Genomic DNA, 259,295 nt, shown 5'->3' with positions numbered 1-259,295 from the left:
GTATAAATATTTAGGTGTGCAGTAGCTAGATATTCCTATCTTGCGAAGTATGAGTATCATAGAAAGTAAGATGTGTCTTTGTTTAAAAGATACTACCTACAGCGGGATAAAAATTAATGACTTGCGAGAGACTCGACATCTTTATGTAGGTAGTGAGTGTACAAATTCGCCGCCGCGCTGATTATCGACTTGCTTGTATCCAATTTAAATAACTGTTCGGAGAGCGTTGGCGAAGAAAGTCCATACCATAGTCTTCACTATTTCCAGTCCTAAGGATACGACAAAGAATAAGAAGATTTGAAAAACAGACCTAAGGGTGGATTGTTGGAGGCCTTAGAGAGCCTCCTAGAGAGAAATACCGCGCAGAGCTTAAAGAGTGATGATGATGGCAACGCGCTGCTATTTAAGTCAAATTTGTAGAATTTTCGACGATGGTCGAGTCTGGCGCGACCCTAACGTCTTTGAATACGTCATTACGTGCAGGCAACAGGCAAAAAGTGCCCTTTTTTGGACACGCGCCTTCTTTGTCTGTGCCCGGATTGATTTGTCATTCAACAAAGGTCTGCCTATATCCTGGCGGCGCGTTGTGAAATATGGATTTTCTTTTGTTATACTTAATTATAATTATATTTAGTGAGTGTGTATAAGATGCTTGTGAGACATTTCAGTGTATGCTCATGTGAAGCCTATTTCTTCATACCCCGCCACAAAAAATTGGAACCACTGATTTTCAATAAAATAATAGAAATTCCTACCAGTCATAGGACATTTAAGAGGAAATTTGGAGTATTTATGATATTTCCCTTATACATGTAAATGGTCTACCGCTTAGCGTGTTAAAAGATAAAAGTCCTATCCGTCTTTCATGTTTTAGGCGTGTTGTATCAAAGATACTGCAATTAGTTTCCACGTAATTAACAAATTAAAACTATGCTTTTTTTCTCCAGTCATGGACACCAAAGCTCCAGTAATGGGCCCCCGGTAATGGACGTGGATCCAGTAATGGGCCCCCTATAATGGACATTGCTCTATCAGTATAAAATATTGAAATAGGGAATAAGTTATGCCAAAAAAATCAATTTTTGCTATAAGATTTTATCGCTGAATGTATTTTTCTTTCCACAGTCAATTATTATTGTATTAGATCCATCGAGACAATTCTAATATACCAAAACACAATTAGTTAGGGTTTATTGCGATAAAGTTCCCATGGCCACCTCCTGTCTCCATCATCAGATCAGGTCCCTGTTATCATAATATTGCATTATCATCCGATTTGCAGAGTTAATTACGTACTTACACAAAATTTCAACTGAATCGGAAATCGAAAAGTGGCTCAAATTCAGCTACCAAGATTTGACCCACACTAACTAACAGGGCAAGTTAAATAAAAGTTTGGAAAAACGATATTAATTTATCCGAAGGCCGAGAATACCTCCTGGTTGACATATTTCGTAACTACATTTTACTTATGTATTGTTTAAACATGAAATTATGGCATGGCAAGCATCATTCTGTCAATTGTCCCATCATAGGAGGTACGCAGTTTTACAGCTCCTATAATGGGATTGGGCCAAATACCACTATTTTTTTACATCTGTGGAGTCACAACATAGTGTGTTGTAATACCTTATCTCATGGTAAATGCAATTAACAAAACACATTCTAGTTTTCATCAAGTATTAATTAATAAAAGTTAATAAATTAACTCACCTCTCTTAGCGAAGTTGTTAAGAATTCGTAGTGGTATTTTTTTTCAGTGACACGGCAACTTTTGGGTTAGCGCCAATTTCTTAAAAAACAACCAAATTTAATAAAAATTCAAACTGAAACAGCTCTATGGCTCTTATTTATGATAATATACAGCCAGTACAGTTTATAAACAACTACTTTTAGATACTTATTTTAGAGGATTTGTGTTTTTTTGTCCCATTACTGGTTCCACGTCCATTATAGGGTATACTACTATACTTAAGTGCTGAATAACCAGGTGAACGAAAAATTCTATCAAATGGTTAGGTACTCAGATGATATTATGGCTATCATTGTGTTAGTCTATCGATAGGGAAGCGGATTTGGCAAACTTTTAAAGTCTAGTTACATACTAGGTCAAGTGCGGTATTATATTCTGAAAGAGCTTATTGTTTCTTTTTACATGTTTTTTTTTTAGTTTCACCTGACCGTTGTCTGTCTGTCTGTCTGTAATCAAATCTTGCAAGTTAAATTTGATCCACTTCCCGGTTTCCGATTGAGCTGAAATTTTGCATTACACATGTAAGTGGGTGACAATGCAATATTAGGCACTGGTCCCACCGCGAGCTAGTAAGCTATGAGCTATCGGCTATAAACACGAACAAAAGATAAGCACTCCCGTGTAAATAAAAGAGACACAGCGATATTTATAGCTCACCGCTGGCGGGCGAGTAACTGTAAATACCGCCGTGTCTCTTTTATTTACACGGGAGTGCTTATCTTTTGTTCGTGTTTATAGCCGATAGCTCATAGCTTTTACTAGCTCGCGGTGGGACCAGTGCCTTATGATATCATCGAGATGATCTGACGATGCAGACAGGAGGTGGCCATAGGAACTCTGTGATGAAACAACGCAACCTAATTGTGTTAGGGGTTTTTAGAATTGTGTCGATGAGTATTAGATGTCTGTAGTAAGAAAAAAAGTACAGTCAGCGATAAAAGCTTGTACCAAAAATGAAATTTTTGCCAAAAACTTTTTTCTGCTACTGGATTAGAATTCTTTAGTTTTATTTTGCTCTTATCTCGCTTTATTACAAGCTTTTATTTACTTTCACCTGTCCCGTTGTCTGTCTGTCGGTCTGTAATCAAATCTTGCAAGTTAAATTTGATAGAGCTGAAATTTTGCATAGGTACCCACATATGTAAGTCGGGTGACAATGCAATATTATGATATCATTGAGATGATCTGACGATGCAGACAGGAGGTGGCCATAGGAACTCTGTGATGAAACAACGCAACCTAATTGTGTTAGGGGTTTTTAGAATTGTGTCGATGAGTATTAGATGTCTGTAGTAAGAAAAAAAGTACAGTCAGCGATAAAAGCTTGTACCAAAAATGAAATTTTTGCCAAAAACTTTTTTCTGCTACTGGATTAGAATTCTTTAGTTTTATTTTGCTCTTATCTCGCTTTATTACAAGCTTTTATTTACTTTCACCTGTCCCGTTGTCTGTCTGTCGGTCTGTAATCAAATCTTGCAAGTTAAATTTGATAGAGCTGAAATTTTGCATAGGTACCCACATATGTAAGTCGGGTGACAATGCAATATTATGATATCATCGAGATGATCTGACGATGCAGACAGGAGGTGGCCATAGGAACTCTGTGATGAAACAACGCAACCTAATTGTGTTAGGGGTTTTTAGAATTGTGTCGATGAGTATTAGATGTCTGTAGTAAGAAAAAAAAAGTACAGTCAGCGATAAAAGCTTGTACCAAAAATGAAATTTTTGCCAAAAACTTTTTTCTGCTACTGGATTAGAATTCTTCAGTTTTATTTTGCTCTTATCTCGCTTTATTACAAGCTTTTATTTACTTTCACCTGTCCCGTTGTCTGTCTGTCGGTCTGTAATCAAATCTTGCAAGTTAAATTTGATAGAGCTGAAATTTTGCATAGGTACCCACATATGTAAGTCGGGTGACAATGCAATATTATGATATCATTGAGATGATGTGATGATGCAGACAGGAGGTGGCCATAGGAACTCTGTTATAAAACAACGCAACCGAATTGTGTTTGGGGTTTTAAGAATTGTCTCGATGAGTATTAGTTGCCTGGAAAGAAATGTACAGTCAGCTATAAAAGTTTGTACCAAAAATGTATTTTTTGCCAAAAACTTATTACTGGTTGGTTGCTAAATTGGTGACATTATTATTAAATCGACTATCAAATTATACTACAGATGATTATTAAACTAGTTCATATTTGACAAATGACAATCATGACATGGCGTGACAGTGTGCATTATGAACCGACGCGTGCGCAAAAGTATGGTCAACAAAATTAATCAATATCCAAACAAATGAAAACACGTGTCATAGCCAAGCAGAATGGCTGTTCAACCGTGAAAACTCGACCCCTATTTCCTAAGCCGTAGAGTACAAAATAAACTTAAAGTTAGGTGCTGCAAGGTTATTATGGTATAGAGGGTAAAACACGGGTAAAAGGTATCATTAGTGATGTATGTATTTTACTGGAGCAATAATGGTATTAAGGATAGACAGGATATTGACTGTAGGGCAACTGTAGGGTGCGTATGAGTTTTGCAGTAAACTTAGCCTATTTACTAGAGATGCCCCGAATAGTGAATTTGGCCGAATACCGAATATTCGGCCCCTCTCTCGGCCGAATACCGAATATTCGGCATGACATGCGAACATTATGAGTCACAACTATTATGAAAAGTGTTCGTCAACAAAGCACAACGTTTGCTAAGATTTATATTTTTATGTTGAACAGAATTAGTAAATGTGTAATAAATCAATCAAATCAGACCCATGATAAAAATAAATATTTAGTAATCAACAAATGCTCAAAAATATGCCTTCGTATTTAGCTACTTTCCAAGAATACATTTTAAATATTAAATATACCTAGTTTTTGGTAACTTTTTTGTGTAATTTTTCTTTTTAGGTAGGTGCCACAGATATTCGGTATTCGGCCGAATAGTAGGTAACATTCGGCCGAATACCGAATATTCGGCAAAGTGGCCGAATACCGAATAGTTGCCGAATATTCGTGGCATCTCTACTATTTACCCAATAACAGGAAAGTAATAATATGTCAGTATCATAGCCATAGAAGGTAGGATCCTATAGAATTGGTATACGCGTGCCTCCGTGAGGGTCAAAAACTAAGCAATTCGACACTATGATTGGTCGAATTTATTTGTTGCCCACCATAACCCGTACTAATTTATGGTGGGGAATTAAAAAAATGTGAGACTGTGACAAGGACGAATAATAATAGCGCTTTCGCTGCTACTCCTACTGAAAGATACATAAGACTATCCCGTTCGCTCATTTCCCGCACTCATCATGTCTTATCCAGTTAAAATACTAGATTCATGATCACAGCTCACAGTTGGTGGGATTAAGAGAGCCTACCGCGAACCACGTTCGACGTGTTGCCTCCCTGTCACACTTACGTATGAATTTACAAGTGCGACAGAGAGACAACACGTCGAACGTGGTTCGCGGTAAGCCCTAAGGTTTGTTGTCATAAGTATTAGCTACTTTTGCTTGGGCATTTAAGCAAATATGCGACATGAAAGAATTGAACGAAACAGACAAAACCTGCACATTTGAAACCCGAAAAGACCCAGAAATCGACATGTGTTTCCCTACTAACAGAAATAACTCTTTTATGCTGCTTTTGGCGAAAAGAAAGAGTTTTTTGTGCGTTTCTTTTATTGGGTTAAACATATTTGCAACGTCACGACATGTGCGCCGACAGATGCGCCCGGGAACGCGAATCGGCACAATTGGTGATTTGTGTTGTTGGCAAGTTGCGAGGACAAATGCTCAAAATTATCTCCACGATCCACGACAGCAGATATATAACCGTCAAATTTTGCCTCAACTGTATATTACGGACTTGTAAATAAAATGGTGGGTTTTAGAACATCATTCGGAATACACGAAGGTATTGGGCTGTAGGTGTAACAGGCGCCATCAGATATATCGGAACCGTCAAGGTGCTCACAAATATCTGAGCACGCCTCTATTGTCAAGGCGTTAGAGTGCGTGTTCAGATATTGTGAACACCTTGGCCGGTCGGATATATCTGATGGTGACTGTACCTGTTGCGGAAGAGTACTTCGGTGTTCCTGGGACCTCTGAGCAGCGAGGCGGCAACAGAGGGGTTTTAGTGGGTAAACCTGGGGTCTCATTAGCCCACAACAGGGAGTCCCACATAACATCCCGGCCCGTCCTCACGCCGGGTGGTATGCGTAAAGCATTGCCCCTCTTAAAAAATATGGGCTGTAGGTACCTATGTGGGTCAGTTGACGTCTTTAGCGGTCAAAGGGCGTATTGTATGATATATAAACTATTTGTGCAGTCACTTTATTTTAAAGCGTTATTTTATATCCATGTAATATATGTGAAGTAAATAATGTAATAGGTAAAAAAAGGTATAAAAAGGTAGAAGTTACAGGTAAGGTAGGTAGGTAGGTATGGGTATAAATTTATAATGAACTGAAACAACAGCATATTCATTTTATTTACCTTTTAATATTGTAAAAATTATAATACATTATTATTGTCCTATTTTACAATCACAATATTGTACAAAACATTTATAGTCACTTCTTTAACGGAGTTTCGTTGAAAAAAAAAAAAAACAGTTATGTGTGAATAACATAACACATAATATTTTGTGGCCTTCTCCTGTATAGTATTTGACCTTTGCCTTTGACCTATGGTCGAAACTCTGGTGTGCAAGCGGGACATCGCTATATATTTGCATAGAGCTGTCTCGCTCGTGTCGTGGTGTAGTATTGTACTTGTGTGTACACCTGTACGAGCGAGACAACGCTATGGAATGTGAAAGCCTCGTTAAGCAGCTCTGCTCTAAAACACATGTGATGTGACAGGTTATATTGAATTCCATACATTACAAGCATCGTGTGTGTAGGCAGTCCAAATGTCCAAAACGAGACAAGTTCGCAATATTTTGCCGATTATTATAAATATAAAAAAAAATAGGCCAACGACTAACCCCCTTATTCATAAAATTTTAGAGGCCTGATTTAGTTAAATTATGTTTTATCCCTTTCTTACAAACACATAAGTCAAAATGCCAGATAAGGACAAACGATTATTGACTAATTGTTTGTAGCGCGTTTATGAACAAGGTGGTAAGTTTTTAAAAGTATCTATCAAAAATTGAATATCAACAACTCGTTATTGAAATTTTGTTAAATTTAACAAACGTAGACTCAGCTACCCACATATTAATGAATTAAACAAAATCTAATACAGACTACAGTGATTAAGGTGGATGTCTAGGGATGGGATGCCGATTATCAGCCAAAAGATGGCGTCACTGTGCACGAATTGTGGATTTTTACTATTTCTCCCAAAATACAAAGTTTCATAAGATGTGTTGATATGTGCGAAAACTATAAAAAATACTACATCCAAATCGAGACATGTTCAACTCAACATTGTCTCATTTCGTTATTACCGGAATCCAACGGCAAAATATTGCAATTTCTTGCATTCACGCACACTTACGTACTTAAAGTCACCTTAAAGTCAGTGTCAAATGTCAGCAGATTCGTAATGTTACAGTAAAGTAACCTAGAGGGCGCAGCGGATGAAATGTTTATTGTTGAAAAAAGATTGGAAATTAAATAATAAATTCTAGTTTGAGCAACGATTAAGAATTACAAGGCATTCAGAAGCAACTAATGTTTTCGACTATCAACTGTCATGTGCTCGTGGCACCCGTATCCTCTATTTTGAAAAAAATCAGATTGTAGCTAAGATACATGGTTCAAACCCCGACAATGCCAATTTTTTTTTATTTTATAATTTTAGCATTCTCTTTTGAATTATTTTAAGCGTATGTTATTCTTCGAAACTAAACTTACGTGAGTAAAACATTTTCAGTATTTTAATTAATTTTAATAATATTATGGGAAGATTTATAATAAAAGTATTTTTATTTTCCGGTTTTCAAAGGATATAAATAATGATTAAAATAATTTAAAAAAAGTCATGCATGAGGCTAATTAGGATCGCAGAATAGGTACATAAGAAGTCAACTATCGACGAAGTATAGCTGGTCAAGCAGATCTTGTCAGTAGACAAAGGCGGCAAATTTGAAAAATGTGGGCGCGAAGGGATATCGTTCATAGAACATTTGGATTTCGCGCCTTTTTTTACTGACAAGATTTGCTTGACCAGGTATAAAATAAAAGATTCCAAAATTTTCTTGAAATGATATACCTACATGAAATAATCAAATACAACACATTTACTTAAAATAACTTTTAAAATAAGGCATATAAAATTACCAAAAAGATGAAATAAAATAAATAAATAAATACAAAAAGAAATCTTTGTTCGTGGTTTGAACCCTGTCATACTGTTCAACTTGTTAGACTTATACTCAATAGCTAAAAGCCACTAGACCATTTGACCATAGTAGACCCGGGCGAAAAATGCCTTCTTATTTAAGTAACCCATTACTGTCAAAAATATCAAGTTTGAATTGATTTGAAATATAATTTTTCATTGTCGACTTATTGAAATCCAAACGTTGCGAGCATGTTGTACTTTAAACCATTTGGCAACGTCGCACGTTTTATATTTTGATATTTATGGATATATGAGGATTCTTCTACTTATGTTGCAAATTGATTAAATTATCGAGAGAAAAATGCTAATGCAAAGAAAACAAGAAATATCCGTTTTGATTCGGTTAAATTGTGTTCTAATGTATGGGGAAGATAAACTAATTATAGCCAGCCTTTTATGAATGTAGTATGATACCTTAGGGTATGGTGCTTTACGCACACTAGCGTCCCTTCCCCTCCCCCTGACGCAACCCCCCCTTTTTGCATGAAATATGTCGCGGTTCACAGTTTTTTACATTTTTTGAGGAAAGTATATATTTTAGGAAAAAAGTGTCAATGAAAGAAATAATCCTTAATAAATTCTTAATAAAAATGGTCATATTCATTTTTTTACATGATGCACCATATTCATGTATTAGCTTGTTAAAATTCGAAATAACATAGTTATTACTTAGGATTCGAAACTCATTTATTATACACGGTGTAACACGAGGAAACCGAATAATTTTGACAGCGTATTCCTGATCATATTTAGACACAAAAATGTCCTATAAACTTTTTTGAAATGCGGCTAGCTTCAGAGTTAATACCAATTAAAAAAAAACAAGTTTCTATTGTTACATAGTTCGAAACGCCTTTTTGATGGCGATGTTGTTACTATGGGATTTAGTCTAAATATCCTTATTGATATGTCAAAAAGTGACAAGTAACACTTTGCAAAAACTAAGTTTTACGAAAAAAAAAAACATTTTAAGTGACAAGTTTACCAATAGCATTTAATTTTTATGTACAAATTCATTCATTCATTCATTCGAAAAAAAAGTAAAAATCCATGTTAACTGACAAGTTTACCAATAACATTTACTTTTTATGTACATACATATATATTCAAAAAATTTAAAAAAAAGCGGCCAAGTGCGAGTCGGACTCGCGTTCCAAGGGTTCCGTATATTACACAATTTTTAACAATGTATTTTTAATTTTATTTATTTACATATTTAATTCAGGGAACAAGGCCCATATTACAAATACCTTACAGACTAACATACATATGTATTTTATAAACTTAAAACTAAACATTATTTATGCGAAACGTGAGTGAAATCTTTAAAAAATCCGTAGGAGTCGGATCAAAAACTGTAATTAAGTCCGACTCACGCTTGACTGTAGATTTCTAATAGGTTTTCCTGTCATCTATAGGTATAGACCTATTTTATGTATTTTTTCAAAATTTTAAACCTAGTAGTTTCGGAGATAAAGGGGGGGGGGGGAATAGTAATTTTTTGCCTATTTTCTTGAATTACTTCTAAACTGTTTATTCGAAAATTATAAAAAATATATATTTGAGATCCTTACAATAAGCTCTTTCATTTGATATGTAACATGATATAGTTTGATTTTTTTTATTTTTGAATTTTTTCATTTACCCCCCAAAAGTGGCCCCATGTTTAAAATTCATTTGTTTACAAACTTACATATGTGTATCAGATTTCAACTTGATTGGTCCAGTAGTTCCGGAGAAAATCGGCTGTGACAGACGGACAGACAGACAGACGCACGAGTGATCCTATAAGGGTTCCGTTTTTTCCTTTTGAGGTACGGAACCCTAAAAACAATAAAAAAAATTGTTTTCGGCTAAATTGACCTAAACTCATACATACATTTTTTCCTTCTTTTGACCTCAGAAATAAAATCTTTCGCATTTCTTGAGGACACCTTGTATAATAAGTGTTATAAAATGAATATAACCTTTTTTACTAAGAATTTAATAAGGAACTATTTCTTTCATTGACACTTTTATCCTAAAATGTAATATGTAATATGTGTTTAGGTCAATATCGCCAAAAAAAAATATTGTTTGGTTTTTTTTAATTTTATGAATGAATTTGTACATAAAAATTAAATGCTATTGGTAAACTTGTCACTTAAAATGTTTTTTTTTTTTCGTAAAACTTAGTTTTTGCAAAGTGTTACTTGTCACTTTTTGACATATCAATAAGGATATTTAGACTTAAATCCCATAGTAGCAACATCGCCATCAAAAAGGCGTTTTGAACTATGTAACAATAGACTTGTTTTTTCTTAATTGGTATTGACTCTGAAACTAGGCGAATTTCAAAAAGTTTATAGGACATTTTTGTCTCTAAATGTGATCAGGAATACGCTGTTAAAATTATTCGGTTTCCTCATGTTACACCGTGTATAATAAATGAATTTCGAACCCTAAGTAAAAACTATGTTATTTCGAATTTTGACAAGCTAATACATGAATTAGGTGCATCATATAAAAAAAATGAATATGACCTTTTTTATTAAGAATTTATTAAGGATTATTTCTTTCATTGACACTTTTTACCTAAAATTTATACTTTCCTCAAAACATGTAAAAAACTGTGAACCGGGACATATTTCATGCAAAAAGGGGGGGTTGCGTCAGGGGGAGGGGAAGGGACGCTAGTGTACGTAAAGCACCATACCCTAAGGTATCATACTACATTCATAAAAGGCTGGCTATAATTAGTTTTTCAAAAAGCACAATTTGACCGAATATATGAAAGAGGGTCATTGTTGTTGTAAAAGGTGTGCAGGAAATGATACGTTTCTGCACTAGAGCAGTTTAGGTTCCAATTCCAAGTACGAATTTATTATTCTTTTTACAATAAGCAATTGAAATTTGGGTATAAATGGATTTTTTATACAATTTCCATTCTGATATTTGACTCCCCATTCCATAAATAACGATACTTTTGGCCAAATTGTTAATTGAAAATACCTACTCTCAAAAATACCTACTATAAAAATGTTTTAAAAAAAACACATGCATTTTACTTTCCTCGTATGCGAAAAGAAAAGTAGAGTGTTTTAACTCGGGTGAAAGGCAGCATTTTTGAAAAAAACCAGGCAAGTGCGAGTCGGACTCGCGCATGAAGGGTTCCGTACCATAATGCAAAAAAAACAAAAAAAAGCAAAAAAAAAAACGGTCACCCATCCAAGTACTGACCACTCCCGACGTTGCTTAATTTTGGTCAAAAATCACGTTTGTTGTATGGGAGCCCCATTTAAATCTTTATTTTATTCTGTTTTTAGTATTTGTTGTTGTAGCGGCAACAGAAATACAGCATCTGTGAAAATTTCAACTGTCTAGCTATCATGGTTCGTGAGATACAGCCTGGTGACAGACAGACGGACAGACGGACGGACAGCGAAGTCTTAGTAATAGGATCCCGTTTTACCCTTTGGGTACGGAACCCTAAAAATATCATCTACTAATGTTATTGTTATGCACAAGCAGAAGATATTATAGAATCTTGTTTATTTACAAGAAGATGACATTTTTCTCCACATACCTATATATTTTTGAGAAAAATATAGCTAGGTATTTTAGTTTAAAAATCATTGTTACAATAAATATAGGCTTTTCCAGAGAACATTTATATTTCTACCGAAACGAAAGCAGAATTCACAAGGGTTTTCGGTGGACGACCGTAACGCGAATTATTGTTTGGACTGACCTTTCTATAAATATATAAATGTATTTTATTGTGTAATAATCATAATAATTATTAAGTTATATTAAATCTGGGAATGAAATTATATCAGAAAGGAGATTCTTAAATGAGTAGGTATACTCGTAACATGCTTTGTGCATTAAATATACCTCCCTCTATTGAGTGAAAATAAAACAAAATACACAGGTAATCTGTGTTGCGGTTTTAAAGTGCCATCTGTTACACCTTTGACAAATTAAAAATGATTGCTTGTCAAATGAAGTCGCCATGTTAGAATTACACCGATGCTATAAGCATCACTCACACAAACAAGCAATGAGGCAAAATTTTACCAATATTCAAAGGCTTTTTTCTTAATAATTTTAATCAAAATCTAGTATTTTTTTACGTTAAGCGAAGACAGAAATATATATACTACCCAAACATTACATATACAAGTGAAGAAACCCTATATAATAAGAGCTAGGGTGCCAAGAAAGTTGTATGAAAATCGAGCAAGGAGAACCACCTTAAGCAATAAAATTTAAAAGAAATGCTATAACTTGTCGTAAATATCCAACAATATATTTATTACTTACAATTTCGAATGTACATATTTATAGTACCTATAAAGGCTAACCCCCTTATTCATAAACGTCTACTAAAGTCGACAAGTCGATAATAATCGTTTGTCCCTTTCCGACGTATTGGTATGATGGAAAGCGACAAACGATTATTATCGGCTTGTCAACTTTAGTAAACGTTTATGAATAAGGGGGATATTAGGCTAACGTTCATGCTACATGTTACATTCACAAACGCGTACCTAAAGCGGAGAGTACAGTCGCCACCAGATACATCGGAGCGGCCAAGGTGTTCACAATATCGGAACATGCACTCTAACGCCTTAACAAAAGAGGCGTGTTCAGATATTTGTGAGCGCCTTGACCGCTCTAATATATGTGATGGCGACTGTCCACTGCGGTAAAAGTGTGACTAAAAGTCACACTACGCAACAGGGGATCGGACTATCGGACTGGCTAGTTATGTGAATTACTTTTGAAGAAATGTGAAAATTAAAACTATTTTTCAGTATAAAGTTTGTATGAATTAGCGACGTATGACAACACATGATGGAGGAGTCAGACCTCCTACTCTTTTAATAGGTTCTTGTCAGATAAAAAATAGTTTATCTACACACATCTTAAACTCTCTATGATAGGTACCTTCAAAATCCGTAAATAATGACCCACATTACGATTAACTGTTTTGTTACAGCAAATTTCTTGTATGTGAAAATGTGGTAATAGCTTCATTACTATATCAAAATCGATTTGGTAATGCATTCAAATTTCGAACATCTCTGAAAAAAAAAAGCAATTTGATTTGACATTTAGCAATTATCAGTCGAGATGACGTTTTATTCGAAATGAAATGACAATTGCATACAATATTGACAAATCTCGCATGTAAGTTGGTATCGACGAACGATCTACGGATGCGTGACATGCGTGAAAAAAGTTTTCATTTGCCGCCATTTGACGTACAGTTTATCTTTTAATTAGTTGTAAGTAAAAAATAATTTGATCTGTTGTTTTTAAAGTAACTATAACAAAACTTTCGTGAAAAACGTGCGATAAAAATATTTCGGAGACGCCACCTCATATCCGCGGGTTCCGCCAGAGGAAAGTGCCCCAATGTCGGCTGTAATATGAAGTTAGTGAATATACTCGTATCATAGAAAGTTTATAATATGTGTGTAGATAAAGCAGTGTATGTAACTATACATAATTAGGCATTAAAACACTCGTGTGATTGATTCTATTATGAAACTCATTTCATTAGTTTCATAAACCCACACTCGTATTTTAATGCCTTTCATTATGTAGCAGTCACATAAACTACTATAAAAGTGCAGAAGTATGTAACTGACCTGTATGTTTTATTCTGAGTATTTAAATTAAAAACATTCAAAATATATTTAACTAATAACTTTTGTTCCATGTATTTATGTCAAATAATGTTTTTAAATTTTAGTTCGATTCCCTATCTATTATACTCACATTATACGTCAACGTGATAAGAACGTAACAAGTCAATATTGTCAGATTGTAACTTGGGTAAGTGAGACAAAGTTATTTGGTTTTATCCTCTCTTTCGGACCACTTTCTCTTGTCTACTATTTGGCTCAAATTTGATTGCCAAAAAAGGTAAACTTCTTTCCGCTTTAGGTGTACGTCCGTGGTTACATTATGATGGTGATGATGATGATGATGGCTACATTATACTATGCACATAGATCACACCTACCCCTACTACCTCTACGTAAATTTACGAAGATTCGTGGCAACATTAGCGCTCTCATACAAATTTATACTCGGTATCTTTAGGTATTTAAATAAAAGTTAACAAAATCTACCCTCAAATGGCTCCTTAAACCAGGTGAGGGTAGATGAAATTATTACACGATCAAATAATGTAGGTATTGTAGGTTAAAGTCAGGTGGTTCGGCGACAGATCCAGGCGGTTTCGTATTTGGTTGGTTAACAAATAAATGTTATAACTACCCGAAACTTTACAAATTATTTGTTTACTTTTATTTAACTACCGATACAGAGATAGAATTAGTCGGATCTACAGATGTGCTAATGGCGGAGTCTCCAAAAAGTTGAAAGTTTTCGGAAATTTTAGAAAAATATCACATTAAATAAAGGAAACCTTCATTTTGGAAATGGAAAATTTGGATTCCCACACAAAAATATGAGATTTCCGATATTTTGGAATCTTTACGACAACACATCAGTAGATCGTATTAACAAAAGGTGACATCATAGGTCATAGTAACCTGGGCTATAACCGCGAAAATCGAAGTTCGCAAATTGCAGGGATTTTTCTCTGTCACTCTAATTACGCCTTCATTGGAGTAAGAGAGAAAGATCCCCGCAATTTGCGAGTTTCGGTTTTCGCGGTAGCCGCTCAGAGTATTTGCATAATGGTTCATTTTTCTAGACGGCACCTATTTGCAGTATTGGCAGCGCTAACTGGAATGCATTTTGGATGTAGGTCGAACTGTTGCCAGCCTGAAACAATTTAAAACAAACAACTAGGTAACTAAATAAATAAATAAATAAAATAAAAACAAAAATGTTTATTTACTCTCACAAAAATCATCTTAAAGTTAGCGACTGGGACCGCTTTTTAAGCTTTAACTAAAATAATTTGAAAAAGAGGAATATTTTTAAAGTAAATTATGTAGTCAGTACATTTACTGCCTACACTTTTAGAACGCCATTTGACTTTATCCTTATTTTTTCACTGATGTGTTAAATTTTTGAAATGTCAAAAAGTATCGCTATCTACTCGAGAGTAGGCCAAAGGTATGGCGTTGATGACACCGTTTGAATTAATTTAACACATATCAGTGAAAAAACATAGGTGAAAATCATATAAAACCAAAAAATAATTTATCCATATAAAATAGTATAGTAGGCATTATACAATGCAATAAGTCCGCCATTTGTATATTTTTTATCGTGCAATAAAGTTTAAATAAATAAATAGTAACCCTTTATACTATCTATTCTCTTTGCTATAGTTTTTTTTAGCATTAGAAAGAACTTCGCAGAAGTAAGCTTGTGGTTCCTAATCCGACCCTTATAGCGGTAATAATTTGAAGTAAATTATATGTATTGACCATTCTACATTAGATAATTCAATAATTATTAACAATTAAAGAGCCTGATAAAAACTAAAAATGTTAAAAAAAACGAACTATAGTTATGTATTTAAGACGAAACGGGAGCTGAGCTAAAAGTCAATTTTGAGATTTCAAGCTGAATATACCCGTCGCTCTGACGGGGCGTAACCGCGGCGTGAGAGACTATTTGTATGTATAATGCATGCACACAGACGCGTGCGGTGCGCCCGTACTCGCGCTGGCGCGCACCTTGCTGATTGCAATTTGCATTGTCACTTTTTGTTACTGCTACTACTAAGTAGGGTAATTCGCCAGTAACTGGCCACTTTTAATAACTGGCCGCCCTAAACTAAAAATGAATCCTATTCACCTATAAACAGAATTCATTTTAGTATAAGGTTTCAATAACTTCAATAACTGGCCACCTTATACTAAAATGTTATAGGTATTTATAGGTGAATATAATTCATTTTTGGTTTGGGGTGGCCACTGACGAATTACCCTATTGCGATTGAACTTTTTTACTTACCCGGCTTACGTTTACGGAACTCGATATCGAATAGGGTAATTCGACAGTATCTAACTGGCCGCCCTAAACTAAAAATGAATTCTATTCACCTCTATACAGAATTCATTTTAGTAGGTATAAGGTTTGAATAACTGGCCACCTTATAATAAAATGAATTCTATTTATAGGTGAATAGAATTCATTTTTGGTTTGGCGTGTCCAGTTACTAATAGTGGCCTGTTACTGGCGAATTACCCTATTTATGTACTTAGTGGTTAATATTAGTATCAAGTAAGTATTTTTTTTTCAATAATGCTCAGAAACAAAGTATAGACAATTAGACAGGATTGGACATTCTATAGAGTAAGAGTAAGTGTATGAAACAACCAATTCAGCTAGGACTACGGAATGCAATCTAGATCTCGCTAGATCTCGCACGTATTTTCGAAATTTAACCTAGTTGACAGGAAATCTCGATATATGCAATCTCGGTCGAGATCTCGATTAATATTTTCGAGATCTCGAATAAGACTGAAAGTGAAAAACTTTGTTTTAAGTAATATATGACCTTAGATTCATGTTGTTCAGGCAGTGCTATTATGTGTCCGGCTTTAGCTCTATTATTGTTACGCAGTTTCTAAGTAAAGGATGACTCACGTTAGACCGGGCCGTGTCCGGGCCGAAGCTTCCGGCGCATCGGTTTCTATGGAAAGAATCACGTGATAGCCTGTCATGTCATAGAAAAGTAAGCCCCGGAAGCTCCGGCCCGGACACGGCCCGGTCTAACGTGAGTCATTCTTAAAGGTGAATAGTGGTTTAACATCGATAGCATTTCATAGAAGTAAAGTAAAAATTAAAATTGATTTTATGTTAAATGTCAATTTAATTTGTTGTTGTTATTTTCAAAATATAACATGAGGTACCTTAAATAAGTAGTATGTCGGCGGCATATCGTAAAATCGTAATCCTAGGCGTATCATGAAACGCCACCATTTCCTGATCTAATATTAACCCAGGCATATCACGATCTTCCTTATGAAAGAGACGGCAGATACATCAGAGCAATGCATTCTTTGATATTCCTAGCTTCATAGCGGGCGCATTGTAAAATAATTGATCGAGAAATCATATATTTTCAATGATTTTGTAAATGACTACAGTTATGACTACGGTTATTGGAAACCAATTATAGTATGTTTAATATTATTTCTAATGGTATGCATCACCAATTGATCAGTTAAATAGAACCCGAGAAATAATGATCAGTTGAGGTCGGTCGCCCGCCATTTACGTGGCGGAACAAAATTCATCATTACTTTGTTATATAATATCATACAGCAATAAAACTTCTGTTTTTGGAAAGGTAATGAAATTTTTCGTATATTTTATAATAACATTAATTGCGGTAAAGTTATAATTTATTGAGTTAGACGCATGTTTTGTCAGTACTTATGCCATTCATGCACGGTAAAAAATCATATATTTTAAATATTTTGTAAATGACTATGACTACGGTTATTATAAAACAATAATTGCACGTTTAATACTCTTTCAAACGACATCTCACACGAACCGTTCGGTCCCATAGGACTAAAGACGTGAACAAATATCAATGCTGGTCGGCCGCCCACTTTTTCCTATTTTTCGACACGTCCCCCCCCTCCATAAAATAAAAACCGGTCTATTCATATTCTGGAGACCACGAGGAACACGTCCATACCAGTTTTAGGTATTTAGAAGAGATGTCGACGAAAATCGTGAAGGAGACGACTTTTGTTTAATTTGCATATAGACTATAGGAATATCAGAATATCACACCTTGAGGTTTGCACAAAATGGCTGGTGTTCGCTAGGCAGATCATGAAATGTCGGCGTTTCATTATATTCCTAGGAATATCTCGATACGCCCGATTTTACGATGTCTATATGTATGGAATTCTTAGAGATTTTTGATTAAAGTAACACATCTTTAGTTACTTTGTCAAATTCGATCTCGTCGAGATATTAATCTCGATCCCGAAAATCTGACTGTCGAGATCTCGAAACACCCAATCTCGATTCGGATTTTTCGTGCGAGATCTCGAATCGCCAATCTTGGTGCGAGATTGCATTCCCTAGCTAGGACCTTAAATTGCTCGACAATTACGGAGCGTGACTGTACCTAAAAAATTTGTAAACCCATAACCATGCAATAAAATATTTTTGATTTTGATTTCTAATTTGAAATATTAGAATCAAAAAGTTCAAAATAGATTGTACCTATGTAACTACAAAAATGTGTTCCCTCTCAACGCAAAACCCCTTGTGTCTTAGGATGATATAGATATTTTCACACAAGACGGTTTATCGATAACTTCTTACATCACTAGATTATCGACATTAAATGTCGACTATTGCCCATCACTTTTCTGGCTGTGTACGTATTTAGAAACTTGACTCCGCCCCTAAAATTTGTGCGATAGGGACAACTGCAGCTGAGGCGAAAAATCCTGCGTAAAAATGACAAAAATCGAGGTTTCGTAGTCCTCTTTTTCCTCCTCCAAAACTTAACCAATCGTAACCAAATTAGGAAATCTAAATGATTATGAAATTATCTGTGTCGGACCGTTTTGCTTTTTTGGCTAATTGATATCAGTTTTGAATACCACGCCTCTCATTGCGGCATAGTCAATTAGGCCATTTTGGCCATTTTTGAAGGGCTCTAGCGCCTTAAAAAACAAAAATATCACAAAAAGCAAAACGGTCCGACACAGATACTGACAATATTAATCTGTGTTGAAAAAATCATTGCTCTAGCTTCAAAAACCACGGAGGAAAACGAGGAGTACGTTTGTATGGAAGAATGACCACTCCTGTTGGCTCTTAAGGCATAGGAAGGAAATTAAGTAAGGACTTACCTCTAAAAATATATTAGTGATATACGTATTGATTTGTTCTTTGTTTTCAGATTCCAAGGAATTCAGCTTCTCAGTGAAGAGCGTCGCCAGTTCACTTATATGCTTCGTTAGAACCACTGTCATTCTGAAAGTTAAAGATTTTGTTAAAAAAAGAAACAATTGCGAGTCGGACTCGCGCACGAAGGGTTCCATACCATTACGCAAAAAACGGCATAAAAAATCACGTTTGTTGTATGGCAGCGGTAGCCCCACTTAAATATTTATTTCATTTTGTTTTTAGTATTTGTTATAGCGGCAACAGAAATACATCATCTGTGAAAATTTCAACTATCACGGTTCGTGAGATACAGCCTGGTGACAGACGGACGGACGGACAGATGAGTATTAGTAAAGATAAAACTGTCATCATGTTGGATTGTGCTAGTCTGCTAGACAGCCGCGTTCGCCTGTTGGCTATAACGAAGTATGTTTTAGGGGAAATACAAGTTCATACTATTTACCAGCTGACACCTTAATAACAAGTTTTTGGCAAAAATTTCATTTTTGGTACAAGCTTTTATCGCTGACTGTACTTTTCTTACGACAGACAACTAATACTCATCGAGACAATTCTAAAAACCCCTAACACAATTTGGTTACGTTGTTTCATCACAGAGTTCCTATGACCACCTCCTGTTTCTATCATCAGATCAGCTCGATGGTACTTTAATATTGCATTGTCATTCGATTTATACATGCATGCAAAATTTCAGCTCAACCGGAAACCGGGAAGTGGATCAAATTTATCGTGCAAGATTTGATTACAGACAGACAGACAGACAACGGTCAGGTGAAAGTAAATAAAAGCTTGTAAAAAACGAAGTCCCCGCCGCGTATGTCTTACAATTAGCCAGATTTTGTTTACTCTTATTTAAATACCTGAAGATACAGAGTATAGATGTCACTACTGTATTGAAAGACGTCGTAGTGAAGTGAATAAAAGAAAATGTCACTTACTGCGTTAATGCATCCGCTTCGTCTGCGGTAGACCTCCTGGTCTTGACCAGCAACATCTCAGCCGCCTTATGATACACCTGTAATGAAATAGTTCATTGTTCAATAAGGGTCATATGAAAAAAGTGTTAAGAGCCAACAGGAGTGGTCATTTTTCCATACAAACGTACTCCTCGTTTTCCTCCGTGGTTTTTGAAGCTAGAGCAATGATTTTTTCAACACAGTTTAATATTGTCAATATCTGTGTCGGACCGTTTTGCTTTTTTTGATATTTTTGTTTATTAGGCGCTAGAGCCCTTCAAAAATGGCCAAAATAGCCTAATTGACTATGCCGCAATGAGAGGCGTGGCATTCAAAACTGATATCAATTAGCCAAAAAAGCAAAACGGTCAGACACAGATAATTTCATAATCATTTAGTTTTCCAAATTTGGTTACGATTGGTTAAGTTTCGGAGGAGGAAACAGAGGATTACGAAACCTCGATTTTGGAGATTTTTAAGCAGGATTTTTCGCCTTGTCCTTATCGCACTACTTTTAGGTGCCGCTTCCGTTAGCGCGACGGGTATATTTACCTAAAATATTTAAAACTCAGCTCCTGTTTCGTATTAAACCTTTGAACGTCACGCCTCGCATCGAGCGTGCGTTTTTGGGGTCTACCAAGGAAAGAAAATTCTGGTATCAGGAGTTCGTTTGTAGTTTTGAGATAATAAGGTCTATCTGTGGTCAGTTAACCCGAGGGCACAGACAAAACATCCTCCAGACTGAGCAATAGTCGCGCTACCCACTCTGCCACGCATACGGTAATTTTACTCCATGTTCGAGTCGAAAGTTTCTTTGCGTGACGTCCGTGTCTTTGAACGGACCAATCACGGCACGGGACTTCGCTCACCTCGTCCCGCGCACCCCCGCATTTTTGGCATCATCGGTTGCATGAAATAATTGCTCTAAACTCGGTCTAGAGGATTCCTAGTCTATGCCCGAGGGCCAAGGAACGCACGCTCGACGATGATGCCCACCGCCATACATTGGAGAAGGTTCGTGTTCTTCTCTCACTCTCACTCTCACTGAGCGTAAGCAAGATGGATGTGCGTGCTCGAGACTGCGGATATCATGTTTTTGAATTTTACTGTTTTGTGTGTTTTTAAAATATAAAAAAGTAATCGCCGAGTATCAAGCATCACATTGTAAATTTTTTGAAATAATTTTCATATTTTAGTTCTTGTGCAAAATTTATTATAGTTTTCTAAAGTGCATTAAACCTAAGTTCGTGATTTTTTTCTATCGAGCGAAAGCCATAAATTACTGAAGTCCCTAAAGAAAGGCCTTCAGATTGCTAATTAAATTTTTAGCAACCGTATTGCTAAAAAAAAACCGGGCAAGTGCGAGTCGGACTCGCGCACGAAGGGTTCCGTACCATAATGCAAAAAAAGGCAAAAATAAAACGGTCATCCATCCAAGTACTGACCCCGCCCGACGTTGCTTAACTTCGGTCAAAAATCACGTTTGTTATATGGGAGCCCCACTTAAATCTTTATTTTATTCTGTTTTTAGTATTTGTTGTTATAGCGGCAACAGAAATACATCATCTGTGAAAATTTCAACAGTCTAGCGGTTCGTGAGATACAGCCTGGTGACAGACGGACGGACGGACAGCAGGGTCTTAGTAATAGGGTCCCGTTTTACTCTTTGGGTACGGAACCCTAAAAAAGCACTACGACTTTTCAAAAACTCCGTTCTCTGAGCAACTGCATCTTAAAAGAAATCATCAATAAAACAGTCCTCGAAATTAATGATTAATTAATTATTATTAATAGTAATTATTACCTCGACGGCGGCGGCGGTGGCGGCAGCTAGCCCGCTCACGCAGCGCTTGTATACCGCCTTCTCCGTTGTAGCCTCCTCCGATGACAGCCACTCGAGCACTTCCGTGTATTGTCTGGAAGTAAAAGTATGCACATTAAGGCCGAGTTTCAGACTCTATGTTTAACTTTAACCTCCTGAGGCACACCCATACAAATGAAAAACCCAAAATTTGCCACTGAAGTTTGAACATACAGTGCAGGGAATAGAGTTGATTTTTGCTTGTTTGAAAATTAAGCATAACACAAGAAATGCAACTGTTCCAATTGAATTATAGTTCAGCCTATATACGTCCCACTGCACCTCTAGCACAACTGGCCGCGACAGGCGTGAGAAGTGACAGATCGGCGCGACTTGGCGGCTTGTCGCGTGTTGGCAGCACAACACACGCGCGAGAGCCGCGACAAACTCGCGATCAGGTGTCACTGTCAGAAAATGACAACGATCGCGACTTTGAACTAAAATCCGTAGCACAACTGCCTATTTTGAGACAAAATATTCTCTCGTCTTTATGTCAATCCGCGAGTCGAAGTCTACGCGACTTTATAACGCGACTCGCTCTCGCGGGTGGTTTGCTTGTACTTTTTTAACTAAACTCATGATAATTATAACTTAAAAACAAGTTTCATATATTATGTAATAATATAATTTGTATAATTACTTATTGCCCTAAGGAATAAGGAAGTATGGAACAATCACTAAATGCGCTTTACGCACTCTTATATCGATTATGCACGGTGATACCTATGTAGGATTTTAAAATTTCAATTCAGGTTCGTAAGTTTGTAAAAGTAATCCTAAGACTTCCTTACACAAAACTTTCATCAACCTAACAACGGAGCCCGCTTGCTTGTACATAAATGAAGCCGATGACGTGGGTAGGTACAAATGTTCAAAACAAACTATCCAACTTATTAAGTAAGCCATATTCTTAGTAGTAATATTTAGGATCACGGTTAGATGTCTAATTTCAACAATCTCTTACTATTTAGGTACCGTTTGGAACCTTCCTCGACTTCAACAAAACATACCTACATGTGGCCTGTGCCCGCTGCATCGTACTGTAACAGAATGATGTAATACGTGGCTATAACAGGATCATGTCCGCCTCAAAATAATGCTTTGTATGAAATATTATCAGTGAACACCCACTAAACCATTCCGTCCCCTGCCAACACCATACCGTGACGTGACTGGACCGAGCCGACCAACAATATTTTGAAGGAGTCGTTACGCTCATGTCATAGTCTGCGTAGGTAGCATAGGTACGGTTATCATATGGTCTATTATATTGAAACTCCTCTAGATCATACCCGTGTTCTAGATATTTCACTTCATGTTTGACAGGGCCTGATACGATCATGCTATGATAGGTTGCTGTCAACATTAGGTATGAAGTGGGCCTTGGGGAGCTAATTAATAATGGCTTCTAGGAGTTCTAGGTACTTACCTACCTACTTTATTTTTGTTTCTTTTCAGGTAAAAATACAGGAGAGAAAAAAAAACAATATTTCAATTAATAGTATATTGCTTTGCCTTATATATTCTTGCAATATTCGACTTCTTATTATTAAACCTAATATATATTAACATCTATAACCACTATAGAGAAATTGTAAGAATCTTCTTTATTACCCTTGAAAAGTATTTTCTCTCTTCCTTTTTCTTCGACATGCGGCGTAGGACAATTAAATATCACCCTGGAAAGAAAATTGGTTTATAGACAATAAAATATGGTCATGACTTCATCGAGGACTATTATGAAATAAGCTTTTCATATCAATTTGTCAAATCATAAACAGTACACACACACAGTTAGGTACACAGTACACACACATGCCATCCATTATTGGCACAAGAAAAACTATATGAAACTTATTTGAGAGTTACTGTGGCAGCTTAGATTACGCCATAACCATTAGGTTTATTATTAATAGTTCACTTCCTCGGTGGTGTTCTTAAAGCTAAAGCGCTTCTCACATCTTAGTTAATTTAGAAAAGGGGACAGCTCCGCGTTTGAAACCTACAAGCTTGCCTAGTGTGTTTCTTTTCCTGAATCTCCACTTCGGGTCCCGTTGGCAGGTTCCTGTTAATAATATTTTCCTTTGGGTGCTGGGATATCAATCGTGTCTAGGATAATGCTGAACTTATTCTGAAAAAAAAAACACTATTTACAACAAGAATATGAGAACAAAACCAATAATAGCAATTCCATTATTATATTTACTTACAAAAATATTTTATTAAAAAAGGTTTATTAAACAGAAATTTTTAAACAATATATATTTTAAGGAATATTATCAATATTAAGTATATAAGGCTCTATTACTTAAATTTTTTCATATTTTTTCCCGTAATTAAATGTTGACAAAATTTGAAAGTTCCTTGACTTTGACAGGAAAATCTTAACCATCGACAAAAAACTAGATTTTTTACCACCAAAGAACGAATGATTTAGCGCATCCCTGGTTTCCGATTCAGTGTTGCCACTTGCAAATATCGATTTGTTTAGACTTTGATTTCGCCGGGTAACACTGACGAGTCGCGCCGCGACTTTGAGTTCTCTACGCGGCTGTTGCAGTCGCGGGTACAAGTTATGCTACGGAAATCGACAGATTTGACAGCCGCGGGAATGGCGACTCGAGTCGCGGTCTAAGTCGCGGATGCAAGATGTGCTAGAGGTGCTGCTAGGCACAGGCCTCCTCTCATGCGCAAGAGGGCTTGGGCTATAGTCTCCACGCTAGCCCAATGCGGATTGGGGACTTCACATACACCTTTGAATTACTTCGCAGATGTATGCAGGTTTCCTCACGATGTTTTTCCTTCACCGAAAAGCGATTGGTAAATATTTCGTACATAAGTTGTGAAAAACTCATTGGTACGAGCCGGGGTTTGAACCCGCGACCTCCGAATTGCAAGTCGCACGCTCTTACCGCTAGGCCACTAGCGCTTCCAATTGAATATTGGAAGAATTTGAATACTATAGGTGGGACCTTGGGCCTTTAAAGTTGCCAACATGCGATTCGGTCAAGTTATGTTCTAATACAGGGTGTAATTTTTTACGTGATACAAAATATGTTTTTCTAACTCCATAAACAACTAGCAATTGAATGCTCCTACTCTCGTTGAAATCAGACAATTTTATTTTGAATTTTTTTTTTTTTTGTGATATTTTTTGTACTTTTAAAGGATATTATGATATTAAAACAGCTTTAAAATGTAAAGTGAACTAAATTTCTTTTCAAAGTAGCGTAAATCACAAGTCATTAAACATTTTTTGTGATTTATGCTACTTTGAAAAGTAATTTAGTTCACTTTACATTTTAAATATCTTATAAAGCTGTTTTAATATCATAATATCCTTTAAAAGTACAAAAAATATCACGAAAAAAAATAAAAAAAATAAAATTAAAATTGTCTGATTTCAACGACAGTAGGAGCATTCAATTACTAGTTGTTTATGGAGTTAGAAAAACATATTTTGTATCACGTAAAAAATTACACCCTGTATTCTAATGTATGGGGGAGACAAACAAATTATAGCTAGCATGACATGGATGTAGTATGATACCTTTGGGTATGGTGCTTTACGCACACTAGCATCCCTTCTCCTCCCCCTGACCGAAGCACCTTCGTCAGAATCTTCATCTTCTTCATATAAGAGGTCCGCAGTACTCCATACAACAGTACTTACTTCACCAAGGGCTGGAACTGCAGCTTCAAGCCTATGTCCCTCGTTGCCGTTTGGAGCCTCTCATGGAACGCGTCCGCCTTCGAAGCACCTTCGTCAGTATCTTCATCTTCTTCATATAAGAGGTTCGCAGTACTCCATACACCAGTACTTACTTCACCAAGGGCTGGAACTGCAGTTTCAAGCCTATGTCCCTCGTTGCCGTTTGGAGCCTCTCATGGAACGCGTCCGCCTTCGAAGCACCTTCGTCAGTATCTTCATCTTCTTCATATAAGAGGTTCGCAGTACTCCATACACCAGTAGGTACTTACTTCACCAAGGGCTGGAACTGTAGTTTCAAGCCTATGTCCCTCGTAGCCGTTTGGAGCCTCTCATGGAACGCGTCCGCCTTCGAAGCACCTTCGTCAGTATCTTCATCTTCTTCATATAAGAGGTCCGCAGTACTCCATACAACTGTACTTACTTCACCAAGGGCTGGAACTGCAGTTTCAAGCCTATGTCCCTCGTAGCCGTTTGGAGCCTCTCATGGAACGCGTCCGCCTTCGAAGCACCTTCGTCAGTATCTTCGTCTTCCTCTTCTTCTTCAGGCATTTCACAAAGTTCTGAAGAGACAAGGAGAATAGGTGAATGTAATAGGGTATTTTCCTACTAGTCAAATCAGTTACTTTTCTACAACTGTTAAAACGATTTACTAATATGGAATTTATATGAAACATTACACCGTGACGTCACGGTCAACTCACCCACTTTTTATATTTCTATCCGATTTATTAAATAGAACATGGGTTTTTAAAGATAACTCCGGTGTTTTTCTAATAATTAACTATCTGGTGCTTCATTTCATGCATGGTGTAAAATAATTTATTTTAAATACAGTATAATACCCTATTATGTAAAAAGAAAACATGAGTGAGGAAACCGGACTAATCCCAAAGGCCTAATTTCCCTCTGGGTTGAAAGGTCAGATGGCAGTCGCTTTAGTAAAAACTAGTGCCTACATCAATTCTAGGGATTAGTTGTCAAGCGAACCCCAGACTCTTGGGAGCCACTAAAATGCCGGGACAACGCGAGAAAGAAGGAAGGACATAGGATCTAGTCTAGATATAGACGCTACCGCGTGTCTAGATTCTAGACACGCGGTAGCGTGTCCAGCCAAGTTCAAAGAAAAAGGAACTGGCGACGCAGCAACCGTGTGTAATATTACACGAACCATTTCGTGTTGCTTTTGGCCCCTTAGTATTGACAGAAATCAACATTAAATGAGCAAGTAAAAATAGCCAAAAATGGGGGTATAGTCTTACCCCCTTATTATTCATAAACGTTTACTAAAGTTCATCATCATCATACCTCGCAATCGAGCTAGCAAAACCGTAGCAAATGAAATGACAGTTGAATGTAAAGGTTAGCGTTCATATGTCATGAATCATCATCATGACTCATGATAACATAGTCAATATTTTTTAAATTTTAAAGTTAAATTTGTGTTTCAGGAAAGTAAATTATTAAATTACTTCTTTAAATTTTTGTTTATTTGAACTTAATTTGTTTACTCTTAATATTTGAAATATGTACAAAATATATTCTACCTACTTATAACGTAATGACTAATGATGTGTGTATAGCACAAGGATGTAAATACCTTATTTAGCGTAATCACACGCAAACAGATCTTAAATAATTAATTTAAAACATAGTTTTTGTATTTGATTTAGTATATGCGTATATATGCGTCAACCTTAATGTGCAACTGCTACGGTTTTGCTAACTCGATTGCGAGGTATGATCATCATCATAATTTAAGAGCATGGCTCTTACCGGTGGAGTATGCGCCAGTTTTCGCGGTCCTTGGCCAGGTTCTTTAGGTCCCTGTAAGACACGGCATTTGCTTGTACTTTTAGTTGTTGTGTATAGCTTGCTCGTGGTTTTCCTCTTCCTCTTCTAGCTTCAATCTTACCTTCTAATATAGTTTTAACCTCTAGCCGCTCATATGGCAAACCTTGCCAAGCAAAATGAAATTTTATTTTGTCAACACAAAGTTCAAGTTAGAATGGAACAGGAGACCTTTTTATAAGTCTCTGGGCGGTTAGAGGTTAAAGAAAGTGTCGTGTCTTATCAAGTGACCTATCATTTTGCCTCGTCTATTCTCTATGGTCCTCAGTAGGTTTGTAGTTACTAAAGTTGACAAGCCGGTAATAATCGTTTGTCCCTTTCCATCATACTAATACGTCGGAAAGGGACAAACGATTATCGGCTTGTCAACTTTCATCATCATCATCATCTCAGCTATAAGACATCCACTGCTGAACATAGGCCTTCCCCTTGGACCTCCATACGTGCCGGTTGGAAGCTTGTGTCAACTTTAGTAAACGTTTATGAATAAGGGGGTTAATATCTTACCAGCGACCTGCTGTAGTGTCTCCTTAATATCTTGCCTCTTGCCGGGGTCCGCGCCGCGTATTCGCTCGTCTATCCTCATGCTGACTTGCCGGGACAGCATCTCCAGGGCTTCGAGGTGAACTAGACCTGGAAAAACAGAATGAACTCACATTTAACATTCATAAACATAAAATGCCTTTGTACAATTATAATCATTTATATCTCTCGCTAAGAAACATAAAGGTGTCACAATGGTGGCAAAGTACATAGGTAGTAGGCTGAGCAATATGACAGCTATCTCACTCTAGTAATATGCGCTAAGAGCGTGATGCACTGTTATATGTCTCAGTCTCACTCTAATATGTAGTAGGCTATAGGTAGGGTAGTAGGCAGCGATTTGCTTATAAGAAGTGGGCAACAACACACACGGGCAAGTGACACCACGATAGCGAATATCTATAGGCTATAGTCTCCGCTTTCAAGCATACAGGACTTGACACCATTTTAGCTTAAAAAACAAATCCATTTCTATTTTGTTGATCTCTATAGTTCATTTTTTAGCATTAGAAAAAAGGTAAACAATCTTGACGTGTCTTTTAATAGAAAAACACATTTTAAAAATAAGTTCCAGCAAATATGTAACAATTATGAATCTAATACGATCATTTATATGCTTCTGCTTTCATAAGTAATAGTTACTGATTTTTTAAAAGCATTTTTCAATTAAAAGACATGTCAAGATTGCTTATCTTCTTTCAAGTTCTTTCTAATGCTAAAAAAAAACGAACTATAAGCGCCACCAAGTGCACTATTCCACTAATTCGGGGTTAACCGGGTAAACCTGGAGATACCATGGTTACCACTACAATTTGACACTGGGTTAACAGTTTAACTGGGTCTCTGCGTCAGTGGGATGGTACAAGTGGGCCTTAGTCTATACTCTGTATCTTTCGGTATTTAAATAAAAGTAAACAAAATCTGCCCTCAAATGGCTCCTTAAGCCAGGTGAGGGTTGATGTAAACATTACATGATCAAATAATGTGGGTTAAAGTCAGGTTGTTCAATGACTGATCCAGGTGGTTTTGTATTTGGTTGCTTAGGCTTTCGGACTCAAAACTAACCTTCAAAATCATCGAACAGGTTCTCATAATGCACCTCCTTTGCCTCTCTCTTCTGCTCCCTCGCTCTGTCCTCCTCATCAGCCCTCGCTTTAGCCTCCCTCAGCACTTGGGACAGGACCGGCTTGTCACCAGGGTCCAGGCCAAGCATGGCCCGTTTCTTGGCTAGCCCGGGGTCACCGTCTTGGAGAACTTCCATCGTCTTTTTGCCTATGGTTTCTAGAGTGTCTAGGCCGCCGGATATTACTTTAGTTCCTGGAACGTGCAAGTTATCACACTTAGAATAGAATAGTCTTTATTCGTAACACACAGACAATTGACATACATAGAAAGAACATTTTTATCCCAGAAATCATCCCTTAAAGGGGTGGAATTTTGTATGGGGATTTCCCGCCCACGCAGTGTAGCACCAGCGCTGGTGCATGATTAAGTTGAAATTTGGTATAGGGAACCCCCCAAAAAAGGGGGAGGCCTATGTTCAGCAGTGGACGTCTTATGGCTGAGATGATGATGATGATGATGATGATGGTATAGAGATAGTTTGAGTCCCGGGGAAGGACAAAGGGTAGTTTTCATTCAAAAAATTACCCTTTAAGGGGGTGAAAAGAAGGGTTGAAGTTTGTATGAGGAATCAGCAAAACGCAGATTGAATAAAATAATAGCTACCCACCTAAATTAATAATGTCACGCTAACAAAGTCGCCGGCTAGTTTTAAAGATAGTATAACATTGTATAGTCACCAGTTAAGTTGCCAAGCAATTTCAGTTAAATCACTGAGGAAGTGATTCAAATCTTAAATAAAAGCTTATAAAAACATACCAGTTGTCTCCACAAACTTAGTAACCCCTGACAGCAGACTGCCCAGCTGGAAAGCATCGCCCGCATCCTCTGCCTTCTCCGGTCTTTCCTCGGGCCCGTCTTTCCTGGCTTCACTCTCTCTGGCCTTTCTGGCTAATTCTTCTGGATCCGGTGCGCCTATACCAGTTTCGAGGACTGTTGAGATGCCCTGAAATGTATGATGGTGTTTATACGCTAATAGGAAGATGATGATGATATTAATTTGTGTTATTTCAAGTAGAAACACTACTATGTATATTGAATGCTGAGAATGCTGTGACCTCGCAGGTTTGGGTTTATCTCTTATTCTCTCACTGAGTAAGAGTGAGCGAGAACAATGTGTATCTGCAGATATAGTTTGTCAAAACAGTCCTTTGACAAACTATATCTGCGGACTCATTTCAATCATAGAGAATCATACTATCTTTGTCTTACACTAGTACTAGCATCCAAAAGAAAAAGATGAGTATAGTTTTCCTGGTGCTTATTGACTGACTTGGTTTGACGAACTATGTTTTTGAAAAAAGAGGTGAAACCTACCTGAGAAACCTGGTTGGTGATGGTAGAGAAACCAGCAGTAGCTGTGCTCAGCAAAGAATCCACCCCCCACCCCCAACCCCAACTGCTCTTATTGGCAGATTCTGCCAGGCGATCTGTCACTGCCTTAATGTCCGCTTCGGGCTGTGTTTTTGGTGCTTGCTGAGGTTTTGGAGGCTGTGGTTGTGGTTGAGGTTCCTGAAAACAGTAATTTTGAGGACTTTACAATGGCAATTTAAATTGCATTCCCTCTTTTCTCTCTGTTGCCTTGTTTGGTTGCATAGGGGAAGACAGGGTCATGCATATACTTTCAGGCAGACACATCACAGGGAATCACAAATAATTAAAGAAGTTGATATGAATAATAATAGTAGTGGATGCTATATTGTCGGGTGACAAGCAAAAGTCACTAACACCATTGAAATTATTGGACAATAAACCGTGTTACAAGTAGGGTTGCCAGATGGTCGGGATTTGGCGGGATTCTCCCGATTTTTAGCATGTGTTCCCGATTCCCGACAAAGTGTAAACTGTCCCGAAAAACAGCTTCACGTTATAAAACAATAATTTCAAGTTCCGAACTGTCGTCGAGCGAGCGAGCTGACGTAGTGCCAATAATGTAAAATATCGTTGTTTTTAATACAATTACTTTAATTTGAATGTATTTTTTTTCCCGACTTAAGTCCCAAAATCCCGAAAAAATTATATTGTTTCCCGATAATAGCGCCTTTCGATCTGGCAACCCTAGTTACAAGTGTAAAAAGTGCATTGTTACTTTAATTTTTTGATAACTTAGTGACTTTTGCTTGTCACCTGACAATATGCATCTGATAACAATTTCAATGATTATCATACAATTACACCACAATTTCATCTTACCACAGAATACATAATAGTTCTACATACAAAATTCTCACTAGGTAATAGGTATCTAAACAAAACAGCCATTTGACAGAGGAAAGTCATAAATCATAAGCATCACAATACTTCATACTTACATTTTTAATAGTCTCATCATTCCCCCAGTCATCAAAATCGTCCCAGCCAGTATCCTGTGATTTGCCACTATCTGCCTTGGTATCCACTTTAGTTGAAGGTGCAGTGCTAGTTTTAGGATCATTTTTAGGTTCTGGCTCGGGATCTATGTCATCCCAGCCATCCCCCCATCCATCAGTTTCTTTTTCCTTAAAATCATATAAGATCTTATTTTAAATTAAATGAATAACAAACAACTAACCCTAATGTATACTGCTCTATTTAGGTATCTAGTCTATGCAAATAGATACGAGTATAAGAATACACGATGTAAAAGAAAATATCATGAGTCTTTGGTAGTATAAGTACATAGTAAGTACACACATACGTAGTACTGTATTGACATAATTATAAGTTACTTAGTCCTGTTTTGGCGAACTCTGGAAACAAGCTTACTCACTTCTTTAGTTTCTACATGCTTTTTCCCAAGCGTGGCAGCTGGTTTCTTCGGTTCCTGATCAGATTCTACAGTATTATCACTGTAGTTCGACGATGACAGTCGTTTCTTCCTCTCTTTCTTCTCCACGCTACCATGACCCTCGTCCGCACTCTCGAAATCATCACTATCACTCGACGGCATGATTAAATTTATGTTTTTTTAATGTAATTTTAACTTTACGCAGAGATTTTAGTGAAATCGGACTACGTGTTGACAAAAATTTGACAAATCAGCCAAGATTGACAAGAAAGAATGAGATATACGCAAAAGTTTTATATGATATTTAGCGCGTATTAAGTATTCAAAAACGAACCATAACATGTTGTAGTAAGATTGCATTTTTAAATTCGTCAAAGCAAAATGCCAAATGGCGTAACTTGCGTCAATGCGTTGTTGCTAACAAAACGCTCCGTTCTAAGCAAAATTGATTTAAAAACTAAGTTACGTTGTATCCAAGTTGTATCTCAGAATAAGTAAAAAAATAGGGATTTATTGCAAAAAATAAAATAATAATAGGTCGAAACCCAATTTATCAAAATAGTATCGTTATTTTATTTGTATATCAACTAAAAATTTTCAAAAAATATTACAAACTGGCATTCTAGGACATTTCCTAGTCGCAATAAAAAAAACGCTTTATTTTGAAATTTTGACGTGAGAGAGTATCCGTTTCAAGGTGTAGTGATTTTTAATAACATGGTCAATGAATAAATAAATAAATAAATAAAATGAAGACAACAAGGTCCAGTGTTTTTATTTACTTACACGTGATATAGTGTGGAAGTACTTGCCTACGTGTTTAGCAAAATTGGTAAGTGAATCGCATTTATTAGATTTTTAGTTAGGTATGTTATACAGGTAGGTATGTATATAATTAAAGAAATATTATAATTAATAACACTATATTGTAATGATCTGACTCAGGGTGATCAACTGATCAGGATTTTTTTACTTACTCCTTGTAGGTATCCTTTGGAAGTTGGAAGGGGCATCTGCGCCCATTTGGCCCCATAGTAGCCCCATCGGCCCATTCCTATGCTTTTTTGCCTGAAAATCTGAACCCAACGGTGAACTGAAATCTTGTCGCGTGATGGATGAGTTGGTATCGTAATATTCGTAATTATTATTAATGTTGGTTTATCTCATATCGTGGTTTTATGTCAAATAGATGGTGTATTTGTTCATTATGTTACAAGAATATGTAGGTATTGATATCATGAAAAATGGAAAAATTTACCGCTTTGAAATGATAGGTATATGCTATCATTCGACGTAGACGACGATACAATAAAAGCGAAGCGACAAGTGTTTTCGTCATGCGATCTTCGTCTTATTACTTTCAACTTACAACCATGTCATGTGATATTATGCAAAATCTCCGATTCGTCGATTAAATCTCATATTGCGTGCTGAAACGAGCCGAATTTAAAGACTCATTGTCCAGCCGCCAGCCGGGCTAGCACATGATTGGCGCGACAGTATCTCGCGGCGAGATAAGATAGATAGGATACATAGGTACTTGTTAGAAGGTGACAGGCATGGTGACAAATGTTAAAGAGCCGGCCACCTTAGCCCTTCTGGGTGCTAGAGTGCCTAGGTACCTCCTCTCCCTGGCCGTCGTTTGATTGCCACGGCCATGTCGCTCTAAACATCGCTTCTTATGGCTCCTCTACACGATAGGCCAACGCCGGCTACTCCAAGGGACGCAACCATGTAGTAGAATGAGACAGCAATATCACTTGCTCCCTCTAACGCATTGCGTCTCTTGGAGTGGCCGGCGTTGGCCCATTAGAGGAGCCATTAGAGAGCATCAAAATCGCTACCAAGTTAGTTTGGTCTAACTCTATCTAGACGGTTATTACACTGCTTTTTTCTGAGGCCGAGCCAGTGTGATAACAGCCTTATGGAAAGCTCATGGCAGTGTGGCGTTTGTATCATGCTAGAGGTAGGTACAATGCAATCAAACTGTCTACTTTAACATGAATAACATGATGTAAAAATTAGACAATCTATTTGTTGCTGGATAATAACAGATGTTGTCATCAAGAAATTAATTAGATTGATTTAGATCATTACAGTTGATGATTTTATTATGTCCCAGGCCGTTATGTCATCTCGTATCATCCTGCCGTCATCGGCAAGCATTGTCAGCGGGACAAGTAGCGCGTGACGCAGAATTGTTAAAGTTGTCTATTGACCCACTCTTTTCGCCATTATTTCCGTATTAAGGCCTCTGTGCATATAGAGCCAGCGTGGGCCAGTCTGGGGGACGCATTTATGCGTTAGAGGGAGCAAGTGATATTGCCATCTCATTCTACCGCATGGCTGCGTCTCTTGGACTGGTTTGCGTTTGCGTATTGTACAGGGGTCTTTAGGTGAGCCACGGCATTCGTAGAGCAGAGGGCATACCGCGAACGGCGCGAACCATGTTCGACGTGTTGTCTCTCTGTCGCACTGGTCGCACTTGCAAATTCGTACGTAAGTGTGACAGGGAGGCAACACGTAGGACGTGGTTCGCGCTAGGCCCTCAGTAGAGACGCGCTAACTGCAACGTCGGCGTGCAGTTCCCATACTAGTTGGAGTCTGGTTGAGTCCGTCTGTACCGGCCCTAAGTTTGGATGAACACATGCTCTCAGATTTTTTGCTGTTTCGGACTAGCGTGGTTTTCTTTATATTTTAGAAGGAAAACTTTACTATAGAAGGAAAACGAGCATGCGTATCGCCTGATAGTAAGCAATTACAGCCGCCCATGAACGACTGCAACACCAGAGGCGCAAGTGCGTTGCCGGCCTTTAAGATAGGAGAGTGCATTGTTTTCTGTTTGCGAGACAGCAAGTTTCTGGAAAAATGCATAGTTGCCGGTGAAGATGGAAATGTCAATCATTTCAGTGGTTTGTACATGAATCTATGGGTTCGTCAGAGCCGTTCTAAACTATGCTGAGGCCCTGGGGCACATACGAATTTGGGGCCCTTTTGGAAAGTAAAGAAATCGAATGAAGCTAACATTTTTCTACTATGATCATTTCAACATTTATGAAAATTTTTCTATGATGTATGATATTTATTATAGGGTAATCAAATATACTTACTGTTATTATCTGTCCTTCGGGGCCCCCTGAGGATGGGGCTCTGGGCACGGGCCCCGTGTGCCCTTATGGTAAAGACGGTACTGGGGTTCGTATTATTCGTATCTGCCGTAGTGATAATCACATGCGTCGTTTATTGTATCAATCGTAGGTAGGTATGCATTTGATCGAGTACAAACAGATCTAAATAAAATGTAATAAGCATATATAATATCTCTTTGAAGCTTTACCGCAATAAATATCGCAAGAAACATAAATTACTCTTGATTGCATAGAATGCTAAGAATATTGTCGTCAATCGGTAAATAAATAGGTATTTATCATGATTCATGAATAATTCACAAATACCTATGCATGTTACATAGAAGTAGCGTGGAAACACCGTATGCTTCTGTGGCTAGGCAGTATCGGTACCTACAATATACCTAGTGACTTTGCCTACGAAGCTGGAGGTGTCTTTTGGATCTAGGATCGAATCTTAGGGTGGTAAAGTGAGACAAAATACACATTGGACTAAGAAATTGGACATGTGGACTACCACCCGTAGTAAGGGCCTTCATTTATGTAACGGTCATGTATATGTACTTATTTGATCCATCAGGCGTGGCCCACTCCGCGATTTCGTCGCTTTGCTACAGGTAGCTAAAAGTACATCCGTTCGACCCCAATTTTGGGGTTTGCCATAAGCCGCGCGTGGCGCTGTCGCCACCTAGCGGCCATATCTGTGCTGATCGTGACAGACGCGTTTTGTTAGAGAGTGAGTCTTCTGTACCTAGTACTAGGTAAGTATTATTTATTCTGTGGTTCCATGTAGCATGCAGGTACCTAATGTACCTTTTGTAAGTACCTACGAATTTATCTATCATTCATTTCATATTACTATATTACCGTGCAGTACCCACAAAACAAATCTATTACTTTTTTTTTACAATTTTACACAGATCAACCTAGTCCCACAGTAAGCTCACTAACTCACCAGTAACTTACCTACTTACTAGGTCGATCTGTGTAAGATTGACCTGTATTGTTTATTGTATACTTACTATAGCTTCTGCCCGCGACTCCGTCTGCGTTGAATGACGATAACGATTGATAAAAACTATCCTATGTCCTTCCCCGGGTCTTAACTATCTCCATATAGCAAATTCATCTTAATCGATTCGGCGGTTTAAGCGTGAAGAAGTTACAGACAGAGTTACTATCACATTTATAATCATCATCATCATCATCATTTGAGCCTATATACGTCCCACTGCTGAGCACAGGCCTCCTCTCATGCGCGAGAGGGCTTGGGCTATAGTCCCCACGCTAGCCCAATGCGGATTGGGGACTTCACATACACCTTTGAATTTCTTCGCAGATGTATGCAGGTTTCCTCACGATGTTTTCCTTCACCGAAAAGCTAGTGGTAAATATCAAATGATATTTCGTACATAAGTTCCGAAAAACTCATTGGTACGAGCCAGGATTTGAACACGCGACCTCCGGATTGAAAGTCAGACGTCATATCTACTCGGCCACCACTGCTTGCGCATTTATAATATTAGTAGGGTTTTATATGCATCATCAGTCATCAGGCAGTGACCATCTAATGAACCTTGCAAAATTAAACAAACAATTTTATTTAAAGGTAGATGGAAACTGCATGATCTACCTAATATGATCCGGTGGGATCTGTGGGATAAACACAATCTGTGGGCAGTTCTGTTTGAGATCCCTACATAAGATATCATTTAAGTACAGAAAACTAATAGGTAATTTGCTTGGTAAAACCTAAAAAAAAAGATGACATTAAATTGAATGACCAAGACAACAAAAAATGTCAAGTAAATCAAGAATATTCCTACTATAAAAGGCACATTAAGCAGTTAATGTCTTGCAAACACAAATCTTAGCACTAAAGTTGCATTGCATTGCATACCTATAGCATATTACTCGTACAGCGCTATACTCGGCCGAGTATCAGTAATTTGTATAGGCATACATACATACTCTGTGGAATGCGCGGTATACACGCCTGTCTATACGTATTTATACAACGGAATCGTAAATAGATTGAATGGGTAGGTACGTTAATTTTTGCATACATAGCTCGTCTAGTGTCTGTGTCTGTGAGGGCTATATGTAGTGGTGTTAGGGCTGTGTGTAGCAATGTAAACATTAGAAGAGGAATGCATAAAGACAGTAGGTAGCTTGAATATTATCATGAGAGCTGATAACGTGGTGGGCCGCGGCGCCTCAGTCAGCGGAGCGGAGCCGCTCTGTACGGTCGTGTGTTTTAAAAACGTCGGTGCAGTGACGTGCCGCGCGCTGTTCACTTCTCGCGTACGCGCCGCATTCCATCGTGGGGGCCCTACGCCGCCATTGGTTGATCCTGCGTGACGTCACGCCTTATAATGAGGTATTCAACATGGCCGTGTAGCTAGTTCGCGAGTGTGCTTCGTTATTCGTTTGAATGGATTTAATCAGTGAAATATGCCAAGGAGACGAAACGGTGAGATACCCTTGCCCGACGGATGGGATTACGCGAGGGACTTTGACGGGAAATTGTATTTTATCGACCACAACAGCAGAAAAACGACGTGGATCGACCCGCGGGACAGGTAAGTTTTCCTAAGAGAAGTGGTAACCCGTGAGAGCCCCATGTCAAAACTTCACATTCCAATGCGATTTATATCGTTTCCCGATTGAATTTTCGCGCAGTGACCCCTGGGATAGAAGTGTTTATCGTGCTCTAGGCCCTAGTGAACTCTGAAGAAGTAAACACAGTTCCAAAATAGAATAAATCGTGAAAAACAAAGTGATCGTTCCGCGCGCGCGCGTCGCCCTCTGTCGGAAACTATGCGCGACCTCGTCGATTTCACACGACATTCCACAATTTAGTGACAACAAATGAGCTAAACACAAATTATGATTATCATTTGTTATCCGTATGTGCTTTGTGTGTTGTGTTGTGCCTTGTTTAGAGTTCAGTTTGTTGGTTTTCATTATTGAGGCCACGGAACTGGTTCGTAGCATTAGCCGTCGAACTAGCGTAGAAATAATTCGATGAAGCGTTTATGTGGTGCATGAATGTGGCATGTCTTGGTTTCGTAAGGTGCGCTGGTTCCGCGGCGCGGAGAGCGGTGGGAGATGGAATGTAATGCATAGTCAAGTTGTGCGGTGTGAATGACAGGCCGTAGAATGCGGCCCAGGCCCGCGGCGATGGTCGCGCCTTTCTAAAGTGGGCACCCCTCCCCCCAAAACCCCCGCGCCGCACTGCAGGTGCTCAACACAACCCTATAAAATACCGATCATGTCTCTAGCCGTATCTATTTACCATACTTTAAACGACAGCTGCCTCATTGTCTTAAAAAGTTGACCTTAAAATTTACGCACCTGCAATGTACAGTTATCGTGAGCATCTTATTGATCTCGAAGTGAAGATCATCCGGTTGCAATAGGTAATGTACATACATTTAAGAAGAGACTGCACGATAGGTGAATGTTTTTGAATGTCGGATCATTCCGCTCTGAGTTGCAGTAGCTCAACTGAGACGTTTCCCATCATACACCACTGGTAGATATTTGCATTCGTCACTGGCTTACAGTATAACAAAACTTCATAATAGGGCAACCTAAATTGAAGAAGTCACTACTGCTTCCGTAAAGGGTGCGGGTACATTGAAGGGGTGCCGAAATGAGTATAGTTTCTCAATTTATAAATGTTAAAACAGGCATGTGTATCATACAGTAGTAGGTATATAGAGTTTGTCCGAAAAGAGAAGAGTCATGTTTTGGTTCCCTTATATTCCACGATTTTCTCTTCCCACATAGACTCTACATGCATGATATACTTACCTATCGTTTCTCACAATTGGAACCACAAACATTTGTATGGTAGGTAGATTCTTCTTTGCCGGTATCGTTACTTATGTACTTTATGTAGAATATTCAACGTCAAACCTACCTAGTGAAGTCTTGTGTCAGCAGAATCTTAAATTGCTTTAGACTTCGTGCCTATACCTACCAGTCTAGGCACGTAAAGTTGCCTATTAACTATTAAGTACATAAATAGTTTTGTAGAAGTATCCAAACAATTTAACAATGTTCAAATAACTTTATATTTAAATATATTTCAAAAGTACGTTAAAAACTATTCACATTTGATATCATCACGAAAACTTAAACCAAAGTCTGCTCCTGAATTTATTACGTTAAGGAAACCTAAATTACGAGTAAAAAGATATATAAGATATAGTCTTATGATATACAATTTAAGTAGATACCTACATATTTGGAAACACTTGACTAGTAGACCTTCATATATTGCAAAAAATGTAATCGAATTAGCTATGCACTTTTGTTTTTACGTTGAGAGGTCCATACAATTTTCTTTCAAAAGTCAAGTGAATTGCTTATGGTTTTTGAAAACCAAAACAAAAAGTAAATCCCCTCCAAAATACCTCCCAGGCCCTGCGGTAAGAATAAAGTAAACAATATTCAAGACATCCTCCGACGACGAGCGCTTTCACAATTTTCCTTGAGTAGTATTGCTTAAATTAATCAACTGATAGTTGGAAAATAATCTGGAAGTGAACTTTTAAGCCCCAATAGCTCTTGAAGCCATATACCTGTCTAAATGATTATTATCATTATTTTATCTAAACAATTTCAATACCTACTAAACAAAGTCCCTAACCCTGTATCAGTAGAAGTTAAGTAAGTTCTCCGGTTTCTGATCTCGGTCCAATGACACCACTATAAAATTCGCCTCGATCGCAGGAAACATAAAGTGTTACTTTTTATTGAACCTTTTGGCAAACTGCATTCCGTGATTCCGAGACATCGGCACTAAGAGACTTGCTAAACAAGTAACGATATATAAAACTCTTATGTTGGTAATCAGATTTGCATGCAGAGTTCAAGATGCGGATTTTATATTTTTCTCTGTTAATTATTTTAACAGCCTGTTGAACGGCTGAAGTTGTTAATTTTTCCTCACTCGTAGATTTGAGGTTATATACATCGTACGGTATTAAATAAACAAAGCTTGTGAACATTTTACACGAATCTCAAATAACAGATCTAACAAAGAACAATACCGATAAATTTGTTTGTCTAAGAAAAGAGAAAATCAAATTGCATCGCTATTTTGACATGAATTTTAATTGGAGAGATGTTCATTCATGCCATGTTCAAAGCACAAATTGAGACCATGTCCAAATGGAGAATCAACAGTCCAGTTGACGCTAGAAATGAATAATAACTAGCTATTAAAAACGAGATAACAGCTCAAAATTGCCCAAGGAGTGTACATGTGTGGGGATCGTCGATGACACTCGACATCCACTTGTGCAAAACGCACACAATAAACCAACCCACTAAGCCAATTTACTATATCTAAAAATAACCCGGCCATGTCTCCGACGCATACGCTATTAATCTTGTACCTGGAACCTAAACGTTAACTATGAAAAATGTGTCCTCGAGTCAGTTATCTGTCAGAATATAATTATTTACCTCAGGAATGTTGACAACTTAAGAACTGGTTTTTATTTTACATGCAAATTTCATTCTTATATGATGATTCTCTCCAATGTCACAGTATTACCCCTGAACTTTAATGAACTAATCTTAACGAGCGCTTGAATGCTCAGAGTGTGCAATAAGCGGCTTTGCTTCTCATAGTATCTTAACTAGTTGCGTGCGAATAAGCATTTTGCGGTTTTCGCGGATCTCACAACACAAGTGTAATGGCACCTGAGTTACGAGAAGAGAGGCTTTTGCAAAAAGTTGAAGCAAAAAGTAACGATACAGGCGTTCGACAGCTACGCATTGTAAATTGAGGAAAAAATACTCATTGTCTCGTTAGTAGGGAAGACAATGTACCGTCGATTAAACAGCGAATGGGATCTTATACCTGTGTTTGTCGGCGTTTATTACTTTAATTGTATCGACTGAATGCAGTTTCACTGCGGCTGTACATAGTTGAGTCACATTCCAACGTTCTGATTGTAATAGTTCGTCCCCTGATAGTTATTATAGTGATCTGATAGTCCGGTAGCTTTGATTGTCTCAAGCAACGCGTTTCAAGCCTGTGAGATCAATGTCTCTAGTGGCATAGCGATGGTGGTTGAGTAGAAATATTTCTGCGTACTGAAGCCGGTCGTTAATGCATAATTCCATGTTGTCAGTGAAATCTCTGAGAGCCAACAATGCGTGCTCTGGGTATAGGCAAATCGGACGTGAGAAACCTAAGGATGCATGTAATGGTATTCGCAACGCGGAATTTGTATGTAACACCGGACAATGCATCCACTGATAGCTAATTATTTTGTCTTTAATGCCTTAATTATCTTATTAAGCGCGTCGATTGTTCTTTATTGTTGGCTATTTCATAATTATTACCACCATTTCCTAATAGAATGATGACTCTAAGGAATTCCGCATTCTCATCTTGCGCAACGATCTTTTTGAACATGAAAACGTTTTCTTGGAATATTATTTCTGGAGAATCAGCTACAATACTTTGCACTGTTTCAGTTTGATATCAAAACAAAATGAATTTGTAACGTGTGCATTGAGCTTGATTTTTTATTTACGCCTGTGTGTTTGATTTATCATAAATATGTTTACTTAGGTACCTATTGGTAACAACGGCGCTGTCTTCGGATTGTGTAATCCAAGTGTGTGTAAGGCATCTTGCCGATACTTCCCACGCACTACACGCGTTCCTTCGAGCGTGACGAGTAAGGGGCTGGGCATTTTACTGCGTTTCTTGACTCTAATCGTGTTGGCACTAAATAACTCAACAATTTATTTTTCTGGCTGCTCCGTTGCTTGTAATCACATGCTTAAGAGGAAGATTACTGTGTGTAGTCATTAAATTGTCTTATACGTTTATTGTTTGTTATCGTGACTTTGCCGAGTCTAATTCGATGTTATGATGAATTGGTTTGTTTGCCTCGTTATTACGTTTGTGTGGAATTTAGCGGTAATTTCGGAGTTTTGGAGGGCATGCAACAAAGGAATTTAATTCGCCTGACACTGATCGACTTTCAAATCCATTTGTAAACATAAAAGTGTAGGTACCTACAAAAGGTGACGACGTATTGAGAATCGAAAGTCGTCTTGGCCTGGTATAGTTGTCATAACAACACGATTCGACGTAATTTTTCGACCAAACAAACGAACGCACCGGAAAAGGTGTTTCCATAATGATGGCGTGATGTTCAAAACAAAAGATCCGTGTTTGTTCATCATATTATTAATACCGGGGAGTTTTTGCAATACGGTATAGTATCAGTAGCTAATGGTATATTTAGATGCATCTTTGTTTTAGGGGGGAACCAGTGATGGCATTGTTCTTTTAGGGCGTACTGGCGTAGTATTAAGTTATGATAAAATCTGTGCTGATGATACATCAGTTACACCCATTCCCAAGTCGGCCTTTGTTCGCATGAAGGATGTGACACGGAATTTGCATTTAGTTTTGTTCTGGACCCGTTAAGAAACGGAGTGTGTCAATGATTAATCCAAAATTATTACCCTTTGTTAAAAGATGAAGGAATGGCGTCTTTGTCTGTTCTTCAGAAAACAAATAGAAATGTCTACAAATTATATGACTCCTGGTTAAAGATCAAATTATTTCTAGTACAGTAATGCATTACAACAATTAATGGTATTAACAATTTTGCTTTCAATTTTATCGTGTTGTGTTGCAACACAACACGATAAAATTGAAAGCAAAATTGTTCAAACAGTTATTACTTTTGTTTACTTAAAACCGTACTAACCGTAGTTACCAGGCGATCAAATGCCTGAAGAACACCAGGTGCCACCGTTATTATACTTATTATATAGAAAGCTACATGTATACCTACATGATGAACAAAAATATTCTTTGCCTTAGAGAAGTGAAAGAGTGTCAGATGTTTTATCCTTAGCGATAAATATCAAACATGTCAAAACAGTCAGATTAAAATGATTCTACAAGAAATTAGTCAATATTAATTGGCAACCACTCCTTTGTTTAAAATTCCCTGTAAGGGATGGGATGGTCGATGTGTCCAAATGTGTTCTGGGCGCGTCGCGCGAGCGAAATAGCGTACAACATTGTTTACTTTGCGCATTCCTTTCAGATAAAGATGTCCTTGGTGGCTTATATGCGTAGACGCATGCCAGTGCGCCGATTTTACTGGCTTATTCACTGTTCCGTTGATTTCGAACAAATTGAACGTGGAGTTCACAGCCTAATGAAAGCTTATTCTTTCATGCGATGGTAAAGGGTTACCATAGCCTATGGTAGTTTATACACCATTAGGGTTTTATAAGAGATGCCAACTCTTTGTGTGTGTGTACAGTCACCTGCAATAATATGGTACACAACCAAGGCCGCAAAAATATCTGACGCGATCTTATTTGTAGAGCCATAAGAGCGTGTCACATATTTTTGCGGCCTTCCAAGAGTAACATATTATTGCAGGTGACTGTACAATCGTTTTTTGTAAAAGTAAACATATCAGATGCCATTACTACAAAATCCTTAGTGACAACAATATTTCTTATATAGTCGCAAGCTTCTGTTGTTTTACTTTTATTTTATGATCTAATCCATACTAAGTTGGTTTTTCATAAGAGAACTGTACATGATTCAGAGCACGTCGTACTGTCTGACCGTAATGCGTATTCATGTTCGAATTAGTATTAGTTATTGTGAATTACCAAGGACTTGAGTGTTTTATCAAAGTGTACAGACGGCGCAATGTTAATGTGACTAAAATCACGCGTGTTTAAAATTTATCTACATAAGTATGCGATAAAAGTGGTACTGCTCCCGTTCCTAATCGAATTGGCATTCCACTCTTATCTTTGTCGTCATAAAGTAGTTATTTGCTCGTAAAGTTTCATTGTAAAGAGTATTCTTAATAGTGAAGACATAATACATTTTAAAATATACCTATCTATGTATTTGTCACATCTCTGTGATCTGAAATAATTATCTGAATAGGTACAGTCAACTGTAAAAATATGGGTGTTGCCAACTTATTCAAAAATATGTCCCACAGTTCTTAATTCGCTGAAAGCTATGGGATGGGACATATTTTTGACATGATTTGCGCACCTATATTTTTACAGTTGACTGTATACGATATGATACGACCTTAGAAAATATTATCGAAATTCCTATGCGTGTACTTAAATTTAATATTTTCTACCATTAATTCCTAGAGGATTCTCATAAAATCTGGACTTAACCATTATCTAAGTATAAGTTTCTTCTTCTCTTCTCTATCTTCTTACACAAGACAATAAGTAGGTACAATATGGTACAGTAATGCCCATTCCATTAACCCGGGGTTAACCGGTTAAACCTGGAGTTTCCGTGGTTACCAGTACAAGTTGACACTGGGTTAAGCGCTTAACCCCGGGTTAGTGGGATGGTACAAGTGGCCCTAAGTGTACGAACTCAAGCAACCACGTCGCCATACTAGCTGTATAGAAAAGTGGATACTTATGTTAGAGCAACTGTAATACAGCCAGATCAAGAACCTCTTTGCTTTTAATATAATCGATTAAAACAGCCAAATAAAAACTTCCATGTCTGTCTTTAAACTCTAAATACCAGTAAAATGTAATCATCAAGAAGATCGGAGGTTCCTACTTCAAGTATAAATAAAATCTGAAAGTTGCAAAATATGGTATATGCTATGTCGACATAACTGGCTGCCATAGGTCGATGGAATTTCTGTTTGTCTCCATATAGGGGCTATTGATAAATTGTTGATAGTCGCCAGTCATAAAACTGATTAACTATTTGTGTGATTTGCATAAGATCGCTTGATTAAGCGACTCCACGGAGGACCAGACTGGCCAAAGAATGTTGCCCATTTAATGTTTCCTCTATAATGAGCGCTTAAGATTTAATGTCTACCGTAAAATGTGCGATGCTAATCTACCGGATGATAGAACGAAAGCGATTTTTTACCGCTATCCGACTTAAAAATGTCTAATAAAAATTAAATTTGTTATTTACTGTCGCATACGTTAATGGCGATGTAAATTCTTTTATTAGAAGGTTAAGATAATCATCTCAGATGCGACACCACGCCATGATATATGTGTCTGCCGCATACATTCTAATATCCGGCCAAGTATAATTTGCAAGCCTACTTTTTGCAACAACACATTTGTTATGAACTTCTCGCTTAATCTACGTATTGAAAGTGAGAGGTTTCGTTCCTTTTGCTTTAAACGCTCGCGGTGTTTCCAATGAGTTTTAAACAGTTGAAATTATACCAAGAATGGTTAAAATTCTTCTTGTACGAATACGGAGGCCGCCGGAGGCGAACGGGCACAAATCCTTGATTTTGAATAAATTGTTGGCGACTCGTGGTTTTAAGCGTGGGCGAAATAACAATTTGGACGATAACAGAATTCTTTACATTCTAATATACACCTTCAGCCGACGTAATAGAAGACTGTTTGAATCGATCGGGCAGTAAAGCTATGTTGGTAAGCAAAGTGATCGTAAGCGCTGTGGTATGCGAACCACCTGTATTAGTAGAAGAGCCGGCCGCAAATTTTCTAACCGACTTGATACCACGATGAAATACACAATGGGAAACCATAAAAGTGATGCTAAGTCCGAATTCGATAGTCTGCCACGGCGGAACTTGCCGAAAGTACGAAAAAGAAGGCCACTTCCGGTGCGAAAAAAGGGGGCTGATTTAACCCATCTGATACCGAAATAATAGTTATGGCAGCAGTTAGAAATTTACATGTAGACACATAAAAGCGAAGTCTGCCAGTATTTTTTTTGCCGGAAGTGCTTGGCAGACGCTCTCAAAGGTGGCCAGCGGGACCCCTAATTTAACCCATCTGATACCACCATGAAACCAATTCCAGTCGGTAGGTATGAACCCTCATGTCAGGAATATATAAGTCTGCCAAGGCTTTTCCTGCCGAAACACCTTGGCAGACGAGATTATGTAAGCAAGGTCGGCATCGGTTACCCTACACTAACCCATCTGATACCACCATGAAACCAATTCCAGTCGGTAGGTACGAACCCCCATTTTAGGAATATATAAGTCTGCCAAGGTTTTTCCTGCCGAAACACCTTGGCAGACGAGATTATAAACAAGATGACCATCGGTTACCGTACACTAACCCATCTGATACCGCCATGAAACCAATTCCAGTCGGTAGGTATGAACCCTCATTTCAGGAATATATAAGTCTGCCAAGGCTTTTCCTGCCGTAACACCATGGCAGACGAGATTATGTAAGCAAGGTCGGCATCGGTTACCCTACACTAACCCATCTGATACCACCATGAAACCAATTCCAGTTGGTAGATATGAACCCCCATTTTAGAAATATATAAGTCTGCCAAGGTTTTTCCTGCCGAAACACCTTGGCAGACGAGATTATAAGCAAGATGACCATCGGTTACCGTACAGTAACCCATCTGATACCACCATGAAACCAATTCTAGTCGGTAGGTATGAACCCTCATTTCAGGAATTTATAAGTCTGCCAAGGCCTTTCCTGCCGAAACACCTTGACAGACGAGATTATGTAAGCAGCATCCACATACGAGGGATCCGTATTTTGGGATTATACAGTTTACGGACATTATTAATAGCTGTAGGCTTATTTATTACTTTATGCTTATACATATTTGTATATTATTATGTTATTAATAAAATATATTTATAATTTATTAAACCTAAACTTAATACATTGGGAATTCATTACCTGCTTACGGCAGTAGTAGGGATAAGTGGGTCAGTTCTGGCTCACTGAGCCAGGCCAACAGTCCCTCCCCCTTTTTTCCCTTGTTGAGGCCCTGCAACCTTGCCTTGAACCCAAACTAATGTCATTGTAGCTCGAATCTAACCTAATCTATTTTTATTGCTTTTAGAATATTTCAATTATCTACTTTTGCAAAGTTAAAGGTTGAAATCTCTATTTCGCAAAATGGAATTTTAATGTGACTTTAATGTATGTGCAGTCTACTTAGTAATTGGGTTTAAAGATATAAAAACACACATTTATTTCCTATCCTAAGTATCCTATCCTATGTTTATTCAAATAATATTCTGAACATATATAGTAATTAGACTGGTCATATTTTTCATAAAATCTATTTCGACTGGCAAAGCATATAACTTTTTGGCAACCGGGTTTTTTAACCTAATTAGATCCCGCTGAATCCGAATTTGCCGGTTGCTCGATCGAAATCTTGACCGGAAGTGAGATATTTGACATTAAAGGTCCCTTTTTTTCGTTTTTCGTAAATAACTCTTAAACGGTGGCACATAGCAAAAAATGTTCTATAACATAAGTATTCTGCATAAAATTGCCTACAAGAAAGATTCAGTACAATTTTTCGCTAGGATCAATATTCAAAGAGATTTTAACGCGGGAAATTTAATTATAATCACTTCTAAGGTCCCGTTTTTTAGGTTTTCGTAAATAACTCATAAACGGTGGCCAATATCAAAAAATGTTGTTAGACGTTAATAATCTACACAAAATTTTGAACAAAAAAGATTCAGTATACTTTTCGCAGGGATCAATATTTAAAAAGATAATAAAGAGGGAAAGTTAATTATAATAAATTCTAAGGTTCCTTGTTTTTATTTTTTCGTTAATAATTTGAAAAGTATGACTCATAGCAAAATAAAAACTTATACATAAATAATAAACGTAAAATTTCCTACAAGAAACATGCAGAACACTTTTCGCTAGGATCAATATTTAAAAAGACAAAGCAGCGGGTAAGTTAATTATAATCAATTTTAAAGTCCCTTTTTAGTTTTTTGTAAATAACTCGTAAACGGTGTCCCATAGCGAAATAGGTTTTTAAGAATAAATTATCTACATAAAATTTCCTCCAAAAAACATCTAGAACACTTTTCTCTAGGATCAATATTTCAAGCGATATTAAAGGAAGAAAGTTAATTACAATCAGTTCACAGGTCACTTTTTTTAGTTTTTCGTAAATAACTCGTAAACGGTGGCCCGTTGCAAAACAATATTCTACATAAAATTGTCCACAAAAAAGGTTCTGTACACTTTTTCGCTACGATCAATATTTAAAGAGATATTAAAGGGGGTAAGTTAATTATAATCAATTTCCAGGTCCCTATTTTTAGGATTTCGCAAATGACTCGTAAAATAAGCCTCATAGCAAAATAAGTTCTTAATGTTCTTGTAAATAAATAATCGATATAAAAATTTCTACGAAAGACATATGGAACGCTTTTCTCTTTTTAGGGTTCCGTACCTCAAAATGAATAAAAACCGGCCAAGCGCGAGTCGGACTCGCCTTGCAAGGGTTCCGTACATTACCCAATTTTTAACAGTGTATTTTATATGTTAAACGCGAGTGAATTGCCTTTAAAAAACCTGTAGGGATCGGTTCAAAAACTAAGTAATGTCCGACTCGCGCTTGACTACATAATTCTAATAGGTTTTTCTGTCATCTATAGATTCTATTCTGTATATCTTTTCAAAATTTTAGACCCAGTAGTATCGGAGATAAAGCTCCCTTCCCCAAAATAAAACATTAAAATACAAAAAAATACCCCCCCCCCCCTTTATCTCCGAAACTACTGGGTCTAAATTTTGAAAATAAAATAAAATAAAATAGTTCTTTACCTATATAGACGTAAACCTAAAAATAGGGACCTGGAAATTGATTATAATTAACTTACCCCCTTTAATACCTCTTTAAATATTGATCGTAGCGAAAAAGTGTACAGAACCTTTTTTGTGGACAATTTTATGTTTAATATTTATGTAGAATATTGTTTTGCAACGGGCCACCGTTTACGAGTTATTTACGAAAAACTAAAAAAAAGTGACCTGTGAACTGATTGTAATTAACTTTCTTCCTTTAATATCGCTTGAAATATTGATCCTAGGGAAAAGTGTTCTAGATGTTTTTTGGAGGAAATTTTATGTAGATAATTTATTCTTAAAAACCTATTTCGCTATGGGACACCGTTTACGAGTTATTTACAAAAAACTAAAAAGGGACTTTAAAATTGATTATAATTAACTTACCCGCTGCTTTGTCTTTTTGAATATTGATCCTAGCGAAAAGTGTACTGCATGTTTCTTGTAGGAAATTTTACGTTTATTATTTATGTATAAGATTTTTTTTTCTATGAGTCATACTTTTTAAATTATTTACGAAAAAATAAAAACAAGGAACCTTAGAATTTAGTATAATTAACTTTCCCTCTTTATTATCTTTTTAAATATTGATCCCTGCAAAAAGTGTACTGAATCTTTTTTGTTCAAAATTTTGTGTAGATTATTATCGTCTAACAACATTTTTTGATATTGGCCACCGTTTATGAGTTATTTACGAAAACCTAAAAAACTGGACCTTAGAAGTGATTATAATTAAATTTCCCGCGTTAAAATCTCTTTTAATATTGATCCTAGCGAAAAATTGTACTGAATCTTTCTTGTAGGCAATTTTATGCATATTACTTATGTAATAGAACATTTTTTGCTATACACCACCGTTTAAGAGTTATTTACGAAAAACGAAAAAAACGGACCTTTAATGTCAAATATCTCACTTCCGGTCAAGATTTCGATCGAGCAACCGGATCGGATTCAGCGGGGTCTAATTAGGTTAAAAAACCCGGTTTCCAAAAAGTAATATGATTTGCCAGTCGCATCAAGAAGGAGAGCGATTTTGAATTTTTTTGTCTAGTCTAAATATCATTACTTATTCTGTGTACAGTGGAGAAAACGAATGAAATTATGCAATTTGATTTTGCTATTTTTAAATAAAGAGTAACTAAACAGTATTTTCCACAGTTGTTGGTAATGATACCATCTCTTACAATTTCTCTTCATGAACATTTTATGATACCTAACCTTCCAGTTTTCGCCCGAATTGATCAAAAAATTCACCAACTCCATTTACACCAACCAAATAGAAAACGGGTCCGTGTCCGAATTCGTGATCTCGAGTCCGGGTCCGCGTCCGGGTCCGCGTCCGGGTCCAGGTTCAGGTAGTAGTCGAATTCAAAATCTTGCTTGTTTTGCCAGTGGGGTAACTTGCTTAACAATCAATTAGAAAAAGACAAGTCGTCGAGGAGTTCCGTTCTGATCACCATCAGCAATACCACTTCATCAAATGCCACTGTTCTTAATGTAAATCCTTGTTTGCCTGATGAAAATACAAGAGTCACTATACAATGCCATTAAGATTTGTAGAGTTCCCTCGATTCCTTATGGATCCCATCATCAGAACTTGAGCTTCACGAAAATATGACTTAAAAATCTAACGTGCTTAACAAACATAACGAAGACACATCCCCAAACATGAGCTATGCGTCGTTGAAGAGTTCCATTCTGATCATCATCAGCAGTTTCACTTCATCAAATGTCACAATTCTGAATGTAAATGCTTGGTTTGTTTAAAATACACCAGTATCACTATATGTTAGGGTGGTTCAAAAAACATTTTTTTTTCCTAAGGGGCACCCCCTTATTTTGTTAGACTTATTATGTTGATAAATTGAGATTATAGTTGAGATAAATTAAGAAACTTGGTGTAAAAGTTTCTTAATTTGTCTCAACTTTACTTCGTTTTTTTTAGCATTAGAAATTAGGTAAACAATCTTGATGTGTCGTCTGCTTTCATAAGTAATAGTTTTTGAATTTTGAAAAGCGTTTTTCAATTAAAAGACATGCTAAGATCGCTTACCTTCTTGCAAGTTCTTTCTAATGCTAAAAAAACGGACTATACAATGGGAAGGAAACCGCATGAAAATCCGTCCAATCGTTTTTGAGTTTATCGCGAACATACAAACAAACACACATACAGACAGACGCGGCGGGGGACTTTGTTTCATAATATGTAGTGATATATTTCATAACCATAAAACTACCACATTTTTAACAAACTAAGGAGAACAAATTCAATATTTTCACAAGTCATTATTATATAGAAGTGACTAACTTACCACTTCAGATAATTTAACAGTAATATCATCAATATGATATTAAACAAAGCACCATTCGCTCCGGCCGCCGCCGGCTACATTTACATTTCATTTTTTCATGCAAAAGGCACCAAGGAAGATCCGCGGGTAAATTTAATGGCGAAAACGATGTCCATATTTTGTTATTTTGGTATAATTATAAGAATTATCACTAGGTATTAGGTATTAGAGAACTAAAATTAGCTACAGCGACGTACGAACGAACAAAATAAATAAAAATATGTCACAATCATAATTTGTCAGTCCGAAGTCGTTTACAAATAATGTTAATAAAAAGTATTGCAAATTCAAATCGTTATAATTTACATCTACATGTTTATTTTACCTATGCAAATTATACTTACTTTTTATTTAATAAACTTGAAACTTATTGAAATGATCATATATTGTGTACGCTACAGTATTATATTTCAATAATATTTTAGTCACTAAAGGATTACTGTTTATAAGCAAGCTTCGTAAATGCCTGTCTGGTATACAGAGTGCGTACCGCGATCCATGTTCGTCATGTTGCCTCCCTGTCACACTTACGTACAAATTTACAAGTGCAACAGAGAAGCAACACGACGAACTTCCTTTTGGTGACTGATTTCTCGCGCCATTTTGACAAGTAAGTTAGGATCAAAAAGGCTTAAGATGTATGAAAGCTTGCAGCGCTTACGCTTGTTGTCTTTCGTGTTTAATTTTTAACGTATTTTCGGTGGTGACGCGAGGCGATATTGAAGTACGGCGCGTGTCTGTCTTACTCCCTCTTTGGGTATTTCTAATTCATTGTTTCATTTTGAAAGGATTTTTGAGGTGTTGACGTCACAGCGAGGCAGTGAATGGTACAAACTCAACGCATTTCTCGGTGGACCTTTTGTCGTTGCAATAAGGTTTGTAGTTCGGCAGTTGACAGTGTGGGCCATTACTCGTTTCTTCATTTGAGACATTTTGAATTTTGTATGTCGGCGAGCAGGCGAGCACCTAGCGCCTCGTGCCATCCAGGGACTCTTTTGCAAGTTGTGAGGAGCGTTGAGTTTTTGAGGTTCGCGAGTGAATTTGAAAGGATAAGAGTTTTTTTGAAATTTGAAGTGTGTGAATGATTTGTGTGGCAAGAGGTGTTTGTGATGCGCGCGAGTAAATGAGTAAAATGAATAGAGGAGTGAAGTAAGACATTTTTGCGGTATGAAGTACTGCGACAAATTAACAAAATGAGTGGTACAAATGAGGTGCCTCGCGAGTGAGCGACTCAACACTAATTTCAACGTGGTTAAGCACCACCTTGTATAGTATACAAGGTGGTGCTTAACCACGTTGAAATTTTGTATGTTGTTTGAAACCCAACAAAAAGAGTAATTATGATTCAGAATTTTATTTAAAATATCTGGTTTCACACTATTTGCACATGTGATGTATAAGTTTTGAAGTAGAAAAACATTTTCTTTCAAAATAATATCTTTTAAATCACACTTTCAAATAATGTGAAAACTACTACTTACATAAAAATCAAAAAAATAGTAACTTATATATTTTTTTGATTTCATACAATTTGAAAAATTTCAATGTGTTTGAGCACCCCCTTGTAGTTAAGATTGCAAGATGCTTGGCGTATTTTGTCAACATAATAAGTGTAACAAAATGAGGGGGTGCCGCTTCTTCTAGCTAGAGTTTGAATTTTTCCCATACAAACGTGAACCACCCTTACAAGATTTGAAGAGTGCCCTCGATTCCTCATAAATCTCACCATCAGAACTGGGTTTTGACAAAGACGGAACCAATCTGTATGTATATACTTACAAGTTACAACTCAACTAAAAAAATATTTTTCAATATCGATCCCAAAATGACGGAGATATCAAACATTAAAAAACCGAATTAATATCTCCTTTTTAGGGTTCCGTAGCCAAATGGCAAAAAACGGAACCCTTATAGATTTGTCATGTCTGTCTGTCTGTCCGTCCGTATGTCACAGCCACTTTTTTCCGAAACTATAAGAACTGTTGAAACTTGGTAAGTAGATGTATTCTGTGAACCGCATTAAGATTTAAACACAAAATTTATGTATAAGATTTTTTTTTCTATGAGTCATACTTTTTAAATTATTTACGAAAAAATAAAAACAAGGAACCTTAGAATTTAGTATAATTAACGTTCCCTCTTTATTATCTTTTTAAATATTGATCCCTGCAAAAAGTGTACTGAATCTTTTTTGTTCAGAATTTTGTGTAGATTATTATCGTCTAACAACATTTTTTGATATTGGCCACCGTTTATGAGTTATTTACGAAAACCTAAAAAACTGGACCTTAGAAGTGATTATAATTAAATTTCCCGCGTTAAAATCTCTTTTAATATTGATCCTAGCGAAAAATTGTACTGAATCTTTCTTGTAGGCAATTTTATGCATATTACTTATGTAATAGAACATTTTTTGCTATGTGCCACCGTTTAAGAGTTATTTACGAAAAACGAAAAAAAGGGACCTTTAATGTCAAATATCTCACTTCCGGTCAAGATTTCGATCGAGCAACCGGCAAATTCGGATTCAGCGGGATCTAATTAGGTTAAAAAACCCGGTTGCCAAAAAGTTATATGCTTTGCCAGTCGAAATAGATTTTATGAAAAATATGACCAGTCTAATTACTATATATGTTCAGAATATTATTTGAATAAACTTTTTTTTTTTTTTATCTACGTATTTAGAAGGAGCCTTTATCTATGGGACATGTCGGCTCCGTTGGGCCTCTACATGTTATGCAATTTGCCACCACAAGCATTGTTATTTCTACTAAAGCTGTATAACTTGATTTTTGTGTCAGGCGAGGTGCCCAGGCAGTGGAGAGTTATCCAGGTCGTACCTATCCCTAAGTCAAGCCAAGATAACACTTCGAAGCTAAGGCCGATTTCTTTGATGTCCTGTGTATCTAAAATATTCCACACAATGCTTGCGAGACGCCTGGAATGGTTTATAGAACACAACCAGATTCTATCACGAAATACCGCGGGCTTTAGGAAAGGTCTATCATGTATGGACTGCCTAGCTCGCCTAATATCCCACATACAAGTGGGTTTTGCCAAAAACACTTGCACTCTAGCTTGTTTTTTAGACATTGAAGGTGCATATAACAATGTTTCGGTTTCTAAAGTCGTTGATATTCTAGACACCTTAGGAGTTGGGGGCAATTTTTGTAGATATTTATGGGCCTTCTTGAGCGAAAGGCATCTTCTGCTACGAGACCCTGATGTCGGTTTGTCTATGGTGCGGTGGACAGACAAGGGCCTAGCTCAAGGGGATCCACTCTCCCCTCTTCTATTTAACATTGCTACATACCAGATCTGTAACGACATAGTCAATGTCTCAATTTCCCAATATGCTGATGACTTCGTGCTGTATGTCAGGCAAAAGAATTTACATGACAGTGCCCGCTTAATGCAAGACAGTTTAAACTCAATGTTAAAAATTCTGGACAGTTTAGGACTTGAGGTCTCAGCCAGTAAGTCAAAGTTTTGTATTTTCAGCAAAGGTGGTAAAAAACATCAAGTAAACCTATTAATTCGAGGACAACCGCTTTGCTCTGATAAATATATTAAATACTTAGGTGTATTGCTAGACCAACATCTACGATGGGGAGAGCATGTTAACTATGTAGTCGAAAAAACCCAAAAATACCTTAGCATTTTGAAAACTTTAGCTGGCGCGTCTTGGGGAATACATCCTAAGCACCTGCGGAGGTTGTACATCTCCTTGATTAGAAGTAGGCTGGATTACGCGAGTGCACTTTTTCACAATGGCGCCAACAGACATATCTATAAGCTTGAAAAAATTCAAAACCAAGGTCTAAGGGTAATCGGAGGCTTTATCAGGTCTACACCGATTCATGTTATGCAAAGTGAACTATGTCTTGTGCCACTGCATCTCCGTAGATGGTTCCTGGCCACTAGGTTTTGCTTGAAATCACTGACCTGTTCAAATAGCGCCACGGTTGATGAGGTTCTGGAGTTGCGGGCCTCATGCCAAAGAGGGTACTGGACTAAGACAAGGAAAAAACCTTTGCTAGCTGTCGTAAATGAGGAAATCTCTGAAGAGCATATTCAGTCGTCATTCCCATTACCAATGTTTCAATTAGATGTTTGGGTGTCAAAAATTGAATTACATGACGTCTTGTACAGCGGTTTAGAATCTGTTGTTGGTGCAAAACACAAACACAACGCCGATGCTCTGCGTATCGATGTGGTTCAAGAACTGAATAGGAAATATATCAATTTCTATAGAATATTCACTGATGCGTCGAAGTGCGGTAAAAAAATAGGGGCTGCCTTTTTTGATCCTTTTAGTGCCACAAGAGCACAATATAAAATTTCACCTGGAGTTTCTATAATGGCCGCGGAACTCAGTGCGATCTATCAGGCTTTAATGTTTGTTGAAAATCAAAATTATCCCAATGTGGCAATTTTCACGGACAGTAAAAGCTCCATTCAGCATTTAAACCGGTGTGCCTCAGGCGAACGGTGCTTTTCGCTGGCGTACAAAATCTTGATGCAAATTTTTAAGCTCCGTGATTGCGGAAGGTGTTTGAAAATACAATGGGTTCCGTCACATATCGGCTTGGCGGGAAACGAGGAGGCTGACCGGTTGGCGGCAGCGGCTGCTTCTGAGGGAATTGAGTTTGATGTCGCTCCAGACTTCTCAGAAACAGTCGCAAAGTATAAAAGTAAAATGTATGGTCGCTGGAAGGAGTTTTTTGATGAAAGATCGCATGAGAAAGGAATCTGGTACAAGACCATTCAATGTGAGCCTCCTCGGATACCCTGGTGGGAAGTTGCTGAATTAAACCGGGCGAATATTGTACGTGCTCACAGGCTTCGGTCCGGACACATTCCATTAAATAAGTTTGCTCATCTGATGAGGAAAGCAGAGTCGCCCAACTGCGATATCTGCGACTCTGTGGAGGATGTACAGCACTTCTTAATGGAATGTGTTCGGACTCGGGACAAGAGGGCACAATTATTTGAAGCTGGGGGCTATACAGCAACAGATGTTGGGGTTTTCCAGTCGATATTGGCGGAACCCCTATCTAAACATGCGAAGTTCGTGTACCATTTCTTTGATATCTAGCAACACTAATGTAATGTAGAGTAATTTGAATAAACTTAGGATAGGATACTTAGGATAGGAAATAAATGTGTGTTTTTATATCTTTAAACCCAATTACTAAGTAGACTGCACATACATTAAAGTCACATTAAAATTCCATTTTGCGAAATAGAGATTTCAACCTTTAACTTTGCAAAAGTAGACAATTGAAATATTCTAAAAGCAATAAAAATAGATTAGGTTAGATTCGAGCTACAATGACATTAGTTTGGGTTCAAGGCAAGGTTGCAGGGCCTCAACAAGGGAAAAAAGGGGGAGGGACTGTTGGCCTGGCTCAGTGAGCCAGAACTGACCCACTTATCCCTACTACTGCCGTAAGCAGGTAATGAATTCCCAATGTATTAAGTTTAGGTTTAATAAATTATAAATATATTTTATTAATAACATAATAATATACAAATATGTATAAGCATAAAGTAATAAATAAGCCTACAGCTATTAATAATGTCCGTAAACTGTATAATCCCAAAATACGGATCCCTCGTATGTGGATGCTGCTTACATAATCTCGTCTGTCAAGGTGTTTCGGCAGGAAAGGCCTTGGCAGACTTATAAATTCCTGAAATGAGGGTTCATACCTACCGACTAGAATTGGTTTCATGGTGGTATCAGATGGGTTACTGTACGGTAACCGATGGTCATCTTGCTTATAATCTCGTCTGCCAAGGTGTTTCGGCAGGAAAAACCTTGGCAGACTTATATATTTCTAAAATGGGGGTTCATATCTACCAACTGGAATTGGTTTCATGGTGGTATCAGATGGGTTAGTGTAGGGTAACCGATGCCGACCTTGCTTACATAATCTCGTCTGCCATGGTGTTACGGCAGGAAAAGCCTTGGCAGACTTATATATTCCTGAAATGAGGGTTCATACCTACCGACTGGAATTGGTTTCATGGCGGTATCAGATGGGTTAGTGTACGGTAACCGATGGTCATCTTGTTTATAATCTCGTCTGCCAAGGTGTTTCGGCAGGAAAAACCTTGGCAGACTTATATATTCCTAAAATGGGGGTTCGTACCTACCGACTGGAATTGGTTTCATGGTGGTATCAGATGGGTTAGTGTAGGGTAACCGATGCCGACCTTGCTTACATAATCTCGTCTGCCAAGGTGTTTCGGCAGGAAAAGCCTTGGCAGACTTATATATTCCTGACATGAGGGTTCATACCTACCGACTGGAATTGGTTTCATGGTGGTATCAGATGGGTTAAATTAGGGGTCCCGCTGGCCACCTTTGAGAGCGTCTGCCAAGCACTTCCGGCAAAAAAAATACTGGCAGACTTCGCTTTTATGTGTCTACATGTAAATTTCTAACTGCTGCCATAACTATTATTTCGGTATCAGATGGGTTAAATCAGCCCCCTTTTTTCGCACCGGAAGTGGCCTTCTTTTTCGTACTTTCGGCAAGTTCCGCCGTGGCAGACTATCGAATTCGGACTTAGCATCACTTTTATGGTTTCCCATTGTGTATTTCATCGTGGTATCAAGTCGGTTAGAAAATTTGCGGCCGGCTCTTCTACTATATACTTAACGACGATAAGGAGTTGACAGAATATGGCCGTGTTTCTTGAGCTCCGTTTTACGTCAAAAGTGGACTTGGGCAATTTTACAAACACTTCGCTTGTAGTAAAATTGGTAAAACCTAATAATAATCGTTTACCTGAACTTCTTTTGTTTCTAAAGACATATAGAATCAACTCTGACGAAAGGGAGATCGATTACTAATGACAGAACAGAAGTTTGCTAGAGGTTTTGGGGTTTTCACGCCAGTTCATTAATATGTTGGTTTTTTACCATTGTTATTTGGACTTAATTGTGAGAAGCTTAAATTGTTATATCCCTGATACTTTCCCTACATGCATTAATAGAACAGTTTGGACAATTTGCATAAATATCAGCTAACATAAATGATAGTTAAGATTAGAGTGCTTATAAAATACATAGTTTGTCTCTAGCCATAAACAATGACGAAACAATCGCACTTAAGCGTAATCGCACAGAGCGTCTGGATTTGTAAATAACAACGGTGTAAAACAGATATTTCAAGGTATCAAGAAAACTATCTTGTATATAGAGCAATTTAATAAGTTCAACCAACCGGAACCGAAAGCTCTTTTCTCTACCAAAAAAAATGATATAGGTATACAAACGGACCCACAGCCACCTCTAACAAATAACTCTAATATAACAACGCACTCTCATTCCTTTCGTGCCTAAAACGAAACTAAAAAATACAATAACTCACCACGATTGTAATACAAGTTTCCAGTTATTGCACCAGAATATAGCTAGTGTCTTAAAAAAACAGGATGAGCTAGAAATTGTTTTGGAAGAATATTCCGCACAAAAACAGCCAATTCATATTCTATGCCTAACTGAAACTTTTCTTAAAAAAGGAATGGAACAAAACGTTTGCATTAACAAATACAAAATGGCAGCTTTTTTCTCGCGCCTCTGTGAAAGAAGAGGTGGTTCATGTATTTTGCTTAAAAATGAATTAGATTACAAAACATTAAATATATGCGATCAAATTTCAGAAAACTATATATTTGAATGTTGTGGAATACAGATAGAGCAAATGGGACTGATTGTGATCTGTATATACAGAACTCCCTCCTCGAATGTACTGGCATTCTTAGAAAAACTAAATTATCTGCTTTCTAAATTAAATAAAAAACAAAGCAAAATCATCTTGTGTGGAGACTGGAACATTAACATACTCAAAACTGATAAGATAAGTCAAGAATTAATTAGCATTTTGGAAGCAAATAATTTTAAAATTCATACCGCTACACCGACGCGACAATCGTCGTGTATAGACCTCGTTGCCAGCAACATGGCGCAGGTATTGAGCCGAAATGACCATTTAGGTTTGTCAGATCATAATACAGGACAATTTGCCTCATTTGATCTAGGGAGACTAAAATATCTTAGGAACTGGTACGAACATAGACGAGACTTTAGTGCCGAAAATACACAGAAATTTATCAATGCTATAGGTTCTCTATCTTTTCATAATTTATATACCAATAATGAGATAAATGCAGCGTTCAGTGAGTTCCATGATTTACTAATTCTCTTTTTTGAATTATGTTTTCCGAAAATTAAGGTGAGAATTACTCAAAAGACTAAAAACTCGCCTTGGATAACGAAAGGGATACGGAAATGTTGCAAACAAAAGCGCTATCTCTATCTCTCTTACAGAAAATCAACTGCAAGTGATAAGCCACTTTGTAAAAGTCTTTACATTAACTACACAAAAACACTACGACGTTGCATTAATAAAGCCCAACGTATGGTCAACAAAAATATAATTAAAACTGCTAGAAACAAATGTAGAGCAACTTGGTCAGTAATTCATCGGAATATTAACACCAAGGGATTAGTAAAACAGCTAGACCAAATATACAACAATGGAAAACTCATAGATGATCCCCTAGAACTAGCGGAAGCATTTAATAATTTCTTTATAGATCTTACTTCTACAATTAACACGACCGCGACACGAGCGCCTCTACACAGTTCTCATAAATACAACCAAATAAACTCTATGTTTTTAACCCCCGTATCCGAAAATGAGGTGTTAAATATTATATTTTCACTTAATAACACAAATTCGGTTGGATATGACTTTATAAGCACCAAATTATTAAAATTATGCGCCCAGAAGTTAGCTATTCCTATGACGTATCTAATTAATCTCTCTATCACCACAGGTATATTTCCGGATCGTCTTAAATACTCGATAGTTAAGCCAATATACAAAAAAGGTAACGCTCTAGACATGAATAACTATAGACCTATCACTCTTATTCCTATAATTTCAAAAGTGTTCGAAAAAGTGATTGCTAAGAGATTATATGATTTCCTACAAAAAAACAAACTACTAAGCACGGATCAATTCGGATTTCAGTCAGGTAAATCGACGTCTCTGGCTAGTTTTTCTTTAGTTAAATATGTTACCGAGTGCCTTGATCGTAAAGAACCTGTTATAGCATTATTTTTAGATATGTCTAAGGCATTAGATTTTGTAAATCATAAAACGCTTCTCAATAAAATTTACGATTATGGCATTAGAGGGAAAGCCCATGACTGGCTTACTAGCTACCTAAGTGATAGGAGACAGTGTACAGAAGTATCTAAAGTAATTAATGACGAAAAAGTATGTGTCATGTCAGAATATAAACTTAATCGACGAGGAGTTCCGCAAGGAAGCATTTTAGGACCATTATTGTTTCTTTTATATATTAATGACCTTCCCGATGTAACAACACACAAATGTATATTATTTGCTGACGACACGACTTTATTGTTTAAATGTACGAACGTTGATACCTTTGAAAATGAAATAAATGAAACTATTAGAGCCATAGTAAATTGGCTGAATATACATGATCTTAAAATTAATATTGGTAAAACCAAAGCTGTACAATTTAGAACAAATAAGAGCCATGTACTATCCTTAAATATAATGTATAATAATACTAAAGTAGAAATGGTTAACTCGACTGTCTTTTTAGGATTAACTCTTGACGAACACTGTAACTGGAAGAAACATATTGACCTTGTATGCACTAAAGTGAACCGTTTTGTGTACGCACTCAAACGGCTAAAACAAATCGCATCCCTAGACACAGCTTTAAACGCCTATCATAGCTACGTGTCATCTGTGTTACGATATGGCGTTATAATCTGGGGTAACTGTGTTGATATTGATAGAGCATTCAAAGCCCAAAAAAAGTGCATTAGAGCACTAGGCGGTATTGGTACAAGAGAATCGTGCAAGCCCATATTCAAAAAACTTAAAATTCTGCCATTGGCATGTATATACATAGCAGAAATATGCATTTTCGTAAAAAAAACATTACCAATACTTTACCTTTATAGCTCAAGTAAATCCAAATGCTAGAGCTAATCGGTTGAACAAACTTCTCGGTACAAAAAGCAATTTGGCTCTTTATCGAAATAATGTTGATGGGATGACATACATAATATATAATAAACTGCCACAATCCTTAAGAGACATGCCACTTATTAAATTTAGAAAAGAAATTATAATATTTTTAAGCGAGCACAATTTTTATAGCATTAAGGAATATTTAAACGTAGATTTTTATTAATATTGTGACATTTTATTTATTATTAATTGTTGTAATTTTTATTTAATGTTATTGTAATTGATTATGTAATTTATTGTAATATAATGTAAATAGGTTTTTTAAATATTTTGCATGCCTACTAGTATAAGGTATTGACATTATCTGGACATAATACAATTAACTCTACCAACTTATCTGTACATAATGTTAAGCAAAATAAACACATTTCATTTCATTAAACACATTTCATTTCATTTCATTTCATTAACTTTTTATAAGAAATTTTCCATTTATCTTCAACTTTCCCAGCTACATAACAAAAACAGTTATTTACGAAAAAATAAACAGAACGTAAAACCTCGCAAACAACGCTCAGCCGAGCTATTAAAGAAAATAAATCGCTGCAAAATGGTGAGCATTTTTCAAGTCTTCGCTGCCCATTCACAAAACAATGGGACGAAGAATTTTGCGAAGCCTTGTTCGGAGAAGGGCGTCCCCCATTCATCAGCATGCGCGAGCTGGTGGGCTGTTTAACCATACCATCCGGTCTGAATACTTCGTTGTAATAACTAACACCTTTGAATGGGACAGAATCAGTTTTGGTGAAGACCAAACCCGTTTAAAACTTGACTTAGAATGTGATATCTTGAAGTCTTTTGTATACATTTTAGTAATTTAGTGCTCCATGCAAAAAAGTTATACGAACAATGATAATTAAGAATATATAAGAAGATTTTCCAAAGCTCATAATTTCATAAATCATGTGTAACATAAATCTTCGGACAGGAATCACTTTAAGCAAATAGTCTTACACACTTTGAAAATAAAAGGCTTAGTAAATTGCTCAAGAATAAGAATATTTCTTTAAATTTTGATTCCTTAATTAGGCACAATTATTGAGTAAGTATGGCTTATGTTTAACTTTGTACCATTAAGTCTTACCTATCTTTTCTTTTAGACGGATACATTTAGCGGGATATCTTGGCATACTTGCTAGTATAACTTCTTCTACTTAGTAACAGCCAACCTAAAAGTGCTAACACATTCTAAAGTTTTCCAATTACCTATGTTTTGCACTGTTCTCTTAAGCCATTTGTTGTGTACTTAAGTTACACTGTAGTTAATTCTTTACATGGAATCTCTTCTCATAAAAATGCCTTTAGAGTATATGGTGGAGCAAGTTCCAGATGCTTTGCAGAATACACGGGCATCATTAAGGCAACATTATAAATACCACTAACTCTAATGATTCAACTACTTTTAAAGTCAACCTCTCTTAATGCAAGAGAATTAATAGTGCTGACAAACGAGTCTAATTTGTAACTTTATTATTGGTTTCGTAAAACTGGATTTGGAAACTGGATATTGAACTAAAGGGAGTGACTTCGTAATAACAATTATGAATTCCTAGATTGTTACGATACCGTAAAGCGAGAGCAATTCGTCATTGTATCGAGACATTATTTAGACGGGGTTTCGTGTAGTAGCTGAGCGGAACGCGGTCGTGATACCCTGATACCTCGATATTGTCGACGGGCGGCGTGACGAAGGCGACTGGCATGCGTCGTGAATCAGAGGGAAACCTTATATATTCACAGTTTATGCAATGCAATACGCTCCGTCCATCCGTCACATTTGCAGACCAACGTCTGAACAGGTCAAACCGCTTCCGAATGCCTAGATAAAGTTTTTATGGCTCGTTTCGATGACCCGTCGAGTTCTAGACTAGTTTGTTAGAAAGTCAAGGTTTATCTTAACATATCAAGTTGAAATCTTACGCAAAGATCATTTAAGGTATAAGGTAAATGGACGGTAGCAGCTCTAAATGGTACGAACGTAAAATAAACTCGCAACGACTGCGTAGTCATTTTATGTTCTAGTTCTTGAGTGCATTTTAAGGTTATTATAAGATGTTCGCACTTAAAGTCATCAATGCCTATAAGGCGTTTTGTGACGATAATATTTATGATATACGACTGCTTTCCACTTTGTAATACTAAAGACTAGTATAATTAATGGTGAGCTATAATCGTTTTAAATTCCTGAGCATTCGACGAATATGATATGAGGGACACATGAATACATGCGAGGCGAGGCGAGCCTGTGAGAATATGGGCGTAGTAAGTACATCTCGCGTTTGACACAACACAGTTCACTAAAGGCGTTGGAATGTCATTTGTCAATGATCGAATAACGCGTGACGTCAAGGCGGTACATTAGGTTCTCGCATACCATAACACTATTATCGTAATTTTAACCACTTTCAAGAGATTGCTCCGGCAATTCGGGGGGATAAACTGGGTGATAGGTCATGACGTAAGGCGTAAAAAATGTTTATGAATGCGGTTACCGCTTTAATGCATGGTTCGGTTCAGATACGAAATTTTATATTCACGGATTGGATCATCCGGTCGGCATGCTTCGTCGAGCTCAATGCAAGTTGTTTAATTTGATTATAACCGCGCTGTAGCAATGTGTCAGCGATTTGGTATGCGAGAGGAAATCGCGCTGACCCCTAACGTTTCCTTTTTTGGATATCGGAAAGTCTGCAATCATCCTGTCCATGAGTTTAAACGTCCGATACAAGACTTTAAATAAGCCTATGACATCACAGTCGAAATATGTCTATTCAAGAACAGGTTATTCACCTAAGCATTACCCTTAGCGTCTACTGACACAGTTTCAGATGATGGATTATCGTGCCGACTAAATACTAACTAGGGCAATGCCCTGGAGGTAAAGGAATAAAAAAGTCGAGATTGTTCGAAAGCCCAAGGGAATGTGCATTAAGCGGGCCATTCGGATTAAAATATTTCTCTGGTGATATATATAGAATGGTCTGTCGGGAGACTGCGTGGCACCGACTTCGAGGCGTCCCGGTCAATCCAGGGTTAAAAGTACTACAGTAGAACCCGCTTAAGACGATTCTGAGGGGACCTAGCAAAAAAAGCGTCTTAAACGGGAAATCGTCTTAAACGTGAAATAAAAACTAGTATTATTTCATGTAGGTACAAACACCACAGTGGTGATAATGAGCGAATGATATCTAAGTATAAGTAGGTATAAGTTACACGCGGTTAAATAATCTAGGAACACTAACGATAGGCTCAACTATAAAGTTGTGGAGTAACTAACTACAAATAAAAATCTGGGAGCGATAGCTTGCACTCCGTTGTCCATAACCGTCAAGCAGATGGCATAGCATTCTCACGCCAATAAGGACCCGACAAAAGATATTAAAGACAGAACAAAAAACCTAAGGTAGGTAATAAACACATTAAAAAATGTTGGCTAACGGCGTATTGCATAAAAATACGACCATACAATGGTTATGGCAATAACACAAGCGTGCAGATGGTGCGTAACGGGAATTTTGGATGGCGTATTAAGCGGGACGCGAGTCGTATTAACCGTGAAAAAATGTATGAAAACAGGCCTAAAGTTGCAGGGACTGGCGTAAAATTGCGTATTATGCGGGACATCGTATTAAACGTGATCGTATTAAGCGGGTTCTACTGTACTTGTACCTACCATAATACTTTTGGAATTCCAGTAACATTAGACAGCAGATCAGTCCTATATCGTAATCTTACATCTTAATTGAGTTGAACTTATTTCGTAGAAGCACTTAGGTGCTGATACGGGGAATATCATTATTTTCAAAAGTACCTCCCGTATCTTATTACATTGACAGTTTTACTACGGAATACTTCAGGAATGAGTATATTTTTAATAATAAGCCGTAAAACTATTTGACGATCATGCACTTTGCTACGTATAGTATTTTGCGATAGCTATCTTGGAAACTGCTCATTTTATTGCGTACTGGTCTATTTATTATATGTATGACTGTATGTAAGGCTCTGTATCTGAACATGTATGACACAATTACATCGTGTAATTATATATATACTATTGTGATTCATAAATGGAAAAACTACTCTAAATATATAGAGTTGACACAAATCTTTAAATCAACAATCTTTAAATTTTGGGATATGATTATCAATGTGTATGACTAATAAACGTACATATTGAATTGTAAATTAACAATATTTTTACAGTAATGTAATTATTAAAAAGAGTATAAAAGCTAAATCTTTCTGTCGACGTAATACTGACTAAAACTGAGTGAATATAAGAGTTCGAGATCGTACTGTCTTTTACTCTCGTGTTCCGGTATTATTCTGCTTCTATATTCTAGTTGTCCGTATTATGTGTTAGAGGTTAAATTTGGTTTGAGAAAAACACACTTCAAAACATGTGTTTAACAGTATCAATTCATGCATAAAACATAATGCCAGACGTTGGATTTTATAAAAGCATTTTTGAAAATGATCACAAAGTCTATTATCCATAATTGTATTTGGCGAGTAATTAAATTAGATAAAGCCTTAGAAATCAATAAACGGAGTACCCGTACGCGAACCTTCGCGTCTATTTGCGGGCGACCGACAGTCGGCAGTACGTTGGCCTTCTGTCGTCCTATTTTACAATGCGACGCGATGACATATCGAACACAAATGCTTGCGAATTTAATCGATCGCAGTTTATAGAACGGCTTAGATTAGTTTGCCGTTTTGGCACGTAATGTAGGTATCGGTTAGTAATGTCACTCTTATGAAAGATCCTGTAAAATTTCTGAAATTAGATACAGGTACCACTTTAATATATTTGGTTAAAAAGGGGTCTACAAGGCTAATCATACCTAATTTTACAGAAATTAATCATATCAGGAAATATTAAATAAATCCTTAAGCTGGAAAAGGTAGTTGAAGCTAATAATTATAATTAAAACATGTGTAGGAATTAAGTGGCTCCTGTGCTGTTGCTTATGTCCATGGGCGACGATGACCGCTTCCCATCAGGCGGCTTGTCTGCTCGTTTGCTGACTATCACATAAAAAAAAGGATTCCCTACACATTGGCCGTCAAAACAAAAATGGTCGTTGCATCTATGTTGCATCCTTTACTTTACGTCACTAGTCATTGCGTATACACTGTAAATATTTGGGAGACCGAGCTTTGCACGGAAAACATAAAAACGCATTTTAAGCGTTTTCTCAGAGATAAGGCCTAGGTAGATCGATTTTTCGCCCCGGAGAACCCCCATATAGCAAATTTCATCTAAATCGTTAGAGCAGCTGCCGAGATCCCCGAAATATATAGGTACACAATAATAATTCCTCGTTTAAAGGTACAAGATAAGTTCTCGTTCCGAGGTTCTGGTCCTTCGCACTCTGATGGACACTAGACACCTATAGATATAACTCTGTTGTTATTTTTATTGTATCTGGCGTAGTGTCCATCAGCAGCTTAATTCTTGAAAGTCACAAATTTTGACACCTATCCCATTTGACACCGCGTGGACTACACTATCTCTGTGTGCGTAATCTTCACAAGTGTGCGGCAGGGATTCCGTGACACGGGTCACCGTTTCCAAGAATTTTACTCGCCTTGACGTCCCGCTGACGAGACTGGTTTTGCTACGACGCAACGTTGTAACTATACCTGTCTTGGTCTTCCTTACGTGAAATCTCCTGCTTTCTTTCTCTAGATGCGCGCACGCACGCCCTCTATGCCTCGATAAGACTGATCGTGTTTTGAAATAGACGCTAGCGTTCGGTAGCCGAGAGGGAGTCAAAAACCCATTGGAGTAGTCAAGGGATTGTAATTTGCTAGAGTGAATTATGTTGCCGCGGCTGTGAAATTTATAACATACGCAACCAGTTAGCTGACTCCACTGATTTTGTATCTTTAGCAGATTATCGAATAACATAGAGATGGCGAATTTCTTCGGGGACGAAGTGAGATGAGAGTAATATAATTTCGCTCCGATGAGAATTCGTTGTCATAATGAAATGAGGAGGTATTCTTCTGAATCATATCTTTTGTGATAGACAACAAGTAGTGAGATTTAGGGCAAAATTATTCTGTCCTTGAAGGGCTAATATTTTTTTTTTAAATTTATGTGAAACCAAGATCAAGTTCTGATCTAAATGGCAATATTTTTAAATAGCTACGCAATCCTGGAAACCGTCAATTTACTGGATGCGAAGGTCAATTAGCCAGGGAATATTTAATAACCGACTACCGTTTAAGCGCCGTATTAAAGAGAACCGTTAACGCGTACGCGCAGGTTTTATGGATTTCGTCACAATCGGAAAAACGCATGGTTACGGACCGCTTTTTTGTGAAGTGGACTGTATGAATCATGTACAGTCGATGTCAAAGTGTCCACAATTTTGTATCTTATTCCGTCGTTATAAGGCTGAAAATGTATACAGATCTTTGACGGTGACCGTAGAAACTGGTAGCGAAGTGGAGCAGTGGTACCTAATTCCCCAATTTCGTCTTGACTCGTCCCTTGTATAACTTGATCTTAAGTATCATAGCAGTTATGCGTAAAGTTCGATTAGGCTATACTGGTTTTCTTAGGCAATGCTCTCTAAACGTTTTGAATGGGGTTGAGGCGGAAACCGCAACATTTTCGTCAGCTTTACTCAGGGCCGGATTAACCCTAAGTCAAAGTAGGCAACTGCCTAGGGGCCCCGCCTCGGCTTGGGGGCCCCGCCTCGGCTAGGGGGCCCCGGGGCTCAGCGCGCACCAAATAAAATTTTGTTCCATAGGCTCAAAATTCATGAGTAAATTTTTTATTCTTATAATAATGAATAGGTATGCTTTGTTATTGTTTTTTTTTCATCCATTCTTTAAATTAATGAAATACCTACTGTAATAAAATTGAAGCAATACGTAAAAGTTTACGAGGCGCATTCTGCGTAAGTACCTGTTGTAAAGTTGTAATAATAGAGGTTTTCAGGAAAAATGGTTCGAAAAAATTTCAAACAACCAACAACTTTTGGGTTATTTCGACTCAGAACCACGAAGACTAGATTGGTTGAACCAAAGAAAAAGAAAGATGACGAAAGTGTCCCCAGTTTTTCAAAGGAATGCTCGACCTTCAGCCTCAATTTACCATTGGTTTATTGTGTTCCACATCTCCTCTACTTCAGCTTAGCCTTTGGCGTCGCTGCGCCAAGCTCGGCCTGCGGTCTCACTTTTTAATATAAAGGACATTGGTTCGTGTCTGTGCTGAACTATTTCTCCTGAAGCCTGATGAAGCACGGCTTTGACTTCGCATGAAAGCTCGCCTCACTGGGGCATTTCGGACTTTTAGGCCCCGATGAAGATCGATACCCGGCTTTTTAACATGGTTTCACAATTTGCGATATTGTCAAAAAATTTCGCGCTCGCTGCGCTCGCGTTTATTTTTAGTTCTTTAATTTTGGCCCTGTATCTACATATTAGCTTGGCAAGTGAATTAATAGAGCTATGATAGCATACGCAGTGCAAGTGTTATTTACACGTCATAATTTCATAGAAGTTTCGACGTTTAAAATAACACTTGCACTACGAGTGCTATCAATATTGTTGCAGGCTTATCTTGGTCTAACTCTAGTAATTTAAGTAATTTTAATATATGGATTTTTTTTTATTATTAGGTTGATTCTAATCATGTGGCTCGGCGTTTGGTCTTATGGTCGGACAATGGCTGTTCAGCCTCTCAATATATGTATTAACTATTGAGAAAATCAACTGTGCGGCTCTAGTGAGCTTAGCTTTTAGCCTCGCTTAAAATTGGCCATTAGAGGTAGATAAGAAAGTGACGCTGAAGCTCTCATTTTTGGTATTCCACTGGGAATTGGCCCTAAGCCTAAAGGGCTCTCCCCACACTTGACGCGACGCGGAATCGGCAAAAACCGATAGCATAAAGCTTTATGTCCATGCAATAAGAGCGAAAAAGACATCGTTCGATTTGGATCGACACGGCCGACGCCGGAAGATTGAAATTAAAAACGCAAACTTTTATTTCCCTGTATTGAATGTGCTGTGTGCAGAACTGACTGTAGGGGGCCCCGAGCTTCGCACTGCCTAGGGGCCCCGACATGCTTAATCCGGCCCTGGCTTTACTTCACGATTGGAAATTATATAAATATACATATATCTACGAGAATTCGCTGTACTCCAAGGGTGAAGATATCAGTATGGCAGGAAATTACAGCCACTAAGAGTTACATCACCTCCTTACCCCAGGAGGCGTTTGAAAAATATTCAAGGGCGGATCAAGGTTTATAGTGACATGATCAAATTACAGTTATTTTTTTGTCCCATGGTGGGATCGCAGGGTCAAATTCTAGGCCCAACCCAGGGCCTGTCATGTCCCCCTCCCTGGATCCGCCCATGCTAGTATTTTCTTCGCTTGCTAAAAGCGGGAAAGTTTGATTACGTAGGTATAGTCTTGAGGTAATGTTGCTGTGATGCCCTGAACTTGGCGAACATCAAATCAATCTCCAATGCAATGAAAAATTCCTTTCAGTCATTGTAGAATAAAACAGCTTTATTGTTTGCCTCTAACCATGTGTACAACACATGTTAAATTCAAGTTAATATCTTAAATGCACCGCATAGGTGCTAAACAATCAGTTCTAAAAAGGGCTTAACTCCCATAAGAATTTCTATGTCATAAGTCGTTTCTGTAGAGGAGATATGCATAGCTTTTGACATTAAAACCGGCGCCAACGCACCACGCCTTAACTAGAGAGCTAGGGTTGCGTATTCTTGAGATTTGTAGCTTAACAACTTGTATAATATGCAATAGGGTTGGTAGCATTGTTAAAATCAACTCAAACATGAAAAATTTATCTCCTTTAATCGGAATAAATATGTACTTAAACGATTACTTTTATCACTTGCTTTTAGTTGAATACAGGTTAGATTCATCGCTATGAAACGGGGCGGATTAGTCGGACTATACTAACTCTACATGGCATTTGTATGAAAATATGACGTTTATAATGACTTTGGTCCGTTCAAGTCAGTGCGGAATTAGATTAGCCGGACTCCAAGCCATATTTGCTCATTCATCTACAAATTGTTCATAAAAATTATATTGCGCTCTTGGTATGTGACTATCACACTTTTTGCTCGATTTTATATGACTTCTCTATTTGACAAAGCTCTTCCATGATTATATATTTTATTATGTACTTAAAACGTATTGTAGCACCCTGTAGGCGCCGGCCATCATTAATTATCTGGCAACGGCGTGCATTTATCTGCATAGCTGCGGCGAAACCAGAAACTTGCACCTGTTGCGATCCGAATACCATTATAGTATCTACTATGTTGCATTGCGTTTTGGGTTTTGCATTTAGCTTTCTCGGAAAATTAGGCGTATTCTCTATGTGAGTGGATATCAGACTGTATTTATTGGCAATCAGATAATAAATTAATTAATATCATGGGAAAAACTTATACAGATCGACTTAGCCCACATTAAGCTCAATAAAAGGCTTATATTGTTGTCATAGATTTTCGGATTTTTTGATCCATCTAAGATTCAAGTTAATTTAATATTTAAAACTTCCGCGTTTTGAACACATATTAACTCACATTTATAGACGGGTCTATCGCAATCGGTCTATTATCGGGGGTAATGTTTTGACATTTTGCTGGGACATCAGTTAGCCGTGACCACGACCAGTGAAACCTGTGTCAAGACGCCGGGAAAGAAAGGTACCTAATAAAATAAATTCGCGATAGACCCGTCTATAAATGTCAAGTTAATTTGGTTGTCAAAAAGTAACGGTTTATACGGTGATTTTAAACTCTAGGTACACTCTAACTGAATTTAAAAATAAAATTAGAAGTAATCCCAACAACCAAACGCACGAAGCAAATTAGTAGAACAGGTTCAATCCAGAAGTAGTAAAATGAGCGGGTCCGAAATAAGTGGTAGATTATTATTTTGAGTTGATGATAGTACTACCTTGGTTTTAATAGTCTCAGTGTATCGTGGGAAGAAACCGTATGAACTTTCTTTCTTTTTAACTTGGAGATTAGATTTAATTTGGTCTAAATTGCATTGTTGGGGATTGGGGAACGCTTTTAACTATTCATTATTTTGTTTAAATTTAAAAGAGATAGTAATAGAATTGTAACTTTCTGTATGATTCTAAATTGTAGATTGTAGATCTCGATATATTACGACTTTATACGATAAAATATAGTCGTAATATATTTATAGAGGTCATCATTATGATACTTAAGTTATAACGATTTATTAAAAAAAACAGACTCGTATGGCGTCCAATCTGTAGATAGAGTCTGTTCGGAAAGAGAAGAGTCGTTGAATGTATTGGGCCCCATACATTCCACGATTCTTCTCTTTCCGCACTCAAACTCTCTAAACTCTTTTTTTTTTGCTTTTGACAATGTCAAATTAAGTTGGAAATATGTACATATACCTATGTATTTGGAATTAGAATTCCATTCACACTTAAATGGCCTGTGCACACCGTTGACGACGTTGTAGTATACAGATCCTTATGTGCGGCTCCAACATTTTAGTGCACGCACACGCGCACGTCACGCACACGCAAGCCGGAGTGTCTCGGCCTTAAGTCCGCCATTTGTACATTATACATTTTGTGCAATTAAAGTTTAAATATTTTGGGGCTCTCACGTCTTATCTAAATGTCTACAAAACCCGTGTTTATCTTCATAAACACTTGTTCATGTATTATTAACGTCATTACAGGTACACGAAGCCACAGACCTTCGCGGATTGCATCGGGAATGAACTGCCCCTTGGGTGGGAGGAGGCGTATGACCCTCAGATTGGGCCTTACTACATCAACCACGTCAGTCGTGAGTATTGTTTTTTTTTTAATAAATAGACCTAGGGGCTACCGCGAAAACCGAAATTCGCAAATCGCGGGGATCTTTCTCTTTTACTCTCATTAAAACGTAATTAGAGTGACGGAGAAAAATGTACGCAATTGACGAAATTCGATTTTCCCGGTTATAGCGCTGACCTTTAAACTCTTAAGTTTTGTACACACACATATTTAATTACACAAACGGGTCTACCGCGATATAATTTCACTGTTTTTACCTAGAGTCTTTCCGTGAGCTGGTGCAACACAGCTGAAACGTCGGAATTAAAGGTGAAAACAATGAATTTATATTATAATGAAATAATATAAATTCATTGTTTTCACCTTGTTTTGTAATTAAATAAATATAAAAGGTGAAAACAATGAAATTATATAATTTCAGTTTGTGTAATTAAATAAATATATCTGAGTACCTACTTGCCATGAATGACCCTTAAGCCATTTGACATTCCTTTCTAGTTATTCAATTTAGAACCGTAATTCTTATAGTAGAGATGTGTTTTTGTTTTAAGTATGATGGCAAGTATGTTGCCGCTACGGACTAAAGGGTTAACTGAAATAGATGTCATATACTGAAGAAAATGTGATCAAGGTGGCCGAGGTCGAAATTGAACCGGCGTCTTCAGTTTACGCGGCTAAAGTCCTGACCACTAGACCACTCGCCCACCCTAGTTGTAGGTACTGTCACGTGCAATAATATGTTAGACACCGAAATCCGCAAAAATATCTGACACGATCTTATTTGAAGAACCTTAAGAGCGTGTCACATATTTTTGCGGTCTTCGAAGAGTACTTGTTGCTGGTGACTGTACTTTCCATGATTTCAGATTTGTTCATTATAGATTAGATTAGATTAGATTTATTTATTTCACAACATATGATTACACCAACATATTTATTATGATTATTGGTTCGCGATTATATAACGTGTAATTGTAGTACAAAATTATATACATGTAAATTTATAAGAACTGGATTGGAGATGGGTTAGTTAAACAAAATATTACAAATAACGCGATTCAGCTGTTCGCTAGCCGGGTTAAGAGTCATCTATCGGACTTGACTGTGACTGTGTGATGTACGGAGATCGATAAGGCATAACAACTTAGGTTTAACTTTAGTTACTAACAAGCGCTTCATTCAGTACGCACTAATATCCTGATTTAAGTCCATATTAATAAAACATCTGAAAGTCCACATCGTCCGAAGTCAACACCCACACATCCATACTTATCGCGTTCATTGAGACAACGCTGCAAATTGCGTATTATCACAAACCAATATTTCATGGCTTCACAAAGAAATTGTTTATGTCGCCTAGACTTATTTATGATACGGATTATTTAGTATGGCAGGTGAAAAATCGACTTCGCGGGAGACTGGCGGAGGGTCGACGCTTTAGACTTTTTAAAGCCTGTTCACACTGTGAGTTTTCGCGCGTGGTTGATTTTGTATGGAACCTGTATTGTATTTTTCGAATTCGATGGGTTGAATTATTGAAGCATTGCAATCAAGAATAAGACTAGTTTTAACACATTCGTGCCGAAAACCCGACTATCGGGTATTTTATGATTTCGTTCTTCCGGACGACCCAATAGGTAGTTGGGATCGTGGTACTACTGCTTTATATGACGAAATTGTTGTGGCCTGGCGCGGACGTATGTTTGGCTGGGTGGCAATTAATGTGTTAAAGTAAAAGAAGACATCGCGAGATAACCTGCTTACTCCCATATGGTTCTTTTTAAATCTTGCACGTACACGTACAACATTCTCAAGAGATGATAGGTATTGATAACCAATTAATCTAATAAGGATCCTGACCGACCTGACTTTTTGCATATTTTTTCGAGCACTATTTTTTCAGCTCTGTAGGTACAGGAGGTTTATGGTACCCACGATTTTTGACCTCCACATATAAAAAGTTAAGAACGTTTTACACAATACATTGTCGCGTTTGAGAAGCGCTTTGTGTATACCACCTTAGTTACTCTTATGAATTATGGATTGCGTTGATTCACGTCTAGCCGGAGCAAGAAGCTAGCGGAATCCTTCTACGGAACGCTCGTAAACTGTGTGAAGAAAGGACACTTAAGGGAATATTTTCACGGTTCCGCAAAAAGACGCGTAAATTATAATAGCTACTTCACTGCCTACTTAATATCATCATGAGCAAATGAATCTTAATGGTCCATAAATCAAGATCTAATTAAAAACCTTAGATGATGCGCATGTGGTGGATGTGTCGGCGGCATATCGTAAAATCGGCATATCGAGATAATCCTAGGCGTATCATGAACGCGTTAAGGTTTGAACGATATTGCTGGTAGCCGCTAGTAAGATCATGAAATGGCGGCGTTTCATGTGGCTAACTGAATATTTGTATCCTCCATACACTTTATTGATATTGACGTATTCTCCATCTCGTTATCAATAATTTCAGTGATCGAGTTGTATAAATAAACAGATTCGGATTGATTTTCTTTAAATATACCGTTTAATCAAGATAACTTGTTGCTAAACAAATATGCTGAAGTCAGTCTCACACCTACGGCTTATTCGCGGGTATGTTTTCGCAGCGTACTCACTAATTATCTAAAACACTACATACAATGTGAACCAAACAGCTAACACAATCGCCCATATGTTCACGTAACAAATGATTATCCAGTATATATGGATCCTAAGATTCATTGTAAATGTTTGTAATCTAAGGTCTGACTTACTGGTTCTTTTGCTACGTATTCTCGATGCGACTTCGAAAAAAAAACAGTTGAACCGTGATCTTCTTTTACGCATACTTCCCACTGAAGTAAAGGTCAAGTTACACTAGTGATACCATACACTACTATGTATTTTGAATCAGGTAGCAACCTCTAACGGTTCGCGAATACACGCACCTTTTCGCACGGCGTGCATTCCTATGCATTATTTATAGGATCTTGGAGCTTTTCCGCCATTTTCTTGGGTTTTTCAATTGCTATCGGACCACCCGTGATAGGATCGGTGGATAACAGCTTGTTAGAGCATGGGAGCTAGTTTGTGATCTTTTAATATAGGTATACAATGGCCGATATTTATAGTGATATAGTTTATCACTATTTTGTCTGAGATATCACGAAAATCTACGAAGTAACATTTGTTCACCATTAGATCTTCTCGTTGGTCTTGGTGGTACATTAGAACCTCGATAGCACGAAACTCAAGGGAAACGCCAAAATTTCGTTTGAACGAGTTTTTGCCTTATAGAGGGTAATTATTAACTATTAAGAGAGGTTCTTATAGGTTTATGTTCGTCATAAAGAGGTTTCGAGTCAAAGAAGTAAATAAAATACCGTAAAATCCGTATTAGAGAGGTAGAGTTAGACCAAGATAAGTCTGCAGCAATTTTGAGAGCACACGCAGTGCAAATGTTATTTTAAACGTCTAACTTCCATGAATTACTAGAGCCCATCCCATTAATATATGCAAAACAGGTAAAATCCAACATTTATAGCCGTAATGAAATTAATAACTCTATTAATTTTGTAACACGTCAACTGTAGTTTAATATCGTATTTTACTGCACTTTATAGATTATATATTACGTTGAAGAGAACTAGTTTTGTTTAATTTAAAGTATTTAAACTATGTATATTTCTTGTCCGAACTATGTTTTTACTAAACTATTTTTAATGATATTGTTTTCGCATAGTGGAATTTAAACGGTACTAATTTAGAAACGAGTTATTATTTATTATAAGTAAGATATGTATGTTAAATTATGAGGTATGAGATTAAATTTTAATTTATTTATTAAATGTCATAATAATTTATGAATAAACTATAATATCATGCGTTTTACTATCTTATACGACGGTAAGGTCAAATTAATTTTGATTAAATGTGTGTGTTTATGTGTACGATTTAGTAAAATTAATAACGATATTATATCGTTTACGTTATAACGTTATATTAATATTCAAAAGTACTATTAACAACTACTATTACATCGCGAAGGAATAACGATATTATTAGGAAACCTGGCGGTAATTTCTACAAAATGTGTGCCTCTCTATCTTTCAAACATGACTGTTAAACTTGTCTGCTCTTTCTTCTCTGTAAGTATGTTTTTTATTACATTCAAGTGAAGCGCAGGCTGCTAAAATTGTTTAACTAAAACGACTTTTTAACATCAACATCATAATTTTTTATGTAGGTACATAAAAGGATAGGTATTCAATGTTCTCTTATACCGTTATAGTAAAATAGCAGTACCTATCTTACAAGCGTAGCGATAATTTAACCGAGAAAACCAGCACAATAATATACATAACTAAAACTCCACCGAACCTGATTATGCGAATATTTTATTACAAACCTTGCTTGTTGGGTAAATTGAGTGGTTATTTACGGCGTTGTCGCTGTGCGGTGTTGCCATAAGTTAGGTACATGCGTGTACGCAGCTTTTGCGTGCTCGGCGTCACAGACAACGAAATAATAAAGATTGTTAGTCGAACTATACTATTCTACTTTAGAGCCAACTCTAAACCCACAAAGGGTGCCAGAGATCTGCTCGAAATTCGGTATTTAAGGGGCCCACTGATTACCAGTTCGTCGGACGATATCAGCTTGTCAATTAAACACAAAATTTGACAGCTCCGAACAACTGACAGGCTGATATCGTCCGGCGAACTGGTAATCAGTGGGCCCCTTCATGTCTTTATAGCAAAATACTACAGTATATACTATTAAAACCGGCCATAACCTAGGATTCTAGCTAGGGACAGAAGCCCCTACAAACTTAATTGCCAGATTCAACATATGCAAATGCACCCGCTTATGGCCGTGGCATGTACGCCTCTAGATCTTCGATAACTTTCCATTCCACACAAAAAGGGTTCAAGTAGCATGATTATTCTATGAACATATGCCTTTTTCGAAGCAGGGCAAAGTTACCGTTACATTTCAAAAGGGCTTTAGTAGTATTATTGACCTATATCGATACGTCCATTTAAAAGCAGGGTACAGTGGCCATTACATTTAGTTATCGACTCTGCCTCGCTAATTATAGATTAAAATCGTAAATTGAGACGCAGGATACATTTATTTGAGGCTGCATACAAATTTCTTGTGGTAGGTCGCTGTTATCGCTTGTTAGTTGAGTTTAAGGGCGCATTACTTTGTTGTTTGTGGGCAAATGCTAAATGTATCAGGGATGTTGCGGATGCAGATTTTTTGACATCCGCGGGTGCCGATGGGGATGCGGATGTCAAGATTTGGTGCTTAAAAAACGTCAAATATTACATTTTTAAATTTTTTTATTAGAAAAAACCAGATGTTTAGTATTTGAGCTAGAATATAGGTGCGTTTTATTTAATAAACAGTAACTTGGGCGACTTTTCGGGATCTAGACGATTTCGTTATATATAATGACGAAATTAACTAGCACTTATTACGCCGCCGGCGCCGCCGCTAATACGTTCCTGTTACCGGCATCGGCATCATGCGGATGCTCCGCATCGATTTTATGCGGATGCGGATGCAGATGCGGATGTTGAAAATAATGCGGATGTTCCGCGGATGCGGATGCGGATGCGAATATTCGCAACATCCCTGAAATGTATGTATCTAGTGCTAACATTCTACGAGAGATGGCGTTGTGATGTTAAAGTAATCTTTTGATAGTATGCGCTGGGTTCTGTTCCATGCGTCCTATTGGATCTTTAGGATCTAGTCTCCTTAATTAGGTGTTTGAGCGGTCAAGTTACCGCTCACCGTCGTAATTTTGTAGTATTAGACTATCGCTTTTATCAGGTGTAATAATTCAAGAACAGGGTTTTCTATAATAAATAACTATCTACTAGAGACTCTAAAATCCTACAGTTTTTAAACCACATTTGAAATTGTATGATTTATCACGAAATACAATAAAATCCACGGGTTTTCTTTATAGGTGAAAATTTTAGACTTACCTTATAAGTTCAATAAAAAAAAATTGTTTCTGAAAGTTTTGGTCGTTGTAAATCACAACTAAAATCCACCCACAGTCCCGTTTCCATAACTTTCGGGAACAGACATCTTTTGTTTTTTTTCTGTGACTCTTAGTTTCACTAAAAGCTAGTAAATTAGGTATGTTGACCTTACGTGGTCGCTGCAAGTGTGTTGCCCCTAAGCCTATGCCTCGCAAGTTATTTAACGGCCTCATATCTCGGGATGCGATCTTCCACTATTTTCTGCATACGCCAAGCGATATTTATACTGTCTAGTGTAAAAAGTCTTAACTAACATGAAATTTCTGTGAATTCTAACCTTTTTAACTGAGTAAGGTAGACTCGTACCTACCCGGTTTCAAGAAGATTCTATAGAAAGTTGTGGTTTTTACATTAGGTTGCCTGTAAAATGAAAATTACAGGCTTTTCTCTTTTGACTAGTCAGTTACGGGATTTGTTAATCAATAAAAACAGGTAGGTCAGGTACCGGTAGATAAATTAGGTGCTACCTTAAACGTCCCATAAAGTTCTCATTTTAAGTGCATTTTCATCGCTTTACCTAATTAGTTTCTGAATTATCCTCTATATTGTCGGTGTGTAAAAACGATTGAAGGGCTATAATGCTTCTAGAATGTAATGGCTGTTCTACACGATGGGCCAGCGCCGGCCACTCCAAGGCACGCAGCCATGCGGTAGAATGAGATAGCAATATCACTTGCTCCCTCTAACGCATAAATGCGTCCCTTGGAGTGGCCGGCGCTGGCCCATCGTGTAGATGAGCCATAAAATATAGCTGTGCTCGGTAGTGCTCACGTGCTCAGTCTATACTCTGTATCTTTAGGTATTTAATTAAAAGTAAACAAAATCTACCCTCAAATGGGAACCAGTTGAGGGTAGAAGAAAACAAACGATCGATCAAATAATGTAGGTTAAAAACAAAATTAATCTACCCTCAAATGGCTCCTCAAGCCAGCTGAGGGTAGAAGAAAACATTACACGACCAAATAATGTAGGTTAAAGTCAGATAGTTCAGTGACTGATCCAGGCGGTTTCGTAATTGGTCGGTTAACCAATAAATGTTATAACTCCCCGAAAATGTACAAATTGTTTGTTTACTTTTATTTAAATACCTAAAGATACAGACTATAGATTGGTCTAGGTATCTCAATTCCGATAGTGAATGTTCAAAACATAACGTAACTTAGCGCTTAAGCTTTCTATATGCCAAATTTCATCACCATTGGACCTACACGTTTATTGATTTAGCCTTGTCAAGGCTGACAGAGATAAAAACTGTCTTTATTGGTTTTATATTTTTTGCTCTTTTTAGCGGTCAAAGTATAGGAAAATTCTCGAATTCATTCTATAAATAGCCTCTAAAGCCTCCTTGTCGCCTTTGAAATGACGTCGCTTTGTTTACAACGGAAACTTGATGACTTACTCTCCGAATATTTGTCGACAAACATTCCATCATATCAAAAGCAAGGTTAAATTTGCTGCAAGTAGTTTGACTTGAATAAAACGCTGAATGGTACTGGAGTGAGTTGAGGCGGGCAAAACGCCCATACGTACGGTGTAAACTTGGTACTAAGGTTATGTACTGACTGTACTATTAAATATATTAAAAACGGGTCACTCACGTATTTCAAGTCGAAAAATGCTCGACATGTTTCACTCCGTACCGAGGAGTGTCATCAGGAGCTTGCGTTTACGGTGACGGACCGGGGCAGACTAATGTAATATGTCTGTGTCTCAAGGAAGTTTTGTTATTAATACTGACTGTACTGTTAACATTATAATTATGTGAAATTTAATGACATTGAATAACTGAATAAAGGCTTTAAGGCTGATTTATAAATAAGGTTTCATGTAATATGCTTTCTAACAATTTATTTTTATAAACATGGACACATATACCTAATCTAAATATGGAAAGGCGTTTTAATAAAACTAAATTATTAGAAACGAGTAGATTTCATGATGTTTCATCCATTCGTTGTGAACCTACTTCGACATGTAATAAAAAGGACTGATTTGACGGACGTATTGTGACTGAATGTAATCTTGAACCGGGGGCTTCGCCAAAATGACAATCATACATCGACAAACGCCAAACGAAATGTATCGGGACAGATGCTACGAAAAGTCACATGACTATTTCCATACATTTTTGAAGTTTCGATTGGCGTTTTCTATCAACGATTGTCGTCTTGGCTAGGCCGGTCGTTTAGTATATTAGCGGTTGGCGTTTTGCGGCAGTCAAAATACTGGCAGGTTCTAATCTAACTATATTAGATCGGATGGCGTGAGGTTTTTACTGCGTGCGGCTGATCAGGCTTTGTTTCGAATGAGTCACGTGTTCTGCCGTATTTTTAATTTTATAGGTCTCTCATGCATTCCACGTTTCATTTAGTTTCCATTCATTTGTGACAAAGTGACCGACGACATCGTCGTGCTGTTCGGTTTCTTTTGAATTTTCTTTCTCGTGATTGTTACATGAATGTGGGTTGTCTGCGACTTTGGAGTCAATAAATTCAAATCTATATTAATTAAATAACTTTCAGTTTCCAACGGCTACTATCTATAAAACTTTAAATATAAGAAAAACACATGAAGAGGGTATGCAGTTTTGCAGCTCGGTGTACCTACATGTCTCTTCCTAAATACGGTTTTATAGATGATTGCCATTTTCAAAATTATCATGCTTTCGAAGTTATTCCAAAGCACCTGACGGTCTAGTATGAGTTGCGTTCTCGCGCCCGACTCCATATTTACATCTAGCGCGTCTATACATGTACGCGCGCGAGAACGCAACTTATGCTAGACCGCCACAATACATATATTACATATGTTATACAATTGATGAGTGCGTTCAAGGCCGCTATTTTCAACATAACCTGATGTTAGTCATGTCATGACGCTTTCCTGTGTTTATCGGACCGAGGTCATCAGAACACCAACAATTAACTATTTGTAGGCCATCAGACTTGGCTTATTTATATTATACGAGGCAAAGAACAGACAAATCGCATGATGGTACCTGCAACAGCACTTATTTAAACCACATCGGTGCCGAACAAGCATACGGCCCGCCTGATGGTAAGCAGACTTGTGTTGCCGCGTTGCCGGCCTTTAAACTGCGGTCTTTTCTTGAAGGTTTGAAGACTTCGAAGGTCTTCTCGGTCCGAAATTACCGCGGGCGACAGTTTATATAGTAGTATTAGTTTATTCCATAGCTGGCGTGGGCGGCAAATAGGTGAAACAACCATTTTCATGACACCTTGCGCAGAACCGCGGAATAGCATATCATAAGCACGATCGAAAACAACAGCTAATCTACAGCTGACCATTCAGAATCGGCCTTGCGTCCAGAATTCCCGCTCCCACGTCCAAAACGCCCTATCTCCCGTACTGTCACGGTCGCTTATGACGTTTCTGACATATGCGATTGAGAGTAATTGAAAGATCGACGCGCGTACTTAGACTGTCACGCGGCCCGCGAATGATGAGATGCAGCTGGTATGATTGTCGCTATGCCAGTGGTTAAAGGTTAGGTTGGACTAGGAATGTTAGAATCGTCATGTCATCAGCGACGAAAGAGGCAATTTATATTTTCTGTACACTACACTTTTCGTTTCAGGTTTGGGATTTTTTTTATCTAGGTACTCAGAATCACGAGAGAGAAAAAGTGTCCCAAAATTTCCATTTCTTTTTTCCATTCCGTTGCCGTCATATAGTCTACGAAAAATTTTACGGAATGTAAATACTTAGTAACAAATATTTAATTCACAGATATTTTCCTCAAATTACTTTTTTAATAACAATTTGGGCACGTATTTTCATTTGTGTAATAGATTACAATCTTTGTTTTGATTAACATTTTAATACTAATTCTTTTTTCCTGTTTTCGTAAGTCGCTTAAAAACAATATAGGTAACATCCATTAACTTTTTTTTTGTATGTTTTGTTTTTGACTATGATGGACTACATTTATGAAGCTATAATATAAGTTTAATAACTATAGGTATGTAAGTTATTCTTTTATAATGTAATACAGTGACAATGACATTTAAATTGTAACATATGCCATTACGATAAATCATTACACTATACAAAACAAATTCCCCCGCCGCGTCTGTCTGTTTGTGTGTATGTTAGCGATAAACTCAAAAACATACTGAACGGATTTTCATGCGGTTTTCACCTACCAATACAGTGATTTTTGAGGAAGGTTTAGTTCTATAATTTGTTAAGGTTTTGTGTATAAAAGTCCGACTGTAACATTTTAGTATTTTTTATCATAAATTTTAGTAAACATACAAAATAAAATACCTAATCACTATAAAATGCGGTAGGTATTAATTTTTAATGACTTTCAAAGCATCTAAATAAATGATGCAATAGGTGTTTTTTTTTTAAATTTGTCTAGCGAATAGCGATATTTATCGATATTGCTAATATCCCATTATCTAATACGTAGATCATTATTGCAAATCGTGGCATAACTAAGCTGTGACTCATTCGATATCTATATTAATATCGATTTTATCGATACTTATCTATTAGAATCGAACACACCTTTTTGACATTGGAGAGTGAATTATACCTAATTGAAAATACGGTATACATAATAAATATTTTGACGACCGGTCTGGGCTCCTGGGTTCGAATCCCAGTAAGGGCACTTATTTGTATGATGATACAGGTATTTGTTCCTGAGTCATGGGTGTGTTCTATGTATTTGTATATTGTATATATCGTTGTCTGAGTACCCACAACACAAGCCTTCTTGAGCTTACTGTGGGACTTAGTCAATCTGTGTAAGAAAGAATGTCCTATAATATTTATTTATATTTATATAAATAATAAATATTATTTTACTATCAGGTAAATATTTCAAAGAAAAAAATATTACAGGAAAAATTTACGCTTTCGGCAGGACTTGAACCCGCATCCTTTTGCTATCCGTGCTTTAACCAATATTAATTAAAAATTAAAGGAAATTTGTAAAATTCGCTTGAATTCGATCCGTCAACAATTTTGTAAATAACAGTAAAAAAAAAAAGCTTTGTAATAAAATATTGTATGGTGATGTAACCATTAGCGTAAAAAAGCTAAAGGGTTAATTGACCGAGCGTTAGCAAAGGTCTACGTTTCAGCGTGGGCAATAACGCCTTCGTATGTCTGAATGTTCTCCTCTACAGGTCGCAATTCTCAACCGATTCTCATGAAATTTTGCAAGTTTTTTGTCGATTCAGTTCTTGGAAAATGTTTAAAGTTTAAAGCTATCCTCGTGAGGTCTACAGCTCATAGAGCCACCGGTTAATAATGTTAATTATGAACGGACAACAGCCGTTACGTTCCACAGATGTTTGAACTTCGCATATTCGCCATTAGCGCAGGTGAACAAACTGGGTATGTGTGTCAAGTTCGCAATGGAAGGGTGCCAGCAAAGGGCAAAGTGCCCTTTCGGTTGCACTGAATACTCCACGTTGACGGGGGCCTTATCTGATTTGAAATGGAATGAAACTTGATCAAAAGGTGTTTTTTTAAGTTATGTAATTGGAAAGAGACCTAAGGTCTTTTAATTAAGGTCATTTTTGAACCCATAATCTTATATATTTAAGCGAGGAATTCTTGTATATACCTATTTATTTATATATGTATATTTTGGGGATCTCGGAAACGGCTCGAAAAAAGGACATTTCAAAAGTCACAAGTCTCCTCTGTCACAATCACAATTAACCCTCCTAGGTTTTCCCTACTTAATTTAAAACAATGATTTTTATTAGCAGACGGTTCTGCTAAGTACAAAACTAAATACCTAATCATAATCAACGTCATTATCAGTCATTAAGTTTTTCCGTACTGACATTTGACGTGTGCGTGTATGGTTTAACATGACTGCATTATGCAACGGTGCAGTCCGGTCAACTTTCGACCCAACTATTTGAGCCAAGGTTCAGATGTTTGTAACTAGTATGTATAATACTATGACGTTTCTGAGGCATGAGTATTTTAGAAGTCGGGAAATAAGCCTAACAATAATGTGGGCTATCGTTGTTAGAGCCAGACTTAGCTAACTCTGCATGATTTGTAATGACAAAGTGTGGCAATATGGTTATTAACGTTAAAATTCTATGAAATCATAACGTTTATAATGACACTTTTTTACTTTGTTTTGGGCAAGTCGGTGAAAACTTGGCTTAGACGGACCCTAGAAATAACAGGATATTTCAAGAAATTAATACCAACAATTTTATTACCCTACACCGATGGACGTTATGCCTTTTTTTGTCAAAATCGATAGACTGACTTATCTACTTATCCCATATATGCCCAGCAGAATTAGTTTTTAGTCTGAACTCTTTACGAGTAGGAGTGAGTTTTTGCCAGCGGATCGAAAACGACCCAATGGGCATAGGTATAATAGGTTATTGCAAGCTCATTACATCCCACTGCTGGACAAAAGCGTCCCCCCCCCCCCCTGTTTAAAAAAAAAATAAAAACCCGCCTGTTTATAGACTATTAAAAGTGGAAGTGGGAGTTGGAAGAGGTAGACCTCGGCGGACTTTCTCCGATCAGATCGGGGAAATCCTGAAGAAAGGCCAGAGAGCACCCTAAACCGGCGAGCGTGTATGAGGATTATGAATGTGAAGGAAGCGAAAGAGGTATGTCAGGATCGTAGCAAGTGGAAATCCGTGGTCTCTGCCTACCCCTCCGGGAAATAGGCGTGAGTATATGTATGTATGTAAAAACCGCCATTCTCTTTATTTTGCAGAGGTGACGCAGCTAGAAGACCCGCGTCTAGAATGGCTGAGCATCCAGGAGGCCATGCTGAGGGAGTACCTCAATACGGCGCAGGAGGCGTTGGAGGTGAGTCTTAATATTATATACGCAAGTGCTAAATTCCTTTGAATACGCGGACGTTCCGGACATCCGAAGTTCTTTTAGCGTTTTGGTTTAACCCTTTCGCGTCATCCTAAAACGTCGGCATGGTTGATATTGGCTGTAGCCGCGGCGTTACTTGACGTCTTTGGCGTCAAAGGATAAGAAATTCAGTCAGTTTATACGATTTTAACCAATTTCTCTTCCTGATGCTACTCAAACCCCTTTTTGCCAAAGTTTGCCTAAATAGGCTAAAATTTTAGTGCATATTGTTTCTGGGCTTTGTCGCGAGGAGAATGTGGAACAAAATTCCCAACGGTATGCCTGTAATGAAACGATTTTGCAAAAAAAGTAAACAAGCTTTTGGACGTACTTCTGGAGGATCCAACCTCAAAAATGATTTAATGACTTTAGTTTTTGAAAGAAAATAAATTTCTTTGTGCTAGCTATCTTTAAGTGGCATCCAATTTTTAATACGCGCCGCCACGCCAATACTTCACCTGTCGTAAAAAGAAGACGCTGTCAAAATGTTTAACCATAACTGCCTTATAATTACTTTTTCTCCAAGTTTAGGGTCAAGGTCACATTTACCCATTTACAGTTAACTTGAAAGAGGTCAGCGCGAGTAATTGATCAATCAGTATCATTTTGTTTATTTGCATACCCATGTTATCTATCATTTGACGTCAATCAGGGGTCGAGGTCGGGTTGGTGATCTAATGGCATTCCATATAGACTGGAACAAATATGATATGATATTGTATACGTTGGAACAACATATGACGTCTAAACTTATCTACACAGTCCTACTGTGATTTACTTGATCCTTTAGTTATTACTACAACAGCGAACAAGATTTATTACTATGGTATATTGGACAAGAGTTAAGGGGCCCCAGTGGGCCCCTTAACAGACCACCGGACGGTATCGGTCTGTCAGTTGTTTGGAACTGTCAAAATTTTGTTCTAACTGACAGGCCGATACCGTCCGGCGGACTTTTAATCAGTGGGTCCCTTAAGTCTTCTTTTCTACTGTGGCGGACACGAGTGGAGATAAGAGGATTTAATCAATATCATTGATTGTAAATTGTAATCCACATTTCTTCTCCGTTCCGCTGAATTACAACCAATGCTATTGGTTGAAATCTCTCATCTTTGCTCGTGTCCGCCTCAGTGGAAAGGCAGGTAAGGCCCGGCGCCGGCGCAAGGGATCAACCGGCATATTGCTAAGGCGTCCCCAGGCATGCTTGGGGATGCCTCGGCATCCCTCAGGCGTTCTCAGGCATATCAAGCCTTACATTCGAACATGCAAAAGCATTTCTTCAGCTTATAATTTTTTAACCCTTGGCTACTATTGTTCACCACCATCCACATTATATTAGCTCCTCATCACGTATTAAACGTTGATGTTTATACACGATAACGGGATTCTCACGGTCGTGCTATGTTCGACGTACGTGAGATGTTTAGGTAAATCATAACAAGGACGGAATTGACATTCATATTCCTGTGGAGACAAAAAAGCACATTTTACCATTTATACATTTTTAAGAATATTTCTTAACGCTTCTCCGATAGTAGTAGGTTGGATCTTGAAAAGCCCGCAATCTAATCTCAAGAATTTGCACAGGCCATTGCCAGCCAGACTGTATTCCCTGGCCATTACGATCAAGTTTAGACAGACAGACGGACAGCGGAGTCTTAGTAATAGGGTCCCGTTTTTACCCTTTGGGTACGGAACCCTAAAAAAAACCGGGCAAGTGCGAGTCGGACTCGCGCACGAAGGGTTCCGTACCATAATGCAAAAAAAAAAACAAAAAAAAAGCAAAAAAGAAACGGTCACCCATCCAAGTACTGACCCCTCCCGACGTTGCTTAACTTTGGTCAAAAATCACGTTTGTTGTATGGGAGCCCCATTTAAATCTTTATTTTATTCTGTTTTTAGTATTTGTTGTTATAGCGGCAACAGAAATACATCATCTGTGAAAATTTCAACTGTCTAGCTATCACGGTTCGTGAGATACAGCCTGGTGACAGACGGACGGACGGACAGCGAAGTCTTAGTAATAGGGTCCCGTTTTACCCTTTGGGTACGGAACCCTAAAAAGGGTAACATGCACATAAAAATCCCAAAGAATTAAGTACCTACCTCGCCCTTCGAAATATTGAAAACATCTCAAGTCATTAAAAAAATAGACGGGCAGGATAAATGACAAAGGCCACTTAAACTACAAAAGCCTCCCATCATACAGTATCTCAATTCAAGCAATTACGACAAAAGCCACTTCTGTTATCTCCTTATCGGTATCATCGCATTCCATCGTTATCAGGACCCACTTATACATATGAGCCTCATAGACAGACAGATGTTTAATTAAATTTCGTCATCTTCGCTACTACGTTTTGTGGGTTAGGATTTTAGAGCTATTCTAACCACAGATTAGCATATTTATTTCTGTTTGTAAGGTGCATTCTGTCTGTAAGCTAACTATGTATGGTATTGGCAATGGCAAAGTGTGGCACTGTCATAATTATTGTCAAATTTCTATAAAAAAAATACTTTTATAGAGTTAGACCAAGAAAAGCCTACAGCGATTTTGATAGCCCACGCAGTGCAATTGTTATTTATAAGTACGTCATCATTTCCAGACATCGGATTCCGTGGGGCGAAACTTCTTGACAGCTAGGGACTTCCTACGTCGATAAACTCATTTATCGATACTAGTTCTAAATACTAGTGATCACACAAAGGTTTGCTTATAAAATATTTTTTTATTAAAAGAGTATTATATAATAAAATAAGAACTAAATTTTCCTCTTCTTTTTTTAAAACGTTTTTAAAAGTTTACTCGTCACAATTTATTTCTTCATGACTGTCCCATCTATTGTTGTTAAAGTAAACTACCAGAATTTTTTCCATATTTTCGGGCGTTAAGCGTCTCCGTCTTGGCTGAAAAATCCATTTCAGGTGGCTAAAAGACTTTTCAATTTCTGTGGAGGTTATAGGAGCATAGCAAAATTTCATAAAGTGATCAATGGTATTTCGTTTATTTATCGGTTGTAATGTAACTTCTTCACCTTTTAATAACAAATAGATTTTTTCCATTGTGTTGTACCCGGAGTTTTTGTAAAAAACGTTTTTAAATTTATCGTATACGATTTTCCCCTTTTTGTCCAAAAATATTTTAGATAATGCAGACTGTACCTTCTTCACTATTCGCACACCAAAGTCTAGAGACAAATTTGTTGCTTGTAATTTCTTTATCGACTCTTGAATGATATTTAGATTGTCGGCAATAAATTTAAGTTCACCCTGAAGAGAAGATTTATTTAGTGCAGCCTTGGCCATTTTAACTGCTTTCCCATCTGATGCAGAAAATGTATGCAGAACTCGTCTTATATCTTCAAAATATTTAGCGTAATAGTTTGCTGCTTGCAACCATGTGCCCCATCTTATAATGGTTGGTTGCGGCGGTAGAGGTACATTTGGTAACATATTTTTAAATACATTGATTCTCTTGGGACACTTCAAAAATACTTTTTTGACGGATGATATCAAGTTATTAACATTTGGAAACAGATATCTAACTTTCTCAGCAACCCTATTTAATCCGTGAGCTGCACATGTTACGTGAGTCATATTTTGAAAAACTGAATCCAGTTTCTTACCCATTTTTATCATATAAGGTGCTGCGTCAGTCACCAACAATAGCACTTTTTTGAAATTATCGCTATTTGAATCACAGCACCAAAAATTTGATAGGGACGTTATAATCAAATTTGCAATAGTTTCATTATTTGTCTGCTGTAAACATTTACTTGCAATAACATACGGCCGACTTGGTGTGCTGTGAGAAAGTTTGCCAATGACAACATTTGCAATTTGGTCACCGTTAGAATTTGTAGTTTCATCTACCGACACGTAGATGTAATTGTTTCCAATTTCGTTCCTAATTTGTTGATACGTTTCATTATAAATTGGAGAAAAATAATTTTTTCTGATAGTAGATTCCGAAGGCACTGAAAACTTCCCATATCGTCCAGAAATGCAATTTTGAATAAAACCATAAAAATTTGGATTTTCTAATTGATACCACGATATATTGCAGGCCACCATGAACATAGTAAGCTCTTTGTAGAATTTATATTTTTCTTCTTGAATACTTGTATGTCTTCCGGTTTTCAAGTGCCTAGCAAGAGAATAATTTTTGCGATGAAAGGTCACTTGACATTGGCTACAGCGTAGCTTAGACCCGCGTTTAATTATTTCAGGATGCTTTTTAAGCAAGTGTTCTATTTTTTGAAGAGGCATTATTTATTTTCACTCATAAATATAAAATCTGTAATAAATAGCACGTCTTTACAAATGAGAATGACAGTGTCTGATGACATTGACAAGTATTGTTTCATAGTGAGTGTCTAAGTAGGTAAGGTACTTCTATTTAATTATCTGAAGAGGTTAAGATAATGGGTATCAACTATTTTATAATGCAATCGGTACTAGCCTTATCTATGTGTAACCTACCGATTATTTTAGACGCTATGTATGAATTTCATACTGGTCTTCAGAACAATAGTTACGAAAAACACACAATGTTGGGGGCGGTCACTAGTATATAGAACTAGTATCGATAAATGAGTTTATCGACGTAGGAAGTCCCTAGCTGTCAAGAAGTTTCGCCCCACGGAATCCGATGTCTGATCATTTCATAGAAGTTTGACGGTTAAAATAACACTTGCACTGCGGGGCTATCAAAATTGCTGCAGACTTTTCTTGGTCTAACTCTAACAACACTCTCTCTTTGTTTTGTTCAAGTCGGTGCAAAGTTACGCTAGACGGACTCTAGCTGTTAATTTCCCAACCAACCTTGATTACAGACACCCGAATCCCCGTTTCGATCTTATCAGACCATCGGATTAGAATCCAAACTATTGTCCAACTATCAATGGCCGAGCTTCGTTCCTTCTATTACCTTTTAAGTGGTCGATACTATCGGGCTACTGTGTTTTACTTCTATCGGATGAAATGGACGCTGTTTTGTTTTTGGGGTTCCGTGGGGTGACGATGAACCCTATTGCTTAAGGGGCCCACTGATTACTGATTATTGGTTCGCCGCACGATATCGGCCTGTCAGTTAAACGCAAATTTTGACAGCTCCGAACAATTTACAGGCTGATGGCTCCTCTACACGATGGGCCAGCGCCGGCCACTCCAAGGGACGCAGCCATGCGGTAGAATGAGATAGCAATATCACTTGCTCCCTCGAACGCATAAATGCGTCCATTGGAGTGGCTAGCGTTGGCCCATCGTGTAGAGGAGCCATGATATCGTCCGGCGAACTGGTAATCTGTGGGTCCCTTTAGCCTCCGCTGACTGTGTCAGATCAGCTGGCTGTACTTCATAAATCGTAATTAACTTTTTAAATGTTTTTCTGTAATATTAAATAGCGGTAGGTGAGTGCCTCATGTCATTTAACTTAAAAGGGTGGGGGAAACACGTTTTAGAGAAAGGTCACTTCTGTATACAATACGAAAAAAGTTAGGTAACGATGTAACGTAAAAATTTGCTTTAGATTTCTTTAGCTTTGTGATGTCTACAGGAAAGACACGAACGAGTTAAATACTATAAAATGTGTGTATGACTCTGGTATATACTGTACCTATCTGAAAATTTCAGTGTTTTTGTTGCCTACTCGTAACTATTTATAAATAATTAAGTACCTAGGTACTTTAAAACAAAATTAAACTTGGCTCCTATCTAGAAGCATGCTTAAACATACCTATGTATTAAATTTCTATGACGGCCATATGGCAGTGGCACGGAACCCTCGGACCGAGACCACGACTCGCCCTGACGGGTTTTTGACGTTACGGGACGAATTGTCGGCACCTTTGACGTCTGATTTAATTAAATTGAGTTGCTTCTTTATTTTTACTTAAGTGCAGGCTTTTTCATGTGATTAATAGTTGCTTAATCGAATCGAAAGCTATCTTAATAGGTATTCGTTCATGAGGATGTTTTATTCAATTTTCAATTTAAGGTTTTATTGTTTAAAAATATTTCAAATACCTGATCAAGTGATCAGATTTATCTTTCGGACCGCTACACGTGACCGCTATATGTATTTAAATGTGTTGGCATTTGATATTTACCAGTCGCTTTTTGGTGAAGAAAAACATCGCGAGAAAAGCGGACTAATCCCTAATGAGGCCTAGTTTACCCCCTGGGATCTGGGATGGAAGGTCAGATGGCAGTCGCTTTCGTAAAAACTAGTCCCCACGCCAATTCTTGGGATTAGTTGCCAAGCGGACCCCAGGCTCCCATGAGCCGTGGTAAAATGCCGGGACAACGCGAAGCACATGATGTTAAATGTTGCTCCCCTATTAGGAAATTTTATTAATATTTAGAAATCAAATGTGACGTCCCACGGGTAAATGTACCTTATGGCGGTTGGCGCTTACGCTATTATTAACGCCGCTCCAATATTATTGCGTAAGCGCCGGCCACCATAAGGTACCTTTTTCCGTGGAACGCTACAAATTAGGTACTAATAATTAACGTTTAATCTGCCCTCCTAAATAAGGCTGACTTTATATCAAGAAATAATTTATAGCATACGGTCGGATCTGGAGTTTGGTCTCGAGTAGAACATTAAAAAAAAGTGGCTGTGACATACGGGCGGACAGACAGACAGACAGACAGACATGACGAATCTATAAGGGTTCCGTTTTTTGCCATTTGGCTACGGAACCCTAAAAACGGTCAAGCCACATATATACATCAATAAAAGCAGCCTAAAATTCGCACCATGATGTCAACTTAATTTGGCCGGGTTGCTTATTACTTTCCTTTTACTGTCAATGTTAAAAACAATGTCAACAAGTCGAACATCTAAGTGTTGAGACTCTAATTGGTCTGATTACGAAATTGAACTGGTTTGGTCAGTAGACAAAATAGAAGTAGCATTCCCACGATTTTTGTATTATTTTCGCACGTTTATTTGAAACCAGTAGTTGTGCTAGCATGTGATTGATTTAATCATTAATAGCGTTATTCATAAACTCGTTACTGACTTGAATTAGCTATGAATCGTTTGTATTTATCTGTCATTCTTGACTTATGTATTTGTAAGAAAGGGATAAAATATAATTTAACTAAATCAGGCCCGTAAAGTTTGTGAATAAGATAGGGGGGTAATTCATTAGTAGATGAACTGTATTTGATATTTATTAGATTCAGCTATCGGGATCCGTTCGTATAGGTACAAATATAAAATTAGGTACGTATTGATTTTTTTTTGGATTTATTTAGAAAACGTGTTTGATTTGCGTTGCGACGGTTTTTATTTGACGTCAATGTGGTTAATAACAAACAAATAAAAGAACAATAGTCATTCTATACTTAATCATGTCAATGGCGTGTTAGGTCTTTCGTCACCCCTCGGCCTTAGTAAAGTTTAAGTGGCTAGAAAACCCCACTTCCTGGCCTAGAGAAGGAATGCTCAGATAAGTACCTAATACAGACAGCAGTGAATAATTCCTTCTCCTTCGCCTGGCTCCTTCCCATTTACTTGGGGTCGGCCCTTCTAATCATGCGTCGCCAGGCCGGTCGGTCCGGTCGTCTCTGGTCTTAGATTTCCATTCTTCATGTCTTTTCTTACAACTGCCATCCAGGTTGTCAGGGGTCTCCCTGGTCCCCGAGCTGCAACAGCCATATGCAGGACTTTTTTGGTCATGTGTTCTGTTGGTCGTCGCATCACATGGCCATACCACCTTAATCGGCTTTCTACGAGTTTTTCTTGGATAGGTTTTACCTTGAAACTGCCTCTTATATAATTGTTTCAGTGAATAATTTCCTATATAATATGTATTTTGTGTTTATCTTTTCGTCAAAGATAGAAACCTACGGCGTAATTTAGGATCATTGTAATCAAACCTCATATCCGGTGATAATGACATTCCATTGGAAATATTGCTCAGACAGAAAACGTATTAATACGTTATTAATTCATACACGACGATGCCGTAATAGCAGTTGGTTTTTAGTCCGGAAAAGCTTGACATACCAACTTTATTATATTCCACTTTATCTCCATAATACTCTGCAAACAGCTTCTGCTTAGTAACATAAGGTCGGATCTGTCATTGAAACTCTATGAAGATACACCGTATAATCACATAGCGACGCTAACCGCACATTTAATAACTTGTTACGCGAAAAACATCCATATTATAGTTGAATTAAGGATTTATAGAGTTGTGAGTCATCGTGTAAAAATTAATTTAGACGTACCTATTAAGAAGTATTAATTAACGGCCACATTGAAGAATTCAAAGGCATATTGCATTTCCCTGTAGTAATTAAAATCACTAATGGATATTAATATTATTAATTAAAATTTAATGTCTGTCCTTGAAGATAAATTGTACATGTTACAAGAATTTGTGCTATGATCACTGATCAGGAAGGTTGTGTTTTCAATTTGCTTATCGAGTAATACGTCTAGATCTAGAGTTAGACCATTAAAATGATTTTGATAGCATAAGCAATATAAGCATTGCACGTGTTATTTGAAACGTCAAACTTCTATGAAATTATGACGTATATAACACTTTGCTCTAACTTTAATATACATATTTGCATCTCATTAAAATTCACGTTACGTTACTAGTACTTTTATATTATACGCTGGTCGATAATCCATCTTTGATTTTCAACAACCTTGTGCGTATTTTATTAAAAATAACATAGTTTTTCAAATCATTCGAAGAATGCTTGAATGTCACCTAATAAACTATAGGTTACTTTGAAAATAACTATGTTTTAAGACTAATATTATAGTTTCTTACGGAACCCAAGAATCAGCGAAGCGGCCATGCAACTAACATCTAAACCATTTCAGAAGAGGCCTCCGCACACGCAGACCGTCCGTCTATTCGCGGAACACTCTGTACGAGGAATTGGGCCGGTTATCGCCTGATTGACTCACGGATCGGGTCCGACCAGTAAACTATGTACACGAAAACGACGCAAATGCAATATAATCTCAATTCAGATACGACGTTATACTTTTGGGGCTCCAGTAGTAAACAACAGTAAAACATTGTGAATGTTAGGGCTTATACTCTGTATCTTTAGGTATTTAAATAAAAGTAAACAAACAATTTGTACACTTTCGGGTAGTTATAACATTTATTGGTTAACCGACCAAATACAAAAGCGCCTGGATCTGTCACTGAGCGGAAACTTTAACCTACATTATTTGATCATGTAATGTTTTCATCTACCCTCAACTTAGATTTTGTTTACTTTTATTTAAATACCTAAAGATATACCCCCTTATTCATAAACGTTTACTAAAGTTAACAAGCCGATAATAAACGTTTGTCCCTTTCCATCGTGCCGATACGTCGGAAAGAGACAAACGATTATTATCGGCTTGTTATCTTTAGGGGTCATCCATTAATTACATAACACGTTTAGGGGGAGGGAGGGGGTCAAGAAAATGTGACATATTGTGACATGGGGGAGGGGGGAGTCACAAACTTTGTGACGTCACTTTAACTTCATCAGTAACCGAAAATTTATTTAAATTATCTTATTCGCTGTACATTTAAATAACGAGGTTTTAAAACGATAATCGTTTTTATTCGTTTAATTTTCTTTCCTAAGCAGTTTTGGGCATAAAATTACTAATATTTATATCGTCAAAAATATTTTGATAAAATATGATAAATACTTAATTCGATTTGGCGATTTCGTAGAAAAAATGTGACGTCACACTAGGGGGGAGGGGTTTGCCAAATGTGACCAAGTGTGACAAGGAGGGGGGGAGGGGTCAAAAAACCTACAAATTCGTGTGACGTAATTAATGGATGACCCCTTAGTACCTAAACATTTATGAATAAGGGGGATAGACTATAAGTGTAGATACGACCTTATGAGTCTAAGGAAAGATCTGCTAGTGAATTCGGTGTAGGTATGTGTGCAGTAGGGCTACCGCCAATACCGAAAATCGTCAATTGCGGGGATTTTTCTCTGTCACTCTAATTACGCCTTCATTGGAGTAAAAGAGAAAGATCCCCGCAATTTGCGAATTTCGGTTTTCGCGGTAGCCGCTCTGTTTTGAAGTGCGACGTAACAACTTCTTTCATACAGTCACCATGTTTCTCTCGATCGATAAGAACTAAGCTATAACTGCGAACCACTCCGTTCGTTCGTTTTTAGGGTTCCGTACCCAAAGGGTAAAACGGGACCCTATTACTAAGACTCCGCTGTCCGTCCGCCCGTCCGTCCGTCTGTCACCAGGCTGTATCTCACGAACCGTGATAGCTAGACAGTTGAAATTTTCACAGATGATGTATTTCTGTTGCCGCTATAACAACAAATACTAAAAACAGAATAAAATAAAGATTTAAATGGGGCTCCCATACAACAAACGTGATTTTTGACCAAAGTTAAGCAACGTCGTGAGTGGTCAGTTCAGTACTTGGATGGGTGACCGTTTTTTTTTCGTTTTTTTTTGCAACGGACGGAACCTTTTTATCTGTCTCTTCCTTGTCTCTTCTATGCAAGAGCGATAGAGATGCAGATAACGAAATTTTGATTTGCGATGTTCTTACTAGGTTACATATATCTTAATGATCAACACCTAAGGTACAAATGGTTTTATAAATTTGATACATCGACCCGCCCCGGCTTCGCACGGGTTTAAAAATTATACACCTAAACCTTCCTCAAGAATCACTCTATTGATAGGTAAAATCGCATGAAAATCCGTTCAGTAAATTTTAAGTTTTTCGCGAACATACATACAAACAGCCAGATGCGGCGGGGGACTTTGTTTTATAAGGTGTAGTGATTGAAGTTTTTACAGGCATGTGATGTGACTAGGGTTGCCATCAGATCGAAAGGCGCTAATATCGGGAAACAATATCTATTTTTCGGGATTTTGGGACTTAATTCGGAAAAAAAAATACATTCATATTAAAGTGATTATATTAAAAACAACGATATTTTACATTATTGGCACTACGTCAGCTCGCTTGCTCGGCGACAGTTCGGAACTTGAAATTATTAGGGTTCCGTACCCAAAGGGTAAAACGGGACCCTAGCTATTACTAAGACTTCGCTGTCCGTCCGTCCGTCCGTCCGTCCGTCCGTCTGTCACCAGGCTGTATCTCACGAACCGTGGTAGCTAGACAGTTGAAATTTTCACAGATGATGTATTTCTGTTGCCGCTATAACAACAAATACTAAAAACAGAATAAAATAAAGATTTAAATGGGGCTCCCATACAACAAACGTGATTTTTGACCAAAGTTAAGCAACGTCGGGAGTGGTCAGTACTTGGATGGGTGACCGTTTTTTTTTTTGCTTTTTTTTTGTTTTTTTTTTGCGTTATGGTACGGAACCCTTCGTGCGCGAGTCCGACTCGCACTTGCCCGGTTTTTTTATAACGTGAAGCTGTTTTTCGGGACAAGTTTCACTTTGTCGGGAATCGGGAACACATGCTAAAAATCCCGACCATCTGGCAACCCTAGATGTGACTATGATTTGTATGCAATGAGAAAGTAAAAATACGAATACCCTTACGATTCACATCACGTTGTAATCCAGCCACAAAAGGATTGACAGACGTGACGTTTTACGAAACTATTTTCTTCAAGAATTTTCTTTTGATATACGGCACAGCGAATTTCATAAGCGTCTTTAGAATATTGCATTGAATATTGCATAACAATGTAATTTAATTCCGTTCCATGCATGAATAAAAAACGTGGCCGATTTGACTTGAGCTTTGCTTGCTTAGCCCGTGTATTCTAGATACGTGTCAACTTGTTTTGGTAGGTTTATGTTATCTAGCGGCATTATGGTTGCACGGTAGCATCGCGACACTATGAGTACGTGAAAGCATTTACACATGACTTTGCTGTTCTTTAACGAGGTTTAATGCAATTTGCAACTCTATTTCGTACTACTAAGAACTATACTAGCATTTTTTATGTGATGCTGTAAGGTTGCGTACACATACTCGTTTAAAGCACTCTTAGTATGGACGTGGTGTGTTTGCGCAAGGATACCGGAGTCCTGTGAAGTATTTGGCAACAGCAAATAGTTCGTGCCAATTAAATGTTAAAGAACAAAATAATTATTAATTAAACAGCTTGCGTGTCTAATTTGTATTTCCAATAGTGCCATATGTCAATGTTTACCTACCTCAAATTTGACTTGCCTAAATAGTAATAAAATAAATCATGAAATCAAATTTTACTTCGTAAATGCCCAATTATTAAGTACCTATTTATTTATCCTTATTATTGTGATATTCGTGTATGTTTTGACGTGGAATGCTTTGAAGTATAACTGAAATAACCGCAGACAAATGCCTTACATGAATAATCACTTATATAACTAATTTGAATCTCATTTTCCCCAAACAATAACAATATGTATATGTATACATTTTTATAGCATTTCCGATAAATGAGAGCTTTAACATAATCCCATTTAGAAATCTAGAAGGCTATAAGCCGCATCTAACTCTAAAGATATATAGTCTAGATTAAAACTTTAAAAATCTCCGTACCTATTAAAATTTGTATTTATAACTTTGTTTATTGTAAAATAATTACATAAGTACCAAACTATGAATTAAAAATAGGTAGTAAACTCCAAATGTGCTTAGAAATTGAATAGTATCGGTTTTTCTCACTTTTGGGATAGTGTAAAACATACTTGCAGCAAAAACCCCAATGTACCTATACTTCCTAAGGTGCCCACAGATTACCAGTTCGCCGCACGATATCAGTCTGTCTATTATGTCAGTTGTTCGGAGCTGTCAAATTTTGCGTTTAACTGACAAGCCGATATCGTCCGACGAATTGGTAATCAGTGGGCCCCTTTATCAATCGCCTCATTTAACCGGTAGACGGGTTCTGGCAATCTCAAAGCTTCACGTCAATAGTCAATAAAAGCTCTGCTATTTCCGCCATCAGCGATTAACTCATAGAAATCGCTTTATAGAGTGGTTCTGAGAACATCAAAAATTCTGGATCGTTTCGTAGAACAAGCCACATTCTTTGTGAGGCAAAAACAACGCCAGAAGTCCAAATTATACTTTAGAAATGAATTTTAAATATCTACTTATAAATGAAGGAAATACCTACGGATTAATTTATATGTTTTTTATTATACAAATAATACAAATAGTAGTATATGTTTGGCGTGAAATCTGAAATACGAGGAGCTAACTGAAGGTTTTACAATAGAGAAAACTGTATAGTAAATATTATAAATACTATAGGACATTGTTACACAGATTGACCAAGTCCCACAGTAAGCTCAAGAAGGCTTGTGTTGTGGGTACTCAGACAACGATATATATAATATATAAATACTTAAATATATAGAAAACAACCATGACTCAGGAACAAATATCTGTGTCATCACACAAATAAATGTCCTTACTGGGATTCGAACCCAGGACCATCGGCTTCGCAGGCAGAGTCACTACCCACTAGTCCAGACCGGTCGTCAAAATAGTAATTAGGTCGTCAATCTTTTATTTTAATGCGAGCTTTAACTCTTTTTGACGCGATAAAAAAAAACCGGGCAAGTGCGAGTCGGACTCGCGCACGAAGTACCTTAAATCTTTATTCTGTTTTTAGTATTTGTTGTTATAGCGGCAACAGAAATACATCATCTGTGAAAATTTCAACTGTCTAGCTATCACGGTTCGTGAGATACAGCCTGGTGACAGACGGACGGACGGACGGACGGACGGACAGCGAAGTCTTAGTAATAGGGTCCCGTTTTACCCTTTGGGTACGGAACCCTAATTATTTGGAGAGAATCACCCTATTTTATGGCGATTGTGGATCCTTAGAGGCTTTGTATGCAATTCATTAGGTTACCTATTGAGATTAATGTTTTTGTATGCATAAATATCCATTCAAGATTTAGGTATGTGCTGACTATACTGAGGGATGTAAGAATCTGCGAAAACATACTTTTAGTCTAAGTATATTATTCTATTTTTGTGCCTCTAAAATCTCTATCTCTTTTATCTAAATCTAAAATGTATATATAATACATATGTATTCTTATCATAAATGTATCACTGTTTCTCTGTTCTCTTCCAGTCCATACGCCAATGTGTAGAGACCCCAGCTTCTCGGATCGTACCTACATGGCCTGTTTTTATTTAAAAAACAGTTACAAAACATCATAGGCGTTCCGCGAAAGAGTCCCCAGCTCCATCTGTCGGCCGTTCCGAGAAACAACCGTCTCGAAAATTAAGGTCGTATCTACACTAGACCTTAAACACATACGACTTTATTGGATGAAGTAGGCATCTTGCGCGTGCGTCCATCTATCGGGTTACATCTCGTATTATGACATTAGATTTAATTGCTCCAAACGTAACTAAGCTGTTGTTAGTTGATTATTTGTAGGTATGTTTGTATAGATCAAGTGTTTATATGGATAGACTATCAAACATACGAGTACGTGGGTAGTAGCAGTGATTAGGTCAGTAATTTTATGATTACATGACACTATGTTAGGTTAATAATAGGGGGATTCATATAAAACCTTAGCTCATTTTTAGGGTTCCGTACCCAAAGGGTAAAACGGGACCCTATTACTAAGACTTCGCTGTCCGTCCGTCCGTCCGTCCGTCCGTCCGTCCGTCTGTCACCAGGCTGTATCTCACGAACCGTGATAGCTAGACAGGTGAAATTTTCACAGATGATGTATTTCTGTTGCCGCTATAACAACAAATACTAAAAACAGAATAAAATAAAGATTTAAATGGGGCTCCCATACAACAAACGTGATTTTTGACCAAAGTTAAGCAACGTCGGGAGGGGTCAGTACTTGGATGGGTGACCGTTTCCTTTTTGCTTTTTTTTTGTTTTTTTTTTGCATTATGGTACGGAACCCTTCGTGCGCGAGTCCGACTCGCACTTGCCCGGTTTTGTTTAACTTTTCTACCCCTTGAAAGTTTCAAAAAAGAAAGTTGATTTATAGATTTACTATTAAAGGAATAGAAGGGTGGCCTTTGTGGCTATAGGTAATTATGACGACATATGAAAATCATCTCTTAATGATGATACATGATATGAAGGGTATAGATAACGCTAACACTGTTTACCTTATGTCGTACCTACGAATAATATGAAATGTCCGGCTAGCTATGACTCAATATTTATTTTTCTTAACCCTTTTCCAAACATTTAGTAACTACGCGGAATTCAGGTAACCGAAAAGGGAAATTGTGTAGTCATGACGTGGCTTTGCTTTGCGTTTTTGTCATATATTTTGAAGCCTAAACGAAATAAACACCTAGAATAGGGTATTATATACTGTACCTATTTAAAATACGTTATTTTACACCATGCATAAAATAAAGCACCAGATAATTAGGAGAAAGACACAGATAGTATAGTATTATTTTTAAACACAAGTTCTATTTAAATAAATATAAATTGGATAGATATATTAAATTAAAAGTAGGTGAGTTGACTGTGACGTCACGATGTTTCATACAAATTCCATATCAGCAAATCGTTTTGACAGTTCTAAAAAAGTAACTGATTTGATGAGTAAGAAAATACCCTATTCATAATATGGCTGATCTCTCCAGCAACTAAGTACATAAGCATATGTTATGAGAGAGTAAATGTTAAAGTTCAATTCAATCATCCGGTCAAACGACTGTATCATAGAGAATGTTTTGCGTTCAGTACACTGCATACGTAGGTACAAACCATACAATTTCCGATGACACCCCATAACTCAACCCAATAAGACCCACATTCGTCTGGCTAATTATGCCAAAGTTTAAAGATAATAACGTCAGGTTGCACCATACAATTTTGAATCGAAATGCTCGAAAAAGGGTACACATAATTTGTAGTATTTTGATTGTGATGGGGTATAATTCATGGGTGCCACGGCAATTACTGTCATGCGTGATTTAGACCAGTAGGGCAACTTGAAAACAAACACCTGTTTTATATACATACTTAACTTTTGAAGTTAAATATAAAATTAAGGTGTAAATATTTATGTTCTAAAGATAAACGACTTTCATGCATGAAAATCGTAGTAATACCTATAGGTACTAGCGTTGCTACAAAAAATAGCGTCATAGAAAATAAAAAACCGGGCAAGTGCGAGTCGGACTCGCGCACGAAGGGTTTCGTACCATAATGCAAAAAAACAAAAAAAAAAGCAAAAAGAAAACGGTCACCCATCCAAGTACTGACCACTCCCGACGTTGCGACGTTTGGTCAAAAATCACGTTTGTTGTATGGGAGCCCCATTTAAATCTTTATTTTATTCTGTTTTTAGTATTTGTTGTTATAGCGGCAACAGAAATACATCATCTGTGAAAATTTCAACTGTCTAGCTATCACGGTTCGTGAGATACAGCCTGGTGACAGACAGACGGACGGACGGACGGACGGACGGACGGACGGACGGACGGACGGACGGACGGACGGACGGACGGACCCCTTTGGGTACGTAACCCTAAAAACGCCCACTTTCGGAACGTAGAACTAATAAAATATCGATTACTACTTATTACTTCTATTGTTTAATGGTTTTACATTATTTGCCAATTATATGTACAAGATAATGTGTAACATTTTATTTGTACATACGTATTTGTCAACTTACAGCTAATTAAAAAAACAGTCGGTCATTAAAAGTGTTATAACTTCCTAAAGCTTCCGTCATTTGTTACTAGATGGCGCAAGTACCATCAATCTCTTCAAATGAACCAGTATTGAAACCTTCATTAGCTCAGTTTTTAAATCGACAAATATTTAGGGTCCTCTTCCGGGACCGGAAGTATTTATTTTTTATCAGTTTGCCTTATTGTTAAGTGGCCATTATTAGTTAAGAATGTTAGGATAAAGCGCAACAATAAGAGTCAGGTAAAACCAGGTAAGGATAGACTTTGTTTGTTGTTCACACTTTATTCGTCGGTACTTTGTCGGGGTTTTTCCGTAATGAAACTTTTATACATTCATCTACGCTACGTTAAATAATTAATGGACTCCTCATAACTATATTTCTGAATATAAAACGAAAATTGATAAATATACTTAGTTGAAATTAAGGATTGTAGGAATTTGTACTACTTATGTATGTTATTGTCATCGGTACTTTTTGAATCAAACACGACCATTCCACCAATAGATACCACCACCTACCTATAATTGTATAACCTTGCGTATTTTTACATATATCAGCTGTCAGATAACTATTAACTAGTCAAGACCATTCTAAGGTACATATTATATGCTCAAGTAAAGCAGCTTTGTCGGTAGAAAAAAAAAATCAATATATCGTCCTCCCATACAAAATGGCTTACTGATAAAGCGGTCTTGCCAGAGTATAGCGTGGCTATCCCTACTGTTCCATTTTCAACTGTGCCCAAAACGTTCCAGGAAGGTCGAAGTCGTCCCTCGGGCGGACAGATGAGTGGGAGGATCGGCTTCCAAGCTTTTTGCCCCCCTAATTATAGGTATTGTGCGCCTGGGGGGTTTTAGGTAGCGTGGTGCCCTAGGCTTCTCGGAAAGACTACTCATTAAGATTTTGGCCTGGATTTTGTATGAAAATATAGGGATTCAAAGCCATTATTATTAAAGCATGCTTTTATGTAGTCTAGACTTGAAAAAAATCTTGCGTGATAACGTCATAAGAAAACGTGGCCGTAACATTGTCATGGAGATCTGTCCACAACGTTACCATGGAGATCCGTCCACAACGTGATACTTTTTCGTTCATGCTACCGGTGTTCATCGATTTATAAGACGTTATCATCACGTCTAAAAAATCTAAAAATCTCTTAAATAATGTATTTGTTGTGCGACAAATAGCGACATTAACAGCAAATTTAAGACACCTTTGGCTTCTCGGAACAGTAATCGGTGTCATTATGACAGAAGTACATAACGTCTTGGTGCCAAGGCCTCGGATTTTGTAGCATAAGGTCGTATGTGTGAATTCGGATGACACGTTTTGCAGTTGCGCCCTCTTTTATGTCGTTCCTTTGTTTTAATTATCATGTTTGATATAGTGATATGTTTTGTAAGATAACTTCTTATGTGTCTGCGTTCCAGATATGTCACAATAATGTTTTTCTTAATAACATATCTTTATTAATCTATTAAGAACGAATGACGGATCTCACGGATCTTTTCATTTAAAATTCCAGACTGAGATTAACAAGTCTAATATTTTTTTATGATTTAAGTCGTTAAAATTCAATTTAAAGATGTTGACATAAATACTTCAATATTGTTATATCGATGTCATTGCGGTCTCGCCAGTAGGGAGGTTAAGTATTATACATTTTATAATGATTTCGAAGGGTTTAATAGATTTTGAGGTTTGGATAACAAAGGCTTATCTTCCAAAGATACTCTGGCGAGATATGTCTTTTGTTTTGCCAAAGGTAATGTCTTTTTTTTATTGTCTGCTTAGAAGATAACACAGTTAAAGGCGTAAACTAATGCTTCAGCTCATTTGGTCATCAACAAGTATTTAGGTAGATAAATTACCTGCACGATAATACTTTGGTAAGAATATTTTGTAATTTTAGGTTTTCAAAAGCAGATTAAATGCAAAGAAGATGGAACTAAGCAAAACTAGCAGTCTCTATCAAATTTTTTGATATTTTTTTTATTATTTTGAGTGTAACTAAAAAGGTATTATGATTCAAAATACCTGTAACACTTGAATCTTTGTAGGTTGCGGGAAGTTTCCAAACGATTAAAGTAATAGGTACTAGGAAATTATGGAAAATTTCGTTCATAAATCTGATCTGTTTCCCAATTTTCCATCTGAAAATTGGTCCTCTATAGCTGCGCTGCACACTATGGAGGTTAATCAACTGATGTAAGGTGTTTTTTGGCTGAATATGTCTTTGGTAAAAATGTATGACAAGACTGTTTGTTACACTGTAAGTAACTAAATACAATTTTTTGTTCTAAATCATAATCGTCACGTTTAACTAACATGAAATGTCGAGGGTTTTATGGTCCAATGGACGCTATAAAAATTGATGATGTCAGCATTCCTCTGACCATACAACCATACAAACAGCTATACAATATTGTTTTCTAAAGCGGCTTAAATACCATATAAAATTACGTGCGCTTGCGTCCTTTTTTCTCCAAGAAACTGTTAAGGCTTTTACGAAGCTCCACGAACCTCCCCGACTTAACCCGAACGCGACGGGAGCTAACATCGTCATTACACTAAATTTAATACGAAACAAACCGACTATAAATATTAGTTATGATCCAGCCACTAGGGTTACGCTTCAGGCAAAAACTCATCCTCCGACTTAGTATTTTACTTAAATGAGGTGAGGATTTTAACTTTATTACCTAGAGCGCAAGCTCGATTTTTGGTTATACGAAGGTCAATCAGATACGACTTTATTGTTCTGTAGTTTGTGAGAGCTCCCGTGTACATGGAGTAATGTATATGAAACGTTATCACTTCAGCATAAGGTCCAAATTCTCTGAATATAATTGGTTGGTAATAAAAATACAGATAGGATTTATGCATATTTGTGATTTGTTATCTTTTTGTCCGGGGGTTAGGTTTTCGTTTTATTTGGATATGAAACCTTTTAAATGATTACACATACATAACCTGATTTAATGTATATTCTTCTCGTTTTTATACTTTAACACCTCCGCCGTTGTCATGTGCGTTAGCAACATTGCCAGTTTGACTAAATACTTATACAATATAAAAATACAAAGTTCATACAATTTTCTTAATAATTGACTATATCATATTATACCGTAGTGCCGCATATTGGTAGTTAAAAAAATTTATTCCCTGTTTTAAACTTTTTTTAAACTTTTACCGAATTAGGTTCTAAAGTAACCAATCGTTTTTGAGCCTCAAGATACTGTTTCGCAATCTCGGACCTCATCCAACGCAGATCTGGGAAAAGATATAGGTACCAATATAATATGATATCTTGATATCTTACGCCTTATAAACTTATTCCCTATTAAATCAATAAATGTGGCAATTTTAAAGCAGCTATAAAAGTGGAAGTGTGAAATCGGATACGAGTATGCATTGCGGTTTATATTCGTAGTTGTTTCATATTGTCAGTGACAATATCATCTATAGCGACTTTCATATTGAGGGTCAATGTGACACGGTTCGAAATACATCAAATTTGACTATAATGTCGCTAGCATGCAACAATGATGTAACCCGCACTACAATAGATTTGCTGGTTACAGCATTATTGCTTTCCAGCGACGATTATAATATTCTAAAAGGCAAATAAAAAATTGATACTCTTTCATTATTCTAAGCAGAAAACAAAATACTCACCATATAAATTTTAACTGTGTTGCTACTAGGTACGGTTCATGAAATACAGCCCATTGATAGATAGACAGACGGATGGAGGGGCGGGCGAGGCTTCAGTCCGGCAGCGGCAACGTTTGCACACTTTAGGCACAGATAAATAAGTAAGCTTTGAGTGCTCATCCATTATTTTTTAAGCGAATTTTAGACTTATTATTAATACGTTTTACCATACCTCCCATACAATATATTATTTATTAAGCGTGTAAAGTGATGTATAGAGTCAACACTCAAAGCATACTTATTTCTTTAGGTATACCTTGACCATATCAGACACACACACCATCAAAATTATAAATAGGCTATAGATATTTACGTATTAATTTGCGTGAATCTCAGGTATAAATGACATGCAGTAGTATATTTTGACATGTATAATCTATTTATACGAGAAAATGTTTAGAATGCTGATATACATATTTGACTTGACTTTTAAATTGATGATATCAACATTATACAACTTCTGTATAATTAAAACATTTCATTACTGGATTCAAAAAGAGAGCATGTTAATACACATGTCTCAATCGTAATTATAATTGTAAATTAAAACTAATTTTGTGTATTAATATTCCCACTATTACATAACTATATGTAGGTGCATTAGTTTATTAAGAAAGCTAATTTGTCATACCCTGAGTCGAAACGTTGAATATTCCTTGGAATCTGTATCAATTCATGTTTTGATGAGTTGAAATATTCAATAAATTAATGATTATCAATGAATTTACTTACGCCCCTTAAAAATAAAACAGGCGTAACTGACATTTTATTTTATGTAGATCTCTCTTGATGATACATGTTACTTCGGTTCGGTGTAATTTTTATTTTTACGCCACGTATTTTTTGCCTTAAATTACTTCGACTGTCCTTTTTAAACATAGCAATGTTTAGAGACAATACGGCGAATCACTTGCTGTCATACCAAAACATTAGGTAGAAAGATACAAATTATACCTTACTTTCTCCCTCGCATCATTGATTTTCCATGGTTATCACACCACGGGAGCTGGCACCGAGTTATGCTAATGGGTTGGAGAAATGTGATCGATGCGGCGGAGATAGGGCCCGCATTATACGGTAGCTGTGCAGGCGCGTTATTTATTACATGCGTAGGGACGCCACACTGAACTAATGAATCCTGCATTTGCCGATATGCACTTATATAAGTCAGCTTCTCAAAATAGGCTAGAATACTGACTATTCTTCGTGAACCAATTAAAGGTTCTAGTCAATGTGTCCGAAAAAAATAACGGGTCTTCAAGAGACTGAGTGATTATGGAAGGGTTTATTAGTCCCTAAGTTATTCATTAATGTTTGCCAAACTCATAAATTAACAAATATAAATATAAAAACCAGGACACATGCTTGTCCTACAAATCGATATCACGACGAAAATGTATCGTAAATGCCATATAATGACGTGGTTTTTGCGATTTTTTATTTTGAAGTATCGATGCCATTTTACTCTCAAAACCTCATATCACGCTTGCACGTTGTATGAAAACATAAATTATATCCTTTATCAGCTAAGGTCGATTTTGAAATGAACAATTGGTCGAGATGAGACTCACTAGATTGAAACTGCCCACGTTCAAGAGAAATCGTAATGACAAATATTGGAAAGATTGTGCTTGGTATTCAGAGTGGGTTTTGCACGAATGAGTGATAAGGTCCACTGTAGACGATAAATTTTGTTTTGCAAAATATTGCAGAAGCGAAACCATTACTCAAATGGCTTTACAAACTCGTGCAAAACAAATGAGTATTGTTTAAAAGGCCTTAAAGCATAAACATATCCCTTATGAAATCATCTAAAAGAAAACATACAATCGTTTAACATACTTATTCTATAATATCTGTCCAAATATCTCAAATGTCGTATTTTGACATTAAGCTATGACGGTAAAAAACTATGTGGCGCCATGTTTAACTCCAACACTAAACTAAAATGACGCAAGTACGCTTACGCTATTTTATCTGCAACGGTATAAAACGTATAAAGCTTTAAATCATAACGTCGTATCTACATCGTGATTTCGGCTACTCTTACGCTGTTTTATACTTTATATTTTGACAAAAAGGTCGTAAGTGCATCGCCTGTCAAGCTATACCTGCGTCATTTTATACTTAATGTAGTAGAATAATAAGGGCGTAAGAATGTTGTGACGGAAATGTACTTTACGCCTGTTTGCTCTCAAAGGCGTAAAACTTGTATTAAATATGTGGATGAGCGGGGTCATGGAGGTCAGGCGATTTGAGCAGGGATTCCTCTGAGTGGAATGACTTCTGCCGAGAGATATTTTGTATGTTGGTTCTGTATGTTACTTTTATCAATGTATGAATATGGTACATTCCAAACATGATATACATTTTGCAGAAATTATAATTTAAAAATGCATTATAAATAATATTGAGAGTGTAGAGTTTTTGTGCGGATGTTCAATACTAGTGTGTTATTTACTTTATATAATTTTTTTCATGTAAATAACGAAACTGCACTTGCCCTCAATATGAACACGGAAAATACCAAACGTGTAAGGTGAAATAATGTGTGTATGGAATATTTAAGATAAAAATGTGCATGGAACTCTAAAAATGAGTTATGCTGAGGCCTTAAAGTACCTATGGCTCTTTAGGAAACGGTACATACATACCATTCCTATACTCGAGTCTAGCCTTATATGCCGCATTCTGCGACTTGCGGATGCAAGGTTTAGCCCTACATTTTATACTCGTTACGTTATATATTTAATGTGAAACCTTTTTACAATTCAATTTCTTTGAAATTAATTATTTGTTGACCTAGCCTCTTTTTTTGTAACTGAGTTTACGAAGTTAGGTAAATTATGGGTTTGTAAAATTTAAGGTAAGAGAGCTATTACATTTAGTGTAAAAGTTAAGTAATAAATATATACAATCTTCTTTATCGCGAGTTACAACGTTACAATGTAAGGCCTGATGGGCCATGCTTGAAGTAATTACAATACGCGACAATCTCAAAAACACGAGAAACCATTAAATGAAACTCGTTATTTTTTCCAACGTGCTCATTTTTAACGTAGCCCCAAGTAATCTCTCACTTACATACATTTGTAAAGCACTCAGTGGCACTTACCAGTTATTCGTCTTGCGCGACGCTTTAGCAAATTAAAATAATTACCACTTACACCGCTGACTGGAGACGGGCTACTGTAACTGTTGTTCATAATTATACACCATACTATATTGTTAACTTAATTATTTGCATTAAAAGTACATAGTTGTTTGATATGTATCTTTTAGTGTGAGCGCGCAATTTTGATTCAATAATTGTCATTGATCATCTATCTTTAATAATACGGTATGTTTGCTTTTTATTATTCTTTGGGTCGTATCTGCAAAAACTAGAATAATCCTAAGAAATTTACATAAATATCTTAAGTGCTTGTAAGTAACGTTACATCAAAATTCTTAAGATAAAGTAACGTTAACGTTTAACCTTTCACCATTACTTTGAATGATGCGTTGAATGACTTCTTGAGAATAAACATGCCTTAATCTAAAGAATTCCAATTTGAAATTTTATGGTAAATGCTTTTCTTTAGTCACGTGCTTTGACACAGACACGCTTATGTATGGAATTTGGTATTTACGACATTCTTATAACTTCTCTATGACATACCTAGGCTTTGACGACGTCAATAACTTAGTACCATTTGGTGTAAGGGACGTTTAACACCAATTACCTACCATCTCTTATGGCTGTAGCTGGAATGCCGATGACATTGCGTTTTGAATGGGAATTTAAAGGCGAGGTGTAAGTACTAAACATGAATGTATTTTTGATGTAAGGGACACACTTGTGTTGTGCTTATATGCACGTTCATTGTCTAGAAACTTTGTAAGTAGGTAACCAAGTTCAATAACTAATGTGCTCGTAAAATGAATATATAGGGTGGCCCAAAAATAAGTGCATTCCCCTTGCCAGGGAGGTTTTGGGACTATACTGAGCAACTTTTACTACGGGACCAACTTCGAAATCGCAAAAAAAAATTTGGCGGTTTCACACATTTTAGCTGGTCCATTTTCTATGGAAGGGTAATTTTGTTCGCGATTGCAGGGTTGGTCCCATAGTAAAAGTTGCTCAGTATAATACCAAAACCTCCCTGGCAACGGGAATGCACTTAGTTTTTGGCAACCGTGTAAATAAAAAATATCTGATAATACTTCGAATTTGGAATATTCAAATAATCCGAAAGCACGTAAAACTTCGGTATTTCCCTTTTACGTCAATTGTTCACAAAGAATTCCGTATGATAAACATTCTTTGCGTTTTATTTTAAGCCGCCATTACAGCCATGTTGGTGCCAGAAGGTCGGATCTGCATATAAGAGAGCGATACTCTTAAGCGGTTACAGAATCCCATCGCACATTACTACTCTGTGACCCGCGTTCGTGCTTCATAATAAAATTACGGATGCGATCCGAAATAACTTGGATTTTTAGGTTTCACTTAATTTATTCCGAGAGGTGCTCAAAAATTTTCGTGTCTTTTAAATATTAAAAGAACGAAGCCTAATAATAATGTTCTAATTTTTTTGTTAATTGACAATAATTTCAAAATTAAGTCATCATAAAAAACAAGTTTACTTGACATTAAAGAGTATTTTGTGATCTACGTCATAACTCAAACATGATGCGGTTAATTCAGAATGAAATATTAAATGTTCATACAAGAACTGGACTCCACCATAAAGCCAGCGTCTCAAAGGTATGAAAATGCATAATTGCATGCAAGGTCCGGCTCGGAGGTCGTTCGCGGACGCGCACGCGTCCAGGGTACGGTCTCTGGTTACAGCGGGTCACCATGGTTTAGGACTGTCTTCGGATATTGTTGTGAGGTTAAAAGTTCATACCTCTCTATGACAGTTAATTTAATATGGAGTAGCTGATATGTAAAATGTTTGTAGGCATATTTTGGAAGTTTAGCACATTAATTTATTGAAAAAAGAAACATTTAAGTAATAAAACTACGGTAAAAACATGCTTCAGTTACTTTTTAAATTAAGCCCAACAAAAAAGACTTGAAATAACTGTCATAGGGACTATCATCCGATGCGAGAAGTATGTTAGGTTAGGGCGACTATAGTGTGGTTGATATTACAGCCTGTAGGGTTTGCAATCCGGATCCGAAATGTATGAAATTATCCGGATCTGGATCCGGATCCGCGGATCTTCCCATACATTTCGGATCCGTCGTGCAAACCCTAATTACAGCAAATCGACGGTTTTTGCCGTTGCTTTACATTTTCCTGGTACTGTGGGAAATTTACTCTGTTAACTTCGACATTTTGTGGAATAAGTCCCGTGTAGTGCCCTGCCGGGCAGATTTGCTGTAGACATTCTGGTATGACCATTCGGTGTTTAGGATTCAGTGGTGAACGTATACATAGTGTCCATAATTGGAAGAAAATAAATAATCTATTGTTTTCTTATTCTGTTGACGTTCATTCATTTATGGAAAAAAGTTGTAACCAACTAATATCGTACGAAGAAAACTATGCGTTGAACAACACGCCCGTCCCAACATCTCCAAAGTTATGGTCATCACACTCGAGTTTACGACGCGGCGTAACACAAGCCGCATTGTTCCCTGCGCACGCGCCGAGGCCGCGGCGCAGCCTTCACTGTTGCCAACGGCGAAGGACGAATATGGTGTTAGCTGTGCCCGCGGCTCCGCTTCAGTGGGATTCTTTCTCCTTAATAAATATACCATTTAATTTAAAGCCGACCACTGACTAACAGTCCGCCGGACGATATCGGCCGGTCAGTTGTTCGGAACTATCAAATTTTTGTTCTAACTGACAGGCCGATATCGTCCGGCGGCCTGTTAGTCAGTGGTCGGCTTAAGAGCTGGGCTCTTGTCGGTGCAGCGTGATGAAGTTGTCTCCAGCTTAGTCGGTTCGAAGCCAGACATGGCCCCTACATGCTCCTTTACTTGGCTCATATAACTTTTCATTGGTCTTCCCCTCCCTCTCCTTCCATTTATTTTCTCTCCTATGATGTTTCTGATGACGTGGTCGTGTCGTAGCAGGTGGCCGATCAGTTTTCGTCTTCTATTTTTAATAATACTCATTAAACTTCTCTTTTCCTTCACTCTGTTTAGGACGGCTTCGTTAGGAACTTTTCCCATCCAACTCGTTCCATCCTTCGCCAACACCACATCTCAAATACTCGTAGATACTTTTCATCTCTCTTATTTAGCATCCATTTCTCACATGCACATAGTGCGATGGATATACACCAGTCCAAATTTAAAAGTCGGATTCGGGGGGTGTTAGTTTCCTTTTTTCCAAAGTTTGATATCCGTAAATAATGTCTGTATATCCACCCACAACGCAGCATTCACTGTTGCCAACTGGTGCTAGATGTGTCTGCCTCTTGCAATGCATTCTTTTTCCCCCTGCCTTCCCCCAGGCGGTGGTTTCCCTAGAACATAGTATTCTATGTCCGTCACAGGGCTTGAGTTTCAGCAAATTAAAAGCAATTCAGATCGGGATGAACAGAGTTACATTTGTGTGTACAAACATCAATTGTATGATGTGTCAAGACATTTTCAACGGTCTTATAATCCTGAGCTGTACGTTACTCTTCTTACAAAGTCCATTTCAAATATAAATAGAATAAAGAATCTTCCAACATGAAGGTTGTCTTATGGAGAATTTAGCATTAATACCGCCTTTTGTACGATTTGGTTTTCTTTTGTGCAATAAAAATTAAATTAATTTTATAACAAGTACATATTTAAATAAAGTATTAAGAGGAGTTTCATTCCTTATTAAATATTCGTCTTCTTCTTTTTTAAAGCTGTCTTTAATTTCTTGTTCTCTCGGACGCTTATTTACGCAATTGCTACTCCAATAGTGCTTATTTTCTATACGCCAATCCAGTTAGTAACTAGACATGTACCCTAAGGGCGTGCAACTTGAAATTGCGTGTCAGGGAATCTCGAGAACGTGAAATGGCAGAAAATCGAGACATTTGATTATTGGATTCCATTGCCTGTCACATTGATCACGAATGATGGACGGAGGGATGATGTTAATGGTAGATGGATAGAATATTTCAAGGTTGTTGACATAGCTCAGAGAATTGCTAGACTATGGCCAAAGCTTTTCAGTGGCTGCAAAGGGTGAAGTAAATTAATCGAAATACAATGGCCGTTGGAGCAGAAAGATGCTTGAGTGGTGATATTGTGCAGCTGTCTAGACTCTAGGGTATAATAGCAATAATTGCTTATTTAAATATATTAAAAAAAAAGAAACCAAAACATCTTCTTGAAAAAAATATATTGTGTGTATTCATATAATTTTATTAACAAGTGTTATCCACACTTGTGTTTTATAAGTTCGAGGTAAAACAACCGTTGCCCTTTCCAATCTATCTTCAGCATAATCTATTGAAGTGATCTCATAAACGCATCGCCTCGAGGGCTCGTCGACTGTGTTTCCAAGTCCACTAAACCCAACTTATCACTCACATGTCAATACACTAACCACATTGGAATAGCGTCTATTATCGCGTAATAGAACAACATATATTTCTCTTAAATATTATTTGGCAATAAGGTCGTATGTGTTCTTAAGTTTTATGCAGTTACGTCATTTTCGATTAGCAGAACAGAACACAACGAAGATTTACGAGCTGTTCTACTGATGTACAAATTGCTGTGCCTAAGTAAATTGTATTGCGTATTGAGTAGTGCCCTGTGGCAGAGAAATGCCTCAGTTACTTAAAAGGATGCATCTGCATATGTATTTTTAGATTTTTACTTAAGATGCGAAGAAATCTTCAGGTTGAAAAAAATAGTGTGTTAAAGTTGAAATAAAATAGAGTCTCTGTGTAGAGAAGAATCGTGAAATGTACCTATGGAAGCCCATACACACATCGATTGCAAGTTTATTTAAATATTGCTTAAAGGAAAGAAAACTACAAAACCGTAGTTACAAAGAAATATATTATGCGTGTAGGTAATTTAGTTTCATAATGTTCATTCTAACAGACTTCCATACAACGGTAATTATAATACATATAATATCACGCATATTGATAAAAATTGCTATGTTTACTACCAGTGTCTCAAACACACTGAGAAATAAAAAAAAGTACCCCAATAGGTACGTCACAGGCAATAAGGAACTTGGCTTTTATATTTTGAATGCAGGTTTATTGCAATAATACAGTTTATAAAGGATATTTTAATGACATACTTCCAAAAAAGCCGTAATTGAGATACGACGTCAGGAATGCAACTCATTATTAACGATTGATGTGTTAGATTCCTTTCAAATCCTGATGCAGTGACAGTAAAGAAAGATTTATGTGCAACCGAACTTCAATTCAGATACGTCTTTTTTGATATATTATCATTGGATATGTCAGACAATGGACGGATCAAATCCCACTTTAGACACAAACGTATAGATTTTTTTCTTTACTATCAACAGCATGGCACGCGAATTCCAAGAACCCACGTTTCCCAGCAGTGGGATCACTTTTTTTTATTCGGCTCACAGGGGTGTTTGCTTTTTTTCACCGGATTCCAGAGATGTTTATAATTGAAGGTCGCAGGTAGACGCTTTGCATGCTTGTCGAGTTCAGTTTCAGACTGCGTTTTCTGTATGATCTTTTGAGATATATGTAAATATTACCCGTAAATCATTTCGTTACGCAGGTATTCTGTAAAATTTTAAGGCATTATGTGCTGTTTTCCGTACCTATTGAAATGTTTATATGTAAATGTTTAGTCAATAAGGTTGAAATATTAATATTACATTCGTGACTGGTTAATCATAAAGCAATTCATTGTTATATTTACATGATTTTATTGCCTCAATAATTACTTCCGCATACCTTTAAACACGTGTTTCCATATTCAATTCATTTATTTAATTCTTGACTTAAATTGTCTAAAATGTGTCTTACTAACAATTTGTTGTAAGTAACTAATCGAATGATGGCACTTACGACCAAATGATCGAAAATGAAGAGTTTAGTTCAGGAATGTATGATTGATGTCATTTCGTATTTTCAAACGCAATTATGTTGTAATTGGCACTTTACAGGCAATCAGCGTGCCACAGTGATAGGTTGATTACTAGGGAAATATTTATTGGGCCGTTTTGATATCAATAACGAAACCGTGAACTTGCTTTAAATGTAGGTAACATATTTACGATATCTTGCCAGATACGACCTTATTTCAAAATTAAATGAAACGATAACTAATAAGTAGTATATATATAGTACCGAAGATATGAATAATTTAATATGCTCATGTGCCCAGTTTTAACGCTTTTGTTTATCAAAAAGATATGTATTTATAGCCAACTGGTTGCAAAGGGAATAAGAAGCCATGTCGATTGTTTTTTCGCGGCGTCTGATGTCGTAATCTATTGATTAGAAGAAGCAGTAAAAACTCGCGGAAGCTTAATGACTTCACTACATGTAGTAGCTCTAATCTTATACATATGATTAATATATTGTTTTTTCTCGAATGCAAAAAAGTGTGTTACAAGTGTTACAAACTTTGTTTAGTTTTACTTAATACCCTCTCGTTACTTTTTTTAGCATGTCTCATGTATTGTCTTGCTTTATTGATCAATTATTTGACCTCCTGGATATATTTTTGTTTAAATACCTATTACTTGAAACAAAACAACTTGCAGGATAAGAAAAATACAAAGTTTCAACCAAAATATAATGACGATTTTAAAAAAGGTCGGTTCTGCCTTTTCGTATGTCTACACCGCATTCCACGGCCGTAACACCGGGAGCGCTCGGGCCCAATAATAAGAATATGAGCGTAAAAAACGAATACATCAAACTTCGTTTCGTGCAGCCGAGGCTCTGTCATATTTTTTTTTTAGCTTTTTTACGACGTTTTCTCCTCTCACTCGAAGGATAATCGTGTGTAATGCTAGACTGACTTCGGAGTTTGGATATTAGATGAATACTTTATTTATTAAACCGTTTTGAGATGGAAATCAAGTTTATTCTAAAGAATTCGGTTTCGATACAATCTTGTGTGAAATAAAACGACTTACGTCTTCGTGTTTTTATACGATGTATGATAAAAGACGTACAAAACGAGTTTTTATTTACATGTTATGAATAATATTCGGTGCATTCTTTGTCAGTGAAGGCCTAGCTTGATGGATGGGTTGTATGTCCTTCAAGTCTGTATGGGAGTAAATTGATTTACACCTTTTATTGTAGAGGTCCTTTTATTTACGCCTTTTAAACCGTATAGTTCTGATTTCCTGGTCGTATTTTAGAGTTGCGCCGTAGAAAAACGTGTGATCAAGTATCCTTTTATCTTGCCTTATATTTCACTTTAAAAAAACAACGAATAAAAACGGCTTCAGTATTCGTTTGATAATTCATATTACAATTATTTAAGTTATTAAAAACGCCCTCAAAAAGTTATGTTACAGGTTATAGTTCGTTTTATTAGCATTAGAAATAAGGTAAACAATCTTGATGTGTCTTTTAATTGAAAAACACATTTTATAAATAAGTTACGTCAAATCGGTCAAATATGTAACAATTATTAATCTAATACAATCATTTATATTCTTCTGCTTTCATAAGTAATACCTAGTTACTGATTTTTAAAAAGCGTTTTTCAATTAAAAGACATTTCAAGATCGCTTACATTATTTCAAGTTCTTTCTAATGCTAAAAATAACATGGGCGTATGTGCACATATTACTTTGTTCGGCTTCTATTAAGAATATAACCCGTCCATGTTATATACTTCTAACTATTTGACGTAATAACAAAAATATCGTTCGAACAGCTATCTTACACTGCTAACTATAAGACCTAAATTGAAATAAAAGATTTTACAAGCTCACAGTCATCATGTATTTCAAGTATAGCCGTAGTTTTCGCTCTTCGCTGATAACGACAGTTGGCCCAGCGGTAACGCACGTTGCTTCGCGAGCTCGAGGTCCCGGGTTCGAATCCGCATGGTTCCACAGATGGTGCGCTATGTAGTCACACATCTTCTAAGAACATGCGATATTGATACTTGCGTTTCCTTTGTAGATTGTTTCTTATATGGAAATAGTCTTAGAGGAACGCTTGTTACATTTTCTTTTATTTTTTTTAATTGCATGTAGGTAGACGACTTTTAACATCGCATCACGAGTTTATGATTTGTATTTATTTACTTTTAGTTTTTTTTTCATGTTAATTTTAGTAACATTTTGCTTTTACATATATTTTTGGTTTCTCTTTTTTAATTAACTGTTGGAACTTCATGAACAATTTAACTAAGGAGTATACCTACATTACCTACGGGACTCTACGTTGTAAATATTTCAAGTTCATTTGAAATTTTCCCTTGTGCTTGCCACTTAAATTTTATTCCGGTATTAGGGTGGTATTCCATCTGTCCAATTTCTTTGTCCAATGTGTCTTGCGTCTCACATTTTGCTTAGTGAGAGAGTGAGATGCACAGGCATTGGATAGATAGAATACTTACCACTCTTGGTTTCGTTTTGACGGTCCTTCTTCACAAACATCACAATTTTTTCAATAACTGTTTTTTTTTGTAATATTAGGTAAGAGATTGTATAACATTTTCTAAAAATTGTTTTGAATTTCCCATACAATAATTCTTTTCGTAATTTTTGAATTAAATATACCTAAATACATACATATCTGTAGGTAATTTTTTCCCACACTGAAAATTGAAAAATGCCGGTAAGTTTTTAATTTACCACGCAATTTTCGCGCTATCCGGCCCCGCCGTATTATGTTGTAATGGTAATCATTTCTGTAATATGGTAATGCCAGCTCGTGGCCCGGGCTCGCCGGAGATTGGGCTGGTGGCGTGCGCGAGCGCCTATTGCCCTGTTAGAGGCGGCCGTTCCAATTTTAAAATTTTAGTTTTTAAAGAATAGGGCTTGAAAATGAGGCCTGGCAGATCGTGAGCTGAAAATGTAAAAAGTCATATGGGGTTGGCTGGACGAAATTGTTACCAATGGCGCCAGTCTGGGTATTACCTGTGAATCCTATGAGTAGTGTAAAATACTTGTTTATATTTTTAATTTTGTAGAAAGAATGCCTTCTCCTTAAACCAAATCTGATAGAACAAAACTAGAGACAGTTACTAAAACCTAAGCTAGCGCCATCTATAAAAGCCTGTGACGGTTAACCAACCCCATTTAGGTAGGTATAATAAATTATATAGCAGAATTTGCTTTGCTATTATGATCTTATGATAGAGCAGCGGTTCTCAAACTTTTTTGGTGACAACCCTTTCGGCAAGCGAAATATTTGACGGAACCCCAAATTTAAAATTTTCGTTCATCACTGTGGGCCAGATATACCTATAGAAGAGCTGGTTTTTTTCTTATTATTACAAGTATATTTTCGCGGAACCCCAACAGAGGCTTTGCGAAACCCTAGGGTTCCGTGGAACACACTTTGAGAATGGCTGTGATAGAGGTACCTATATAGTGTACCTAGGGTACTAGTTTCTACAAAAGTGATTGCTCTTTAAGCTTGAAGCGGAAAATACGCCATGTTGGGTTTATTCGGTTATTTCAAGATGTTTTTCTATAGGAATTACAACTCAAGATACTATTGACGGATGCACGTCATTGTACAACGAATTAAATACCTACTTGGAAGTCCTACTGCAAAGAAACCGATATGCCTCAAGTTTTTACTAAACTATTTATCACCACCGCCGTACCCCCGTACTTTCCGTTCCGATCTTCACAACCGTTATTCAACACGAAGCACTTAATATTATAAATAAAAGGTATGCAACAATAAGATACGTCCGATTGTACGCTCTATGGATCGCAACGCCCAAGGGTCGAGGCGTGAGGCATGTCAGGAATTTTAATCGCATCCAAGCCTCCGCCTCGGTCGAGAGCAATAAAAAAAGTCGCAGGGCAGGTTGAATTTTGGTTATGGACGGACATTATCTAGCACCGACCAGCGACCTTCTTTTGTTTTTAATGCGCGCCATTGTTTTGAATTTCGAATCGATTTTTGGTCCATGAAATTCTAGCAGCCGAACCGTACTCGATTCGAAACCGCTTTCGGTCCATTGACGTCATTCGTTTACAAACTAAACCTGAAGTCAACTTTGTGTTCAGTTAATGTAGGTTAAGCGTCCCGTGCTGTTTGAGGTTGCTCTATATCCCGTGTTACAAATGGTGGCATCGGTATTTAAATGTCGTATAAACCAGATTTTACCCAAGCATTAGGCATCGATGAGAGACGTAAAATTAGTTTCGAGAAGCCACAGGAGCAAGCGAGATGATCATATCGAGATACGTACACGGGAGTAAGCGGGATGGTTGTGAGGCAGTGTTGGACCAAAACCGGTCCAAGGGAGGCAGATGCTCCGTAGAAACCCCCAGGCAGAGTTACCAACAATGAGAAAATAATTATTAAAAACATTTCCAGTGAATTTCTGATTTTGCTTTTTACGGGAGTGGGAGGATCGCCTCTCACATTTATTGCTTTTGGTAGTCCTTTTTGAGTTATAAATGTTTTAAACTGAAGCTTTAGTTTCCTGCAGCTGTCCACGGAAAAAAAGTCGAAACTGAATGCGTCTTCATGTGGTTTCGTCGCGTCATCGGGATGATACTAAACTTTAAGACATTCCGCTATGTTTGATCAAGATCATGATACCTATGATACCTACTCCCAGTAGACTTCGGCTGTAATATATCTCAGTTAATTCTACCGTTCCTCGGCGCTCGAGACCATTACTTTCACATACCAAAATACCCATCTTAATAGGCAATTTTACCAACTACAGTTGACGTACCAGGCTAGTAATTTGGCCCCTTGCCTACATTCCGACGTGTGGTATGCAAGTTTTTGCCTTCTCGCTTCCAGGTAACAATCTAAAATTATGAGAACTAGGTTCACAAATTGCCCATGGAAAGGGTTCATTATAAAGAGATTTGGATGTGTATCGACAGACAAGCCAAATCGCTTAGCGATTTGCAGCGGTGGTGTCAAAAATATGCTTTTTATGCTCATTTCGAAGGATTCGGAGTACGATTAAAAGACGATCATGAATGCTGATCGTTGTAAGCGTGCCATTTTGGTTGTTGTGGATGGTAGAATAATTTTGTTTTGTAGTTTAAAAGAACTACGCCTTCCAATTTAAATGTTTAATTCGTGGATTTATAGGTACCCGGACTCCGCATAACTGATTTTCAGTGTAGCCCAGCAATTCGACTAAGGTGATCGACAAAAAACATTAGATTATAGAGATAGCTCATGCTCAATCTGTTCTTTGAAACCATCATCATCTTCCTCGCGTTATCCCGGCATTTTGCCATGGCTCATGAGAGCCTGGGGACCGCTTGGGAACAAATCCCAAGAATTCTTCTCTCCCAAGAATTCTGGTGTTCTTAGAAACCACGCCGTAGATTATTATGTTAAATATACTAGAGAAGTTTCCGATTTTTCAGAAAAATACAAACCCATTTGTTAAACGAAATTAAGAAATGTGTCGTTCATTTCCGATTTTTTTATACAAATTTAATTAAATTAGATTTTTGGAATTCCTAGGAATAAATTTGTTTATTTGGCCTAATCTACATATAAGAAAACATCACAAATGTAAAAAAGGTTCCGCCAGAAGCTTGTTTTTCCTTGGTCGCTTTTACATAAAATACACAACTTTGACGACCGGTCTGACCTAGTGGGTAGTGACCCTGCCTGCGAAGCCGATGGTCCTGGGTTCGAATCCCAGTAAGGGCATTTATTTGTATGATGATACAGATATTTGTTCCTGAGTCATGGGTGTTTTCTATGTAGGTATTTAAGTATTTGTATATTATATATATCGTTGTCTGAGTACCCACAACACAAGCCTTCTTGAGCTTACTGTGGGACTTAGTCAATCTGTGTAAGAATGTCCTATAATATTTATTATTTATTTATTATTATTTACTACAATGGCAATGGCATAGCCTTATGTTTCTCCATAACCTCACGTTGCATCTTCGGTGCGGTCTCATTCCTGTCTAGAAAAAATCTAACCAAGAGCATGGCATTACGCGGTTGGTTGTCCGGGGAAAAAATTACAAACGTCCTAGTAACTCGTGAGAAGAACTTGGCACAGGGTTGCCTTTGATCTTGAGATATGCCTAGAAAAGGTTTTTTAATGTGGTTGCCTTATTGGGGGAATATTTCTGATGTTTTGGTCGGGTCTTCAGAATTCAGAACCGTAAAAAACGAATGACTGGTTTTTGAAAGATCATTTCGATGTCGAACTGTTGTTAAACCCGGCATTCTTATTTAAAATACATATTTTACATTTATATAAATAAACGATATGACAATCGGCTCAAACATGTCTATAGGAACGCAAAATAAGGAGTTCCGATCTGGTATTCATCAGCAATTCCACTTCACCAAATGACACTTGTTAAAAATTGTGATATACATAGATAGGTGGTAACATCGCTTTTGCCGACTTTTCTATTGTTATTTCTAAGTAGGTATAATCCATAAGTGGTGAAGAACTCTTCTAAAGATCACAATATATTCGATTGGTTGCACATAAATAGGCCTCACGTGTGTTTTTATTGACATGTGATGTTTTACATCACGGCTAAGAATACATGCAATTAGTATTTAATATGTTTCTGTGGTTAACATTCCTAACATTATTGATGTAGGTATATCGGAGAGCAAGGAAAATGGGTATCAGTATATTCGTAAATATAATATATAGGTATACTCGTAAATATAATTTCCATAAGATATATCCGTTTATATTTCAATTTATTTATATTCCTGTTTACACGTTTAGTTCAAATATCCTAGTGGTTTAATGCTTCAAAATTGTCGATTTTCCTAACAGGAATAGACTGTTTCTGATTCTGGTCATTTAATTAAAAATATATTATCAGGTTAAGTATCTAGTTCGATCAAATCTAAGTACCTATTGTCTTTATTTTTTAGACCATTCGATTACCTCAAGGCTCAGTGACTATTCCACCTTCAGAAGACATAATATTGTAAAAGTTTTATATAGACTTGTGGCCTTTTTCTTTTAGGAGTTATCCCAGCAGGGTGCTCTTGCGCAGGTAGATGCGCATTTGTGCGCATTTTTGTTCCTGAATACCTTTACGTGCATTTGCAATCCCGTCTTGCGACTCATCTACTTGCCGGTTTTCTTTGCGGACTTTGTATTATAGACATTTTAGTCTAAATATCTTTTAATTCAAGGAAAAAATGCTCTTAATATGGCTCTTGGGAAGCATTAAATGTGTTTTTAGAGGTTGTAGTACAAGTCACAAACATCGCGATTTTGGCCTAAGACAAACTAAGATAATATGTATATGGATATTGACTTGAAAACAAACGGGATGCTTTGTTTCTATATTTGATGTGTAAAAAAGGACTAATAAACTTTATGACATAAAAACCTTTTTTCATATTATTTTTTGCTTCCTCTTTAAAATGATAAGCGTTTTGCCTTCGATGTAGTTTTTGATTAATTAATTTATATATAATAATTGAAGGTACATATTTGTTGCCTTAAATTAATTGGCATTTACTAAGGCCTTTTGCGAAACACGCCTTGTTAGGTGATTGCAGGAAAATGTGAGAAAATCCTCGTACGAGCAACAACGTCATGCATGTGCGACTGCTGCGCTTCTTGCATTCCTCAGCGCGGCGGCTTTGCTTGGATTACTGCATTTCTTGCTAACTAGCCCTGTATACAAACAAACATACTCAATACCATATTATATGTATTCACCTTTTATGTATCTCAAAAATGGACTCGCACAAATTACGAAGCTATATCTTTAGATTACCTTGATCGATTGGTTGATTCTTCATAAGGAATTACGAACGTTTGATATATGGCTTGGGTTTATAGTAATAGCGATGATCAAAATTTATGAGTTGGAGCGTATACATCTCGCTGATTCAGGTAGAATAGTCAAACCTTTCCTGATATATACTTAAGTACCCAAAAAGAGTTTATAGATGTTTATACAAATGTGGTTGTTCGCGTGCGAGGACACGGGCGAGGTCACCGGGAGTCCGTTACAGTCCGTCCAGCCCGACACCTCTTCTCCGAACTTATTACGACAGATGGCCGGCTCGGGAAGGCGGGAGCTCGGCCCGGAGAGATCGACCTCCGAAATGCGCCCGAGATCGCATTCTTTCGGCGGCGCGGGCGCATTCCACTGCGCGCCGAGCTGCGCGCTGCGTCAGTCGACGCGCGCCCTTTTGGGGGTTAAGATGTGTCCGTCGCAGTCGCTCAAAATGTGGTCCCAGCCGCCCGTTCCCGAGCTCGAACCCTTCAGAGAGCGCGCGGCCACGGTCAGCGCCTGGTGCAAAGGGTGCTTCGGCAACCAAGTAGCCAAGATGGTCCGCGAGCCGGAATACGGCGTCCGCGTCGATCCTACGTCCACCCGGCCGGCCGGCTTGCGCGTGCGCGACGAACCACAGTACCAAAACTTGGAGGAGCTCCGCAAGCGTCCCGAGTACGCTAATCTAGACGAGATCAGTCGCGAGTTCGGTTACCGCCTCTGCCCTGAAGGACAGAATTTAGAGGACGAGGCGATCTATGAAAACATTTTGTCGGTGCGTCAGATCAGATCCGCGGAAGTGAGATTAGTGCCGATGTCTGAAGTGCCGTTTTATGAAGGACAAGGTTATGTGGCTACGCAGGTCCTGAGCAGGAATGGGACGTTTCCGCAGTGTCCACCCCACACTTGGAGTCGGCTGCACCATGCTGTCCGGCACACTGGATCCTTGAGGGTCTTTACTGTAAATATCCAATGTTATAGGAATCCAAAGTAGATCTTCTTTAACGGAAGGTTTGTCTAAGGTTTCCATCTTTCATGTGTGTTATACCCATGATCTAATTTCAATATTTATTTCGGATTTAAAATTGAATATAAGTACTAATTCTTCCACGTTTTAAATTGTCAAATGTATATATGATTAAGTGTCTTTAGAAGATTATAACACTCGATTTTTCATAAAACAAATACGGCTATCAATCGGTATCAAAAGTTTTCGATAGCGTTTCGATACCCGATCGGCCGCAGGATGTACCCGTATGAAATGATGTAGTTGCTTTTTTTACAAGCATTCCAATCAAAAACTCGTTGCTCAGTAGGTATAACTATACCCAACGCTGTAGTTAGTCGGACCAAGTTTTTTATGCAGTCGCCGTCGTCACTCGAAACCATTGCGTCCCCCTAATCACGTTGGTGGTAATTCTAATTTCGATCACCGACGAATTTCAGCGGGTGCAAAAAAATCTTGGTCAATAAAGCGGTCCCAAAAAAACAATTGCGAATGAATTTTACTCTAATGACTTGTGAAAATTGGAGGGGTTCTGATGAATTTCGTAAGGAGATGCGAAGCGTATGACCCGGTGTTTTCTTTGCAACTGTGAATTTGTTAATGCCAGTTTTGACCGTAAAATTAATAATTGTAAAGATTCGACTTGACACCCATTAATTCTCGATTTGCTCTTTTGCATGCAAATGAGGGGTCTTGATGGATGGATGCGTCTGCTGATTTTGCTTGTGAACTTTTAAAATGTTGAACTTGACGAATAGGTTTTAAATCAAGCTTTGGGCTAAATTTAGACTTATCCAGGTATCCGGCTCGAACGACTATTACGACGAATAATTTAATTAATCATAAAAATGTTTTTTTTATTGTAACGCTTTGCTCCGTCAGTCCCTAGTCAAACTAGGAATCCTTAATTCCTTAGGGCCGGTACAGACGGACTGTAACTCGACTGCAAGTTGTATAGGTACTGCACGCCGACTTAGCAGTTGGCGTCCAGTCGGTGTGCAGTTCCCAACCAAATTGCAGTCGGGTTGCAGTCCGTCTATTACAGACCTTATAAATTTGTAATATATTTTAAAAAACAGAACAAGTTGCCAGAATTTATAGTCCATCTGTAAATTTAGGTGCACTTAATAAATTTAATTTTATGCAATCAAGGCGAAAAGCGGATAGCCAGCCTGTCATAAAACTCATAAAGTTGTTATCGCTGTATTTTATGTATGGAAGCTTATAAACTTCAGTGTGCTTTTCTAGCCCTATAAAAGTTTATAACACCTTTCTACTGGCTATGTGCAAACTAACTAAAACTATGTGTTGAGGAAATTTCCTATTAAAAGCTTCATCTTCATGTGCTGTAATGGTAAAAATTTAAACATATGCCAATATTTTCAAACTACTTATTTTATCCGACATCAATACTGTTACCTATTACCTCCCCCTTTAAAAATCTCACTGTTTGTTTGTCTGTTGCCTCTTCACACTTAAACCGCTGAACCGATTTAGCTATGAAATTTGGTATGGACATAGTTCTAGGTCCGGGAAAGGACATCTTTGTTAATCATCATCATTCTAGTTGTTTATAAATATCATATTGATAAGATTTTTTGATCTACATATTTGCGATATTAACATTCTGTCTCTGTTTGTCAACAGGCGAAGAAGGAGATGTACGATGTGAAAAAGCAGAGGCTGTGCTTGGCGCAAGACGAGTACAAACATTTGAACAATGCCCTGTCTACGCTGGCGGCCTCTCGGACGAGCTGTGAGTATAATCTACTGCTCAATTTTGGATCACTCTTATGTTTGTGGTCACGTCCATGGATACCACCGCTGATGTCACTACCATGGATGTCACTACATCCATTACACAATTTATATATCCTAAATTTCTCACATAGGTACTTCAATCGGCCTAGTCCTGAAAGTATTTTGAATAAGGCTTCAAATCATCGAAAGTACCTAAGTATATTTTCTGCTTTGCCTTAAGGTTGACTGGTAGAGAATGCCTCATGCCATGCCATTAATTTCGCTTTTTGTACAGTAAGTTGTTCTTTTATGCAATAAAGTTTAAATAAATAAATAAGTAACGACTCTATGTGTAGGTATTCAGTAAATTCCATGGATGTAATTGCCGTGGCTGTGACTACTATCATAAAGTCATGCTAACATTCAAAGATTTTTTTTTAATAAATTCTAATTGTTCCCACGGTAGTGACATTCATGGAAGCAACAGTAAGCACAAAAATGTGAATAATTGTTTTCTGTTTAAAGTGTGATTTGTTTTTTACATTATCGCATACTTGACAACCAATACAAAACTAAAATCTACATAATTATCTATACTGACTGTATTTATTCAAAGGATAGGCACCTGCCTATTCAAAAGAGTATTAAAATATATATTTACTTCTCAAATATCCTTTATGCATGTATAAAACCGTATTTACCTCCGCTAGTTTTCAGGGCAACGATTTTACGCATACATAATTTACTCCTACCGTATAAATGCAATATGAGAATATGTGCCTTTTTGCTTAGCACGCAAAGCAGCCCATAGTCCGCAATGTTGACCATTTATAAACCTTATTAGAAGGCCATAAGGTCCATCGGTGTTCAGCTGTTACTGTTAAGTCTCCCAGTGCTTTAAATACCGAGATGGGGAATTGTAAATTGTAATCAACTGCAGTAATGGCCTTACGTTTGCAAATCGCACATATGGTATGTGTAGGCTTGTTTACATTACTGGTCCGATGTTCTTAATCTGTACTATTTTAACTATTTCATCTACAGTTTATTTAATGTTGCATATTATGTTAAATACAAAATAAAGGGATAAAACGGCGAGGCGTCTCAGCGTGTTTTAACGTTTTTAAAATATGAGTAAATAGTGGATAAAGCAATAAACATTTATTTTGAAATCGTAGAGATTATGTATAAATTATATGTACATGGTTATCGTTGACGTAGACGTGTGTGTTTAAATAATATAACGTTTTAGCTTTTAATGTCACTAAGTATTAAGTGACTGTCGTATAAAACGGATAAAATACATTTAGGTACTATGTAGGTTAGGTTTAGGTACTATAAGTGCCCCATATAGCTGTATAGGAAAGGGATACTTATGTTAAGGAACTGACTGTACCAAACAAATTCCAACAGTAATATATGTTTGGTATAGTTATCACAAGACACTAAATAGGGGCATGAACGTTATACATTATGCCTACATAGGGGCTATCCATAAATTGCGTCATCGATTTTTGACGAATTTTGACCCCCCCTCCCCTAAAATCATCCAAAGATCATGCTTCAAATGACCCCATTTCCTCCTACGTCATGCTACCATCATCTGATGTCCAGACCCCCCCCCCCTAATTTGAAATGACGTAATTTATGAATAGCCCCATACAAGTATAGGTACCAATTTAATATATTATGATCAGGGTTTAGGTTTAGTTATCTATGTAACTAACTAAAACATATTTATTCCAGTATGCTCATCCACAACCTCCGTAACGACGACGTCCACCACGTCACGTCACGACCCGGACCTGCTCCGGTCAGAAGTGACGCAGGCAAGAGGCCGCGTCGCGCAGCTGAGGAAAGAGTTGAGGCAGGCGAGAGCTGAGGTCGCCTGTGCAAGAAGGGGTGTGGATACGCTTGCTGAGTAAGTTTCAAAATAGTTTTCATTTCCATGGATGTCACGTCCATGGTTGTCACTACCATGGAATTAGAACTCTTTCTCATTGTACGAAAAACTTGATTTTGGGTTACTTTTAAGAGTAGATAACATGACATTCATGGTGACTATGAATATGAATAATGTAGTAGGATGTACTTAATAAAATTCTTCCATTTTTTTCAGAGTGGAACAAAAGCTAAGCGCTCAACAAGGATGCTACAACATCACCGAAGCTCAGGCGATCATGACTGAGCTCAAAAACATCCAAAAATCTCTCACGTCGGGAGAGAAAGAGAGAGCAGACCTCATGCAATCCCTAGCCAAACTTAAGGATGACTTGACGAGATTACAACTCGGAGATGCCTCTCCAGACCTTTCAACCTTAAGCCTTCCTCAAGAGAAACTTAGCACTGCCTCACAAACAGACTTATGCGCAGACCTAGTACCAATAGGTACACGGTTAGCAGAAATGGCAAGAGTACGCCTACAATATGACGAAGCTAGAAAAAGAATACAACAGATCCAACAACAATTAGCAGATTTAGAGGACAAAGTCCAACCCGGTCAAGCAGAGTCTGACAAAGACCGCTTGCTACTATTCCAAGAGAAAGAACAGCTACTTAGAGAACTTAGAAGTATAACCCCTAGAACACGATCCAAACAGGAAATGACTGACATACAAATTGAGTGTAAAAGATTAGAGCAGGACTTGAAAAACGCCTTTGAGATGTCAAATAAGTGTATAGCGGATCGATTGAGGTTACACGAAGAAAAACAACTGCTGCTTCAACAGCTAAAAGATGCCTTGACGTCTATGACGACTCTGGAAGGGCAGTTGAAGACTTTATCAGCGAGTACGTTGTCGGTTTCAAGTAGTTCGAGCCTCGGGTCTCTTTCTACGGCGAGTAGCAAAGGATCTTTGAGCTCTGGAATCAGTTTTACTGATATATACGGGGGTTCGCAGATCGCTAGCTCATTCCAGGCAGATAAGCCTATTGATATGGTTGACCTGCATAGAAGAGTTGAGAGGTAAGTTCACATATTTTACCTCATAACACTCATAACTACTCATAGCTTAAAACTTTGTCTATAACCTGAAATAGTTCTGATATTAGATGCAGAGACTGATAACACTTTGCAAAAACCACGTCGTGCGTTTTGTTGCTTTCGTAAAAGCTAGTGCCTACGTCAAATTATGGGACAAGTTGTCAAGCGGACCCCAGGCTCCCATGAGCCGTGGCAAAATGCCGGAATAACACGAGGACGAAGAAGACTGAAACACTGCATGATGTAGCAATTAATGGCTGAAAAATGTTAGCTTCGATTTAAAGTCCAAATGATAATTATTAGTAGTTAATTCTTATAATTCCCTTATTTCCCCCTTAGATTACTCCGCGGAACAAGCTACACGGCCGAAAGCGCGACGCCCGGAGCCGGCAGCGGCTCCCAACCCTCGCTCTCGCCTCGCAGCAGCCTCTCCTCCGCCAGCCCCCCACCCCCTCCCCCGTCATACAGCCAGGTGGAGATGCAGAGGCGCCAGCAGAGGGAGCTGGAAGAGAAGCTAGCGGAGATGAGGATAGGCGTCGCTGGACTTAATGAGATCACAGGCCTTGCGACAAGTAAGTTACTATCGTCTAGTTTTCGCTTAGTAGTCTGTCCTGCGAGTATGATATGAGCAATTCTCAAAAAGTTTGTACATTACCAGCATACCAATTTTTAAAGAAATCTAAGTTCTGTACTGAAATACATGTACTGAACCTTGTAAATTCATGTACTGAACCTTGCCAGCGTTGTGTCATTGTTTGTTGGCCAAGTCTCAGAGAATAAAGTGAAGAATTGTTTATTTTCCAGTACCAGTACAACTGCAAGGCCCCGGCCGGCCTTGTGAGCCGCTGTCGCCAATATCAGAGACCCCGCCACCGCCCCTCTCGCCCAGGACTCCCTCATCTAGTGGTCAGTATCATACACATGATATGATGATTAGTTGTGGGGCCCACTGATTAACAGTCCGCCGGACGGTATCGGCCTATCAGTTAGAAGGAAATCAGTGGGCCCCTTTAGCCATAACTGCAGTCCTCGTGCGAGCGCCAAGGAATCAATGCAAACATACCTACACATGCTCCCCATTTTTGTGAAAGGAACTTGTGGTACATATTTTTCCCAATTTACCACCTTTACACCAAATATTAAATGCCATACAATAAAAGGCTTCTTTCTATTTTTTCTATGCTAAGTTGTTTATATTAAGGCCTTATCTTTTTTATCTTACCGGTTGCATCCTATAGAATCGCAAAATAATGAGCATCACTGAGTTCCAAGTACCTACTCTTTTTGCGATGTAAAGTAGGAATTCAGTGCTTTCTATAACTTATCCACGTATCTATCTACATACATACTTAATAAAATTGTAACACGCAACCATTGGTCGACAGGTACAAACACTAGATCAGTGTCGGCAGCAGTAAGCGACGAGTCGGTGGCTGGAGATTCTGGTGTGTTTGAGGCGGCGCAAGCAGGCGATGCTAGCGCAGGTATGATCGTAATTGACCATCTACTCTGAAGTTCCTGTACTAATTTGCACTTATAAAAAAAAACCTAAAAATTATTAGATTGAAGCACTAAAAGTGTATTCGATCAGATCGTTGTGATTGACTATTATATTTTCGCGTCTTGGTATCATTTAAAAGACTTACCCCCTTATTCGTAAACGTTTACTAAAGTTAACAAGTCGATAATAGTCGTTTGTTCCTTTCCGACGTATTGGTGTGATGGAAAGGGACAAACGATTGTTATCGGCTTGTCAACTTTAGTAAACGTTTATGAATAAGGGGGTTAGATTTTTATGCGACTTAAATCTGTACTAGTCATTTTGGTATAATTATCTTTCTTACTCGTAAATCAAACATCGTACATCGTATTAGTACAAAGCGACGTTGTATTTGCAAATCGCCTAAAAACATTACTCATAAACCTTGCTTGCTATACTATTGACGAATTTGTCGAGGCGTGTAGTGACCCAAATATTTAGATCTAAGTTATGAACTGTGTTTTCAAACTTACTCACAAAATAATGCAACACATGCATAAATAAATTAGTAATCTTAAGTACTTGCTTACCTGATAGTTAAATACTTATCTACCTAAGACCTAATGTACAAATTGTCTATGTACCTACCTTATTTGACATGTAAAATATTATGTTTTATGAATAAATAATGAATGAATGAATGAATGAATCAATACGCCGTGAATCGAGAAACTTGCGCGGCTATAGAAATTCTTAGGGCCACTTGCACCATCCCACTAACCCGGGGTTAAGCGGTTAAACCGCTAACCGTGTGTCAAATTGTACTGGGAACCATGGATTCTCCATATTTAACCGGTTAATCCCGGGTTAGTAAAATGGTGCAAGTGGCCCTTATTGTATTACGGGCATTTTCGTAAGTATTTAAGTAACTACATAATATTTAAATACACATTCTGCAGAGATAGACTAAAAAAGGGGTTCTAATAACATTTTATGTTCTGTTACAGTGAACAGTACGCAAATTGAGATCAAATTGCGCTACTGTATTGAGGACAGCGCGCTGGAGATCAGCATACTGCGGGCACGGAACCTCAACGCGCTTTTCATTGATGTTGGCACTGAAGTGTAAGTTTATCTTATTTTAGAAACTTACTAATTAAAACGTAAATTAAACCTACTAACGAAATATAATTTCCACCGATTTGCCTGCAAGTTGTTTGGTACACCTTCTTCTTCCTTGCGTTATCCCGGTATTATAATATATTTCCTAAACTATTATTAAGTAACTGTTTTCAGTAATCAACCCAGAATAGGTATTTTACATGGCGCGCTAATAGCCACTCTTTCGGTATGTTATATTCAACCACTACAACATTTGTCTCAAGGATTTACATTATTTACCTATGCCAGGCGTGGCTCACTCCGCGATTTCGTCGCTTTGCTACAGGTAGCTAAAGGTCCATCCGTTCGGCCCCAATTTTGGGGTTTGCCATAAGCCGCGCGTGGCGCTGTCGCCACCTAGCGGCCATATCTGTGCTGATCGTGACAGACGCGTTTTGTTAAAGAGTGAGTCTTCTGTACCTATTATTTATTCTGTGCCTATGCCGAGTTAAAGCATTACGGCATTAGTTGTATTAGTTTCTTGTTTGTCAAAGTTGGTTAAAATTTCTAAATACTTGATTACATGAATGATACTAAATGTATTTATATTTATTACAGTGCGGTGCTAGGCGCTCTAGTAATCGGCGGTGGAACTTGCGGTATCACGTTCAGCAGCGCGTCACTACCGTGGCGCGGAACTACGCTTGCGTGGCGTCACGTGGCGAGAGCTAGTGTGGCGGGCACCCGCGCTCTTAGGGCTGCCACGTTGCAAGTCAATCTCGTGTGCAGGGCTGAATGCTTGGTGAGTTTTATATACTAACTCAGTTACATATCGTTGGGTGACAAGCAAAAGTCACTAACCAATACCATTGAAATTATTGGACAATAAGCCGTGTTACAAGTGTAATAAAGTGCATTGTTACTTAAATTTTTTGATAGTACTTAGTGACTTTTGCTTGTCACCCGACGATATTGGAGGGGAGACATGATGCTGACGCGTCACGCCCATGGTGCATTATTTCTGTGGCGTGTCATTCCCACGGCGCGTCATTTCCGTGCCTTGTAATTTCTGAGATGGGTATGTCATGACCGTGGCGAGTCATTGCGGTAATGAGGCACTACATTATAATTTATTTCTAAATTACACTGGGTACTCATTGATTCATTCATACTCAAAACGCTAAAACGGCTTACACGACTTAAAAAATGCAGGCTAGTTTATTAGTTTACATCAGAAGTTTAGAGAAATCACAAATCAGTTTATAACAGATATGGCTTTCTAGTATTTTTCTAGTATAACATGATGACAACTAGCCAAATTTGAGTATTCGGCTTCCCAGCCTCGAGTGCCATGTGAATTTCCAAGGCGAGAGCGATTTAACCTGACTCACTCTCCACCTCCCCAAATTTCAACCTTAAAATACCTTCAGTAAGACTGATTTTCCTTTCCAGGGTTGCGCCCAAGTGAGTCTAGCGGATTTCGACCCGGACGCGGTCTCCCAGAAATGGTACAACGTGTTGAGCTTCAGATGTATGAGGCGGGATGAGAGCTCGGATGAATCCACGGTTATATCTTCGCAGACGTCAACTCTCACTAGGAATAGAGGTGAGTTTACAACGACAAAACCTTAAATTGTCACCAGAAGCTAAGCTAGCGTTTTATAAGGTTATACACATTATTTTATGATTACTATCTTAGCAAGGCTCTTGGAAATGTTAAGAAAAATGTTACTCATTTCATTGTAGCAAATCGTTTTTTAAATAATCATTTTATGAATAATAGTAATTTTGACTTGTTATGCCAGGGCACTAGTTCGACATCAACAGTAGCTAATAGAAGTTTATCTTTATTTTTTTAATGTGTTAAACAATGTTTGATATGCCTTTGAAAGAGCTGTTTTAAACGAAGTCTAAATTTTGTTTTAAACGCTATTGTAAAGCTAAATTTGTTAACCTCAAAAACATAAAGAGTTCGAATTTCAACTACCAAATCTAAGTAAGGGTGATTTTCCACCTATCCAATTTCTTTGTACAATGTGCATTGCGTCTCACTCTCTCATTAAGAAAGATATGAGATGCAAATACACATTGGACCAAGATATTGAACAGATGGAATACTACCCTAAAGTAAGGGGCCTTCTGATTAGAGGAAAACCGGACTTAATTGTTATATCTTTGCTTTCAGGTCCAGAGAGTATGACCGGTGCGGAGTGTAACGTGGATTGCGGAGAGAACTCCGCCTCTGAAGATGAGGAGTCTAGGGAACCGCTTAATCAGGTAATTCTTCATTCTTCAAAGTAAGCCAGTCTTTGGGGAGCTGGTCTGAATTTCCCGACGCTTAACTTCAACTTCTTCATTTATTCAGCAAATAAACCACAAGGGCACTTTTACACGTCAACATTGAATTTAATGTTTCTATACAAACACCTGTCTTTTTTCATGTGTTCGAAATACCTACCCATGTTTGAAAAAAATCTTTGTCGTCAAAATATATAAGTAGAGAGAAATCCGGTAAGCTTACGAGATTTTGGACCGATAAAAAGTGAATGTGCATAATGCCGTCCGTCTGTTGCCGTTAGCAAAAGATCTCATAATGCCTCATCGTTCAAATTTTCATTAAAAACTGCCCGAATTTAAATCTTGCGGTAATTGGTCGATCGACAACTCATTGTACTTTGTAGTTAGCAATGTGTCTAAAATAGTATGCAAGTTCTTAAACCGTCTAAATGGGGCTTTGTGAAATGTGATATCTACAGGAATATTTAGTTCATAGTCATTTAAAAATAGACCTGTGTTCATCATTGGTTATTCCTTGGGTCATTATCACTTATGTCACGTCCGTGGATGTCACTACCGTGGAATCAATCGCCCTTTTGCATTGTACAAAAATACCTAATTTTGCAGGAGGAATTCGAAGACGAATAACATTTACAGGGATACCCATGGAACTGTCTGTGTGCGCACAAAATGAAAGCAAAAAGTATGGCGATCGTTTACGTTGTCATTACCAAGTCAGCGCAAACTTAGAGTAGATGCAATCTACATCCACAGAAATGACACCCATGGAAGTGACAGGTAGAATTCAATGTGACAGCGTACGACGAATATGTAATCAGATGAAATGTGGTTTTTATAATGTATTATGTTATTTTAAATCTCAATGTATTTCTCCAACAGATAGTAGAAGAGGATTCCCTAGAAGACTACATTCCTGAGGACGAATTAGCGCTAGAAGAAGAGTACCTACACCCGTCCACGGCCGAGAAAGAGACGAACACAGAGTGCAACTTCTGCCCGGAGGGAGCGAGACAGCTGCATAGGAGGTACGTGTCCAGATATGATAGAAAGGGATGGGTTGAGGCTTCTGTGACTAATTTGGTGGGGAAAACATTTGGGTTTTAAGGACGGTGGTTCTATTTAGTAATTTTATTTACAATAATGTAAATCCTTTGATGTATTTAAACTGCTTTAAACAAATCTGTGGTAGATGTCTATCTATGTTCACATAGGTACTTACCTAATGAAAAATGTTAATTATAAATAAAAAATAAGTAAATCATCGCTCTAAACTGTTTACAAATAGCGACTTTAATCCAAAAGATTTATCAAAAATAAAGTAGGTACCTATGTATTTCCATGTTATGTATTCATTTTGATTCTTGTTAAACATACATTGAACCGATAATCATATCATGATTGATATATAACATAATTATAATAATTGAATTAAATATATATTAAGTAAGTATAAAATATAAGTAATACTTGTTAAGTCATAATTTCCGAACGTAACAAACAATCCCAAATTAATATAGATTAAAAAAATGAAAACTAACAAAATGGTGGCGGGTACAGTGACAATTTACTCTGCAGATATCTGAAATGCTATCGGAGGGTGGAGGCGGACGGGAGGCCCCAACACTCGCCATTAGAGAAATAGATAACGACACCCGTTGTACATAGTTTGTATATAGGTATGTTTACATTGTGGCACGGTGTGATTGCTTTTTACTTTGGCCGGTTTTCAGCATTTTGTGATTGTTTTTTGTCTTTTTTGTACAGTTGTCACAACCATCTTTACAAGACGTACGTTCTAAAAATACCGGGTGTGGACTGTAAAGGGGCCCACTGATTAACAGTCTGCCGGATGGTATCGGCCTGTCAGTTGTTTGGAACTGTCAAAATTTTGTTCTAACTGACAGGCCGATACCGTCCGGCGGACTGTTAATCAGTGGGCCCCTTAATATGAGCAAAAAATTTAACTGTAGACTGTACTCCTCATACTGATCAACATTTGTTCAGCGACTTTTGAAAATAACTTGTAGTTTGATTTTTACTTTAAAGGTTATACAAAGACGCAATATATTGCAAATTTTGTTATGTTTAAGGCGTGACAAGCAACGTCAATCACAATGATATGGCATGGCGATGGCGTCCATTGAAGATAATATTTATTTTGTATGAAAAATAGGGAGTCTAAATACTTCATAATTTTTAAAAGTTGTTGAACAAACGTGTCACCGTTTGAGGAGTACAATCTATGTATTAGTTATTTGCTCGTGGTACAGGCCACACCCGGTATATTTACACGCCTCTCAGGGTGGTATGTCACTGCGTCTCACTCTTTCATTAAAGCAAAATGTGAGACGCAATACACATTGGACTAAGAAATTGGATAGGTGGAATACCACCCTAAGACACTGACAATAAGCTCGTGTACATATATTTTTGGAACGTTGGCTTGTAAAAATGTTAGTGAACTCGACCGTACTTGTAGATATGTTTATGACGATATATCAGGTATTACTTTTACAATTTTCACTGTTGTCTACTTAAGTGGAGATGGACACACGTAGGTCCCCGAAATAGGGTGCGTGTTATGAAAAAAATATGCAAATAAAAACATTTACCTACTTATATGTTTTTGACTATGATCCATGATTAATTATCAGTATTTTTTACATTAGGTACCTACATGTTTTCTGCTTAAAATAAATGATTAATAGTTCAAAATAACTTAAAAAAAAAAACTTTAATACTAGAAGGTTTTTACTAAATAAATAATCTGGTTTTTTAAAGAACTGCAGCTATTAAATCACTTAAAAATATCACTGTGTTAAATAACTGAGATTAAAATCTAGACAGTATTTTTCAAAACATTGCACTGAAAACCTAAAATTTATTTGACAAATGTCAAAGTGACATATCGCACAGCTGATCCCATATATTCCGTTCTGATATAATCTGATGTCAAAACATTTGGAGCGCGGCCAAAGTATTGCATGCTTCGAAGTATTTATTTATACGTATAATCGCATGGATAGCATGTATGCAGTGGCACAATGTGAATGTATCTAGATTTTACTGGATTTCACTTTTACTAACAATCAACATTTTTGATAGATTGTTTGAGCGTTTCTTTTATTTTGTGCCATTTTTATATATTGTGACCATTTTTGCCACTGAGTCGGACTCGCCCATGAAGGGTTCCGTAACAGCAAGTAACACAATAAAATTGCGGTGGAAGTTTGCATGGTAATGTACATCATATATTTTTTTTAGTTTTATCATACTCTTATTTTAGAAGTTACGGGGGGGGGGGGGACACACACATTTTACAACTTTGGAAGTGTCTCTCGCGCAAACTATTCAGTTTAGAAGAAAATGATATTAGAAACCTCAATATCATTTTTGAAGACCTATCCATAGATACCCCACACGTATGGGTTTGTTGAAAAAAAAAATTTTGAGTTTCAGTTCTATGTATGGGGAACCCTAAAAATTTATGGTTTATTTTCTATTTTTGTATGAAAATCTTAATGCGGTTCACAGAATACATCTACTTACCAAGTTTCAACAGTATAGTGCTTATAGTTTCGGAACAAAGTGGCTGTGACATACGGACGGACAGACAGACAGACAGACAGACAGACATGACGAATCTATAAGGGTTCCGTTTTTTGCCATTTGGCTACGGAATCCTAAAAATGGCAAAAACTAAAAGAAACGTTCGTTTAATGAAAATAGTGAAAACTCAATTACTTTACGATTGTCATTTACAAAATTTTGTGCGTAATTTTTATGATTAAGTAATTATTATCTATTTTATTTATACTACGAGCAGCGAGCAGTTATATACGTATGATCGCTTAATGATGATTCGACGTCATTTAGAAAAACGTTCCTAATAAAAGTTTTCCATAGATGATAGATGATATGATGACAATAAATACGTCCATTTACTCGATATATGTCGAAGTCTTCAAAGGTCCCACTTCGTCGCTTACCGTAAGGACGAGATTTCCTTGTATCATTATACAAATAACCTGTCAAAGCGTCCTTACGGCACGCGTCAAAATGGAACTTCTAGGAAACGACACATATGTCTTTAACAACGTGCTTTTACCTATTTAAAAGTAGATTTAAAAAAGCCCAAACATATCACTGTTTGACTGTCAATAAATTCGATGACGTTAAGTACATGTCTTAATGACATTTTTGTAATTTTATTAATTTTTCCTTTTGTAGAAAAAGTCCACAAGTAAGCGCCACTCTGGAGGAGCCACTGGCAACGATCAAGAGGTCTCAGACCTTCTCGCCGCAGCCGCAAAGCATCGGGAACAGGCAGTATATTTGCAGGTAATAAAATTAAAATTTTCCATTATATAATTTTTAGAAACGTTATTACATGTGGCACAAAAAATGTCTCGTGGACGCGTTCGTCTATCTCCATATTATGGACTCTTTTGTTATCTAGTTTATAAATTGCCTGATATTTTAACCCCCATTTATAAAACATAGAAACATCTTACAAGCCCCCTTTTAAATTTTATTTCTTTCTAATAAACAGAAATGTCAGAATCACAGATAGGGACAAACGATTATAGTTAGATCAAGATAAGTCTGTAGCGGTTTTGTTGGTAAAGCCTGTGCAAGTGTTATTTTAAAAGTCAAATTTCAATGAAATGTCGTATAAATAACGCTTGCACATGCACAGTCTGTGCTCTCAATATTTTGGTCTTTAGGATTTTGGTCTAACTCTCAACGGTTTGGTAGATTTGACAAACATTGAATAACGTCATATATGTTTATTTTCAGACTGAACCGCTCGGAATCTGACTCGTCCATGGCGTCCCGAGCCCGCCGCCCCGCGCCCCCTCCCCCCGCCGGCATCCCCTTCGACCGCAGCGTGCGCGAGCGCCGTTCTCTCAGGTAACACTTCAACCTTTCATTTTTTTTATGTGAGTCAGCAAACGAGCAGAGGAGCCGCCTGATGGGAAGCGGTCATCGTCGCACATGGACATAAGCAACATAAGAGGAGCCACTTAAACATTGCCGATCCTTGAAAACCCTAAAATACCCGCTTTTTGATGAATCCCATACACACACGCAGACACGACAAACTGAACCACACACACACACATACATATACATACACATATTCCATACAGGAGAAACTGAAATTTTAACACAAGTTTACATTTCATCATGCTTTCGTGTCTTTATAGGCATGAACTGTAGTTGTAGAGGGCAGCACAGAAGCGCCCTATTTATTGGCGCGAATCATAATATTATTATTATTCAGAGCCCACTGTGACCCACTGCTGGGCAAAGGCCTCCCCCCTCTTTCTCCACTCGTCTCTAATCAAAAAATCAAAATCAATCATCATAATCATAATGAGCGAATCATAATGTTTCCATTTTTAGATTTAAAAGCCACTAGATGGCCTATTAAGTTAAATAGAGCCAGCGTGAAGTGTAGGGGGCAGCACCTGCTTAGAAGCGTGAATTGTTTTGCTTTTGAGTCAGGTCCCCAGATGGCAGACCCTCTATATCTACATGCCAGAATTTTCTTTTTTTCTCTCTTTCTCATCTTAGCGCTTATTCCTTTGCATTTTAAAGAAGCCCGGAATCCATTTTTGATGACCTAATTCCATGAATTGCTAAGAACTGGTTTTTATGAAAACGAATGCTATCTGACCATTCAACCCTTAGGGAAAACTAGGTCTTATGGGCCTTTAAAGAATCATCATCATATCAGCCAGAGGACGTCCACTGCTGGACATAGGCGTCCCCCAAAGAGTGCCACAATGATCGTCTTGCGCCACCCGCATAGCATAGCTAACTGATAAATATCAATATCCCTACAGCTACCCCACCAACGCTCAACGAATATACAAAACAGTAACTAATTGTGTTTTCCTTTTCCTTCCGCTAGATGGGGCCGCGTGGCAGGCGGCGCGGCGCGTCGCACGCGCACCCGCAGCGCGCGAACCTCGCTAGATCTCGCACTGGATCTCAGCGCGCAGAACACCAAGCTCGCCGACCTGAGGACCGAGATCGCCCATCTGAGCCAGCTTAAAAGGAGGTACAGTTGATAACGCAATTAAATCCATTATAGGTACAGTTCGCACACGAAGTTAAAGGGGGAACCATCAGTAGGTCTAAGGTCTAAGATTTTTTTCCAAACAGTCCTTCAGTCAAACTCTTCAGAACTAAATAACCTTGTCAAAACCAAATCAAAATCTTTGAATGTAACTTTCTGAGAGGAAACGCAGTCTAATATTAACATCTTTTCATTGAAGTAAAAAAAAGGTACAATGAAAATTGTCTGTCATTCAATAAACAGTTGCCACAAGATGCATCTTGACACCTTTTGAACTGCCTTCAAATAAAAGGTTCTCAGTTAGACCTGTATGTTTCTATGCGTTTGTCTTGCGTTTGGTTGAACCAATTTTGATGCGGTTTTTACAAAAGTGTTTTTTAAGCGTACCATCGTGTTTTTCTTATACGACCTCCGTTCCACGTAACCTCATCATCTCATCAACATTAATAAATGAATAAAACATAATTTGCCAGACTGGAAGAGGCGTGCGCCCGCGGCGACCCGGCCATCGCGTCGTGGGTGACGGAGGACGACACGCTGCGCCGCCTGGTGGCGCCCGCCGAGCCCAACGAGCGCGCCGCCAAGCTGCTGCACCGCACCTGCCGCGAGATCTACCGCCTCAGGAAGTCTCGCCAGGGCGGACGCCGGCCCGACCTCGTCACCTTCAAGTGAGTTACCTCGCCTATTTTCAATGCATTTTACTATATGGCATTCTGATCTGGGGTAAATCATGTGTTAAATTGTATGAGTATAATCATGGGTCGAGATCTACCGTCAAAAGCGGACGCCGGCCCGACCTCGTCACCTTCAAGTGAGTTACCTAGGTTACTTTCAGTGTGTTTTGCCATATGGCATTCTGATCTGGAGTAAATCATGGTTCAATCTATCATTGTGCCACGAGATCTACCGTCATAGGAGTCTCCCAAAAGCGGCCGCCGGCCCGATCTCGTCACCTTCAAGAGAGTTACTTCGCCTATATTCAATGTATTTTGCCATATGGTGTGCTAACCTGGGGTAAATCATGGTTCAATCTATCATTGTGCCACGAGATTTACCGCCTCAGGAAGTCCCGCCAGGGCGGACGCCGGCCGGACCTCGTCACCTTCAAGTGAGTTACATGGGTTATGTTCAATGTGTTGTGCTATAAGGCATACTTATCTGGGGTAAAAACGATGACTCAAACTATAATGGTTTTAATAAAAATAAATCACACCATTCACACTTACATGCCTTGAAGATACTACAATCTAATAGTTAAAGAAACCTATTTGATTTTGGTTAGTTTCATGGTATTAAGTCTTATGGCATACTAATCTGGGGTAAGGTTACCTAATGATAACTACATTCTTTCTAATAGAGATTTTTAAACTTTAACAATCCTATCCAAATGAGGGCTTTACTTTTCAGCGTTTTTTATTTGTAGAAGTAGCAATTACAGAACTCACATAAACCTATCTCAATCTATTCCAAATTTCTGACCAAGAAGCTAACGTAACATTATCTTTACAGAGAAAAAATGGCTTTCTTCACCCGCCCGAAATCCACCGTGCCGGTCCTAGACGGAGAAGCCGAGGAGATCTCAGAGGACGAGTGGGAAGACGAGCTGGAAGAGCGCCGCACTCCCGACGGGCGTTCCTCCAAGACCTCCTACGAACTCCGTCGAGACCAGCGCTGCAACGACGTCAGGGAGGAAAAACCGGAAAAATTGGAAGAAGCGGCTAAAGACACTCAGGAAGTAGTCGAATGCAAGAACCCTTGCCTGGATCGGCTAGAAGCGGCCCAGGACCAGGAAAAGACTGAAGAGGATAGGTATGAATTTGTTGTAGACCGAGCTTTAGGTGTTCAAGTCTGAATGTATGGATCGGTAAGTGTATATTGATTTAGACGGTCCAGAATAGATGTGTTTTTAAAGGGTATTCAAATGATTATTTAATGCAACTTGTCTAAATTAAATTATTTTATAATGAATTTTATGGTTGCATGAAATAATTTTTTGAATCTTGAGTTATAGGAAAGATCTTCGAAAGTTAGGGCACCATATAAAAATAATAATATTGCAAATTTGTTCTGTGATTAATATTGCCTATTGAGATTTCTGGAATGAAGACTGACGAAAGATAAGCTATTATGTATTATTATTGGAAATTTTAATTATATATAAACGCATGCGGTCGTCCATATGAAAAGTGGCTTTAAGTTTCACTGTAACGCCTTTCGCCATAGGGACGGACGCACATATCTAAATAGTATCGTGCAAAGTAGAGTGCCATACAGATGAATCTTGAAGAAAATACGTATGTATAATAGGGTGTATTACTGCAATTTTCTGCCGCCAGAGTGCAGCACTAAGCTAGCTAGTAAACCATAGAGTAACTTATACTGTGTCTTAAACTGGTTTTCATAGACAATAAAATATGACATTGATGCATCAAGGCGGTTTGTTAACAAGGGCCTACAGGAAAAAGCGAATATCGGAATTTGGTTATCTGCCTCTTTATCGCTCGAATATGCAAGAGTGACATAGAGGTTAGATAACGAAATTTCAATTTTCTTGTATCGCGGTAGACCCCCAGATTGTGATGGATAGTGGTAGTGGCGCCCCCTACGCAGAGTATTGCGTAATATTCCCTATTCCTACCTTTAGATTCAATTGGTATAAGAGTAAATAAGTTAATGTCTGGTACACCAATAGAGTCTAATCGTATGTATATTTAAATGGACCTTATGTATTGTACAAAAACGTGCCTTATTATTGGTGCCTTGGGAGACATGTGCCATAGAAAGGCATTGTGGGGGTACAAAATAGTTGTATGGAGAGTCACAAAATATATGCCAAACATTTTAATGTAATTAGACGGTGTACGGCGGTTATGCGACTATTTCATTTTGTAAATACGTAATGTCTTGAAGTGATGGCCCACCGAAATAGTTTGCTGTCTATTGAATGATATAGGTAGTTTTCCACCGAAATATACGAGTGTATAAATGGAAGTAGGTTATTCGCGTGACAGATCCTTACGTTTATTGCACTCAAATTGTGTAACGAACTAATATTCCCGGGAGGAGTTTTATAGTATGCGTGCGTTGATAACCTACTTTTCTTTGTTCGCTATGTAATGATTTGATAGGCCAAAAATGCTTTTGTAAATACAGACTGCATATTTGTTAACATTTCGCTTCTCTTGGTTAAATGCTGCAGTGAAAAGTTTGGACTAAAAAACGTATAAATTTCAACGTTACATTTTATAATATGAGAAACATTTCAGTTTTTATTTTGACATCTAAATATACATTGCCATTTGAGAATTAATTTGTAATAGATGATATTAAGGGCGTCCGCTAGCTGACGCGGTCGGCCGCAGCATCGGTTGCAAACAAGCTTACGGCCCGCGTGATAGTAAGCAGTCACCGTAGCCAATAAACGCCTGCAACTCCAGAGGCGTTACGCACGCGTTGCTAACCTTTTAAAGACCTGTACACTCCTTTTTAGAAGAACCACATACTGTACATGTGTGTGGGATTTAAATGTGTTTTTTTTTTACAAGAGAAGCGATATGTCTTTGGAACTTGCCGAGTGGACGCGTTTCTACGTGCAATATTGAACGTAAATTTTATATTTTATTTAATTCCACTTTCTATTTTATACTGAGATCTGACTCACACTGAGCGTTTTTATTTAAATTAAATTTTAAACTTGAAATTGAAACGTAGTTTATTGTAATTTATTATTTAAGTAACCTACTTTTATTTGTAAATAATGTATTATAGTAGTTATAATTTTGTAAATAGTCTGAGAGTAAATACTTCAAGAATTTGCATATCTGTATTTAGTGGTTTATGAAATATAATTTTAATTGTTAGCAATATTATTCGATGTTAAGTATTTTTTATAACATTAGTCTACTAGAATTAGTAGTAATGTAATTATTACATTTTTGTAAAAAATGTATATTTTATATAAACATTTACGCGGAGTTTTATACATAGGTACTTTTGTATTTGTTGCGCAGGTGAATTTGGATTTGCCAAATTAACATAATTAAGTCTTGTTTTAATTCTTCCATTACAGAAAGGGTTGATTATATTTTGTAGAAACAGACGCAGGTCGATATCGGAAGTGAAAATATAAATGATAAATGAATACTATTGTGTTTGACTTTATATATTTCCAGAATACATCCCAATTATTAATGAGCTAACTATGCATCGACTTGAACAAAGTTTGAAATATTAAACGTTTTATTTTCATAAAAATTTGACATTGATGATGATGTCATTGACACACTTTGTCATTGCAAATGCCATGCAGAGTTAGCTTGGTCCGACTCTAATAATTAAACATTCACCCTTATTCATAAATTCAACGGGCCTGATTTAGTTAAATTGTGTTTTATCCCTTTCTTACAAATACGTAACTCAAAATGACAGATAAAGTCAAACAATTTATAGCTATAGTTCGTTTTATTAGCATTAGAAATTAGGTAAACAATCTTGATGTGTCTTTTAATTGAAAAACACGTTTTAAAAATAATTTACGGCAAATATGTAACAATAATGAATCTAATACAATCATTTATATCCTTCTGTTTTCATAAGTGATAGTTACTGATTTTTAAAAAGCGTTTTTCAATTAAAAGACATGTCAAGATCGCTTACCGTCTTTCAAATTCTTTCTAATGCTAAAAAACGAACTATATTTCAGGCCGGTAACGTGTTTATGAATAAGGCCATAAGAGCCTAACAACGACACAGAATAAATAATAGTACTAGGTACAGAAGACTCACTCGCTAACGAAACGCGTCTGCTACGATCAGGACAGATATGGCCGCTAGGTGGCGAACAGCGCCACGCGCGGCTTATGGCAAACCCCAAAATTGGGGTCGAACGGATGTACTTTTAGCTACCTGTAGCAAAGCGACGAAATCGCGGAGTGAGACACGCCTGACAACGATAGAGTCTGTGCGGAAGAGTCGTAGAATATATTGGATCCCATACATTTCCCGACTCTTCTCCTAACATATACTTCGACCGCGCTAAGTTTGCACCGACTTGTCAGTGACATTGCATACCTACATATCTCGTAGGACCGTCATACGTGACATCATACGTGACGTCATACGTGCATGAAACAGTGAGGTCGGACTCTTGGTTGCGGTAACGCATAGACAAAATAATTTACAGTACAGGGCTATAACCGCGAAAATCGAAGTTCGCAAATTGCGGGCATTTTTCTCTGTCACTCTAATTACGCCTTCATTGGAGGAAAAGAGAAAGATCCCCGCAATTTGCGAATTTCTGTTTTCGCGGTAGCCCCACAGCTTATATCATAATTATTAGAGTACGTGTGATAAAATCTGTGCCATCAAACAAACCGTACGCTTATTCGCCACCAAATATAATAAAAAAAGTAATTTAAAGTGTCCCTTGCGTGTCGCGTATCCAGTATTGCCTGAATAACCCCCCAACAGGCGGGAACCAGTAAAAATGTATGTAAGTATACCCGCCGCACGCAAACTACCAATCGCGGTATCGCGGCCATCGCTAGATTACTGGGTAAAATGTGTACGCTAGGAAATGGTGCGACGGATAGGAGGTTAAAACAATAGTAGATTGTTAACCAAGGCCCCATTTCTGATGAGGTTTGGCGCTTGAACGCAGTGAGTGCGCCAATAGTCCGAGACTGAAATGGTGCCTTTCACCCAAGTTAAACACTCTACTTTTAAAGTAAAATACATGTGTTTAAAATAAATAAAAGTATAAACTTACATAGAGTCTGTTCGGAAAGAGAAGATTCGTGGAATGTATTGGGCCCCATACATTCCACCTACCTAGTACTTCTTAGAGCGAAGCGAAAGAAAAGGAAATTCTTACTCCATCAGTCCATCACCATCCGCAGCGTGTATGGTGTGGATGAGATTACATAGAATTCGATAGATAGATAGAGGTAAATGATGTTGATGATTTATTCAAATGGTAGATTCTTGTATCAGAAAGGCCGAGTAAATCATCATCATCATCTCAGCCATAAGACGTCCACTGCTAAACATAGGCCTGCCCCTTCTGAACATAGGCGTCCCCCTTAAATAAATGATGACTCACATCACATTAGACCGGTTCGGACCGGGCCGGGGCGACCGACACTACGTTTTCTATGACGGGTTATCCGGTGATCACAAGTGCTTTCTATAGAACCCGAAGTGTCTGACGCCCCGGGCCGGTCTATCGGGAGTCATCTTTAAAAGGGCGTGCGCTATAGTTCGTTCTTTTTAGCATTAGAAATAAGGTACCTAAACATCTTGATGTCGTCTTTAATAAGTTAGGGCAAATATGTAATAATTATGAATCTAATACGATCATGTATATTCTTTTTTTTTTTTTTTTTAATTATGCATGGGTTTACTCATGGCCACAGACTAGCCGAGGCGTAGACGTGGCCTACGATGGAGCGAGCTCGCCCAGAAGGTGCCTGTTCACTCTTGATTCTTCTGCTTTTATAAGTAATACCTAGTTACTGATTTTTAAAAAGCGTTTTTCATTTAAAAGACGTGTCAAGATCGCTTATCTTCTTTCAAGTTCTTTCTAATGCGGTGTGCACAGTGCCCCAAAAGGTCAAAAAGTATCAAAAGAGTGCAAACTTATTTAATGAACAATCTTTACTAGTAGCTCGCAACGTCCGGTCTAAAGCACGCTTAAATATAGTCCAGATTGCCCAGCGAAGGAATTCCGTTTTTTGGTTGAACTAAGGAGGTTTGGGAATAGATTACGCAGGTACTTAAGATATGTCACCGGAGGAAAGTAGGTGCGAACACGTTATTATTTGCCACGCTGACGACGTCAACAGTCGTGCAGTGACCTAATTCGATCATTTTTATTAACGTTCGTTTGTCGCGCAAATAGCAAAGTAGTATTAGCTAAGAACCTACTAAATATTTAGTAGCTAGTAGTAGTTAGTGTAAACATTAGATATCTTTTTGATCTTGGTCTGCAAGAGACTAAATTAAAACTCCTTATTTCGTGTAAAAGGAGTACGTAATTTAAATTATAAATATTATAAGAAAAATCTATATGTAAGCACCTTTACTCCCGCAATTACGACGAATCTGGCTGGAACTGCAAGTTGTGAGTACAGATGTACAAGCTGCGCAAAGCTTAAAAAATTTAAGTTGGAAAAAATCCTCGGAATCTCAGGAAAATTTCATAGGAAATTAGAGAAATTTTCATTTGGAAAATTTCGCTCCTGATATAAAATGTATGTTATTTGTTTGTCTTTTTCTTCTTGTCTGATAACTTCCGTGATTCTTCTCACTTGATGGTCTCATCGGAAGATCAGCGCTGGAAGCCACCAGCAACATGCTGAGATGGGGCCATTTCGTGGCACTTTAATCTTATTTCGTGGTTTCTTTTATATTACCTATATATTGACACGTTTGTTTGTGCTTACGAATAAATTATTCTTTCTTCTATTCTATTCGAAAATGTCGTCTAGTGGTGTATCTTCAATTATTATGTAGTCTATCGGTAAGGGTAGCTAATGCGGAATTTCATTGTAAGGTTTTTTCTTCGTAACGTGAAGGAAATCTGATTTAACAACCATTAATAAAAATTAGGGGAGATGCCGGGAACGCGTTTGAATTATTTAATATTTGTTTACATACCTACCTGTCCCTCATTTTGGAATTTTTGTACTGACTTCAACATTTTGATGGAGGAGGTCCCCAATTCGTGGGGATTTTTAAAAATAAAATCATTAATTTACTTACAAGATATATACAGTGGTAAGTCCTTATACATATTATATCTCATAGTTGGACCCATTGTCCATCGCATATATTTGTGATCTGGGGGGAGATAGTAAAGTTAAAGCTTTAATGGACAGATTAAACTTTTATGTTTGTTGGTAAAAGATGAGACAACGAAAAAATATCAAGAAAATATACACAAACACTTCATAAACAATATACCTACAAATTTAAATTAAACCTATGAATAGGTAGTAAACGGTGGGGTCGTCATTTCATCGGTGTTTGACATCACTACGGTAACCGGCAAGGTCACATCACTAGAGGTGGTCGTCCATCTTAGATTGGTTCTACGCGAGAGCGTCTTGGCATATTTTTTCAGAACTATATTCTCATATTTGTGATTCCCTAATAAATCTTGTTAATAAGTGGTGCTCTGGTGTTTTTACTCTTACAGCTTCAGAAGTGCGATGTGAACTTTTCGCCTACTGCGATATAATTTGTCGGAAATTGGCAATACAAAATTAACCTCGCGTAATCATTCCTTGTTTCATTGTTGTGAACGTTATCGTTATATAAAATAATTACTCTGATTGTAATGAGTAAACGCATCAACACCACTCATCAGTTAGGGACTACAAAGTCAAATTTATACTTACAAGGATAACTTACAAACTAACCTCATCCGACAATTACAAGCCTGTGACTAACCTACTAAGCGGCTGTCGGCTACCGACGTACTGTACCTTTGCCTTTTGTTGTGTTTACTTTCAGATATCTATTTCAGTTTACTGTCCATCATAAATGAACATGTCTGGCTAAAAAAAAAATACATATGGACAGTGTAATAAAGCTGATTCCATGATGATGATGAATATGTATTACAATATTCACAGCAGAAGATTACAAGACATAGGCTGACAGTATGGTATGAATAAAAGAAATCCTTGGGATTACAAAGTAAGAATTAAAGTTAACTCAGGTAAGAAGTCGTTGATCCAACAGATAAGAATGTTCCCTGGAACGTTCCCCGGAATGGCCCCGGCCATAGTGGTAAATATTCACTGCTTCTCTTATATGTTGTGTTATTTTTGTGATTCATGTGCTTTCAGATACATAACATAATGTGATTATATACACATGACATATTAACACAATGCTATGATCATTTTCTAATGGTTGTGTGCGGTGAGAAACCCATTCAAGTAAAAGTCATACAAAACTAGTTTGGTAATATAAATTTAGCCTTGATTGATACTATGTGTATGGTGATATTATGCTTTCACAGTTATCAATGAGTGCTACTTAATACTTTCCCTTTACAGTCAAATTAAAATAGATTCCAAGTTTTCAAAGACACAAACCGGTAAGGAAAGTGAATTGTTGTTTCATATATGTGTGTGTGTAAAACATGCTTATTGCAACTGAAATAATGCTTTGTTAGTATGTTTTTGAGTTGTGTAATTTCCAGAAATTTGACAGCAATGATTCTTGAAGTGAATTACCATACCGTTGAAGGCATTAGAGCGCCTATCAGCTCAGATCTCTATAATGAACCCAAATCGACATGGATAATATTTCAAAGTTAGTTGGTTATGGATGCCAGTTATATTATGTTCAAGTAATTCATTATATGCAGAAAATGTTGATAAGTGACTAATCTCTGATGTCATGGAAAATGAGGTATTTATTTAGAAATAAAATGATTGTTCATGTTTTACATGGATACTAATGGTTAGTATGTGTTACATGGACAGGGTTGGTAAAATGCGCTTTGTGAATAAGCAAAAGGAATTATTGGCATCTATTTGTAGTTGGTTAGTATTGTCTGTGACAGGTTTAGTCACTCTATGTTTCCGGAGCCTCCTCGGGCTGAATATTTTAAAAAAGATGTTCCATATCTCATATAACCTCATACATCCTTGCAATTCATATTAAGTTGGAGACATACTGCTATAGTAAAAGGCAGTATTTCAGTAAAAATGGCAAGGAAAGTAACAAGGATAATTTCTGTCTGTCTGTACATATTATTTTATTAATTATGAATAAAATGTTTATCCAACCATTCCATACAACTTATAGTATGTTGTGTTGTGATTGTTTTGTTCATAGGGATGTTGGTTTATGTTTGCATTGCAAATATTTTTCACAAAATGTCATGTTATAAAATGTACCAAAGACATATATTTAAACAGACTTACCAAACTAATGAAAATTTTATTGGCATTACATTATCAAGCGTTTGAGTTATTGACAAAGATAATCATTTGTGTTCTAGCAGTATTTTTCAGATGCATTTCCTTATAACAAAACTTGATTGCTGGTGAAGTTTTGATCATAACTTTATAATATTTGCACCGGTGAAGTATGATTACAGGAGTTTTCAAGGTTTAAATCTTATGAAAGAGATGGACATATTGAACTAAATATTTATTTACTGAGCTGAATATGACACTGATAAAGCAGGTTGTTGCTAATGGTAAGCGAGGTAAATACTTCCAGGAGTCAATATGGACTTTGACGGTCTACATAATATACTTGTCTTTTACATGCAAGTGCTACTGGACTCTAAACGTACCCGTCAGTTGAGTGTTAAATGGATGAATATTAAACGAAGGTAAATAGTTTGGTTAAAGGTTAAAGCTTTCTAAGTAACTATTTTAACCCATTCACTACTAATGAACATTGACCGAAGGATATCATTTCATGAGCTACTGTTTGAAGTTATTAACGGTTTTCGTCTGAACTTGTAGTGTGTTATGGTACTGTTTGCATTATACAACAGTACACTTTTATTGCTTCTGGGTTTCATAAATCAGAAGTTAAAAATAATAATAATAATAATGTTTCACAAATTTTGTGGGTTCACTAAGTATCTATTTCATTGTTTTGCAAACTGCATAAATTGTGGTTTATTATGTTATGAACTCATTTACTTTTAAATGTGTGCTTGCATGGCATTTAACAAAATTATTTAGTTTTGTGCAGGTATAAGATGATGTGATGAGTTACCTACACATAAAATGCACATATACAGCTGAAGAATATCAACCATGTGTGTCTTGGAATCGGAAGCTTTATGGTTTAAGCATATGTGCCATTGATTCGGTTGATTGATCATTATCAATACACACTTTCATGATGGTTGAAAAATACAATTTGTGAAACCTCGGTAAGGCGAACCTGGGTAACAGAGGAACCTCGATAACATGAACTTCTGTTCAGGGTCTACTGTAGTTCAACCGTGGTATAGTAAGAGTGTGGCCTTTATTTAGGGGCACGGAAGAGGCACGCCAAGTTGCACATGATCATTTACATTGGTTGCATAGTAGCAACTGCTTATTATCTTATATTTTCCATATTAACGCCAAATGCTGCTATTTCAGGTACCGTTTTCAGATTAAGAACTGACGACAAGTATATTCTCAGATTAAGAACTGAGATATAATTTTATTAGACACTCGGATTGAATCGGATTGAGAACTGAGTTATTATTTTATTTATATTACTTACTCTCGGATTAGGAACCGAGTTGTGACTTTGTTTTATTTCAGATTTAGAACTGTGTTACTGTTGTCATACTAATGTGTTTTGTTAACGGGTTTGCCGACTAATGAAGGCAAATGCTGTTATTTCAGGTACCGTTTTCAGATTAAGAACTGGCTATATTTTCAGACTAAGACTGAGTTATACTTTTATTGAACACTCGGATTAAGAACTGAGTTATTATTTATATTTCATACTCTCGGATTAGGAACCGAGTTGTGATTTTGTTTTATTCCAGATTTAGAACTGGGTTACTGTTGTCATACTAATGTGTTTTGTTAACGGGTTTGCCGACAAAACCTAGAAAATAAACACATTGTGCTTGATTAAATATTGTAGTAACCATGGTAATGCTTGCGATATGTTATTTTATGCCACCTCACTGTTAACCATTTTACTCTAAAGGCTGGTTCATAATTCTACCGGTTGCTTCAATGTCTGTTATAGAGCTTTAATTATTGTGTGCTCTTTAAGAAAGGCTGTTACTTTTGTCTTGGCAAGGGATGCTATCCTTAAGAGGCTAGTTCCTGGCGCCGGTAATCGCAACAAAGGCTTGAAGGAGCGGTCTGTTGCTTGTCACTATCTGTTATTGGTTTCTGCAGTGTAGGCCTTAAGAGGCGGTCCATTGCTGATGACATAATACTAACCTTAAGAGGCTAGTTGTTTTTGGTTTCTGCAGTGTAGGCCTTAAGAGGCGGTCCATTGCTGATGACAATACTATCCTTAAGAGGCTAGTTGTTTTTGGTTTCTGCAGTGTAGGCCTTAAGAGGCGGTCCATTGCTGATGACAATTATGTCATAGTATTAACTATCCTTAAGAGGCTAGTTGTTTTTGGTTTCTGCAGTGTAGGCCTTAAGAGGCGGTCCATTGCTGATGACAATTATGTCATAGTATTAACTATCCTTAAGAGGCTAGTTGTTTTTGGTTTCTGCAGTGTAGGCCTTAAGAGGCGGTCCATTGCTGATGACAATTATGTCATAGTATTAACTATCCTTAAGAGGCTAGTTGTTTTTGGTTTCTGCAGTGTAGGCCTTAAGAGGCGGTCCATTGCTGATGACAATTATGTCATAGTATTAACTATCCTTAAGAGGCTAGTTGTTTTTGGTTTCTGCAGTGTAGGCCTTAAGAGGCGGTCCATTGCTGATGACAATACTATCCTTAAGAGGCTAGTTGTTTTTGGTTTCTGCAGTGTAGGCCTTAAGAGGCGGTCCATTGCTTATAACATAGTATTATTCTTAAGATGCTAGTTTGTTCCTGGTATCTGCAGTGTGTGTAGGCCTTAAGAGGCGGTCCATTGTATGTGATATGAGATTATCCTTAAGAGGACCATTATTTCTACTACCGATAACTGTTTTATCTATATCGTACTATTTGTTGTTGACTTTGAGAGGTTGGCTTGAGACTTTGTTTACAAAAGGATATTTAAATGACCTTAAGACTGATGATCTCAAGGTTACCTTGAAAGGGTTGCTTGCACTAATACCTTCTAGAGATCGCTGGCGCAGTTCCGGATCCAGTAGACGTTGAGGTAGTGCCTGTTCAAGATGCCCAGTAGAATGAGTGCGTGCAATGGGCTCCGTGACAGCCTTATCGTGAAGGGCTGACTTCTACGGTCGTTGCCCCTACAAGGGCAGTGATATTCTAGCCTGCATGTGGTATTTTAACACGGTAATGTTTTCTTTTTGTCCAATAATCAAATCTGTGGTTATATGCCATTAGTCACGATGCTAGAAAGCGGTGACATGAAGTACCTACTTGATTACGTCGCCATTAAGGGTGATTATGTAATTTATTAACAGTGTTGCTAAAGAGTGCTCATGAGTTCTGTCCAATCATAACTGCATCTTTCTCATGTATTTACAGAAGTAGACCTTTTGACTGTGATGGTTATTACAGTATAATTTTATGGCTATCAAGCCGGACCTGTGATCAAAGGGTCTAACTGTGCCATTTGCGCATTAATATATCGTCGAAACCTTATCATGATTATTTTGAACAACATTGTGGTATGCTAATGCAAAGCCTATCGATGGCGCTAGGGTGAATTATAACGCCTTGGTTATATTAAGGAACTGAGGCTTTTCACATGTATGTTACAGAGTTTCGTGAATAAGAGTTTGTACTGTTTACATGTGCTGTATTGGAGGGCACCTATGCACATGCATGAGACGTGTCCCACATTAGCCTCCCACCAGTTGAGGAGCCAACTCAACGGAGGAGCCAACCAGTAATGAACTGGTGGAGGCTACCGCCACCTGGTGAAGGCCCAGCTTGCTGCGACTGCGTTGGCTGCGGCAGTCTTCAGTGGCGGCCTTGATAACGGTGACCTGACGGGACGTAGGTCGGGTCAGAAGATGGCCGAGCTAAACGGTGGGGTCGTCATTTCATCGGTGTTTGACATCACTACGGTAACCGGCAAGGTCACATCACTAGAGGTGGTCGTCCATCTTAGATTGGTTCTACGCGAGAGCGTCTTGGCATATTTTTTCAGAACTATATTCTCATATTTGTGATTCCCTAATAAATCTTGTTAATAAGTGGTGCTCTGGTGTTTTTACTCTTACAGTAGACTCTGTGCGAACAGAGAAGAGGCGTAGAATGTATGGGTCGTCAATAAATTCCACGACTTTTCTTTCGACTCTACCGTACTTTTATTATGTATGACTATCAACAGTACAATAATACTACAGGAACAAATAACTTTTTAAAATCTAAGTCAGTTTTAATTTTACCTTTTCAAGTCAGTTGCAGTGTTTATAGCTCTATAAATAAACATACTTCAATTATTCAATAAAAACCGTATGTATTCCATATTCCCCGGTCATCATTTCTATTTAGTATATACCACAAGAACGGCTTTCAAGCAAGTTATTTTTTACTTACTTATTACCTTTTATTAAAACAATACACAGGGCCTTTTCTAAAAAACTTAACGCCGCTTGAATTAAGTAAAACTAGGATATTTTTTATACCTCGATACGCTAGCTCTCTAGCCCCAAAATGTCATGAGAATCAGTCAGGCAAACACATGGGTGGTGCAGTATTTAAAAAAAGTTATTTTATATAAGATATGGGTACGGAATACGGATGTGATAGTACCTACTAGATACTATTACATCCATATATCTTCTACTTTCCTCCCGGTCTCTTTTGTCGGAAGATGTTGGATGCGGGTCGCTACCAACCGGTACGTATGGAGTATGGAGATCCTAGGGGAGGCCTATGTTCAGCAATAGACGTCTTATGGCTGAGATGATGATGATGATCTTCTACTTGAATTTTGCAGAAACTCTACATAAAAGAATAGAATAGAATATCATTTAATCAAGTAGGATTTTACAATCGCATAAGGCAGCTTTACTGTGTTTTCATCTAGTAAATTTTTACCTAGCCGGGTATGGGAAGGGGATGTCACTACTTATTAGATAGCTGTGTCAAGTACATGTACCCATAGTCAATTCTTAAATCTTTTAGTACAAGTCCCTTAACCAAACTTGTGGTGCATTAATGCACAATATATTTGGAGAATTTTGTCATTATAAGGTGGTACTGGTGCTCGACGCGGTCCCAGTACCTACCATCTTGAAACTTAAGTCATTGTCAATAGAGGTGTCAGCTATTGGGCATTCGCATGTCGAGCACTAGCAGCAAAAACTGTCAAGCTTTGTCGAGTTCCTATGTATAAGTCGGTCCATACAACCTTTTAGAAGAGGCCGAGCCCCAACGAGCACGCGGTGCGTGTCCGCCACGCGCCGCTGCCCGGAAGTCCCTCGGTTCCCTTGTAGTCGTTAAGATACGGGAATGGGGGAAACGGGATTGTAATGGTCAACTTATTTATTTCAACTCGTGTGCACCTAAGTAATCTAGGTTGTGTGTGTTAACTGTCTGTTTAACCTAGTTGGTACCTATACTCTGTATCTTTAGGTACTTAAGTACCTAAACAAATAATTAGTACATTTTCCGGGTAGTTATTATAAACCAACCAAATACAAAACCATCTGGATCTGTCACTGAACGACCTGACTTTAACCTAAATTATTTGATCATGTAATGTTTTCATCTACCCTCAACTGGCTTAAGAAGCCATTTGAGAATGAACTAATTGGCAAAATTACACATGACATGTGTACCTATACAGGGTGATTCATGAGACGTGAGCAGGACTAATCCTGCATACTCAGTAACTGATAATTGATCGATCACCGTCGTACTTAGGTGAAACAACCACACTTTTTCCTATTTTTTAACTTTTTGGTGAAGGCAAATTTAATTCTCTACAATCATGGTCACCCTACAAGACCTAATTAATAAACATAAAACCTCTTTAACCGTAATGACAGCATTATGATTACAAAGAAAATAAACTGTCACACTTGAGTGAGATACGAGTTTTTCAAAAGTAACCAGACCGTGATGACATTCAATTTGACACAGAAATCGGTAGTTTAGTATTCTAATTGTAGGGTGACCATTCATGTCGTAAATAAATTAATAAGTTTTTTTTTCAACACGTCTAGAAAATTAACTTTAACCTCGCTAATACTGATACGAAACAGTTGCTTATTATTTACGAAATGCGCAGTGTTAGTCCTGCTCACGTCTCCTGAATCACCCTGTAGAAATGATGATACATGAAAAAGGCAATCTTATCGTTTCCATTCTACTCCAGGCAACATTAATTGGGTTTTTAGAACCTTTGAGGATAAATTTAAGAAAATCTATTAAATCTTGGCTCCAACAAACATGTTCAATTTCGCACCATTTGGCAAATTAACACACCCAGCTAACATTCGAATTCCAGCTTAGAGGATATAACCAAACGGAGTAGTTATTAACAGGCGTTCCCTTCTGTCGAAAATAGGCGGCCAATGGTCATACACATTGTATGGACTGAAGTTTATCCATTTACGTGATAAGTGTATACATTTTGACGTGCCCCTTCTCCGCAAAAATCGGCTGACTATATTATGTACCGAAAATTACAGAAATGGCGTCTCTGTTTGGTTATATCCTCTAAGTAAATATTCCAGCTTTTAACTTTACGTTTACTCGATTAATAATTATTTTTTTAAATCAGTGCCAGCCCGTACAATAGTGCCAGTAGTCTCATGGTTCTATTTGAACAGCCAATGGTTCAATGGTGCCGCTACCACATATTTGCGGGTCAAATATGTACAAGTCATGATTTTAATTAGGGACGTCGTTAGCACTGTTCTGCTGATGTTATTGCTCTATTACAACTCAGTGTAAATATTCGTAAATGACTTTGAAAATAGGTACGCCTCGCCTTCGCAGTTACGTAGGAATAAATGTGACGTCCCACGGGTAAAGGTACCTTATGGCGGTTGGCGCTTACGGTATTATTGACGTCGCTCCAATATTATTTCGGCGCTATGCAACGTAAGCGTCAGCCGCCTTAAGGTACCCTTTGCAGTGGAACGTCACAAATATGGAATTACGTAAATATTCATTTATAATAAATTTACTAAGTTATGAACGTAATCGCTTCACAAACCAGGAATATTTCTTGATTCTACGCATCTCAATTTTTAAAATAGGTGCCAGATGTAGTCACTATCAGAAGAGAAATGAGGCTACGCGTCAAATGTATGGACCATTAATATTAAATTATATAAATTCATTATTCTGTTAAAACGGTTAACGGTTTAACCGCTTAACCCCGGGTTAGTGGTGCAAGTGACGCACAGTGAGAAGTAATGGCGAATTAAAAATAGGGCAGTGGTATTTAACGTACGAAACGGCATCTGTTTCAATATTTTTACGCAAGCGAAATACCAGAAGCCCCTTTTTAGGGTTCCGTACCCAAAGGGTAAAACGGGACCCTATTACTAAGACTTCGCTGTCCGTCCGTCCGTCCGTCCGTCCGTCCGTCCGTCCGTCCGTCTGTCTGTCACCAGCCTGTATCTCACGAACCGTGATAGCTAGACGGTTGAAATTTTCACAGATGATGTATTTCTGTTGCCGCTATAACAACAAATACTAAAAACAGAATAAAATAAAGATTTAAGTGGGGCTCCCATACAGCAAACGTGATTTTTGACCAAAGTTAAGCAACGTCGGGCGTGGTCAGTACTTGGATGGGTGACCGTTTTCTTTTTGCATTTTTACCCTTTTTTTATTTTTTGCTTTATGGTACGGAACCCTTCGTGCGCGAGTCCGACTCGCACTTGCTCGGTTTTTACTATGTAATTACACACGTAAAATATGACCGCACTACCCTGTCATCCAAATTGCTTGGGAGACATAGAACCTTGTGCAAGACAAACAACTACCTTAGACTAAAGTAATGGTATACGTTCTGGGCATGGTGTTACTGTGACATGGTTGCTGGTTACTGGTAATAGGTTGACGTGCATGCCCAAAAATGGTCCGATCCCTGGGATGCGATGGCGCGTGCTATGACAGGTGCGCGCGCAGCTGTTAGTCTAACAGTAGACTCGTTTTAAAGGTTTACAGAACTACAGATAACAAGTTGTCAATTGTAATAAACAGTATTCTAGTATTGGTACAGTCGCCATCAGATATATCGGAGCGGCCGAGGTGTTCACAATATCTGAACACGCACTCTAACGCTTGACAATAGAGGCGTGTTCAGATATTTGTGACAGCCTTGACCACTCCGATATATCTGATGGCGACTGTACCATCGCCCAGACTGTTAACTGTCCATCGGTGGACCTTATGCCTTTTGTAATAGGGTCCACTGATGTATAGTTAGTTGTTGTTTGTACAGAGGCGAGACTTTGTAGTTCTCGTCTTCCTATAGGCCCCAACTTATTTAGACACAACTTATTTTAGCCATCATGTAGAAACATCACATACTGCCGTATTCGAAATTCAAGATATTCACAAGAGACGACACGTACTAGATGCATTCTAGATACGTTATAGTTTAGATATCAACTAGTTATCTTTTGCAGCGCAATTCGGGCAACCAATGTCATACTTTTACGTTAGATAGCGTAATATATCTATTAGATGTGAATTGGATCTCTAAGTCATATCCTGTGGAAATCGTTCAAGAGTATCTCCAGAATCGCGCAAATGTCAAATTTGACAGGTTAGATTTTAAACATATCGTTATCGTATCTTGGTGATGTCTAAAAGATATCTAATAGATGTCTATTTCAAAATCCAAATCGGGCCCCTATATTTTTATATTAGGTACTTGTTACAGATCAATTCCTTCCGTAGAAATGCGAGACTTTTCTAGAGAAAGCACACAATGTATGCACCATGCACCAAATTTCAAATGCGTTATTTAGATATATTCGTTCCACTTACATAGTTTGTCTTTTCTTTTGTTTTGTGGTTTCACAGTGCCTTGGTTTTATACTGTAATGCTGTGTTACTTATTTCATCAATAAATTAATGTTGTACCTACCAGATGTTTGGCAGTCGTCAACTGTGCGTTTCTCCAGAAACTTTTTGCCTTGCACAGCTAAACTGCGGAATGAACTGTCGCCCGCTGTATTACTAGACGGATACAACCTTCAAGCAAAGAACGTACTTCCTATCTAAAATGCGCATTTGCAACCCCACTGGGGGCCGATTTTTGAATTTCGACCGCTCGATTTCGTGTATTTCGTTCAATAATATCTCCAGCACCCGGCATTTAAATTCTACTAATAGAATTGAAATCGAGTGGTCAATACCAATAAATTCCAAATTTCGACAGTCCGTATTTCAAAAATTGGCATTTCGCCGTTTTCCACCAATTTTCGAGTGACAAAATCGATCGATCGAAATTCAAAAATCGGCCGCCTGGTCTTGGTCCATGGGCGTAATTGCTGATCATCAGGCGATTCGTCTGCTCGTTTGCCTCCCATATAAAAATTGTTATTTACGATACAAGTGCGAAAAGAGGAAACTCGTGTCGATTTAAAACACTCCCTTCAGTCGTGTTTTAATTTATCGCCCACTCGTTTCGAATTACCTATTCGCACGTGTATCGTACAACGTTTTACAGTACATATGGCTCTTTATACTTTTGACATACGCACAAAAAGTGCTATTTTACGCACTAGTGCGGGAAAATAGGACCATATGTACTGTAAAAGAATTTTCTTTCACCACGTCTTGAGTAATTTAACCTGTATTACCATAATGTGCCTACTTCAAACACATATGTAAATCGAGTCTCATTTATGTGCCCAAAAGATGAAAATCACCTGATTCACAGCCCCACATCCGCTTGGAGCCACGCTCCGTGGACAGACAGACCGACGGAGCATATAATGAGCATTTCGGCTGTTCCGACAGACTGACATAATTACGAATAAATATAGCTACTCTTTTGTGTGCCGGGGATTGTGTAATTGATGTGGTTATTACATCTGTTTGTAACGGAAAACAAATGAATTTTTGGACATTTTGTTCTGATACATGTCAGTAAGGTGGTGGTACTAGTGCTCTACCCGCTAATGCCCAATAGATGACACCCTGCTGACACCTCTATTGAAAACGACTTAAGTTTCAAGATGACATATACTGGTATCGCGTTGAGCACCAGGCCGCGTAGCCAAGATGCCAATCGCTTTTGCTCCGTAGCGATCGAAACGCAACTGTCACGGTCGCACTAATATGGAAGAGTGATAGAGAGACATAAAGCTTTTCGTTGTCGAAGCGATAGCGATTGTAACGTTGGCTAGGCCGGCAGTACCACCACCTTATGTCTTCGTTCGTACAAAGAAAGTGACATCAAATTGTCTGTCAACGGCTTTCTACAGGGTAAATTCCCATTTTCTGTCATTATCAATTTAACACGACTGTCGTGCCACGTGTGGTGTGGGCATTAGCCTGGTTTGTAATGTAACCGATGTATGATCTCTATATAATGGTTGCCATTATTGGTATTAATTTTTATAGTTACCATTAGATTTATATTGAAGCTGATAGTGATAGCGTATTTAGTTTATCTGGTACTTTTTAGGGTTCCGTACCTCAAAAGGAAAAAACGGAACCCTTCTTATAGGATCACTCGTGCGTCTGTCTGTCTGTCCGTCTGTCACAGCCTATTTTCTCGGAAACTACTGGACCAATTAACTTGAAATTTGGTATACATATGTAAATTAGTGACCTAAAAATGGACATGTTTCTTTTATAATTTTAAAATACATAGGTTCGAAGTTAATTAAGAAAGAAAATAGCCAAAAAATGACCATTCCCCCCCCCCTTTATCTCCGAAACTACTGGGTCTAAAATTTTGAAAAAAAAAACTCAAAATATTTCTTTACCTACCTAATAGATGACAGAAAAACGTTAGAAATGTACAGTCAAGCGTGAGTCGGACTTATGTACGGAACCGTAGAAACGCGAGTCCGATTCGCACTTGGCCGGTATTTTTTCACGGGTAAAACTACTGCACTATTTTAAGTGCCAGTTGCACCAACCACATTTGACAGACTGATCATCGTCAGCCGGCGCGCCCCGCGCCTTTACTATGAAACTTTCCATACATAAAAATTTAGCGAACTCTTTAACGTTCGTAACAGTTTGGTGCAACCGACCCTAAATATTTATAATTGTCATGTAGGCCATTAAAACCACGATTGGCCCTGAGATGGAAATGTGGAGATCTGAATAAACACTAACTGGCACAATTTTTTCTGACATTGTCCAAAAACAAAACCATCATTATTCTAAAATATTTGGAAATGCAAAAGCCACCAGATGTCACTGATTACCCTGAAGGAAGCTAAACTGATCATATCTCAAGAATGATTACATTTGATTGCATAATAAAATGTGACGTTCCACGGCCAAAGGTAGCTTATGGCGGCTGGCGCTTACGTTGCATAGCGCCGAAATAATATTGGAGCGACGTCAATAATAGCGTAAGCGCCAACCGCCATAAGATACCTTTACCCGTGGGACGTCACAAATGTTTTGTTGCTACCCACAATACCCACATTGGTCTTTCGCAATAATTCGTGTTACAATTTGCTCCATAGCCATTTGTTTTGACCAAGACCACACACATATTGTACTTCTTTATGTCACAGACTAAGTAATATGAGTAATAAGTACCAATATGAAACGCAGTAGGGAATTCATGTTTAAATGTAAATATGATTCAATAAGTATGCTAACAATAAACTTTATTAGTGTATACAAACTTAATACCTACAAACAAAAATGATACTTAAAACATAATTAAATAACTAACCTACAAAACTTAAAAACTAAATCTAAAAATAAATAAAACTAATCTAAAAATAAATAATTACAAACTATCCTGCGGAATGGTGCCGTAGATGCTGGCAGCATTTCCCCGCTGTATCGCAATACTTATTCTTTGTGCGAGGAAGCTGCCAGCTCTACGATCACCAGTGGCGTCTGCTATCCTTTTGGATAAATCCTTAAATAGTGTAGACGCGGTCGGACCCCACGGGCCAAGGGTCTCGACACCGAAGGGTACGAAATAGTATTCGGGGCCGAGACCCCTATATTTGTTCTTTTGGCCTGTTCTTCTATGCTTATATTGAGCATGTGTTTAATATCTAACTTAAAGTATTTACGAATTTAAATTAATCAAATGATTGGATTAGTGCAGGCCATTAATTACCGCCGTAAATCACTTCTACGTTGTCTTAAAAGAACAAAGCTCTTGTAGTTATAAATGTTATAATAATAAAAAAACGAAGAATTCAAACGAAGAGCCATAGCTGTTAATATACTTGGGGACTACGTCTGTATGGAAAAGCGGTAGATCACTATCGTGTTAAGGATGACTAACGCTAGACCGGGCCGTGCCTGGGCCGAGACGTCCGACATGTAATTTTCTATGACGGCTGATCGGTGATCACGTGGTGAGTTCCATAGAAAACGAAGCTCCGGCCCGGCCACGGCCCGGTCTAACGTGAGTCTTCCTTTAAGCTAAACTTTACATATAATTACAGTTTTGTTATTAATACTGTAAAGGGGACGGCCTAAATGGGAGGACGCTGTGGGCACAGAAATACAGTAGATCACTTCTTTTATATATATATTTTCAGCTAGTTTACAATTTAATATCTACACTCGATGGCTGCCTCTAATCGAATGCCAGTTCCGCACCGCGTTCTATTTGACAGCGGGCTCATATTCTAAATTTGAATATCATGGCTAGCCAGTCACAGATTAAAAAAGGCTGTAAATGTTGCAAACCTTTACAATACATACATCAAAATGAAATTAAAAACCTTTAGGTGTTACAAATAGATAATGATTACCGTATAAACCGATTATTGGGACCGTAAAAGTAGAATGCAAACGTCCGAGACACAACCAAATCAAGTAAATTCCGTTATAAAAGGAAACTGTCGCGTCATCTCTGGACGGCTCTCACTTTCTTGAGATGACCCTCACGTAGGGTCTACTTTCGTGGCTGTGACTAGAGATGCAACGGATAGTTGTTTGGCCGAATATCCGGTATCCGGCCGCCGAATATTCGGCCAGCAGAACTATACCTACATTTCGGTTTTTCAGGTGCGCATTCTGCAGGTTTGACCTGTTTCCTAGTAAACGTTCGCGCGGACTCATTTCTAGGTTCGAAATGAGTGCGCGTGCAAGTCAGTGAAATGATTAAATTGTTTTAAAATAATAAACAAGTACGATTATGACCGTGTCTGATTCTAAAATCCAATTTGTTTACACCGAAATCAAGCAATGTTACTATCCGGTATCCGGCCGGATAGTAGGTCACTATCCTAGTAAAATAATAGTCGTATAGGCCGGATACCGGATAGTAACCGGATATCCGGTGCATCTCTAGTTGTGACAGAACGAATTGCGGTCTGTTTGACTAGCACTCTATAAGAGGGAGGGAGCTAACACAAAATTGGAATTTTAAGCTCTAGCGGGGGTCCCAATGCTATAGTCTGTATCTTTAGGTATGTATTTAAAAAAGAGTGAACAAAATCTACCCTCAAATGGCTTCTTAAGGCAACATTACATGATCAAATAATGTAGGTTAAAGTCAGATCCAGCTAGGTGTTTTTATATTTGGTTGGTTAATCAATAAATGTTATAACTACCCGAAGATGTATAAATTATTTGTTTACTTTTATTTAAGTACCTAAGGATACACAGATAGATAGATAAAATATAAAGTACCTAAGGATAAGGATATATGTAGTACTAATTACATATTACCTATAATAAAATTTTAATCATTAACGAAGAGAGTTGCTTTTGTTTTATTTTGTTTGATTTTAAAACAATACAAACTCAATGCCGATGCCGTGGCCAAATCTTGTGTCGTAAGATTTGCGCAGATCTTTTGTTTCCTTCTAATTTCCTGGCTTTACCCTCTTAACCGGTAGTTTATAGTACATTATTACTATAATAAATATATAACGCCTTCATTAGTAATTGGCCGGAAAAAGCACTACAACCGGAGTTATGGAAATCAAGGGGAAGAGGCCTTTGCCCAGCAGTGGGACTGTCCCACACATAACGCGCTAAAAAAAAAACTATAATGCATATGAATCTTTGTTGTTACACGTTACCAGTGGCGGCGCGTCTAGATTGTTCGTAGGCAAGCCGTAGCTGAGTTGCCCTTCCCTTTCTTCATAAGTTTAAAGAAAATGGCCCAAGAGCCTGAATATCAGACAAGCCGATGGGAATCGAGTTCTATGGACGCTCCGCCACTGCACGATACTTTAAACCAGCGGTCGGCAACCTTTTAGCACCCAAGGGCCAAATAGTAGTTACCGAAGTTGACGCGGGCCGCACTTTGTGACTTTGTGACAATATTTATGACTTTATCAGACATTGTCATTTGTCAATATTACATACAAAATAGCCAGGGAGGCTCGCGGGCCGCTTGTTGCCGACCGCTGCTTTAAACGATGGCTAACTCGAGCACGTTTAAGCTAGGTCATCGACCCCCCAATCTAGTTGTAAATAATATACGCGTAACGATCGAATGCTGTTACGGGCTTCTAATGAATAGCTAATGCTACCAATAGCACAGTTTACACATAGACAGTACATCAACTACGGCCCAACACGGTCATCATCATCTCAGCCATAAGACGTCCACTGCTGAACATAGGCCTCCCCCTTTGATGGGGGGTGAATGCCATAATCGTCACGCTTGGCAGGCGGGTTGGCGATCGCAGTCGAGGTCCAACACGGTATTAGACCGAATTCCAAAACTGTAGATCAAATACCCAGGCGATTGCTTTATTAGGTAATAGGTAAGTACGGACACTATTGTTCACAAGTTTAGATTCGACTTCGCACGGGTTAACCAATTATACACCTAAATATTTCTCAAGAATGACTCTATTGACAGGTGAAAACCGGATGAAAATCCGGCCACTAGTTTTTGAGTTTACTGCGAACAAACACACAAACAGATAGCGGCGGGGAACTTTGTTTTATAAGGTGTAGTGTAGTGAGTTTTTTGTTATTGAAAAAGTTTTACCAAACCGAGGAATGGAAGTCGGTTGCTAACTGATAGGTAGCCAAAGTGACGTGGTCGAAAAAGGAACGTCAAAATAATTACAGAGGCTAGAAATAAGGTAAACCATAGATATAAACTATGGATGAGCGCATGCATACGAATTGCCCGTTGCGATCTTCATGTCAGCAAAAAAGCGCCATCTGTTACACACTGCGTACAACTACGTGAGCTCGACTCTCGCGATAACTTTGTACGGGCGTACAAGGCTTGTTAAGTTTATTCGCGGTTTATATCAGAAGAGCGTCGATTAAGTTTATGGTTAATCAAAATTATTTGTTGTATTTGTTGGCGTTGTTTGATATCCGTGTCGTCGACACTGACGCTCCTTCTTACCTCTCAAGACCCGTGACATATTATCTGTACTAAAATCAGCTGAAGACGAAAAACAGAGAAAATATTCCACGGCCTGTGAAATGCGACATGCAACTTTCACACCACTTGTAACATCTGTTGACAGCGTCTATGCACCCCAAATGTCCTCCGTTATAAAACATATGGCAGAAACCATATCTCAACGTTGGAACCGATCTCTAAGTACTGTACTGGGCTGGCTGAGATGCAGGATCAGTAACGCCGTTATACGTGCCACCACCATGTGCATCCGAGGCACACGCCACCGGTTTAAGTCCCCCGCCAGGTGGCTTGGGTTCGACGACGGTGCCGCCCTTCCACACATCGACTGAAACCCCTTTTCTACCCTACCTACATATGTCTTAACCTAACCCTTTGCCTATGTATTACTTATGATTCTCGTAATAAATGCTTTAGTTAACATATTTATTGTATTAAAATGGGCGAACTTATCCTTATAAGTTTCCGTTCTTCTACGTTATTTCGTGATGTCATTATCGTCTCAGGCGGCAATGCAATATTTTAAACATTCGCGCAGTACGGTGTGCCGTCCTGTGTAAGCCGGCTCTGTCAAGGTCGACAATTTGGCCGAGCTACTAGCTACAGCAGTACAGTTCGATAAGTACCTCCCGAGCTTTCGCGAGTAAAATGCGGCGAACAACTATTTCTGTTAGTTTCTTGCTTGCAAAACAGGTAGAGTAAAAAAGAAGGAAACAGCAATACAAACTAACTATTTTGGCTCAGTGATCCAAAGAGAATCTTGGCCTCCGAAACGAGAGCGTGCCACCTGTCCACAAATATGATGCAAAAATATAAGTAGGTAATGGAAAGTATTAAATACAGCGATGTGAATTAATCGGTGTTTGAAAATGCGCGCTTTGTTTCTAGCGCTCACCTGTTAATTTTTTTTGAGTTTTACCTACAGTTAATTAAAAACTTATACCTGACAAGAATCAATATACTAGGTACCTAAGTCAACGAATAAAACAATAACAAATACTTGATCTTGTTATTTCGAATGTTTTTAATAATTATGTAAAAGAAACGGGAACAAACTCTGTAAGACAGACAATAGGTACTTTAATTTCGGTAATTATATCCGGTAGGTAATCAACTAATCATATTTAAGTAGATTTACCTATACAAATCACGCAGTATGCATTTCTACTTCATAATAACTTCCAAAGAGAAATGACGTCCTTACAAGGTTAATGCATTAGCGCTATGACGTACGAGCGAACATCAGTTGCTCGTGAGAATGAAATAAAATTATCGTTTAAAATTGGTTTTAAGCAATAAATAAACCTAATTGGAAATTACTTACCGATGATATGAGATCCCATTTTTTTTCTTATACTTCCTATAATGGTTTTTGCACCCTTTTACAACGCAATAAGGCATTTTTGTGTTATGCTGCGTGACAACTTTCTACTGCGCAATTCGCCACACGACTGAGCGCCGGGGTGTGATAAATGCAAATATCACACCCATGTAGCGGCCCCCTTTTTAGTGCTCGTTAGCCGCGTCCTTACGAAGTAATATATATGTCCATGAGGTAAACAATCTTGATGTGTCTTTTAATTGAAAAACACATTTTAAAAATAAGTTACGGCAAATATGTAACAATTATGAATCTAATACGATCATTTATATTCTTCTGCTTTCATAAATGATAGTTACTGATTTTTAATAAGCGTTTTTCAATTAAAAGACATGCCAAAATCGCTTACTTTCTTCCAAGTTCTTTATAATGCTAAAAAAACGAGTCTAGTCAAACCGTAAAAGGAAAGATTGTAAACGCTCTTATTAGGTAGTTGTGCTACTGCGTTACGCTACACTTACTGTGATTTAACTTTACCAATAACTCGAATGGCCTTCGGTGTCACTGGTCAAGGTAGAATCGGCTCTAACAAGCGTTCATTTATTATTGTAATTATTTAATCTTAGTCATAGTCAGTACTTGTATTATTCATATTTGATGAGGTAGCTCGGACAAAATTGATATTTACATAGATTTTCTCGCAATTGGGACATTTACTATGGACTTTGAGAGTACAGCCGCCATCCTGGCTTGCTACAAATGTTTTAGAAGACGACTGTACCTATGTACAGTCAGCAACTAAAGTAGCGGAGCAGACTACGAGTCAAAAGTATCTACCATTCCCTAATAACTTAACAAAAAGAGATATGTACTTATGTACTTAAATATATATGTTTGTCACATGTAGGTAATTTGTATTATATTTCTATTTTAAGATAAAGATAAAGATAAAAAATAGTTTATTCAAGTAGGCACATTACAATGCGCTTATGAACGTCAAATAAACCTTTACCGGCTCCAACCGTACACCTCTGCCCCGAGAAGATTTAAATCCCCCCCCAATTGGAGGAGGGTATCCCAATATGGGACCGGCAACAAACTCGGCGGGACACATCTTTTCAAAACATTATTACATCTTATAATTAATATGCAGTACGAGTAATTAAGAAAAATACAATTTAAATTACTGTAGAACTTACTTACTTTTTACTTATCATCCACAGAACCCTAACAATCCTTAATGAATCACCTTTAATTAAATTCAAGTTTACCGCTATAGTTCATATTACACAGATACTCGAACGCATTTTTTATCCGATAAATAATTTAGGCTCACAGAGCTTCTGTTCAACGATGTATATTATTTAAGGTGCGTCTACGTGGGTTATTTTAGGCAACTTTAACAATTTTCTGAAGTGGTGGTAATGGTCTACAAGTATCATGCGTAACTAAGTAACGAAGAGGCTCCAGTGCTCGACACTCGACACAGCTATAACAATCGACATTTTCAATCATAATATCACAGCAATAAAGTTGTCAGCAAGGGATTGAATATTGGGTCTTAACATGTCAATCATTGGGGTGTTAACGCTATCAGTACCAGTGCTATGTTCTTTAGGGTTGTCTTAGTTTTTTCTTCCATTATTAAAAAAATCTTTCAAAGGCAAGGTACCTCAAATAAAAGTCATTAATTTTGGACTATAGTTTGGTGGTTTTACGGTAATGGCATTTATTTGTTTGGTTATCACAGATATTTGACGTTGACGTTTGTGGTTACACTGTCTGTCACTACATAAGTCTGTGCAGCAAATTTTACGTTCTTTGTATTGGGAAGTGTGAGTAGGTAATATTTGAAGTATAACGGCATTTCATTAAATTTGGCCCCTTCAAATTGCTCCAGATTTATCAATAACAATTGATCAAAAAAATTGACCGTGTAAACGCACCTTTATAAAGATATCGATCGAGTCATTATGTCTAATGATTTCGATGATCAACGACAAGTCTATTGATTGGGGGTTTTGTACAGTCGCCATTAGATATATCGGAGCGGCCAAGGTGTTCTCAATATCTGAACGCGCGCTCTATCGCCTTGACAATAGAGGCTTGCTCAGATATTTGTGAGCACCTTGGCTGCTCCTATATATCTGATGGTACTACGAGTAGGCATTTATTGGTTTAAAGGTCATCAATTAAGTAACAAGTTCCAATCTTGTTCGTTCAATCCTTGCTTGTTATATCAAATCATTAGAATGATTTGTAATTGATACATTTTAATTTAATTGTAGGTGCGTACTCCTATAATCATTCGGTTAACTACCTACTATATTCATTGATATATGTTATTCGTAATTCGTCGTATTATATTAAATCGTTATTCGAGATTTGTGATATTTAACAAGCCATTTTAACTTATAGGTAATAGTAATGCATGTGTAAATATGTACTTACCCAGCAAACATTTTTGGTCAATATTCCGATAAAGGCACCTATTTTAGGTCGCAAATAGGTGCCTTTATCGGAATGTTGACCAAAAATGTTTGCTGGATAGGTAAACCAGCGATGGCAGCATGGTTCCGTTTTGATCGCCTGTCACTATGCCTGTCACTTTCGCACTTACAAACTTGATAGAACGTGACAGGCATGGTGACAGGCGACAAGAATGCGACCGTGCTCAGCGCGCAGCTTTTATTCTGCAAGTATATGACTTGCGGCGCGACTTGGGAAATGAATTAGACATTCACTAGATATGAAATAAAGGGGTCAAACAAAAAACTGTGTTACGTCTTTCCTGTAGACATACACAAGAGTTAAGGGCTTTAAAGGTTAATTTTCTTATTTAACCCTTATCCACGTGAAAAGGTCATCCTTTTATTTAGAGAACTATGATAAAATCATTACATGCCTACAAGCTGTTAACTATTGCCCACAGGAGAGAAAACTAGAGTGTTCGCGCGAAATGTAGGTACATTTTTCTCTCCTGTGGGCAATAGTTAACAGCTTGTGGGCATGTAAGTAAGTAATGATTTTATCATAGTTCTCTAAATAAAAGGAGGACCTTTTCAAATTCATATTTTCTATGAGACGATATCCCTTCGAGCCTACATTTTTCAATTCTTTTTCTACTGACAAGTTCTACTTGAGCAACTTTAGTAGAGATATGTGACGTTCCACAGCAAAATGGTGACCGCAATAATATTGGAACGTCACATATCTTTACTATTTCATATCTAGTAAATCTCTAATTAATTTCCCGAATCACGTCGTTGGTATCTATTTGAGATTGGAGCCCGAGGGCATGACGTGAGCTTACCAGATTTATTACTTAAGTTAATTTATTTTTTTTAATTACTTTTTTCAGTTCTTGGTTTTTAGCTCTTGCATTATTGAATTAGAGAGATAGCATAATCGATTTTCGAAGATCGCAGTAGGTCCACATTAAATAAATAGTTTGGAGGATATAACCAAATGGAGTAGCCATTATCAGGCGTTCTCTGTCGAAACTATAACCAATAGTCATACACATTATATGAACTAACCTTTATCTGACATGGCTATTTTTATGTCACGTAAAGATTTGACGTGATCCTCCCACGAAAAAATCGGCAGACTATTTTTTACAGAATATTACAGACAAGGCGTCTCCGTTTGGTTATATGTTATATCCTTCAAGTTAAAATAGTGAACTTGTCTGAAGCTATGACATGTTGGCCAACTGTTTCGCTTAATATATAAAGCCGCTTGCTCATTCAACACCATATAAAGCGGAAATAGAGCGGCCATCCCGATTGATGGCAGTCTTTGATAGCCCATCTAAGTACATTTAAATAACTACTACTCACTTATAAAGATTCTAGCACACCGTAACTCCTTACAAGATCCTTTTATTATAAATAGGGAGGTTTTGAGAGTGTAAGGAGCAACTTTTACTATGGTACCAACCCCGAAATCGCGAAAAAAAAATTTGGCTGTTTCATACATTTTGGCTGGTTCATTTTCTACGGGAGCGTAATTTTTTTTGTGATTTCATGGTTGGGCCCGTAGTAAAAGTTGCTCAGTATAATCCCAAAACCTCCCTGGCAACGGGAATGCAGTTATTTTTTTGCCACCGTGTATATAGATGTATGTATGAAAAACGCAATAACGACATAGGTGGTCTAAGGACTTAATCCCATTTTGCAAAATTAGCAGTAATAATTTTATTCCGTTGCAATAAAGCATTAAATAGTCAGTTAAGAGGAAACTGGAAGACCACTTCTCCATACAAACGTAGTCCTTAATTTCCTCTGTGGATATTATCTTCTTCTTAGGGATAAGTTCGCCTTTGTACGCATTTATGTTTTATCTGATGTAGCTATTAATATTCCTTTCTTTTCGTACAATAAGTGTTTACTTACTTACTTAACTTTGTACAAAATATTATTACGCAATTCAATGTAAGCACAGATATCTATGCCCCTTCGTTTGACTTTATTCGACTTTTTAATATCATAAGATTTATAAATATGTAGGTATGTTTATTTATTTTTCGCTCCTAACTCTTAAAATAACAATTAAAACATGCCAAATACTCTGCCAAATGAAACATGCCAAATACTCTGCCCTGGAACCAATGTACGACTTTGTCCAAGTTGCAGTCGAGACTTCAGGACCTTGGGCTGTGGAGGCTAGGGACTTAGTGAGGGATTTGGGTTGGTGGCTGAGGGATAGAGAGTGCGACCCTCGGTCCGGATCGTACCTGGTCCAACAGATCTCATTGGCCATTCAGCGTGGTAACGCTGCCAGCGTAATGGGGACATCTGAGCCAGGTACGATTCGTGATGGTTAAATATTGTTTAACTTAGATTTTATAATGACGAAGCCTGTTGCGGATATCATCCTTGGTATGTTTGGGACGAGGCATGTTGGTGATTTGCATTTGTAACCACCGGACGAAGCCTGCGTTGCGGATTTCTTATTGCAAACATATGTAAGTACATTAATTTAAGTTTAAAATAAATAAATATTTAATCAGAAAAAAAAAGACTAAAACATTGAAAAATGTCAAGCGAACGGCGGTTACGGCTACCTAATACAGGATGTTTCTGACCATCGGACTTTAAATCCAAGGCTCGATTCTACTCGCTAAACTGAGCTACTTTTAATTTGGCACCAACCCCGAACCCCGAATTTTTTTTTTACTTTTTCATACATTTTGGCTGATCAGATGTCGACGTTTTGTATGGAAAAGCCAAAAAAATTTCCCCGATTTTAGGGTTGGTCCCATAGTAAAAGTAGCTCAGTTTAGCGAGTAAGATCAAGCCCTGGAAAGAGAAAGCCCCATGTCAGACACATACTGTATACATCAAATTGAGTGAAGACATTATCCATATAGTCAGCATTCATGGAGGAAAATAGGGCAATACATTTGTATGGAGAAACGGTTTTCCACTTTCCTCTTAACGGTGAAGAGGTAACGCTGAGCTGTGATATTTCACTCTTCATTAGATTGGAAGGAAATGAGACTAAAATGGACCATTACGGAAATGTGTCTCATTGAGTTAAACGCACGTTAAACTTGTCTAATATCCCATGGAAAACAATTCAGATGAAACAACTTGTTATGGGTTGATCTGGTTTTGATACGACCTTTACGATCATCGTGATTAGCGCATCTCACGCACGACAATATCGGCCCGAATCAAACTTTAAGATAGAGTTAAGCCACAAAAAGTCTACAGCGATTTTGATAGCTCTCGCAGTATCAGTGTTATTTATACGTCATAATTTCATAGAAGTTTGCCGTTTAAAATAATACTTGTACTGTGTCGGCTATCAAATCCACTGCAGACTTTTCTTGGTCTGACTCTACCTACGTCTATTAATAGATCTAGAAACGATATGGATTAAATATATCAGTGTCAAAGCTGACATTTCTTCAAACAAAAACGACACGTTTGACACTGACACAATCTAAATCCATATCGTTTCTAGATCTATTAATTGGCAGTTTCACCTCATTTCACATGCACCGATCAACGTGAGCTATCTTCAAGTTCGTATCAAAATAAAATCAAAACCGTAACAAGTTGTTATATCTGAATCAGGCGCTCGTAGTTACGGCTTTAGTGTCAATCAGAAGTTTTATGGTGATTGTGCATCTTGCTTCCTTCTTTCTTTAGTGTTTTGTGGAACAAAGGTAAAATAATATAAAAAAAATAAAAAGAAATGTGTACATAAGATAAGCATCGGTACTTAATAAGTAGAAATGCCACGAATACCGAATATTCGGCCATACTCACACTAATTAGGTGGCTGATTATTCGGGAAAACATTTGTACATTTTGAGTCACATTTCTTATATATTTATTTTATTTCATTTTATTAGAAGACCAACAGCTTTAACAAGCAATATTAACTTTTAACTAGGATACAATTATGAAGTCAATAATAGGTTTCCCTAACAGATACAAACGAAAATATTACGGATTTGGATTTGCGGATTATTGAAATTGGTCGCCTACTTAATACAATTTAAGTTATGTAGTTCATTAATGGTGTAGGTATGTAATTAGTGTCAAGCAGATCTAGCATTTGATAAATAGTAGTAGTATAATATAATATGTATACTAATAGTAATAGTATAGTATATTACTACTACTATTTTTTACTTTATCACTAACTTTACTAACCTTACATTTGTAATGTGCCTGGTAAATGCTGATGTTAGTAGGTTTTTTTGGCAAATTATGGCTTTCATATTTTTTTCTCTATTAAGGGATACTTTATTTGAAAAAAATGATCACACCACAGAAAATATGTTTTAATCCAGTCGCAATAACACTAATCACAACGTTTAAATACCGTTAATGTCTGATGAATAAATATAAGAGTGGTCCGGAAACAGTCCTACTAGCTCCATATGAGATGAAAGAGTACGCCAGAGAATTTCCTGGACATCTAGAACTGGAATGGCTATTAACTTTTTTGCTTAGTTAGATGCTATTCGACACGCATTAGAGACATGGCTATGGATAGGAGGCATCTTCTTGTAGTTTACCGAATATAACGTATGTACCTTCCAGTGCGTGGGGACTATAGCCCAAGCCCTCTCGCGCTCGAGAGGAGGCCTGTGCCCAGCAGTGGGACGTATATAGGCTGAGATGATGATGATGATGATGACCTTCCAGTGGCGGCACGTCAAACATATCCATAGGCAAGCCGCTAATTTGGCTTACATATTTCCTTTACAACTATGCTCAAACGTCCAAAAACAGGCAAGCCGGGTGGGAATCGGCTTTTATGGACGCGCCGCCACTGGTACCTTCCTACTGATACGTATTAAAATAACAAAATTGAAATCATAGACAAGATAAGACATTCAAATGATTGCAGATATTTTAGACAGTTCATGATATGGTGAGAGAATTTGACCCAGATAGTTAAATAAATAAATACCTATATACAATTACAAACATGAACGCTGAAAACTATAGGTACACAGGGTACACTCTTTTTTTTCGGCAGTCATGTAATTAAGGAATTGTTTTTTAACTACCTTAGTTTGTGAACTGGTATGTGAATACCAGGGCCCACTAATAGGTATATCACAATCATGATTTGGTCAGCTAACCTCTCGTCAGTGTATTATATATTATGGATCCTAACCGAATTTTTACCCAGCTGTTTTGCATTTTTGGTAAGATACGACTTTTGATCACCAAAACATTTTCACCAATTTCAAATTGTAAGCAGGGTAGGGGGGGATATAAATGCCCTCCCCTGTTCCCCTCTTCCAGGATCACGAGCCATTTGCTCGATTAATACAGCTACTCCAACGCATCTGTTATAGCAACGTAACGAAACCATAGAGTCATTGTTTGCTATTGTTTTTTAATGGGAGGACAGGTGCGAAGGCGCGAGCGCATGCGCCAGTCCCCTTCCAACCTGCGCAGTCGACGCACGCGCCTCGCTCCTCCAACCGACCAATCACGTGAATTACAAAAACAAAAAACTACGTGAATTTCAAATTTGGAAGTGTGTGTGATTTATAACATAAGTGTGAGTGTGTGTGGAAATATTTGGATTGTTTTGAAGGATAGGTGAGTTTTCGGCTCAGTTACGCTTGGTTACGAATAACTAGGTACGATTAATGTTGGTGGGATTATGAAGGTTGATCCTTCGTTGTCTAAGTACTTAATGACTTGGAGGCATAGAAAATTGGGAGAGGAAATTTGTTAGAATTATGGACCTTGTTTCCATGCTGTTAAGATATATTTTTATTTTGTACACGTCCTAACTTTGTTGTTTTGATAGTATCCAGGTAATTATTGTTATTATACTATGCTTAGAAGATTCTTATAAGTATTATAGTGGCCTCAAATTCGCTCTGCGCTGCGATTTGTTTCAATTATTTCATAGTTATATCACTAATATCAAATAAAATGTTTGAATTAGTTAAATTTTCAAATGGTTAATTGGAGATACTATATCAAGCTCAGATTGCTATGAATAAGTAGGTATTAATAAGAAACATGGTCCAGGGTGGAATATTAATTTTTAGGTAAAGCTTTTCAGGTTTGTCTGCGCTTAAATTCGTTCCAATTGCGGTTCTAAATATGTAAATACATAGGTCTAAATAAATGTTATAGTATTCTAAATTCTAAAACATCCAAAACCAAATTCACTTTTGAGTCATGCTCAAACGGATGATAAAAATTATAGGTTAGTACCTATTTGTATTTTGGTTCCTACAGGAGCGTGAAAATTAAAAAAAAACTATTTTCCTGATCTGAAATTAAGAATATATAAGGTACTTCGAATACTTTAATTTCTATGAAAGCGATATTCATATTCATATTCATTTATTCATAAAATTACAAACTTATCACTTAGTTACTTAACTTATATCGAACGTTCTGAATAATTTAACAAAATGCAATTATTTAAATTGATATTTTTACCTGTAGTGACTAATCGCATACATAGTCCACTAATAATATCCACTCTCTTCAAACTAACTTTAGCCCAATGATTGACTCGTCCATTTGTACTCTTTTTGATAAGGGTTGATGCAATTGATCAAATTCTGAAAAATTAAAGTTAATATAATTTGCTAGCATTTATATTGTATGTATTATAATCTAGCAATTAAATATTATTTGAGATTAATGCCTCATGGCATTCTCTACCATAACTCGACTATTCCACCATAGTCAATAGAAAATGTCAAGGTGGGTGCAGTGAGAAGCGTTTATAAATGTACCTAAGTATAACCTATAATCAAGTACCTACAGCAGCGTCACAAAACAGATAGGTACAGAAATCAACCTACATACAAAGCGCGCTCGAGCAACGCACACATAGACACTGCTCACGGACACGATATCTCGGACCAGTTGGGACCAGTGCGAGCGCGAGTGCCATCCGCTTGAGACACGCGTCTGTGAACTTTTTTGTGCAATAATGGAGAAACAAAACAAAAAGTTATTTTAACTGTACAGTGGACGGTTGTTTAAATTCAACATTAAACGGTGAATTGTCGTTTTTTAAGCTACCAGTGGTTTCAGAGAGAATGCGTATGCGAATTTATTACATTGTACATGAGAATGCGAATTTATTACACTTAAAAATATAATAATCGTGTATTTCGCCAATCTCGGAATCATCGCAAGATATTTTCTGTGCCAAATTTGTAATATAAAAATGACATTAAAATTAAAATACCTATTTGAGTTATTAATGTTATTATTAATTTATATTTCCATTCTTCCCGTTTCATCCTCAACAATAAATCAAACAACTAAATACGACATACGATACGATAGATACGAGTGCCACTACCACGATAGTTTTTTGTGCATAAGTCATAGTTCGCAACAATCGCAACCCTAGAGCGACCGCCGAGCGTAGGTATGAAAAGTAAAGTACATACATGTGATTGACTTCTGTACTTATCTATTTTGTGGCAGCGTGTTGAATCGACCATAACACAGGCTCGAATTAAAACACGTGTTAAACATATTAAAACAAAGCATATGCATCAAGACATGCATTAATAACATAATTTACTAACATAAACTGTGTAAATGGCTCCCCCTGTCTACAAAAACGCTCAGAACTAGAAAAGCTTAACGTTCTCTACGTTTTAAGCTCTTACGCCATTTTACTCAAAAGGAAGTAAATCATTAGCATATTTTTTACCTCACTGTTTGAGCGAGGTGAGGTCATGCTATTGTGGTACGTTAATTTACTTATCTCAAAACAAGAAAATGCAATTTACCTTTTTGGAGATGATTGACAAATATTTTGATGAAGGTTGACATTGGATGGGTTCAGGTGATCTCGAAACTCGTTGATGTATTCTTTTGTATCAAATTGAGGACTCTAGTTTTGTGTTACTTAAATATAATTTTAATCTTTCCTGTTAAATATAATTTCATTATCAAAAGCTACAGAGAAAATAATGGGTAGATAAAATACTTATAGGTATATACACTCTATTAACATTAACATCTAACGCTACGTCCTACGTAGGCGAACAACGCGCGAACGCGGCGCGGCGCGGCGCGGCGAAATCAATCCTTTGATGCCCATAGAAGTGTCCTACGTAAGCGATCTCGTTGCGAACGCGGTGCGGCGCGATTTGCACGCGAATGTCAGGCGGCGCGGCGCGGCGCGGCGCGGCGGCGGCCGCTTTCGCCGCGCCGCGCCGCGCCGCGTTCGCGCGTTGTTCGCCTACGTAAGACGTAGCGTAAGGAGGCAAATATGAAAAAAAAAATGGCCACCTCTACTTACTAGTCTACTACTAAACATTTGTCAAACCTACCTACCTCAACACAAGTCCCACAGTCAACTCCCATTGAGTTGACTGTGGGACTAGATCGATCTATGTAAAATTGTCCTATAATATTTATTTACACTAGTTAAAATACCGATAAAATTATATCTTCCTTTACAGGATAAAATTCGCTAAGTACCTAAACATACTTACGAGGGAGTCGAACTCGGTAGCCCTTAGGGCTCATTTAGACAATGCGAGAACTCGCATGCGAGTTTCATTACATTGTCGGTTTTGTTCGGTCGGTTAAATTGGACGTAACCAACAGTCCGCATTGTAACTAAAATCACATGCGAGTTCGCGCGCCGTCTAAATCAGCCCTTAAGGTCCTCATGGCCATTACTTTACCCGAATCCAAACTTTGGACTAGCATTCACGAAAGTATGTTTAATTGCTGCATAAACTCCTAAACCAGTGAATCACCATAAGGAATGCAACAAGAGTAAACTACCAAATCGTCAAAAGCACGGCGTAAGCTTCCGGCCGGTCGTGACCGTTTTTATCTACTTGACGGTCACAGAACGTGTTAAGCATTAGTTACACTGGAGGCTACGCGCGTGCGACGCCCTAGAATGTTGTTGGATGAATGAAAGTATTTATTACGAGAAAATCACATAGAGTGTAAGCGCCTAAGCGGTGCAGTGGATTGACATGAATGGAGGCTTACATATGTCCGAAAATTAAGGCTTTTGTAGATAAAAATCAAGAATTCAATTTATAGATAAGTGATACTTAACGCAACTAATTTAAACATAATAATATTCATCTAATTGTAACTTTATATTCTAACTTAAACTCTTTAAGACTCTGGTCTGAATAAAGAATCAAAAATAAATTCAGTACAACTTCTTTTAACAAAATGCCATTCATGTACCTACGTCAATATGCACTATAATGAGTTTACACAACAGATACATCAGCTGCGGTGTCATTCTAACGCTTACGAATCGAGCGAATCCAAAACGCAGGACAACCAGTAACAGTGTTATTTTCTGTTGTTGCTTTGGTGTTGCAGGTGTCCATGGCTGAAAATATATATCGTCATAAAAGTTACTGGAGATAAAGGAAGATTAACCTTTCATATGCGTAAAAATCGTTGGTTCAAATCACGCTTGTGCACGTCGTTCTTAAAAACTTCAAAAAAATACAAAAATACAAATACAAATGCATTTTTTTTAAGGGTAAAGATTTGATCAGGATGCTTGTCAATTATCATCACAGACGAGAGGTTAAAGTTGCAATTATAGTTCGTTTTTTTAGCATTAGAAAAAAACTACGCGATCTTGACGGGTCTTTTAATTGAAAAACGCTTTTTAAATCACTATCTTATCATCTTCTCTTGTTTTCTTATCTTGTCTTATTATCTTTTAATAGAGTGCATATGAAAGCAAAATAATGTATTAATCGTATATGATTCATAATTGTTACATATTTGCCGTGACTTATTTTTTAAAAGTGTTTTTCAATAACTCGGCAAGATCTTTTTTGTAATGCTAAAAACCCAACTATATTAGGTCTACCTCTGGTATATTTACTGGTTACCCCAAAAACTCGACTGATCGCGCGTCAATAACAACAGACTGGGCATTAGTGTCACAGCAATTTGTCCGTAAACAATGAGCGCCATTGGAGCCGTAATGGGGTTTCCAAACACCCTGTAATTTAGAGAAATTCCTGATCGTATCGGACTCGTTTGTATTTCGCTTTTATATGATTGTTGCCAAAGCAAATAACGCTGACAGAATCTGTTGGTATACATACAACTGTTTGGATGGATACCTTACCACATCTTATAATAATACTAGTACTAGGTACTGAAGACTCACTCTCTAACAAAACGCGTCTGTTACGGCAGTAGTGTTAGGACAGATATGACCGCTAGGTGGCGACAGTGCCACGCGCGGCTTATGGCTACCCACCAAAATTGGTGTGGGACGGATGTACTTTTAGCTACCTGTTGCAAAGCGACGAAATCGCGGAGTGAGCCACGCCTGACCTTACCAAGGGCGCAAAATTTTGATAGGAATTCTTAATTTTTTAGTTTTAGTTTTATTAATTGTAGTTAATTTTAGTTTACGTTGTAGTTGTAGCTTTATGAAGTTTTTTTAATTTTAGTTTATAATTGTTTTTTTTTTAACTATAATTGTTCTATTATGGCATTCTGCCTTTGATTTTAATAATAAAGCACTAGCAAAATTTTAGTTTTATATTCATTTTATAACACTTATTATACAATAAATGAGTTTCCTGTTGGTGTAATACAATATTTATGATGACAGTTTTTATGGATTAATAAAAATGTAGTTTTTAATCTTAATCAACTAATTTTATTAGGCAGTAGAGTTGAATGACCTTTAACATTTGTATGAAATTTGAGATAGTAAAACTTAATTAAGTAGGTAATTGGACAATTTTATTACTAGGTTTGTATATTTGAAATTTTTAACTGTATTTCTTCCAAGAATTAAGCTTTTTTATCAAAATAAGAGAACGTAAAAAATTTTATGTAAGTATATATTCCGTAACCTCTTTTCAAAGAATCTGTACGACTATGACGGTAATGGAATGGAAAAAAAGCAAAAAATTTAGGTATAGAAAATTCTGGGACACTTTTTTACTTATATGGTCACCACAAGAGCTGGTAATTCTGAGTAGACCTAACATAAAAATTCCCAAAATTTGAAAAGTGTAGTGTAGTTTAACTTTATTATAAAAATGCTCATTACGCAATAACTAGGTACCTACTATAAATCTTATAAGCTATCATAATCTAACCTAACCTTGCTCGTCATCTTTTTAGGGTTCCGTACCCAAAGGGTAAAACGGGACCCTATTACTAAGACTTCGCTGTCCGTCCGTCTGTCTGTCACCAGGCTGTATCTCACGAACCGTGATAGCTAGACAGTTGAAATTTTCACAGATGATGTATTTCTGTTGCCGCTATAACAACAAATACTAAAAACAGAATAAAAAAAAGATTTAAGTGGGGCTCCCATACAGCAAACGTGATTTTTGACCAAATTTAAGCAACGTCGGGCGTGGTCAGTACTTGGATGGGTGACCGTTTTTTTTTGCATTTTTTTCCGAGTCCGACTCGCACTTGCCCGGTTTTTTTTTACATATAAGAACATATCCTTAGATTTAAGAATATTGCCGTGCCCTACCAGGGCCCATGTGAAACAACTATTACCTATGTAACACCTGTGTACTTACCATGGATGCAATAAATATATGAATTATGAATTATGAATTATCTTACCCACGGAGCGACATTGCCAAATCGTGACTATAAAAAAAGAAAATGGGTGTCACCCGTTTGTAGAAAGCGTTCGTTGAAGTCTTTTGTATGCCGATGGCAATAATTAAAACTTTTACCTTGCCGAGCATGGCCCACACATATTTTTGTATAGGTACAGTCAGCCAAGAAAGTGGTCTACCACTTTTCGACTCTATCAATCAGATGATAGAGTCGAAAAGTGGTAGACCACTTTCTAGGCTGACCGTACCTAGTACCTACGTACTGTATAGTTATACTTATACATATTTTTTAAATCAGTCGGACTTAAAGCTTACTAGAGAGCGATGTTCAAATTATTGACAACCCTACTTTTGTGAAAATTGGTAATCATCAGTGAAAACTAATGGTTATCACGCAGACTATCTACGTCTGGGAGTGTTACTAAAAAATAATTATATTAAACTAGCGACCCGCCCCGGCTTCGCACGGGTTAACAAATTATACACCTAAACTTTCCTCAAAAATCTATTGATAGGTGAAAGCCGCATGAAAATCCGTTCAGTAGTTTTTGAGTTTATCGCAAACATACAAACACACAAACAGACGTGTCGACGCGGCGGTGGACACGAATACCTGAAAATTTATAAAATTACATCGAAAAATAAATTAGTTCATTTTATTAGACCATTTTAAATAAAAAAAAAGTGATAATGACATGTGATAAGTTACCATTTTATCGCCTTCTATTTGTAGAGTACTAAAAAGTACTCAAATAAAAAAAAACAATAAAAATATAATTAATTTACGATTTTTTTATCAAAATCAGTAAAAAGTAGTCAAATGGCGTCAAATGATTATGATGGTTGATGAAGTCAAAAATTCTACTATACAGTAGTTTCATAGCATACGGATGTAGCTATAACTAGTTGTCATGGTGCGCAGGAGTCGCCGCCGGTCGCGCGTGTGCGCGGCATGCTAATCCATGACGTGTCGACATTGTTACAACAATCGACTAGTAATCAACCTTAACACGTTGGAATAGGGTTCACGAAGACAGTTACTATGTATAAGGGCCATTCTCGTTCAGTACCTATTGTTGTTGTAGGTAAATACTCAATAGAGTAGCCACATCGCGTTTCGGACCGTTAAAAAGTTAACTTGTACCTACTGACATGTGTAGATTTATTCATTTTCGCTATCTATAGTTCGTTTTTTTAACATTATAAGAACGAATTATAGAAAGAACTTGAAAGAAGGTAAGCGATCTTGAAATCAGAGATGCCCCGAATAATGAATTTGGCCAAATACCGAATACCGAATATTCGGCCCCTCTCTCGGCGGAATACCGAATATTCGGCGACCGAATACTTATTTGGCATGACATGCGAACATTTTGAGTCACAATTATTATGAAAACTGTTTGCCAACAAATCACAACGTTTGCTAAGATACATTTTTATGTTGAAGAATTAATGAATGTCGTAGACGCAATCAAATCAGACCCATGATAAAAATAAAATATTTTATAATCAACAAATGCTCAAAAACGTGCCTTTGTATTTAACTACTTTCCAAGAATATATTTTAAATATGAAATATACCTAGTTTTTGGTTATTTTTTTGTGTTTTTTTTTTCTTTTTAGGTAGGTGCAACAGATATTCGGTATTCGGCCGAATAGTAGGCAACATATGGGCGAATACCGAATATTCAGCAAAGTGGCCGAATAGGCCGAATACCGAATAGTTGCCGAATATTCGTGGCATCTCTACTTGAAATGTCTTTTAATTGTAAAACGCTTTTCAAAAATCAGTAACTATTACTTTTGAATGCAGAAGAATATAAATAATGATCGTATTATATTCATAATTGTTACATATTTGCCGTAAATTATTTTTAAAATGTGTTTTTCAATCAAAAGACACATCAAGATTGTTTATCTTATTTCTAAGGCTAAAATAATGAATTAAGGTTGATAACCTTAGTTCGCTATTTAGCGACAAGACAGCCTGTTGTCAAATAGCCTCAATATCAAAAAGCATTGAGACTTGAATTGCTTGAATTGTTTCAATCTAGACCATTAAAGGGTTATTATTAATTCTTCTTCTTCTTCTTCCTCGGTCCCTTGCTGAGGATCGCGACCATGTATGCTACGTCTCCACAGAGTGCGATCATAAGCCATATGGGTCACGCACTGCATGTTGCCGCCAACCACCCTCTTCACAACATCAGACCATCTCGTGGGTGCTTTTCCTCGCGCTCGCTTGCCCTCTATTTGGCCCAAGATAATCTGCCTTTCTAGGTCGTGCTTTTTAGACCGCATGATATGACCAAAGAAGCTGAGTGCGCGTTCTTGACATTTTGTAGAGAGCCGTGTGGTGATCTTCAGCTCCTCTTGGATAGACTTGTTGGTTCTCATAGCCGTCCAGGGTATGCGTAGGAGCCTTTACTATTATATTACTAACTGCTAAATTATAAAAGTTAATTCAAGGTTTATAAAAAAAACCGCTATTATTTATAGGTATTTTGCAAGTCAGCTGTAAATTACTTAAAGGCCTTGGCCAGGATTTTCCTCAGCAATTAGTTTAGTTTAATTAATTCCTGTGTTTAGCCTTCGTCTCGGTGCAAATTGCTGTATTGTTGCCGCAAGTTTTAATGATCTGGCTATATCTGATTTGCATTCTATCATGATCGTCGGTGATCAAATTCAAATGTCAGTTTTGACTGGCTAAACATATAATATATGTTATACTGATATTATCATCATGTTTCTCGCATTCCCGGCAATTTTACCACGGCTCATGGGAGCCTGGAGTCCGCTTGGGAACTAATCCCAAGAATAGGCGTAGAGTTAGACCGTAAAAAGTCTGCAGCGATTTTGATAGCCCACGCAGTGCAAGTGTCATTTTAAACGTCAAACTTCTATGAAATTATGACGTATAAATAACACTTACACTGCGTGGGCCATCACATCCGCTGCAGACTTTTATTGGCATTCGTTTTTACAAAAGCGACTGCTATCTAACCTTCCAAACCAGAGGGTAAACTAGACCTTATTGGAATAAGTCCGGTTTCCTCACGATGTTTTCCTTCACCAAAAAGCGACTGGTAAATATCAAACGATATTTCGTACATAAAAAGTTCCGATTAACTCATTGGTTGGTATGGCTGGTACTTTGGTACCCCGAATGGGTTTGAACCCGCGATCTCTGGATGAAAGTCGCACGCTCTTACCGCTAGGCCACTAGCGCTTAGCTAAACATATATAGCATATATTATGTAGCAGTCAAATGTTTATATGCCTTGCCTGTTCCGGATTCTCTTTTTCTGGGTTTTAAAGTACCGCTCTGGAACAGCCTCAAACATTGGGTACGGTCATAGACTAGGAATCCTCTAGACCGAGTTTAGGGCAATTATTTCATGCAACCGATGATGCCAAAAATGCGGGGGTGCGCGGGACGAGGTGAGCGAAGTCCCGTGCCGTGATTAGTCACATACGGACGTCGCACAAAGACACTTTCGACTCGAACATGGAGTAAATTTACCGTATGCGTGGCAGAGGGGGTAGCGCGACTATGCTCAGTCTGGAGGATGTTTTGTCTGTGGGTACGGTAAACGTTGGGTACAGTGCGTCACGTTTTTACAACGGCGCGGCGGTGTTACGTTACATGGACACGTGGACGTGGTAGCAATAAAAGAAGTTAGTAGATTTACAAGCCGATAACTGGCGGGAGATTGCGTTGGATCGAGACAGCTAGCCTGTTTACTGTATGTTATTTCTGTCTTTTTTCTTCTTGTCCGTTACCTTCCGTGATTCTTCTCACTTGATGGTCTCATCGGAAGATCAGCGCTGGAAGCCACCAGCAACATGCTGAGATGGGGCCATTTCGTGGCACTTTAATCTTATTTTGTGTTTTCTTTTATATTATGTATTGTACAGATTGTTTGTGCTTACGAATAAATCAATTCTATTCTATTCTATTCTATTCTATTCTATTCTATTATATTCTATTCTATAGCGTTTACTCGTGTCGGAGGCCAAGACTCATTTTGGGTCGCTGCGCCATTTTTAAGTAGTAGCAGTAGATTTACAATGTATCATTGTATCCTTGTCCGAATTTGTTTTTCCTCTATATGTTTATTCATAGTCATCTTAGCATTGTTCCTAATGGAGTTGGCAACTGTCAAAGGTTTGCATAGATGGCGCCATCATAGCTTACCCCTTTTTCTAACCGGGGCATAAAATTCTCTTAATTTTTTTTTTATTTCTAGGGTTTGACAGGACAAGATATACTGGTGCCATCAGCTATATACTTCGAGCGGCCAACCCCATTCAGACCAATTTTCCATACATAATACAGAATATTGTAAAGCGTGCGACTTGCAATCCGGAGGTCGCGGGTTCAAACCCCGGCTCGTACCAATGAGTTTTTCGGAACTTATGTATGAAATATATATCATTTGATATTTACTAGTCGCTTTTCGGTGAAGGAAAACATCGTCAGGAAACCGGACTAATCCCAATAAGGCCTAGTTTCCTCTGGGTTGGAAGTAGGGTTGCCACCTTTTTACTAAGCAAATAGAGTAGTTCTCATCTTAATTCAAAAAATAAAAAGTACACACCATAAAAATAAAGTATTTTATTTTATTTTTTTAAATACATACTTTTTGTTCGACTTGGCGCTGTCTAACAATTTTTTATCAGTTTTAAAAATATTTATTGCGTCTAAACAGGGTAAACAGAGGTTTAGGTACACTAATAATTCGTTTCGAATCAGCTTCATTGAAGCTTTGTTTCTGTCGTCCCGCCACTTCGCATTCATTACGGAAAACACCCTTTCTGTAAATGCTGAAGTGGCGGGAACGGACAGTAAACGTGAGATCACTTTAAATATATTGGGAAACAAGGTTTCCTGGGAAAATATTGATTCCCATTTTTTAGCTGTGCAGGATTCTTTAAAACTGCTGTTGTATATCTTTTCCCTCACATCATTTAGAAGGTTTACTTCTGTGTAAAGGCAATCTATATCCAATTTAGATTGCATATTCAACATTTCAGTAATTTTTAAGATCTCTTGAAATGATAATGCAGAATTTAAGTCAAAATGACTTATAATAGCTAGCCAGTTATCAGGTTTAAAGTTGAACCATTTTTCTAGGTAACTTACAGCTTTTTCTATAAATAGATCAAAGTTTTTTAAAATTTTATTTTTTAGGCCCTGTGAAGATTGCTCAAGTAATTCTATTTTCTGCATTGTTATAAACCCATAAAATTTATCTTCTTTTCTTTTCAGTAAATCTTTTTTTATATTTGTCATTATGTTAAAAACATCCAATACTGTGATAGAATCACCCTCTAAGCTCTTCACAGTTTTACAAAATACATTTAATACATGGCTACAGAAATTTAAATACACTTCTATTAAATCTTTATCTTCATTCAATAATAATAAATTTTGCATTATTATTGGGCAATCTTCACCTAGACTAATAAAATAATTCCTTATTGGTGCCCAGTTTTTTAGAACTGTATCCACACAAGGCAAGAGTGAAAGCCAGCGTGTTCCTACATGGCGTTTCAGTTCGTGGAAATTACCATCAGCAGCTTCAACAATTTTTTTTAAGTCTTCTCTCCTAACTGCTGAATGAGCAAAGTGACTGTAGATTTTTAAAATCACGTTTTCTATATCATAAGACAGGAAATCCATGGCACGCTTTACACAGTTGTGAATAATATGTGCATGGCAATTGCCTTTTAATACATCAGGGACCTCCTCTCTAATATTAGTAAATAAAGAATGTCGAGCACCAAAGTTTGCATTTGTGTTATCAGCACTAAATCCAGAAACATTCTCAAAAGTCAAATCCAGGTTTTCTAATGACTCCTTTATAGAACTAAACATGCCATCTGCACTTTCATTACTATTTTCATAGAAATCCAGCAACTTAGTTTGAAGACCATTCTTTGCAGAAAAATATTGCACAACAAGTGGAAAAAGCTTAATATTTTTTTTATTAGAGGCATCTGTTTGAAGGCTGAAGTACTGGTCTTCATTTTTTAAATCATCCACAACACCCTGAAGAGAATATGGCCCCAACACCTCAGTCACTAAAGCTTCCATTTTTGTTCGGCCTAACCGTATGCTGGTGGCTGTGCTTGAGTCAACGTAGATAATTTTATTTAATTTCACTAGACAATCCATACTGTTGTATGAAAGATTATGTTTTATAGCATGATATGTCAAGGCAAGCTCAGCCGCTGAAACATTCTCAGTGTTATTGTTGAGACATGCGTGTTAGATGTAGATGGAGTTGTCAGGAATTTACTTAAGAGCCCAGATGTTTTTTTAATTTCCATTCTTTTTTTGTGTGTATTAGTATTCTCATGTTGCTTTATCTGGAAATAAAAAAAAACAAACTATGTTACCTCCACCTTCACCCTTCACCAGTCCACCCTCTCAGGCCCTCAATAAAACAAGACAAGTATGTATGATACAAGTACATATTTATGTACTACATTATTCTTACTAACACAAAATTGAACAGAGTCACAGACACACCATGGCAGTAAGTTAGTTTAGTAATTTTAGTATGCACAAAAACACTCAAACAATACAGTATAGTTAGTTAAGTTAAGACTGTTAGAGTTAAAACATGCACCAGTAACTTGACCAAACAACTAACCGTGAATGAAACTGTATATTAATCGGAATTGTATACCTGTCTTTGAAGTGTGTGTAGGTACTAGGTACGGTCAGACGGTCACATCTATAAATATATAAACAGTCATAAATATGGTTACACCCTTATTACATTGACAATAAGGTGTAACTGTTTACATATTTATGTTCCATCTGTACCTATATTTATGGAGCCGACTGTACTACATAAATTATATAATATGTTAATATGTAGTATGAAAAATATTATTTTTGGCACATGGCTTAAAAATTAATGTATTCAAATTCTTCAATAAAAAACCAGTTAAAAGGCTTCATTTCATTAATCCAAATAGGTAAACTAGGTAATCTATGTAGTGTAGCCAGTGAAGGGTAATAGAATAGGTACCAAAAAAAATTAATGCTCACCTGACCTACGCCACCTGTTCCGATAACAATAACAACACCACACGCTGTGCATTTTGCATTAAAATCGTTAGTTTCATCCTTCTTTAGCCAAGGGAAATCGGCTTCCCATTGAAATTTATATTTTTGTGCATGTTTTTCTACTTTACGTTTTTTTACCACGCGAACAGTCCCATCTTCGTATTCTTCGTCACTTAAGTCACTTTCCATTTTAAATTTAAGGAATCTAACAGTCAAAACACCTTTTAACACTGTTTTAAAACTTATTCTCAACAAAAGTTTAGCGCAGAATCACACACAACACAAGAGACAAGACAGAAAAACGACAGATATTGGGGAATGGGGATACCGCGAAAATTTTATTGACACTATTGACAGTGGCAGTGGCAGGCTGGCAGCTGTCAATGTCAATTTCAAAATGCCAAGCGGTAATGGGGCCCACAAACTCATGTCCAACCAACGTCGGTAAATGAAAAGGACGCAGCGATGCGTTCATATATCTGCGTCCCTTATGTTTGCCAACATTCGCGTTGGTCATGCATGTGTGTAGGTAGGCCCCATAAAATGCGAAATGTAATAAAATTTCGTTCAGAAACATACTCTAAAGTATTTTACTGTTCAATTTAAGTATGAAAATTTATAAAATATGTGTGTTTTACTTAAAAAAATACTAATCACTGATGAATGTTGTAAATAAAGTATTTTGGCGTACTTTATGTGTTTCGTAAAAAATAACGTACACACGGCTAAAATAGAGTACAATACTTTATATTAAAGTACGGGTGGCAACCCTAGTTGGAAGGTCAGATGGCAGTCGCTTTCGTAAAAACTAGTGCTTACGTCAAATCATGGGATTAGTTGCCAAGCGGACCCCAGGCTCCTATGTGAGCCGTGGCAAAATGCCGGGATAACGCGAAGAAGAAGAAGAAGAATACAGAATATTGTAATATTCTGTACTAATCAAAATTTTACTTATCTACAATAGATCACTCAGTACCCATGAAATTCTCCTTATTGCAATTTACCACCGAAAAGCCAGTCAAATTGATTTCTTGTCAAAACAACCGCATACAATAAAATACTAATAAACCTATATTTTAACGAAAACCGTTGTGAAAACTTGTAATACACCTTCCGAGCTGGTAATAAAACTACTCAGGGATGCTTTTCGCCACTTAGTCCATTCGAAGTATTAAATTCTCGCTGTAAGAGTAAGCGCGCACGAGAAACTTTGTCTCCACAACTTTTTTTTTGTCTCTGTCGCACTCAAGTGTCGAAGTCAAGTACAACAGAGACAAAAAATAAGTTGCGGAGACAAAGTTGCTCGTGCGCGCCTACTCTAACACGGCATTGACATTGTCAGTGACTGTCACCCAGTTTTGACAGGTTTTATAAAACATACGCGATCACTAAAATTCACATCCATATACTACGTCACAGTTAAAATAACGAAAGCAGTACAATAATTGTTTGTACTCCAAGGTCTAAAACCTTAAATAGCAGGCATATGGGAGCGGGGATAAGCAAAGATACGAAAAAAAACTAACAGCTTGATGGTAACTAGTGGAATTAATGTATGTTTGAAAATTACTTAGGGCCGAAGCTGGCCCTAACGTAGTTTTAGTTTATATAGAAATTATGCGTACCTAGGTGTTAAAAAGTTACATAGGTGTTTGTTTTAGTTATACCATTGATAATCGATATATCTATAATTATGTTTAATAGTCTAATTTCATGTCGTGGAAATCATAAATACACTACGTTTTACCTAGCTTTGTTAATCATTAAACTTTCACGTGTGAGGTGTTAAAAAACGTGGGTTCAAACCACGTTTGTGTTGTATAGAGGAAAAATAAAACGTTCCGGACACAAATGCAAAATAAATGACTGTCGATTCGCTCAGTATCCTTATAATAAACAAAAAGTTACATAGAACATTCACCCTTCAAAAGTTGTTTTAATAAAACTACTGTTAATAGAGTCTGGGGCTATAACCGCGAAAATCGAAGTTCGCAAATTGCGGGGATTTTTCTCTGTCACTTTAATTACGCCTTCATTGGAGTAAAAGAGAAAGATCCCCGCAATTTGCGAATTTCGGTTTTCGCGGTAGCCGCTCTGTTCGGAAAGAGAATAGCCGTGGAATGTATGCCCCATACACTCCACGTCTCTACTCTTTCCGCACAGACTCTATACTGTAAATAATAACATGACTGTTGCCATTTGGAAGTGTCACAGCCATTTCACACATTACTGCGAGTTGACAGAAGTATTTCGTACAGCCGCTTGAAAAGAACACGATACGACGTCGACAAGGTTGTGCTAAAATATTCACCGAGTTATTCTGTTAGTAAATAATGTAAAGTAGGATATCTCGTACCCCGTAGTATGCATCAAAAGTTCCTACCATACTCTGAAAACTTAAAAAAATGTTTCTTGCAGCTACCGATAACTGGCTGGAAGAAAAATTTTAAGAAATAAAAAAAGAGATGTCTACAGTCTTAAAGTTTATTCTAAGACTCAATGTATTGCAAATTTTGTTATGTTAAAACCGTGATAAGTAACGTCAAACGCCCTGATGTCAGCGTACATTGAAGGCAATATTTATTTTGTATGAAAAAGAGGAAGTCTATAGGATTCATAATTTTTTAAAAATAGCTGAGAAAATGTTGAGTACAGCCTTTAGTAAATATAATTTATTGCTCCTGTTACAGGAAGCACCCTGCATACACATTCAGAACCATTACTCTGTTGCAGATACATTTTAACGCGAGATATATCTCTATCTGCAAAAGTATTCCAAGGTGGCAGATACCTACTTTTGGCACTTTGTTTGATACTGACTTTTTTTTGTATAATAAACTGAAGGAAAGAGAGCGAGGCCTTTGCCTGGCTGTGGGATACAAGATTAGGCTAACAAATAAATAATAAAAATAAATAAACTGATCAACCCGGGTATGTCCTTAAACTACGTCCAAAACCACCGGTGGACGGGCAGCAGCGTCCCTCAAATTCGGTGTACTAGACTGCGATCGCCAACCCGCCGGCCAAGCGTGGCGATTATGGCATTCACCCCCCATCCGGCACGTATGGAGGTCCAAGGGAGAGGCCTATGTTCAGCAGTGGACGTCTTATGGCTGAGATGATGATGATGAAACTGATCGACGATTGGCTCTAGTCACATCTGATGCAAAGTGGAGACAGAGGCTTATGGAGCTCACTGGTTCAGTATAATAAATAGCCTATTCACTCTTGCTTTGGCATTTGTATATTATATATATCGCGGTCTGAGAACCCACAACACGAGCCTTTTTGAGTTTAACGTCTTCTTCTTCTTCGTGGTCGTGACCTCATGTCTGAGGGACGTGACTCCTATGGGTTATTCTTCCTACCACTGCTCTCCAGGCCTCTCGATCTTCGGCCATCTGCATTGTTGCCTGGAGCGTAGTCTTGGTAGTATTTTGGACCACATCTGACCATCTACTGGGGTGTGGTGGGCTGGAGTTTACCGAAGGACTTAGTTAATTTTTGGAAGAATGTCCTTATAATATTTATTTATTAAACGAGACCGAGGTCATATTTCTCAGGGAATACAGATGACGGGATACAGATGTATGTTTTGACATCAAACTACAGTGTTGCATTAACATTAAATTTTAATGTGGTTGATCCTTTAAAACATTTTTGCAATTACTGTTCATCAAAATGACAACTACTTTTATTTTATTAGCATTATCGAGTACCAACCAAACATACTTAAGGCATATGCAATAAAAAGCCTCAATTTTATAACGATGCTATAAAAGTCGGTTGTCGGTTAACGCCTCCATAATACGCTTTTAATTACCGGTTACCACCAACAATGCCTCAAACACATTTTATACGGATGCGAATGCAGGAAAGTTTGTTGTGAATGTTATGAGTAATTTAATATTGTGTAGTAATGTGTAGGTACACTAGGTAAGGTACAGTCGCCATCAGATATATCGGAGCGGCCAAGGTGTTCACAAATATCTTAACCCGCCTCTATTGTCAGGGCATTAGAATGCGCGTTCAGATATTGTGAACACCTTCGCCGCTCCGATATATCTGATGGCGACTGTACCAACATGCTCTGTAAATAAATGTTTACGTGTACTTATTAGTTATTTAATGCCTTTATATCACCCACATGGATCCCCTTTATCAAAATTACGTCAATGTATGTTTATGATCAATCCCCAATTGCCTTATTTTGGATATAATAAGTTTGTCTAAAATTCCATTTTTGATACCTACAAGCTTTTATCGCTGACTGTACTTTTCTTTCAACAGGCAACTATTACTTATCGAGACAATTGTAATAAACCAAAACAATTATGTTACGTTATTTGATCACAGAGTTCCTATGGCCACGTCCTGTGCCTATCATCAGATCAGCTCGATAGTAGGTACCATAATATTACGGTTCTTAAAGCTTGTAAATTTCAGGAACAACACTATAGTTTTCTATTCGAAGAAAGTAAAAAAAATGTGGTAATACTTCGGGTAAATCTTTAAGTAGCCTATAATTATGTTCTAACAGAAAATCAGTTTTATAATAATTAAATCACAAATGTACTGACCTAGTTGTAGGTCGCTGTTTTCGAAAAAATATGTAATTTTATGGACTTCTTGTGACTAACGCTAAAATTAATCATTGCTAACTCACCAATTTTCATAAATTTAATGTTAAAAATCAAGAGTGAACAGGCACCTTCTGGGCGAGCTCGCTCCATCGTAGGCCACGTCTACGCCTCGGCTAGTCTGTGTCCATGAGTAAGCCCATTCATAATAATAAAAAAAAAATTGAAAGTATAAAAACAATACAAAATTCACTTTAAGATCGTCGTAATATATGTATTCTAACACGGCTTCTCGTTTTAATCAGTACCTACCAGGTTGTAATGGATTGGAAAAGCATATAAATCCAATAAATGATAAAGCGCTACCTAAACATTAAACAAGCCTATTAAACTTTATTATCTATTATATAGCTAATCAAAACTGTTAATTTAATTTATTAATTTAATGTCTCTATTGATTATAATAAGCCGTTTGTTAAAAAAAACGTAATTTAAGACGACATGACGCCATTTCTAATATACATATTACGAACGCCATTATCATTTCGAAACAAGAATAATTAAATATGATTGCATTTAAGTGCATCTGACTCGTAATTTACTTGTGTTTTAAGCTCAGTTTAATTAGTGCTCTTTAAATTAAATATGAATGTCGTCTGTCTAGCCGGCTTAGGGATCCGCAAGCATTTGCTCATAAAAACCTGAAACGTACTTCCAGTACAGATACATATGTGCCAGGTTGCGGAAAGTATACCCAGTTCGGAAAGTTCTCCGAAATTAAAAAAAAATCACAGGAAACAAAGAAAACTTGCGAAAATATTGATTGCAAATTAATATGTTAATGTACACCTTTGTAAACCCATATTCAGCAAATAAATAAATACAATACAATACAATACAATATGAGAAGTTTCCGAAATATTATCATGTGAAACTTTCGCACATTTGGAAAGTTTCCGATGGCACATTAGTAGGCAAAGTATCTCGACTTATACATTCTCAGACTCCCAGTTTATTTTCTACACCTTTGTCTTCAAATAGATTTAAAAAAAATAGACTTACAGACGTCAGAATTCGAACCGCTTAGGAAAACAAGTCCTTATTTAACTTTGTTTTTAATTAAGTGTAACTAATTATAATTTTGCCATATACCTATTTGAAACTATAATATTTATGTTTGTTATTAAGCTAAAATATACTATGTCTAAATATAAACTAACTAAATTAAATGTAATAATATAAGCTGTATACATATATTTATAACATTTTTCAAAAATAAGGTAGAACTGTGCGTCAAAGAACCCTTGAATATGTGTTCGCGCTTGGCCCTTTTTATAAACGATATAGTAAGGATAGTAACCTGACAGGAATTAAGTATTGTTTTTGTATACATTTATTTATAGTACCACGTTGTGTGGCCTTTGATAATTAAACTGATGAGTCCTATACGGTTACCACGAGTCAACACTTGACGTTTACGTTAGGGTACAGTCCATCTCGTTCGCACTGACGTTTTGGTGCGCTCGAGTTTACGTCGCTAGAGTAGGTAAATGTCAAATGTCAAGTCATGGTACGGCTACTGTTACGGTTACAGATGTGCAAGTTGCGGAAAGTTGAAAAGAAGTTCGAAAAGTTCTAGGAAATTTCAGGTAATTTTTCATAGCATTTAGGAAACTTTCATTTTGGAAAAAAAACTCTCCGTATCCAAACATATGAGAAGTTTCCGAAATTTATCAATGTGGAAATTTCGAAATTTCGCTATCTTTCCTACGGCACATCAGTCAAATCTAAAGCATCGCTTTCGGACATACACTTCCTATCGGCGGCGGGCAATTGTGCAGTCAACTGTAAAAATATGGGTGTAGCCAACTTATTCAAAAATATGTCCCATAGTTCTTAATTCACTGACATAAGAGCTATGGGACATATTTTTGAGATGATTTGTGCACCCATATTTTTATAGTTGACTTGAGTAGTCAGATTAGTTTCTATTTTTTAAATAATTTTGACTCTGTTATAACTTACTGTTGAAAACCCAGTTACTTTACTCCGAGTTAAGGAGTTGTGCGTCAAACCAGAATTATAATAAGTTACTATTACAGTTCTAAAAACGGATATTTAAATAGCCGTAGTATATTAACCAGTTCTGGATATATCGGGGCACAATGTAAGCTGTTTGTCTAGAACAGGACCTATTAAAAGCTAGTTCTGAGCATGTTTTTCAGGATTTGTGCGAGACAAAAAATGATTGTTTTGACTGAGAGGTCTACAAATTTAAATTGCTTGTACGTTGTATTGTATATGAGTAAGTCTAGATATAATTAAAAATGACTTCAGGTCTTACTTAATTGCGTTTTAATTCGCTTTTTATTTTTAACTAGTTTTTAAACTATAGTGTTTTAAATTGATGATATGGGAATTGATGAACCATACTATATTCGTTAACGAGACTCTTTTATGCATATATCGCAATTTTCTGTTCTAATTTTGGGATATTACTTATTTAGTAATATGTCCAAATTTAAAATAAAATTCAAAATAACTACATTAAAATTAGCTATAAGTAAACTAAATAAAATAATACTTAATACACACCTAGAGGTGTGTTAAGACCGAAAATATGGGGTTGGTACATGTTGGAGGGACAAAAATGTTACAGGGACCTGTTACAACAAATCGTCTCATCGCCTGTAGATATACGCCATCATGTACAAACAGCAACACTCCTAACTGTACATAGGAGGAACTTATTACATGAGGTCCACCGATCTACAGCTAACAGTGTGGGCGATGGTACCATCCCATGTAGCGACAACAAAAGTACCTACTCGTAGATAGATGGTATTCGCGTTCGTCACCTATCACTTTCTCAAGTTAAATAGGAGTCAATTAGACTTTATTTACCGTAATACTAATTTGTTTACTGACTGCTTCTATTCCTGTGAATACTTTCCCATTAGTTTTGTAACAAGGAACCAGCGAATTAACGTAGGATCGTAAAATCAGGGTAATTTATGTAAGTACCAGTTGGAAATTAGTTAAAACTAAAGGGCGGTGGCGAGAGTAGTCTCACCATCATTCACCACCGCACCATCAATTCACCTCTCGTCTGTAGAGACGGTGCAAATGGCATGCGGTTTTACGATTGCCGGCTAAGCAGGAGCAACGAATACAATCGATCGATCAAACGCCGCAATGTATTGCAAACTGCTTACGATTATCGGTGACCTTTGGAGAGGCCATAAGCAAATGCAATTAAAATATTAATATTACCAGTTGTTTGATCTATTCCGTAATACTTTCTTTATACACTCGTAAATATAACGGGGTATTAAATTAATTCGTTATTGGTTTGAGCGAGTTCAAATTGATACTTATTTATGATCTCCACTTATTTACATTTAAGCTAAGTTTACATAATTAAATTGGCTTTCTGCGTGAAAAGGAACCTTAAATTTTATTACGTTGACATATACGGCCTAATTCGAACTTTAAGATAGGTACGTCAAAAAATTGCTTAAAATACGACATGGATCGGATATGCCAATGTAAAAAGTGATTACTTTTGACACTGAAATATCCGATCCTTATCGTATCTTTATAGCAAATATTTGACGTATCTTACAGTTCGAATCAAGTCGATAGGCAACGGTAAAACAAAAATATTCAACTTTGTGTTTAAAGAAAAAAACTAATTATACCTAACTAAATCTAACGCGCACTGACATTAAACTGAATGGTTCAGCTAAAATTATAATTAAAAATTGTCTTAAATTATTATTAATGGCATCCTAGCCTAATCGGTAGTGACCCTTTGCCTACGAAACAGGAGGTCCCTGGTGCAAATACTGCTAAGGGCATTTATTTCTGTGATTATTACATGGTAGATGTCATAAAAGTGAAAAATGATCTTCGATGTTATAAAATACTTATCAAAAACAATTCTTACCCAATTTATCGCAAATTGAATCCATATCCTTCAATCAAAGCCATGATCAGGTCAATATAATGACCGCGATCACAAAAGCCCTTTCAAATGATCTATGGCTTACACAACTGGCGTAGGAGTAATAGGAGAAAGTCGCAATCACACGTAATAACTTACGCAAACTATCACCTTACCAAACTGAGCTTCTCCAAACGCTGCCTTTTGTTGTTGGGACAAGGTTTAAATTCCAATGAGACTTGCGAGAAGATGAGGCTTTAAGTAATTATAGATTTTGACTTTCGTTTTTCAAACTATTAACGGCTTTTGTTCTATTAATAAGGTTAATAGTACAAATTGATATTTGCAAATTGGGCATTGTTTTAAGTTCTGGGTTACGGTAATAGATGTGTTGGGTGAAATTGATTGTAAATGGTAGTTAAAGCTTTAAAAAAAGACAATAGATCGTTTGCATTCTTTTTTAGGACTCTTAAAAGACTATCAATGAATAATTTAAAGGAAAAATACACGATCATTTGACACGTTGCGTGCTTGGTCAAAGTTCTTTACTTACATACCTACATCATTCTATTAATTATTTACTACTACTATTTATGATGATGATGATCAAACTTTCGCCGTGACAAATTTCATCTGAATTGGTTCAGCGGTTTAAGTGTTAGGAGTTTCTTCTAGACCACGGTGTTTTTAGTGAGTAAAAAGCGTCATTTGACATTACTTAAGAGTGCATACATGATACTATCAACATGATAGAATCAACACACGAAAGCAACATGTATTGATTTGATGTGGACGCGGTAGCATGTCGAATAAGGTTCCAGTAGAGCGAATACGTATCGGCCCTAAAAGTAGGAAAAGTAAAAGCTAGCTAGGCTAGGCTAGGATTGTTGGTTGACAATACAATAATAACTAACTAACAATGGCTCAGCGACCCAAAGCGGATTTTAGCCTTCGGCACGAAAATGCGCCAAAGTCCCGATCTTGGGCTAGTTTTAGATCCGGTTGCAATTAGGTACACCCGGCGTATTATGGATAGCTTTATCCATTTTTATCCACGTGATAAAATATCTGTCACTTTTAACACCGTGGGATAGAAAGTGACGGACACCGTTTTATCACGCTGTCATGTAGACAAGAACGACCATCATATACGTACTGTGTGGTCAGAGGTGGTATGAGTAAAGTCAGCCAAGAACTCTGAAACTTGACAGACACAGTATTAGTACTGCCCCGATTATGACGTTCATTCAGTCACTCATTTTACTAAGAAAATTTACAGATAGGCGGCAACAAAGACGCCACAGTAATGCCAGCTTACCGCACCGATCTTTCCCGATCTCGGTAGGCATTTTTAAGCCGAAAAACTCACGTCCACACGATCATCTCGTACATATCACGACAATCTCCACGTTGCCGGGGGCAGAGGATACTGCTAACAGGAATCCATTTCATAAATACACCGTTGTTGGATGATAATCAGCATCACGCTACAATGGAGTATTCTCCAGAATGTTGCTTATCAGCACTACCGTAAAACCGGTCAACTAACTCTAGTAGTCCTGCCGGCCTAGCCAAGGTTACAATCGCTATCGCTTCGACAACGAAAAGCATTATGCCTCTCTATCACTCTTCCATATTAGTGTGACAGTGACAGTTGCGTTTCGATCGCTACGGAGCGTAAGCGATTGGCATCTTGGCTACGCGGCCAGGGTCTTACCATGATGTCATTATTGCGATTCTGTTTTAGGACCTATACTCAATTGCTAAGGGACGGAGTTATCTAACATGTTCTAACATGTTTTGTATACTTATATAAATAGAAATATAAATAGTTTATTCGTGGCATAAAAAATAGGTAACAGACAAACGAGAAAAAAAGAGGAACAAAAATAAAAATTTACACTTAACATTACAACATGGAAGGTTATGATGTAAGGATATGTGTTAAAAGAACTGCCTGTATGAGGAAAAAAAGTATGTGTGCGCGCTTAAAATAAAAATTTCCTTGTATCCTGAGTAAATAAATAAATATATTATTGTAAGGTCGGCCGACCACAAATGAATGCGTTGTGTATCCTTGCAGTGATAGAGATGCACGCTTTAGATGCACACTTTTTGAAATAATTTAGTAAAAATATGTAAATGATGGAAGCACTGACGTGTTAAACTAGTGAATATGAGTAGGTATACCTAAATGTGATGAATTTAAAAATAAAGGCTTGCAAGCACCATGATATGACAAGATAAATTAATGAAAAAAAAACTACGTACGTAAAATAATAAACATAGACATTTTTTTTTAATTGTATATTCTTTCTATTTTTTTAATTATTGGTTTTCGAACTTTTACTTCTTATAAAAATGTTTTCTTATAAGTACATATTATGGAATTTCTTTTGTGTGAATTTAAAATTAATTTGTTAAATATTATTATCTTAGAGATTAGAGACACATAAATGTTATGTAAAAGTTTCGTTTCGTCATCAAAGCACGAATTGTAATTAAGTGATTATATTATAAAATTAAGTACTTATTCATGCTTAAATTGTAATCATCATGTTTACGCTAGATAGCTATTCTAGAGTAGCTTACATAAACATAAGATATTTCTTTTATTGATTTTACATAAGTAGGTACCTATCTAAAAAAAAAAGTTTATATTGAGGAATTCAAAATTAAGAACTTTTTGTTTGTGTTACTTATCTTAATGTCTTATTTAAATTTTTTATCATATAATATTACAAATATGTATTTTTGAACCATAAATGATACAGGTTAAATAAAATAAAAAATAGATTATTGAATTTATTATATTATATACGGTAATCTATTTTTTTTTCCCAAGGAATGGAGGTGTAGTGGGTGCGCTACGCGTACACTCACACTCCCTTAGGTTAGCCCTATATAAGCTTTTACATTACGTTATTTAAGACATTATAGATCGATACTCCAAGCAAGTCGTTTCATTCAACGTCCCACATCACATACATTACTTAGAGTCCGTTCAAGCTAACTTGGCGCCAAACTGAACAGAAGTGAGAGAGTGTCATCATAAACTTCATATTTTTATAAAAAAATGATGACATTCCACAATTTGTCATTCATAATAATTCATAATTCATTTATTTATTGCTTCATTTATTTAAAGGCAGAGTTAACTTTGGTTCGAAGTAACTCAAAATAAATTGTCTGAATTAGGCCCCATACAAACAATCGCTTAAACACACAACACCTTCAAGGGATAAAATACCAACAGAACGGCTATTACCTCAACTTTTGTAAAACTGGCCCACGACGGCCCCACGGCCCCAGGGCCCCAGGGTTCCGGGAACTCGGTGCCCGTTTCCCCAAATTATTTATTACGTGGCCTCAAATTATGGCGTCGGGCCACTAAACACGTCACGACGTTCGCGGGTTAAATATACGGTGATGTGTGGGCCTGAGGGCACGAGACGGTTTGAGGAGTGTCTTTCGGGGCCGACAGAGTTAAAAGGGACATTTCTTAAGTGTGGGATATCAAAGTGTTTTCACCGCTTTTGCAATAAATCATCGCCGTTTTATCGAATTCGCTGGCCCAATATTACAGAGTTCTATGTTTCACTTACTGGAATTTAAACGTAGTCATAGTAAATATATTTTTATAATATGTATGCTAGTTTTAAGGTATTTATGTATGGGCCACTAGTTGCCTGAAATAAAGATTTCATTCATTCATTCATTCATTCATAGTGACATTGAGTCGAATTTCAACTATCTTGAAACTGTAACTTACAGCTTGGCAAAAAAAGTAGGAATTAAAAAGTGGCAAGTTGGCAACACTGTAGTGTCGTCCCGTTTTCTTATACTAATTGGTTTGAAAGGGACGACACTACAGTGTTGCCACTTTTTAATTTCTACTCTTTTTTGCCAAGCTGTAGAACATTGTAATATTGAGCCAGCGAAATGGTGAAGAAAGATAATCAAATGAAACTGTTAATATAATTGAAAGAGAACAAATTCTGTCTAAATTTGTCACCACGCACGCTAAGTATTAGTGCAAGCAAATATATCGGAGCGGCCAAGGTGCTCACAAATATCTAAATACGCCTGTATGTAGTTCAAGGCGTTAGAGTGCCTGTTCAGATATTTTCGAGCACCTCGGCCGTTCCGATATATCCGATGGCGACTGTACTACGGTTAAAGTAAGAACGATAAGCATAGTGGCATATTGACCGCACATCATCATCATCATCGGGACGCGCGTGCGATAGAGATAGAAAATGGCAGGTCAATGTACGATATTATTCGTGCTTCGCGTCCTTACCTTAGGACCATGGGCCTTACGAGGTTAAAACGGTGTTTTATAAGTTTTTCACTTGGCTAGGCCCCCTTTTATAGATGTAACGATTTATACAGTGTGTGTCTGACCATGGGGCTTTAAATCCAGGACTCGATTCTACTCGCTAAACTGAGCTACTTTTATTATGGCACCAACCCCGAAATCCCGAAAAAATTTTTTACTTTTTCATACATTTTGGCTGATCAGATGTCGACATTTTCTATGGAAAAGCCAAAAAAATTTCCCCGATTTTAGGGTTGGTGGTAAAAGTAGCTCAGTTTAGCGAGTAAAATCAAGCACCGGATTTAAAGCCCCATGGTCAGACACACCATGTATAATTGTAGTTTCGATGTCATTTATAATTTTAATTATTATTCGTTGCATGCAATATGGAAAGCGTTCAAAAGGTAATGTCCAAGATTTTATAATTAGTATAATGAGCAGGAACCCTTTGCGCAAGTTTTTGAGGCAATGTATAGCGACAGTCACAGTAAGCTATCTTTATATATTAAGAATTCGAACCCTCTCAATACATTTTCAATTTTTTTTCATTTCATTTTCAAAGACATATATAACTTTGTATAAGATTAATAAAATCTAAGAAAAAAACGTGCCCCGGAAATCAAGAAAAAATCTATTTCGGATAGATGGCGCGCACACCTTTGGCCTATGGTCGGCTAGATGGCGTGACGACCCCGTTTCATATTTAACAATTTTAACACATAGATATCAGGGAATGAACACGGGTAAAAATGATATAAAAATAATAAAATCATTTATCCATATATACACATTTTTTTGATAGTTGTATACGTGTTTATTTTGAGTTTTAGTCGTGTGTCGATAGATGGCAGTAATTTTACGGTGACTGCAAAATTTACTATGACAGGACCCCTCTATACTATCTATTCTCTTTGCTAATACTTACTCTCGTGTTTTAGTATAAGAGCATCACTCAGATATTTCACATCCTGTGTATATCCTTTTCCAAATATCTGTGAGTGTGAGCCAATGTTCAACGAAACCCGTTCAGCCTTTTTTCGTGAAAAGGGAAAAAACATCCAAACTTCCAAATAGACATTCCTACTAGTGTACATGTAAAATCAGATCTATTTTTTTACCGAAACAAACTAAACAAGTATTTTTTATTCCCATAATTCTGTAGACTAAATCTTGGTGGCAGAAGATTTAGTCCCATAGATTTGTAGCAAAAATCTTCAAGTGGCAAAAAAGAAGAAACAATCTAATTTTTAATAAGTACTTCTCGTGAAATGAAGTCCATGTCTAGTTTTGACTTCATGCGGGACTTTTACAGATGTAGCGCATAATTGTTTTCCATCGTATTTTCTCGGAAACGTTCGTATTTTTCATGCTACTTCAGTCAACCTCAGTACTTTTTAATACCGAGACTGACTGAAATAGCAAGACACGTTCGTACGTTTCCGTGAAAATACGATGGAAAATAATTATGCACTACATCTATACCCTGTTTCACATATGACATGCTATATTAATAATTAATTTAAGCTTATGTTCAACACAATAATTTTATTGTTATGAATAAATAAAGAAAAATATGGACTACTCTATTATATTCTACTCTACTAATGTCCAAGAAGGTTTTATTATTATTATAATGAGGAACCCTTGCGTTGCGTGGGGCGCGGGGTCAGCTGGGCGGTTCCGTTCGTGCGCCTTATCGGCCACAGATCTCGATTGCTTTGCCAGTGCAACCCTAAAATGGACGAGTGGAACTATTTAAAAAAACAAGGTGATAACTGTGTATGAAACGTATTGGCGTTTAGTGCGTTTTCGAAGTGAGGTGATTGAAATTGTGTAGCATATACGGATATATGTGTGGAGTACCACGAAATCGTTGTTTTTAAGTAGGTTTTGTGGAGAGGAAAATTTATACGCATGCTTTTAATATTGTGTTGTAATTTATTTACTTTCTAACATACCTAGTGACCAAACTGTAGGTACGGTGACCTTTTAGAAAGGTTTTAAGTCCTAAATACTAAAAGCCCTCTATAAATGGCTTGTTTCTGATAGTGATTTTTATTTAATGTGGCTATTTTAAGGACAAAAATGCAACCCTTAATGCAATAACAGTTAAGTGTTGCTACACGAGAATTTGTTATTGAAATAATTTTACAGTACAAATGGGTTTTCCCGCACTAGTGCGTGAAACAGTACTTTTCGTGCGTATATCAAAAGTTTAAAGGGCCATATGTACTGTAAAACGTTGTACGATACAGGTGCGAATAAGTAATTCGCAACTCGTGTCGATTTAAAACACTCCATTCGGTAATTTATCGCCACTCGTTTCGAATTTCCTCTTTTTCGCACTTGTATCGTAAATAACTATTTCATTTTGACGAAATGATTTAATTTTAATATCAAACTTGTGGTTTATATTCATTTCCATAAACTACATACTAAGTAAGCCTCTTCGGTAAACGGATAACATGTAAATGCATATTTTTTGGTTGTAATCGAATATCGCAGTGTAACGGAAACAACAGCTGTTATTGAAGAACACCGAGAAACCTCAAAAAATCGCACTTGCATATAAAAACAACGGATGGAGGCCAAAAACATTGCAACTTTCGATTTAGACCAATTTGAGAGAAATTGTAACTTTTTTAATCTTAATACTTAAGTATGAGAGAGATATAGGCAGATGTATTTTATGCTTTTATTGATTCTGAGTTAAAATTAAAATCGCATAAAGTTAAATTTATAAGTTTAAACTAAAATGGAACCATTGGAAACCAGTAGGTACAGTTAGCTGCAGAAAAAAACTGTTACCTATTTTTTTCTAAACCAAGGTTAATGTTTGCTGTATTATTCCGACTAGAGTCAGACTAAGAAAAGTCTGCAGCGGATTTGATAGTCCACGCAGTGCAAGTGTTATTTTAAATATCAAACTTCTATGAAATTGTGACTTATAAAGAACGCCTGCACTGCGTGGGCTATCAAATCCGTTGCAGACTTTTCTTGGTCCGACTCTAACACCCATCTGTAATCTCCGTTAAATGTTTAGACCATTCGAAATTTGAAAATGGGCCCGTTGTTACTCGAATGCATGTGCTCGTCTCTAATTGGCTGCGCCCCGTGACCAAGCGAGTTGCGCGTGCGCCGCCACAGTGTTCGTCTCAAAACAGTACGAAAGCATTACTGTCTTTAAAAACTTCAAGACAAATGCTTGTTTCAAATATGAAGTTCAAATCGTTTTTAGGTATTTCGAAATATTTTATAAGTAAGTATGTATTTTTGTACTCGTCATGTACTTACCCACGATACATAGGTACTCTAATATAAGGCAACTTGATGTATTATTACAATTGAAAAAGAAAGAAGAAGAAGTGTCTACATCTGTGTAAAGGCCCTAAAGTGTAATAAAGAAATGAAAACAGGTAAACTCGTATTGCAAATCTAACGACTTGCGTCGCAGATCTTTCAGTCATTGGTGTGAGTATACTGTTTAACACACTGTTTATTGTGCCACGATACCGTTGACCTGTGACTCACACATCCATATTCGTTCATAGAGTAGCTATTTTATTGCAGGACTGTTGTTACGAGTCATACAGTGTGTTTTCTGTAACATGAGCAATAAATTAAACTGTAGGCTGTAGTCCTCAAACTGACCAACATTTGTTTAGCAACTTTTGAAAATAACTCATATTTTGATTTTTATTACATTTTAAAGTTTATTCTAAGACGCAATGTATTGCAAATTTTGTTATGTTAAAAGTGTGACAAGTAACGTCAAACACATTGATGTCAGCGTACATTGAAGGCAATATTTATTTTGTATGAAAAAGAGGACGTCTAAAGGATTCATAATATTTTTAAAAGTTGCTGAATAAATGTTGGTCAGTTCGAGGAGTACAGCCTTTAGTTTAATTTATTGCTCCTGTTACAGGAAGCATCCTGTATAAGTAGCTATCAAAATAGTTATGCTCTCTATTCTTTTACGTCATTAGAACAGTTTTTTTCCTATTTTGATTCAGAGCCAAAAGTAACAAAAATATATTTATAATACTAAACAATATTTACATATCTAACATTCCAACCGGGCCGTGTCCGGGCCGGAGCTTCCGACGCTTACTTTTCTATGACAGATGATCACGTGATTTCCATAGAAAATGAAACGCCGGAAGCTCCGGCCCGGACACGGCTCGTTCTAACGTGAGTCACCTTTACCCGCGGAAAGTTTTGTTAAAGTTTTGCAACAAGATTCCCACTTAACAACATCTATTGGTACCCGCGAAGCCTTGAATGTGTACGTGTTAACATTTTATTATTAGTCGTACAAAATGGACGTGTGAAAATGTATCCACTAGTTAACGTACTATGAATTTAAAGTTATGCGTCTTTTAGATGTTATTCTCGAGTATAATTCTATTTTTAACATAACATTTTAAACATTATGTTGTACCTACCTAATTACATAGTGATTCCTAAGTTTCTGTGTGGTATAACTAAGACTGACTAGGTACCCTATACTAATGTTAGTTTTTTGTGGGATCCATGAATATAAGATTGTAAGGGCTGTACCATAGGTACCTTCTATGTATAGGTATATTATTACAAAAAGCAAAAAAATATGATAACCTCTTACGGATCTGCCGGATTGTATTGGCTATTTTTGCAGGCTCGTTGTGGAGGTATTATTGCAGGTGATTATACTTCAATATGGCTAGCCTAGATTTTATTGTGCATTGTGGTAACTTTGAACGGGGTGATTTCTAAAATCACTAATATTTAAATACTAAACCAGAAACACTTCATAATTTGGCAAGGCGCTTAAGGTGCTGTTGCTAAAACAGGAAGTGCATATGCGTTTTATAATTGTTATTTTCAAAATTACCCCGTTTGGAAAGTGTGTTTTGATTGTTTACGTAAACATTTTATTTTAATATTCTTTATTGCACCAATAATTATACATTTTACATACATGTAAAACTACAAAAAAAATTTAATGGAACAATAGAACCCGGTAACAACAGGCGGTCAGGTTATAGGTAATTGATTAATTTCATGTATTTTTCAATGCGTGAGGAGACACACTAAGATTGGATATAACTTCGCAATAATTCTGTTGAACCCCACCTTGCAATAATATATCGCATCAAAATTTAACACGTAATTTAAAGAAGCCCTAAATCTTTACGGATGCAATATTCATGTTCGCATTTATTGCCAATTTATATTGATTAACAATAAAAAGTGTTGCGACAGCGCGTCTTTATTATGTTCGCATAAATTTTCAACTAATTAAAGTACAGTCAGCAGCAGACGTTGCTAAGCGGGCGAGGTGTTCAAAATTACCTTGACGCGCTCTTATTCTCTTAACAATAAAGTCGCATCAAGATCATTTTGAACACCTCGCCCGCTTAGCCATTATTGCTGCTGACTGCACGTATTAAAAATACAACAAATCTGGGGCCATATCTCAGAGTGAAGTTTAAAGTATTAAAATTGTATCCAGATTAGTTTAAGTGTAACATAAGGTTAATTTTGTGATATATAGCCATATTTTGACGCCCTGGCCTAGTCGGCAGTGGCTTCATATGCAGGGTGCATATGAAGCCACCGGTCCCGGGTTCAAATCCTGGTACGGACATATATCTAGTCTTTAACTTCCATTTTAATACATACAAACAACTTTCATATAACCTTTCCAAAAGTATGTCTACTACAAGCAGACATGCATAAATCATTTCAAATCCGATATCGGTGACAATCTCCATTTCATATTCCAACTCATTTGTTATTTGTGAGCAATAAATTTAAATAACAATAACACAACGACGCCGTATGTTACGTTATGCTAATTTAACAATAAACTTAACAGTAATGACTGGAGACGTGTATTTTGAATGGATAATACGATAATTTAGACTAAGTAATGTGCGGACATTTTGCTTTAGATGATACAATAGTGTGGGAATAAAATACAATCATAGAAATTTCTCGTCTCTTTTGTAAATGCATTAAGATTGTTGAAAAATATAATTGAGAGATTAATTGGATAAGCAGCTAATTGAAAGAATACTTTCACAGATATTACCTGGGAATTATCTTTAGTTTACGATAGAGAGAGGAAAAGTATCCGGCATCTAGATTTCCAGCATTTTGACATGGCAATCGGTTTTATGGACATTCAAAGATAATAATAATAGAATAGAATACAAAATATTTATACTTACTTATAGAATACAAACTGAAAACCCGCATTGGGCCAGCATGGGGACTATAGCCTAAACCCTTGAGAGGAGGCCTATGCCCAGCACTGGGACGTATATAGGCTAAAATATTATATTAAACTGAAAACATAAAATTATACAAAACAGAAGAACATAGGAAAGAGAAAGAGCCACGAAATGTTCTCATCTGAGCATGATGCTGGCGGTTTCCAGCGCTGATCTTCCGGTCCATACAGACCGGAAGATCATAATCAGCGCTAAATCACGATAGAGTTAAACTTTTAAAAACATGTTTGAATGTATTAAATAACAAATCAATGGCGTGTCTAAAGAAAATGTGTATTGCGGCTATTATAGTTCGTTTTTTTTAGCATTAGAAATAAGGTAAACAATCTTGATGTGTCTTTTAATTGAAAAACACATACTAAAAATAAGTTACTTACAGCAAATATTTAACATTTATGAATCTAATACGATCATTTATATTCTTCTGCTTTCATAAGTAATAGTTATTGATTTTTAAAAAGCGTTTTTCAATTAAAAGACATGTCAAGATCGCTTACCTACTTGCAAGTTCTTTCTAATGATAAAAAAAACGAACATTAGAAACGTTATCTATCTATCACCCCCATCTACCGGTGAAGGATTAAAACGAGGCATGTGACATGCGACGAAAGCCTGGCGTCATTACCCCATCGTGTCATGAATAATTTTATGGGCACGTCGAATGGCTACTGTCTACACGGCTAGAGACACTTAAAATGACGTCATCTAATGTAACACTTGTAAATGCGTCAGAAATTTATGTGATCCCGGTAATGGAAGGTAAGTGTGGTAAACATTGGTATGTAAAAACTTACAATGTTTTAAGTAAAGTGGATGGGAAAGTTTTTATGTGTAAGTCACATAAAGGTACATTTGTTTGCATTCTTCCAAATAAATAATTTAAAAAAATCCTTAGATGTGTTGAAGTCTATAGTTCGTTTTTTTAGCATTAGAAAGAAGTACAAAGAAGATAAGCCATCTTGACATGTCTTCTAATTGTAAAACGCTTTATAAAAATCAGTAACTATTACTTATGAAAGAAGAATATAAATGATCGTATTAGATTCATAATTGTTACATATTTGCTGTGACTTATTTTTAAAACGTGTTTTTCAATTAAAAGACACATCAAGATTGTTTACCTTTTTTCTAATGCTAAAAAAAACGAACTATAGTCAAAGGTCCCACTTTGTAGCTTACCATAAGGACGATCTCGTCTTGAGCAAATCTTTGCATGAAGTAGGTGTACGAATAAGCATCCGTATGGAAAGCGGTAAAGTGGAACTTTTTGCTTGAATACAGATAAATGTTGGTATAGTTTTTTAAAATACCTAGCTGTAGTTAGAAACAAATAGCAGGCATAACTCTGCACTTTGCACTTTTCGACGAAAATAAACATACAAAAATTAGTCACCTACAGTGTAGGTCCTACACCAAAACAGTTTTGGTGTAGGTCCTATACCAAAACAGATCAAAATAACAGAAATCTACTTACGTGCTCCAAACGGTTAATGCCTCACATTCATGCTAAATCATAATCGAAACATTAAAGCACTCGACGATCGCAATGGCATATTGCTACATATTCACTTATACCGGGTGTGGCCTGTAACATGAGCAAATAATTAAACCATAGATTGTACTCCTCAAACGGTGACACTTTTGTTCAACAACTTTAAAAAAATTATGAAGTATTTAGACTCGCTATTTTTCATACAAAATAAATATTATCTTTAATGGACGCCATCGCCACGCCATATCATTGTGATTGACGTTGCTTGTCACGCCCTAAACATAACAAAATTCGCAATACATTGCGTCTTAGAATAAATTTTAATGTGTATTAAAAATCAAACCACGAGTTATTTTTAAAAGTCGCTGAACAAATGTTGGTGAGTATGAGGAGTACAGCCTACAGTTAAAATTTTTGCTCATATTACAGGCCACACCCGGTATTACAGGTTGTTGTTACCTCTTTCTGTTAAACAGCGAATAACATACGCACCGGAATGAAACCTAGAATGAAACGGCGGGACAGTCACGTTTTGTCACAAGAAAGCGATTACCATCTGTCATTCCACGCATGTGACGTAATACGACGCACGAGCAGGCGCGTTGTAGACTGGCGCACTAAAATAATCCATTTTCCGGGTTCGCGATCCCGGTTTTCGTGGTTTTCTGATCTTATATGTAACTGTGCCGACAACGTGTGGCAGTTACAGTTTCTTTTTGTTTGTTATAAACGTGACAAGGAGTCTAAAATACATTTTCATCACACTCGCTCAATAAATGTGGAATTGCACGCAGGTTTAGCGGGAGTTATAGAAAAAGCGTTCTCCCTAGGGAGTTATGAAGTTTCCAGTGCCATAATCAACAGTTTTTTTGTCTTTATACTTAATTTTTGTATCGCAAGTGTGATGAAAATCATTGTGTGTAACTCGGGGCGCAATAATATTGCAAACTCGGGTCTATAAATCTCTCCGGCAAGCCGTCGCGATTTAACTTACTCTCGTTTGCAATATTCAATTTACGCCCCATGTTGCACAATGTACTATTGTCATGGATTTGGATTTATACACAAATTACCTACATAATTTGAAAGAATGTTAGATAGTTATGATAAGATGAGCATAAACTCTACAAAGATCATCGTATCTGTGGCTAAGCCAAAGGTCGTAGGGTCCACATTGCCGCAAGAAGACGATATTCGTAAATATCTTATTTATTTTATGATGATGTACCCGTTTGTCTGTCTCTTTGTAGCTGTAGCAGCCATTGCAAAATAAGTTGGAATTAGAAATTTATCCATAACTATACCTCGCACGGGTAAAACTGAACAAATTATGTATATATATACCTTCCTCAACAATCACTCTATTGTTAGGTGAAAACCACAAGAAAATCCGTTCAGTAGTTTTTGAGTTTATCGCGAATATACAAACAGACATACGCGGGGACTTTAGTTTTATAAGATCTAGTGATAATGATACAATTGAACATACTTTATTATTATTGTTATTATGAGCCTGTTGTGTCCCACTGGTGGGCAAAGGCCTCCCCCCTCTTCTTCCACTCGTCCCGGTTTTGAGCTATATCTGGCCAGTCTTTTAAAAAGTAGTCCAAGTTATCCCGCCATCGCCGACGAGATTTGCCGGATCCCCGGTTTGACTCGTTGGGCACCCACTCTGTGGTTAACTTGGCCAATTGAACATACTTAAAACATACAAAAAAAGAAAGTGCCCGGTAAGTAGCAGGGATGCAAACTTCTCCCTTCGGGCAAACTCGGCTCCGTTCGGCTCAGCATTGCTCCGAGCAATTATTAGGGTTGACACAATGATTCGACCCTGAACCGCTGTCAAACCTCGGTTTTATAGGAAGTTTCCTTCTGTACGGTAGTACTATTATTTATTAACTCACATTTATAGACGGGGTCTACCGCGAAAATTCAATTACCTTTCTGTGCCGTATATTCTGTCAAAGAGATTATCGAAAAAAAGTGTTGGTAATTCGATCTATGCCAATCCAGCACATTGCAACATATGTTTAAATAAATCTCATCATAAATGTCGAGGGACCAGCATGCATGCTGCTAGTGTTGCATATGGATGTATTCTCATTACCACGAAAACTCATAAACATAAATAATGTTAACACGTTCCTTTACTTTGTAATGGAGTCGTGAAATGTTATTGATCTTTAATAAAATTCGTAATCGATATACGGTTAAAATTATAGTGTGAAATTTCACGGTTTTAATGTTTTTGTTTATTTTAGTGACCTGCATTTGGATTAATGTTTTTTTGGTTATATTATATTTTAATTGCGTTCTTGGAAACATGTTTTTTTTTTTTCAATAAATTGATGCGTGAAAGTTGCATTGAAGAATGTTTAGATTATTTTAGATAATTGTTACTCAATGATATAAAAATGACTTAATTGTATCAGGTGAAATTAAAGATGTTTTTTACTTTATAAATAGTGTAGATGATCATTTGATCAAACTCAATACTTTCTATTGAGAGGGGTACCACCTAAGCCGAAAAGGGGGTAAACGAGAACCATAAAAATAGGTAATGGGGGAGAAAACGCGTAGTTTTAAACTGGAGGGAGGTTAGTTATACGACCACTACGCAGGCTTAATCTCCAGTAGGGGCTATGATTAAATTTTGCTATCAAACATATATTTTTCATTTAAAAAGCGCCATCATATTTTTTCCCAGTTATTGTCACAAGTACTTCTATCGTCTTAACACTAAAATGCGTCTTTAAACATTTTTCTATTAGTTTTAAAATTGCAAAAGTAATAAAACGAACAGTAAAACCTTTACAACACTGTAGATGCACCGTTAACTAACACATATTGATAAAATTTGCGTAAACAAGTAGTCGCCGTTCACGAGCGACGTTTCATTTAAAACGGCATTTTAGTACCTCGATGCCTTACCACACCGATTTGTATATACAACCCTTGATGGGTCATTTCGATATGTCATTTCAATTTATCTATTTGCGATCTGTACTTAGGCGTATTCTAGTGGCGCTTAGCCACAGAATAAATAATAGTACTAGGTACAGAAGATTCACTCTATAACAAAACGCGTCTGTTACGATCAGCACAGATATGGCCGCTAGGTGGCGACAGCGCCACGCGCGGCATATGGCTAGCCACCAAAATTGGTGAGGAACGGATGTACTGTTTCTAGCTACCTGTAGCAAAGCGACGAAGTCGCGGAGTGAGCCACGCCTGGCTTAAAAACGCAGACGTATTGTTGGCATAATAAACTGTAGACACGAAATATATGTAATAAATAAATAAATATTATAGGACAATTTTTACACAGATCGACCTAGTCCCACAGTAAGCTCAATATAATGTAATGTAATGTATATGCATGATGTGGCAAATCTTTTAAATGAATGTGGATATTCAATTCAAGCAGCACTTATTTTTAAATAATTTGCGGATATCAAACTATATATAATAAAATACAATCATAATATAACGTTGTCTGTGACTTTTAGCATTACTTGTATAATCCACCATACCTATGTATAATTATTTTTTGCACTATTCAGTGAGTTCGGTTAATTATTTTTTTTAGTATAAATAAAATAAATTTTATTTATAAATGACAATTTAATAACACATTAAAACATTACATTATGAGGCATCAGAAAGTAAGGTCCGGTATGCTAATGGACAATATTTACAATAAGCTTACTTTAAGATTAGTTATGACATGAATTAGTGTGTATCATATCTGAGTTCAAATGTCAGCAGTCATATCAGAATTTATTTCTACATAGCTACATATGCAAAAGCATATCTTATACGATTTACATACTTACACATTCGACAATCTTAAATTGCTTTAGATATCGGTTTGTTGTGCCGTATTCAATATTAAGATATAGTCACAGAAATGCATCGTTTCATGCGCAAAACAGCTACATTTTTTTGTTTGGTTTATTAAAATCGATACGATACTTCGGACACCTCTCACGTCGCTCTCCGGATAGCCTGGAAAGAGTAATAATGACGGGCAAAGTTGAAGGCACGAGACCTCAGGGCCCTCCTCCTGCTAGATGGTGTGCTCAAATTACGGCACCTATGCAATTAAAACTGCACGAGGCCATGCGCATGGCGGGGAATAGAACCCTATGGAGGAACCTGGTCTTCAACAGAAGGATATGATGTCACGATCCTCAGTATTGAGGGACCGACTGAAGAAGAGACGAACTTCAAACCTTCAAGAAAAACGTCCTCTTAAAGGCTAGAAACGCACTTGGAACCCCTCTGGTGTTGCAGGTGTCCATGGGCGACGGTAGTTGATTACTATCAGGCGACTCGCCTGCTCGTTTGCCTAATATATCAGAAAAAAATGTTTATTTCCAGACCAGTGCCCCAGTTTGCATAGATAGTTAGAAAGCTAGCAAAAAATGGGCCATATAGAAACCTCAAATGGTAGCGGGAGGCTTTTTCTTATACTTTCTGACAGTAATGGAATAGAAGGAACAAGAAATGTATGGAAATTTTGGGACACCTTTTTTCTCCGATTAGTAAGGTCAAGGTACTAGTGCTCGACATGCTAATGCCCAATAGATGATACCTTGCTGTCACCTCTATTGACAATGACGTGACGAAAGTTTCATGATGACATGTAGGTACTGGGACAGCGTCGAGCATTAGAACGTTTACCTTATCGAAAAAGCTCGTGATTTTTGAAAAATTGCATAAAATATTACAAATATGAAAATAAGTGTAGCTTACAACTTAAAATAATGGCCCACCTTCTTCTTCTTCTTCGTTACACTCTTGACAGAGTGGTCGTGACCATTATGTAGACTTTTGAGCAACTCGTTTAACTACACATCGCCATTCCTCTCGTAGAGCTGCTCTCCGTGAGCATTCGCGTACTGTGGCCGACACACTGGCTTTGATTTGGTCGGTCCATCTCATTGGCGATCTTCCTCTAGCCCTGTCACCTTCAATGGCCCACCTACTCTTGTGCAAAGGGTCTAGAAACTCAAGGTAATAATATGTTTAAACTGATTATTCCATAGTTGACGATACGGTTCCTTACAACCATTCCTAAGATAACATTTCCTTTTACGCGTTTACTATGTAAAGTGCATAAACATAGTAACCTAAAATCGGTCTGTGTTTACCTAGGTTTCGAATGTACGTTGCTCTCAGTGTGTAGGCCAATTTCGAGGCAAATGTGCTTGACTTTCCATACAAATGTATTAGACAAAATATTCGAGATGTCCTCAAACTATTTTAACGTGTAAGGGATAGCAATAAAGGCTATAGCATACAATAGATACTAGACGAGTAGGTAACCTACTACTAGTATTTTCAGAATCAAAATATGATGCATAACATTGAAGCTAAAACAATTATGACATATTTAATATTTCATCTATAAACTATCCTTACAAGAACCTACACAATATCATTTGGTATTGATTTTGACTGCAGGCAGTTTCTTACCACTAAGATTCCCTTAGCCAATCGTCGGCTTAAGTCGCAAACCTCGGAAGTCCTCCGGGGGAGTTACGAGGTTTACAACTTTAAGTATTGTTGTCCAAGGTATCAATAACTAATTTCCTTGAAATGGAGTTACGAGGTTTGCGACTTAAGTCGACGCAATGCCGTTTGTATAAAATACTTCGTTTTAATCTGACCAAGCGTTCTAAATTACATCGGATTAGCATTAAATACGTAAATGAAAACATACAGGCAGAAAATAGTAAATAATATGATTAGTCCATGATACGAAGTACCTACTTATCTACATATAGGTATCATATCATTGAATATTGTAATCGATCTTTCTCATCCGAACCAGTCCGAACTAAAGTTTGTTTTTGTTTTTTATTTTATTGTTGGAACAAACTTTTGTTGATACATTTTTCACAATTGTGTACCATACTTAATTATTTTTTTTCATTTCAGATATAATTTTTACTGGAGATTTAAAAAAGGTATGTGTTATTGTTCATAAACTAGCAGTCGCCCTCTCACGCAGGTGATTGTGATATAATCTGCAAAATATTAGAAGATTAGGTAGATATAGTATAAAGAATTAATCACGCTAAAAAGGTCCGGGTCTGGGCCGTGACGCGCGACCTTTCGTTTTCTATAGAAAAAATCACCGCCGAGGCGCGTGAGGCAGGTCTACAACTCTACACTGGCCGTATAGTGCGCGAGGAAATAGCCTCGCACGTATGCTCGCTCTGTGTGCGAAACTGCGAGATACTTATGCGTACGAGTCTTATATTTAACCTACCAATATGACAAAACTATAAATTACCAACAATAACCATAAAATAAGCCGCTAAGTTATGGAACGAGATTCCGGTGTCCGTGAGGCAATCCCAATCTGTAGTATCACTCAAGGAGAGGCTTAGAAAATTGTGGCTTTCCGATACTTAGATAATTCTGTTTTTCCCGATTAAGTACCTATTTCTTTCATTTCCTTTACTTTTCTGGTTCGAAATAATATCTATTTATATTATATGTTGAGTATTTATTTATTTTTATTTATACCTATATATATTATATGTATATGTACTCTTGTATTGTTATATTTCTATTTATGTATATTTGGAGTAATGTGTATTCAAAACGTGCATTTTATTTATTTTAGGGATTGTACACTTTTGCTTTGTTTGTCATTCATCGTTACTTCTGTTCTACTCATTTCCTCAAAGGTTAACTGGAAGAGATCCCATTCAGGGATAAGTTCGCCTTTGTTGTATTTAATTGACTCTGTAACTGTGTTTCTCGTGTTTATATTTCTATGTACAATAAAGTAAATACATACATACATACATACAAAATATGAATATATTAGCGAACTTATTTTTAAACCGACTGACCTACTATGCGAAAACCCAACAAACCAACCAACATCAGCATTAGCATTTTATATCTCATGCCGTAGTAACATGCATAGTATTGCATAAATTTACATGTCATGTATAATACGTATCAGTTTCGATAGCTATAATTTAATTAAGTGATGCAAAATATCGGTGCAAGTTTGTTGTATATCTATGTAGAACGATTGGAGGAATGAACATGAGTGCTTAGTGGGATAAGAATGATCTTAAAACTGTCACTAGCTACCGTAAATATATCCAAGTCCAGTACTATATTAGTCTGTACCTTTAGGTATTTAAATATAAGTAAACAAATAATTTTGTACATTTTCGGGTAGTTTATAACTCTTTCTCATTTCTTGGTTAACCGACCATATACAAAACCGCCTGAATCTGTCACTGAACGACCTGACTTTAATCTACATTATTTGATCATGTAATGTTTTCATCTACCCTCAATTGGCTTAAGGAGCCAATTGAGGGTAGATTTTGTTTACTTTTATTTAAATACCTTAAGATACAGACTATAATCAAGAAGTTCATTGCCTACGTAATTAGCCACTCATTTCCTATTCACCAGCAGAGGAAATGAGTGCCTTTCATCCCGTGCTTAACAATTTACTATTTGGCTTTTAAGTGCACAGTCTAGTAATATGTTCACTTCAGCAGGCGTATTATGGATGGCTTCATCCGCGTGTTAAAATAACTGTTACTTTTTAACACTGTGGCAGGCGTGGTTCACTAATGTACCAAAACGTAGATCTTGGTTATTTTTTGGGTAATTTTTCATTTTAGGTAGGTGCAACAGATATACGGTATTCGGCCGAATAGTAGGCAACATTCAGCCGAATACCGAATATTCGGCAAAGTGGCCGAATAGGCCGAATACCGAATAGTTGCCGAATGTTCGTGGCATCTCTAACAATTATATCCGAGATCACGATCACGTTACACTGGTTTAGCTAAAAACTATTCACTTGCTCGTACAGTCGCCATCAGATATATCGGAGCGGCCGAGGTGCTCACAAATATCTGAACACGCCTCTATTGTCAAGGCGTTAGAGTGCTTGTTCATATATTTTTGAGCATCTCGGCCGCTCCCATATATCTGATGGCGATTGTACATAAGCAACCAATGAATACGAGCTTACATGCGCATAGACAATCCGATACGTCACGGCGTTTGGATTAAAATATCATCCAAAATAAAAAAGGTGTAAGTGCCTGAAACTTCTATACACTTTACTACGTTGTACACTAGATTGGGATTGATACCCAGAATTAACAATTCGATTCGTTAAAACTAATAGTTTTGCACACGCGATCTAGGTGTTAACGTTCTGGGAATGTTAATGTAGTCCGAACGAAAAGGAGGCTCCGACTATTAACAGAAGGCCTACCGCGAACTACGTTCGACGTCTTGCCTCTCTGTCGCACTTGTAAATACGTACGTAAGTATGACAGGGAGGCAACACGTCGAACGTTGCCCACCGTGAACGTGGTTCGCGGTAGGCCCTCATTAGCCCTCCAAAAATCTGCAAATTTACATTGTGGGATAACGGGAATGATAAATAAGTACTGCCATGGCTTTTGGTTTAAAGATGACTCACGTTAGACCGGGCCGTGCCCGGGCCGGAACTTCCGGCGCATCGTTTTCTATGGAAAGCATCACGTGATCGCCTGTCATGTCATAGTAATGTAAGCGCCGGAAGCTCCGGCCCGGACACGGCTCGGTCTAACGTGAATCACCCTTTACTTAACTGTGGCCTCGTACGGCTCAATATGCATTATAATGTAAGTATACATACCATTTTAATATCATTAGAGCTTTTCATAAACTACATAAAGTTTTTCTTTAGTTCATGCTTTTCAAACTAACAAAATTCTTTGAGTTGAGCTTAAAGACTGCAAGTGGAGCGACTAAAATTTTCAAAAAAATTGAAAATCTCGTAAAAATGAAACGAGTTTTTCAAAAGATTCGAGTTACCACAAACACTAATCAGTAATCAGAAATAGGCTATTATCTTAATACCGTATCTAATAACCCAATTTATCGCTATAAAACAAATGTGCAGAACTAAACTGATGTCTCATTTACAACTACAACATGGTAATCAATAAAGTTTCGAGTTGTTAATTTATTAATGTATATGCAACAGTGAATAATAATAGCCACTAGGAGATAATTTATTACTACTCTACATCGTTAATTAATTTGACGTTATTTAGTATTATTCGATCTCGTGACTTTTCGGGTCAAGATATATTTTAATTAAAGAGATATACCGGGTGTGACCTGTAACACGAGCAAATAAATAAAACATAGATTGTACTCCTCAAACGGTGACACTTTTGTTCTACCACTTTTAAAAATTATGAAGTATTTAGACTCCCTATTTTTCATACAAAATAAATATTATCTTCAATGGACGCCATCGCTACGCCAGTTAATTGTGATTGAACTTAACAAAATTCGCAATACATTGCGTCTTTGAATAACCTTTAAAGTGTATTAAAAATAAAACTACAAATTATTTTTTAAAGTCGCTGAACAAATGTTGATCAGTATGAGGAGTACAGCCTACAGTAAAATTTTTTGCTCATATTACAGGCCACACCCGGTATGAAAATTGTTGGTTGGTCTAATTTACGTCGAATACAGCTAACAAAAACGTATGTGCTTTAGATCAAGTATTAAGCCTTGTAAATGATATTCTAATTTTATAAAACTTTTCTGGTTATACATAGATGTATGTACTTAATTGTATTTAATGCAAAATACTCTTAAAACGAAGTCAATAACTACTCAAACATTTTATTAAGATTAGGTAGGTACTCACTTCAACTATCTACCCTACCTACACTACCAAAATCAAAAAGGCTCAACGCGTATTCGTTAATGTGATATTGTTTGGATAAAGGATGACTCACGTTAAACCGGGCCGGAGCTTCGTGCGCATCGTTTTCTATGGAAAGCATCACGTGATGTCATGTCATGCTATAGAAAAGTAAGCGCCTGAATCTCCGGCCCGGACACGGCCCGGTTTAACGTGAGTCATCCTTAATGGATACTTGATTGATTTCAGTTAGAGTTGCAATTTTACAGTCATATCTAGAGATGCGCAAAACGCTTCACTAAGTTTTTAACTCAATCGGCGCGAGTCTAACTTTAAGATATCGCGCCGTTAGACATTCACTAGATATGAATTAGTAAAGATATGTGACGTTCCACGGAAAAAGGTTCCAATAACGCCGTTCCAATATTCAGTCGTGGCAATGGTACCTTTTTCGTGGAACGTCACATATCTTTACTATATCTTCTAGTGCATCTCTATTTCATTTCCCGAATCGCGCCGAATATGTTTCGCTCGCGGTGATTCGCTCATTTCGTTCATTTCGCTCAGTGGATCTGTAAGCTGTATTGTTCACGAGTGAGTAGAGAGAGATGTCAAATGTCAATCAATTAGATGATATAAGTGCGACCAAGATAGCGTATCACGTGATACGATCCCGCCATATTTTCCCGACGCCCTTATTCTTCCGAACCGCTCCGAAACCTATTCGCACGTCTCACTCGCTCGTCACGCTCGGCCGGCTCATTCGAACCATGAGTGGGAAAGAGCGAGCAAGGAACACTGAGTCTGAGATAGATGAGTTACTGAGCGAAATGAGCGAGTTACATCTGCACTGAGTTGAAGAGTGAGTGAGTTCAGTCAAATCATACAGTTCATTTATATCACTCACCCGTGAACGACACATGCCTATACTTCGTTTTTTTAGCATTAGAAATAAGGTAAACAATCTTGATGTGTCTTTTAATTGAAAACCACATTTTAAAAATAAGTTACGGCAAATATGTAACAATTATGAATCTAAAACGATCATTTATATTCTTTTGCTTTCAAAAGTAATAGTTACTGATTTTTAAAAAGCTTTTTTCAATTAAAAGACATGTCAAGATCGCTTACCTTCTCTCAAATTCTAATGCTATAGTCATAAATATCATATTTAAAGACACTTTCTACCCTAATCATTCCCTGACGGGGTAAATTGGGGGTAATAGTTCCTACAACGGTTATTCGCAAGCAGAGTCAAGTCATACATAATTCATGAAGTCCTGTCGTGGGAAACTTCCTCGTCCTTAGGCGTTACGCAACCGTTATAACAGGTGCGCGGGCGGCGGCCCGTGACGTCACTTCCCCTCCGCTTCCGGGCACATGGCGCTTAATGATATTATTAACTTTGTGTTTTTTATGGCGATGATGACTAGCGGTTCTGGGGCTAGCCGAGACAGGCGTGTCTCACTCCGCGATTTTGTCGCTTTGCTACAAGTAACTAAAAGTACATCCGTTCGGCCCCAATTTTGGGGTTTGCCATAAGCCGAGCGTGGCGCTGTCGCCACCTAGCGGCCATATCTGTGCTGATCGTAACAGACGCGTTTTGTTAGAGAGTGAGTCTTCTGTAGTTAGTACTATTATTTATTCTGTGGCCGAGATGACAATCGTTTGAGATGACAAACGCTGCCTCTATCACTCTTCCATATTAGTGCGATAAAGAGAGCGTTGCGTTCGCTACGCCGCAAACTATTGTCATCTTGACTATGCCCTCTTGGGACCGATTTTTGAATTTCGACCATTCAATAATATCTCCGCTTCTAGGCATTTAAATTCTACTAATAGAACTGAAAACGAGTGGTAAATACCACTCCATTCCAAATTTCTATCGCACGTATTTCAAAAATTAGCAATTCGCCGTTTTCCACCGATTTTCGAGTGACGAAATCGAGCGATCGAAATTCAAAAATCGCCCCCCTGATATTACACACAAATAAAATGTGACGCAAATAGCAGATCAACGTATGATAGGCTTATTTTCTTGCACATCAGAGACCTATGCCCAGCTATGGGACGTATACCGGGTGTGGCCAATAATACGAGCAAAAAATTAAACTGTAGGCCGTACTCCTCGGACTGTCCAACATTTGTTCAGCAACTTTTAAAAATAACTTGTTGTTTGATTTTTAATACACTTTAAAGTTTATTCTAAGACGTAATGTATTGCGAATTTTGTTATGTTTAAGGCGTGACAAGCAACGTCAATCACAATGATATGGCGTGGCGATGGCGTCCATTGAATATAATATTTATTTTGTATGAAATATAGGGACTCTAAATACTTCATAATTTTTAAAAGTTGTTGAACAAAAGTGTCATCGTTTGAGGAGTACAATCTATGTTTTAATTTTTTGCTCGTGTTACAGGCCACACCCGGTATAGGTTGAATTAAATTGGGTTTGATCCATAGCCCTCCCGCGCAGTTAACTTCGCTAGCTTTCTCTGACGGCCCAGAGAAAGATCACTGTGCCTACATACTCAATATAGCTGGATCCTAATACTGCTATCTCAATATAACATCGCAATCGTAAATCCTAGTTTCCTTTTGGTATAACCCGTCTAAGCTAACTTTGCACCGAATTGAACATGACAAAGTGAAGGAGGGTCGTTTTTCATAGAATTTTGACATTAATGGTGACATTGAAACTTTGTCATTGTAAATCCCGTGCAGAGTTAGCTTGGTTCGACACTAAATCAGTTTATTTTGCAGTGGATAGCACAATATAACGTTACAGCATACGTTGTTGACTCGTTTAAATATTATTGATAGGTATTACTGCTCAAATGCCGAACGGTTTGTTGGTATACAAACGGTTCGGTATTTGAAAAAAATCTTTATTTATTTTGTTTACGATCGTTCTAACTTATTTTTTAATATTACTTACGGTTATTCAATGTTACGAGAAGTGGGGCGGATTACCTAATAGTAATATGTGAAAATTTTATTTTGACGAAACCTGAGGAAAAATTAAAAATAGTAGTATAGTATTGGACAAATATTTTCGTTGTGTTATTTTGGATAGAGAGATGACCGATCTTTACAAGCGAAAGACATCAACGGGATTTCATCTCGTGAGATGTTTAAGGGTAACATTCCATTTCTGACCGCAGCTGCAGTACTAGTACCGCGTCGGTGTTATTGTCAATTTCCATAATAAAATGAATGGTAGTGCTGCTGTCGTTGGAAATGGACTGTCACCTTAAGTCACCCGCCAACAAGCTGCAGTTTGAAAAACATTGTATTAAAAGTAACTCTGTCTGTCTTTCTGTTACCTCTTCACACTTAAACTGCTGAACTTATTTAGATGACATTTGTCATAGAGATAGTTTGAGGCGCGAGAAAGCACATAGAGTAGTTTGTATCAATCTGTTAGATTTAAGATAACGGGTAGATGACAGTGGCGGCTCGTCAAACATATATTATAGGCAAGCCGGGGCTAATTTGGCTTACATATTTCCTTTACAACTCTGGTCAAAAGTTCAAAAACAGGCAACCCGGTGGGAATCGGTTTTTATGGACGCGCCGCCACTGGTAGATGATATTATCACGTCAGCCGGTTGCACCCGGCAACAGAAGGCCTACCGCGAACCAGGTTCGACGTGTTGCCTCTCTGTCGCACTTGTAAATTAGTACGTAAGTGTGACAGGGAGGCAACACTTCGAACGTGGTTCGCGGTAGGCCCTCTGTTTTGTCAGTCGGCATATAGCTATACGATAAACGGCCGTGTCTCATTTCAGGGCACCCTTTTCCCTCCAAAATAACACAATCATTATAATAATTCAACGCAGACGAAGTCGCATGCAGAAGTTAGTTGGTTTATACATCTTGGACAATGCTGTTTCTTCATACAGGCAGTAACTTTAAATAAAATAAATAAATATTGGGGACACCTTACACAGATCAACATAGCCCCAAACTAAGCAAAGCTTGTACTATGGGTGCTAGGCGACGATATACATACTTTAATTCGGTCAAATTGTGTTTTTTGAAAAACTAACTATAGCCAGCATTCTATGAATGTAGTATGATACCTTTGGGTATGGTGCTTTACGCAGGCTAGCGTCCCGTCCCCTCCCCCTGACGCAACCCCCCCCTTTTAGCATAAAGATATCCCGATTGGGAGTTTTTTTTTGTTTTTTGGGGAAAGTATACAATATAGGAAAAAAGTGTCAATGAAAGAAATGTTCCCTATTAAATTCTAAACAAAAAAGGTTATATTCATTTTTTTGATACGACGCACCATATTCATGCTATGGCTAGATGAAGTTCGACAAAATTTAACCGTTGAAAAACTTGCAGAAGATCAATATAACATAGTACGTGATAGTACTAAAAGAAATCATACAGGACAATAACCTTGCAAGCTTATTTTCCGTATAAGATTTTTTTCAGTACTATCACGTACTAACTTACTTATAATGAACTTCAACAAGTTAATACATGAATATGGTGAGTCTTACTAAAAAGTTGCATATAACCTTTTTTGTTTAAAATTTATTAAGGATTATTTCTTACCTTGACACTTATTTCCTAACTCTAATACTTTTCTCAAAAATAAAAAAAAACCGTAAACCGGGACATATTTAATGCTAAAAGGGGGGGTTGCGTCAGGGGGAGGGGGAGGGACGCTAGTGTGCGTAAAGCACCATACCCAAAGGTATCATACTACATTCATAGAATGCTGGCTATAATTAGTTTTTCTTGCCCATACATTAGAACATAATTTAACCGAATCACTTATAAAGATAAATACAATACTATATACATAGAAAACAACCATGAGTCAGGAACAAATATCTGTGTCATCACACAGATAAATGCCCTGGGATTCGAACCAGGACTATCGGCTTCGCAGGCAGGGTCACTACCCACTAGGCCAGACCGGTCGTCAACACACACACTTAGGGTTGCCATATGGAAGAATTAAATGTCCTGATAAAAATCCCGACATCACCCTAAAAATCCGGACATTTCTTGTAGATTTGGCGTAGCTTGAACGACGCCCCAGCGGCGCGCTGCTCTCTGTGATGTAGGTACTTTATTGTATCGTGGATCTACTTTTCCCTTTCCCTTCGCCCGATCCCGTAGCCCCCTCCCCGGGCGTGCATTTTATTTTTATAAGGTCATTCCTAAAAATCCGGACACATATGCCAAGTCCGGCCGCAATCCGGACAAAGGGTCAAAAATCCGGACATGTCCGGACAAATCCGGACATATGGCAACCTACACACACTTGACTTTATACAGGGATCCCCCCATAATTTGTTAAACGGGGCAGACCTTGGCTTGAGCGTGAGCGTGACACTGCGCACTCCTAAGGGCACAACGGACCCAGCACAATTAAATGCCTCCCAGCTCGCATTCAATACGAAACGGGTGAAAGCAGTGCTTTGAATTTAAAGGCCTTTCATGCTGTCAGAATATCTGCTTTTGAGCTTTTCGGAATTCTTGAGTTGTGGAATGTGAATATAGTTTAGATATTAAATATCAAAGTTATTTGTTTTACAATGGGGCAAAAGTTGTTGTTTAACCGCTCGTGCTAATATTGATGCTCGAGCAAGCGAAAAATCCCAAAATGTTATCTTGCGAGGGTTTCAAACAAATTTGTCCCCTTGAAACAGAATTTTTTTCCCCTCTCCAACCAGAAGGCAATATTAACTGTAAGATATTTATCAAACAAAATTTAACCAAATCCAAATTAGCGTCATTAAATATTCATTCAAAATCATCATTTAAAAGTAAATTTTATCATCTAACATAAAAGACACAACTAAAAATTTGCTTCTGATTACTCTGCCCCGCATGTGTATAAAATGCTATTTCCTCATCAGTTTTTGAACAATCAAGAGAGCCTTTACCAGCTGGTGTAGTTAAAAGTAAATTATGAAATCGGAAATCTGCCGCAAACAACCACAACAAAATTATGCGTGTGTTGCCAGTACCTTCTTTATATGTACCTACCATAAGAGTACACGGGGCCCGTACCCAGGACCACCATTCTCAGGGGCCCCGAAGGACAGACAGTAACAGTAGGTATATTACCCATAAAAAATAGAAGATCATACTTAGTAGAAAAATGTTTAATTAAATTCGCTGTCTTTACTTTACAAAAGGGCCCCAAATTCTGATGTGCCTAAGGGTGCATATATATATAGTTAAAACGGCCCTGTGTGTTGCAATACATTTCTGACGTCCCACGAGTAAAGGTACCTTATGGCGGTTGGCGCTTACGCTATTATTAACGTCACTCCAATATTATTGCGGCGCTATGTGACGTAACGCCAGCCGCCATAAGGTACCTTTTGACGTGGAACGTCACGTTTCGTCACTTTGGCAGTCCCGTGTACCTATGTGCTATTTGATGTTGCCATAAATACTAGTATTGAGGTAGATTGTGAAAATTTATAATAAAAATCTCGAAATCCTAAATACAGAAATACAATAGTGAAGGCCAGTGGCTTCTGCCATAAAGAGATGACGATATAAGTTAATGAGATTTTAATTCTTTACCAGTATGTATGTACTCTACATTTGAGTATATTCGGCTCAAGTCTAAAGCGATTATGTCATAAGTATTAATGATTTGTTTAAGAGCATGTTTTGTCTCTATAGTAGAAGAGCCGGCCGCATATTTTCTAACCGACTTGATACCACGATGACCTGCACAATGGTTTCCCATAAAAGTGATGCTCAGTCCGAATTCGATAGTCTGCCACGGCGGAACATGGTAGTATCAGATGGGTTAAATTAGGGGCCCCGGTGGCCACCTTTGAGAGCGTCTGCCAAGCACCTCCGGCAAAAAAAATACTGGCAGACTTCCCTTTTCTGTGTCTACATGTAAATTTCTAACTGCTGTCATAACTATTATTTCGGTATTCGGTAGATGGGTTAAATCAGCCCCCTTTTTCCGCACCGGAAGTGGCCTTCTTTTTCGTACTTTCGGCAAGTTCCGCCGTGGCAGACTGTCGAATTCGGAATTAGCATCACTTTTATGGGAAACCATTGTGCATTTCATCGTGGTATCAAGTCGGTTAGAAAATTTGCGGCCGGCTCTTCTACTATTAGAATATCTTTAAAAAACAACATAAAAATCAAATGAATTCGTTAAAAAATATGTTTAATACAATACTATAAGTACCAGGAGTACTACTCCTACCTTTAAACGGGTATCTGATCACAAAATCCATCCTTAGTTTTGGTTTAAAAACTCCATATTCAGGTTTAAGAATCTTTATTTCTCAAGAAGATATAACAAAACTTCGCTTAAATGAGAAATTAATAAATTATACATGCATAATTAACATATTGTCACTATATTTAAAATATTGGCAACGCGCATATTAGTGCTTATTGTTGCAGTATGTATGTATACATGTATGTATGTATACATACATGTATGTATACATACATGTATGTATACATATATGTATGTATGTATGTGTCTTTACTGTACAAAACACAAATTTATTGCTTTTTTCTTTAATTTGCAGTTTAACACATTCAGAATATTGTTTTGAGCTAAAATACTTTTATTATCAGACGGTTCGGCTGACCGGCTGTTCTCCTCTACAGGTCACATTTCTCAACTGATTCACGTGAAATTGTATATGCGGTTGCTATATATTGTATTGTCTTATTTAATTACCTATTACTCTCTAATATCTATGGATTTTTTGTCGATTCAGATATTCCTTTTTTTAATGCCGCTGCCATACATTATTTATTTAGATTTAAGCTATGCAAAGACTAACTTGTGAGATTTACATTTAGTTTCAATATAACAACAGGAGGCGTATTAATAATTTCTTAAACCAGAAACATCACTTCTGACACTGACAGATCATATCCATAACAAATCCTGATCAAATTCATAACCTGTTGTTACAATAAGAATAAGCAAGTATTCTGTAGAAGTGTACCGCTATATCTTCTACTTTACGCCACGCTCTGTGGCATGAAAATTGCTTGCGGTACGCTGGTCAGCAACAATGGTCGAGACGTTGCCTTTAACAATTTTATTCAAATTAGTTTTCACTCCAGCGACCCGATAAATGACCTGCCACGGCCATTGGGCGGAAAGAACGATGGGTTCTGTCCATTTAATGAAGAGATTTCTCTGTCCCAGAATGTTTTGGGACCCGGAGGATTTGCGAGAAAGATCACTAAGAGCAAAACATTATATGTCTTCTTCTTTTTCAACTCAGCGTTTTCCCGGCCTAGCGCCAGGGTCCGTTTTCCTGCTCAATCTTCTTCACTTTGCCCGGTCTTTGGCATCCTCTGTGTGATTGTTCTGTTCCTTTTCCGCTGTCAATGTCACGACCAGAACACAAGACATTATATGTATGTATCAAAAAGTGTCCTCTGATAGACTTAGGTTTCCTCCCCCCGAAGTCGTTTCCACCAAGACCTCCACAACGATTAAGATTCAAGTAGTCGAACCTGTCTTACCGTTTCGCTGCAACTTGCCGCCGCCATGCAAAATCCCTGAATCCCTGTAATAAATAAAAATAAAAAGCCTTTTATTTCTTGAACATTTAAAAATTGTTTACATACCTATTTGATTTATGTTTTTAATAATTATTCAAGACCTCCTCCATCGAAGCCTTCCATGTATTTCGATCCTTGGCCACTTGTATCCAATTTGGCCCGGCAATTTTGATAACATCATCTTAGCATCTCATCCCTGTAACAATAATAAAACGCAGAGTTGAGAGTTGCGTGCGTTCCATGACACGGGCAAGGGCAGCATCCGCTTGGTGTACCCCTTACATTTCATTAAAGTCTACTGGGGATCTTTTAGCGTATGTCACGCACTGCTGCGGCGAGGCCATCGAGAGGAACGGTGAAGCGCTTGCTGTTTCACTGGACATCTCGAAGGCCTTTGACAGGGTTTGGCACGCAAGTCTCCTTAGCAAGCTTCCTGCTTACGGCATCCCTGCTGATTTTTGTAGCTGGCTATCTGATTTCTTGAGTGAACGGTCGATCAGAGTAGTTATTGATGGCTGCTCTTCGGACCTCATGGCCATTGACGCCGGTGTTCCTCAGGGGTCTGTTCTCTCCGCAACCCTTTTCCTGCTCCACATTGACGACATGCTGCAACCCAGCATTGTAGGTTATGCAGATGACAGTACGGTTGTTGAGAGATATTTGGCTAGTGCAAGGGACAGCAGGGAGGATATACGTTCACAGGGAGAGGCCATGGTTGAGCGAATGAACTTGACCCTTGGTCTCGTTTCCCAGTGGGGTGATGACAATCTGGTCACGTTCAATGCCTCCAAAACGCAGGCATGTCTATTTTCCGCTAAACGGAGTCCATTCGACCTGACTCCTTCTTTCCGGGGTGCATCTGTACCTATTACCGACAGCCTGGAACTCCTCGGCATGGAGCTGAGTTCAGTCCTCGGCTTCGGCAGCTTCATTGAGTCTAAAGCACAAACTGCGGCCAGAAAGCTGGGCGTCCTAAATAAGGTGAAGCGATACTTCACACCTGGACAGCTTCTAACACTTTACAAAGCTCAAGTCCGGTCGTGTATGGAGTATTGCAGCCACCTGTGGGATGGCTCAGCTAAATACCAACTCGCCGCTTTGGACTCAGTGGAGCGCAGAGCCAGGAGGATGATTGGCGACAAGAAGCTAACGGCTAAGCTTCAGACTTTGGCCCATCGGCGGAAAGTCGCCAGCCTGTCGGTATTCTACAGGTTGCACTTCGGGGAGTGTGCCCAAGAGCTACACGAGCTCATTCCACCGTCCCCATTCTACCATCGGACTTTTAGACGCACGGCCGGTTTCCATCCTTACTTGGTAGATATTCCGCCAATTCGCACTAAGCGCTTTGCTTCTACTTTCCTTATGCGCACTGCCAAGGAATGGAGTTCCTTGCCGGCGTCTATATTTCCGTGCTCTTATAACCCGGCAACCTTCAAATCAAGAGTGAACAGGCACCTTCTGGGCGAGCTCGCTCCATCGTAGGCCACGTCTACGCCTCGGCTAGTCTGTGGCCATGAGTAAACCCATGCATAATTAAAAAAAAAAAAAAAAAAGTGCCAAAAGGGCTACGTATTAGCTTCGGCTCTGCGCACGCCTCCTAAAGGTCTGGAACACCATTGTTTCGTGATCGGAAAGACATACAAATGCAGAGTTTAACGAGTGTTTCGGAAGTGGTATTTTAAATAAGGAGCCCGATATATCCACGGGTATACCTACCTATAACCTCTGCGATATTTACCTGTATTTTTACAGCATGTAATAGCATCCAGACTTCAGTGACGCCTAAATAAAGGAGAGAACAGTCATATGGTAGATAAGTAAATGGTGGAACTTTCGTCAAAAACGTGCCTGGACTAATTCTTGACATTACGTAGTAGAGGCAGACCAAAAAGAGATGGCGGGATGACCTTGACGCTTTTTGCAGCGACTGGCGGGAACATGCACCAAACCATGATTAGTGGTGGAAGTAAGGGGAGGCCGTAGCCCAGCAGTGGGACACAAAATATGCTATAAAAAAAACTAGTATGCGGACGCTCTTGGTTCCAGGATGCAATCGGGAAAGCGTTTAAGTAGATGAGAAGCAGATATATGTTAAAATTTACTTATTTTAAAAATTAGGTGATGGAACGCTAAAACCAGCTATGGAAAATGAATTATTGCCGCTGTTCGTATTGTTGAACAGTTATACCTTGTTCTAAGCGATCTGTTCCCGATTCGAATGGCTACCTCCATAACTGATTAACTTCTGTTAACAAGCAAGATGTTTTATTGTTAAGGCGAAATGCGCTACGCTGATTTGTGATATTCTAGATTTGATTTCGTAACGAGCGAACTTTATTAATTGGGCAACCATTTGAGTAATTCTATAATCTTATCTTCAAATCGCTAAACGTACCGATGCGCTTAAAGTTCGCTTAAAGGAAAATTGGGTCGGAATTAGGTTCTTGTGTCATAAATCAGCCAGGGACCTAGACCACGAAACTTGCCATTACAATTTACAAGTGACAACTTACAAATATTTATTTAGTGCAACTGGGCATATCACAAAATTTACAAATGACAAAATTGTAATGGAAAATTTATACAAATATGTATGTAAATTGTCGCGACAAATCTACAATTACGCGTACCACAAAATATTACAATTTACATGCAATTTTCTGAAAATTTTGACAATTTTGTAATTGACAATTATAAGTAATATATCGCCTTGCACTGAGAGAAAAATCATCACCAGGAATTAAAAAACAGCTCTGTACTGGGGGAAAAAATGAAGTTTTAGTAATAATTATGGACGTTTCACTATTTCTGTAAAGTTTATTTATTTCTACAAACAGCTCAGTAATCCCAAATATAATTTCAACAAACAGATAATAGAAATTGCAAGAACTAATAGAAATTGCAAAAGTCAATTTGTTCCTATTAGTTAACTCCCCTTGTCCCCGGATTAAGTTTATTTTTGTAATTCCAAGTGTGTTTTTGTTGTACCTACTTTTCTCTCAGTGTGATGGCTAATATTGCCAAAATATAGTTATTGATGAAGGTCGGAATGTTGACATCCTACATTTGACAGTTCGACCGCGCTCTTTCACGTAGGCATCACAAAAGTATCTTTTCGACTCAAATTGGGCCCTTCATATTTTGACCTCCATTTGGCACCAGTGACTTGCATTTTAATGGACTTAAACGCGCCGTTAAAATTATCTCAAAAATAAAATTCGTGTTAATGTTATCAATTGTTATCATTCAGTATTTAGACTCAAAATACCTCTTGTTTGTTTATATTTTGTATTAATTGATGTTATTAGAGCACCGTACAAAACTTTGTTCACGGTGCTCTTATGGGATCACTTCGGTCTTGCAAATCGGTTAAATGCGTTTTTCTCAAAGACCGTTTGATGTAGGTACCTGAAATTTGGAATAGTTATGGCAAGTACCATCACTAACACTGTGAATAAATCGAAACTGCTTATTTCTGATTTTAGGGGGAAATTTAGGGGTTAAGAGGGGTAGGCTGAATTTTATTTTCAATTGTAAGAATCGTGTGAGGTACCATTAGAAAGCTTGCAAAAAATTGAGTCGATGGACTGATTTTGACTTCATTTTAGAATGCAATAGTTTCGATAAAAAATGCATTTAAAGTTGCAAGTTTTCATACAAAAATTTTCACCTCTGTCCTGGCGATTTTCGGGAAAACTATAGCTAACAGGCAGCTGACCAGTCAATATCCAACTAAAACGAGTATGGAGACGGCGGGAAAATTATCAGGTTAACTCTAACTTTATTAGTTTTTAAACTGCAGCCTGATCTTTGGTTGCTTAGGGCTAGCTAAGTGATGCTTACACTGGTCATTCATATTAAGAAGTAGTTTTAGTAAGTAAGATCCTTACTTAAAACTTTGGCATTGAAATTTATGACTTATGTCTTTGATACAAAGTTTAATTCTACTTACTTACTTTTGTGAGATATTTCATTTGTTTTCTGAATAGCCTACTATAAGTATGAGAGAGTAAAAGATCTGCAAAATGCAACCTTATTATAAAGCAAATAAGTTTAAATTTCGAACGGGCTTTCCAACCAATGGACTATCGCAGTGTGCTCAGTAAGAATCATATTTATTATTGGAGTTTATCAGTTCAAATTTAAATTAAGAATTCCGTTCTTCACTGTCGTTGTGTTTTTTTTTCACATTAGAGCACATAGAGTTAGTAAAGCGATAGAATAGAGATAATAAAGTCATTCAATATTTATTAACAGCTATGGCGTCATCTACCTATAGATTTTACTGAGAGTATCTGATTCGTCGAAACAGTACCTATTCCTTTTCATTAAGTACCATTACATTTATGTATAAAGTATGTATATTTTTGAACCGATCTATGAGAGCAGCAACTAGATACTGTTCTGTTACGAAAAAAAAATTAAATTTAATAATTCACAGTTTTTGGAAACAAAGGTAAAGTTGACGAAATATAAAGTAAGCCGATCTTGATCAAACTTGTTTGAGTGACAAAAATGTCAGTTAAGATTTGGTACTCATGAATTCCAGTTCTACTAAAATATTTTTGCTTTTAAAAACTGATGTACAATAAGTCCAAAATTGTCCGGTATGTTAGGTTTATATTCAAATTATACGCAATTATTTGTAGCAACTCCGCCAAGTGGACGGAAACAGGTACTGGACGGCAACCTGACGCAGTTACCCTATTTGTACTAAAACTTAGACATTTATTATTAGGTACTTATTTCTGTGACTTATATGAAACATGAGCAAATTGATTAATACTTTACGTTAATTATATTTTGAGTCAGAAACAAGCCTGTGCCTGCCCAGTCTACAAGTTTAAAATACAACAATTGCGACTATATCAAAGATTATGAGGTTGTATGTATACCCAGTATTTTTGACGGATTTAGTTTTTCATGCTCGAAGTTGCCTGTCAACTCTGACGTATATTAAATTGTCAACTATTTTGGTGTTTGAAAGAATCAATAATTGGCAAAGTGCCGTGGCAGAAAAAGCCATTCTCCAAAAAAGAATCAATAATAATGAAAATGTTCAGACAAGTGGAAGAATATCATACTTCAATATGTTATGGATGCTAGTACTAGTAAGATGTAAAAACAACAGTTTAGCGGAATGTCAGTTTACGAAATGGTTTGTACAAATTACAGAGAAATTCATAATAATTTGTTTCTACTAGAAATGTGCCTTCACCAAACGTTTTAGATAAACGGTATTAGGCCTATATTATATAAACGTTCTTGATTTCGGTTGGCCGAAATGGGATTACGATTTTTCCTCTTTTCACCTCCAAGATGAGGTTGATTGTTAGTGTTAGAAAGCTGTAATTTGGTATGGATATACAATCAACCCGACAAGGTGGTAAATAAAATCTTTAATCTCTAAAAAATATATCTAAGGTAGAAGCTTTGTAACTTCTACATTACCTATACTAGCCCAGAGGACTTTAATAAAAGTCCAAACTCCAAGGTCCCAGAGCTCCCAGACATTACCTTCTTATTTCCTAGTCAATAAAATGTACTTATGGGATAAATTAGTATTAGTATCCAAACTTAAAACCACCTAGGGATGTGTCGTACGGTGCTCTGAACACCGTAGTCTTGACTTCGTGCTTGGCCAATTATTTTTGTTTTGTAATTTATGCTGCAAATACCGCATTAACGCAAGTTATGTTTTGGTAAGACAAGTAAGTAGCTTGCTTCGTCTTCGTGCCAGCGAAGAAGTTTTTCAATTCAGTAAAACTTTTCAGACAGGCGTTGGGTGCTTTCGAAGTAGACAAAAATAAAACCCTTTCTTGTAAAAGTTGGTAAATACTCAATTTGTATGTTTATATTTAGACAGCATTAAGATATTGTAGTCTAAAAGATCATTTGTGGTACAATCAAGTGTAAAAATATGGGTGCACAAATCATACTCAAAAATATATCCCATGACCCCTATTCGACAAGCGACGTTTGACGTATCGTGTTGATCTCCCGTTGATGTGGGAAAAATCATAAGTTCTCGAATACGTACAATGTCAAAATTTGACATTTACAATCCACAGTTAGGGTGACAAGCAAACCAAACCGAACCACCCTTAATTTAGAGTTGAGTTTTGGTTGTACCAAATGATATTATCCACCGTTGATGGAATCAACACTTAGTATGCGATAAAATCAACTGTTGATTTGACGTGGATGCGAAATCTGACAGTTGTACGTACATGTCGAATTTGGCCCCATAGCTCTTATGTCAGCGATTTAAGAACTATATGGGACATATTTTTAAGAAAGTTGTCTACACCCATATTTCTACACTTGACTCTACTTAAGTCATAGATATAAACTATGGATGAGCGCATGCATATGAATTGCCCGTTGCGATCTTCATGTCAGCAAAAAAGCGCCATCTGTTACACACTGCGTACAACTACGTGAGCTCGACTCTCGCGATAACTTTGTACGGGCGTACAAGGCTTGTTAAGTTTATTCGCGGTTTATATCAGAAGAGCGTCGATTAAGTTTATGGTTAATCAAAATTATTTGTTGTATTTGTTGGCGTTGTTTGATATCCGTGTCGTCGACACTGACGCTCCTTCTTACCTCTCAAGACCCGTGACATCTGTACTAAAATCAGCTGAAGACGAAAAACAGAGAAAATATTCCACGGCCTGTGAAATGCGACATGCAACTTTCACACCACTTGTAACATCTGTTGACAGCGTCTATGCACCCCAAATGTCCTCCGTTATAAAACATATGGCAGAAACCATATCTCAACGTTGGAACCGATCTCTAAGTACTGTACTGGGCTGGCTGAGATGCAGGATCAGTAACGCCGTTATACGTGCCACCACCATGTGCATCCGAGGCACACGCCACCGGTTTAAGTCCCCCGCCTGGTGGCTTGGGTTCGACGACGGTGCCGCCCTTCCACACATCGACTGAAACCCCTTTTCTACCCTACCTACATATGTCTTAACCTAACCCTTTGCCTATGTATTACTTATGATTCTCGTAATAAATGCTTTAGTTAACATATTTATTGTATTAAAATGGGCGAACTTATCCTTATAAGTTTCCGTTCTTCTACGTTATTTCGTGATGTCATTATCGTCTCAGGTGGCAATGCAATATTTTAAACATTCGCGCAGTGCGGTGTGCCGCCCTGTGTAAGCCGGCTCTGTCAAGGTCGACAAGTTGGCCGAGCTACTAGCTACAGCAGTACAGTTCGATAAGTACCTCCCGAGCTTTCGCGAGTAAAATGCGGCGAACAACTATTTCTGTTAGTTTCTTGCTTGCAAAACAGGTAGAGTAAAAAAGAAGGAAACAGCAATACAAACTAACTATTTTGGCTCAGTGATCCAAAGAGAATCTTGGCCTCCGAAACGAGAGCGTGCCACCTGTCCACAAATATGATGCAAAAATATAAGTAGGTAATGGAAAGTATTAAATACAGCGATGTGAATTAATCGGTGTTTGAAAATGCGCGCTTTGTTTCTAGCGCTCACCTGTTAATTTTTTTTGAGTTTTACCTACAGTTAATTAAAAACTTTAACCTGACAAGAATTAATATACTAGGTACCTAAGTCAACGAATAAAACAATAACAAATACTTGATCTTGTTATTTCGAATGTTTTTAATTATTATGTAAAAGAAACGGGAACAAACTCTGTAAGACAGACAATAGGTACTTTAATTTCGGTAATTATATCCGGTAGGTAATCAACTAATCATATTTAAGTAAATTTACCTATACAAATCACGCAGTATGCATTTCTACTTCATAATAACTTCCAAAGAGAAATGACGTCCTTACAAGGTTAATGCATTAGCGCTATGACGTACGAGCGAACATTAGTTGCTCGTGAGAATGAAATAAAATTATCGTTTAAAATTGATTTTAAGCAATAAATAAACCTAATTGGAAATTACTTACCGATGATATGAGATCCCATTTTTTTTCTTATACTTCCTATAATGGTTTTTGCACCCTTTTACAACGCAATAAGGCATTTTTGTGTTATGCTGCGTGACAACTTTCTACTGCGCAATTCGCCACACGACTGAGCGCCGGGGTGTGATAAATGCAAATATCACACCCATGTAGCGGCCCCCTTTTTAGTGCTCGTTAGCCGCGTCCTTACGAAGTAATATATATGTCCATGACTTAAGTATAAAAAGACTGACAATAAAAACAATAATTCTAGTAGTCATAAAAATAACTATGTACCTACCTATAAGTCTATAACAAACACAAACAATTTTTGATTGATATAATAATATTGTATGAGTATATTAATTTTAATTCCTATACATCCTATTAAACCGCCTGATATCATGATTTTTTCGCGTTTTCGATCTAAACTCATTGTAATAAGATTCAAATTATTTTTGGATCAACTTCACTGACCATTCAAAGCCGTGGTCAAACCAATAAAAATGGTTGTATAAATAAAACAATCCACTTCCCATGGCAGCCATAACGTTCGCAATCACCGTGCGCATGCGCCGTGACGCTGGGAATGCAAATGGATCGAAATATATAATAGCTTCATAGTTTTAGTATCCCAAGTCTGTTTTGTTTCACGCGATTATAGAACTTATTACTAGAAGGTTGTGTTCTAGAATAGCGTGAGAGATCATATCGATATATGGCCTTCTAACTTCTGATCAATGCTTCATACTTCTAACTTAGACAGAGTAACTAATTCAGTCTATTTTTTATGCAAATATGTAGCTTATGTTAGAAAAAATATGCTACACAATAATGTGAGCATTCGTCTGCATTATACGATCTTTTGACACTTAATTTAAAGCTTTTTAAAGGCAAAAGAGCAATCGTTTAAAAAGTTATGGACTTTTAAGTGAGAACAGTAAAGGTTGAAATCCAGTGTTGACTAGAAAAAGGTTATGCCGCTACTAAATGAACATACTTAATTATATGTATTTGATACCCCAAGAATGTTGGATCCTTGTTAACCATGTGAATTGTAAATTAAATTTAAATTATTCTAATTGTTGCACGAAGACAATAATACTTAACAGATTAAGATGGTTAAGCGTGAGTTGTTAAAAGCTTCTGTTGCCCGTGATAACTGTGATATACTCGTGTATGTCAGCTTTAAGTGCCTATGGTCGCTCTTATCTGTGGGCTGTCTCGCTCTTCTCTAATATGGCGTCTTGATTGTAAGATCGATAAATTAGTGTTCCAATAAAGAATACAGCATTAATTAATTGCGTGTTATTCCAAGTCATCACAATAACGGCATTTAAAATATAAAAAAAAAATATTTGGTTTCTAGACAGAATACGATATTTTTATAAATATACACGGTGGCTAAAAAATAACATTCCTGTTGCCAGGGAGGTTTTCGGATTATATGTACTTAGAAACTTTTACTATATGGGACCAACCCCGAAATCGCCAAAAAAAATGTAGCCTCCCATAGAAAATGGACCAGCGAAAATGTATGCAACAGCCAAATTTATATCTTTTAGCAACCTGTATTTCGAAGTACACATTAAACACTCTAGGAACGAAATTTGAGGCTTAAAAATCGCAAGTCAAGTGCGGGCGAATAACATCGAAATAATTATCAAACCCATGATGAAAGTTTTTAAGTTGCAGATACATTTATCACATTAAATTATTTATTGCTTATAATTAAAACGTCCATTTACTTATCCCCCTAATAGCCAATTTAATTTATTAGTTAGTACAAATACTGTACTCTCAAACGGAAATCGATAAAGTCGGTAGCATTGGTCCTTTCGTAACGAGTTATCTGCATTTCCGCTGAGTAAGGCCTGCTTTTTAAGATTAACGGTATCAGCATGGCAAAATGTTATTAACGGAATCGTCAAATCCATACCTTTACTTGCAATTTGTTGCACAATGTTTAGATAAATACAAAAAAAAAATTACCTTACAAGCTGCACAGAATCGTTGTTATAAATCACGTTAACATTCAAAAATAAATCAATGTTTTTTAAAATACCTATTACTTCTGTAGATGGCTGCTAGGTATAGATATTTTTAGGTATTCGTTTTTGATATTGTTATAAAATCCGAAACCATAAATTAGCCCAATCATAACCACCATAGTGTTACCAACCGTATGCGAGTGCGTCGATCACAATTCATCCGGTCATTCACCCCAAATCCACCGTACTATAATGACGTAAGTACACATCTACTAACATAAACATAATGCCTTTTTAATACGTGAATATCGGGAAGTAACGCTAACGACGCGTGAACAGGGAAACATAGGTTAGCTTTTGTTTTTTTGATGGTAATTTAAACATGACATGTATCTAAACTAAATACTTAAACACGACGCCAAGAGTGTAAACATAGCGTTAGGCTACCTTAGAAAAGGTTCTATAAGTAGTGCGTAGTGTAACAAGTTGGAATCTTTTCTCACTGAAGTTTAAGCTGGCAAAGAACACTACTAGTATTACTATTTGTATTATAAAAATGTAGTATCATGCTTACTAAGGACACTGTATATTTTCTAGTGGGCTTGAATATGATACTCATCAATGAGTCAAAGGTATACTTACATAGGCATTTAGCACCTGTTATTCACTACTGTTATTCTACTCACTGTATTAGAAAATCATTCTAATTCATCATTAGGTTGGCTGAAAGAGATAGCTTACAGCGATAAGACCGCCAGTTGCTTTTGCATTTACATTGTTTTGTTTTGTTCTGCGTAATTAAATAAGGAATATTTACTTAGGTACTTACTTACTGAATACAATATGTCAAGAAATATGGCAAGTTATACGGATATTGCCAGAATAAATAATCGTGTTCCTGCTCAGTGTGATTCATCAAAAAAATCAAATAAAACTTATAAGGACGATGACTCGGAAGCAATAAAATAAGTGCTAACATTGGCAGTCAAACAATGACAGCACAGGCCCTTTGTTGCGACTCCTTAACCTCTACCCGCCCCGCCCAGAGACCTATAAAAAGGTCTCCTGTTCAATTTTAATTTGAACTTTGTGTTCATAGAATAAAATTTTATTTTGCTTGGCAAGATTTGACGTATGGGCGGCTAGAGGTTAATATATGTGACGATCCATGGAAAAGGTATCTTATGGCGGCTGGCGCTTACGTCACATAGCACCGCCATGGTAGTTTTATGGTAATGAAAACTAAAACTAAAAATTAGAATTTGTTGCGTGTAAAGATGGTAAACACAGTTGCATGACTTACTCAATACCTTATGGAGTTTTACAATAGTAGGCCTCAGAAGAAAATGCGGGTTCAAAAAGGTCTAACCCCCTTATTCATAAACGGTTTGTAAACCTCAATTAGCTAATAATCATTTGTCCTTATCTATCATTTTGATTTATGTATTTGTAAGGAAGAGATAAAACTTAATTTAACTAAATCAGGCCCGTAAAGTTTTATGGATAAGGGTCTAAGAAGCTAAAATACGTAAGTAGGAGTGTCCTAATAGAACTATTGACAGGTACAAACAATAAGGAAGTAGTTATTTACAACTGCAAGTAGAACTGCCGGGCTGGTACTCGTAAAACGTAAGTCATTCTTCGACTGATCTGTAACGTCATTTTGCCATTACAATTGACAGGCTGCTGGACTATTCGACTCGTTTTAATGGCAATTGGCTATATGGGTGTATTCGCATTTGTCCCCGCCGGGTACAGATGGGACTAAGGCGCTTCATATAAATCATTCCCATTAGTCACCGCCTCATTTACGGTGGCGGTCACGCGGGAAAACACCGTTAAATGGCTTTCACCATTCATTTTTGGTTTATTATCTTAAAAGAAAAAGAAATGGTAAATTCAAAGCATTCGAAATTACCCGAATATACCTTACTTTAAAAATTGCGGAGCAAACTAGATGCTCAGAATTAATATTGACCTCTTCCTGCCCTTATCCCACGTTATGTGAGATCGGCACAACATGTTTCTCTCTTCCGTTCTCCTCTGTCTTTCGTCACCTCAGCACTCACTCCTTTCTTTCTCATATACTCTTTCACACAATGCCATCCATCGTTTTTTGGGTCTATCATCCGCTCTCCGTCCATCAACATTCACCCCTAACGTTCTTCTGCCTATATGGCATTCATCCCTCCTCATTACATGCCCATACCACGCTACTAGTCATCATCTTCTCCGTTACCAGAATTAATAATGACACCACCATCCACAAAGCGGCAATGTCACCAGCTGTCTAAAAAGCCGAACACCGCCCCTGACCCTTTCCTGACAAGTTACCGACCTCTAAAGAGTTCAAGTGTTACGCAAACCAAGTTTTTCCGAAACACATTGTATTGTCCATGCATTCACATGCCCGATGACTAATTTGTGGCCAAACATTTGTGGAATACATTACGACGTGTCAGTACTTCCGGTCATTTTGTGTCAGCTTTTTAACCGACTACGACAATGGCAAAAAGATTATGAGTTTTTGCCGTATTCGAACTTCAAGATATTCACAAAGGATGACACGTACTAGATCCATTCTAGACACGTTATAGTTTAGATATCAACTAGTTCTCTATTGCAGCGCAATTCGGGCAACCAATGTCACTTTTACGTTAGATAGAGTAAGATATCTATTAGATGTGAATTAGATCTCTAAGTCATATCCTGTGGAAATCGTTCAAGAGTATCTCCAGAATCGCGCAAATGTCAGATTTGACAGGTTAGATCTTAAACATATCGTTATCGTATCTTGGTGATGTCTAAAAGATGTCTAATAGATGTCTATTTCATAATCCGAATCGCGCCATTTAGCTCTCTATGTATGTATTTTATTTATGCAAGTGTGGACGTTTATAAACGTGTGTATAAATTTAAGTTTCATGTTGAGATTATACATATACATCAGTAAATGAAAAACTGGTTTTAAATATCTAGTGATAACGCGTTTTTACCAAGGTATTCAGAAAAACAGTTCATACTCAGTTTTAACTAGGGATAACGCATTTTCACTAAAAACTGGTTTTTACGATACTATAGGTGTAACATATACATATATTATGTATTTTAACATTATTGGCACAGGTACGCACGGTTAAATCCTATATCTAAAAAGTATGTAAGCGTCTCTTTTTAGAAGTCGATTAAAATGTTATTAGACCCCGGGCCTCAATTGTTTACAATTACAATAAGACTTCGACTGCAGACAATTAAAAAACTATTAAGAATTTGTCGTGGGAGGCAACTGCCAGAAAAATAACAATTTTTCTGTTTTGTAGAGTTGACTATATCAAGTCAACTAAAAAAACATCAAAATATTTTTTTTTCTGATATTTTTATCTAACTTAAAACTATAACAACTTTTTTTTCTAATAAGTACATTTATTGTTATCCAAAAATAAACAATGGTTACGAATGAAATAAAAAATATGACACGTTTTATTTCTCAATGTTTAATAAGTAGGTACCTAATGCTAGAAATTGTAATACAAAAAATTTGATCCAGTAAAAATTACTACTCGCTTTGTTTTCTATGTATAATCTTCGTATAGTCTTTTAAAATGTTAACTTAAACTAGATTGTATGGGGGCGGGCTTGTTGGCAGTGGCTTCATGTGAGTTTTAATAATTTCCATAATGTGTTAATGCTCACCTCGACTGTACATCATTATTAACATTAACGATTTGGACGCTTTCACTTCTATATTGTCGCGAGGCGAGTGCGCTATGTGGATCAAAGGTGTTACATGTATCAAATCAAAGTGGAGCTATTTAGACCCACACACTAACCCCATATTAGCTTTTTGGAGCTCATGATCATCAAATTAATCGAAAGTTACTGGGCATAGGCCTCCCCAAACGCTCTCCGTGTGCTGCATGCTCGCGTTTTTATCACCAGTCATGTCATACGTCACTTTCGTACTTACGTACTTGTTAGAACGTGACAGTCATGGTGACAAATGATAAAGAGCCGGCCACCTTAGCCCTTCTGTTAACTTTTCATATAAAACTTCTTGTCCGCGTATGATAAAGTTGATAAGGATCCTGCCCTTCCAATATTCAGGGGCCAAATTCGACATGTACAACTGTCAGATTTCGCATCCACGTCAAATCAACAGTTGGTTTTATTGCATACTGAGTGTTGATTCCATCAACGGTGGATAATATCATTTGGTACAGCCAAAACTCAACTCTAAATAAAGGGTGGTTCGGTTTGGTTTGCTTGTCACCCTAACTGTGGATTGTTAATGTCAAATTTTGACATTGTACGTATTCGAGAACTTGTGATTTTTCCCACATCAACGGGAGATCAACACGATACGTCAAACGTCGCTTGTCGAATAGGGGTCCAGTCTTTTCTTCCAGTCACAGTCTAGGTTTAGACACGATTTTTGACCACCATTGGACCATATGAAAGGTTAAAGCGTTTTCCCTTTATCATATTTAATATGTGACCGAGTTTTGTGTCAAAATGTTGGCGAGAAAGGTTCACAAACCTACAAAAATGATTTGTGAAAAAATAAAATGAAACCGTTTCCCTGCAGATGCTTTTTAATCTCTAGCCGCCCATACGTCAAACCTTGCCAAGCAAAATGAAATCTTGATTTTGTCAACACAGAGTTCAAATTAGAATGGAACAAGAGACCTTTTAATAGGTCTCTGGGCGGCTAGAGGTAATATAAAGTAATTAACCTATATCTACAGACCTTGGCTCTTTAAACATGAAACTTGTCATGCACTGTCGGTCGCTAATCACAAATTAATAAGGGACGACTGGTCGAGTTACAGGTCGTCAAACTCGTCTAGATACAAGACGGGTAGCGGGTGTTTTTTAGATATCTGTATCGGTCCTTTATACCAGTTTGATGGGAACTGGGGTTGGTGTCGCTATTCCGAGTTTGAACTTGTTTTGAAGACATATTGCTTCTCGCTACTCATTGTCACCATTGGGCATTTGTTGCGAACCAGATATTTTTTTTAAATTAGAGAAGCTTACCTAGAGGTATTTTCAGATAGTAAGGTGTTTTTTTATTCGTTGAAACGATTGCGCAAAAGATCATTTTGCCCATGTTTTGCCCTCTAGAATCGCAAAGAGGTTTCGGTGTTTATCCCATAGTAAAAGTACATACATAGGTATTCTCTTTGCAAAATATCTTAGCTAGTGGTTAAAAACAGCCCGTATACCCACGGGTTTGTTATACCTACCTACTTAAAACATTAATTTGAGCTTACTTTCTTAGTGGTGTTTTATTTTTTTTACTCGCAACGATGTGGTTTTCCGTGTGGCTTTATGAAATTAAAATTACATAATTTATTATATAAATATGTAAAAAAAATTAAATGAACGCTGAGAAATATAGTACAAATTTATAACTTTTTTATTCGGCGAATACGAATATTAGTATCCGTATTCATTCATCACTAGATTAAACAGAACAACTAGAATTAGTTAGCAACAGGCGGTCTTATATCTCTTCCAAACAACCTTGAGTAACAAGAAATGAATAACTTCAAAATAGTAAATTAGTTGTATAACCACACCTCGTCCAGAATAAGGACATTGCGCCGTTACTAGAGACCACTGCTATACAGTCAACCAATTCTTCGTGAATGGTATGAAATTACGAAGCCTTAATCTTAATTATGAATGAATGAATGAATAAAAAAAAATAAGTATGTTTATTTTCACTTAATAGGTTATAGTTTTACAATCGATCTCAGTTACAATCTCTATATTTGGAGATTATTTTAATGAATGATTTTTTATTTTTTTGAATGAATGAATGAATTAACGAATGAATGAAAAACTTTATTTCAGACAACTAGTGGCTCATAAATACCAACCTTGAAACTACACACATCATGGTTGCGATGTATTACCAAATCATTGTGTCAAAGTATTATTCGAAGTCCTTAAAAATACCTAAAAAGCACTAACTTTAATTTGGAGGTACTTGGGGGAGGCCTATGCTGGAAATCAAGACAATCTTGACCCCGATGTCTAACAGCGAAAATATAGTAATAGTTTTATTTTTTCAGTTAAGTGAGAAATAAGATGTTTCTTTTATATTTTGTAAAACTAGTTGATAAGATTGGTAAATATATGCTTATGGAATTGAATTGAATTGAACTCTATCTAATACAATGTAAACAAATAACACCACGTGACTCGGACATTATGTTATGGTTATGTCACATAACCCTATATTCTATAACATAATTTGTGTTATGTAAAAAAGTGACACGCACGGAGATAAAACCATCTATATGCAGTTTCTTAAAAAATACCTGCATCTATCGTAACCACAATCGGCTATCAAAGATCCTCAAAGATCTTAAGGTTTCGTCACACAGGCGCGTTTTCCGGGCGGGGTGTGAGCGCGGCGTGAGCGTTGTATATGTAAAAGCGGCGCGCCCCGCTCACGCGCCGCTCGCAAAACGCGCCTGTGTGACGGAACCTTATCGGCGTGAAACGGGTTGAAATAAATGGTAATAACCCTAACCTTATCGATATCATTTTACATCTGTTAATGACCATTAACGGTTAACACATCCTGGATACTTAGTTTATATTATCAGTAACCTCCGGTAATTTGTGAAACTAACTATCCTAGATACAGTACTAACTGTTTAATGGTACATCTAATAGAAAATAGAAATACTGAGGTGAGAAGTGTTTATAGAATTTAGAGGTCTTCTTGAGGTATTTTGATTGAACGGTTTTAAACAAATAATTTGAAATAAAAATACAGGCCAAGTGCGATTGCATAATACTTGATTCCAGTTTAATTATTTAGAAAAGTGATTTTGAGTTCGACCAAGAAAACTCTGCAACATTTTGATAGCACGCAGTGCAAATGTTGTGTCTGTGAAATTGTGACGTATGTATAAATACCAAACACTTGTTAGAAGAGTCAAACCATTTTTTCATTTAAATAACTCTACATATACACACACACACACACACACACACACACACACACACACATTATATATATATATATATATATATATATACACACACACTCACAAATAAACAAACACTCGTACACACGCAGTTCACAAATAAAAACAATATATGTACATGTTAAAAGAGGCATAGCTATCTGTAAGTTTCAGTGTAACTCTCTGTACAATTTGTACCTACCAATAGGTATATATAGATTAAAGAAACTAGTATAAGTAACGAAACTGGGTCCTGTAACACAGGGTTTCCTAGATCAGGACTCAGGGACGTGATTTAATGTATGTGTAATTTTATACAATAAACTTTTTTCATTTTTTTTTTTTTCATATGTCATATCATATACATAGTTCGGGTCTCTATTGTTTCCCAAATAGTTTTAAGTCATAATGTATTGTTTGTCCGAATCTTCGTTAGTCATAATTGGTTTTTCCCAGAAACGCGTAACTTTTCAGGATTGCCATAAAACAAACCTAACCTAACCTAACCTATCTATAGAATAACCTTACGAAAATCCTGAAAAGTTAATGGTTTCAGTTTTATGACTAACGATAATATGACAGACAATAACTTATGACTTAAAACTTTATGGGAAACAAAGGGACCCCACATAGGTTCTAATTTAAAAATACAATTAGCTCGAATTATATGGATTGACCGCTCGCTCCTCGATATTTTCATAGAAATTTGACGTTTATGATATATTACGACTAGGGTTGCCACCTTTTTACTAAGCAAATAGAGTAGTTCTCATCTTAATTCAAAAAATAAAAAGTACACACCATAAAAATAAAGTATTTTATTTTATTTTTTTAAATACATACTTTTTGTTCGACTTGGCGCTGTCTAACAATTTTTTATCAGTTTTAAAAATATTTATTGCGTCTAAACAGGGTAAACAGAGGTTTAGGTACACTAATAATTCGTTTCGAATCAGCTTCATTGAAGCTTTGTTTCTGTCGTCCCGCCACTTCGCATTCATTACGGAAAACACCCTTTCTGTAAATGCTGAAGTGGCGGGAACGGACAGTAAACGTGAGATCACTTTAAATATATTGGGAAACAAGGTTTCCTGGGAAAATATTGATTCCCATTTTTTAGCTGTGCAGGATTCTTTAAAACTGCTGTTGTATATCTTTTCCCTCACATCATTTAGAAGGTTTACTTCTGTGTAAAGGCAATCTATATCCAATTTAGATTGCATATTCAACATTTCAGTAATTTTTAAGATCTCTTGAAATGATAATGCAGAATTTAAGTCAAAATGACTTATAATAGCTAGCCAGTTATCAGGTTTAAAGTTGAACCATTTTTCTAGGTAACTTACAGCTTTTTCTATAAATAGATCAAAGTTTTTTAAAATTTTATTTTTTAGGCCCTGTGAAGATTGCTCAAGTAATTCTATTTTCTGCATTGTTATAAACCCATAAAATTTATCTTCTTTTCTTTTCAGTAAATCTTTTTTTATATTTGTCATTATGTTAAAAACATCCAATACTGTGATAGAATCACCCTCTAAGCTCTTCACAGTTTTACAAAATACATTTAATACATGGCTACAGAAATTTAAATACACTTCTATTAAATCTTTATCTTCATTCAATAATAATAAATTTTGCATTATTATTGGGCAATCTTCACCTAGACTAATAAAATAATTCCTTATTGGTGCCCAGTTTTTTAGAACTGTATCCACACAAGGCAAGAGTGAAAGCCAGCGTGTTCCTACATGGCGTTTCAGTTCGTGGAAATTACCATCAGCAGCTTCAACAATTTTTTTTAAGTCTTCTCTCCTAACTGCTGAATGAGCAAAGTGACTGTAGATTTTTAAAATCACGTTTTCTATATCATAAGACAGGAAATCCATGGCACGCTTTACACAGTTGTGAATAATATGTGCATGGCAATTGCCTTTTAATACATCAGGGACCTCCTCTCTAATATTAGTAAATAAAGAATGTCGAGCACCAAAGTTTGCATTTGTGTTATCAGCACTAAATCCAGAAACATTCTCAAAAGTCAAATCCAGGTTTTCTAATGACTCCTTTATAGAACTAAACATGCCATCTGCACTTTCATTACTATTTTCATAGAAATCCAGCAACTTAGTTTGAAGACCATTCTTTGCAGAAAAATATTGCACAACAAGTGGAAAAAGCTTAATATTTTTTTTATTAGAGGCATCTGTTTGAAGGCTGAAGTACTGGTCTTCATTTTTTAAATCATCCACAACACCCTGAAGAGAATATGGCCCCAACACCTCAGTCACTAAAGCTTCCATTTTTGTTCGGCCTAACCGTATGCTGGTGGCTGTGCTTGAGTCAACGTAGATAATTTTATTTAATTTCACTAGACAATCCATACTGTTGTATGAAAGATTATGTTTTATAGCATGATATGTCAAGGCAAGCTCAGCCGCTGAAACATTCTCAGTGTTATTGTTGAGACATGCGTGTTAGATGTAGATGGAGTTGTCAGGAATTTACTTAAGAGCCCAGATGTTTTTTTAATTTCCATTCTTTTTTTGTGTGTATTAGTATTCTCATGTTGCTTTATCTGGAAATAAAAAAAAACAAACTATGTTACCTCCACCTTCACCCTTCACCAGTCCACCCTCTCAGGCCCTCAATAAAACAAGACAAGTATGTATGATACAAGTACATATTTATGTACTACATTATTCTTACTAACACAAAATTGAACAGAGTCACAGACACACCATGGCAGTAAGTTAGTTTAGTAATTTTAGTATGCACAAAAACACTCAAACAATACAGTATAGTTAGTTAAGTTAAGACTGTTAGAGTTAAAACATGCACCAGTAACTTGACCAAACAACTAACCGTGAATGAAACTGTATATTAATCGGAATTGTATACCTGTCTTTGAAGTGTGTGTAGGTACTAGGTACGGTCAGACGGTCACATCTATAAATATATAAACAGTCATAAATATGGTTACACCCTTATTACATTGACAATAAGGTGTAACTGTTTACATATTTATGTTCCATCTGTACCTATATTTATGGAGCCGACTGTACTACATAAATTATATAATATGTTAATATGTAGTATGAAAAATATTATTTTTGGCACATGGCTTAAAAATTAATGTATTCAAATTCTTCAATAAAAAACCAGTTAAAAGGCTTCATTTCATTAATCCAAATAGGTAAACTAGGTAATCTATGTAGTGTAGCCAGTGAAGGGTAATAGAATAGGTACCAAAAAAAATTAATGCTCACCTGACCTACGCCACCTGTTCCGATAACAATAACAACACCACACGCTGTGCATTTTGCATTAAAATCGTTAGTTTCATCCTTCTTTAGCCAAGGGAAATCGGCTTCCCATTGAAATTTATATTTTTGTGCATGTTTTTCTACTTTACGTTTTTTTACCACGCGAACAGTCCCATCTTCGTATTCTTCGTCACTTAAGTCACTTTCCATTTTAAATTTAAGGAATCTAACAGTCAAAACACCTTTTAACACTGTTTTAAAACTTATTCTCAACAAAAGTTTAGCGCAGAATCACACACAACACAAGAGACAAGACAGAAAAACGACAGATATTGGGGAATGGGGATACCGCGAAAATTTTATTGACACTATTGACAGTGGCAGTGGCAGGCTGGCAGCTGTCAATGTCAATTTCAAAATGCCAAGCGGTAATGGGGCCCACAAACTCATGTCCAACCAACGTCGGTAAATGAAAAGGACGCAGCGATGCGTTCATATATCTGCGTCCCTTATGTTTGCCAACATTCGCGTTGGTCATGCATGTGTGTAGGTAGGCCCCATAAAATGCGAAATGTAATAAAATTTCGTTCAGAAACATACTCTAAAGTATTTTACTGTTCAATTTAAGTATGAAAATTTATAAAATATGTGTGTTTTACTTAAAAAAATACTAATCACTGATGAATGTTGTAAATAAAGTATTTTGGCGTACTTTATGTGTTTCGTAAAAAATAACGTACACACGGCTAAAATAGAGTACAATACTTTATATTAAAGTACGGGTGGCAACCCTAATTACGACATACGAATACTACCACTCTTGCATTGCAGAGTCTGTGCTCTGTGCTAGGCTAGATGACACGATAGATTTATTTAAACTTTATTGCACAGTAAAAAATATACAGTACAAAAGGCGGACTTAATACCACACGGCATTCTCATACATACATCCATAATTCTAATCCGACTTTGACTTTGAACCACAAACTAGAACAGCGGATGCTAATGACGCGACAAACGCTCTAACGATGATGTTCCACATTAGCGGAATAAAACAACAATCGCCATTCAAACTGTGACCTTGTGCCACCGAATTAAGGTGCACAATGGCAGCGACAAATTGCGGCGGACAATCGGACTGACTATGGGAATAAGGCCTCCATTTGTCATAGGAAGTACAATGGGCTATTGAAGTTGGGCACATGAATATTCAATGTGCTACCGGCCGTGCCAGTAAGGACTGTATCGTTTATTATAAATACAGATAAAACCTGGTCTAACTGTTGACGTGTGTATTATTTTGTATTACTATGTTCTTAAGGTATAATCTGGGGGTATTTTTAAGACATATCTGATATAAGAATGTTTTACATTTATTTTATTTTAGGGACTTTATGATGATTTTAATACCTTCTAGCAAATGTAATTCGGACAAGCCTATCGAGCTTAATTTGAGACTATTTCACCGATTCCTTAGTACGATTTAAAGAAACAAAAGGTTAATATGCTGCCAAAATATGCCATCTAAGTGTCCTTTTCATGATTGCTCAATTGAACATCCACAGAATAAATGTGGTGTATTTTATCTTTACATGAAAACGACTTTTTATGCAACATTTTGGATTCCCGTCAATTTCTGACGCCAGGGAAATGACGGAAACAGCTAAAAGAATCTACCGAAATCCAAAGCCTAACGGACATTCATGGCGTTGAACCATGGCTAGAACAGGTCGATAGAAACGCTCCATGATGGTTATATTGTATACCAAAGTCGGGGTTGTCGTAAGTAACATGCCATATTTTCAAAAAGGCCACCAAGCACAGATCCAAAACTTTTTTTCCAACTAAAAGAAATGATTAGACTATGCCCAGATGTTTCGCTTTACGAATCATATGTAATTGCTGTTTACATAGTACGATTTTTTTTGTGTAATACTTATCTTGTTCGCAAACCGTAAATTTTCTTGTAGTATTTGTCCGAAATCGTTGTAGTTACTCGGGAGGATTGGGTAAATATTGTCCAAACCATATGCTTTACGTGATCTCCCAGGACGAAATGTTACTTATTATTAAAGCACTAATTAAACTATATGTGTAATTTTTTAATAAAAACATAATACCAGAAAAAACGGCTAAGTAAAGTTGTATTTATAATAAACGATACAGTCCTTACCTAAGTATACCGGGTGTGGCCTGTAATATGAGCAAAAAATTAAACTGTAGGCGGTACTCCTCATACTGACCAACATTTGTTCAGCGACTTTTAAAAATAACTTGTGGTTAGATTTTTAATACACTTTAAAGTTTATTCTAGGACGCTATGTATTGCGAATTTTGTTATGTTTAAGGCGTGACAAGGAACGTCAATCACAATGATATGTCGTGGCGATGGCGTCCATTGAAGATAATATTTATTTTGTATGAAAAATAGGGAGTTTAAATACTTCATAATTTCTAAAAGTTGTTGAACAAAAGTGCCAACCGTTTGAGGAGTACAATCTATGTTTTAATTATTTGCTCGTGTTACAGCCCACACCCGGTATGTACATACTATCTGCTTGGTTGGTACTGTTGGTACACTGTTGGTACTAAGTTCGAATCGGGCCGAATGAGTGCTGTGTGTTTGTAGTAGCAGCTTAGATTATGATGATTTTTGGGAGTCAGTACCTGAAATCTGAAGGTTCACAGGCATGTTATTAGGATGCAGTGGATGTTCTGTCAAAATGTGAGCTGTGCAATTTTCAATGATATACCTACTATGTTTACGTGTGACTACGGTAGAAATAATACGTCATTTAATTTCATTTTACTGCCGAAATTTGTCTATTATTAGTACATATTTCTTGATGTGGTGATTTTTAATAAATATTATGGCTACTTAATTTTTACTGTGATTATTATGGCTACTTAATTTTTACTGTGATTATTATGGTTTAAGTATGACTCACTTTAGATCGGGCCGTGTCCGGGCCGGAGTTTCCGGCGCTTACTTTTCTATGACATGACAGGCGACCACGTGATGCTTTCCGTAGAAAACGATGCGCCGGACGCTCCGGGTCGGACGCGGCCCGGTCTAAGGCACTGGTCCCACCGCGAGCTAGTAAGCTATGAGCTATCGGCTATAAACACGAACAAAAGATAAGCACTCCCGTGTAAATAAAAGAGACACGGCGATATTTATAGTTACTCGCCCAGCGGTGAGCTATAAATATCGCCGTGTCTCTTTTATTTATACGGGAGTGCTTATCTTTTGTTTGTGTTTATAGCCGATAGCTCATAGCTTACTAGCTCGCGGTGGGACCAGTGCCTATCGTGAGTCATCCTTAAACCATCACCATTAAAATAACATCCAAAGGCAAAGACTTATCGATTTGTCAACGTACAAATACCTACAGTAGTCCCAATACGAAGAAACAAGTTCCCAAGCCAAGAATGGGCAATAAATTTGTGATAATACATTACGTTTGTTTAGTTAACAATGGTGCAGTCACACATGTTCACACAATCGGTTTTCACTTTCGATTCTAGAGATCCATCTGAGTACCATTCGGATGACAACCTGGGAACAATAAACAGTAGGTACTGACTACTTACTACAGTTATTGTCCACTACATAGTAATTCAGAAATGAGGAGATCCGTAAACGAACTAAAGTCACCGACATAGCCCACCGGATTAGCAAGCTGAAGTGGTAATGGACAGGCCACATTGCGCGTAGAGAAGATGGCCGATGGGGTCGAAAAGTGCTCGAGTGGAGACCACGGACTAGCAAGCGCAGTGTAGGACATCCACCCACAAGATGGACAGACGACCTTGTTAAGGCCGCCGGAAGACGCTGGATGCGGGTCGCTTCCAACCGGTACGAATGGAGGTCCAAGGGGGAGGCCTATGTTCAGCAGTGGACGTCTTATGGCTGATGAGATGATGATGATGATGACATAGTAATTGGCCACTCTTAACATTAAGGCTTCTATTGGCTTATTTCTTTCTGATTTTTTAGGAGTGGCCAATTACTATGTGGCTAATAACTAATAAGTATAGCAGTCATCCTAAGAAGATGCTTTTAAATATTTCTGGTCTTACTCTTGTACCTACGCCCTGAACCATGTACTTCTTGCATTAAAATGATGATTAAGTAAATTGCCCAAAAATTTCTTCTTTAATTTTTTTCCATCAAATTTATGATGGTTTGGTCAATGTCAAAAGTGTGTTAGTATAGTACGATGTTGTTCGATCGATATCGTCAATGTTTACTTGGGCCCTGATTATACCTCTTAGGCCTGCTTGCACCATCCCACTAACCCGGGGTTAAGCGGTTAAATCGTTAACCCAGTATCAAATTGTGCTGATAACTATGGTCATTCCAGGTTTAACCGGTTAACCCCGGGTAAGTGGAATGGTGCAAGTGGGCCTTAATAAAACTTTCGAATTTCGACTAAAAATGTGTGATTAGGTAGTAATTGAGCAGTACTAGTATAGTCAGACAAAAGTGGTCTACCACTTTTCGACTCTATCATCTGATTGATAGAGTCGAAAAGTGGTAGACCACTTTATTGGGTGACTGTAGGTACCTAAGCTTAGGTAGTGCTTAGTACCAGAGATATGTATAACTCCGTATAAGATAAATAAAGTCTAAGAAAAAAAAGTGCCTCGGAAATCAAGAAAAAGTCATTCTCGAATAGATGGCGCCATACCTTTGGCCTATTCTCGGCTAGATGGCATTGACAATTTTAACACATCAGTGAAAGAACATGGGTCAGTATGGAACAGTTAAAAATAAAAATAATTTATCCGTAAACATATTTTGATTACTTTATACATTTTAAATTTTATTTTAAGTTTTAATCGTGTGTCGATAGATGGCAGTACGAGTAAATGTACCGTGACTACAAAATTTACTTTGGCAATAGCCCTCTATACTATCTATTCTCTTTGTTAGTACCTACTTTCTCTATGACAGTAGTTGACAATCGCCATGATTATTGCATTAGGTATATTCCCTATTCAAAACTGACAGTTTCTTCATAACCGCGTCTACTGCAATTTTCTCCATTGTTACCAGTGAGAGCTGTATTTTTTGCAAAATAAATGCTGTTTTGTATATAAATATTCGTTTGTCTGTTTGCGGCTTTGTGGTTTCCACTTTCGATAGAAATGGGATGACAGACAGCGATCAGCTTTTTGTCGTAGATAATAAATGTGTTTTTAGTATTCTAGGTGTATTTATTTATTTATTTTATTAGTATTTATTTTACTTTCTATTTTATCAAGTTATACATAAGTCTTCTTTTCTCGGGCTTGTCTTTTTAATTTCTTCTGCCATGAAGTTAGAGTCTAAGCCAGTGGTTCCCAAAGTTGACTGGGCTCCGTCCTGCAAGTTTTGGGGCCCAACTCCTTGGGACCGTCTTAAAAGGGGCATAAGTATTATTGGCAACGCTCACATTTCCTATAGTAGTTTCAGGGCCCACATAATATTCGGGTCGCGACCCATGGTTTGGGAAATGCTGGTCCATAGACTAGGAATCATCTAGTCTAGACCGAGCATAGTCGCGCTGCCCACTCTGCCACGCATACGGTAATTTTACTCGATGTTCGAGTCGAAAGTGTCTTTGTGTGACGTCCGTGTGTTTGAACGGACCAATCACGGCACGGGACTTCGGTCACCTCGTCCCGCGCGCCCCTGCATTTTTGGCATCATCGGTTGCATGAAATAATTGCTCTAAAGTCTGTCTAGAGGATTCCTAGTTTATGTGCTGGTCTAAGCTGATTTTGCACCGACTTTAACAGAACAAAAGTGAGGGTACGTCATTATAAACGTCATATTCTAGAAATTTCACATTGATGATGATGATATTACCATACTTTGTCCTTGCAAATGTCATGCATAGTTAGCTTGATCCGACACTAACTGTAACGGCTCGGCCACGACATCGAGCGACTTGCGACGGCGGGAGCGATAACCATAGGTTGGAGCGAAAGGTCCGATCGCTGTGTCACGCTCCAACCTATGTTAATCGCTCCCGCCGTCGCAAGTCGCTCGATGTCGTGGCTGAGCCGTAAGGTGTTTTTACTACTTTTGGAATGACTGTCTTCTATAACATATAAGTATATTATCTAATGTATTGCTTCTTTTTTCAGGTAATCACCGTTTCTTGTTATAAAGTTATACAGCTGTCTCTGTCAACGAATAGGTAAGGGATGACTCGAGTTAAACCGGGCCGTGTCCGACCCGGAGCGTCCGGCGCATCGTTTTCTATGGAACGAATCACGTGATCGCCCGTCATGTCATAGAAAACTAAGCGCCGGAAGCTTCGGCCCGTAACGTCAGTCTTCCTTATATGACTTTTTTTTTACTACTTTGTAGACCTCCCCCAAAGAAAAACAAAAAAGATTAGTCAGATTAGTGGAATATACACGTTTTATTTAGCATGTAACTTACTTCTTCCTCGCGTTATCCCGGCATTTTGCCACGGCTCATGGGAGCCTGGGGTCCGCTTGACACTAATCCCATGATTTGACGTAGGCACTAGTTTTTACGAAAGCGACTACCATCTGACCTTCCAACCCAGAGGGGAAACTAGGCCTTATTGGGATTAGTCCGGTTTCCTCACGATGTTTTCCTTCACCGAAAAGCGACTGGCAAATATCAAATGATATTTCGTACATAATTTCCGAAAAACTCATTGGTACGAGCCGGGGTTTGAACCCGCGACCTCCGGATTGAAAGTAGCACGCTCTTACCGCTAGACCACCAACGTTTTAGCATGTAACTAACTCACCTTACCTTAATCTGACGCGCTCGAGAATTTCAGATGATCAATTTTTTTTACTAATCTGATCCTTTATCCTTGATGGGCGCGAGTAGGTAAATCCCGAAATCCCCTCTTGGGCTCCCCTACCATTTTTGTAGATATGTTAAATATAGGTACGTAGAAGATATTATACATAATTGTTGAAAGCCAGTCCATGATCCCGGGGCAGTGTCTGTCTGACGCAATGCGCGAGCGCACAACTTGCACAGAATCCTATAATTGATGCGTGCTCATTCAGTGCACTATGAAATCAACACGGGTGTATCTCACACCGACTACACTTATAATACCTAAATTAAAAAAAAAAAACAACGGGTTCCACTCCAGGAGTGCGGGCAGAAGTGAAAACTCAATGACATTGTAACAGTTTTTCGATCAGGTTACGTGTCCGTCTTACGTCTTACGAATCTTACGGTCACGTGACCTGTCGCGAGCTTAACATTTTTTCCCCATCACAAAAAGTGCACAGCGCCGCTAAAAAAGTGTTTACTTCAAAAAGTGATAAAGGACTAGGATTTAAGAATGAAAGATTTAGGGAAACTTGGCACATGAGACTCAATAATTACCTCTCCCTTCGAATGATGATCCCTATAACAGTTATTTTTTATAGATTAGCTGCCATTAAAATGTTTGAAGACAATTTTTCGGAAGTATGTCTAGAAATATTTTTATTTCTCTAATTATTATTTTTAAATTAGGGGCCCAGCCTTTTGAAGTTGAAAAAACAGTCATAGCGACCATCATTCGATGCGAAAGGCCTTAGTTTATAGTCTGTGATTGTACCTTATTCAATACAGTACGGTAATAGCGAGCGGAGTCATCTGGAGACCAAGGCTTGAGTGGCAATTCTTGATGTACCTACCGCATAAATATACAAGTACGAACGAGACCAGAGGGCCTACCGCGAACCACGTTCGACGTGTTGCCTCTCTCTCGGACTTGTAAATTTGTACGCAAGTGTGACAGGGAGGCAACACGTCGAACGTTGTTCGCGGTAGGCCCTCTGAATACTACTACATACTTGATTTGACATAGAGTCATCAAAGTAAACTCAATTCTACTTCCTAAAATTCGATTCCTGACTATAGTCTGTATCTTTAGTTTTTAAAAAAAAGTAAAACAATTTGTAAATTTTTGGGTAGTTATAACATTTATTTGGTTAACCAACTAAATACAAAACCGCCTGGATCGGTCACTGAACGACCTTATTTATTCGTATGGCATTTACAGAGTCGCTAATTATCAATTACAATATTTACAATACGATATCTAAATTCTTCACCCATTGGGCAGCGTGTGCATTAGGCGAGTGAAGGTCTAGGGCCTCTCCGACATATTTCCGTTTCGGGCAGCTATGTATAATGTGGTGTATAGTCTGTACTGGGGCCCCGCAGTCACATGCTGGTGAGTCTCGCCAACCACACTTAAACAGGTAGTCCGCACAGCGTCCATGTTCGGTACGGAGTCTGTTTAGTTGGCACCATTCCTTCCTAGATGCTGAAAAGCCATACGGCTTTTTGGTAGGATCGTAGGCATTTAGGCTGGGGTTTGGCAGGTTAGATTGCCACTCATCTTTCCAAGCGTCTTTTATATTGAAGCCACCTTGCGTCAGGTTTTGAGCGGTTTGATAGGGCGGGTGTCGAGACTTCAGACGATGCTGTGGTGGGTTAAGGAATTCCTGGTGGATCGGCAGGTTCGGGTCGCTGTGAATTTTGTTCGCTTCTTTTACCAGTGCCAATTGTCGTCTAAGATGAGGTGGTGGGATGTGGCTTAGGGTTGGGAGCCATTGTACGGGTGTGGATTTGATCGTGCCTGATATACATCGCATAGTATTACGCAGTTGCACGTCAACTTTCTCTGTGTGTGCGCTATTGAGCCAGACTGGTGCGCAGTATTCACCAGCAGAATAGACTAAGCTCAGGCCAGTTGTACGAAGAACGTCCGCTTTTGCTCCCCAAGTCGTGCCAGTTAATTTGTGGAGAATGTTGTTTCGGGTCACAAGTTTTTTGCTCAGCTTTTGAAGGTGGGGACCGAAAGTAAGTGAGCGGTCCAGCGTAACACCAAGATATTTAGGGTTCGGGTTGAAAGTTAATATTTCACCATCAAATGCTACCGTTGGAATATAAGCAGCTTGCTTGTTGTTGAGGTGGAACGTCGACACTTCCGTTTTGCTGGCATTTGGAACAAGCCGCCATTTCCTAAAGTACTCGTTTAGAGAACCTAGATCTTTGTTGAGCTGCTCTTCAGATACCTCGAATGTCTTGTGCTGGTGCGCAATGGTGATATCATCTGCATACACAAATTTCCTAGAGACTGTTTTAGGTAGGTCATAAGTATATAGATTAAAGAGCAGTGGGGCCAGTGTAGATCCCTGTGGAATGCCATTGTTTAAGGTTCTAAGGCGGCTTTGTTTATCTCCTAGGTGAACTACAAAATTCCTGTTCCTAAGCATATTGTCAATCAGGCAGGTAATTTTACGACATGGAACAGCCTTCATTAGCTTATAGTAGAGTCCCTGTCTCCACACCGTATCATAGGCTGCACTTAAGTCAATAAAAGCAGCTACAGTTTTCAAGTTCTTCTGGTAGCCAGCTTCTATATGCGTTGTGAGAGACAGAACTTGATCCGTGCAGTTACGTCCAGTTCTAAACCCTGCCTGTTCGACGGGGACTATGCGATCGATGAGAGGGGTGATCCTATTCGAAATTAGTTTTTCCAGAAGCTTGAATAATGCGCTAAGTAGTGCGATAGGTCTATAGCTTTTCGGGTCTTCAGCTGGTTTGTCGGGTTTTAGGATGGCTATTATCTTGGCATGCTTAAAGCCTGGGGGCAGCGTGTTTCTTTCTAATATGTCCGTGTAGAAAGCAGCCAACCACTTGCGGCAGTTGGCACCTAAGTTCTTAATGAATTCATTGTAAATGCCATCTTCTCCTGCAGCTTTGCCCAAGGACAGCTGTTTGATCGCGGTATAGGTTTCCTCGGCAGTGAAAGCTTTTGAGATATTTTCGTCCGGAGTCATCGTTTTTGCCAAGTTTCGGGTACATTTTTTAATCATCTTAGTGTGATGCTTGTCGCCCTTGACTCGAGATGTTTCAACAATACGGCTTGCAATGCTATTAGTCAGAGTTTGGGAAGTGCAGGGTGACCTTGTGCCTGTTTTACCCGTGAGCCTGTTGAGAACTCTCCATGCTTTCCTGCTGGACACTTTAAAATCCATCTTTTCTACGGTGGCAATCCACTTGTTCTGACGCTGGGTGTCTAGGGACCTTAACAAACTTTTCCCAATTTCCTGGTCTCCAGTTTCTTTGTACAGCTGATACAGGCTTTCACTGTCATTGTTCCAGCATGGGACATACACTTTTCGGAAGCCTCTAGGAACATGTTTCTTTGCTGTAGCCTTAAGTAGCCCCACAAACCTTGCATAGTTCTCTGATTTCGGAGTTATCCATCTGATTACCGAGTCCATGTCAGCAGCAAAGGAGGCCCAATCTCCTTTCTGAAAATTCCATCTGGGCAGTGGCATGGAGTTGACGAGTGGGACTGAACGACCTGACTTAAACCCACATTATTTGATTATGTAATGTTTTCAACTATCCTCAACTGGCTTACGGAGCCATTCGAGGGTAGATTTTATTTACTTTTATTTAAATAACTAAAGATACAGGGTATAGGGTACCCGGGTATGTCCTTAAACTACGTCCAAGACCACCGGTGGACGGGCAGCAGCGTCCCTCAAATTCGGTGTACTCGACTGCGATCGCCAATCGCATGATGATGACAGAGTATAGGGAGCATTCCACGGGCTGTCCCGTACAAACGCATTTTATTTCCTGTGTTGCGACTTTTTTCTCGGCATTTAAAGCAGGCGATTATTTTTCTGTGCATATTTTTGACCATTTGTCATAGAAAAGGAAACTCTTATACCTGCAAATCTTCAGAAATTCGCGTTTGTACGGGACAGACGGTAGACAATTTCATGGAATGCTCCATAGGCACACGCCACGGTGTAAAAGCTGCAACTTTAATTGTAAGCGGTGTCAGCAAGGCATCGCACAATAGCTAATAAATGAGGTAACAGCCACCTCGTGATAGAGTAAGCTGCATTATGATTTACAATAAACGAGTTGCGTTCAGCTCACCAGATATTATGTAATGTTTGCTGGATTTTGATATGAATCAAACACAATTGAGTTTATTGAAAAGATTTGTTGGTAATCAAGTTACTGGGTTATGAAAGAGCTTTTTGCGTTATTAAAAGATAAGCAGCAGAATTTTAGTCGCCGATAGCATATATCTGTGTATAAATACATACACACGCATGGTGTACCGTAAAACGGGGTGAGTAGGTTTCGCGCGGAGAGTTGGGTTATGAATGGGGAGAGAAGGTTTGAGAGGGGGGTGAGAAGGGAGTTTAAGGCTACTGCTACAAAAATAATGTATTCCAATTTAAAATGGGGCTATAGTAATACGCATAATAAAAAAAAATCGATCCAACAATCTTCCGAAATCTTTGGATAAAAAATCCTCTCACCCCAAATACGAGGCACTACGGGGTGAGGTGGGTTTTCCTCTTTATCGTCAAAGTTATAAAATGGAACTACCCAAAATAAAATACAAACGTCCGAACCATTTATTATATATACCATTCAGTTTTCACATGTAAAAATAAAATTTTATCGAGGTTTGAAAGTGAAATTTCACTCAACTCACCCCATTTTACGGTATGTATTTATGAATAGTAATAAATAATTATACATTACAAAATCAGAGTTAATTAAATCAAAAGTGAGAAAGCTTTAATTTGATATTTTATTTCAAAACACTAGTTACTTTTCTGAAATAAATAACAAACAAACTAGATGCCATTTTCGAATAGGTCGCTAGAAAAACTTTTAATACATTATAATCTGAGTAAGTTTTATAGCACAGAACTTCCGCCATTTTGTAAAATGGTTATTAATGTAGCAATTACATGTAAAATCAAAATCGGCTTAGTACAAAATTAAAACGCTACGGCATTCGAAACAAATTTTCTCCATTGAGCTTTGCAGTAATCGGTTAAAAACGATTTACAGAATGGACATGTACATATTTTCTCAACCCACTAACTGGAAATGTATTTATAGCCATAATTTATATATGACATATCAATTATGTATCGTAGAACGGACTGACATCCCTTTGACACGCTCGTAATAATGAATTAAGGGGAAAGTGACGGCTATCGTGGTTTATAAATTCATTAGTGGACGTTGTTAGACGATGTGAAGTGTAACGTCAAAATGTTAAAATAATAATTTTCTTCATCATAGTATGATGATAATTATCAGCAGAGAAGCGTCCATCGTTGCTGCAAGGATATTTTTACCCTTGTCCTCAGAGTACCTACGTAAATACCACTAGACATAGGGATAACTAAAAACATATACAAAGAAATCCGAAAATATACGACAATTTTTGTATAAACAGACAATAATTTATATAGTTTACAATTCATCACCATCATCATCTCAGCCATAAGACGTCCACTGCTGAACATAGGCCTCCCCCTTGGACCTCCATACGTGCCGATTGGAAGCGACCCGCATCCAGCGTCTTCCAGCGACCTTAAGAAGGTTGTCTGTCCATCTTGTGCGTGGACGTCCTACGCTGCGCTTGCTAGTCCGTGGTCTCCACTCGAGCACTTTTCGACCCCATGGTAGTGTAGTTAAGCTGTGGTATAGTTAAATACTAATGTTTTATTCCTTTCTTACAATAGTTACACGATATGGATTACTTATGTCAGTGTCAAATGCGACGTTTCTGCAAACAAAACATCACTTTTGACACTGACACATCTAATCCATATCGTTTCTATATCTATTAATTGACGTATCTTAAAGTTCGAATCCGGCATCATGTCCATGCCCGTCATACTTAGCAATAAGCCTGTGCACACCGGCTGCGTGTGCGTGACGTGCACGTGCGCGTGCGGCGTTGTAGTATACAGATCCTTATGAAAGATGGCACACCGCTTGCGCAACGTGTGCGTGTGCGGTTCCAACATTTTAGCGCACGCACACGCGCACGTCACGCACACGCAAGCCGGTGTGGCTCGGCCTTAAAATGGCCGTTCAAGCCTAAAATAGTTTGAACGTACGTTAAATAAAGACTTCGCACTTTAAAACATGGATTATTTACTTAAATTCTACTCTTCAAAATGTTTTAGGTCAAATGTAACTTCTGATTGTGTTAATTCATTCCGCAAACTGAAATAGGCATAGTAAGTTGTACAAATTTAATTTATTTACGTTTGAGGTAATAAAGTTAAACGTGTGTTAGAATTAGAGATGCACCGGATATTCGGTTACTATCCGGTATCCGGCCTATCCGGCCATTATTTTGCTATTCGGCCGGATACCGGATAGTGACCTACTATCCGGCCGGATACCGGATAGTAACATTGCTTGAGCTTGGACTAAACAAATTGGATTTAAGAAACAAACACGGTCATAACCGTATCTACTTGTTTATTATTTTTAAACAATTTAAACATTCCACTGAGTTGCACGCGCACTCTTATTTCGAACCTAGAAATATGTCCGCGCGAACGTTCACTAGGAAACAGGTCAAACCTGCAGAATGCGCACCAGAAAAACCGAAAAGTAGGTATAGTTCCGCTGGCCGAATACCGGACATTCGGCCGATGGTCAGGCCGAATATCCGGTAACCGGTATCCGGCCAAACAACTATCCGTTGCATCTCTAGTTAGAATATATATTTTTTGAGTCATTTAATAAGTATCTAATGTTATCAATTCTCAGCACCTAATCGTAGTTATGCTGTGGTAAGGCAAGATATACCTATATATATCCCGTTATTATCAGTAGAGAATATTCATTGAAAAGGCGCAATTGTATTTATACCGGGTGTGGCCTGTAATATGAGCAAAAAATTTACAATTAGGCTGTAGTACACCTCATACTGACCAACTTTTGTTCAGCGACTTTTAAAAATAACTTGTGGTTTGATTTTTAATACACTTTAAAGTTTATTCTAAGACGCAATGTATTGCTAATTTTGTTATGTTTAAGGCGTGACAAGCAACG

The 259,295-nt window shown here is 37.4% G+C and overlaps 2 protein-coding genes across 4 annotated transcripts; one reads left to right on the top strand and one right to left on the bottom strand.

Annotated features, from left to right (window-relative positions):
- Window positions 1-14,704: 14,704 nt before the first annotated feature.
- LOC134670909 (protein FAM114A2) lies at window positions 14,705-32,040 on the bottom strand. Its single transcript, XM_063528731.1, has 11 exons — window positions 31,778-32,040; window positions 31,341-31,526; window positions 30,346-30,540; window positions 29,788-29,974; window positions 28,972-29,223; window positions 27,871-27,996; window positions 25,937-26,075; window positions 21,747-21,858; window positions 19,925-20,001; window positions 18,929-19,052; window positions 14,705-14,906 (listed from the first exon to the last, which is right to left on the bottom strand). Exons 1-11 carry the CDS (start codon window positions 31,955-31,957, stop codon window positions 14,832-14,834), a joined length of 1,653 nt encoding a protein of 550 aa, XP_063384801.1. The 5' UTR covers window positions 31,958-32,040; the 3' UTR covers window positions 14,705-14,831.
- Window positions 32,041-37,014: 4,974 nt separating this feature from the next.
- LOC134670895 (protein kibra) lies at window positions 37,015-142,885 on the top strand. Of its 3 annotated transcripts, XM_063528713.1 has the most exons (19): window positions 37,015-37,505; window positions 71,765-71,874; window positions 84,654-84,748; window positions 124,700-124,808; window positions 126,539-126,713; window positions 126,912-127,757; window positions 128,115-128,347; window positions 128,580-128,681; window positions 129,161-129,259; window positions 130,263-130,380; window positions 130,975-131,158; window positions 131,809-131,962; window positions 132,542-132,633; window positions 133,534-133,679; window positions 136,885-136,995; window positions 137,455-137,568; window positions 138,575-138,724; window positions 139,216-139,410; window positions 140,252-142,885. In XM_063528713.1, exons 1-19 carry the CDS (start codon window positions 37,378-37,380, stop codon window positions 140,592-140,594), a joined length of 3,504 nt encoding a protein of 1,167 aa, XP_063384783.1. In that variant the 5' UTR covers window positions 37,015-37,377; the 3' UTR covers window positions 140,595-142,885. The 3 variants fall into 3 exon arrangements, with proteins under 3 accessions (XP_063384783.1, XP_063384782.1, XP_063384784.1); XM_063528712.1 differs by lacking the exons at window positions 37,015-37,505; window positions 71,765-71,874; window positions 84,654-84,748 and adding an exon at window positions 122,312-123,007; XM_063528714.1 differs by lacking the exons at window positions 37,015-37,505; window positions 71,765-71,874; window positions 84,654-84,748; ... (2 more) ...; window positions 139,216-139,410; window positions 140,252-142,885 and adding exons at window positions 122,312-123,007; window positions 134,230-134,330.
- Window positions 142,886-259,295: the final 116,410 nt, after the last annotated feature.

This window comes from Cydia fagiglandana, chromosome 14 (genome assembly GCF_963556715.1).
Source record: "Cydia fagiglandana chromosome 14, ilCydFagi1.1, whole genome shotgun sequence".
NCBI classification, from domain to species: Eukaryota; Metazoa; Arthropoda; class Insecta; order Lepidoptera; family Tortricidae; genus Cydia; species Cydia fagiglandana.
This window is presented reverse-complemented; position numbering and strand designations above follow the sequence as displayed.

What these genes read in the sequence shown, in the direction of transcription:
- LOC134670895 (XM_063528712.1), top strand. Translation starts at nt 122,327, where the DNA reads ATGGCCGGCTCGGGAAGGCGGGAGCTCGGCCCGGAGAGATCGACCTCC. An exon ending in GATCCTTGAGGGTCTTTACT is followed by an intron (nt 123,008 to 124,699) that starts GTAAATATCCAA and finishes GTTTGTCAACAG; the next exon opens with GCGAAGAAGGAGATGTACGA. An exon ending in AACAGGCAGTATATTTGCAG is followed by an intron (nt 136,996 to 137,454) that starts GTAATAAAATTA and finishes GTTTATTTTCAG; the next exon opens with ACTGAACCGCTCGGAATCTG.
- LOC134670909 (XM_063528731.1), bottom strand. Translation starts at nt 31,957, where the DNA reads ATGCCGTCGAGTGATAGTGATGATTTCGAGAGTGCGGACGAGGGTCAT. An exon ending in AGCATGTAGAAACTAAAGAA is followed by an intron (nt 31,527 to 31,777) that starts GTGAGTAAGCTT and finishes TATGATTTTAAG; the next exon opens with GAAAAAGAAACTGATGGATG. An exon ending in GAAGCGGATGCATTAACGCA is followed by an intron (nt 19,053 to 19,924) that starts GTAAGTGACATT and finishes TTTAACTTTCAG; the next exon opens with AATGACAGTGGTTCTAACGA.